Source organism: Dermacentor andersoni, chromosome 9 (genome assembly GCF_023375885.2).
Source record: "Dermacentor andersoni chromosome 9, qqDerAnde1_hic_scaffold, whole genome shotgun sequence".
Taxonomy (NCBI): domain Eukaryota; kingdom Metazoa; phylum Arthropoda; class Arachnida; order Ixodida; family Ixodidae; genus Dermacentor; species Dermacentor andersoni.
The window spans coordinates 35,807,686-36,096,043 of NC_092822.1; the positions used below are offsets into that span (position 1 = coordinate 35,807,686).

A 288,358-nucleotide genomic window follows, 5' to 3' on the forward strand; every position below is an offset into this window, starting at 1 on the left:
TCTCTTGGTTACGCAGGGCATATGCGGTGGAACCCAAAGCGACGCAAAGTGACTTCGAATGTCAGATTTTTGCACTTGATTACCCTTTGGAGCCTTGATTTTGGGAGGATGATCGAGCGCTGCGTATGCAAGCGCATCAGCTTTTTCGTTTCCTGAGATACCAATGTGGGAGGGAATCCACTGAGACTTTACTGTGAAGCCTTTGTTGTTGAGTTCTTTCACGATGGCTAGTGATTTGCGTGGGAACTTGAGGGATGAAAAACCACGGTATACTTGTTGTAATGCGGCCTTTGAGTCCGTAAGGACAACCACATTCTGCGAAGGCAAAGTCTTTAGTTTGCGCAGAGCAGTAGCTATTGCTACGCCTTCCACAACTGTCGACGAGGCTATACAGTCCAGACGGCCAGACCACGTATATCTTAGAGAGGGAATGTAGAATGCAGCTGCACAGCGGTCTTCGTCTGCGTTGACAGAACCATCTGTGTATACTTGTAGGTGATTCGGGTAAGTCGTGCTCAGGTGTTCCAGGACTAATGACTTGGCTTCTGCAGATGGAATGCAGCTCTTTGATTGCAATCGTGGTACACTTAAGTTGCATGTGATGTCCTCGAATGTCCAGGGTGGTTCTATCCTTTCTCTCTGTCTCGAGCAGCGCAATCCTAATACGCGAAGCGTGTTCAATGCTGCATAAAAATGTGAGCGCGGCCTGTTACCTATAAGTCGTAAGAGGGCTCTACCGGGCGTAGACTCACTCGCCCGTAGAAGAGCGGAATGGAGGCTGATGAGGACGAAGGGCGACCCACCAATGAAGACTATATATAACAGGATTAACGCAGTTATTCTATGTTATACAAGGAAACTAAGAAGAGTTCAATGGGCATCATTTTGTGCAAGCCTATCGGTCTTCACGCCAGTTCCAAGGATATGGCGGGTCGTTAATAACCTTGCTGGAAACTTTCGACCAAACAAGCCATTTGAAGCCCTAGCATTGAAGTTAGGCAAGACGCTCGCTTGTCTTGCGAATGCCTTCGCTGAAATATACTCTTCCGGCAGGTCAGCCGGCACAACCAACCCGCCTCCGCCGCTATCGTCGTCTCTAATGGATGCTCCTTTCACGCTCAGAGAGCTGGAACTAGCTATGAGCAGCCTCCGACGTCGCTGTGCGGTGGGACCTGACTTTATCAGTAATCAGATGCTGACTAACCTACCGGTTGAGAGACGGCGTGATTTGCTGGCATTTTTTAACCAAGTCTGGGCCAGTGGGGCTATACCACATTTATGGAAGGTAGCATGGGTGGTACCGGTTCTGAAGCCTGGAAAGAATCCTGCAGCTCTGGACTCATACAGACCGGTATCACTGACCTCGTGTGCAGCGAAGCTAATGGAGAAGATGGCGTGCACAAGACTCACTTGGTATGTCGAGCAGGGTCGAAAACTACCATCGTGCATGACTGGGTTTCGGCAGCGTCTAAGCGCTCAAGACAATGTGCTGGACCTGCTAAGCCACATAGAACATTACAGTGCGGATGGCCTTGTTAAGAATGGCCGTACGGGGTGGCAACGTGCCAGCTTTCAGCCCGCTGCACGTGTTCCAAGCCCACCAGACGGGGCGCCCTTTGGAGAACTGCGAAGGGCCGGCAGCCACGTGGCGCGCGATCAGCTCAGGAAATTGGTACTTGGCGGAGCCATCCGGGACAAAGCAGTTCTACGAAGCCCTCTGACATCGGCACTGAAAGCTGGGCGGTACCGAGAACTGCGGATGACCGGCAGCCACGTGGCGCGCGGTCAGCTCAGGAATGTGGTACTCCGCCGCGCCACCCGAGACGGAGCACAGTTCTACGAAGCCCTCGGTCGTCGACTCCGGAGCCTTTGTGTGTATGGGCTCGAACGTGTGTGCCTTTGTGTGTGTGAGCCATACTGCGGCGCGGCGGCAAGTTTACAATGATTGGACGAACCTTCCCGACCACTCCTGCTCCGTCCCCGCCGAACGATGACGTCGAACTATGACGTCAAGCGGAGAGCTTATAAGCAGCATTTGCCGGCTGCTAGAGTGTGCTCGTGTCGTGCTCGTTGTCGGGAGCTGAGTGCTCTTTGTCAGGCTAGAAATGTACTAGTGAGCTGTGTGCTCGTAAGCTGTTCGCTGTATGTTAGTCTTGCGGGCTCCATATGGGAGTCGCGCTAGACTGCCAATGTATCTTGCTTAAACAGTTAATATGTAAATAAATCCTGTTCACCGAGTTCCTGTCTACGACCTTCATCTCCTTCAAATGGTGGCAGCGGCGAGATAGTCCGACGACTCCTACATCTGGTTGACAGAGGTAGGACCGTCCGCCAAATCTAATAGCCTGTCGACACTTGCTGTTTTCATGGATGTTTCTAAGGCTTACGACTACGTGTCTCAAGGAGCCATAATCAGCCAGTTACAAGTTATAGGCGTCACGGGTCACCTCTTGCACTTCATACATACGTTCGTCAATGATCGTCGCATCAGAGTTCGTCTTGCGACACTTTGAGCGATGAAATACGTATAGTTCGCGGTGTGCCACAAGGGAGTGTTTTATCTCCCTTATTATTTAACATTGCCATGAGTAGCCTCCCAAGAGTACTAAACCATCGAACACCAGTGAAGATATCTATATATGCCGATGATATCTGCATATTGGTCTCCGGCTACCAGCATCGCCGCCTCGCACGAATAGCCCAAGGAGCAGTAAAAGCCATTCAGGGCCACTTGGCAACGATTGGATTATCACTATCAGCAGAGAAATCATCATTCGTATTATTTCCTGGAGTGAAAAGAAAATCTACACGCTTGACGCTGAATTTGGACGGATACCAGATTCGACAAGTCACTAACGTCCGATTTCTGGGCGTTACCTTAGACCACAGGCTACTCTGGCACCGCGGTGTTGACCACGTTGTGGCGTCATCGTCACCCAGGCTACATGTGCTCAAGCGAGTCGCTGGCATACGCTGGGGCAACCACCCGACGTCGATGCTACGGCTACATACAGCGTTGGTTACGAGTCGAATCCTGTATCAGCTACCTCTGATGTCACCCTCAGACAGCCAATACGAGCGCTTAGAAGCCATCCACAGAAAAGGTATCCGGCTTTGTCTTGGAGTCCCTCAGCCAGCGTCAAACAAGAAAGTGCTCTACGAAGCTGAGTCACGCCCTCTACGACTTCAGGCTTCCCAGGCTCTGATGATCCAGCGAAATGGGCAACATGCTCAGGAGCACTTTTTTCTACGTATTCCAGGTTGCGGTTCTCCTGGCAAATTTCGACTTTTGTTGGGCTGCCGCTCTGCAACTGCCTCGTGGAATCACGATATAGGACGGCTTCACATCTCGTTATCGGATCCTGGTGACATGTGCCACGTCAACAAGATATCGAGCCCTAGCATCACAGCGTACACACGGGATCAGCCATGGATGCCGTCGACTCACGTGACCCTGCAGGAGGACTTAAAAGTGAAGCCCGCACCTTGCTACTCCAGTGGGCAACGCAGCAGCGAAATGGGCAACATGCTCAGGAGCACTTTTTTCTGCGTATTCCAGGTTGCGGCAAATTTCGAGCTTTTGTTGGGCTGCCGCTCTGCAGCTGCCTCGTTGAATCACGATATAGGACGGCTTTATATCCCGTTATCGGATCCTGTTGACATGTGCCACGTCAACAAGATATCGAGCCATGGCATCACAGCGTACACACAGGATCAGCCATGCATGCCGTCTACTCACGTGTCCCTGCAGGAGGACTTAAAGGTGAAGCCCGCACCTTGCTACTCCAGTGGGCAACGCAGCAGCGAAATGGGCAGCACGCTCAGGAGCACTTTTTTCTACGTATTCCTGGTCAGTAGATATTTGCCGACGGCCGGCTATCGTAGCGATAATAGGTTTTTATTGCTGCTGCCTTGCCCACTGTGTCTTGAATGCCTTCTTGCTCGACTTAAAAATATTCCGGTAAATCTTTTGCATTGTGGCGACGTTGAGGCCAACCCTGGCCCTACCGAGAAGGAAATATTGATGAAACTTCTTGCCGGTCAAAATTAATTGAAGACAGCTATACAAGATGTACAGGCGTCTCAGAAAGAGATTGGCAAACAAGTAAGTTCATTAACTGATCGTGTTGATCTTTTAGAGCGCCAACTGAGGAACCTAAGTGTAGTTACTAAGCGGGTCCAGGATCTGGAGACTGCAATGTCTATGGTTAGAACAGATCTAGCCTCCATTGCTGAAAAACTAGATGACCTAGAAAATCGTAATCGAAGAAACAACTTAGTCATTTACGGTGTTGACGAACCAAGCAAAGAATCTTCTCAGGATCTTGAAGAGAGAGTAAAAGATTTATTTCACAGCAAACTTGGTATCTCTGTGGCGAATATAGAAAAATGCCATAGGATTGGAAACAGAAATGCTGGCCATACACGACCGGTCATGCTTGGGTTTCTCGATTATCGGGGAAAAATGTCAATTTTGAAGGCTGCATACAAATTGAAGGGTACAGCTGTTTCAATATCGCAAGATTTCTCGCGTAGAGTTCGAGAAATTAGAAAGAAGCTTTGGAACAGTTCTACTCTAGAAAGAAATTATGGCTCGAAAGTCAAACTTGTGCACAATAAACTGAGCATAGACGGCGTAATCTTTGGCTGGGACGAAAAGAAAGGTACACGTGTTCAACAAAAGAAAAATCAAAATTGACGTTTTGTACAAAAGCCTCAGGAGCTTAATATACTTAACGTGAACTTCCGCAGTGTGGTTAACAAAGTCACAGAACTTGAGGGAATACTGGTGACCGATAACCCTGAAATAATTGTTCTCACAGAAACATGGTTACCCGCCGTGGTTGCTTAGTGGCTATGGTGTTGGGCTGCTAAGCACGAGGTCGCGGGATTGAATCCCGGCCACGGCGGCCGCATTTCGATGGGGGCAAAATGCAAAAACACCCGTGTACTTAGATTTAGGTGCACGTTAAAGAGCCCCAGGTGGTCCAAATTTCCGGAGTCCCCCACTACGGCGTGCCTCATAATCAGAAAGTGGTTTTGGCACGTAAAACCCCATAATTTAATTTTTAATTTAGAAACATGGTTAAATGATTCTATCAAAGATAACGAATTTGTTCCTCGTGGGTACAATGTGCACAGGAAAGATCGAGGAAGCAAAGGTGGGGGTGTGGCTTTGCTGTTCAAGGAGCGTTTTAATATTTGGAGAATGCCAGATATACCGAACATTGAGGGCATATTCTGTAAAGCTTATCATGGCGCAATTAGATATGTATTGGGAGCACTTTACCGACCACCGAATTCCTCTCCTGATTTCTTTGCTCATTTGCAAAGTTATCTGGTTGCTCATGTGAAGCCTGGTGATCGATTAATTCTGGGCGGAGACTTCAATATGCCAAACGTGGATTGGTCAACCTTCACACTAAACGTTTCTACTGACAGGCTACAAGAAGGGTTGTTTGATATGATTCTTTCTTTTGATCTACGGCAAGTAGTTTACAGTTTCACTAGAATACAAGGTAACTGCTGCTCCATCCTTGATCTATATTTCTTAAGTGGATCTATTACGGGGCAAGCAAAATGCGAAGTGCTGCCTGGAATTTCCGATCACTCTGCTGTGTTATTGACTCTTTCGGGCGTCTCTGTGAAGAAATCTGTTGATGTCACTTCCGTGCTCAACGTCTCGCGCGCAGATGATGTCGCCATATTGGATATGCTTTCGTTTAGTTTTGACTCATTCCAAGGCAGCAGCGCAGACATTCATACACTGTGGAATCAATTTAAAGATCTTTTAAATTATTGCATGAAACGCTTTGTCCCTTGCACGCTAAAGAAAAGGAAAGAAAAATCTCCTTGGATTTCACGAGACACATTGCAATTAAGAAGAAGATTAAGGCGCCTGAAGACAAAAAGAGGTACCGCAAGAGACTTGGACGCTTTGCTTACTAAAATTTCCGAACTCTCCTCCGAGCTAAAAATGAAAGTTTCTTCAGATAAGCAAAGCTACTTTGGGGAGAAAGTTCCTAAATTTATTTCAACATCTCCTGAAAAGTTCTGGAGGCTAATTTCTCCCAGTAAGCAAATTAATGATGCTTTCGTCGTAAATGGTGTTTTGAGTAATGATAGTGAAGTAATAGCAGATGCATTTAACTTACATTTTAGATCTGTGTTTACGCAAGACAATGGTTCATTGCCACACGTTCATGCTTCATACCCCCCTATGTCTGACGTTACTATTATCAGAGTCCTTCCATTTTTTTTCTGGTCACGAAACTGCCGCCTCAGTTTCATATAGAGCCAGCGCCCGCCGCTAGAGGCGCAACCGTGCATGAGAGGGCATGCGAACGCCGCTACCGCTGTGGTTGTGTGTGGGGCAGCCTCGGTATTCTAGCTTTCTCAACTTCCTCAACCGTTGCTTTAGTTTCACGTAACTATCTTTTAATATTGACTATGTTTAAATTACTGCCTGAGCGCGTCTTCTGCCATTATATGAGCGCCCGGGACGAAAAAAAAAAAAAAAAGCCGCTCATAACATGGAGCTTGTGGCGGTCTCAGACCAATAAAAATTTTAAAAATCTGGGATTTTAAGAGCCAGAACCGCGATACGATTATGAGGCACGCCGTAGTGGGGGACTCAGGATTAATTTTGACCACCTGGGATCCTTTAAAATGCACCTAAATTTAAATAAACGTAAATAAATGTCTGAATGAGGTTCAGGTAGAATTAATGCAAGACAAACTTCGCTACTAAATGTCTTTAAATGCACCTAAAGGTCTGCAAAGCGATGCCATTTCTGAATGAGATTTAGGTAGGATTAATGCAAGACAAACTTCGCTACTAAATGTCTTTAAATGCACCTAAAGGTCTGCAAAGCGATGCCATTTCTGAATGAGATTTAGGTAGGATTAATGCAAGACAAACTTCGCTACTAAATGTCTTTAAAATGTACCTAAATTTAAACAAAAGGGTCTTTTGCATTTCGCCCCCGTCGAAATGCGTCCGCTGTACACGGCCGGGCGGTCTCGGTCCAGATTTCTTCATCATCGCTGTTCGCCTCAACACTTCGGTGGGCTCCGCTTTTTAATATTTGCCTGAAATTAAACGCCGCGCATTCGCAACAAAGCACCAGTGGTCCCACTTATCACCAGATGCAAACATATGGGCTGTTGCACCCCCGCTTACCCTTAAGTAAGCGCCAACTCTCCGCTGCGCATAGCGCCAGATTGTTCGCCGAGCATGCGCACAGCTGTTCACTAAATTTCTGTTAAACTGTGGCAGAGAAGGACTCTGACTGTGGGCAGTATCTTATAAGGAGATCAAAAGAATGAAATTGTTATTGCAAAGGGCTGCTACCGTAGAATACTTAATGACAAAGAAAAGAAAATTGAGCTGCTCCGTGCGCTCAAGATTTCTCTGCAAAGCTATGCCATTTCTGAATGAGATTTAGGTAGGATTAATGCAAGACAAACTTCGCTACTAAATGTCTTCGGTGCAGCTTTTAGCAACGGATTAAGGCGAACGTGAAGTGTTAGGAGCTGCACAGTTGAAACTAGCTGTATTTTAATTAGGCAATTGCCTTAACAAGCAGTCGTTTAGAAGCGTCAGTACGTAAGCCAAGCACTTATTCACGCAGCTCGTGGTTTCGACGCAGAAACGATGAGACTAGGTATTTTGGTTCTTAATGCGCAACTATTTACAATATGTTAAAAACTTTATAATTCGATCAAGAAAAGAAATAGAACGTGTTGGTGCAAAAAAAAACAAACAAGCACGATCATTTATTTATCATGTAAAATAAGCGGAGCGAAATACAGACAGCACAGAGGCGTCCGGTCGCGAATGGTCCACCATTCACAATGCAAGAAATTTGTTAAAAGCATGACACTGATATAATAAGCATAAAGAAATAACATCAAACGTGAGAGATATGCATCGGGGGGGGGGGGGGGGCAGGAAACAAACACCAGCAAACGAATGGCATTAAATACAGAATGCATAATCGATTGTTTCTATAAACAAGAAAGTGTAAAGCATAAGCATTTCATAACACATGGCAAAACACAAGTAGCCAAATCACAAATACAGCAATATTTTTTTAAATGGCTTGTTAGAGATACTTCTTCAGCTGTTACTTGCAACACGTGTTCGGCATCGTTGTCCTACCCCGCCACTTCAACTAAACCGCCGAGTACTCGAAAAATAGCGCAGCACATGCACAGAACACACCCGATCACTCAGCTCGCCTCGCACTGCGCACGCGTTTCGGTACGCGAACGATGGCCTCTGTGGCACAGTGGCGCCGCGTCGCGGCACTTTTGGGCAGCATATGAACCTCTCCCATAGCGTGACGGCGGAGTTTCGTGACCAGAAAAACATGGAAGGACTCTGCTATTATCTTCAAAAATGGTAATAAGCGGCACGTCTTGAACTATCGTCCTATTTCTTTGATTTCAACATCATGCAAACTTCTGGAGCATATAATACATAAACATCTTACTGAGTTACTTTCAAAGAATAAAATATTATCATGCCATCAGCATGGCTTCAGAAAGGGTTTCTCTACATGCACACAGTAACTACTGTACACGATTTTGCTAAGGCAATAAATTCAGGTAAGCAGGTAGATTCAATCTTCATGGACTTTGCGAAAGCCTTTGACAAGGTTTCCCACAAAAAGCTCCTCCACAAACTTGATGTTACTCTGGGTAATGCCAAAATTGCTACTTGGCTTTCTGCATATCTTTGAAACCGATATCAATATGTTTCATTCAAGAACCATGCCTCTCGGAGGCTTCCCGTTGAGTCTGGTGTTCCACAGGGTTCGGTGCTCGGACCACTGTTGTTTCTAGTTTTTATTAATGATATCGTTAGTGACATTCCCGTGAAAATTAGATTATATGCGGATGATTGTGTAATGTATTCAGAAATAGATAGCGTCAGTGACCAACTACGACTAAATGAAGCCTTTGAAAAAGTTGTAAAATGGTGTAGTGACTGGCAAATGGCTATCAATTTTGACAAAACTGTACTTATGAAAATTTCGCGCAAACTTAGAAATCTGCACTTCCAGTACTCGGCGTGTAATGTCTTGCTATCTGAGGTTGAGCTCATTAAATATCTTGGTATTTGGATTTCTAAAGATCTTATATGGAACAAACACATCAACACTGTATGCAATTCCGCCAATCAAAAGCTTTTCTTTCTCAGGAGGGCCTTGAGACTGAAAACACCTCAAATTCGCCTTCTTGCATTTAACGCAGTTGTGCTGCCGCTTTTAGATTACGGATTTATGATATGGTATCCTTTCACTAAAAAGATATTAATAAAGTAGAAGGTATTCAAAAGCTTGCGGTTCGTTATATATATAACAGCTTTGGGCGCACGTCGATGACAGCCTTGCTAAGTAGAGCCAATCTGCCAACTCTAACCCAAAGGAATCGTGTTCTCAGATTAAAATTTCTGTTTCAGCTCATTGAGGGATACTACAGCGTAGATATTTCTGAGATTATTTCCTTTTCAACAGGTTATGCTACAAGGCAACGGCATGCACTAACAATCACCCCCTTCACTAGCCGCAAAAATTGCTTTAAATACTCATTTTTTCCTAGGGTCGTAACTGAATGGAATCAGCTGTCCAACGATGTGGTGTTGCAGCCATCCCTGAGTTTGTTTATGTCCCATATTCTGTAATTTTCTTATTTTTCGCTCTGTTACATTTGCACTTGCAGTAGATGCATTGATTCAGTTGTACTCGAAGCGTATCTTTTATTTCATGATATCTGTATTGTCCTTTTACTACTACATGTAATTTTTCTTTTGTTTGCCCTGCTAATCATGTCATAATGATGTATTCCCATCCTGCAAAAATCCCGTAACGGGATTGCAGTATTTGTAAATAAATAAATAAATAAATAAATAATATGAGCAAACAGTGACACTTCAGTCATCCACCTTGAACGATGTAGTTTTATGGTGGAGTTAGCAAGGGGATTCCCCCACTCTCAACAGGCACTTTGTTTTCTAGTTTCATGCAGATCTGAGCAAACAGTGACACTGCAGGTGTCCACCTTGAGCGATGTAGTTTTACGTTGAAGTTAGCAAGGGGATTCCCGCACTCTCACCAACCACTTAGTTTTCTGCTTCCATGTACATCTGAGCAAACATTGACACTATAGGTGTCCATCTTGAGCGATGCAGTTATACGGTGAACACGACAAGAGGATTTCCCCCACTTTCACCAGACACTTCATCCTCTACTTCCCTGTATAGTTCAGCGAACACTGGTGTTGCATGACTGGCCCGTATGAGTAACGCCCACACATAGCCTCGGCGAACCGGATTACGTAAAAGTGCGACGGCCCGGAACACGAACCGGGTCAAAGTCAAGGCAAATGCTGCTGGTGTACATAACCAGATAACCTCTGAAGGGTCCCTGATGCCTGCGGTTGCGAACACGCCGGTGGCATGTTCGTGTAAATATACGCCTTGCGGATTCCTTGATGTTCGTTTTAGTAAACGATTTTCTTGGGTGAGTCGGTTCATAACTGAGAAGTGCGAAAAGAAAAAAAAAATCACCGATCTTCCAGTCCGGGAAGATGGTCGAACAGCGAAGCCGTGTTGGTTACACCGAGCGTTACACCGTGCAAGTCAAACTTCTCAAGCAGTTTATATTGTAAATGTTTCTTTTTCTCCTTCTTTCTCCTCAATTTCGCTTTTGTGTGCTTCGCGTAGTGAGCATGCTTTAGGAGTGTTTTGTTTTTGCGGTTCTCCCAGTGTCTTTTCTTTTGCGCGTGAGGTTTTTGTCAGTGTTTTGCTGTGCTTTATTTTTCGCGTGCAAGTTGCTCCGCCCCTCTATTGCGCGCCAGTTATGAGAGCAAGGTTTCGCGTGAAAGAAAAACAATCTGATCGCTTTTTTATGCGTTGCATATTGCAATCACTCAGTTCAGCCCTTGGGCGCGGCCGGGCAGCCACCATTGGGGGTATGAGCCACCATAGTGGCTCATACCCCTACACTAGAGTTTTATGCGTTGCATATTGCAATCACTCAGTTCAGCCCTTGGGCGCGGCCGGGCAGCCACCATTGACCTTTAGCGCAACCACGTGACGTGACGTCACGTCAGCCGGAGGAAAAGCTGGGCCCCAACACAATATGCAATGCATTCTTGGCTTAACCAAGCTAAGCCTGGCCATTTTTTCTATTCATTTCGTGTGCAATGTTGCATTTACTTGTTCTTGCGTTGTCTCCTCTACCGCTTGATCTTGAGTTGTCTCTTCTGTATGCACTGCTCGGTGTGCCTCCTCCGCTTGCAGTGCTTTGTCTGGAGACGTTGGATCTTGCATTGCTTGCTCTTGAGTTGACAGCGGATGACGGCGTTTACATTTAGCAATCACAGCCTTGGGCTTCAAAATTAAATCTGTCCGTCACGTAAGACAATGAATGACTCACATCCCCTTAGGCAATGGCTCACTCCCCCCCCCCGTATACGCGGCCTCCCCATTCGACGACAGAGGAGAAGTGAAATTCCACACTGGAATGACGACCGGCAACGGAGGCAGCTGGGGAAGAAGACGACGAAAGGAGTAGTGGCACGAGTGCGTTCGCACGGTAGTGCCAGGGGGCGCCTACGACTCAGCTGTGGAAGAAGACGACGACGCTCGAGCCATTGCTGATGATGATAGCTTTAGCGAACTCCGACAACGGCGGCACAGGGTCCCCAAAAACAGTTTCGCGGCCTGACTGTCCCAACGTGGGAGCGGCCCGCAGCGCGCTGAGTCGCGTACCTCAGGACCCTCATTAAAGTTTTGCATCCATCCATGTCAAAAAGGACGGAACGAGTCGGCGGGGCTGGCGCTTCCACAGGAACCGAGTGGCCTGGGCTGCTAGCTTTTTGCAGGGTCCGCCTTTGGTTTAATCGACTTAATCGATTAGGCCAGTTAGATTAATCGTTTTCGACAGTTTGACAGAAGTGGCGCGAAATTTTTTTAGAATATGGCAGCACGCGAGCAGTGTCCTTGCGGCGGTCGACTGTTTTTCCCAGTGACGCCGAGCCGCCCGCGCAATTTAAGGCGCACGATAGCAACACAGTCATAGATTGTCGTGCCACTCCTAGTGCACTAAAGGCGTGGTGCAGCATGTGCGCCGCCTTGGAGCATGTATTTGACATTGCGCTGGAGTTGATGTCAATTCTAACAAATCCATAGCGTCCGAGCCTTTATTCTCGCGTGCTGGTTGTGTGGTCATTCAAAGAAGGTGTCGGTGTCACCCAAATACTCAGTGACCTTCCACTCTGTGAAGAAGCATGACCAGCGAAGCTGTGTATGTGGGCCCCTTAATGGCCAGCTGCACCTCCGCGAGGGTCTGCCCAGCATTGCATTGTCTTCGGGATCGGCCCACGTATGGGGAGTGCTTAACGCCTGATTCCCTTCCGCCGCGGGTCAGCCCGGCATTGCACTATCTTCGGGATCGGCCCACGTATGGGAAGTTTTGTGTCTACACACGGACATGTTCCTGGGAGAACTAGCCATTTCACAGCTTCGCTGTAAAAAAGAAACCCTACCCAATTGACATTCCTTCGCTAAAATCCCATATCACTAGTTTGCTTTTCTCCAGTGCATGTATATTGCACAGTGTATATTTAAAATGCATATTTGATTCCATTCACTGCTCAGCTATGCAGTGAAATGGGAAAAATGACGCCACGAGATCTGAAAAACCGGAACACGCGGCTACACGCAATGTGGTAAACGTAAATTGGCAAGTAAAATACTGGATGGAAATCGCCAATATAAGGAATACTGAGCTCCTTGCGCCATATACAAGGTGTTTGTGAAATTTTACGTGACGCTTAGATTTGCCGTGACTTCTGCTGAGCGCACGCCAGCGACAACAATATTAAGCGCGATTCAGAGTTGTTCAATTGTCACGGAGCTAAAATAGTTAACTTAATGTCTGCAGAGTTCATAAAATTAAGCTGCAGACAATCGCACCGCTATGATCCAGGAGATGAGACTGGCGGAAAACCGTGCGCGTTTGTCAGCTCCTGTAGATAGGGTTGGATATATCTATAGCTTGAAGTTCCGCAGAGACAAGTGTATGCACCACGTTTTGGTATGCACATAGCTCCTCAGCAGGAACGCCATCATATATATATATATACATATATGATGTTGTGCGTGCCCACAATGCTTATGCACAGCCGCGTTAGAAAACAACACTGTTTTAGTGTTCCAGCTCGGTCACGGCTCATGACAGCAGCAGAAGCCTGAACGGTATACCTTGGCTCCGGCAGAGTTGACTGGCAGGCGTTGGCGGAGCCTGATGGTGCGTCTACTTAGTTTAGTCCTTGTGACAGCCAAACGCACCGAGCGTCTCTTGAGCACTTCTAAGCCTCCACACGCTGCTCGTGCATGCGGTGTTGATACTATAAGCATGCTATAAGTGCGAACGAAGCCACGCTATGCAAGAAGTCTCTCTGGCCTTCACAGCGTTGACTGCTCTGTATGGAAGGGAGTATAGTATCCCATATGGGCTGCAGAACTGAGCGTATTTTCCCTCTCCCAAATCACGAAGAAGAAGGAGAGTATAGTATCGTACTTGATGACGGTGGTGACTGAGCGAGTAAAAACTTTATTGAAAACAAATAAAATAAGGCACGATGGTTGGAGCCCCTATTCCAGGGCCCCACTGGCCCGAGCGGCTCGCTGGGCTTGGTCCAGAAGAGGCTCTCCCGACCTTCGTCCGCAAGCCATGCCTCCCACTGCCTATTCCTCATTAGCGGATGTTGTTGTAGTATGGGGCTGTCTATGTGCGGAGGCCTCATGGGGCACTCCCATGTTATGTGTTTTAGTGTGAGTGTGTCTGTGCACCACGGGCACTCGTCAGTGAACCTCGTGGGGTGTATTCTGCATAGGCTGTGCAGGTTGGGGTATGCATTCGTCTGAGTAGGACGGCAGTCCCTCTCCTTTCGGCTGTTTAAATTGGACTGAGGATGTCCAAAACGTCTCCGCTCCTGCGTTTGGTGTAAGAGGATGTCACAAGAATTCGGTAAAAGGTCATCGCTTGGCCATGTCATTTCTTGGACGTTTAATCCTCGTGCAATACGGTCTGCCCTCGCGTTTGCTGTAAGTCCGGTCGTGTGCCAGACACTATTTGATAGTGTGGGGCCATTCTAGTTGATTGCCTAAATTTTGACTATTGATTTAGGTGCCGTTCCATTTAGAAACAGGCAGCAAGCCGCTTGTGAGTCGGATATGACAGCCGAATTAGTTTGGCGCTCGGCGTCCTTTATATGGCCAAGGCGATGGCTGCATCCTCTGCCACGCATGCTGAGGTGGTTTTGAAGAATGCCGTTATTATGTTGTTCTGACACGTAGAGACTGTGGTGAAGGTGTCTAAGCTGGTTCTACTAGCATCCGTATAATACACTCCCAGTCTCATGCCAAAACGTTTGTGAAGAGTTTTTGCCCTTGCTCTGTGTCGTCTGAGATGGCACTTGGGGTGCATGTTTTTTAGGAATTGGGGCCACCGCGATGTGCGATCGAACGTTGCCGTCTGTCTGTGCCGTCTCCTCTCCGCAATACTGGGGTCTCAAAGGGAAAGCCTAACCTCGCGAGGAAACGCCAAATCGACGCCGAGCAGACGGTGCGGCGCCTTTGAACATTTATCAGGGCGTTCGCTCTTATAAAACTGGCTAAGAGGCTGCATTGAACTGCTGAGAAAGCGTATCGGATAAGCGATGACACGCTGTGGAATTCATGGAAACATAGCATATAGCTACAACAAAAAAATATTGGGTGCATCACTGCATCAACAATGGAGGATGTATTGAAAGGGTGGAAAGCAGGAAAGCAGACGCATGAGCAGACGACACGGCCCTGTAGGAAAGCATCTTTAGGGGCATTCAGCCTTCCTATTGCCCAAGGAGCCCGGCAGCTTCCCTAGCTGTAAGGAACTACTTAGATGAAGTATAGCTAAAATGTGTCCGTGTCATCTGTAAGGGAGGAAACGAACAATTATTCGTTGAATCTGTAAATGAATACATTATTAGTTTATTCGCGTAATTTCAGGTGACGCGACACCTGGTAAAAGGCCAAACCGCGATCATCATCAGCGTCGGAGAAAAAAAGTTTGGGTTCTTTTTTGGGGGGATATTCACGTGAGCAACGCGTCCCCGAAAGCGTTCGAATGAACCTCACGCGCTTGGCTGCAGAAGAAGACGTTACGTACTCATTGGTAGGACGCCTCTGATACGAGCTCCGCATATTTTTTATTTTTTTTTGTAGGATATCGCAATTGGAATTCTAGCGACTGTGCGTTTGCCGAAGCGTTTTCTTGCTTCGTCATGCCGTACGTATTCACCAGTGAGTGCGTTCGCTCACTGCTACGCACAAAGCGCCTAGCGTTTATGGGGTGCTCAAGTAAGTGCTGGCGTTGTACTTCATTTTCTTGCGCACCTGCTAAGGACGTACCGTCTTCTAACTTCCAGACGTTCGAGCCGTCTACAAGGATCTCGTCTGTCTGTACCAGGAGAATTCGCTCATCTCAAATGATTTGCTCAAGCAAAAGGTATGCGGTTTTAGTTGCACGTTAATTTGCACCGCACGCCTATATATTGCACTTTCCAATGCTACAGCGGATGTAAATGTTAATTTTATTTATTTATTTATTTATTTATTTATTTATTTATTTATTTATTTATTTATTTATTTATTTGAGTACCCTAAGGGCCCGTTAGGGCATTACATAGGGGGGGGGGGACGAAAAAGTTCAAGCATGAGTGAAATCTGTACAATGTAAATATATGAAGGCATTAGGAACCACAAAAGAACATCTAGCAGAAGCAAACAAACAAAAAAAAAGAAAGAAAGAAAGAAAAGGGTAACGAAATTTATACAATGTTTAGTAGTGTGAAACACGCATAAGAACCTAAAATGTGATGCAAACAATCAGTACCCATCGGAACACGAGTTTAAGGATACAATCAAATAAACATTTAGGTAAACAGCCTACACAGATACATATCAGATGAAACGGAATGAATTTTACACAATGCCAAGCACTTGAAAACACTGTTTAAGTAAATATTCAAGAAAATGTGGGTTCTGACAGGTTGACACACTCTAAAAAGGTTAGTAGTGCTGCATGAAATGATGATTCCGTAAGCGAGACAATATTTGCAGGTAGCGAGTTCCATTCGGCAATAGATAAAACTAGAGGCGAATTTTGATAAGCGTTAGTCCTGGCAAATATAGGTTTTACTTTATGAACATGGTCTGTGCGGGTAGAGATGTGGGGAGCGGGAAGAATATGGGCTCGAGCGAATGCAATGTTGCTGTGGTAAAGGCTATGGAAGAAGGTCAACCGTGATAATTTCCTGCGCATGTCAAGTGAAGGGAGATTAAGTAATTTCTTTAAGGCAGACACACTTTGATATCGAGAGTATGAAGTTAAGATGAACCGCGAAGCTTTATTTTGAACTGATTCGAGTAGGTTCGTGAGATTAGAGCGATGGGGGTGCCAAATTATTGACGCATATTCTAAGAAGGCCTGATAAGAGAACTGTATGCGCGAAGTCTGGTATATGTGTTAGCAAGGTGTAAGTGACGTTTCAGGTAACCAAGTTTTTTGCATGCTTTTGTGGTGATGTGTTCAATGTGAGCATTCCAGCTTAAATTGGAGGTAAACAGGACACCCAAGTACTTGATTGAAGATACTGAGTCAACAGTAATACCGCGTATTGTATATTGGTCAGAGGTAGGTCGAGTTATCGAAGCAAATTTTACGTTTTTAGTTTTGGCTATGTTGATTTCCATCTGCCATGTGTCACACCAGTCAGTTAGTTTTGTTAAATCAGACTGCAACACAGAGATCTCGGCAGGGCAGCTTATTTCATTATACAAGACGCAGTCATCTGCGAAGAGACGTATTTGTGAGGTAATATTAGTTGCGATGTCATTTATGTATATTAAAAATAGCAGTGGCCCAAGGACGGATCCTTGAGGAACTCCCGAAGTGACGTGAGTGCGGTTAGAAAAGCAGTTGTTGAGACTGATTACTTGAAATCGGTTCGTTAGGAACTCCTCAATCCATCGCGTCGTGTTGTAGTTAAGCTGTAGGTTTCTAACTTTCAGTTTTAGTCGATTATGAGGTACTCGGTCGAAAGCATTAGAAAAGTCAATAAAAATGGCGTCTGTACTAATCAATCTGTGCAAAGAAATGTGAATATCTGTTACAAGTTCATAAAGTTGCGTCTGACATGAGCGATTCTGGCGAAAGCCATGTTGGTTATTGAGGAGCAGGTTATTATCGTTAAGATAGGCTATAATGTGAAAGTATAGGATGTGTTCCAGTAATTTGCAGCAGATAGATGTCAGTGATATAGGTCTGTAATTATTAGGGTCTGCTGTATCACCAGGTTTAAATACCGGTATCACTAATGCTGATTTCCACTCTTCCGGCAGGCACCCTGTACCGAGTGATTGCTGAAATATTAGAGATAACAAAACTGAAGAGTAGTGCGAGGTTAATTTTAGAAGTTTAGCACTTATACCGCCAGGACCTGGGCTGGTTTTATGAGGAAGCCTGTCAATGGCACGAGAAACACCATGTTCCATTATTATGATGGATGAAAAAGGGAATCGAATAGATGGTTGTTCAAGTATGTGAGTGTTATCAAGTGGCAGTTCGTTAGTAAAAACTAGCAAAATGATTTGGTGCAAGACAAATATGTTTTCAGAGCGCGTCAGCGTCTCCTTTTCGCTTTATGTAGTAAGCTAATATGATTTCTTTTTTGCATCGTCCATGATTTTTCGCGACTTGGCCTTAGCGAGGCGCATGGCACTGTAGTACCGTTCAAATGACGTCCTGTAACCGGAACTCCTCGCATGGCTTATAGCAGCACATCCTTTGCCGAACGTTCAAGGACCGTATTTGCGTAAGGGTCTTTGTCAGTGACCTCCACCCTACTATTAAGCCGTTAGGCGGTCACTGTCGCCGTTGAGTTCACGCGTGTTGTGATCGATTTAATGAGAACGCTGAGCCAACGCGGTAAGGGAAGCGGCCCGTTCGTAACTTCGATTGGCTCCGCAGATACAATCTATACGACGTAAGATGCAGCGTTCACCTGCGTTCATTAACATGGTTGAATGCCCATTCGATTCGTGGGCACTCGTACTTCAATTTCCAGTATTGATCAAGAGACGCTGCATTTCTCCAGTCGTCTTCCAGCGTTTCATGCACTTGCGGAAGGGCTACGTGGCAGATTCTATGTATAAATTACCAGGATAGCTTTTCACAGGTCGGTTCGTTATAGTTCACGGTCGGTTGACGGAGCGTATACGATAATTAAAACTGACCTAAGATGACTTGCAGTGACATCATCTCTGCCGCCATGTTGGAGGACCGGCACGATCGGAAGCTGCGTCTGTTGGCGTCTCGCGCGGTGGTTCTGCCGGTCCCTGCGTGGTTCTGGCGCAGACGCCGGCAGAGTTCCGACCGCGTCTCTATGACATTGAAGCAGGTTACCCGCTTCTGTGAACATGCTGCACTGACGTCATCCTAACCGCCATGTTGGAGAACCAGTGAGAAACTATGTCCGTGATGTCATGCGAATGCTGTCTTGGTCTCCCAGCGAAAAGTTCCGGCGAGTGGTTTGTCGACGCAAGCGAATTTGCGCTCTACAGAAATGTGAACGCGTGAAATTTTGCGCGAGTTACAGCACATGTAAGGAACTCGATAACGCAAGTGTAGATGCCCTGGGAATCTTGCCTGTAGCGGCGCTAATTATATATCCTATCGGCGTGCGGTGAAAGTGGCGTCACTGAAAACATTAGTTCACCGCAGCATGGCACTAAGGGGGGGGGGGGGGGGGGGTATTCTGTATATGTCCACCTATTGGACATGGTCCATTTTGTCTGCTGCTGATGTGCTCATTGGCTGCAGGCGCCTGTCTCCGTCTGACGCATACCTCAGCCCGGCCAATCAGCACTTCAGCAGTTGACTAAATGGGCATCTGCACTATCGGTGGATACACACAGAATACCCCTTCAAGAGCTAAATTTTAGATTGATCGCCTTCGCGGACACGTAAAAAAAAAAAAAGAAAATTGGCAGTGGCTTAGCTCGGCTATGCCAGGATATACGCAGCGAAAGCTAAGGCAGAGCATGGTTAGCCTTGGTTAATCTTGATTGCAAGTCCAGTCTGATTGTCTGATTGTATCTGATTGTCTAGCTAGGTTGCTGCGCTTAGCCAGTCGTTCGGCGCGCTGTTCGTCTGTTTCCTGGGCGATTCGTTTCCTCTTCATCTCGTTCCCATGTCGATTCCAGGCCTCCTCCTGCTTATCAGAATTGTAGCCGTCCATACTGCCGCCTCAGGCATGCGACGCAGCTGGCGAAGCGAGCGGAGGCGAGCGCAACGACGAGGAATGCGGTGTGACGAGGAACGCGGTGTGACGTCATGTGCCCCCTCGGACCACGGCCACGGCGAAATCGCAAGTTCGTGGCCAGTAAAGCTTTCGCTTTAATAACCCTGATTGAAGGCGTGCCGTACATCGAGTCTATAGCTGCTGGCTTCTTAGCCTGTCACTGTACGCTAAATACTTCGTCCCCGAAAGGGGTCGATCGATTATCGAGTGTTACAGCATCCCGCACCCGCCAGGACTGATGTCAGAGAGGCAGTGACCTATACGGTTTACACAATGGCTGTGCTTCGATCTTTAACCATACGTTAAGACGACCCACATGCACAGAACGTCGACGTATTGTCATGTTGCCAGCGTTCAGCTCGTAGTCTCAGCGACAGTAAGGACGAGCGATGGGCTCAATTTATTGTTAGTAAAAAAAAAACTAGAAACCATATAAAACAAACAGGCAATGAAACCCGAAGATATGGGTTAGTCTCCCACCTGCGACAAGTTGTCTGTCTGTCCAGTTTCATTCCGCTTTTCCACATTATGTGTACATTTCAGTTAATACGACACTTAATTCAGCCCATGCTTTTCCTGGCTTAATTTTCAGCTGAATTCTTTTTTTAATTATTAAGCTTCACGCGCCAAAGCCATGATCTGATAATGAGTCACGCTGTAGTGAGTGACTCCGGATTAACGTTGACCACCTGGAGTTACTTAACGTGCACCCAATGCACAGTATACGGGCTTTTTTGCCTTTCGCCCGCATCGAAGTGCGGCCGCCGTAGCCGTGGCCCGGGCTTAGCAGAGCAATGCCACAGCCACTAAGCCACCATGACGGGTCGTTGTCTGTTTGCTCTGTTGGAATTGTAACCAGCCTTGTACGTTGAGTGGCTGAATTGTTTTTTTTTTTTTTTAGCGGAAGGAAAGCGCGTTGATTTATCGGCATATGCATGGAAAATGTAGAGACATGAAAACTAATTTTCAGATGGAGGAGAGCTGCCTTGGAGATTACTTGGTAGACCATGGAAAACAGAGTGGCCAAGGCTATCTGGAAGAGAGAATATTTTGCAACGACCACACGACGATTTATTTCTACTTTTTGACGAAGATCTACAGTGACTACGTGCAGACAGTCTTGGTACGCATGGCTGATATTTCCCCGGACGTCGTCATCGTCAGCTCGTGCCTCTGGGATATTACGAGGTAAGTCGCACGTATGCTCTGTGCCAATATGAAAGGTAACGCTAGTTTTCCGTTTATAGCCAGCAATGTTTATCGTTCTTGAGCTGTAGTGCAAAAAAAAAAATGTAATCAGAAAGATTTTTCGAGCAGAAATAAATAGTACGATGCGCTGTGGTTGCTGGTCGCTGAAACGTGTTACTCCGCTCGTGTGGTGGTAAGCAGGTTTAGATCTCCGACGTCTTTCAAGTGACAAATACGTCATGTTTTGTGACGTGTAAGGACGAGGGTTAATTTTAATTCTAATTACATGGTGCGTACCTCATATCTTTATGTCATATGCGACGGGCCACTTGTTGGCTGCGGATGCTAACTGTCAGAGAAGTCTTTCTTGTCTGCTGTGCATGAAATTCGTAATATTCTTCTGAGAACCGAAGTCCGCTCAAGTATACATAATTGCTTTTCCTGTGTGTTGTTATGAGCGTCTCAAAAGTCGCGAATATGAAAAACACACTGTTTATTTAAATACATCGCCTCGATGCTGAAAACAACACACCCATTTACGTGAACAAAATAACAATCTTTTGATGTTTGATATGTAAAAACAGTTTTCGCCGGCATCTTGGATTCCGGACTCAACCCGTGTTATTCGGAACGCACCTTACGGAAGCGTTTCGTGGCCTCTGAATGCACACTGGTCTGTATCGAATTAACGCCAAATTTCTCTAGAAGCGTCGCTAGAAATGTGATTAAACCACTTACATTTAGTTCCTGCAAACACCCAACTTTGTATCGAGGATGAATAGTTCAAGTAATCATGCACGAATTAATTTTGAGGAGGATTGGAATTAGTGTGCGATTATAATGTTTGTGGAGTGTCGGGAGGATACGCGGTTGAAAGGCTAATCGCGAAGTGCACTTGTCCGCAGGTGGGGACCCTGTGGCGTCGGCGAGTACAAGAAAAACCTGCACCTGTTTTTCGGGGGACTCAGGAGCGTCCTTCCCCAAAGTTCCATTGCGATATGGCTGACTGCAGCGCCTCCATCCCAGAACGTGCACAGTGGATTTCTATTCGTCCCAGAGCTTGACTTTCTCAAGTACTCGCTTAGATTACACGTCATCGAGGCCAACTACTTCTGCCGAGAGGTGTGTTTGCGTGTGTAGTCTCGTCCACATTTTGCTGGCGCAGCCCAAGAGGAATGACGGGCTGCACTGATTCAGCACTTTGTTAGTTTGCGCATCTGGCCTTTCCTTGCAACTGCGGCTTGCGTAATTGAGTCTCAAAGCTGCGAATTCGAATTGCGGAGAACGTAATAGGTGACTTTGTTTGTGCTCGTTTCATTCTCCTGCGCCACGTAGTATTCCAACAGTGTGTTCAAAGGGGCTGGTTGGTTCACCTTCAGAATAAAAAGGGGAACAGTACAACGCAGGACGAGCGAGTAAAGAGCACAGGACAGAGCACAGGACAGCGCTGTTCCTGTGTTGCGCTGTTCCCGTTTCTATTCCGAAGTATTTCAGCATTTTACTTGTGTGTGTTATCAAAGCCCCTTCCATCTGTAAAGCATTCTAGGGCTTTGACGTTACAATAAAGGAATAACTGACTTAATTGAGCGCCAACCCTGCCTGTCGTGCCAACCGTCTGCGATAGTTTAACCTTTTCACAAATCTCGCTCACCTCGCGCCTCTCCGCAGCTATTTTAAGCGTTCGCTTCTCTGCGCCGATCCAGTCCTTCAAACAACGGGCCTGGTCTGAAGAAACGCGAGTAAAATGTGTGCAGCGCTGTGAAGACGAAAGGAAAAAATATCGACGTGATATGTTTGGCTCTTCATCCTTTCGTGTTAAATGAAGCACTAAGTCCCAGAAGAAATACTAACCGTTAAATATTACGTAGGGTGTTCCAGCTAACGTTAGCCAAGCACAGAAAGCACTGGCGGCTTATTCAGTAGGCTGCCAACACACGCTTGGTCTCACCCACAAAGAAGGCTTTGCTATTTCTAGAGATGCTGCACTTTAGCTGGGATGTCCTTTATATGCTACAATGACTCTGAAACCAGAGCAGGAACACAGCACAAGCAGGCTTTATAGATCACAGTTGTTTCTTCACATCAAAACTGTTGACATAACTTGACAAGTTTCTTTTGTGGGTAACTTGCAGACGGCTTCGAAGTTTGGCGTTGATGTCGTTGACATTCACTACTACCTGCGTATGATGCTTGAGTACCGAGATGAAGACGGAATTCACTGGCATCCTATGGCGATGCGCCTTTGCACAAATCTGATCCTAACGCACCTTGCCTTGTCATGGGGCGAGGAACTGCCTAACAGGCAAGTGGTCCTAACAGAACCTTTGCGCATACGTAATCGCCGAGTTGACCAACAACCGTTTTCATCCCATGGCTATCTTCATCACGAAACCATATTGTCACAGTTTCTTTATTTTTCAATATAAAAGAGAAAGTTGCCCTGGTTAGGAAAGTGGTTTGCCCAATGATGTCTACTTTTCTCTTGTAGTTGCGCTGATTACAGGATGAACATTTTAGGTAGCATGACACCTGTCACGGTTCGTTTGGAGTCATATATACGCCGAGAGCAACGCTGGCTTTAAATGTGTGTTCTCTTTTTCCTAGTTGCTTCCTTAAAAATGTTAATCACACAAATAACTTTGTAGAGCTGTAATATTGCTCTAGAGTATTTTTGTCATATGCAATACAGCGCACTGAAGAGAAAAGGAGCTCTGTACAGTCTCCTCCATCATAGCTGTCTAGAGCGCTGTAACCTTGTGCTGTATAGATATTGTAATCTGTCGGCAATCTTTACACTTAAGGTATTATGACGCTGTGGTGACGCTTAACGACTAAGCACTGTGGATACTCTGAGCTGAGAATATTAACTCTTTATTACGCGAACTTGTGCCCAGAAAAACAAGCAACACAAAAGTCACATGCAATAGCGCCGAGCACAATCGTCGGGTCATCGAATCTGAACTGTCAGGTCAAGCATGTCGATCCGTTACATGCACACTAATTGTACCTTCTTAAGCATAATCGCTGTTGCTCATGTACATTCGCGAATGCAGAAGTCTATTCGCAACGCATCTACAATCTCATGAGACACGCCTCATTTGCAATAGGACAATGCACAAACAAGGAGAAAGAAATTGATTCACAGTGGTTTCTGAGGTTTTGAGGACACGATAGAAACGTGGCGATTTGGCGCTCGAAAAATGTGTGGTTTTGAGATTTGTATGGCTCTCCGTGCACCTTAGTGCTGTCAGTCAAACCTTAAATCTGCCTTCGTATATATTATTGTACCTTCAGCAGCAAAACGTTCCATCGCCCTAGAGTCAGAAACGACGGGAGCTGTACGTTACGTCATGCAGTATAATATACACAGTGCGGCGGGGCCCATCCAAGCTTTTACCAGTTCCTCCGACTCTAAATCTTCTTTCTCTAAGGGTTCGATAGCGCAGCACTGGACTGTACAAAATCCGTTTCACTCTTTACACCATTGGATTCCTCAACTTCATTTCCTGATCCATTTTCCTCTCCTTCAGTGACAGCTCCCTCACCGCAAGCGAAAAACAGTGTTCTTCAGCAAACGCCATTGATGTGTCTGAGGAGTCAGGCACAGATGACAGCTACGTTTCTGAAGAACTGTCGCAGAGCAACATCTTTGGAAGTGAACCAACTCCGCAAGAGGTAAGCTCTGTGCGCATCGATCGTGCGGAAGCCGCAGTCTAAGGCAGCATGAGTGATCTTCTAATCTTTTGCATTCTAGTGCCGGTACAATGATGTCTTTGATGACGAAGGGTTCGCTATGAAACATGTGAGGCTGCATACACGCCAGTCTTGTGTATGTTTGGCGAGAAATATATTAGGGAGTTATAACTAAGCAACTTTACGGGCTAGCGGGCCCAGCGGGTGAGTGGGGACGGCAGCAGTTCGCCGCACGAAATGACGTTTTAGCTCAGCGATCCCTTGCTCGGTCGAACGTAGTAGTGTTCCTGCGTATATGCATATACAGGGACACTAGAGTGGAGCGCTTTGTTGCGCCACCTGTCGAACTAGGCTGGAGGCTCGCTTCGCGTTCTCGATCGCGGTCATTGCTCATGAAATCGTCGCCAGACGACCTCGGTGCTGAAACCTCCCGCAGGATGCGGAAGTCCTCTTCAGTGGTGAAGCACCTCCGAGCCTCTTTCGCCTGCAGGCGAGCCAGGGCCGCGTTTGAAGACGACGCCGACGACATGCCGCTGTCTCGTGCGGGTGGTCGCCATGTTTGTTTCGCAATAGACCTCAGACTCTGCCCAGGCTGCGCTGCGAAAAAACCTGTCACCAGCACCCCCATCGGAGCCTTGGCGCGAACTGAGTAGTGCAACGAGAGCTATCCGCAAGCAAAGGTGCATAGGCCACAATGTACCCTTCTCTTTCGTTTGTGTTGAGGCACGGTTTCTTAAAATCAAGGGCCTGGAAAGCTTCTTCCGCCCATCCACGCTTCGGAAAGGAAGCTCAGCAGGGCGAAGTACGTGTACAATATAAAATAAAGTCTCAAGTGTTATTTCGGCGTGCTGCAAATCGCAAGTACAGAGAGCATCAAGTTTGGCATATCAGCATAAAAATCTAAGCATTTCAAATTGGTTCATATTGAATATGTCCTGAATACAAGACTTATTAAGGATCTCCTATATTTTTACGTATTTTATCGTATTATTTTGTCTCGCAATTATTTACAGAGAGTAAATCGATTCATAGCCTTTTCCAGGGCAGCAAACAGAAAACGTTTTCCAAGGCAGCAAATTGCGTGCGATCATAACGAAAGTAAGCTTCCTACAGTGCCTACGCGCTGCATCTTTCTTTCTCGCAGGAGCTACAGCATCGCTCAGTACCTTAATTTGAACTTTTTGCAGACGCTTCGAGCAGCAAGCGCGCTCACATAAATGTAAATAAACGCTACATTTTTTTTCTTTACACACGTACGTTATTTCGCAGTTACTCATCCAGTGCTCCTACAGCAACTTTATTGCTCACATTTGAAAAACGCAGTCGAGCAGGCTCGGCACATTGCGAAGCGTGCTTGTATCGGCGCAGGACATACAAAATACCGAAAGCAGAAATGAGCTCGCGATACAACGATGCTCCAGAACAGGATTTTGAATTCATAAACGAACCAAAATGTTTGGTTAAGCTGACCTGCCAAATCTCTCCGTTCCACTTGTTGAGTCAATAAACCACCCGAATGCAACATTGATGCCTTCGGGTGGCACGCGTGGGTTTATTGACCAGTTGCCTTCAGCCAAAAAGATCGCGCACTCATGACGCCTGCGGCAGAAAGGACGTTCCATATCCAGCGCCAAGGTTTCCGAGTGGTGGCGCTGGCTAGCACTCTCAGGGTTAGTTCTAGTAACACAAATACCCCAGAATGTGGACGGGAAAACGGCGCCCCCCCCCGAAGGCATCAATGTTGCCGGAATCAAGACCCTCGTTATGTAACGAACGAGATGAAAGGGGGTTTAGCCGAGGGGCCCGATTTTTATTAATCATATCATAAGAAACCAACAAACAGACATTAAGTACAACAGAGGGGAAATCATTTGCACTAATTGAAAATGAGGAAGTTATAAATTAATAGAATCGGAAGTGGATGAGAAAGGTTGCCGCAGGTGGGGAAAAAAGTTTCCGCTGGTGGGGAACTGTACCACGTCTTTGGATTACGCGCGCAATGCCCTACCAATCGAGATAGCGCGGCAATACACATACCGCAGCTATCATTGGCTTTTCCACCGACTGCATCGACGACTGTGTACAGGGCTAATCCTGAAGACAGTTTAAGCAAAGCTTGGCCTACCCTAGTGACAGTGTAATCAAAGGTGGCGATTCGATAGGCCGATTGTTGTACCAGTGCACGACGTGTCCTCTAAAGGATTTTACTTTGGTTTGTAACGCGGGTAGATCCTTAATGCACTGCAGTAACCAATAGTCCTTCCCAACTTATGGCACTGTCAGCAGCTTCCATCAGCAGATTATCTATAGGGGAAGCTATCGCCTAACTTCAGTTTTTTTTTTCTTTCCACGTTTGCCCTGTGGCACAAAATGTTAGATGTACGCGATATATATATATCGTATATATTTTCCAGCTCCGTTCTCAGATATATATATATATATATATCTGAGAACGGAGCTGGGAAAGGGCAGCACAGGTCGCGCCAAAGGCTGGCTGGAGTGCCAGAACCCATAGACAGGTTGCAGCTGGCGTCAGTGCAGCAGCTACGCATATATCCTTCTTAACGCAACTTTATTGCGGCGTTAAGAAACCGCTCGGGAGGTGTTATCGACGTGGAGTTGTCAGTGCTAGTGTGCAGTACTGAAGGACTTCCTTTTTCCGGTAGCCATCTGAGCGCGGCTTGTTGCGCGAAGAGCGGCAGTGGATATATTACTGGAGGTTGCTTACTCGCTGCTTCTACCGGAATGCGAGAGACAGAGCTCACTCTGCCCTACAGAAACCTTCTTGTTGTTATCTTTAAACCCAGGCTTAATTTACTGTATTACAGAGCTAGAGGAGTCTGCCCTCAGGGCAGCAGCTACAGCGGCATCAGGAGGGCCGGCCACCAGGGGCAGTTTCCTAGTTGGCAGACGCAACCCTTCGCTACCGCTCAAATGCACCGGGTTGATGAGATGGGTATCTCTATAGGTGATGTGTGGGGAAAAAGGCAGAGCCGTGTGCGACACGTGGGAGTCGAACGCGTTGGCTTAGACGTTCTTCTGCACAGGACGCGGTGAGCGACGAAGGGCAAACGGCGGGCACCGACACGCGAGGACGTCCTAACATCGAGACCCAAGGTTCAGCTTCACAACGTGGATCGTGCCAGCTGTAGGACAAGTCCCAGAGTACGGCCACTGCCAACAAGACGTCAACTATCGGAGTGGTGACTTCCCCGCAGACGTGTCAAGCCCACCGCTGCCATCCACGTCGCAAGACGATTTCCACGTGTGGACCTGTTTCGTTTCACTTGGGAATGTTGCTTATGCTCATTTGTGAGTGTCAGCATCTGCAAAGCCACAACCATGCTGTGGCCAAAAATTCTGCCTTATGGCTCGGCGCTCTTGGTGGACGTGCAAGCGCAAATAAAAGCAGACTTTGTTACGCTACTGTATACGTTAAGCCATCTGGCGACTGAATTTGCCTGCTGCATTAGTGCCTGGGGTGAGAGGTAAGACGGTAAGACCCAGGGACGCGCAGAAAAACTATTTACACGTTTTGAAGTCGCCGAGTCTGTGACAAGTGAAAGTGCCGGAGAGGAGCGCCGGCAAAAGTGTGATGCGCCCGCTCTTCGTCCCTTAATTTGCGCTTTAAAAAAAAACCGGTAAACTCACGGTATAACGAAATCGCTGTGTCCGAAATATTGCTTTATTCAATTTTTTTCGTATTCCCGCGTTACTGCGACTCTGGCTACTCTGCTTTTCGCCGAAATACAGTTTGTATTGAAGCCGATTTTCTTTCCTGATGACTTCATTACAAGGGTAGTTTACTGTAGTTATACACTGCAAGTGACATTAACACAACGAGCAGGTGCCTCGGCACTGTAAAATTTACACCCTAAAAGTGAAAAGGGTGTAAATGTGTCTATAACTCGCAGCCTTAGGGTGTCCGTTATGTAGATAACACCCTACGGGTGTGAGTTATAAACACATTTACACCCTTTTTCACTTTGTAGGGTGTAAATTATTTTACAGTGAGGAAGACTCTGCTGGCTTCCAGCCCGGGCAGGCCCAGAGCAGGTGGTATTTTATTATTTTTGCACACACTGCAGTCTTTCTGGGGTTACTGCACGAGTCGGGAGGACGTATAACGCAAAGTCCAGAAAAGAAATTTGTCAGTGGCAATGAACGAACACCTCCAGGAAGGAACAAAACTTTTTGTACGTGTCATATTTATATATATAGGTTTAGGCTGCGGGAGCTACGAGTACGTAGGTGTTGACCGCTGGGTGCCAGTTTCGCGTTGCAATCACGGCATTCGACGGTGGTCGCAGCACTTGCCGGCTGTCGTTGAGGCGGCGGCACCGCACCTGGCTTGTCATCGGCACTACACTCTCGTCATTTGCCAGGAGAGTCTTCCTCACTGTAAAATAATTTACACCCTACAAAGTGAAAAGGGGTGTAAATGTGTTTATAACTCACACACTTAGGGTGTTATCTACATAACGGACACCCTAAGGGTGGGAGTTATAGACACATTTACACCCTTTTCACTTTTTAAGGTGTAAATTATTTTAGAGTGCTGAGGCACCTGCTCGTCGTGTTAATGTCACTTGCAGTGTAACTACAGTGAACTACCCTTGTAATGAAGTCATCGGGAAAGAAAATCGGCTTCAATACAAACTGTATTGCGGCGAAAAGCAGAGTAGCTAGAGTCACTGGCGCGAAAAGCTTTTCGTGCACTATAGCTGACTTCTTGAAGGTGTGCCGATTTTCGACCGTTTATGGTACGTAGTAGGGTTGGTAACATCGATGAACGATCAATCGATCAAAGGTATCCCGCAAAACGACTGATCGTCATCGATGCCCACCTTTCATTTAATCGACTTGAACGATTAGACATGTTCGATTATTCGTTTTCGGGAGTTTTGGCGGGACTGGCGTGACAGTTTCGAAATCGCACTGGAATGGCGGAGCACTGGCAGTCACTGTGCGGCTGTGGTAGAGTGATTGCCGACTGTTCTTGCGAGTCCCGAGTGATGCCGAGCCGAGCGGTTCCCTCTCTCTCTCTCTCTCTCTCTCTATCTATCTATCTATCTATCTATCTATCTATCTATCTATCTATCTATCTATCTATCTATCTATCTATCTATCTATCTATCTATCTATCTATCTATCTATCTATCTGTCTGTCTGTCTGTCTGTCTGTCTGTCTGTCTGTCTGTCTGTCTGTCTGTCTGTCTGTCTGTCTGTCTGTCTGTCTGTCTGTCTAATCTAATCTAATCTAATCTAATCTGCCCCACACGCCGCCCGAAACCGGAGGCTTGAAATTTCCTCGCAATTCGTGGCATACGATAGAAACGCAGTCGCATCCATGATAGTCGTGTCACTCCCAATTCACTAAAGACGTGGCGCAGCATTCGGGCCGATGTGGAGCATGTATTTGACGCAGCGATGGAGTTCCTGCTTCGGTTCCAGCGAATCTATAGCTTCCGAGCGTCTGTTCTCGCATGCTGGTTGTGTGGACATTCAAAGGTGTCGGTTTCACCCAGAGAGCCCAGCCAGTTGACATGCCTTAGCTCTGTAGAAAAGAGCATGGGGTTTAAAATCCTAAGCCAGCAATTTTCTCTTTCCCCCCTGTGCATTATGAAATTTCTTGCATACTTAGGCTGGACTTCACCTTTCACTTTTGCAATTTTTATTATTTCTTGTTTGACTGCACTGTACAGGAATTCACTAGTGTATCATATTTGTATCATATTTAATTGTGCACTACGTGTAGTTTCATAAAACATTTTTTTCTTTTCAAAAGCCACTAGTGCTAACTTTACAAGTTGAAGATTATACTTCATCAAACGTTTTACACACTTTTCTTTCAAACTTCGTTCACCTCTCAAACCTTAAAGCAGGGTCTTATAAAAGCACATAACTATGTTGCAACCTCTTTAATACAGTGCCCGGCAAAAGTGTCGATTTGTCAATTAATCGGCGAAAGACCCTGCAATCGAATGCAATTAAGCGATTAAAGGCTAAAACGATGAATGATTCATCGTTAATTGAATAAAAAAAATTGATCGACAAACCCTGCTACACTTCTGTGCATTCTTACGCGCGCATGCTGCGTTCACCCTCTCCCTCTTTCCCTCTTTCTATTCGCCCACTTACTCCTTATGCAGGATAGCAAACCTGGGGGGGGGGGGGGTATTCTGTAAGAGTCCACATAGTGGACTGTCAATTTCGGCCGCTGCTTATTGGATGCAGCTGTACGAGAGAGGAGGAGAGGAGCGGCCCTATCCAATCAGCGGCGGCCGAAATGGGCAGTCCAGTAGGTGAATTCTTAGACAATACCCGGCCCCCCTCCCAGATACGGTCGTCTGGTTGACCTCCACGCCTTTCCACCTATTTCCTTCCTTCCTTTTCTTCTGTCTCTTTCTCACTCGCCTCGCGTATGTGCGCTAATTCTGCAGCAAGTCCTCCTTGAAAGTGAAACCGCTGCTTGCCTTCTGTTCACGGAATTGCGCGTCCCTTGGCAGGCCTTTCGCTGACGTGTTGCTATCGCTGATAATGTTTGACGACCCCTCCCGCTCATTGGCCTCCAATCTTCGCCAATCCCCCTTAGCGATTATGCGCCATGGCTCGAGCTGATCATCATCGCCATAATTACGAGCGCATCGCGAGACTCTCCGAGCAGAACAGGTGGACCACGCGGTCGGTGCCATAATCTCGTCCCCCCCCCCTCCCCGCCGTAAGATAAACGACCGGACTACCATGTCACTTGCTACGCACGGCTCTGATAGCAGCCTGAGGCTTAGCGAGAAGAACCTGGACGGCAGCGTCGGGGGTCCGCCGCCGAAGCCCATGCTGTGGGTGTTCGTCACCGCCGTCCTGCTGCTCGTCGGAATCATCGCCGTCTCGCTGGTCAACGGCGAGGGCGCGTACGGACACGAGTCCGACATGACGGTGCTGCCGCGACAGCCGGAACTGATGCTGGACAACGCGGCCGGGTCCACGAAGCCGACGACGATGTCGCCTCGACTCGGTCGGTATACGCATAAGCGCACTGTGTATATATCTGCTACTGGTCACGCAAGTACAGGCCACGTCGTTCTTTTGTCTTGTTGAAATAAGAATCGTGTATTAAGGGGCTGCTATAGGGCTTATTGAGACATTGTGCAAGAGTTCAACGAAAGCCACGTGATCCTGCCAACGGGATGGCGGTGTCGTGCATGTTGGTCAGTTTGGTTTTGCGTGACGTCATCAGCTGACCCTGTATGCATATATTCCCTTACATTGCGTAATACAACGTTCTTTTCCCGCAACGTGCTTGCGTCTTCGTCCGTTCCTCACGTCGGCCTTCGTTCGTGCGCCCGCGTCGGCAAAACGAGAAAGACATTTCAGCATGCCGTATATCTTGAATCTTGAGATTGCTGTGAGATTACGCTTTCTTTACAACGCAACGATACAGCGCTATAGAAAGCCGCTATATTGTGGCATAATGAATAGAATGAAAGGGTGAAAAGGCGTACGACCAGGACAGGCACGGACAAGAGCTATCTCAACTAACCCGATCCCAAGCCGTGACGAGGCAGGCGGAGTCTGCAAAACGATCGCAGAAACGCGAAGGCTTTGCTTGTCGGAGGCTTGATTGTCGCGCATGACGGATTTTTGTCGAACTTAACACAACCGAGCTGTTTCAGGTCGTTGGGAAGTGACTGCCGGACTCCCGTTTAAGAGAGCGAGCGCGCGAGGCAGTTCGAGTCTGCCGTCGTATAAATGACGAAACACTACGTCTGACTCGCGAACTGCCTGCCCCCTTCCCGCTATTCCTTGGGACAAATCATTCAACCGATGAAAAAAATTACGAAGGTCCTCAAATTTGATATAACGCCGTATTCTAGTGTTAACTAAGTTTCCTAGCCATCTGGCGGCAGGTCTAATTCTGTGGTGCGTCACAATGTCACAACTTAACTGTCTGTGAACTCGTCTACCGTAGCGTACGCCGACGAAGACACCAACTACGCCTCATGGCTGCTGACGCGCACAGTCAACCCCGCGGTGAACGCCTGCCTCGACTTGCACGCGTACGTGTGCGGCGGCTACGACGGAGCCGTCGGCCGCCCCCTCGAGGAGTACGTCGCCGCCAACACCACGGCGGCCATCAAGACGCACTTCCTGAGCATCGCCGGCCGTTCCTCGACGCGTCGCCAGGCTAAGACTAGCCACGACTCCGAGGCCAGGGCGGTGGCCTTTTACCGCAGCTGTCTGAAGACGGGCCGCGCGCACGAAGACCCAACGGTCACCGCCAACGCCAGGGCGCTGGTCAAGTTCCTGGAACAGAACCACCTCAACTTCCGGCACGTCGACGGCGTCGACCTCGTGGGAAAGGCGCTGGAACTGCTGACGCGCTACGACCTGCAGGTCTTTTTCGCCCTCGAAGTCCAGTTATTCCCGTGGCTGAGCCGGAGCAGGAGGTTCGTGCGTGTGGTGGCCAGCCCCGCCTTCGAAGAGTGGAAGGCGCGGAAGGTCTCCTTGCACCGCGCGGATTTCGGGAGGTTCGTCGAGGAAGTTCTCTCCCTGAGTGGCGTGGGTCGGCGCCGGATAGCCGACCTAACGGACGCGGTGCGAACCATCGAAGGCCGCGTTCAGGAAACGAGTCGCGCGGACGAAAAACCCGACGAGGCGACGGAGGCCACCTGGAGGCGTTACCTGGACGACCACTCGCGGCACGTCTTCATGGCGGATTCCTACGACTTGGACATCAATAGCTCGAGCGCGGCCCGCTTCTTCCTGGCCGTGACTCGCGTCTTGGACGGCGGTCAGCGATCGGTCTACCTCAGCTGGCATGTCGCCCGACACGTCGCCGAGGTCGCCCGTCTGGTGCCGCGGCACTCGAGCAAAGACGAGGTCGACGACGCCAAGACGTACTGCTACGACCACGCCTACGGCGAATACAAGCACGCCATCATGGCCGCGCACCTCTTCAAGTTCGTCAATGAGAGTAGGCTGCAAGAGGTGAGGAAGATGGTTCATTCCCTCACGATCGAAGTTCAAAACAGCATCAGTCGTTCCTCCTGGCTGCCGGCGAAGACTAGGGACAAGCTCGAAAGGAAGGTCGGGAGTATCAGGTGGAGGATCGGCTACCCGGCCGGTCTCAGCGAGTGGAAAGGTGTCGACGAGTTCTACAGCCGCCACCCCCGTTCCACGGGCGTGTTTGTCCGGGACTACCTGGAAGCGCGCGAGGCGCGAATGCGCGCCTTCTTCGCCACGTTGCGCAGCCGCGTCGCTAAACCCGAGGAGTTCGACTTCGCCAACGACGCGCCGGGGGTCACGTACGGCACGCCGAACGAGGTCAGCGTGCCGGCCGTCGCCCTGGTGTGGCCTCTGTTCAACTACCGCGGGGCGCCCGAACTAAACTACGGCCTCCTGGGCTCGCTGCTGGTCGAGGCCATCATGCGGGCCTTTGGCGGTGCCAACATGATGCACGACGGCGGCGGTTCGCCGATTCCGTGGTCCACCAATCACCGGCGGCTGTTCAAGAAGAAGTACCACCGCTGCGACAATCTGAGGGAAGGCCCGCTTCTATTGTGAGTGATTCCTTTGGTTGATATGCACTTTTCTTTTTTTTTCTGAAAACAAGGTCTTAGCTGCCTTTACACAGATATTGCGTATCTGGAATCTGGCTATCTTGTAACCACTTCCAGAAAAGTACGGGTGGCGTGAGGAGACTTGTAGATGTCGTACGAACATGAAATTCGTATCGAACGATACATATATAATCCTACCGAAAACACGTAGCAATAGTCGCGACTAAGGATATAATCAAAAAATATTATAATTAGTTGAAACGGGGTGGGATGTGAGTGCCTGTGTCGCTCTCTGTCGTGCCGCCGCCAAGTGCCACTTAACTGCATGCCACCCCCTCCGCCAGATGACGCGAAGTGCCCGTGTTCGACAGGCAGGGCGTGTGTACCGAATTCTATCGAATAACACTAGAACAACACCTTAACAACACCTTAACAACACCTTGCGATGTGGTGAACGGGTTTAAACCATGGACTCGGGACCTAAAAGGGCGCGACGTAATGCTAAGACATTTCCCTCGCATTTATTACCGCTAAATTGGCATGAATATTTCTGGCTTCCAAAACCTTCCACGGTAAGAGCAGGTTGACTTTTTGGACATGTTGGTAGGACATGAATGCAGCTTTTTGCGCACTTACAAGACACACGAGCGCAGACGCGCTGCGTTCGTGTGTCTCAGCCTCTTCTTCGTCCTCGTCTTGTGCGCAAAAAGCTGGTAAGAGTAGTTTTTTTATATATATTGCAGAAAGGGTATACTTGTGCTGGGACGACCCTCTACCTTTCTTCCTCCTACCCTCTCTCTCTTTTACTCCCATCTCCCCCACCCTGCTGGCGCTGATCCGTGCTCCCGCATGGGTTGCAGAAGATAGTGCTACCTTGCCCTCCTTCCCCACAAGAACCACTTCTCTGTAATTGACTATAGCCAAGTTGGAATTATTTCTTCTTTAAGGCTTCTAGGTGTGGTTACTTTAGTCGCGACGTTGTCGCAACATGGCCGCAGGAGCCAGGCCTCCCGGCGCAGCAAGGCCCGCGTGCCGACGTCGTCCCGGGGTCGGGACCTCGGCTCTCGGCCCGGAGTGTCCGTCGGGGCGCACGCCCTGTACAGGGCGTACAAGAGTGCGGCGGCGTCTTTCGGCAGCCGAAGCGTCCGGGGCTTCGAGGCCCTCCGCGGAGACCAGCTCTTCCACGTGGGGCGCTGCTTTCTGTCTTGCGGCGACGCCCACGACGGTGTAGCGGACCCCCTGTTCGCCGGACACCGCTGCAACAGGATGGCCCGTCAGTCGTCCGAATTCGCCGCCGCGTTCCGCTGCGACGAGGCGTCGTGGGCGCCCGCGGCCAGTCGCTGCGATTTTTGGTGAAAGTAAAACGGAGACGAAAAACCTGTATATGTAGCGAGTGCTCGGATTAAGTTGCGCAGTTTTAAAGCAACCCCCTTGCCACACCATCTCATTCGTCCTCCTTACCATCAGGTCCCGCTGTAAATTTTGGCTATAGACTTGGAGCTGTAAAGACCGTCTTAGGAGCGTCCTAATAATTCAATAACCGTATGCATGGGCGGTTGTGTAATCCATATACTTGAAACTTCGGCGCGAGAACTACACCGGAAGCAAATGAGACACGAGGGACGAGGCGCAAGATCAACGGAGAACTGAACTGAAAGCGTCACATGAATAAATACCCGTTCTGATACACATTCCGAATGGTGCATTCAGAAGGCAAGTGAAAGATGTGTCGCGAAGCCAGCTGTCGTATACTGCACAGGATAATAGATTGGCTTGGTGCAAATCTTTAGAAAGTGCGGTGATATTCCGGTCCCTGTCACGTGTGTATAGCTTTAAGGGTATTTATACTATAATGAGCGTTCAGTAAATTTCTCTCTTGATACTTGGGCACCTCGTCCGTGTCTTCTTTTTCGTCCGGTGTATAGCTTTCGCGCTGAAGTTTCAACTATCATTAAGGAATTTTGTAAAAGGGTCTCCGTAGTAGTAGCCTAGGTAATGAGCAGTATCGTAAAGTTCTCCGGCTGGGAGGAGAGCTGCCCTCGCCGCATGTGGCCTAGACAAGCACCTCGCGAACGACATTCCTTCGCTACGTTCTCCCGTATCGGAGCTCAGGGTCCGGTTGCTCTCTTTTCAGCGCCAACGCACTCGCGACCCCCACCTTCCATGTATGACAATATGAAAGATTACTCAGCTTTGTTAGCCGGAAAACAAAGGAACTTGAGAAGAAGCATAGGGTCAGCGCAACGAAAGATGCACGGAACGAACAAAAAAAGAAGTCTCTGTTCCACACGAAAGATGAAGCATCGATTGCGATAGAAATTATGAGACAGCCATACGAAGTAAGGATGGTATAGCTTTATTGGCCGTATATACACTTGTAAAAAGTCGCATACCAACTAAATTAACAAGCATGGTGCTACGGCGCGCAAGCAAAAGAAAATTTACACATTTCACTCTATATTAGAGTGTTTCCAGAACTATGGCGTGAGAAAGAGCGGCAGCAGCAGCGAGCGAATTGCCCTTCATGCTGCCATTGCACAAAGCGCACACGGCTTCTTGCGTGGGCCGCGATGCGATAGTGTTCCTGTATATGCTCCCGCAGGGAGCAGAGTTGCGCATAGCTTTTTCGGCGCCGCTCGCACCACTATTTGCCGAGCGCCATCACGTGGTGCAAAATGACGTCAAATGTTCAAGTGCGCCGCTGCGAAGCCAACTTTACCGGCGCGGCGCCGACTCATTTTCGTCAGTGCCATCGAAATTGCAATCGGCAGACCGTCGAGCGTGCGTTGCACCAGTCGGCTCCGTGTTGCAGGTACGGTATTCGACGATATTAAGTTAACGACTTTGGGGAAGTGGTACTAAACACATCATTCTGAGACTTGTATTCCAGTACGACGGGGTGCAGCGCACCTTACTGCACAAACCGCGCGGAAGGTGGCAAAGTTTTTTACGCGGTACCGCGCGGACGGACGAGACCGGCCGGCTCCGAAAGGGACCAGGATATGCGAAGTGCGTTCGCCTTGTTTACAGAGGTGCGTTCGGCTTGATTACAGAGGTGAGTTCGGCTTGTTTACAGTAAAGCAGCATTTATCTCGAGCAACACTCCTGCTGTACATGCTGAATTGCATACGCCTGGCATGAGAGGTCGTTCGCATGAGCAATTTTTGGCGTATATGTGCAGCGCGACACAGACGCGGGACAAAGAATGAACGACACGTCTGTGTCGCGCTGCACATATACACCAAGAATGTTAACTTACCGACTTGCCCGATTCGCCGTGTTGCTTGTGCGATTGTTCTGACTATGCGGGTCTAGAACGGTGTGTTCAAAACGGTAAATACTAGCAGATACAATTTGCCCCCTGCACCCTTGTTTTTCTCTACACTGTCGTTTTTTCCTTTTTTCAATTTTTTTTGTTGGCGTTCTGATGTTTCGTGTAAGGTCGATGGATGTGCTAGTGTTCATCATTTTGTAGTAAGCGAAAACACCGTGCGCTCCCACTTATGAGACAGCTGTGATAGCTTCAGTATTTGCCGCCCGCAATATATGTTGCTTGTTCGATGAGTCTTAGTCGACGTGAGGAATGTAAAATTATCTTTGTACGTTTAATAAGCGCTGTGTTATAGTAAACTAACCTGAGTAGTATCAAGAGATAAAGAAAAATGTGCTGTCGTATTACAGTCTGCAATGTGTGAATAATTACATTGAAAGCTTGCCATCTTATGTGATCAATGCAATAAATATAACCTATTGTTACTCATAACAACTTGTTGCCTTTCCAGTGGCTTCGAATTCTGACTCCCAAGGCTCCAAGAACCAGCACCGGTCCCCTGCTGCCACCAGCCATTGCTCGTCCATTCCCTTGTACGAAATAAATTTGATCTAGAAGCTCGTTCATCTTGAATCTTTTTCCACTTGCAGATTTGCTGCTACGAAGCAGCTGTTAAATTGCGGTATGAATCGTAAAAATAAGCTTTGCATAAAATGTGCGCATGTGGACATTTGAAATGTGTTTAAATTTACGTGTCTGCACCGCGTATATCGAAAACGTGCAGCTGCTGTGAACGACGATTAATGATGTATGACGGTCACGGTTAACGATCACTGACTTAACTGCAGCCATGATAGTTCTCTTGGCGACGGTCACTATTCGTCGGGTTTCGGCAGCCAAAATGTGCTCACATAATTGTCTACCACACGTGTGTGAAGTTTTCTTTAAACACCCTTTCAAACATTTCTTGCCTTCAGGCATCCGCGAGAATACTTCAAATGCATGCTGAAAAACATTGCACCGCTTTTTGTTGCAAGGTAATGCGCGTTTGCACGCGAACTTTTGAGCTGTTCGAGCCACGGGCATAGTGAGAGTTATTTCGAGGGATCGAGGGGGTCCTACTTCTTATATGTACGTCCGTGCGTGTGTTTGTATATGTGCATGTGTATATGTATACGTACAAACTAAATATTTCGCCAATCGTTCGAGCGTAGCCTGCATTAAAAAGTGTAATCTTGCTCAGCGCTTGCGAACAACTGCCACATGTAGCTCGCGACCAGCAGACAAAAAAAGTAAATGTAACATTGCGCGCCATTTGCCTCCTGCGCACGCGAGGAGTGGCTTCACCGCAGAGCTGGAACATAAAGCGGACGTATGCACAACTCTGCTCCCAGTGCGGGAGCAGGAGCACTACGATGGATAGATGGATGGATGTTATGAGAGTCCCCTTTCAAACGGGGCCGTGGGTTTATATATTTATTTATTTGAAGTACCTTACAGGCCCGTAGGGCGTTGTGCATGGGGGGGGGGCGAAAAATCCCAACAATCCCAGCAGTGCATACACAACCAGAAGGCCACCAAGTTCTTGCTGGTATACTGTCTTATGTCCTACGTAGGTTAAAAAAGAAAAAAAAAGACACTATGAACTCCCACAACAAAATTTTCTGACCCCCTGTTGCGAACTTTGCTACGATGCGATAGGGTGCCTCGATGTCCTCCTCGGCCGCCGCGCGGGCGACGAGGACATCGAGGCACCCTACGATGCGACGGAGTCGAGCGCCAGCTGGAGGTACTCCGAGGAACCCGGCACGCCTCTCCGTGGCCCCCGAGACCTGCGCGCGCCGCGAGCAAATGGCGGACGCTGCGGCATGTTTGTGAATAGTATAAACGCTGGAAAACGGATTTCTTTGAGTTTTCGTGTTAACAGAATTATTCTTTCTCATATAGTCAAATTATAATCCGAGAGCTATCATATCTGTAGATTGTGTGTAAGCCACAGTTTATGATTTTTCCATGTAGTTTAGCTTGAGAAAATCAATTGGGTCAGTAAATTCCTTGCGTCACATGGAGGGCTTCGAAAATCTTTTCGTCGGACGCCCACGCGGGACGCCGGTTTTTCTGCAACGCGGGCTTCTTGATTTACCCCACTGTGTGCCTCGCTCAGGTTCCCCGTCCACCATTTATGCGGTTGCTGCCAATTCTCTGATAAGCCTCCGCAAGGTTCACCCCGGCGTCGACGTAATTTCAACTCCATTCCAAGAACTAGTCGATATCCTCACCCCAGGTCTTCCCCCGCATTGCCAAAGGTACGATGTGCCCATCCACAGGCGAAGCTGGAAGCTCATTACGGCCAGTTTCCTCGACGCTTGGCGAGCTACGTTCATGTACCGCCTGGCGCGAGGGTACCTGCCGTTGATTTACAGGCCCTTCACAGCCCTCCTAGCTCATGGAGTGAGCCCTTCTTGTAGCGATCGTGAGGATTCAGTTCATATCTTTACGCATTGTTTGCTTCCTGCAGCTCTTCTCCAAAGGATTGCTAGTCTCTTTAAGCTCCCAGGTGTTCCATATCAAACTGATCGATTTTGCACCCTTTGCCTAAACAGGCGATCAACCAGTTCGAGCTTCTTCTTGTCGAGTGCTCATACCAAGTTTGGTTGGCAAGCTGTGGTGCGGTTTTCGGTGGACAGGCGCTGGGCCTTCACGAAGTGCTTGCGAAAGCACGGAAGGAGGTCTGGATCCATCTCACCCGGGAGCGGCATCGCTCGGGCCACAAGAAGTTTCTCGAAGTGTGGGTTCGTCCTGCTGTGATTTTTGATGAGTCAGGGGAAAAGCTCTCCGTTAAGTTATGATGCATACTCCTAAGGTTGCTCGACTCGGCCGTGTGCGCCAGTCGATCTACGGGGTTTTGTTTGTCTCAGTGGAACCCAGAGCCGGAACCGGTCGTGGCGCACCCTCGTGTGGTCGCGTTGCTTCGCGGATGGCTTTGGTGGTCTCCATGGTTGTATGCCTTGACCTCTTTTGCGTCAAGGCATTCCCGAGGGTCAGTCAGGCTTGCGTCCTGAAAGACCGACATGGCTGTTTGTGTGTTGTGGGATGCGCGACTCTCACGCGTCCCCTGATATGTTGTTTTCCCGCATAGCTCCCGTCTCCTGCAATCCGGCTTCGCCGCGTGGCCTGCGTGATGCCCGCGGCAGTCGGTCTGGTTGAAGCGCAGTACGAGAGATGGCGCGAGTGTTGCGCTGCTAACGCCACCTAACGGCGAGGTTAATTGGGCGCGAAGAGGAGAAGGCTCTTCCTCTTTGGTTTGCGATCGGCGAGTGGCGCGGGCGTTCCGCGCGTGCGCCGATCTATGCTTCTACGAGACCATCTCGTGAGGCCTCGTTCGAACAAGCCACCGTTCGCGTGACCGTACACGCGAACGACCAGGCGTTGGTGCCCAGCATGGGGAGAACATATTCGCTCGCTATCCGGTCGCGGTGAGTCGGACTTTCGCGATTTGTCGCGCGCCCATCGGCATGTTTTGTGGATAGCAACTCGGCTAGCAGGCATTGATCTATGAAAGGTGCAATAAATGCCCTTGTGATTGTTTGCACTACTGTGTTGTCGTTCCTTTGTCCCAAGAGCACGGGAGAGAATCCCAGTGTTGAGTGTAGTAACTCAGTTGTGCTGCACCACAGCTGCCCCCTTGTCCGGGAAAGACCGTTGGCCCGAACCAAAGCCCCCCGCCCAGTCAGCCCAGGTAGAGAGGGAGCGCCGGGGTCAATGTAGCGAATGATGCTGGGTTGATGAGTACATGAAAGCTCTGGGACGCGGCACCTCCGGGTGCCAAGTCCTCTTCCCATCTAACAACGGCGCCCTAATACTGGGCCGACCCGCGGCGGAGGTTCACAGCTTTGCTGGTCATTCTTCTTCACAGAGTGGAAGGGCAGTGATTTTCTTTCGGACCGTGTCTCTCACGCAGCACATTCTGTTCGCGAGACAAGCTCACATTAAAGCGTGATGTGTAAGCTTTACAGTTGTATTTTGAGTCCATGTGTGTGAACGTCAACCAGCAACAGAACAAGAAGAAATGGGGTTAACCGAGGGGACTGATTTTTATTAATCATATCATAACAAGCCAACAAACAGACACCCCTGTGTTGTCCTTGATGTCTTTGTTTGTTGGCTTGTGATGATATAACCAGCAACAGAGACACTCAAGCAGTCACGGCGCGTGTCTTTGTCGTCTTCTTCAACGTGCCACGGAGAAACACAGGAGCGCGGCTGCTATGTTACAACTGTCATATGTGTTCTGTCAAACACAGAAGTTTCGTAGGCTTTAATAAAGAGAAAAAATCAGGCATCCACCCGTTCGTAGCAATTGCTACAAATGACAAAGGACGCGGGTCGGCAGCACACACTTCCGACGGCTCGCAGCAATGCAAGTTCAAAGCTCGCGCCAGTCTGCTCCGGTGAGCTGATTGGAGCCGCAAAGCCCGGAACTTTCCAGTAACGAACGGCACGCGCGTTATCAGCACACGGAGGAAGGAAACTAATAGCGTCCTCGATCACCTTGCCCCGGGGTTGCCCCGAAACCAGAATGGTGCGCTTTGCCCCGCCGTGGTGCCGCACTGCGGAGGGTCAACATCGAGGACAAAACTGCACCCTGCGCAGAGTGCTTGCATGCAGCGCTACTTTGCCCCTGGCGCGCAAAACGTGCGCGAACACGCGCACGCGCATATTTTATTGTTTGCAGATGCTGAGCATCTGCGGCAAGCGCTCGAACCTTGTCAAACTGCGTGCTCCGACATACCTGGTTGCAAGCAAACACCAATGAATTTTATAATTAATCCTGACGACCCGTTCAATGAACCTGTCCACTTTCGGCCGCTCTTCACCACACTGTTTTTGGACGAGGTCGAGCAGAATGTCGTCTTCGCTGTCAGACGAACTTGAAGAATGCTCATCGATTGCGGCAACTAGCAGCGCTTCCTTTCTCATCGCCGACAAATCCACTAGCTAACTCCGTCAACTCCGTTGCAACGTACCGCAGCTATCGGGCCAGAGCGTCCGCGGTTCTGCAGTCGGCAGTACGCGCGCACGTCGCGCGTCCCGCAGTGCTTGCTGGGATTGCACTCCGCGCACCGCCGATTTTCTCGGTGCGAGACGGGGCAACGGAAAACCGCTCCAACAGGGTGCGCTTCCGGTGATCGAGGATGCTCAGTGCGCACCGGTGCGATTGATCGAGGATGAAAGTGCGCACCAAGGCGCCCCGGTGCGCACCGGTGCGGGTGATCGAGGACGCTATAAGGAGAGGCCCTGACGTCACTCTTTGTGAAGCAAAAGTGAAGCCGGAATTTGGCGTTGCTCATGGCGATGCTCCGCCTTTTGGGCCACCCTCCTCTCTTGTTTACATCTTTCGCGAAACCACGCCGCGCTGCGCGTGGTGTCGCGCGCGGAGCGCGCGCGCTCGCGCAACATCTGGCAGAGCACGGTGCAGGTAACACAGCGCAACAAGACACGGTGACTAACGCAAACCCGCCCACTCAGCGCCTATGCCACGGCCCGAAACCTACCAGAGAAACACGTGTGAGCGCTCAAAACCATAACAACGCCGCCATTGTGACCCAAAAAGCGTGGCCATACAACAAAAAAAATAAAAAAGCAGCAAAAAAAATGAGAACCTACTACGTCATTTCCGCCACACTTTTCTCCTAGCGCGCGGAGGGGGTAGGGCCTCTCCTTATAGCGTCCTCGATCACCTTGCCCCGGGGTTGCCCCGAAACCAGAATGGTGCGCCTTGCACCGCGGTGGTGGCGCACTGCGGAGGGTCAACATCGAGGACAAAACTGCACCCCGTGCAGGGTGCTCGCATGCAGTGCCCCTGGCGCGCAAAACGTGCGAACACGCGCGCGCAAACATTTTATTGTTTGCAGGTGCTGAGCATCCGCGGCAAGCGCTTGAACCTTGTCAAACTGCGTGCTCCGACATACCTGGTTGTAAGCAAACACCAATGGATTTTATCATTAATCCTGACGACCCGTTCAACGAACCTGTTCACTTTCGGCCGCTCTTCACCACATTGTTTTTGGACGAAGTCGATCAGCATGTCGTCTTCGCTGTCAGACGAACTTGAAAAAAAGCTCATCGATTGCGGCAACTAGTAGCGCTTCCTTTCTCATTGCCGACATCTCCACTAGCTAACTCCGTCAACTCCGTTGCAACCGCAGCTATCGGGCCAGAGCGTCCGCGGTTCTGCAGTCGGCAGTGCACGCGCGCGTCCCGCAATGCTTGCTGGGATTGCACCCTGGCGCACCGCCGATTTTCTCGGTGCGAGACGGGGCAGCAGAAAACCGCTCCAACAGGGTGCGCTTCCGGTGATCGAGGATGGTCGGTGCGCACCGGTGCGGTTGATCGAGGATGAAAGTGCGCACCAAGGCGCCCCGGTGCGCACCGGTGCGGGTGATCGAGGACGCTATTAGTTTCCTTCCTCCGTGCCTTCCTCCGTGTATCAGCATGAAGTTCCGGGCTCGCAGCGTTAAAGAAAGGAAACACATCAAGGCAGATGACGATTGTTGTTGTGTGGCAGAAGGGGCACTCCAAAGGGTGTAAACTGTTCTTAGAGTGCAGAGAGTGCGGCAAGCAGGAAGTGGTGTCCAAAATTAATCTCCTAATTTATGATGCAAATATTAAAGGCTATGCTTTTTCTGGTGCATGTGGCGGATGTGAGTGTTGGAGCCTGAATACGTCATTAGATTGGGTTTTGAACATCCGGTTGGCGGCGCAGCGCACGAGGTGACGTCATATGGTGACGTGCCGTAGGCGGCCGTGCTTTTTATTCTATGGAGCGAACGGCGCCAATGGCGGAGTAGGCTTGCTTGCGGTGGACTTTCGTAGGCTTCGGTAAAAGCTCTACCCAAGGAACCGGCGTGTCCACTTTAAGCTGCTTTCCGCCGCTTGTGTACGTTTCGCGTTTACTGGCTTCAGCGTGCAGCATTCCATTGCGTAAGTACTCTCCATTCTTGCGTTGCGTTGACGCCGCTTCCAGGCCCCTTGGGCTCGCTGCACCGTTTACGTGCGGTCGCCTTGACTACGTTTCGCGATCGATTGCAAGCTGCGTAGCCGTAAATACAATCGCCTGATCATAAAACGGCGCTCTGAGCCGCTTATGCTCGGTGCTATTCAATTTAGCGATCCATTTCATATTTAATTCTTTTCACCCTTCGTCATAATAGCTCGAACGGGGCCGTTGCTGGGATCGGCCACTTGGCGCGATGTACGATAAAGAAAATAACGGGGAAAATTAATTGCCGGCTTTGCAATATGTGGGTTGTGCTCTCTCACATCTGTGCAGCTGTTGTGTCATTATTTATGGCTCACGCGCTCTGAAGCGCTCGATTAACACGTTCGAAAACGCTGCCGCCATTTGCGCCCCATCTGTGTTTGCTTGGTGCTCGCGTGTACCGATAACCATTGTTTTTAATAAGGGCAGCAGAAGGCGCCTCATTACCGACATATTACACTTTTGCGTCTTCAAATTCGTCAAAATTTGTGTGTGGGCGCGCCGAAATTTGTGTAGCCTGCTCCCGATTCTCACGTGCCAGACGAATGATACCGACGAAGCGTCGCGTGCTCACCGCACGTTTGGCGAAGCCGACCACAAGGTTAGTGTTGCCCGATAATGCGCGAGGCCGAGCCGACGTAGGCCCCCACATATTCCCCGGTTTTTGGTGATTTGTCACCTTAAGGCCCTTTTCCTTCGTGCCTAGGTCATATTTCAGCCCCGTGCCCTCCCTTTCCAGCGCTGCCGACTGTTGGAGGCCGACCTCTTCCTTGGCAATCGATCACTTTTTCTCTCTTGCGATCTTAGGAGAGTTTTGTGTGCGTAGCCGAGTGTACTGTTCAGAGTACGTAATGAATTTTGTCCCCTCACCTCTTCTCTCAGCGTCCCTCTCGAAAAAAAAAAAAAAAATTGACGGTTTGGCAGCGCCAACCGCGGAGTATCGTGCGAAAGCACATTTTCCTCTACCAAATTAGCCATTTTCTTGCACCAAGTTAAGCATTTCTAGGCCGTTGTCTGACTGGTTGCGAAATAAGTACTTTGCAGTCACAATTTTCTCGTTAAACTGTTGTTTTATTGTACACGTGATATGGATAGTCATTCATACTAGATTGCATAATGCACACAGGCCTGGTTATTCAGTGGACACAGGAAGTGTAGGAGGATTGCAGGCTTGCACGATGACTGTTTTGTGGTTTCACTCTGTACTGGCTGGTGTTCTAGAGCTGCCTTCACACTTGCATGAAGGGTATGTGAGGGGAAATCGTGTGCTCCGCTATTCGCAACTTTCACGGCCATAGGGGGCGCGCGCCACCTTAAATCCAGCATGGCTATCCGAGAGATTAAGAACTAGAGCAGTCGATGCAGTGCTGCGGTCTTGCTCAGTGACATGTTGTTTCGCGTCATGTTCAAATGTCTCGTCAGTTTACACGCCCGCTGTTGTTAGCCTGCATAATGGCTCACATTGGGCTAGCAGTCCGCAAGATTCGAAGCCTGCTGGAAGGCGAGGAAGTCCTAAACGCTGGTCATCTTGTGGGCTGCAACATGAAAGTGTGCATGTTGACGTCCGTGACTGTTGAGGGCCTTTGCATACAAACCTCGCGGTTTCGAAGCAAACCACACGAGCTCTTGTTTGTTTTATCGAGACAATGTTATAAAGAGAAGTGACCGTGCTTTCTCTTTGCTATTCTATTAATTCGGCTGCTTTGAACGGGCACCATGAACTTTTATACGGTGTGGTGCTCTCTGCAAGTTGTTACTTTGACCGCTTGAATAAGCCGCCGTGTGGAGAAAAAAAAAATCTTCCCGGTGTTGCGCGACCCAAGTTCTTTACATCAATGGTGTGAAAAGCAGCCTTAAAGCAGCATTTTGTGAGCGAAAATTTGTCTAGTTATCCCTGCCTGTGTTCACAAAGCTGGATGTTGAACGCGAGAAGTAAGCAAAAGCCCATATCTGACCGCTTTTGCGAGCTGATACGATAAGCGTTCACCCTTGTAATTTAGTTATTGTGCTTTATGCGTGCTGTGCAAGCTACAGTCTTGAGTTAGTTTTACAGCCTGCGTCAGTCCTACCGCATCTCGCTTCATTCTTCCAGTTATCTTTATAAAATCATATACACGCAAATCAGTTGAGGGTTCGCTATGCAAGCACTGCACAGTAGTGTAACATTTGTTGGACTAGGATTTGTCACCTTACGGGTGTAGTAATGCGCGCCTGTGCACACGTTGCAGCCGTGCATCGAAGTGGCAGATGACGACAAGCACGAGTTCCAGGTCCCTCTACGTCCGGGTCACTTTACTTCGATGCACAAATGGGAAACTGTTTGAAAATTGTGAACTGTCAAGCCGGCGTTACAGAGCACGAACGCATGAACGAGAACAAGAAATTTTGAAGCAGGCACAAGGCTTCACGGAGAATGTTTGCACTCCAACGTAGCCGTGAAGGCATGAGTGGCAAAAACGCAAGCATCAATCATCCTACAACACATTTGAGTTAAGATTGTGCATTATTTCTTTCCCTGCACATAATATAGTGCTATGCCTGCGTCTTTATGGAGGTGCACCTATTCGCGATTTCAAGTGCCCGGTATCGTCACTCATCTGTCGTATTCCAAAAAAAATCCTGCAGCATGAAGTGCGCACTGTAAACCTTCATCGCTTCTGTAACAGCTTTGCCAATCCGCAGCTTAATAAATTTCTTCCTCATGGACGCAGCCGGTGGAAATGAGTGAGGCCTCACATCACCTACTGCATAACTTTTGCATTGCGGCACACAGCAAATACGGTTACTTCTATGTTCGCTTCTATGCACGTTAAGTGTCCTTTGGGATCCCACGGGAGCTTTAAACGCGTTATACCATCAACCAAAAGTGAAGGAAAAGCGTAGACAACACCAGTACGGTAGGTGAACGGGCGGCAGCCAGTGGCGAGTATAATCTTTCGATTGTTTCCGGCCGCCGCAGCACGACTGCGCCACCGTCTGTGAAAGTTGCAAATACAGTTGAGCGGAGGGAGCTGGACAGGCATGAGTGGATATCTATATCTGCTGCTCAGTGTACACAAAGGCACTTTAATTTGGGCAAGTTCAGACTTGTTTGTTCTACACACCTTAAATAAAAAGAATTGTTCGTCGGTAAAGGCCACAGCCAAGGTGTCGCATACATGGGGGCCATGACGCAGTGCAAGTCCTTGCACCACAGTCTGTCACACACAGAGCATGCAAAGTCAAACAGGTTGTTGATGAAGTCCCGCTTGAAGGTGGTCGTTGCCAAAGACAGACATTCCTTGGCCTGGCGATACTGGTATGCAATGTTCGCAACTATTCGGGCTTGACGCTGTACATCTGTTTCAGCAGTGTGCTTGGCATGCTTGTGCAGTCTATCGTTCTCCAATTGCTTCTACCATTCTTCTGCAGTTTTGTTGGCGCACTTCAGTGCCATGAATCGCCATGATTGCTGCAGTCATGATCATTTGACCACGCCTTTGTTGGTTGACTCCTGCTGCCTCTGTCGTTGAGCTTGTTATTGTTCGCTGCGCTTGATGTGACAAATTTCTTCGTTAGGCATTTCCGACAATGATCCCAGTTCACTTTCCATATTTATTTCACACACGTGCATGTGAAACGCGTATATGAAGAGGCTTCACACAGATGGAAGTGAAATCTAGGTTGGTAGGCTAGTAGTGCCTTTGCACTAAAACCGAAGTTCACTTGCAACTTTTAATGGCAATTATGCATATCGTAAATGGCTCTTCTCGTAATACTATCCATTGCTTGGTCTGTTGTACAACGTGTCACCTAGCAGGAAAAATAAAGCATTCTAAAGCACTCTAAAGCAACCACTTTAGAAGCTCAGTCAGCCATATTGTTTTGTTAGCTGAATTGTCTGCAGCAGATGTTCCTGCCTTATCTCGTCAAAAAACTATCGAAACGAACATGTTGCATGGTGGATGCCTCACTTCCAAATTTGTTGCAACTAATGAAGGGGTGCCTCAAGGTTCAATATTTAACTAACTATTATTCTTGGTTTATATAAATTCTAATTGCCTTTCTGAAACTGAAGCTTTCTTATGCACAGATGCCAGAACACTTGCTGCTGACTGGTTAATCATTTCTTGGACTACCAAATGAAACACTGATCTGTAGAACATTTTACCTGGTGCAGAAACTACTGTCTCAAAATTAACCGTTCTAAAATGTTGTTCATGTTACATTCCAGTCATAAAAGCTTACACAAGTCAATTTACCAATATGTCAATTCATTTTTGCCACTTTATCATTTATGCTACTACTGAGTGCTCATTGCTGGACGTATCTCAGCCGTGGTCAGTGGGTAAGGCACTTAGCTCGGCTTCGAAGAGTGCGTAGTTTGATCCCACTGCTGGACACCCACTGGTTTAAAGATGTGGCCAAGCAACCGCCCGGCCAGTTGTCCAGCACTCTAAGGCACTTTGCTTTTGAGAGGTTTGCACAGACCATTATACTTGCTGTACAAGAACTGAAACGAACAAATAAGGCCTTGTTAGCGCCATGTTAGCCCTGGTTTAATATATTACTCGGGGCCCAGTCCTATTTCAGTACATAAGCTTTTCTTGTGTTGTACTATGCACTTATTCAAAGCCATGTTAATTACTGCATAACGGCATGGGGTAATACTTGCCCCACGCATTCAACTCCTTCACATTTACCTGTATGGAACCAAGCCATAAGATAACATTTAGCTCATTTTGTAGTAATGCCTCTGAACACTTCGTTAATCACAGATTGCTAGGGGTGTGCGAATAGTGATTTTTGAGACCAAATGGAATAGGGCTAGAAGTGAATCTAATCGAATATTGAATACTTTCTGAATAGTTTTTAAATAATGAATAGCCATTATCACAATTAATGTAAACCTATGTTTACATCCCTCTATGTTCTTAAAGTTTGTGTCTGTCATTACATGGACATTATGAAGCATGTTTATTAAAAGCACAAGTGAAGCGTTAGGAACAAACAAGTTTCTTTGCATGCACAGGGCTCGTGGGAGTGCAAATGATCACTGTACAGCCTGTAAAGTACGGCTACCTAAGTGATGTAGCCTGCTCCGCTTTGAAAATTCTTCTGTTTTCTACGCTATGCCCGTGGGGGTGAAAGTTTACTCCAATTTATGTTAATTTGGGTGCATTTGGTGTTTTGAAATTAAAAAAAAAAGTATTGGAAGAATACTTGCATTTATGAATAGTGACTATTCGATTTGAAGACCGAATCGCATAGGAAATTAATCAGTTCGTTATTTGCAAGTTTCAAATATTCAAACACCCCTACAAATTATTACCAATTAAGGAATTCAAGTGTATTCTTTCAACCTCCTTGTTCAAGGCACCTAAGAGTCTTTCCTGTAAACTTTTTATTTGGGTTTTCTTATTACAACCAACAAGATTTGCTGCTAGCAATTTTTTCTTACCAATGGTGTGAATTAAATACAGGAACAGAACTGCGTGCTTCTCAGCAGTAACATTTTAGGATAACCTCCCATTATATCTTAATCTCTATTTGTATGTGCTTTTAAACAAGTATGACTTCTTTTTCTGCTAGGTAGCTAACTTCTAATGTATGTTGCATTACATTCTATTTTTACTGAAATACTTATGCTTTTTAGTGTTGCCAATATTTAATTTATTTGTGGTAGTGCCCATGAACAGCTCTAGAAAGGGCCTTAGTAATGGTGCATTTGTGATTAGATATAGAACGGAAAAAAAAGCCAATGAAGCAAAAAAGAAAACTGATCAAATAGAGGTAGAAAAAGGCATTAAAAATTTAATGAAAAGCAAATGCAGAAATCAGTCGGAGCAGACAAGAGAGCTCAAAATGTCGTGATCATAATGCAAGTTATTCTGTTTGGTTAAAATGCATGTTGTGGTGCCTCTGACTTCATTGTCTGGTATTTTAATATTGTAATGACAGTGAAGTGAGAGGGAAGTTAATTATGTTTAATTTAAATGTAGGCGCGGGTGTATTGGCATGCTGCCTACTCTTGCGCTTGCACACTACATGACAACTTCAGTTAAAGGGACTCTCTGTGTCCACTGCCTTGGTCGTGAGCAAGGCTGGCTAACACTCGCAAGGCTATTGCACCAAAGAAACGCCAAGGAAAATAGCAGGTGGGATGGCACCACAGTAGCTCAATATGTATAACACTGCAAAAGTGTCGCAGTAATGTTTATCTCCACCATCATCATCAGCCTGGTTACGCCCACTGCAGGGCAAAGGCCTTTCCCATACTTCTCCAACTACCCCGGTCATGTACTAATTGTGGCCATGTTGTCCCTGCAAACTTCTTAATCTCATCCGCCCACCTAACTTTCTGCCGCCCCCTGCTACGCTTCTCTTCCCTTGGAATCCAGTCCGTAACCCTTAAGGACCATCGGTTATCTTCCCTCCTCATTACATGTCCTGCCCATGCCCATTTCTTTTTCTTGATTTCAACTAAGATGTCATTAACTCGCGTTTGTTCCCTCACCCAATCTGCACTTTTCTTATCCCTTAACGTTACACCCATCATTCTTCTTTCCATAGCTCGTTGCGTCATTCTCAATTTAAGTAGAACCCTTTTCATAAGCCTCCAGGTTTCTGCCCCGTACGTGAGTACTGGTAAGACACAGCTGTTATCTCTATACAGACACTTAAAGAAACTGCAGTGGTTGTCTAAGGTAGCCATTTATCACATGGTTTATAGAGTGTCAATAGCTTAAAAGAACTCATAATGGCAACTGCTGCGAAATATGAGGAAGCCCTGAGGAAATGAAGAGACTAGGCACATGTGGTATGCGTAAGCTGTGATGGCAGGTGGAGATTGATAGGCTCTTGGCCACGTGTAGCATGTGATGTGACACTACCGGGTGTGTAGGCATTGTTGCTTAAAGAAAAAAAGTGTTGTGTGTTCAGATAGGAACAATTCAAGGAGAAAATATTTATAATTGCAGGCAAGAAATAATTTTGGGTGAAAAGCAAGTGCTCTTGACAATTGAAGTGTGTACTGTATTTGTGAAATGAAATGCGACTTGGAAACGTCTACGTGGGACGCGTCATGCGTGTAGGAATGAGCGAATATTTGGAATTTCGAATGTGAATTCTTTTAGAAATCGATATTTGAAGTTGTCGAGCATTCATTTCTGTTCGGATACATAGAATAATGCCTAGTAAAAGTCCACTACAAGGTCAGATGCAAGCCGTGACATTCTTGAACAGTTCAACTTGCAAGATAGCTGTGGTTGTTGCACAGAGGCACCAGCTTCTGGCCAGGAGCGTGGGGTAGATAACTTCTGCTTGATAATTTTCAGACATTCAATAAAGATGCATCACCTTGAGGCCACCCTACGAATGTCATCTCTATATAAACTAATCAGTTTATCACCTGAGCAATCTCACCATGGTTGCATTCCACCAAAAGGATCTGGTGACATGTTTCTTTTTGTATTTTGTTACTGGCATCATCATGGTACGCTGCATACATTTAATTTGTTTTGAATTTACAAGCCCTTCAGTTAACTCAAGGTCCAGTTGTGAATGGAGTTACATATATACAGTAACGTAAATAAGCCTTCTTTTTCTTTACCAAACGCACTTCTATGCACCCTTTATTTACACTTTTAGATATGAAATACTTGGAGTTTGAGTCACTTGGAAATTCCACCGTGTAAACACCCCTACATATACTGGGAGTCCAATGTCGCACTACTGTGTACAGGGGGTCCACTGTTGAAGGGAATACTTTTGCAGTGCTCTTACATGCTTCCACTGCCACTTGCAGCTAGGATGCCAGAAAAGGGAGAGCCACACATTTGAGTCTTCCCTTTGACAGTGGACCACACTGTTAAACCTTGTCATTTAATGACCACCAGGTCATTAAATCTGTTGTGGCCTCTTATATAACCACACGATCCCAAATTATGCGATTTGTCATACAAACTGGAAAGGGTGGATATGATAGTGTGCATGTTACTTTCCTTATCTAAATTGATGCATTTCATTCTGTGAGCGTAGTACACAGACTTCAAAATGTGCACATGGCAACAAGGGTGTCAATTACTAGCAGCTCGCAAGCATATAACTGCTAAGAACATGTATCTAGGCTAGTTATTGCATGACAGTAAATCAGAACAACCTCGCGCGAACGAGATGTTTACTACAATAATACACAGACACGATGGGTGCTGTACTGTCCGTGTGTATTGCTATTGGGATTGTCTGGTTTGCGCAAGATTCTTCCCATTCTATTAGTGTGTTTGCTGCAGACATTGCGATAAAACACAGCTGCCTATGTCAGGGAACAGTGCTTCTGCTTGATGTCATTCAACTGAGCAAAGCAGTATGTGGTGGTAAAAACTGCTAACAAGAATGAACAGACATGCTAATAATACTGAGCACTCCATTCAGTGCAAAGTCATCCTGTACAGGTTTACCAGGTTGACATTGGTTCACAGCAGACTGTCGCCCTATGTCATTTCTTGTACCTTCCTGTGCCGATTTAAAAGTAAAATTTTGTGTGCGGTTGGATAAAACAGTGCTTACCTCTTGTGATTTGAGGTAGCAACTTTTCATCTGCAATAAAATCACGTGCACCTAATAGTTGTCAGTCCTATACCCATATTTCATTGTTGCACCCACTGCAGTATCGCCACCGCCTGTCTTTATGCGTCCCAAGGACTGTGGCATCCATGCTCTGCCAACTTATTTCCTACTTATTTCTGCAGGATGCCTAACCAAAGCTTTGCGCCCCGTGGTCGAGGTGGGTATCCACCCCGTGGAGGACTGCGCACCCGTGGCTCGGCCGGATTCCGGTCCCCAGGAATGAGACCTGCTGCTTCCAGAGTTGGTTCTGCAACTGGTTTTCGGTCCGCGGGATTTCGCAACTCCTTTAGGCCTAGAGCACCATCAGTTGCTCCTAGAACTGGCTTGCAGGCCCCGAGGATGACATCTCCACACTCAGGCAGGTCTTCAGAAGCAGCCTACGGGCCTCCCATCAATGCAGGTGCTCCTGGCATGGGTGGAGCTGGTGACGCGGATGAGCGAGGAGCATCGCGAAAACCAGTTGCACACTCCGTCAGCACATGGACGGTGCAGATTGGAGAAGTGCCCATCTCGTACATCTCGCGCGAGAAGTGGAGGGAGCAGTGCCGCCCCGAAAAGGGCATGCGGCCCGACATGATCGACGAGCCGTTCCGGGGCTGCACCCTGCAGGACCGGCACCCCAATGAGCCCAAAGCCTCGTACACAGAGCAGGAGATGCGTAACCTCTGTCCCACCTGCGGCACGCTGGTGATCCACTGGGAAACCCACAAGCAGGGAAAGCTGCACCGTGAGCGATCCAAGGCCAGAGAGTCAAACAGCCACACGCCGGGACCAACACAGCAGGACGTCGTAGCTGCATTGCGCGTGCTCCAGGCCACGCGACCTGACATCATCGCGGCCTCCCTTGCCGCCAGTTCACCCAACTTGCTCGCGTCTCTCAACAACAATGGCGGGAACAGAGTGTCGCCTCCGCGCGAAAGGATGAGGCGAGGCCCCCGGTCTAGGTCTCCGTCACCGGACAGGAAGCGACATTCCACCCGATGGGAGCCTGCGGACCATTATGACCGCTATGACGAGGCTGCTCGAGCTCCAGCTCGTACGGGCGTCCCCAAGGGTACACCTTCCAGGGCTGGTCCTGGGCCAATGTGAGGATCACACATTATTTTTATTTTTGTCTTTTTGTTTGCAGGATCTTGAAGTTTGCAGCAGCGATCCTGCCAATGTCTGCAGGTTTTGAAAACGCAGCACCCAAGTTGTGCACTCAAAATCGGCATGCAACTTCAAAATGCCATGGAGGCCTGTCCACCTACGTGGTCACTGGTTTTCTTCGCCATAATTTTGAATACTCTCCCAAGGGCAGCCTTGTACTGAATCATTTTTGATCTCGGGGATCAGTCATTTGATACCTTGGGATTACTTGTTTAGCCATCCATCGCATCAAAAGGTCAAGGCCAGGTCACTATGTCGTGCAGGCATTCTGCCCACTAACTACAGATCTTGTCTGGCACATTCCAGGCTATCCCAGCAGGGGTGACAGCTAATTACTATGGATGTTTCACGAAAGCTTTACACGTTGAATGAAACAACTGATGGCAACTGTGAGTTGCCGGTTGGGGCTTTTCAAGTACGTCTCTTCACTAGTCGTTCGTGCTGCCGTTCAGATGGCATGCATTAGTGACACCTGCTGCTTGTCATGATGACTCGGTGTTTGTGGGGATGACTCCTTTGTGGGTTTGACTCCCAGCTGCAGTGACTGCATTCTGACAATGTGTAATGCAAACATGCTCATGTACTTGCATTTAAGCTCAGGTTACCGAAACTCCAGGTTGTTACAAGTCATTTCAAGCCCGTGACTGTGCTCTGACTGACAGCCAAGGTGTTGCTTTGGACTGTTGAGCAGCATGAGCATTGTGATTCACCTAGCAGTACGAAAGGCTGGTTGGCAGTTATCGAAGACCACTGGCTGTTCCAGTGACGTCACTGCTCATCTTTCAGGATGGTTTGTTGATTTGCAAGTTGACTATGTTTGAGCTGTGTTGCCACAGTGGCCCATAGTTATTACATAATGATGAGGTGACTTAACAGTTTTGTTGTCACACAAGAAACACTGGTGTTTCTCCTGCTTGCTTTGCTCCTGTTTGAAGCTCCACAGTTCAGCGAGACCTTGGGCATACATTATATTTGGATAGAAGTTGTTAGGCTCAACAAAAGGAGAATCCCATTATGGCCATTTGTTGGATGCACATGGCCCTGTCGTTGCCTCATGCACTACCAATTCTTCGGGGGAACAAAGATGGCCTGGAGTGCACTGAACAAGAAAGAAGAAAGGCCATGCTGTTGTGCTGCTTCCATTAATTCACTGGGCAAAAGGGCATTATCACTGACAACTTCAAACTGACAACAAATCACAGACCTGAATCTATTAGTGTACGCAGGAGCTCCACAATCCATACTCATGTGGCCAGTTGTCAAGGGTGCATGGCCAATCATCGCTACATGCACTCTATTTGGGGAAAAAAGGCCAGGGAAGGGAAGAAGAAAGCCACAGCTAAATGCTGCCAGGAATTCAGAAGCCCATTGTTGCCATCAATTTGGAGTGGTCGATTTTCTGTGGAGACAAATAATTTCACTGACAATTACGATGCTTTCTAATGCGAAATTTAAGCGCAGCTCTAAACGCGTTTTTGTTTCGCAATGTATTGGCTGGCACGGACAATCTTATCTCGTGCGGCACGTTGCAGATGGAGTGAAGTCTGGTGCGACTGCCTCGGTAATCAGGAGATGACAAGAGGCAGTGCGTGGGTGACACGTGGATGTGATTCACAGCAGCCGTTGCAGACAGACCTCCACTCATGCAGCTCTTTGTTTCCATATATGGAATCGATGGCATCGTCGATGAACATACGACGCATGCTACTCTGGCGTCATCTCGTAGCCATTACCACTGTGGAGCTTTTCTTGAGCGGCACTATGTTTTCCTCACACTTTTGCTATACCCTCCTCCTCCACTTTCCTCCTGGAACTCTCTTCGCTATCGCAGTCTTTCAATCCCCGCGGGTCTCCGCATTCGCTTATTGATCCTTCTCTGTGCTCGGTTATGCCAAGGGATGCCGACGCTTGCCACAGGGATGGTGCCCTAAAGCTGCACTCTAAAATCTTTTAGTCGGGAGAAAATATTGTACATAATGCATTGCGAGAGTAATTGCTTGCCAGAAGACAAGACTTTCCATGACCTCCAATTGCAAAGATGCCAATCGCACAATAGACAAGTAGACCAGGTACCATTTTCGACAGTTGTGCTGAAGGGTGTTGCAGATTAAGCATCACCTTTTTTTTTAATCTCGAGACAAGGCGCCCCCCCCCCCCCCCCGCCCGCCATCTCCCAACAAGATGAAGGACCCTCGCGCAATAGCCTAGGTGACTCCTCTGCACACCACAGAAGACTGCCCTTCTGCGCACTAACAAGATGTAGGCTTGACATGGTCCATCTCTCTCGGCGATGCTGTGGTTATGGCACACTGCAGAGAACTTCCCTTTGCCACACTGATAAGACTTAAGACTTGGTCCATCTCTCTCAGTCATGCTCTCAGTCAGTCAGAAAAAAGTGGCAAGAAATTAGTTTTTTTATAAATCACATTTTCAGTTTCTATAACTCGTTTTCTATGTGGTTTTGAAGCATTTTAACTAAAAACTATGTAGAAGTGCTCTAAAAAAAAATTTGTATTACCCAAGGCGGCAAAAAATTTGTAAATCACACAGACTGTTTTCAAGCCACAATATCTTCGGAATGGCACAACCAAGTGCTGCCATCTTAGTCTCATCAGAAAGCGCATTTGTCAGTCATCAAATTTGCTGCGTCGGCCATCTCCTCTAGACAGAAACAAGTGCCCAAAAGCTAATGATTGAAGCTCATTCTGAAGTCCCCAATTGGCCGTGCATGTCACATTACTTCATCGCAGTCCACCATTGGTCTGGTACTCGCTCCGTAGGGGTGCCGTCTGCTCTTTGTACGTCAGGAGTTCCCAACGTCTCGACCACCATAATCTCAACGAGTGTCAAAATGGGCGCTACGTGGATGTCGCAGAAACGCGGCCGATTACTCCGTTTGTAAATGTCTCAGACCCATGGGTAGGCATTCCGAGCATCGATGACTTGGACTTCGCGACCCAGCTTCGTGCCAGCAATCCTTGGACACACTGCTAAGCCTTTCGAGCACCGGTGCTTTGGAATTCGCGACCAAGCATCTTGCACATTGGTGCCTCCAACTCGGCAATCAAGCAAATTGCGTACAGACTCCTCGGACTTGCCACCATGCACATAGAGCATATGCTCTTTGGACCTGCAACTAGGCATTTCGCACATTGGCACTTTGAACTCTGCGATGAAGCACACCACACGGGCTCCTTAAAGCCACAACTAGGCATTTTGTGCATCAGCTCCTTGGACTGTGCGACTGTAGCACATTGAGCATTGACTCCTCGAACCCACAACTAGGCATTTTGCGCATCGCCACCTCGAACTTCACAACTGAGCTCTTTGAGGGTTGGCTCATCGGACCAGTGCTAGGCGTTTCGCTCATCGGCATTTTGGGTTGTGTAACTAAGTGCATCGACTCGTCAGGCCCACGAGTAGCCATTTTGCGCATTGTCACCTCGGACCTACAACCAAACACATAGCGCGCTGGCTCTTATCATATTGTCACAATATCTTGTAACGATATCCATCATACAATCCCTTCTTAAAGAGAACCTCATCATGAGATCTGTTCACTAGGCTCCTTGAGCCAGCGCAGACACCTCGCTGCAGAAACGAGCAAGCGTGCAAAAGTACAAGCCAGAAAGGCACCTAGCACCTGCATTGCTGCCTATCTATCAGTGATTCACTGATCCCAAGCTTCACAGCCATAGTCAAAGAAAACTCTGAAGGCTGTTGAGAATGTTCATTCCGTGATATGGTCGATTCTACCAAAAGACAAAAGGTGCTTCGCTGATTATACTGGCAACTGCTATCAATGAGGCAGTCTGCAGACATGACACTGGAACTGTATTCTTGCCTCTACGAAGTTCTGCTTCACTTGGTTTAAAACCCAGGTAACATGCTGAGCAGCAGTAAAAATGCAATACGAAAAGGGGAAATGAAGGCACAGAAGACCAGAGGTAACATGTCCAAGAAGCCCTGCATCACAAAACAAACCAAATAATAAAATTTGGCATCTTTTAGAAAAAGTGAAGCTTTGAAAAGGAAAAGAATGGCACGGCCTTAAACATATTTAGCTATGCAATCAATATTTAACAAGCCTTTCATTGCATTATTTAAGCTATCCAGGAAGTGCAAAGGGGCAAGATTGTGCTGAGTAAACTATTATCAAGATATTGCTGAAACTTTTATGGAAGCATTGGGGAGGCATTCTGCATATCTGTGCCAATTTTCGTCAACATCCGTTGAGGAATAAGAAAGTTGTTCCTCAATGTCACAACGCCCTGAAAGCACATTGCAGAGGATTGCCCTTTGGCACACCAAGACGGGTTTTGAAATGGAGACTCCTTCACACCGTCTGTTTCTGCCATGCTGTTTCAAGGCACACGGCAGAAGACCGCGCATGTCCATCTCCCTCAGCCTTGTGATGAAATCGCACCGCAGAGTACAGCCCTTCGGTGCACCGACAAGGTTTACGGCTTGACATGGTCTTTCTCACTAGAACTTATGTTCAAGGCTCACTGTAGAGGACTGCCGTTAGGTGCATCAAGACGGCATTGACAGAGTGACTCGTCTAAATCACCTATCTTCGCCATGTTGCTTTAAAGGCACGTCGCAGTAGGCTGCCCTTCTCTGTACTAAGACAGAGCTTGACATAGGGCTTGACGTAGAACTAAGACAAAGGGTTTGACGGGGTCCACCTCTCGGCTATGCTTTGGGTAAAGCATACTGCAGACGACTTCAGTTCTATGCACCAGAATGTAGGTTTGATATGCCGACTCCTCTACACTAGTTGTCTGCCATGCTGCTTTCAAAGCACACCACAGGAGAGTGCTCTTCAGCATAGCGACGAGACGTAGGGCTTGACATGTTCCATCTTTCTCAGCCATGCTGTGGCTATGGCACACCGCTAAGGACATCCCTTTGATGCACTGACAACGCTTAGGGCTTGACGTAGCCCATCTCTCAGCCACGCGGTGGTCAGGGCACGCAGCAGAGGACTGCTCTTCGGCACGCCAAAACGTAATGTTTGGCATGGTGATTCCTCATGCCACCTGTCTTTGCCATAATGCCTTTGAAGAATGCTGCAGAAGACTGCCTTTCTGCACACCAACGAGACGTAGGGCTTGACATGTTCCATCTCTCAGCCATACTGTGGTTGTGGCACATTGCAAAGACTGCCCTTCTGTGCACTAAGACGTAGGCCTTGACATAGTCCATCTTTCGGCCGTGCCGTGATCAAGGCATACAGCAGAGGACTGCTCTTTGGCGCAGCAAGTCATGGGATTTGACATGGCGATTCCCGACGCCACCTGTCATCGCTGCACTGCTTTCAAAGCAGACCGCAAAAGACTGCCCTTCTGTGCACTGACAAGACGTAGGACTTGACATGGTCCATCTGTCAGCCATGCTGTGGTTAAGGCACACCACAGAGGACTACCCTTGGGCACTGAGACATAGTATTTGACATGGTGACTTTTTTACACTATTTGTTTTTGCCATGCTGCTTTCAAGGCACACTGCAGAAGACTGTCCTTCTGTGCACCACAAGATGTAGGACTTGACATGCTCCATATCTTTTGGCCATGCTGTGGTCAAGGCACACCCCAGAAGAGTGCCCTTTGGCACACTGACAAGAAAACAGGCTTGACTTGGTCCATCTGTCTCGGCCATGCAGTAGTCAAGGCACACTGCAAAGGACTGCTCTTCGGCATGCCAAGACATAAGGTTTGCCATTCTGACTCCTCTACACCATCTGTCATCGCCACACTGCTCTCAAAGCAGACCGCAAAAGGCTGCTCTTCTGTGCACCAAGAAGACGTAGGGCTTGACATGGGCCACATGTCTTGGCGATGCTGCCGTCCAGGCACACTACAGAAGGCTACGCTTCGGCGCACCAAGATATAGGGTTTGACATGGTGACTCCTTTACATAGTCCATCTTTGCCATGCTGCTTTGAAGGCACACCACAGAAGACTGCCCTTCTAGGCGTTCTTATGATATAGGGCTTGACTGTGTGATAGTTTAGGCTTCTTGGTACGGCATATTTAGGAAAACGTTTGTTTAGCGAAGGTCACGGGAATAAAGAAAGGATATACACACGACAGTGCAAGACATGAGACTGACTCGGTCTGTCTCTTTTGGCCATGCAGCAGTCAACACACACTGCAGAGGGCTGCCCTTAGGCACACCAAGACATCGGATTTGACTTGGTGGCTCCTCTGCACATTAGAGTTTCATACAATTACTAGAGGGAACTGTGACACTATTGTCTACAGCAGCTGCAAGCAGGGCAGTTCAGACAGCACGGGTATAATGGTTAGTACATGGATTTGCCTAAGTTTCGACCTTCTGGCTTCAAGTCGCCTCGTGACTTCGTAAACTGATAATTTCCAAAAAGAATTGCATTAGAAATTAGATAAACATTATTAAAGTTGTCTGACAGCAGGGTTCGAACACAGGGCCTGTACCACAGAAACCCGACATTAAAACCATTACACCATAGAGAATTACCACTGCAATTAGCAGTGATTATGTGTATTCGCAGTCTTATCGTCTTCTGCATTTTAAAAAAATGTATAGATTGCTTTGAAATGTAGGCCAGTGCAGGCGTAATAAAGGAACCCATGAGAACATGTGCAGCCACAAGTATGAAGATCTGTCAAATTCGAGAACTAACCATCATTCCTGGCTGAACGAATGCAGCAACCAGAGTTCCTTCTAGTAACAATCGTAGGAAACATCGTAGAAAGCTGTGAGCAGCATAGCCGGTGCGGACAATCTCTCTTGTTGCACATTGCAAACGGAGCAAAGTGTGGCGCTTACTAATCCGGAGATCGCAAGAGGCAGCACATGGGTGCGATTCACAGCAGTTGTCATGCAGCGCTTTGTTTCCATACAGACGACGTGTGCTACTCTGACGCCGTATTGTAGCCATTGTCCCCACACAGCCAGTCTTGCGCTGCTCTATGCTTTTCTTGTCATGCTTTCGTTCCACCGATGACAAGAGCAGCCCTTCGTCATGGGGAAATCGTGCCAGCGGGGACAGCATCCAAGGAAACGTCACGTCTAGCCTTACTCGGAGCTGCTTGCCATTGCCCCTTGCAGGAGCAGTGATCTCCTTCACACAAGCAGGCACGGCAGACTGACGTCGGCAGCTGACGCCGTGGACGAGCATAACCCTCCCTGCCTCGCACCACCCTGGCCCTCCCCCTAGTCTGCCCTAGGAAGAGGAGATGGGATCGCCCACACAGCTGTGGTTGCCGTTGCCGCCGGCAACTCGGGCCACGTGCGGGTCGTTTCCCCTTCGTTCCTCCTCCACTTCCCTCATTGCGCTCTCTTCTTTCATCTCCCACTGCACTCCACATTCGCGTTCATGTTTCGCTGTGGTCATTCACTCGGTTGCTAGGTATGACGCTCGGACGGAGGAATGGCCGCCTAAGAGCTGTGCTCTAGAAGATGTTCGACGATTACGATACTCCCTAATGATAAATTTGGGCACAGCTCTATATGTGCTTTCATTTCACAATATATTGAGGCAAAGAATTTGAGACTGAAATCACGGCACTGACTGGCAGAGGGCCAGTGCCATCAAGACCTTCACAGAGGGACAGTATAAGTGCGCTGGCATGATGAGCAGCATTGGAGCCAGCTGTGGAAGAAGACTATGAAGAATGTGCTTACACTGGCACGAGTGCAAGGGGCGCTACGGCAGTGATGGCATGATGAGCAGCGTCGGAACCAGCTGTGGAAGACGACAAATACGTGAGCAATGGCACGAGCGCGTTCGGTTACACCGAGAAATGCCGATGAGCCGGCTGTTGTCAGATGCAAAAGCACTCGTGTACTTTAGATTTCAGTGCACGTTAAAGAACCCCGGGTGGTCTAAATTTCCAAAGTCCCCCACTACGGTGTGCCTCATAATCAGTTCGTGGTTCTGGCACATAAAACCCCATAATTAATTTTTTAATGATTGATTGTGCTAATCCTTTGGATCATCTACATAAAGATACTAAAAATCCAATAATTCTTTAAATCATGGCTTTAAATGGCTGACTATATTTAATCTTCTTTAATGCAATATGAGTGTTTGCAAACTTAAAAGCGGGAACACAAATTTCCTCTGGTTAATGCTGCTCTCTAGTGACTGGATGCTGTATTGTCCTGGTGGCACTAATTTTTTATATTGCTTGGGAAATACTGAAGCCTGCACATAATTGTGTGCTTTCACAATCGAAAGCCAGCAGATTGAGCTTTGTAAAACCTGTATTTTTCTTCACCGTAACAAATTATATGATGCACCAGTCTTTTGACACCACTAAATGGCGCTGCGTCACTGCTTTTTTTCACCGTTGGATCACACTTGAGCAACTTTGTACGAGTGCCTGCCTTTATCAGACCGGTCTTGGACTGTTCTGGACGGCTGCTTTTATTGCCTTATAAACCGGCCTATGACAGCACTGGACCATGGCTTGCTTTCAACGCGTGATGAACCTTGACTCTGGATCACAGCTTGAATTCTTCACTAGATAAGCGTTTGATAAAAAGGTCGATGACTGCTCACCTTTGCTAACGAATCAAGCTTGGACAAGCTGGCTCACTGCTGCCCTTTAGCAGTGGACATGTCTTGGCTCTGACACCGTGGCTTTCAGCACTGGGTCACCGTTTGGCTGGCTACCTTAGTCAACAGATATTTTGGACAGTGCTTAGTCATTGCTCGCCCTTGTCAGGGCGAGCACCGGATTGTCTCTTGGACCGGATGTCTCTTGGACAACACCGGATTGCTGGTTACTTTATCAATGGATGCCTTGCACTTGGTCGGTGCATTTATTGTTGATGATGCTGGATCACTATAGGGCTTTATCAGTGGATCGTCTTGGACAGCGCTGGACGTCTGCTTGCCTTTGTTGTTGAAAATCGCCTGGACGCTATTGGACGACCGCATGTGTGCACCAGTGGATCGGTCTTGGCTCTGAATTGCAGCTTACCTTTATTGATAGATCAGCTTTAGGCACTACTGCACTGCACCTTGCCTTTGATAGACCAGTCTTGGTCAATGATAAGTGACTGCCTTTTCAGTGGCTCACTTCTGGCCAATCCTGAATCACTGCTCGCCAGTGACAGCCCTGGACAAATCGCTGCTGGGCCAGCAAACTACTCTTGGATACTTGTATTATTGCTGCCTTCGTTAATAGATAAGTTTCAGGCAACAATGGATCACCACTTGCCTTCAACCTACCAGTCTTGGAAAATGCTGGATAACTGCTCTTTGACTAGACTGGCTTTGGCCAACACTAATTTTAGCTTGCATGCAAGAGTCTGCGTATTGGGCAGAGCTGGGTGCCCTGCCCGCTGTCGTCAGTGGATCACACTTGAGCAACACTGGATGTCGTCTGCCTTCACCGATCGATCCGTTTTAGCACTGAATCGTCACTTAAATAGTAGCATTTCTTGCTTTCATCAGTGGACCATCTTTGACAGTGAAAGATAACTACGTGCCTTCCCAAGGAAGTCTTGGTTATCTGCGCCAGCATTCTTTTGCAGGACAGAAGTTGACCACACCACGGAATGTCTGTGTGCATTGAAGACCAGTTAATTTCTTCTCTTAATGGGGGAATGATGTTCGAATTGTCTTTTTTGTGAAGAGTTTGGTTACCTGACGTCTGTTCCTTAAATGGCGTTTCACCATGCCTTGCTTCTTAACATAGTTTGTTCAAATTCCTGAAAGTTCTCTTCCAGGGAGGTTACCAATGCAGTACCTTTTTGTAATGGGAGCATCTCATTTATTCGGACAAGAAAAAACGACAACACCTAAGCTTGTCATTCTTCATTGCCCACCTCACCTAAGCGCTATGTTGCAAATAACTACCAAACCAACTAGCCCAAAAGTTGGTAGTGCTGGAGCATATTATGTCTTTGGGGGGCATTAAGAAAGCATGAAATCGGTTGAGAGTGGTAAAGTTGAGAGTGGTAACAGATTAGAAGAGAAAAGGTCACAGTTTAACCTTTTGAGGGTCAGTTTATTTCCCGAAGTGCAACCTACCCAGGGTGGAAATCTTTTGTTGCAGATTTAAGATCTTCAGGCTGACCTATTTTGAAAAAAGAAACTTACCACAATTTTTTTAGCGACCATAAAGTGGCAACAAAATATTTTCAGTAAGTAAACATGCATTGCTTATTCGTGAACACAGGTGTGCTTCTTTTAAATACTCGTAAGAAGAATAAAAAGGCAGATCCACTGAAATTGATACATTTTTATTTGGCACTTGGGTAGTAGTCCTCACTGGAGGTATCGCCGCTCTACTTGTAGCAAAGCAACTGGCACGCACGCCCATAGCATAATCGAACATGTATGTGAGCATGCACAAAAATCCCGTAATTGTGAACCCGTCAGAAAGAGTAAACAAGTCGGAAACCTGCAGTAATCCTTAATTTCCTCGCCAACGAGGGGCAATCGGAGACAAGAAACAAAGGCATAGCAGCATCGTTTGTATACAGCGACATTGTTTGTATATACCAGTGCCCATCTATGAACAGGTGTAAACGCGCCTTTGGGAGCAACATACAGGCTAGCATCTAGCTGTGACACTTTGAGGGATTAGAAACCAGATGGACATCACTTTTTACAAACACAACGAACGGAAACAGTCCGCGAGATGAAACCAAAACTAACCGCTGCGCGCCCTCGCACACGTGGATATGCGAGTGGTCGGTAAAATGCCAGTGTGAAAGAGTTGTGTAGTAAAAACCAGGAGACTATGGGAAAAAAAATTCCTTGTATCCATGCAGGGTGGTAGCACTTTCTGGGCAACGAAGAGTTGAATAATTGGCACATTTTTCAAACATACAGATGGCACTGTAAATATACGGCATCGGCCATTTGGGACTTGTTTGCGGTGCCGTATATTTACAGCGTTGACCCTCAAGGGGTTCAGCTTTTTTTTATGCATCTCAGATATGGCACTGATATGGCAACGTGATGTTAGGAATTTCAAAGTACTTTTCCGCATTTCGCTCATTGTAATGCAGTGAAGGTTCGCAAAACTTGCAAAGTTCATCCTTCGGCTTTGGAATACAATATATTCTTATTTACCATTAAAAAGTTTGCTAAGTCCAAGCAAAGGAGGCGGTAAATCCACAATGCAGGTGGATTCTGCTTTCAACTCGAGGTTTCCTCAAGTCTCTGAACGTCGGAGCTGCCAGCAATGTGCTGACAGAACAGGTCGTTTGCTGCTACAAGGATTGACCATTTTATTATCAGCAGTGGGTCATTTGAGCCCCATCCTCTCAAAGCGGAAACCAAGTATAGCCTTTAAATCAAACCTGCAAGGAGCCCTTGCATCTTATGACGCTATAGGAACCTGTAGCGGTGCTATCTTCAATCGCAGCACCACCAACAAGGAAGACAAGTCACGAACGCAGATCGCGGAACGGAAGGCAACCCAGCAGGGGGCCATGGCCATCAACAAAGGCAACCTCCATAAGCCAGCGTTCGTTCTGAAACGACCTCGTGGAGGCCAGCCACTCAGAGCTGGCCAGCGTGGGAACTGAGCTTTGGACCTCCTTTCGAGCATTGGAGGCAAGATGCATATTCCTTTCACTCGCCATAACAATCACGTTTACCCAGGTTGGATGGCCGTGACAGCTGGGGGCAAGACACTGTCAGTGCTACATTAGGTCAAGAAAGTTCCTGAAAACCAGTGATGCCACGATTTGGCACACCGGTTGGGTTCTGTTCATTCAGTTAGGTGAGCATGTGCTCCTTGATGTGGCATTTCCATAGCCTGAAGATGCGATCGCAAGTGGCCGTAGGGTCAATGAATGAGCCAAAGAATTGCGTATTGCAACTGCGGTGATGGAAGTGCTCCACCGATCGCGCCAAACTGGGCCGTGAAGGGAATGCTGCTACGCCAGATTCTTTTATCGCAGGCATTGCACGACTCCTGTTTCGACATGCACTTGCTCCGAATATCCTAATAATTGGGAAGACAAAAAAAAACTTTTGCAAGAAAGTGAAGAATCGGTTTTGTTGCTTTTTTACGTTGCTAGCGGTACGAAAAATAAGCCCAATTTCGCTCTGGGTTGCGCTTCATTGAAATAGTCTCTACTTAAAATAACATGCCGAGAGGTCGTAGGGGCACCTCGCGTTCACCTGTCGCTAGTCTGTCGTGCAGCCTGATGTATGTCGCGTGGGATATCATTAATTTGGAGCTTTCTGTCCGCACTGTTCTGTCCAGTCAGCCAATCAAGCATATCGTAGATAGGTTCGCGGTGGATTGCCTATGGGCCCAATCTTCGCTACTGTGATTGCCAGTTTGGCCCCTGTGCGTGATTGCATGTCAGTTTACTGAAGTGCCTGATACAAACGTACCGACTGCAAGCATTCCACAGCCGCACAGCACTATACTGATCGACCGGCGCAGACGCAGTTTCGCCCAAGACACTGGCAATGGTAACAAATTATTAGACAACTACACGGAGCAGCGTTTGTTGTTTCATAGGCCATATTAATTGCAGTAAGCAATCGCTTACTAATATTAACAAGCGCGCATGGGCAAACGTCGGACCTTACTCGATGATAGCGAACACTCGCTATCAAACGACAAGAAACAACGCTGGCGGGATGGAAGAGTGGCAGCAACGGCAACTGAATTCCCCTTTATGTTGCCTCTTGCTTCAACGCAAACTAGGCGCATGAAGACGCAGCGATCGGAAAGCTATCGGCCATGTCGGCTCACCAAAGCTTTGCACTCGCCTCAGAGTGTCTGCAGGGTAGGGTGCAAGTGACCACGCCTTGTGTCCCTGCGGTCGGACGACGACACGTGCGCTAACCTGCTCCCTCCTCACCTCTCCTACTGGGCACTCACCTCCCTGCTCACCCGCCTCGCTGCGCGTGTGAAAATACTCCGCGCATCAAGCCACCATCCTACTCGACTCGCCCTCACACACATTTCCTCGTAACTGCAGCATACAGCCCACGGCAACTATCTTATCGCACTTAGAGTTTGTACAGAACTTCACACCAACTTCGACGACGATGGAAATTCACCTGGACTATTCGTATAATTTCCGCGAAAGGGATTATTATGTTATATAATTATGGTGACAGAGGTTGCACAGCTTTTCGATGTGCCTTTTTCGCAGTCGCTGAAGGGTATATCAGCGAATGCATAAAGGGAATTATATTGCTCCTGGGCAGCATGGATGAGGAAAAGAAATGGCTAAAACAGGACAAGGAAGTGGACGCGGAGCATGCAAGTCGCACAATACACATGCTGTTCCATCTATGGCTGGTAGGACAATAATGCCAGGAACAAAATGGAGGGAATGAACTCTTCATTGAAATGCAGAATTAACTGTGAATTAGGTTTATATCTATTTATCTTTATCTTGTATAATAATATATGGAAGGGCAAGTCAAAGAAAAAGGCCTTGTCTTAAAATACGTAGTGAATGCAATGTTTCAGAAACTAGTAACTTATGCAGACTTCGTCTTTGCACCATAGCAGCAAGTTACTGCTCCAAAAGCATTGTATTTTTGCCCCAAACAGCAGATCTTCCTGTTCCAAAAGCTGCTCCAAGGGACCATGTGCCGCTTCCATCACTGCAACTGGGAAGCTGCCTGCTCATGCTAATGGGGTAGCGGAGTTCAATGCGGTTCAAGCAGCAAGCTTTAACCACATGCCAGAAATTTCTTCAGGAAGATTACATGACTCCTGAGGGATGAAAACTGCTTGGAGGCACATGAAACTGCTCTGATGAAGGAGTGTGTATTTACGACATCAAACTTCACCAGAGAAAGGGAACGGCATCTTATTGACCATAAATTTGAATGAGACATTGTGCAAATCCCAGTGCAAAAGATGGAACGGTGCCCATTAAAACACTGGGATGGTTACCAAGCTTGTCATCCCTACTTCGAATAACTTGGTACTGTAGCAAGTTCCTGGTACTGAAGTTGTGGAAAATGGGATCTTGCAAGAAGGTTATTGTGTGAACTGGCTTGGAGAGCGGCAACAAATTGCACCAAAATGTGTCGCCACTGTGCGCCAACACAACTTTCTTTGGGCAATCGCACATATACTGTGGTGTGCGAGTCACTCATCGGTGAAACAAGGGTAGCGACCCTTGAGTGTGTTACTTCTTTGCTCAGTGGTTTGCTGTGTACACTTGCAATATTTTCATTGCCATCTGTTTCGAGAGCGGAAAGGGAAGCGAGAACTGCTGGCACTTGTGCACAATGGCCTTGAGAAGCTGGACCACTGCTGTGGCGAAGTAACGGCACCATTTCGCGCAAGCTTCGACATCCCACTGCAATTTCGTAATCACGTGTGCCCTGGCCACAATCTTTGGTCATGAAGTTTGAAGTTGAGGAAAATGAACTGTCATAGGAAAGGGAATCGCAGGAGGACGGGTAGGGCACCGGAGGAAGGCAAGTGGACTGGTTGGGCTGAGGCCCAGAACAGGATTGTTTCTTTCACATGTGGGAACCTCCGCCTGGAAAACAGTGGAATCTTCACTGCGTTGCAACTAGGATCTGCTTTTCATGGGGTCTGCCACTGGTCTCTAGTGGCTCTGCTGCACCACCTCAGCAGACACTCGGCACCGTCAAGCTTTCTCAGCTTGCAGTTCGGCAGTCCATTATAACTCCCCGTTTTCCTCCACAGCACCGTCCACTCCAGCCTGCCACGGGCTTGGAATGCTGGGCTCCATGTTGCCTGCTGAAGCGCACAGGCAGTGCAGCGAAACATTGAACAGGGCGTAATTTTCCGTTGGTCACCAACACTGCGTGTTGGCAGTTGCAGTGCGTCTGCATGGTTAACGGCAGCCTGACCTTTTCATTGGGCTTCCTGGCAGTAGACGGATCACCAGTGTCTCTTGCCTACACCCCCCCCCTCACCACGTTTCATACAGCACTGCATTTTGCTCTCTGCTTCCAGGCAGCAAATGTACAACCAGCCACCACATGGACCAGGTCGCAGCTACTCGTCAGGTGTGTGCTGCTTCATTTTTTTTTTCCCATTTATTTAGAAGCAGTAGCAGCTTGAATTGGAACACAAACAGGAAATGCAAATGCTTCTTGTACATTGTCACTTGGGGCTGCATTGTGGCATCGTTGCTGGCCAAAACATGGAACATTTCTGTAGCTGCTGTGCATTCAGCACTAAGTTGCACAAATGGCACAAGCATCGGCAAGTCTAAAATTAAAATTTTCACCAACATTTCTTAATTAATTTAGACTCATTTAAATTCAGATTTATGGCAATAGAACAATGTGTTTCATTAAAGAGAAGCAGCCATAGGTGAATTTTCTTCTGCCTCAGGTACGAAAGTCGCCTTACTTGATAGAGCACACAGATAAGAGACACTGACAAAGCAGAGAATACAGGTGCTCGCTAACATACATTTTGGAGAGGAGCAAGAAAACTGTTCATAATCTACACATATGCTGGGAAGAAACATCGTTAGGAGTTTAAAAACAACTGGGTTGGTTCTTTACTGTTTCTAAGCAATGCCACATAAGTCTTCCAAGCAACTTATTCTGGTCTTGACCTTTCATGTACTACAAAAGCAGTTTGCATACTATTTGCTGAAATTAAGCTATTCAGAAGACTTCGAGATACTGTTGCACTTGAGCTTTTGGTGGCTTTGTTCATCCAGCAGAGGTGCAGGGATTGCACTAGTATCACGCCCATTAACTTGGAAACAGGCAAGAATAGCTTGCTCAAAAGGCTTGATTACAAAGACTGCGCCGGAATAGCTTGCCCAAAGGGCTTGCAGGACAAATTCTTTACGCCCGATTAAGAATAGCTTGCCCAAAAGGCTTGCGTGACAAATTCTTTACGCCCGATTAAGAGCCTGCCGAGTTTTGATTTAAAGCCCTTGCGGCATTTTTTCGGCACACGTGTAGACTGTAAATTGCTTTTGTGCCTCCTGAAATATATCTGTTGTTAGCGAGTGCCTACACTGTTGTCTGACTTGTCCTTGTATTTTTTTTTCGTGATCTTTTAATTAATTGGTCAAACCTTGTTGCAATGAAGTCACATTTTACATCAATATACCCTTGTTATGTCCAATACTCATAAGCATATTTTCGTTACACTCTGATATTGGCAAAAAAAATGCCATCTCGGCCTTGAAAAAGTGTGTCCAGCAAAGCTGTTGAAAACCACCACTACAACTGCGGAGGGGGGGGGGGTATGCAATGCTTCATGGCTTTAGAGTAATGGTAATCTTGACAGCATGCCGCCACCCGTAGCAGTGCTGCAACAACATTGAGATCAGTTGCTAGGTTGGTTATTTTATAATACAAAAGGCTAGGGACGTTGCAACCCACGTTGCAAGGTGGCATAGCCACGGCAGCTTGTGCAACAGTAATCTTTACCGGGAAACATATGTGGGGAGCACTACATGCCTCGTACTGCTTTAACAAGCACCTTATCATCAGTTATGTGGTTTGGACGCTTGTTTTGAGCTTGGTTTTTATTGAAACATACGCTGTTATGTATGTTGTATGGGCAATTCCAAAGAATGTTTGCACTGTTCATTTCACCTAGCTAAGTGCTTGTAGCCTCTGTCTTATGGGGGTATGAGCCCATTGCTTACGGGGCTGTGAGCCTTTGATGGGGATAGTTTTCGACGTGCTGTTCTGTTTGTTGCATGCGTGATTCCAAAGAATGTAAGCACTGTTCACTTTGCTGTGTGCTTCTAGTCTCTGCCTTACGAGGCTATGAGCCATTGCATTTCTTGCTTGCTTAGTGGAGGGCATCAGCCATTGGTGATGATAGTTTTCTGTCAACAGACACGAAAGAATCCCATGGTCTTAGCCATATACAGCATCGCTGTAAAATATTTTAGATTTACTTTCGTGCATCCACATTTTGTCTATTGAAGTAGTGGGTGCCAAAGAAACATGCATTTGAGAACAGAGAACTGCCTACACTTCAAAAATTTTACACCCCTAGAGGCATATATTGTCCACAAACAATAATTTCATCTGTCTTTCTTGCATTTCCTTTCTTGAAAACTCTATACTTGCTACCTTCCTAAAGAACGCTCTCTCACGCTGATAATGCACATGTTGTTATGACCTGCAAGTGTCAGGTGCGCAGTTAAATAAAGGAAAACTAAGCGAGATAGGCGAATATATTTAGAGCGAGATAAGCCCTAAAGTGTGCACACTTTTCTTAGAGTGTAAGTGGTGAGATCAAATGAGGAAATTGGCAGGAATAATGTGGTGTCAGGTGGCAAGATTGGATGTTGCCGGGAGAGGCATTCGTCCTGCAACGGACATAAACTGCTGCTGATGAAGATTATGTGTGTTTTGTTATATCGAGGTTTGACTGTATAGTGACCAACTCGTCAAACATTCAAGGAGAGGACTCGCGATAGGTGGTGTCGTTTCCTCCATATGCACCTGCTCGGTGCATCAGTACCCTTTCCTCTGGTGCCCTGTAGCCATTTTTTTTATGTCCAAAAAGTTCATTCTAGTCATATTCGTCTCACTGATGTGTTGCTAAAATCTTGTTGCTTCTGTTGCAGGCTCATACTCGTGGCGTTAAACGGGCATCTTGACATGCGACAGCACATCAATGTTTTCATCCTGGAATTTTCACTCTGTATTGCACCCTTGGTCCATGTGCTGAATCATGAAATAAAGTTTTCTTCTCTACATAAAAATGTCACCCTGTTACCTTCGTCTTAAAACAAAAGGCACTCTGACTGGCCATTGTCGCTCAGTAGCTATGGCGCTGTGCTGCCAATCAAGAGTTTGCTTGTTCAGTCTCGGTCACAGCATTCACGTTCCAATGGGGGCAGAATACACAACCTTTATAGTTTATAACCCACTGCAGTTTTCAGTTGCTGAACTTTTAAAAATACACTCGTGAAGATACAAGTTATAAGCTGAACAACTTGACGAGTCGGCAGTGGTCCATGAGCGTGAGCACACTTGTCGCTCCCTGCAGTAGCTGCATCAGACGTGCCTGCAAGCTTTAAATTTAATTCTTTTCTTGCACAGTTTGGCACTGTATAAAACAAGTTCATTGCACTTATTTTAAAAAACTGTGTCATCTGCTCTTTACTCCAGGGAGGCCTTCTGTTGCTAGTTTCCAAGTGCCAAGTCTTGGTGCTGCTACTGTCATGTATGTGTGACATTTCGAAAACGAGAGAGATGGTTGCTGTAACAGTGCGGTTGTCATTGCCTTTTGGCTGCCAAATATTCAGTCTCAGGTTCCAGTTCTAAGGCATTGCACCAGGCCCAATCCGCCATGGTTACTTAGTGACTATGGCGTTGGGCTACTAGCACGATGTCGCAGTATCGAATCCCAGTCACGGCGGCTGCATTTCGGTGGGAGCAGAATGCGAAAATGCCTCTCGTATTAGATTCAGGTGCCTGTTAAAGAACCCTATGTGGCCCAAATTTGCGGAGTCCCCACTACGGCATGCCTCGTAATCATTGTTGTTTTGGCATGTAAAGCCCCATAATTGCTCCAGGCCCATGCTACACAAGTCGCTGTGCACAGATGCTGAGGTTTTGGTACAGATAAAAGGAGCACCGAGACATATTGTCTTAAGTTGTAGAAACTCTACCACATGATTCTTACCAATGCAAGAATCGTACTTGGCAAGTATGAAGGTTGGGAAATTAGGTATTGAAAACATCTTTTCTGACTTCGCATGGATTTAGCTATCCGGGCATCTTGCAACTACTTGCAGAAAAAAAATGGCTTGCACCTCCAGAGCGGGGTAGCGAGTCAAGGAAGGTATCAAAATGTAGGCTTCAGTGTGACAAAAAGCAAGAATTAGTTGCAGAGTAGGTAAAAATGGTATGGGCTTAATTAGTGCTAATATATATTCAAAAGTTAACCGTATTGCACCATATGCTGCACCATCTATTGATACACATTTGGCCTCCTGGTAGAAAAGAAAATGTGTCAACCTAAGTCGACGCAAAAGAATACCAATGTATATTTGTATAAAATACGATACGAATAGTATACAAAATTGAGTGAAAAATGGGCAAAAAAGAATGATACTAAACGTTCAACAGGAAAACTTTTATATGAAGTTTCTAGGTTTGAACACGTGCATCAGGAGCTGTTTTAAAAAAATTCGCTATTTATCAATCTTGTCTTTAGCCTCGGCACTTGGTTGACCGGCCTTTCTTTTCTAAAAAGTTTGGTACTGAAGTCTTCAAATGCTGGACCTGGTGCCGTAGACATTGTTGTAATGCCATGACAGAACAAGCTTTGCTGATGTGCAGCAAAATAAGGCAAGGTATGGTGGTGTTGCTACAAACCTAGAGGGGATCGAGGGGCTGTGCAATTTCCTTCTGGTTATACGTGCAGCAGCCTTGGTGATTTGATTACATGCAAAGTACGGTTGTAGTTATTACATTTAGACATTTGGCTAAGGAAAATAGAAAGATGACATTGAAAATGCCATCTCTGTACTCTCTTTAAGACTAGCAAAATGGTTCTGGAGCCCTCTTGTTCAAAGTTAAATTGCCCTATGCGAATGTGATCGAGAGACTTGTTAAGAAATGAGCTTGCCATAGTTGCATTTTCCCCCCGTTAGTTTTGTTGTTCGGTCTATAGTCTGCATTTTCATTGTCCGTCTCACTCTTGTATGTTTTTCACACGCCTGCATTCACATACCGCGAATTCCCACCAACTTGCTGATTTTTCTGTCAATATTGGTTAAAGTGTGGACACGCATGCCACACTGGCTTACCATTGCTGCCTTGCTGAGACAACAGAGTGCCAAACCTTGTGCCTCTCCTGGTGTGGGAAACAACTTGCAAATTTGTGCAAGGTTAGATTATCTCTTCGTATATCGCACAACACCTATGTAGTGTTTTTTTATACCGATATCTTTGGGATAGGCAAGGAGTGCACTGAAAGTACAATACGAGTAAACTCTGGAAAAGCAGGGCTTGTTTCCCAAGTTACCTTGAGAGTGGCACTGTAAGGATAAGTATCTCGTGCTCTTAATTTCAGAGGACATTTTATCTGTGGGCAAATTTACCAAGCGATAAAGAGCTTTACTCAAGTGGCTGTAAGCAGCAAACCATTCAAGTAACGACGGGGCAACACTTGTGCAAGAATTTTGACCTCCATTCATTTAAAACTCTACCTTTGTCGCTCTAAAAGGCAGTAGTTTGCCATTTTTGCATAAAGCTATGCAACTGCAGGTAAGTTCACCCGTAGGTGAAGTGTTCCATATGCACAGCTTCTGAATTGAAACATTACTGACATAGTTTGACACGCTAGCATTTGTGCAATAGCGTGTGGCGCAAACCACAAATCACCATGGCTGCTCGCCATTGTGCATGCAGCACTCGAGATTCTCACTTTCGTAGTACACTATTCGGTTGTGTGACTGCACTTACCTTGTCAACGATGGCGTGACAATGTTTGTGCAACATTTGGACTGTCGCCATCGTTGACCATTTCGTGTAACTGCGAGTGTACTATCTTCATCTTTTTGAGAGAACACAAGAACCCATAGCACTTGGCACTGTTAGCGCAGTCTAATAATGGTGGCGCCAAAAAATTGTACGCATGCTCAGTGGGTGCAGCATAGAGGAATTATTACTTCTCACACACAGTCACGTCATCGCGCTCGTCGTCTGCTATACCAAGTTTTATGGCCGAGAATGAGCCTCTGGAGAATATGTACGGGTTGCATGAAAGGAGCTGGTGGTGGAACACTATTTTGTTCTACCACTGCAGACTAGTGATGAGCATTTTTTTGCAAACAGTTCGGAAATCTGAGAGCAGACAAACTTTGTGCCTGATGTCTGCAGTTTACTTCTGTGTAGAATAGAATGGCAGAAATGGGATTTGACCAAAGAATGTCTTGCCAAGTACGCCGATGCAAAAAGTGGTTAATCCCAGCCAGCAGCTATTAAGCTTACAATTGTGCCCAAAACAATTACAAACATGAAGTGAAGAAAATGGTCTGTAGCTTTGTTCGCGCACCCCATTAGTACTCTATAACATGCAGTATGAATAAATTTGCTGGCAAAAGTGACCGCAAAAATTATACTCCATGGTATTTAAGCCCGACCACCAGGTTGCAGAAACACGCCGTTTGGTCTTGCAACTGCGTAGTGTGGCCTATGAGTGAGGTACGATCCCCACTGAAAGAAAAACAAGAGTGCCTAGCAGACGACATGCGAGTGGTCCGATGACGTGATGCATGTGAAGGGAAGCAACTCATCGCACATGTACACTGCAATCATAGTAATCACAGTATTTGTACTTGCAGAATGCAGTATTCGCTGCGATCGCAGTCTTCGGTTGTAGTACTGGAAGCCATGCTCTCCCGTGTTCACGCTCAAAAAGATCAAGATAGTGCCCGTCAATGCTCGCAACCCAGCTGCGATTGTAGTGTGGTATGATGCAAGCATGGCACAATAAAACACTTGCTGAGAGCAACAAGGTGTGGAAAGCTTTATTGGTTTGCATGATAATGTAAGTAGAGATATACTCGTATGTTCCCACAGACGAATGAATACAATGCGGGGTGGGGGGGCAAGAGATCCTCAAGAGCAAGGACGTCACATGGTGGAGTACACCAGGCATAAAAAAACACGACACTTGCAGCATGCCAAGACTTTGGAAAGTTTTTCTTGGAAGGCCCAGGCTTTTGTCATTTTGTCATTGCCATCAACAAAGCCAACAGCGCATGACAACACATCTTGCACCACATGACAAAGGTTACATGCAGTGAACAATCAAGGTACACAACGCAATCCTTTGACACTCGGGTAACAGCTCGCACTTCACATGTCTTGTCACGAAGGGCCTACGAGTCTGTAATCAAGCGCATGTACTACAAGAGAAACAAAAATGTCTGGGCAGAAATATGGCACTTTATAGACGAGGGTCCTTTTTTTTTTTTTCACTTTCCCCCCATTTTTTTTGCTCCTTTTGCCTTCCTTTAGGATTGAACGATACAAATTGCCATGCATCGCCCGTCGTCACATTCAACCATAGTGTGCATTCGCGGGTTACAGACGACGGGTCGGGCCGATGAACATTTATCTTTTGCCAGCTGGATCTCGGGGAAAAGTAAGAAATCTCCTGGCAAGGCATGCCACCACACAAACACCACAAGTTAAAAAAAAAACACATTACAGACACAAAGATCCACATAAAAATGCAACAGGCTCTACACATTGATACTTATATAAAAAATATGTGTAATGAAGACAAGGCAAGTTTAATGTAGTGACCTTGGCTTTGAGTAATACTCATCTTTGTCTCCTTGCATGGGAAACAGTTGTGATTTGGGTGCCCCATTGCTCACCATAAAATTGACACTTGTATCACAGGTAAAAAATGAAGGAGCCTGCAGATCTGCTATACTAGATGTTGCCAACACTGTTCAATAACTGTCGTCTTGTCTTTGAGTCCTTGGACAAGATCGCAGGAGGGAAAAGATGCTGGCTCCCAAAACATCATAGCTCCTCCAAGGCCTGATTAAACCTCTTGTTAATAATCCTTGCCAAAAATGCGTGGAACCCCACACAGCTGCCTCGTTTCTCTTACTGCTGTGCTGATTGGAGCCATGTAAGTAACTAGGCCTGTTTTGCAGAGAGATATGTAATATTGCACATTTGTGTTTCCTCTGTTTACCTTGAGGCACTGGTTGAGGCGGTACGCATGTTTCAACCCGATCTGAGCATTCTTGTTATGAAGCGCATTTCAAACTGGCTGCAGAGCTGCTACTAGCAAAGGCCTGTCAACTTGAGCTTTTATGCAATACCCCCCAGTATTCACAACCAGGGGCTACACATTATCACGGTTCCTTTTCTTCTTATCATTGTAGAATGATCATGCGAGCACATGAAATGCAGAATGGCTTAAAGAAAAAAAGTTCTTTAACAAACTCTCAGTTGCAGGTGACCAAGAAAATGCCTGCAGCACTGTACATAATGTTCAACATTCCTGTGATGCACAGAACATTTATGATGCCCAGTCAATTTGTGCTGCAGAAAAGATAGTCTGTGCTGTTCGTAGTCAAACAGAACCGGGCTTTTGAGGAGAGCTTGACTTTTTTGGGTAAAGGTTGTGAGCATTCTTTTTTCCTTTTCTTTTTTTTTTTGACACACATTGCATTTCTCAAACAGTTCCAAAGCATTTAAAGAACTCTCGCATTGATTTTGGCTATCGGGAGTGTTTTCGCATTCCCGAGCTTAAACTGGAACGTTTGCTTGTGCGTCTTTGGCCAGAGCCGAATATTGCGTGCAGTGCAATTGGAATTTGGTAGGAGCAACAGCATAGCACAGCACGTGACGCATATGCAATATTCAAGCGTCAGCTCAGGTGAGAGTTTGCATTTAAGTGGTGTACCCATTGAAATTTTTGGTATTGATCTAGGACTGGGCATTTCTGGTTAAAAGTGAAAGGTATGGCAAATAATTTTAGTGAGTTAAGCTTTAACCAAAGATTGTCAACATTCTAGAGAAATATGGCAGTTGAGAAAAGGCACATGCTCGCCTTTACAGCTTGGGATCTATGTGAAATGTAGTGTTTTCACATGAAAACTGAAAAAGAGCACAGAATTGATGTGCATTAAAAATATATATACACATTAACAGCACTCCAGTCCATGCATTCATTTCGGATCAGTAAAGGAAGTGGTAAGAAAGGTTTCTTGCTATCAAGGCACTGCGAGAGCTTGTGCGTGTTCACATTTGTTTTAATGGGTCTTATATACGACAAGAATTCAGGCAATCTTGTGCTGTAGTTGATTAGTAGCTACTTGGCCATGATAGTTGCCACATTTTTGTTTGCATTCACAAAGTTCCACAGTCAGAGCCTTTATGACAATTCTGTCTATATGTTCATCTGCTCGTATAGGGCAAAACCACAGAAAGTCTCAAGACGTCTTTCCTGTCTGTCTCTGTGGTTTTGTGCAATGAACCTATCGGAAGGTCAATATAAGTCCGAACTTCTACCCTTGTCAAATCTGCGCATTGCTCACAGGGACACCAACTTTCTGCGAATGTAAAAAATCTGCAGACAGAATTCATAACACAAAATGCCTACTGATCACAAAGGCTATATGCCACTGAGCAAAAATAATAAATAAGAAGCTATGAGCTTTCGCACAAATATAGTCTGTAAAAGGAACCAATCAGTTTTTGTGAGAAGGAAACAGCCTTCAAATAAAAGCCCAAAATTGTGCATTGAAATAGAAATATGCCAAATTTGCTCTAAAGTAAAAACTTAAAAAGCTGGACCCTGTCAACTTTGACGAGCAACTTTCTCTGCCTTTTGGCAGGCACCATGCAGTAGCAGTTCTCTAAGCCACTTAAGCAGATTATGGAAGCGATTCGCGCAAACCAGTGCCGAGCTGAGCAGTGCAGCAGCGTAGCGAGGTGCAGCACCTGCTGGAGGCATTCGTGCAGGTTTGCAATGCGGTGGCAGAAGCTTTTGAACAGCGCGTTCATATTGTGTGTGCATGCGTGGGTGTGTGTGTGTGTGTGTGTGTAGGATATATATAATATAGATAGCATCCTATAAAAACAAGGCGCTCGAAATGCGCAAGACCTTTCAAGACTCGTAAACATGAACTAGACTTCAACGATCCTATAGCGATTTGGCTCAGTGGGGGTGGGGGAATACATACTATAACATAAAGGATATGAGAGGGCATAAAGCAAGCATATATAATATGTAACAGAAAACACATCGGTTGCACTCGAAAATAAGCTGTTGCTAAGCAGATAAAAGCAAAAGGCACGCCGGTGCAGGAAAGCATGAAATAAAAAACAATGTCAAAAAGCAAGCGCAGCTTGGGAATGCATATTTTTCGTGAAACAAGCAGAAACGATAAAGCAGGTGAATGGCATGCTCTCGCGCTGGTCCGTAAAACTGCTGTGTTTGGGTACGTGTATGAACTGCAGCAAATGCTGATGCTTCTTTTGTTTTGATGCTTCCTAATCATTTAAGTTAAGTCCTTTGTCAAGAGGAAAGGGAGTGAACACAGTCTGACGATGTGCCGATGGTCAGGATAAATAAATGATCGAATCATTTGCTTTACGACAGCAGAATTCCGAAAGGAGCGTGCGTGCTGGTTGACTCCCTGAAGGACTGCAAGCAAATTTTGTCGGCTTTGCAGCCTTCGCAGTGAGCTGTGTAAATGGTCTTTCATGGTAAATTTCCACCCATCGGTTCGGAAGAAGAACCTCGATCGTCGGATTCCGAAAGTCCAAACCTGCCATAGGAAAAGGCAATGATCTGTGCTGGATCAGAGTGCAGGTTTCTGTATACAGCCAACTAAGGGCATGAAACGCCATAGACGTTCTTGCTAAACCTGTGCCTTGGGCATGAGGCAAGTGCAATCCAGTGGAAAGGCTCTTTCCATATCAACCAGTAGAAATCATAGGAAGTGCTCCAAATTCAGCAGCGGAATTCATCCTACCCTCCCATGTTGGCAAGTTTAGTGCGGGCTCTTAAGTGTATCAAAGCCGAGGTGCCTTTGTACCTGCATCTTTGATCCTCGCAGTTTTTAGGCACCATTTACACATCCCGACATTCCCATAGGCATCCCCAATTGTGAAATCTTGGCACATTCGCACGAATGAAAAAAAAAAACACACAGTGGCAGTTCATCTCTGCAACCTTGACAACCCTCGCCGCCACTGAGTGAGTGATGTAGCTCAGAGGGCAAATGTGTTTTGTCAAGCACAGGCAACAAGTTTGTGGCTGTCAGTCAGCGCTTCGTCATAAGCAGCAAGATATGGGCAGAGTTGAAGAGAGCTCGAAGCAGAAGGCAACGCTGCAGGCCCCTCAAAGGAAATATAAAAGATGCAATCAAGAAGCAATAACTTAAGGAGTATTCTGGCTTGCAGGTCATGGAATTCACTCTCGGAGCTCACTAATGGGGCAAGTGCACAAGACAAAAAAAAAAGGCTTCATGCAAACATAATTGCATTTGGCTGGAATGATTGTGTCTGGACCCCCAGGGCTGCATGCAGGAGACTATGTGACATTGCTGACTGAATTTCTTGAGTGCCATTGTTGAAGGGACATTAAACAGATGCTAAACTAGTATTCTACGCTTTCAAAATTTGTGCGGTGTTTCTTTTGCACAGGAAGGACTTCCTATTAGGGAAAACAAAACCAAAGACGTTTCTCGTCTTGAATTTCTTGCACGAACCACAGAGTCTATGACACCATGGGGGCGTCACAGATTTCGCAGCGTTTTGTCGTATTTGTTGTCTCTATATGCATGGAGGTGCCTTCATCTTTGTTCATTTCTTAATGTGTCATTATTCTAATTCACTAGCCTTGGGCAGATGGGTAGAATCAGGCCCATCCGTTTGGGCACGATGCCCGAATTTGCAGAAATGTAAGAACAGCGGCCCTGCCACCAATCTTTGTTCATGTCCTTTTATGTCATGCCAAGCTCCTGCTCATGGTAACATTTGCCTGTTCATTAATCTCCCAAGAATTATCAACGAGCCCTCTCTTTAGTGTCCCTTAAAAATTTCATATTGAAACTGTTGGCACTGTGCTTCATCATCCTGCGTACTTCAATAGTACTTGCCTGCACCTTCCGGGCATCTTCCCACATTTGAAACGAGTTTAGTCATTTGCGCGCCGAGTAAAGTCAGTGCCGTTTTCGGCAAGCCGTGGCGAGAACCAAGAAGGACACGGAGCGCCTGTCACACAGCAGTGCACAAGCATTCATTCTAAAATATTTACAACTCCTGGACAGACATGCATGGTTTATGACAGATTTCTTTTTTTTTTTCCTTACAGATCGTCTGACAGGATAAAAAATAGTTCTGTTGCTTTAAGAATTGGTATATAAATTAATGTTAAACGCTTGCAACATGCACGTTTCACTGAATTCCATTGTAAAATGCCATGCTTGCCAACAGGTGGGTCACAGAACATAAAAGATAAGTTTGGTGTATACAACTCAACCCTGATGATGATAAAAACCAAGAAAAGAGGTTTCCAAAATGAAAAAGAAACATGAATGTTTGCCTCACGTCCACACCTGGAATCAGGCTTGAGCCATCGTTCAGTTGTTTTTTCCTCGCGACAGAAGAAAGGTTCATTCCTCACAACCGTGGAAAAGCATGCAGGGTAGAGAGAATAGGCAGCCCTCTACCAAAATATGGGAGACAATTGTCGTGGAGCGAGAGCGGGCCGACTTGAGTTGCACAATTCAGCTCCGGAAGTTCAGTCGAGAGCTCAGAGCAACGCAGAATCGCCTTAGAAAGCAGTGCGTGCGCCACAGAATGCGGCTCGGCAGACGGGTGTCGGGTCGCTGCGAACGTCCCCTAGGGGCCCGTTCGGAAAGCGAGTACACCGACCCAGCGCACAACCGGGGTCGTATGCACGTCGCCTCGCTCTTGGCATGTGGTCGACAGCTCGGCCCAAACGAAATATGGTACAACACAGTGGAGTGGCTCGGCTATGTACAGCGGCAGTTGCGGCAGGGCAGGCACTGCTGTGCTCACAGTTCCACCAGCGTCACGTCGATGGAGTCCTCCCCGACAGGCTCCAGCTCGATGATGAAGGTGTCCTCGTTGCAGTAGTGCTTGACCACGTCGTCATCCATTCTTACAGTCACCCTACGGGAGGCAGAGTAACTAGTTAATAAAGAACTTGAATACTACACAACGCCTGTTCACGTTCACTCTGTAGGCATCTAAAGTTTTTATGGGCTTGTGGCATTCCCAAACGTGTATGTTTGTCATGAGCAGTGGTGAAAATGCAGATCTTTGCTAATTTGACACCATATTGACACATGTTTGATATGACTCTTAAAAAGTCATGAAAATATTTAATGTATACCTTATTTGATTTAACTTGAGCTTTCAGATAACATAAAATACATGTTCTTTTTTTTTTCTATAGGATGACTCGCTGAGTTTAACATTTTGCCCTTACTGGCATGTGGAAGCTGCGGTTAAGAATTGAACCCATGATCTCGTGCTCGGCAGCAAAAGACCGTAGCGACACAAACACAGTCATGCCCTGTCACACTGGATGTTTTAATGTCATTCGAACTGAATGGCATTAGCATCAAATGACATTATTCACTTGCTACCCGGCGATATTAATGCCACTAGAATCGAAGGACTTCCGCAATCGAAGGAGTTCGAGGAACTCATTTGGCTTCGCAGTCGAAGCGAACGTATACTCTCCGACCCGAAAACAATGTAAAATATGACACTGAGCGTTCATCATTTGAGAAGCGTTGATGTAAAAAGGTAATTATTTTGCATGTTTTAAGGCATCTGTCATTTTAACGAGAGAAAAGTTGTACGGCAGCCTGTCACAAAATGTTTTTGCTCTCCACCTCAGTGGCGTCTGGCTGCCGTCGCTTGACTAGTCGGCCATACTGTAAACAAACGGGCACCTGTGTGCACGTGCAAAGCAAGGAACACAGCAACTAACCGCTTCACCTGCTGCAACTGAGCGTCATCGTTGAGCGCTATCATGTCAGTTATATTTCAAACAGGCAACGCGCAAAGTTAAGGAAACTTTATAGTTCTTACGTGTCAGGGCAATACTTGATTATGCCTGAGTAATATGGGATCTCTATCAAGATTAACTCATTAATAGAGTGGGAAAACTACAGAATCAAGAAGTAAAGTTTGTTTGCAATAATTACACGCCATACTCTAGCATTTCAGACACGAAGGCCACTCTAGGATGGCATCTGCTACATGTACGTAGGCAGAAGCCAAGACTAGAACTATTACAGCGAATATACAACAATCAGACAGGCATCAATCGCTACAACTATCTTCTGGAACCAGATCACATATCCACTCGCTGTGATAACAACAAAAAAATGTAGGTATTCTGTAAATAAAGAAATATTGCTTGTGTTCAATTTATCAATTATGACCAACTCTATGGCTATGACTAGTAAGCTGGCTAAGCCTTGTCTTGGCTTATTGTGGCCAGCCATTCTTAAATAGAAGTTTTATATGCCTGTTATTTCAGTGAAGTTGATGCCCCATGCTTATCTTAATATAAATAGATTGACTTTTCAGACATTCACAGATCCCTTGTCCTACTTTTCTTGCCACTTTTTTTTATATTCGTTATGGTATCATGACCGAATGACATTAATTTTTTCCGTGTGACAGGGGTATGACAGGGGTGTAACAGGGCCCAGTGTGAAAACATTCCTTTCTTTTTTGTAGGGTGAGGGGCTGCTTTCACTATGTGCACGTAAATGGGGTAAGTAAAATTTGCATGCTCTATTCGTGTGCACAAGACATCGCCAACAATAAGTGGCAACTTCCTCACCAATATGTTAGTTACATTCATTTCAAAAGAAAGTGTCATTCTCAGGACCCTTTGGAAATGCTACAATTATGTGCTTTACCACTTCAGGCCTGCTAAGGTAGCTTAGTGGCTATGGCATGGCACGGCTAAGCTTGAGCTCATGGGTTCATTCCTAACCACAACGACATTTCGATGGGAATGAAATGCAAAAACACTCATGTACTTAGATATAGTGTGTGTTAATGGTCAGAATTAATCCACAGTCCCCTACTACAGCATAATGCATAATCAGGTCATATTTTTGGCATGTAAAACCTCAGATTTTAATTAATGTCTTTATTTTTTACCGCTTTAGTGCCTGCTAATCACAAGCATAAAACAAATTCGTTTATTCACTACTTCAGGACTTCACTTTCACTCTACTCAGGAACTTTTAGCACTGCTCAAGTCTTCTGCTGAAGTTCTGCGCTCATATGTGCCATTGCATTGCATGCCTTCACGGCCATGACTTGGCCACTTTCGTCGAGCTGAATTGACATAAGGTTTCAAACAGTGTCTAGGCATTTTAGAGGGTATCGTATACCACTTTAAAGGAGAGAACTTACCCTTTCTTGCATCTCTTAAATATGTTCTTTATACTTGACGCATCTACTTTGTACTTGCTCTCAATCTGAAATGCAAAAAAAAGAGAAAGAAAAAAAAGTGCTGCGTAAGCAATAGAGCAACAGGTTCTGAAGACATTGTGAAAGTGTGGCCGGCATCAGTACAACAGTATGAACTCAGGCTAGTTCATTCTAGCCATTGTGACAAGCAGCACAGATGACAAGATGGAACGCGGGCACCGGTAAATGAATGGTGCACAAGGATGTGAAAGGGATGAAGATGAGCAAGAACAGCACTCGTCTGTTTATTCAGTGCTCATTCACATCCTTGCCCACCTTTGCACTATTCGCTTACTAGGATGAATCACCAGCTAGTGTCCTATCACATGGGCTGGTCAACTAATGAGAGAGCACTGCAGGTGACAAAACAAGTAGGAAAGACCAACACAACATGTGCGTTAACTATAGGACTGAAGGAACATGCATGCGACAAGACAAAAGAGAGGTTGAATGCATTAGCTGACAATCGGTGCATATTGTTCACCACGTTGGCTGCGTTGACGCCCAGTGTAATACAGAGAAAGACTCACCGCTTTCGCTAGACCAGCCAGCGAAGGTGGCACCAGGTGAAGAGGGTGGAAGTACTCCTCCTTCTCCCGGCGGGCATACAGAAGCACTGTGAACGGGCAAAAAAAAAAAAAAGAGAGCTCGATAAATTTCGTTTACAAATGGCCTTTCCAATCCTCAACAGTGCATTTCAGTCACTCGTCTGCCATGCTGCATTTGATGCACTTATTGTATTTCACTCTCATATCAGCAGAGGCTTTATTGGCATTCCAAAAAGGGGTACACATTAAGCACTTGCAATGGAGGATCAAAATGCAGTTGCAATGCAGCATTCTTTAAAAGTATGCTGGCCACAACATGCATCACCAGAACCACCGATTGCAAGCCTTGCGTATACTGACACTCTAAATCCTCGAAGAGTGGGGGGAGCAACCTACATGCTTAAGTCTGCGATTGAATTTGAGCAACCTACATGCTTTAGCCTGTGACTGAATTTGTTGACTGGTTGGTCGACAATAATAAGCTGTGTCAAGGACAATGAGGGATGCTATTTTAAAGGGGTCTTAATCCCGGCCACCTGGGCTTCATTAAAGGGTCCCTGAAACGGTTCGGACAAATTTCGTAGACGCACAGGGTAAAGCTGCAGTAAAATATATGCACCACAATTCGTGTGAAACGTCTCATATTAGGAGAGCTACAGACGATTACAAGTTACCCTCCTCAATAGCCACACTTTTTCTCCTCAACTCATTCGCTGAGTGATCGGGACTAAGCTTTGCCTTCACTGGCTCTGCATCATGATGGGACGTCGTGCCATCTACTTCCGGTAGTCTTGGAGCCAACGCATGAAGCCTCTCCAACCTCTCCGCTAGTTGCCTGGCCATTGATCCCCCGCGAGAACCATTCAAGCAGCGTGCGTTGCGAGCCTTCTGTCGCGGCACCGAGCTGGTCCGGTATTCCGGCAACCTGGCGCTCTTTGGCCACACCTGGCCCTTGCACCATTAAACAACATATATCCATCCATTCCGGTAACCGCAAGCGAGCTGGACGTTTTGACGGATGAGCGGAGGCGTAAAGTCCATTCACACTACTACCGCTGTGACGAAGGGGATTTAGCATAGACGTACGTGAGCGGCCTGATCAGTCTAAATCAGTCTGCACCAAGAAGGTTTACAACAAAAATTTGTTTTTATAAACCTCTTTGGTCTTCGGGGTCCAGCCACCTGGTGGTGCAGAGCTTAACCAGCCACACAAAGAGCTAATATTGCTGTAACCAAGTGTAAAACATCTTAAACATTTAGAAAACAGTGTGTTCCTGATTATGCTCCTGCCAAAAATTTACACCAGCAGCAAAGTAGAATACACTTGGTTACTGCTAAATTAATTCTGCATTTGATTGAGCTCTGTGCCACCAGGTTGCTGAACCATGCAGGCCATTCACGGTTGCACCTCCACTCATCCCATAAAATGCCCAGGCACAGTCTGCTCGTGCTTGTGTTTACCCAAATACCGAACATGTGAAACACATGTCTCTGATCGCTACGTTTGCAGCCCACAACGCAAGGGCAAACCATGGTGCTTGCGAAAAGACAGGTTGAGACCAACACAGACCGCACAGCTCACCTCAACACGCAGGACGTTGTAACACAAACAGACGGCACTTGCTGTGTGCTGGGAGTGCTTGAGTGTAGTGATAAATCGTCCCTGTGCATTCTCTTTCTGTCGCTTTGTTTTTTTATAGAAACAAATTAACTAACATTCCAACTATTACGAACAACATTTGTTCGTCGTAAAGTTGGAAAAACTATTGATGACGTGTCCTAGGCAGCTTATCGGATAGCTCGCCCTACTGGTGCCATCTGGTCGCTTTGCGTCACTTGACCAGGGGTGACAGGAAGCTCAGGGTAGTGGTGTGCTGCAGTCGGTGGTGATGTACAATTTTAAGACCTTATAATGAATTGCACTCTTTATGCAGAGAACTTAGATGCGTCAATAAATGATCAGAAGGACCTACCAACAACTCAGTATGTTTCATCAAAATCGTTTCAGGGTCATTTTAACATGCACATAAGTGCACAGGCATTCTTGCTTTACGCCTCCATCAGAAAGCAGCTGCCGTGACCGGGAACCAAATCCACATCCTTCTGCTTAGCAGCAGGACAACATAGCCACCACAATGATGATTAATTCGGTAGTTAGCAAAAATTACTCTGAGGGTTGAAAGATGTCATAATGTAGGGCTTCAGGTTCATACTGGGCACCATCGTCCTTCAACGAGTACTAAATTCCAAGTGTAATAGAACCATCTTTGCATTCCACTTCCATTGGTGCAAGCCATGACAGCTGAAAATCACACTTCGATGTCTAGGTGCACTGGGTCACAGAAAGGGCCTCGTAACGTGGCTTGATTTTGGCTATGGTCACGCATTTACTTACTGCAGTTTGTTATTGCTCATATGGACGAAACACGTAAGCAGAAAAATCAGAAAGTTATCATATCTCACGTCAAATGCCTCTTATGCCATTTGGGTGAGATAAGTCTACCACTTGATATGTCCCTTGCCACATGGGCCATTATGAAAGAGTCTATCCAAGCAAGTGCTTTATTGGTTTGAAAAGTACCCGCCACCATCATAAATCATTGTCACACCTACCTCGATCACTTGGAAACACCTTCAGCTTCTTAAGTGGCGGAGTGATGATGGCCGAGTCAGTGTTGGCACATGTTTCGAGTTTATCCCTCCTTTCGAGCCTGCAGATAAAGTAAGTTTACTTGAAGATGTGTAGAAAGGAATACAATTTTCGTCCATCTTTTTGAAGCGACAGTAGATACAGAGCAAAGAGTATACGATCGTGCATAAGATCGAGCCTGGATATCTGCACAGAAGTCCATTTTTGTCAAGATATCATTTTTCTTTAGTGAGTGAAATTTTTTACAGTTGTACTAATGACTATCAGTATTTGCAGAAAAATCACTAACAAAGCACATCATTATTAATGATGGCAATCAAGGCTATCTAAAAATGCCACTTACAGGGACTTTGCCACCAGATATAGCTGTTTATTGGATGTCTGTTAATAACATGTGTACAAAATGCCGCTCATATTACGACAACACTAGTTTAGTGGCCATGCAAGGACAACTGTCTGGTTGAATTTGTGCTAGTTAAAGTGCACCTACCACTGTATCTAACCACGCTTACAGTTCCATTGTACAGGTCATGCACATTGATGGGATTTTAAAATCATTTCTAGAATCACTATGGCTTGCATGCATTGAATGAGGTTCATTGGTGTCATTACCCCAGACAAATCTTTTTGGACTACACCAGACAAAAAAGGCACAAATTAGTTGATGAACTCTGCACACTTCACCATCTTTTCCAATTTTTTTTTCTCAGTCACCAGTGCCTTTGCTTCTGTTGTCGAAAATGACGGTGGCAGTGACACAAAAATAACAACAAACAGAACAATTGTTTCATGGCTTAAAGAGGTCACATGTACTGTTGTAACACTATTCTGCCATTCTTTGAAATCATGCATGTAACTATACTTTTGAACAAGCATGGTTGAATTTGGCATGAAATGGCAACTTTTTGTCACGCCAGTGGACTGCATTCAGTGATCAAAGCCACAAATATGTGCAACACAATTGTGTTAGTTGTAAACTTTAGGGACGGCCTCAGCTTTCTTTTAGAAAGCAATTGTATGCATTTATGGAGACGTTATTGTGATGTAATATCAGCCATGAAAGGAAAATTAGGAAATGGGGAAAAAAAAGACCTATTCTGTAGCTGAAGTAGTGGCTTGAATATAATAAGTAAGCACTGTTACAGTAGTTTTACATTTGGCTGTGGGTTGCTGCTTCTGTACGGCTTAATCTATCAAATTTTTCTGCTTTGAATGCTGTAACATATGTAGTTTATGAAACTGTCATATTTGTTTTTCGATGTAGAGCTTGGCAAATCATTGGCAATTTTTGTAGAGAGAATTTGGGACCCTTAATCAAAATTTTGTTAGCAACAGCCAACAGAACTTCCCTTCCAAACACAACAGATTTCGTTGAAATTGTTTCAGAAAGTGACAATGGAAAGCATGTCCACATTTCATACACGTCCGAACACAGAAATTGGAGATGAACTTCCAGCTAAAACCTCCTCCTAAAGAATAGTGCATGGCTATGTATACGACAGGCACAAACAGGTTCATGTACAGAAATAAGGACAGACTGTATGTCATCTATTTTTGTACATGTATATCTATTTGTGCCTGTTGTCCATATGTAGCGAGCAACGTTTCACGAACTACAAAGAATGCCGCCTGCTACCACTGTATGTGGTTTAACTTGCGCACCCTTCTCTCTCTCTTTTGCCAGTTAACCTAACGATAAGTGCTTCACAGCGCATGACAGGCTGTGAGAAATTTATTTTATTTTTATGGCTCACAAGCCTTTGCATTTGACGGTAAGCAATGAAAGTTAGGGAGATGGAAGAGGCGTAGGACTTTTCCCAGCTGGTGCAAATGATGCTGCTGCTGCTGTTATCGGTCGTGCGAAAAAAAAAATAAAGACGCTATCGTGCATGTACCATCTGAAAACGAGAAAACGCTTCAACACTGCGACGGAATCGTACCTGGCCTGCCCAAAAATTCCAGGCCAGTCAGCAGCGGCCACAGCAGCAGCTGGGAGCTCGTCAGGGGGTAGCTTTATCTTTCTGCGCACAGAAACGGTTTTGATGACATTCTATGCACTAAAAGCAAATGGCAACGCGCACGTCTTCTGAAGCCACACAGTGTTACCAACATGATATACTTGAGCACTCATCTTCTTGCTTTAAACGAAGATCCTGGACCTCTAAATGTTAGAAAAAGGGGAACACTGGCAAGCCCCGGGCAGTCAACTCTTCTACAGCCAATTTTTTTTCCCCAGGAAGACACTATGTCGTGACATCACGACGCAATGTATGTGGTCACGTGGGAGCAGGACATTGCAGCAGCATTTTGACACTCCCTCCAGCTCACTCGGTCACCTTGTATGCAGCTAATCATTGTGAGGGATGATGTAGCAGGCAGTGACGACGGAGTGAGACGGAGCAAGTGTCAGAACGTTGCCATGTCCTGCCCTCACATGAGTGCATACTGCGTCATTATGTCACGACACAGTAGAAAGGAACCTGAAAGTGGCTGTAGAAGAGCTATTATATTAAATTTTTTATGGCGCTGTGAGACTTGACAGTATCTTTTCTGGGTTTAGAAGTAGTGGTCTTTCAGTTAAAGCAAAAAAAAGAAAGAAAGAAGACTCGAAAATATTGTGTCAGTACCCATAATGCCTCACAGTAAACGTGCATCACGCTCTGAAATATTGTTAAACAAGCACTGTGGAATTCTGGTTAGCATTCACCGCATAAAAAGTGGAGTCATTGTGAAAATGCATTTGAGACATACGAATCATCTGCAATACAAAGATTAGTGTGCTGGTTTTATCAACGCTTTTGTTTTCAAAGAAAGCTGAATGCTTCAACTCAGGAGTTCTCAGATATATTGAAAGTAAGCAGAGCTTGAAAAAGGCCTAGTTCGTGTAGCTTCATCATTCCACTGTGCTGCGGCAGGCATAGTATGAACTAACTTTGTGTGTCATTGTGCCTGCCACAGTAAAACAGAACGATTATTCCCATATATGTTTCCAAGAATCGTATAAGGCCTGTGAAAACCCATCTAGTGCATATTAACCTGACTGATCTCAGTAAGGCCCCTCATTTTATGTGGCCAGAGATGGCAAGGCCAAATGGTACTCTATGCAGGGATATATTCGGAATGAGCACTTTCTAATCTGAAACGAGTTCTGTAGTATGATTGCAGCATGGATTAGATTAGGTACTATTCGACGTCAACGAAGCAAGTACAATGCACAGTTGTAATTAGAGCACCTATCTTTATTTTGTCACTGTGATATCTCCAGGATTCTGTCCCATGCTCTTTTAACTCCTATTTCTTTTGATGGTGTGTGAAGTTCTACACCACATTGATCGTTCAGAATCCATTTTAAATCATTGATGAGAATGTACGCAAAAGGCTGTGCCTATATTCTGTACATTCAGTGTCAAAATTCGAATTGAAGGGCAGGGTCAGACCTATGAAGCAGGGCACCTTTATTAATATTTTTTAATAATTTTTGGTCTTAAGATAGCGTGTTCTGAAATCTTTGAGCTCATTAGTCTCAGTTTGCACTTTTTGGCCAAACAAAACCTTTAGGAAAACTATCACTTCCAAACTGCTTCGCCAAAAGCTGCTTGCAAGGTGGTTTCTAGACTAATATCTTCTCAGCAACAAGATGAGGTACTTTTTAGATCCCTAAATATTTTCCAACACAAAACATTATCAGATATGTCTGACATACATTGACAATAACAACAAAAAAGGAGAAATCTTCGTTTTTAAAGAGAGGACATTCTTACAGAAATGACATAAAAAATACGCAGCTGGCCTGTCTCGCACTATAAACCATGCAGAGGTATCTAATCCAACAATTAGTATATCTTCGATATTTTTGAAATGATACTATTCCTAATCTGACACACCTGATTGCTCAATACGACAGCTATATGTTCTTTTCGGTTTGTGCTAGAGTGCTGAAATTTAGAACACATTCTAATGACAAGAAGATAAACCATGCCTAAAATTCTTTATCCAAATTGGTGCGGCATTTAAAAAGTTGACTCTTCAGCTACAAATCCCCCCCTTAACAAAGCAGGAAACAGAAATTAAACGATCTGTACATTCTACGTTCTGAACCACTTAACTATTTATTACCACACCCTTGTCCTGCCAAAGCTACAGCAACATTTTGAAAACTACAAGTGGGTGATTTCCGTGTTACATTCAGTAAAGTTTGTTTTGTATATTGCATGCAAACTGTTCTTGCTGGCAGCTGGAACGTAGTAATGTTTACGCATCATGCTTACTCAGCAGAGGTTTGATCGTCCGGCACGATCACTTGGCTTGTGTAGAAACTGAGTTCCATTCCGGATACCTGCGGTAGAGTAGAGACAACTTTAGTTTCCATCAATGCATTGTGGCAGCTTTAAGACGTACTGCTAGGCTGTCACCATAGGTATGCACTAGAGCGCCCACCAAGGTGATGCGCATAATCTTCGTGCAGCTCACCTTGTCTGTGTCCTCGCTTGGTGTGAACAACACTGGAGGTTTGATGAGATCACTCATGGAGTAGAATTCGGACCTATCACAGGACTGGTGGTACATCTCCTCAATCTTCTTGCGCCCATCTGCGGATGAAATGTCCACAACCTCTTTTAGTACGGCGTACTACTCTTGAAAGATTGAGTTAATTTTTTCACACATTACACGGTTCAGGGTTCAGAACTAGTAGCTATCACACACAACTTCCACAGATGCTTTGGGTGTCTGCATGAAGGTTACTTCTTTGTGAAAGCAGCCACGGTCAAGACAGCATCAGTATAGCAGTTAAGAATTCTAGCACATCTCCTCAGACCTAATGTTGCCTGAGTTCTAGACATAAAATTGTAAAATTGTAAGCCTGATCCTTGTAAATGAGACCTTAGAGGAGTGCCAACAGCAGACTTCAGGCTACTAGAACCCAAAAGCAATTTTAGTGGAAGCAAGAGTGAAATAGCTGTACTACTGTAAACTATAAAAGCATTGAAACTATTGATTAGTCCATTTGGAAAAAGAAGTTATGAAGGGTCACTGAAAGAAAAATATTGGTTCCACTGTTAACAGTAGGAGCTATTAGCCACCTTATAGCTTCAAGCTTCACACATGGTTACCATAGCAACTGGGTATGGACAGTGACCAATCATGTTTACAAATCGGTGACAAAACCAGGCTGCGATAGCCAAGTGGGAGAACAGCCAACCCTGTTAACAGTGGAATTAATATTCTGCTTCAGTCATTTTTTGTTAGTATTTCTTCCTATTCGTTGCTTTGGTGTTTCAGCATGCATCGCAGAATATCAGTGATTTGTTGGTTAGTTGCAGGTGGATCGCAGGACAAAATGATGCGGCAGGTCATGCTGGTATACATACATTAAATCGACCATGCTATTTGGGCCCACAATCGAAAGCATGAACGTTTAACACGTGCAGGTGTGTACTTGGTACGTGCTATTATAAAAATAAACTTCCAATTTCGGCAGAGCTGACCTCACGATGACCGTCGATATTAAACCTGGTTCCCTTGGCACATTCGCCCGATGCTCTACCTGTTAGACCATAAAAAGTGCACCTAGAAATCTCACAAACACCCTTACCAGCTTCAGTTGTGCAGGCCAGGTCTCTTAACACATATCCATAAATTGTAAATTTGGAATATTATATTTACTGGCAGTTTTTGGATAATCCACACAATAATTAACACTGGAATAAGGATGACTGATTAACAGATATGAAACAAATAGGTGTGATTTTCCTGCTCGCTCATGAACCAGTAAAACAAAATCGTGAACCCAGCTAGTGTACTAAATATAGAAGTACCCAAGAATAACAATATTCAGTTAAGCATCACCAATGATGCTTAACTTGCCTTCTTATTTGCATTCAATCTGGTGCCATAAATAATTTCATTCATACTTTGCTTACCTTTAAGGATCACGATTTGAACACTCTTATTACCCTTTGCAGCCTAACCACCTTTACAACAGTTATGATTCTTATGAGCCTGCTAGGGTAGACAAGCAAATGCATGCAAGTTTCAAGACAAGCAAGTTTACCGCAGTGTTACCGCCAAGAATTGTTAGCAAGCACGTGCTAGGGTGATAATCTTGGAGAATGCATTTGTTAGAGTTAAAAGCTCCAAGTAGAGTGTTAAAGAGCTCCAAGTGGTGAAGGAAGCTGCCGCTTCTTCTCCTGCACATGTCACAGCAAAGCAGCGCATTCACGTGCATCACTCATGGGAAGAAGCCAAAGCTAACTGCCTGTAGCGGTGAGTTTTCGCTTGGCCGCTCTCCGTTCCTCGTCACGGGTCTTTCGTTCAGCGCCCTGCAAGTAAGTGTGAAGACATCATGCTTAGCATATTGTCCATAATAAGCGAAAAAAAAAGTTCTATTTATGCCAACAACACAGTCAAACCTATTAAAGCAACACTGGTTAGAAAATCTTACTGAACATAACAAAGCGACAAGTGATGCATCACGTTGCATTTCTAGTGCATCACATGTATGTATATGGCCATAATATACTAGGAAAGCAAATCACATTGATACAACAGAAGAGGGCAGCTCGAGATGTAGCGTTATGCGGCTTATGTAAACGCTGGCGTATCACTCTGAGGGAGAGGTGCACTCTTCTCGCCTCACTGGCAAGTGCCGAATCACTGGAAATGGGGCCGGGATAACGTAAAGCTATTCCAATCTGTTTTATGTTATCCTGGCCCAGGTTCCGGCTTGTTTCGGAGGAAGAGGAATGGGCTGCATGTAAGCCCTGTCGCATGTGTTGCAATTACCACGATGCAACCAAACCATGTGGCATGCCACTGTCACATTCATGTAAACATGTAAACAACCTTCATGTAAACAACATGTCACATTCATGTAAACAAGGCCAATGTGACAAACGGACCATTTGTGACAGCGCTCTGAACTGTAGCATTGGTGGTTATGACAACTGAAGTTGAGCGCTGTGGTCCATTTGTGTGCGAGAAAATGCGGGTGGAAATAATCACCTTGTCGCAGAAGACTTTGATTTGGCAGTAGCCTCGGTGGACTGGGGTGCAGCTTTCCCTGTATTCATCGTAGGTGTCGATTTGCAGGTGCAGAGGCAGACCCTGCATGAGACGGTGAAAATTGTAATCTTTAAGCATTCATTTTGTTGTCTCAAATGCTTCATGCGAGCGTTGGTCATTGTCAGGGTAAAGTGCGTACTCTTGCTTTTCTTGTCGTGATGTGTGGGTGTGAATCACAGATGAGAAGATAAGAGAGAAAACAAATTGTATGCCTTAATGTTTGGTGCTGGAGTAGAGTTCTGAGAGTTCAGTGGACTGGCTCAATGAAATGGCTATTTAGACTTAAACAATAATAAACAAGAATGTTCCAAAACAAAAGCCGGGAAACTAAAGCATTCCTACTCTGGTAATGTTGTGTACAATGCTGATTCAATAGATGATAAATTATTGCTCATTAAAATTAAATGCGGGAGAATGAGGCCACTGATGCACGAGATGAATGGATTGAATTTTTTCACGCCATGAGGCAAACATGTTAGTGAACCTAAAGAAGTAGTGCTTGAGTGGTCTCACTGGAGCTTAATTATCAACGTGATATGGGGTCAACTATGACTCGAGTGTAGCTAATAACAGCAACTGTAGAATGTTCATCTCCAAAGCACACAACCTGTAGAGCCAAGGATGTGAGTAATGATAAATGGTAGTTAAATCCAAGTAGGATCAACTTATGCATGTATTCATATGATGATTTCAGTCTTACGAAAGGAACAAATAGGAACAAATGAAAAGTTTTGATGTACTGCATGTTCTATGAAAGTGAAGAGAATCTAGAGTATTCGTGCATGTATTCTTTTGTGCCAGAAATTTAAATAGAAAGGGAAACAAAGCACATGTGAAATTTGCTATGAAGTTGCAGTGTTTCAACAGAGAGTGCCAGGGAGAAAGAGAATAACTAAATACAAAATAAAATTCACTTTGGAACCTTACTTTGAGCCAATAACTGTGCATGATTATTTACATATGGATTTGAGCATTGTTGTCTACTGTTATGTCCACAGTTTATAAGTGGATATTTTTCACGCTGTTATTTCGGGGTATTGAACAAAGCATGCAGGGGTGAGCAATATAAACAAAAGTGTAATAGTTTTTAATGCAAAGTCATTTACATGCTGACAAGGTAATAGTGCACTGCTGTCATGTACCACAGTGTAGAACAGCGAGTGATGTGATTGCGGAAACTGTTAAGTACAATAATGTTTGTACCGTTTGAAAAAAATTTATGGTTCTCACCTTGACACCCTTTTGGTTACTGAAGTCTGTGCTGAGACACTGCACGGCCACGTTCACCTGCACAGTAAACATTGTTCGCTGATTGCAATAAACGTGCCATAAAAATATCTGTTAGCTGCTTAGAGAACACTTATGAGAAACTACAAAACGCCTTCTTCACAAACTACATGTTTCTGGAAAACACAGGGAAGGTGGGAGATGGAAATTCAAGACGACGAGCAAAACGAGAACAAGGTGAAAGCAGGAGCCAACGTTTCGACAAGTAGACTTGCCTTCCACTTGTCGAAACGTTCGCTCCTGCTTTCACCTTGTTCTCGTTTTGCTCATGTTTCTGAAAAAGGCTCATATATGGGAGTCAAAACATCTTTTGTTCCTTTTAAACCTTTATTTCTGTGGTCGGTGTCCTTCATACTGTGCTGCGACCAGCCAATTTTTCATCAGACCTTTGGTTTCACTAAGAGAAAACGATTTCAATAAAGCAGGAAACGGAAAGCATGACACACCTTGGCGGGAGTTTCGAGGGGGTTCCAGTAGAATGCGATGGCGTTGTGAGTGACCTCTTCAATCTGGCCAATAATGCCCATGCTGTTCTTTGTGTCTGCAGAAATGGGAGTGAAACAACATCAGCATGGTACACAACAATACCTAGCGCCACACGCTGAAGTGGTATCGAGAACTCTAATGTCTCTCCACAAGCGGGACAGGCCATCAAAACTCTTGGATTTCAAATCACTGAATTGCACAATCTTTAACATGACTGCAAATTCTTCTTCAGCCTCACTTACCATTGCAAAAGCTCGGATGATGATCCTGTTGTACAAAGAACACATTATACGGAGTCTGCCGTGATATCGAATTTCACTATACATGCAGTCATTACATTAAGTGCTTTGCTTGTACAATTGAACTTGTTTGTTCATTGACTTGTTTATTTACAGTACCCTCAGCGTAAAAATATCTTATTAAGGGGGCCAAGAGGGGCTGCATAGAGAAAGCTAAAAAATATCCACAAAAGCACATTAGAAACATTTTGTCTCTCCATCAGTCCACCGATTTGGTAACAAGTGCCTGCTCTCTTAAGCTGTGCTGTCTACAAATTCGCTGCGGTTAAATATGTACCTTACTAACCATTTCAAGACAAATAGACAGGCATTTTATTATGTCACGTGTAGTTTTAAACTGATTTTTTAACCAACACCATATTAAGTTACCATGCATTGGTGTGCTGCGCCTTCACAATAAGTAATTGCTTCCACAGTGCTCAATTTTGTGCAAGACACATGGTTTTGTCCGATTATGAATCTACATTTGAATGCATTACCTAGGTCTGTAGTTTTGCACCATAAAGAACAGCCTGTGTAGAAGTGACACTGTTTTTTGAAATACCTTCAAATAGTCACAAGAGTCGGCTTATGACTATGACTATAGTGTATTTGACAAAGTAGTTTCACCATGCGAGCAGTACGACATGTTGCTGAGGAAAGCAATGAGGAAGTACTAGTAAGGACAGAGTACTATCACGAAAACAAGACACAGACAGAGAAAGCAAGACACAAACGAGACACACAAGAATGAAAGGCCTAGTAAGACTCTTACTAGGTCTTCTTTGAGATTCTTTTTATGTGCGACAAGTAAGCTTTGTGCTATGTATATCAACAAGACAAACAAGACAAGTACAAGCTTAAGCATAGGCATTACAATGTAAATCTACAATAAATGTGAGTGCTTTCTTTTTTTTTTTGCATTACCACTAATGCAGTGAATGACATCAGCACATAGTTCACACGTCGAAAATAAGGTTGCTACTCACGTGGCATCTGCAATGCAGAGAAACAGACAGATGAGAAGAGGAAGTGTTAGTTGTAGAAGACCATGAATTCGTTTTGTTCACATTCGTTCTCCCCAGTGAACGAGACTTTTAACTACGAGCATCACCTACCGGCGTCGAGGATTCGCTGTTTGACACTGTGTTGCCGGCTGTGCCAGAACTGCCACGCTTTGATTTCATCTTCAGGAGATTTCTCTTCACGGAACACAAGCATGATGAGGCTCTGAAAGCGTGAGAAATCAATGAGTGAATGAGTCCTGCAGCATGTTTTATTTCCTCCCTGTTTTCTGATAGATTCAGTTTCAGTTTAATAAGGTAACACAGTGGTGTACATTTGTATTGCAATGCCATATATACTCATGTGAGGACCACACTTTTCTTTTACAATCTTGACAAGGTGCGACCCTTATGTGGGCCTGAACCTTTTTGTCAAAAATGGTGCCGCCCAGCCAGCGAACTGTGCAAACCCCGGCTTTTGCCATCTAGTAGGGGCATGCAGAAGTACATAGTGCGTGAAAATTTGCTGATGCGAGTGCGTGGCATTGGGGCACTGAACGCAATTGCTTCTCCGTTGGCAAACTTTCTTTACAAATTTTGGGCTGCCAAGTTGGGAGTGCGGTCCTTACACGAGTTTATACGGTATGCAGCAGGAGATCCTGTAACGTAGAGCTGTATGGGGACTTCCTGTCCATCAAAGAATGATATAATACATTTGAAAGCCGCAAAGAAAAAAAAAAATTGAAACTTGGAGTAGATATTTTTGTCATATAATGATCTCCTGTGTAATTTTCGTGCCTTACAAATGAACTTCATTTGCACTTCGACAGAGCCATTAGGAACATCTTCACAACCTGAGAACTAAAAAAAAAGTGACCAAAATTTTGAACCAGAAGCTATTTGCTGGTGAACAAGCTTTACAGTTCGGCAAAGAACAGGTTATCAAACCAAAGCATCCATTTAGTGTTTTTTTTTTCTCTCTAAGCAGAAACTCAACTGCAAATTACTCACTTTGACTGGGGTATTTCGAAGAGGCTTCTCCGGGTCATGGACATACTCGAGGGTAATACCGTAGAACTGACCTGCTGAAGCAAAGGGTACACATCAAGAACCAACCTGACTCAATTTCCTAAGCAAATATAGCAACCACGACATGAAAATGATTACTGTAGAGAGAAAAGCAAATGGCACTATGGATTATATTTATTTACTAGACAATACATCAGTATTGTGATGCCGGGGCAAAAGGCAACAGTAAGTCGACTAACTAGGCCCCTAGCAGCATTTGACAGGAGCAGCCCAGAAACAGCAATAAGTGATTGCACACCACATTTGCCTATAACAAACAAATTGTTTCATGCATTTCAAACAAATTCATTTTAGCTGCAGATGCAGAATTCTTCCCACACGGTGGGAGACAGGGAAAATGCTGCCTGCTGCTCTGGTTTTCCACCCACACTTTTGAGGGGCTACTTGGTAATTAAAATGGTCAATTTGGTCAAAATGTCTGCATATTTCTTTTTTGCCATCCCTGCAGGTGTTCCTTTATCATGTGAGGAAATATTAGAAAGAAAACTGATCTAGAATTTCAGACAACCACACTGTTGCAATGAGCTGTCGACAAAAAGCGGATAGAAAATTTGGTGTCGAGAAGTGCCACCGGCTCAAGGAGCGCGCAGTTTTCTGTTGATGTAATGCCACCATTTTGGAGCCATCTTAACAAGTAGAGATTGGATATTCAAATAGCCATCGTACAAAAAAGTAAACACAATATAGGAGTGAACAAAAACTTGAAAAAAAAAAAAAGACTAGTGTCGCGATTTGACGCTGCTGCCACATTGACTCTGGAAGCACTCCTATTGGCTGCGGCAGATGTGGATCACTGTCGCTTGTTTTGCACACTTTGACAGCCTAGAGATGTCGAGTTTTTCGCCCCAGTGAAATTTGGTGATCGTAGGATGTATTGCTGGCTCGTGTTTGTTTCGTTAATGCATCCAAAATGTAACATTGCTGAATGTACAATTCAAAAACGAAAATGAGGCTTACTATCTGCGTGTGACACCTCCCACCCCCGCCCTCCTTGGGTCGCAAGATGTCCACCCCCCTCAAAATTTTCTGGGCAGAGAGAGCAAACGCAGGTGGACGATATTTTAGTTCACATTAAACCAAGTAATGATGTTGGGCAGGATATGCGGTAAATCTATTGTAGATTCTACATTACATGGTCGCAATGGGTTCCAAGGGAAGGGAAATGCACTCACGGACAGTAGAGGATTCGATAAAGTGTTGTGGTAATGGATTTGCCACACATGGGAGAGGGGTAATTGAAGGTCTCCGGAAGATATGTCCATCCAGTATGGGACTTAAATATGATGATGATGATGATGAAGACAACAGGGCCAGAAGATAGCTCACCCTTATTTATGTACGTGATCCTGTCATCTTCTCTCCTCTGACTTGTCGAGATGGGAGACTCCAGGTAATACTTGAACCCTACTTCTGATTGGCTGCAGAGACATGAAAGACAGGGAGTCAAAGATAAATCATCACTATCTATGCGTTTATGTATAAGCAGTGTGCAACTGTGAAACAAATTTGGAGTATATTATGATGCAATCTACACCTGCAAGTTGTCAGGAAGATCAATCGAGGCTACAGCTAAATATGACATTTCACTAAGGATTGTTCAACTATCTGACTCACTGTGTACATTTGTGTAGTACGTTCATAGCAGCGGTAACCCGACTAAGGGGACCTTAAATTATTTTGTAGGGTACCCAGATTGCTGTGGGTAATCTATTAATGGTAACAGTAGACGATTGGGCTTGATGGCACTGCTGTGTTACAACTAACCTGTAAATACACATGTGACATAACGGAACATCACATTGAACTACCACCAAAATGTACTGCTGTATACTACTTTTTCACTTTGTGTTCTTGCACTTTATTTATAACGATAGAGGGTGTTTAGAATGCCGATATCCGTTTCTAATTACAGATACAATGAAACCTCCACACAATCAAATCTCGCATAACGAAATCGTATCCGACGTAAAAATAGCATCGTTATATCCGATATTCCTTATAAGCATACATTTTTTGCAACCTGATAAGTAAAACATATTTTTGATTTAGTTCGTAATATTCGATTATTTGTTACATCTTTGTTCGTTATAATGAGGTTCGATTGTATAACGAAGTCGCACTTGCAGTGGGAAACTTGATTCAATCGCGAATTTCGTTAAGTAGATGCTTCCAAGTTTCAGCAGGGAAGTTACTCCACAAGTTTTCGAAACAGTACTAGCGAATAGCATCTTCTAAAAAAGCATTTATGAATAAGAACCCGCAAGGAACGATAGCAATCATCTCTTTATCAAGAGCACGGTTTCGGCGCGGACTGCGCCTGGTGCTAGCAGCCGCCGCCAGGTAGCGCTACGCGCACACTATGATCACGTCATGATCACGGCGCTGCAGTACTAAGCCACCATCTTGTTTGCTTACAGCGCCGTAACGCTCGCGCTAACGTAGAAGACCAACGTGCGATTACAAAGAGCTGGACAACGCACATTCCTTTTCTTGTTCCAACTGGGCGCATAAAAAAAGCTAACTGTGAGGAAACTTCACTTTGGCTCAATGATTATAAATGAGATAGGATATACAATGGAAGCAATCGTGGCAAATCTGCAGGGCCGGTGATTGTCCAACTTCTTTTTTGTTAGCATAGCACCATATAGACGGTGTGCCTGGTGGTTAGCAGACATGACGTAAATCCCAGCACGGTGGATCCAAAAAATTTAGCCTGCGCGGAGATCGCCTAATCTCTGACAGCATATAAGCCATACTAGGAGGTGACGCGCTAAGAGCCACGATGGTTCTCAGTGTTGTGGATCGTGCGTCACTTCCTCAGGGCGGTAATGGCGGTGCTTATTTTAGTTTCGGTATCAAGACCGTTTATTGTTTAGCGAGCGCTACGTGACTTTTTCCGCTTGTATATCACGCGTAAAATTTTCTGCGCAAGGAGCGTTTCAGCACTAAACAATTTCAGACTAGTAGGCTATTCACGGGGCTCAAAATTGCTATAATTGGCCTTTAAGGGACACTCATAAGAAAATTAAGTGAAGCTGTATTAGTAAATTGCTCTTCAGCAATGCCAATAAATCCACGGTTACTAATAAGGGGGTTGATAGACCGGCAAAGACGCAAAAACCAGACAGGTGGCGCCGCCACTTTGAATTTCCTGCACCAGCTTTCCGTGACGTCACGGATTTTGACGGCGTCTAGCTGTACGAGCCCAGTTGCTTTTGGACCACAAGATGGACTACATTGTGATTCTGAAGGTTCCCAAAGTTGAGCTGAGCAAGTTTCGAGTATTCATACTGCGCCATAACTGCACAAATACGGGGAAAAAATGGCAGTCACTTTAGCATATACCAAAGAGGGTGAAGGCAAGAAAGCCTGCGCACTCAAAACATTCATTAAATTACTTGACACTCTCATCCAAATGCGTTACTTCTTATTACTTTTTTTCTCACACCAAAAGTCATGGCTTTGAGTGTCTTAATTGACGTTACCTTGATTAAATGCATCTTAATTTGTCCTAATTAACACATAAGGTCGTGTTCGGACGTCCTAATTAATGTTATTTTAATTAACTGTTCCTTAATTAACTTCTCCTTAAGCGCAAAATTGAAAAAGAAAGAATAAAAGTTTCGCACTCGATCATTAGCTCCTTTATTAATCAGCTTCCTACTGAAAAAAATGGAGTTATTAGTCTAAATTGTTTATTAGCCTAAATTGAGCTTTAGAGGAACATCTTATTCACAGGAAACTGATTCAGTGTTTCTTTTTGGTGTCCCTCTTATGGGTACACCAATCTCCACCATTTCTGAAAATAGATGGGTAAATATGGACATATGCATCAGATTACCGAAATAAAAGTAGCATGAACAAGCTCGAGATACCGATATAAATTATTGGCTAATCGTGCACGTGACAAATTTCACAAGTCCAAGAATGCTGGAGAAAGGTCTCCAAGCTTGCTCTTAAATTTACTGCTAGCTAGCGAAGTCGTTTGATACCTTCGAAACTAGTATCGAAGGGCTCTGCTGTTAGGTTGAGTGCAGATAAATACATCTAGGTCAGTAGCAGGCTACGCTGTATGTCCAAAAAGTCGAAGGGTAACACGTGAGGTGTAGCGTTTTCCACGGAAATGTCGCTTACATTTTTGGTATTTGAATCTTGTCAGCGTCGGATGCCCGGCTGAAATCATGCCATGATCGCCGCATGGACTGTGAGCTGCCTGGCCGACTCCCACTGCTTGTCGTGCCGTTGGTTTGCTCGGGGGAGGCAAGGATTTGCGGTTGCGTTATATCATAGTCGAACATCTGTTGGAAAAGTTTGGGAAAGCAGCATGAGAGGCATTGTATGGTCCTGCTACACAAGTGGAATTTTTGCCTGTCCGTACTTATATTGCAGTTTACAAAATACCAGTACACCAGCGGCATGGACGACCGCATCAACAATAGTAGCGACAACTTGTCGGGGTTTGTTGAACTGCAAAGTCGGAAACGTTATGGTGCTTGCTGCTGTTCTAGTAGAAGGATCGTTATATACTTGGGATTATGTTGCTGCCGACACCTTTACGCCATCAGCTACATGATAAATTACATGTCACTTGTCATTGCAATAAGAGGCTTAAGCGCTTTGGTTGATATAGAATGTCGCAAGATGGCGCCGCCAGCGTTACTGTTACAGTCTACATATCCCGCATTTTGGGAGGGGGGGGGGGGGATATGGTAGTATGCGTACACGTAGAAGCTAACTCTGTTGATGGCAGCAGAGGTGCGTTAGAAATGTTCTTGTGTACATCATTGTTCTCGAAGAATCGAATAAATCCCTTGTGCACTAATGATTGTCGGTTGTCGCCGACGTGTTCACCCAGGCAGATAGGACATAGTCGATTCAAGTGTAATAACATTCATTCAACACTTTCTTTAACTTAAGAAGAGGAGAGGAAATCTGGCAAGATATATTTTTGCGTGCTCTAGTTTACGTCAACACCACAAGGTGGCAAAACCAGCACGGCTACGCATGTCTGTGTCCGGTACATAGGTTTCTAGACAGGCTAAAGCTCTCGAATGTATTAGAGCAGCGCATAACTCAGTACCACGCCACCCAACTCATGCAATCTCACGCAAGCTAGGTTGCGCGAAAGCTTCACGATAGGAAACGATGTCACCATGACTGCATTAGAGGCACTTAATTCCGTCAATTCGAATTATTTAAAAATATTCCTGCACAAAAAAATAAGTAGAATGTTTGAACACAATACTCTGAATATACCTGCTGTAGGCCTGCCGACTCCCTGGGCGTCATTGTCGCCTCGCCGATCCCAGAGTCCGGAGAAGGCAGGTCGACGGTGAGCATACCGCTCTTGTAACCGTTGACAACCGCCGAGCCATTCTGGCGGATGTAGCGGTCCACGAACCCCGGCTCGGGTTCAGCGTACGTGCCCGCGGCGCCCCCTGCACCACCAGCTGCCACGGCGGCGGCCACTAGATGTTGCTGCCGCACTGCCTGCTGGTATTGGTCGGTGCCCGTGGTCGTCGCCGTCGCGTAATAGTCCACCGTGCTGGGCCTGCGAAAGCAACGAATCGCGTGTTTAGCTTGTATGTATACGTGGCGTCGTGTCCCACCAGCGACCATAGGTAAAGTTCCTTAAACTTCGTAAAGTAGCGACACTCTCCTCCTCCGCCTACACTCCTCCTCGTTTCTCCTCTCTTTCACGCTCCCTCCTCGACCGTGGCGTCGCCTACACCGCTCGAGCGTAGCAACGGCGCCAACATGCACTCCTCGCCACTTCGTGGACGCTTCTCGAGCGAAAATGGCGCCGAAGCACGGCGCAAGTGCCCACGTGATGCTATTAGGCCAATAGCGAAGCGGCGTAGGCCTCGGTCAGCGCGCGCGAGGAGGAGGCGGCATTCTTCAAAGCTTGGCGCTACTTGACGAAGAGTAAGGGGGTTTTACCCATAGGAGCAGAAAGTACTAGCTGCGACAGTATGTACTACGTGACCGTCACCTGTAGTACTCCGTGGCGGCCGAGTAGACGGGCCTGGGCGGGCTGCTGCCTCCCGCAAACGTGCTCGTGGTGAGCACGCTGAACAGGTCACCGCCGTACGGCTGCGCCGGCTGCACGGTGGCGAACACGGGCGAGTACGGGCTCTTGGGCTCGAGCATGTCGTCTGACTTGGTGCCCTCGATGGCCTCCTGCTTGATGGTGATCACCGTGGCGGAGACCTCCTCGGCCTTGGGCTCCCCGCTCAGGGCCGCGTCGACGAGGGGGTCCCCTGCGGAGCCCGGACCCCCGCCGCCGGCGTCCGGTACTTCGGCCTTGGGCAGGAAGAGGTCCTCCTGGCGGGCCGCGATGGCGGCCGCCGCCGCCTGCACCGTGGCCGGCGACACGTGGCCGCTCTTAACCACCGTCGTGGGTGGCGAAGAGGAGGACGTGGCCGGGACGGTCACGGCGTGCCTGCGCGATCGACGGGGGTCGCCCCGTCGTAAGGTTAGCAAAGGCCGACTGCACCGAAATTTCACTTCATCGCTGAGATGGTTATACAGTTCTGAGTGTATCGTTACGAGGTGGCTGACTGAGGACTAGCTGGTAATCCATACTAAACGCGAACAAAGCAAAAGTAGCACGGGGACGAAAACGAGACTGGACTCTTTCCCGCGCTAACACTACACGCGTCATAACTACGGCCGAGCAGTAGGAGACTTTACCGCTGAGCTTGGACCCAGAGGAACAGCTCTCGGCCGTCCTGATGGCCGAAGAAGCCGCCAGAAAGCAAGGACCGGCCGCCGTCTGAGGAAGAGGGGGGAGGGGTTAGTCTCCCAACCTCCGCCACCCCTGGACCCCATCAGGGACACCATAAAGATTTATCTCTCTTCCCGCGCTCGTCCCGTCTCGTTTTTGTCCTGCTCACGTTTAGTATTGTTACAGCCTACAAGTGAGTGTATTGCCTTGAGCAGTCTGTACAAGCCTGCACCGTCTATAGAGCAAGTCGCTTTTCGTAATAGTCAGCTACAGCTCCAGAGGCGCACACAGCTCGTCAGCGCAGTGCATGTACGTATGTGGCGTGTACGAGTGCATGCATGCAAGGGCTGACGGGTCACTCACGTCCATATCTCCGGCAGCGTGACGGCCGCCTGCAGCTGCTGGTGCTGCTGCTTGAGCGCCCCGGCGTACTCGTACATGAGCGCCTGCTCCTCGGAGATGTTGAGCATGGCCGTGGTGGCCGCCGTGAGCGGGTGGTCGTAGTAGGCCCGCCACGCGGCCGCCGCCGTCACGCCTCCCGCCTGGCCGTTGGCCGCAGCCGCTGCCACAGCTTCACCGTCCTGCAACCACGACGCGCGCGCATTTGATTAGAGTCTGTGCATCTAAATCGCAAACATTCTCAGAAATTTGGAACGCTAAGTGCACTGTAAAGGAAATGGGGAGAGAAGGAGGGAGGGAGGGGAAGGAGGCTACCGCTTCACCGTCCGGCGACCACGACCCGCGTGCATTTTATTAGGTCCATGCATCTAGATCGCAACCATCCTCAGAAATTGGGACCTCTAAGTGCACTGTAAAGGAAATTGGGAGGGAGGGAGGGGGGAAGAGGAAATCTGGAGCGCTGTTGTAGTCTCCGCCATCTTGCCTGCTTTCTGATTGGCCGCCAAGCACTCCTTGCTCCCTTGTGGGCTTTCATAGTGCAGAGAATTCACGATAAAGAGAATACGAGAGCAGAGGGGCGCGGCCTTGTTGGTGAGACCAAAGTGCGTTTCCTGCACGTTGAAGAACATTGAAGCGCAATAGCGAGCACGGACGAAGTGCCTGTGTGTGCGTCGACCGTGCAGCGCGCATGCGCGGCACGATGCATCCGTGCTCATGTGCAGCTTGTGTATTCACTTGTTTCGCCCGTGCACTCTACCGATAGTACTTTCTTCCCTCCCTCTCCTTTCTTTTCTTCCCTTAAACCCCTCCCATGTGTACGATAGTAAACCGGACGTGCGTCTGGTTGACCTCCCTACCTTTCTTTCCTTCCTTTTCATCCTCCTCCCCCTGTGCACTCTATACCGCGTGAACGTTCTTCGGAGCATAACAGACGTGCCCCCGGTATACCCTGCCCCAAACTAGAACAAACGACGAAGACGTTCCAATAGCAAGCTCCAGCAGAGAGCTGCCGTTCTGGTATAGTTGGGTTAAAGGGAGACATGGACAAAAGAGAAAGGGGGGGGGGGGTGCACTTCATGCGATAGTGTCGCGGGTATGAGTTCACATGTACATACCTGCAGGACCATGGTGGGTCCCGAGCCCGACATGCGCTGCGCGGCGTCAGGTAGCACGAGCGCAGCCAGCTGCTGCTGCTGGTCGGGTCCCTCGACCAGCACCAGGGCCACGTTCTTGACGCACGCTTCGTCGTCGTCGACGTCGCCGGTGACGCCAACCACAGTGCCCGCCGCGCCGGTGACGATGCCTGCCGCCGCCGCGACAGCCTCGATTCCGTTTCCGCCCACCACCGACGAGGACGCCTCTTGCGTCTGCAGCACGCCGCGACAAGAACAGTGTCTCAGCGGATAGCTTCCGCGTGACGTCGGGGACGCAGTTTAACCCTACTATGGCGGCCGCAATGACGGCAGCGCGCGTACATTGTTTTGAGCGTTTCTTTCACCGTATTATCAGTATAACTTGAGGCAAAGCGCAAAAAGAAAAAACACGAGGACATCAGAAGAGAACGGAGTGTCTTCGAAGGGTGATGATGATGATGATGATGATGTCCTTGATGAGATTGGCGCTTGCCCACTCGCGGGGATTGGTGAACAGAAGAGAACGAAATGTCTTCGTTCTCTTCTGTTGTCCTCGTCTTTTTCTGCGCTTTGCCTCAAGTTATGCGGTACCAGCTAGCCCACCAGTCTGTTCTCTTGATTATCTGTCGTCCATTTGTCGCCCGGCGCATGATGCGCCCTTCGTGCCATCACGTGTCTTTGCGCCGCTTCTCGAAGGGCTAGTACAACCAAGATGGCGGCCACCCCAAGGTGGCGGCCACTATAATTTTAGCGCAAACCATCGACAGCGAAGTCGTTTAGGTATCAAGCCAGGCCGTTCCGCGTGTGCTCAAATTCCAGCACATTGTCAAATTCGCCATCTTGTCGGCTCTGATTGGCTGAGCGGGCGGCTGTAGATGGCCCTCCGATTGGATGAAAACGAAAGCTTGGCGGGGCGACAATATGGCTAACTGTCACTGTTCGGGGGCGCTATCCTCAGGACACCGTCCGATACCGCCATATTGGCCAATTCTGTGGTGGCGGCATTTTGAGCCAATCACAGAGGCCGTAGCAGACCTTTGGGAATGCGAGCCGTCAAGATGGAGAATTTGAAAACAATATGGCGGACTTTGACAATGTCCCGAACAGCAGCCCAAAACAACAATGTTAAAATACGTGGTGCGTAAAACGTCCTTGGTTTCAGAGTAGCACCCCATGTGCATTATCTCTGTCAAGTGTACAAAGTTCTCAAACAGCAGTAAACATGCATTCCACCCGCGGCGATGGTTTAGCAGTATGGCTTGCGATGCTAAGCGCTACTAGCTCGTGGGTACGATCCCTCGGCCGCATTTCGATTGCAGCGAAATAATAATAATAAAAAAAGAAACTCTCGCGTATTTAGGTTTAGGTGCACGTTAAAAGAATTCCGGGTGGTCAAAGGTATTCCGGTATCTGCCACTACGGCAGGCTTCACAATCATATCGTGCGTCTAGCCCGTGAAACCGCAGAATGTAATTAGATGCCTTCCGCATCTGCATTTCATACGTACAAAAAAAATGGTGCCTCAAGCATCGCACATAGCCGTTCAGGGATAAACGCAGAGGAGTTACGCTCTGTGCCACACACAGAGAGACCCTTTCTGTGGCTCCACAGCACAAGACCAGTGTCTTCGAGCATGACCCGAAAACTACAGCCGGGTGTACTATACTGCCGTTGAGTGAAGCAGCTGCATATTTATCTTGAAAATAGCTATTAAAAAAATTGAAGGACGCTTAAGCTTCGCCTTTAAGAGTGGAACGCGATAGCGTTCAACGACCCCCTTGCTGCTTTTTACGCTTCCCGGCAACTGCAGCTTACGTAACCGTAACGTTTACCGGAAAACGCTGGCTGCGAGCGCTATGCACGAAGGCGAGCTTTCTGGTAGAAACGCAGCCTCTTGCGTGTGTCGACCTCCTGTTATGGTTTCGCACTTTTAATATTTCATTCTGAGAAGAGCTATCATAAAAGACATGCGCTGTCGGTGTTTTTTTTTTTTTTCATTTTTCTTTACATGTGTTTCTGGGCTGCCGTTCTCAAAATTCCGAGGAATAACTTTGTAAAGAATGAAAGACAAGGTATGAGCAACTTTGGTGGCAGAAAAGTGGTTGGGTATGCGTGGGTCGTAATTTGGTTCGAAACTTTCTTTTCGCCATAGCGACGTCCGACACCGGACGCCGGACCTTCTGCGACACGGTCTTCTTAGACGATGTCGCATTAACATGGCGGAATGCAAGCAACCTCTTTTTCTGGCGGGCGCGTCTTCACCGTCGTGCGTCGGAGTCAAGTTGGGCGGACGACGGCGGCGATGGTGGGGAGACAGCGAGGCTCGCGGGTCTGCGTGTTGTGCTGCGCGAATAGCTGTTTCAATCGCGCGGTGTGTACTTTAAGAAAACGCCGCCATGATTGTTTGTTGCCCACGCTGCCGAGCCAAGATACACGGACAGCATTTTCGACGTCGTGAAACAAGATGGCGCGCTGTCCCTGAGAGGAACGAGCGCGCGCAACGAAGCTATAGCCTTCTTTGGAAACACAACGTGACGCTTCGCGCACGATAACTACGTCAACAACTGCACCTACCTTAACGGCAAAACGCACGCAGCCGCTGTCGTCTGTTACTTCGAACACCGCTGCTCGTGAAAACAATTCACGGCATCACTGGCACCGCTTGTGGAGCTTGCTATATATCTTGGCTGCGGCGCATACACACGATAGTCGAACAGTTTTATAATTGCGCGAACAAACCGCCACAGAGAAGGCGTACAAGGACACAAGGACAAGTACTTATGTGCAGGAAGGTACGTGAATGTACGTTTGCGTGAGCATGAATTGTCAGTTAGGAATAAAGCGAGTGGGCAACTTCCTGCCGACTACCTGGTGTGCCCGTGTATAGGTCTATCCTGAAAGAAGTGGAGATACTGTCGAGATAGCCGAGCGAGACAGTTACGCGAGGCGTATCGTATAAGAAAGAAGGGACATGACTGTGTCAGCGACACCTCTGTTTATCTGTTCAACAATGAGAGGATGCTTATCGACGGACGTAGTTAGGTTGCGTGTTGCTTGAACAGAAAGTTTCTTTTTTTTTGTGTGTGTGTGTGTGATTGTGCTTTTTTTCCGCGCACGCGCAGTGGTGTATTTCTGAAATGTATACTTGTGTGGTCTTTGTGGAATGAAGATTAGTTGCAAGTCTGCGAGTTGTTCTTGCGCTCTCTCTCTCTCTCTGTGGTCGTTTGTTCGCACATTTGTAAAACTGCTTGCTAACACGCACCAACTCGCCCAACAACGAGTTATTCTAAGCACTCGATGGTTGCCTTCTTTTCCTGGCTATATAACACTGCGGACGCATCACTCACTAATAACGCCATTCGATAAGCCTTATAGGTGGTCACTTAGATGAGCCACAGACCGCAGTACGCTATTGACGATATCTGTAGACGGTTTTCTTCTTGTTTCTTTTTTGTTTTCGCTTTTGGGCTTCTTTTCGTGCAGCGGTGCTTATCTTCCCCGGTCACCACAAATCTTGCCTATACGGCGCGTGACTTGCGAAGCACAGCGCTGCCGGTCACTGCAGTTATAGCATACGCGCATAATAGGCAGCACCCTTCCTCCCCCTCCCCCCCCCCCCTTCTCCCCCGTAGAAGCATGGAATGAAGAAAACAACCCGTTCACAAACAACACGTGTTCAGTGATTGCACTGCCGTCTGCCGGACGGTGTCGGCAAGACGTAAAGGAATCGGGCTGCTTTACGAAAGCCTGCCGGCTATACTTTTTTCAAAGCCGAGGACGCAGCGAACGAGTTAAGGAGTCAGCAGACGTTGGGTACGTACCACGTATACGTTTTAGCACCTTTCAGAAAGTACCAGAGTGTAGCAGGTGGTGCAGGCGACGAGCTTACACGGACCAGATTTTGCAGTCCTTGTGTATGTATAGTACCCGTATTTTGACCCGGGGACTGCGGAAGATGGCGGCGAGAATGGCCGAGGTGGCGCTTAGGCTTAAAATTAAGATATTAAATTCTGGAGGCTTTACGTGCCAGAACAACGACATGATTATGAAGAACGCCGTCTAGTGCGGGTATACCTCTGGTTTAATTTCTTTACCATCTAGGGTTCTGTAAAGCGAGCCCTTTGTACGGTGTCCACGAGCGCTTTTGCCTTCCGCCCCTCCCGTCCTTTCGGAATGCGGCCCCCGCTGCAGGGCTCAAACCACGTGGTTCGAACCCGCGACCACGGGCTCAGCAGCCCAACGCCACAGCCTCTGCACTATACCGTGCATGGCGCGTGTGCTCGGTCTTTTGAACTCGCATGCTTAAAGGCGACAGCGTTCGCTCGTATACAGAAGCTATAACCACCCGCCGCGGTTGCTCAGTGGCTATGGTGTTGGGCTGCTGAGCACGAGGTCGCGGGATCGAATCCCGGCCACGGCGGCCGCATTTCGATGGGGGCGAAATGCGAAAACACCCGTGTGCTTAGATTTAGGTGCACGTTAAAGAACCCCAGGTGGTCGAAATTTCCGGAGTCCTCCACTACGGCGTGCCTCATAATCAGAAAGTGGTTTTGGCACGTTAAACCCCATAATTTTAACAGAAGTTATAACCTGCGACGCATTCGAGCAACAGAATGTGCCTCAAGGAAATGGTAACTATACAACGCAGCTGAGGATTGCTTGGTGGAAGGGGATAAGTTTGCAGGTTTTAAAAACACACTGAGTCAGCTATTGGCCTCGAGCTCCACCACTGGAAAAGCTGGCGCCACTGTCGGCGTGACGTGCTAGGAGGGATCACGTGGACAAAGCGGCCGCGTCGGCTGCTTCGGGCGCGCCGAAGCGAGCTGAAAACGAGTTTAAATTCCCTCGTACGCTGCGGTCCTCATTTAGTGGCGAAATTTTCCCGCTTCGAGTGTCTCCTTTACAACGCTTGAAAGCACTACAATAGGTAGTGGCTGCCTTTGAAGGCGCGCAACATGGTAGGCTACTGCTCGGTGCCGCAGGGCCGGACGCACGTAACGGAGGCCGGTGTCAGCCTTATTCACACGTAGCCGCAGGACAAGAAGCTGCGTGAAGCTTGGCTCGCGAAACATAAACGCAAACAGTCATCGGCTACAACTCGGGTATGCAGCAAGCACAGACGCGTGGAAGATTTCTGCTACGGCGCCCGGTCTGCGATGTTCGGAAAACGCGCACTGAGACGCTCGCCCGAGTCCGCTGCCCGACTAATGTCATGACGGTTTGGTCTATGAACTTGTCGATGCTATAGATACTGGCAAGTTCAGTGGAGTGGAAAGGCAACGGTAAGAAGCACATTTAAAGAAAGCATGGCCTACGGTCATGTTTGTGTTATGAATTAATGCGCTAAATTACAAAAAAGGAGCAGCGGGAAATTGCACGCTGAGAACACCGATAAACATACAGTGCGACGCAACTCGAGAAATACTATTGAAAGGTCAAAGAATTTAGAAGAAAAAAAAAAGATTGAATCGTCGCGACGGCACATCACAGTCCCCGTAGGCGTCGAAGTCTCTACAATGAAATTATTTTTGAACAGCTGTGATAGCGCCCACGCAACAATGGTTGCTTGTATACTGTCAAATGCTCATATTCTGCTGCCTAAATCTCATGGCACGGTGCGAAAACGCGCGCGCGGTGAAAACGAAACAGTGCGCGGACAAGCATGCAGACGCGCAGTCGGTCGCTGCGAATCTGCGCGATCGCTGCATTGAGGCTTCGTTCTATTACACTCCATTTAGATATACAAACACTATAAGAACATATTTCACATAGTTTGCTCTCAGCGTTTACCTACTTTTCACGCAAGAAGCCGGTTCGGGAGACTCCATCGCGGCGACCGCGCGCAGTGGCGTTCACTGTACGTATTCGGTAAAGAGATAGCGTCTGTAAACGATTGTGTGCTTTCAGTTTGTCCAAGATTATTATTTAGACAGTAATAAACTTCTCTCGTTTCGAAAGTACTTACAGAAATGTCCGGAAGAGCTCGCGCATGGTGTTTTCAGTGAGCGCTGACAGCAAAACCTATGAGGAGCGCGCCACGTGATCCCTCATAATACGCCAGCGAGGCGCTTCCGATAGATGGCGACTCCGTAACTCCTCGCCGCCAATAGCGCAAGATGTACGGTTGCTCGGATATAGTAAATCGGTTTATATTTGGGTGTGACGACGGTCATGTCGGTTAATTGTAAACGCGCGAGTCTGCGCCAAGAAAAAGGACGAACAGGCCGAAATAGGACGAGCACGAGCATATATATATATATATATATATATATATATATATATATATATATATATATATATATAACCCTTTGTTATACGTTGGCACTGACAATAAATACACGTAACAACGATTACATTCACACGTGTGTACTATTTCCGTGCGTTCGTTCATTTTGAGCGCTGACTGACCTTCCCGAGACTTATACCAGACAAACTGGCCCTGCAGTTAGTCCAACCCAACGATGGTGTGATAACATATATACATGCGCGCGCACACTCACGCACACGCACTAACACACACATTACTGCGTACAGACGCATGCGCGCGCACATATCGCCCGCATACCTCGTGGGCCGCTAGTTCGCCGGTGGGCTCGGGTGGCTGTAGCGCCGCTAGCGTGGGCACCGAGGCACCGGGCAGCACGACCAAGGCGTGCGAGGCTCCGCCACCTCCTCCTCCTCCTCCTGCGCCACCCTCCGCTGGGGCGCCACTGCAACGGGGAGAGAGAGAGAGAGATACAGTCAGTGGCGATTTAGAGGTAAGCGCTTGGGGAAAATGCGCTAGCATTAAAGCAGGCCTCCTCGAGGTCCCAGGATGCATGATCCACTCTGCGCCAACCGCTGACGGCGGCCCGGAGCAGACCACCGTCAGTTTATATATATATATATATATATATATATATATATATATATATATATATATATACATATATATATGAGAAGTGAGGGGGTTAACAGAGGGGCCCGATATTTATTAGTCACATTATAGGAGGCCAACAAACGCTGACACGAAGGACCACATAGGGAAACTTACTTGTGCTTAATAAATGAAATAAAGAAACCATAAATTAATGGAAATGAAAGTGGATGAAGAAACAACTTGCCGCAGGTGGGTAACGATTTACCTGCGGCACGTTGTTTTTTCATCTGCTTTCATTTCCATTACTGTAACGTTTCTTTATTTCAATATATATATATATATATATATATGTATATATATATATATATATATATATATATATATATATATATATATATATATATATACACACACACACACACACACACTCATTCAGTCTTCCCTGTCAAAAGTCCTCCGAGGCTACAGTCGTTAATACTTATAACAGGCTGCATCTGTGCCCACGCTGCTATAGGTTAACGCTCTCATGCAGTGTATAGAAGACCACTGGGAAACCGCCCCTTGCTTCTTTTGCAGGTTCGTTGTAACAGTGCCCTAAGCTTCCGTGTTTACAACGCTGTGTTCCTTGAGGGCTTGGACGTAATCATCTGTGGGATCGCCGTTGCGCTCTATGCTGGCCTTTGTATGGTTATGGTTGCAAGGAGACGTCTCAAAAAAAATAGTGACAAAAAAAAAGAAAGCGAGGGAAAGATGAGTCCCCGGTCAAGGTTGAAACATGTCTTCCCGGTGATTATGGGCCGCGCGTTAATCTCGCCTCCGGCCTGAGAGATAACGCTAATTAACGCGGTTGGTTGTACCGTGTAACGAGTCGTTCCCTGATTAATGGTCCCGTTAGCCGAGGTCGTCGGTTTCCGACCCGTTCGCGAAAGTGCGCCCGAGTCGGTCCGTTCCTTCTTCCTCTATGCCGAATCACTACAGGTCACGTCGTGCGTGTAAGTTTTGAAGATTAGCCCGGTTCACATCCAGTTCACAGCTTGCTGCCTCGAGGCGTTCGTGCACCTGTAAAGTCCTGTACAGACACAAGTGTGAATACGCATGATTCTTCGATATTTCTCCTTTCGAATAACCGACTTGACGATTTTTTTTTGCGTGCGTTTCCATTCATGTACGCAAGGAAGTTAAAAGACCGGAACGGGTAGCTCCTGCGCATACACTACCAGAATAAAGGGATCGTCAATGGAGGAGCAATATCCTTTTGCTGTTCTAAGAACATTTATATTCAGATTGATTGTGGTCACGCAGAAAGTATAAAGTAAGCGAATTGTCCGCAGTTCCTTCGCCCTGAAAGCGCACTCGAGAAAAAAAGGGAGTGCTGCTGACTCCCTTCGTGCGGCAGTAGCTGCTTCTTTTTCCATTATGACTCCATTTTAGTTATCGCAGTCTCAGCAGAGTGCATTTCACTGTGATTCGACACGAGCTCAATCAGGGCAAGCACACTGTCGGAGGATCAAGAAATAAAAAAACTCCTCAAAAGGGAGTCATTAGGAAGAAGCAGCAGTTACTTTCCCGTAAATGGAGTCACGAGCACTCTTCTTTGCAGTCTAGAGTGTATATGCACAGCCGCGTAGATGAATAAGTCCCTGCCTGTTTGGGCCGGGCTTCGTTGGTCGCGAGGTGGGCGGGCCACGCGCGAACTTTTTTGGCGGACAGTTTCAACCTCCCCCCGCCCCGTATAGAGCGGACTCTCGCGAAGTCCATTTGTTTACTCGCATATTTCAAGACCTCGGGGGCTCGACTCTGCTTTTTATATTTCTTTATTAATTTCTTTTCGCACGACCGTGCGCAAGTTGTTTTCACGCTGCGACTCCTATACGGTTGGAGTTCCCGTCACGCACCCCTTTCCGCCCTCTTCAGTACCCCCTCCCCCCCCCTCCACCTCTCCGCATGGAAACTATACGTGTCCTTTCTTTTTTCTTTATTCCTTCGTCTGGCTGGCTCTTACCCGTTGTCTGTCTTAATGCCACGAAGAAAGATGGCTATCTGTCGTCTCCGTTTTGCACATTTTTTTTTTATAATCCTCCACGCCGAGCGAGCTATCGCTGCGGTCTGTTGGCGGTGCCGGGGCGCTTTTATTCCTCGAACAGCGTACGTTCGTCATCACTGCTTCGCACGTCTTTGCTATCTCTCTCTCCTTTTCTTTCTCTTTTTTTTTTTTCTTTCTTTCTCTGCACTCTCAATCACACCCTCGCCTTGGCCCTGCCGCTCTCCCATCCCCTTCCCCCAAATCTCAGCTCTGGCTATTTCTTTCTTTTTCAATTTTTGCTCTCGAGACTTCACTGCCGGTACATTTTCTCAGCGTCCCGCAGTCGAGCGTGGTCCCCACTGCCTAATCAATCTTTCCGTGAGGCCAGAGAGACGCATTGGCAATCAGATGCATACGCACGGCTTCTCTCTACGCAAGCTGGCTCCCCCATGGCTATACAATATTCCCGCCCGGGCTCTTACCGATCGTGCGTATGCGAGCGATAAGAACGCGTATAAATTTCTTTTCCTACGCAGAAGGAGAAGAGCAGCGACGTTCCTTTTTTTTTTCAATTTATATCTCTCCTTCTTTGAAAACAAAAATCCTCGCCCCTCATATATTGGCTTCGGCCTCGATGCGCCATCGGCGTAGGCCTCCGGGATCGCCGCTGGCATGACATCTCGGAAGTCCGCGTTTCTTTTCTTGCGAGTTGCATCTCGGAACTGTATTAGCGCACAAAGACGAATACGAGGAGGGGATGCAGGACAACGGATTTCCGAAGAGAGACAGGACAAGACTTAAACGCCGTGTCCTGTCTTTTAGCTTGGTACTCGTCTTTGTGTGCTAATACAATCCCGAGATGCAAGTAAACCAACTAGCCCAGTTGTCCATACTGTTGCAGGCACGATGGAAGCAGGCTTGTGAAAAGGAAAACGTTCCCTGTCACGAGTCTCTCTCCAGCTTGCGACGTTTCCGCAGAACTGATTTGCCGAATTTAACGTGGCCGAATTAAGCGGGGTAATGTTTTATGCGACAGGTGTGCTTCGTCATCTGCGCTCGTGCGACGAGTTCAGTGCGGTTGCGATATGCGGAATCGTTTTAACCGCGCGCTAGCAAACCGACTCTTGGCCGGAAGTTTCGGATTGCACGAGGTCTTCTGCCGCACGAAAGGCTTACACACATCGCACGCTCGTAACTCGTTCTGGGAGTCGTCGAACTAAGCGTTTATTATTGGCTCGCATGCTGTGGGCTCCGAAAAGATGAATTGTCAGAACAGTGCGCGGCGGATAAAATATGTGATAAACGACGACACGCGCGAGAGAATAAAAAAAAACACACACACAAAACAAGAGAACGCCCCGAGCTGCGGACGAAGCTTCTCTATCTCTCCCTCTCTATTCAGATGGCGCAGGCATTCGGGTGGCGAGTTTTCTGTTTCTGTTCTTCGACGCGCAAAACTGCGGCATGCAGACGCACGGAGGCAGGTAGGACCTCACGTATGCTGATAAGCGACGGAGTGCAGGGACGTGGATAGATGAACCCTCTCCCCCTCGCCCCCCCCTCCGCCCTGTCGCGCATGCGCCGTGACCTCAGCCAGCCAGTCCGCTCTCGCCACGACCCGGCCTTTCCGCTGCGCCTTCCCGCCGCGCGATGCGCTCTAACACTGCGCTCGGCGTGAAAACTGCAGTGTTTACTAAAGCCTACACTAGGGGAGAAATACGGCGCTGCAGTCGGCCACAACCTATAGTGTGCCTGATGTCCCGCTCGCACGTCGAGGCCGCGTATTACGGCAGCCTATAAGAGTGCACCGTGGTGAATACACCACTGACCAGCTCGGAAAGAGTTTGTGTAAGTGCTCCAGCCAACTGGAGGGGAGAGGGGGGCAGTTGGCTCGTACGACAGAAGTACGACAGAGCCGAACTTCTTCGATATCGACTCCTCTCGGGAATTGTTTCGGAGCGCGAAGCACAGAAGGCACATGAAGTGTGTGTGTGTGTGTGTGTGTGTGTGTGTGTGTGTGTGTGTGTGTGTGTGTGTGTGTGTGTGTGTGTGTGTGTGTGTGTGTGTGTGTGTGTGTGTGTGTGTGTGTGTGTGTGTGTGTGTTATTATTCTTGTCTCCATCATCCTTGATGTTCGTGCCACATACCCACACCGAGAATCGACCACTCGTGTGGAAATCAGAAGTGTGCGCATCGCGTCTTCTTCAGGTGATGCCTGACCAGTAGTGTAGATTCTCTCCGCAACGGAACGGTGGCGCCCTCTGTCGTCATTACCGCAAGGCCCGGAGCGCGCGTCGAGCCTCGCCGTCTGGCATTCTAGCCAATTTTCGATCTATAGTAAGTTTGTATTAAAACGCTGCGTTGGGGCTGCGGCAGTCCACTTCGCTTTGTAGGAGTATGGCCTTCGAGATTGCCTCGCGTGGCGCCGGGTCGGCACGGAGCTCGGAGGCTATTGCAGTCGTCGGTATCCGTCGCAGTCGTCGATATGCGAAGACGAAGCACGTACGACGGCGCAGCACGGCGGTGATCAGTTGCCGGGAGGGTTATCCCGCTTGGCTTTGATCTTGGCTTTGGCTTGGCTTTGAGTCGTGCGTGGGGCGGAGGGAGATATCCCACGCCAAGCCGTCTGACGGCGAACGCCGATACGCACGCCCTGCCGTTTGCGTGTGCGTCCGATTACGATGAGCCTTATCGAAGAAGTCGCTATTCACGTATACCACCACCACTCGGAGACGAGAAAAAAAAATGAGGAAAAACAGCATGTTTCCTCGCAAAAATAAAACAGGCCCTAGCCGGATTGGCTGCTTCGTTCCCAAGCAAAACGCCGCAAAATCTTTTTTTACCTTCGAGAACTGGCCGGCTATCTTCGCGCGTTCGGCTGGGAACGGAAGCGTGGTTCCGCCGTAAAGTGCGTAGGCGTAGCGCAACCATTACAGGGCTAAACAGTGACACTGAGCGATACGCGCACCCCTAGTCCTATGACGAGTATGATGAGTATGACGTACTAACGAGCCCAAAGCGCAACCATACGGGGGGGGGGGGTGTAGGGACTAGGGCGAGGGGGGATGTATTGTTTCGGTTTCATGTCATCGTTGTTATTGTCATAATCATTATCCGCCTATGTAAGTTCACTACGGGAAGGAGTCTCCCCCCGAATCCCTCCCATTATACCTCTGACCTGCGCTTCAGCCTAAGCAATTTTAGGCCTGCAAATTTCCGCACCCTCGAACGAGGCCTAATTGGTTGGAATGCGAGCGTTCGACTCAATGTTTCTTTTTTTTTTTTTGCATTTCATCCTTCCCGAATGCTTCCGTCGCCGAGACCATCCTCCCCCCCTCGAATTTCCCTCCCCTCCCACCTGCGGGCGCGGGAATGTGTGTGCATGCGCGCGCGCGCGTGTGTGGATAGAGAGAGAGAGAAAGAGAGAGAGCGTGTAGGTACCATACGACTTGGTTTCTAAAAAGCTTTTCAGTATGCCGAGCGTTGTTTCATGACCGGGACACATTTTCGCTTCGCGCCGATGCGTTTGCATTCACACGCCGCTATTTCGCTCCGGCTCTTCCTTATTCGCCCGGGACGAGGACTTTTATAGTTACAGAAACGCTTGCTCGTCTGGTTAAGTTTAGCTGTCCGGCCGCGCACAGATTTCATCTCTCTCCCCTTGCGTGCCCGCTGGATGTCAAGGTCGGCTTAACCTAACGGCAGGAAAGCTTTGAGGAATAGCGCATCTGGCTCGCCGACGTTGAGGTTTTTTTACCTCCGCAGCAAATGCGGGGTTCTATTTCCGTGATAACCTTAAAAAGAAGGCTTCTGTTCTTTGCGCCTTTTCTTATTCTTTCTATTTAGAAGGAATAGCTGGGAAAGATAGGGCGTAATGTTGGGTGGCGTACGTATGGCGCCACGTGCCTAAATTAAATAAAAAAAAAGAAACATTTCTTAGCGACGAAATTTCTTCTATCCGAAGCTCGCACGCAACCTCGAACTGTTCCTTGTATGCAAAGGACGCGTAATGTTGCTCATAAAAGGGTGTTGTGGAAAGAGATATGGGTGGTTGGTGGCGTCTCAGTGAGGTGACGTACTTATGATAAAACGCAGCATTTCGTAACAAAGGGAATTCTTCCATCCGGAACTTCGGCGCAACTTCGAATCGTTCTCTATATTCCGAACGACGCGTAATATCGTATTGAAAGAGCGTTGAGGAAGGGGTGAGTCAGATAGCTGACGCCAGAGCACAGTAACGCACACTTAAGATGACGAAAAAGACAGGAACATTTCGTAACAAACAGAATTATCCTCCCGTAACTTTAGCACGCAACTTAGAATTGTTCCCTATGCGCAAACGGGGTGAAATATACTGTAGATGCATGGAGAAGGGTGACACGTACATGTATCTTGTGCTGTGCGTGTTGCAGGACCTAACTATACGTAGCCCAAATCATCACATTCGGAGTACTGCTGTCAAATGCAAGATGCGGAGAGGTCCCTCAGCGGGCGCTGAACTACGGAGTCCACGACCTCGGTTTTCGACGTCAGCGGTACGCGCGGCCTAAGATTTTACGTTCTTGCGAACCTCGTGTTCAATACCTCGGGTGGCCCGGCCTCCCGGCTCGAAGTTTACCGTTGAATCGTTCGTACAGCTGCGTTCAAATTCAGCTCGGCTGGCAGCTCCCCGACGAAAACCACCTCGCGCCAAGCTAATTTACCATGCATCAGGAAACGGCTCCTGTCCCCCCCCCCCCCCCCTCCATATTTTAGATGTCGCCTCGTTTAAGTTTCTGACCTCATAATTTCGCAGCATTCGCCGCTTGAATACTGATCTCGCGTTCTTCAGCTCGCTCCCTTGGGACCGCGCTGCGTAGGTATATGTATATATATATGTCTAACGCAATTGCCTAAGCCCCCCCTCCCGTTCGGGTCGCCTAAATACGGGCGACAGCCAGCCGGGGCGTGATGGCCATCGGAAGCAGCGGCGCGTCGATCGTGAGCACTCCAGTAGGATTGCCAGCTTGCGACGCGGAATAGAAAACAACAACAACAACAAATAAGACAAAACAAGGCAGCAAATAGACAAAAAGACAGTCGAAAAGTCTTTGAAAGAGAGAAAGGGGGAATCAGGAGAGAGGGGGAGGGGAGGGGTTGGCGACGGGACGGCCACGAAGCACTCGGGCCTGCGGAATTAATGCCGTGCCTTCTCACCCCCCCCCCCCTCTTCCATGCATCTCCTCCACCTTAGTTCGTATACTCCGTACTCCCCCTCTCGTAGTCGTAGTCGTCGAACGTGCGCCGAGGGATCGGCCGAAGGAAGAAGAAGAAAAAGAAGAAGATAGAGCGAGATGCTGGGCGAACGACGTCTCGGCCGTGTCCGGTCAACCTGCAGCAACGTCGAGTCAGTGCGCCCCCGAGATGGTGGCGGCGGCGGGAGAGGAGGGGGGGGGGGGGGAGCACCTTTTATCGGGCGCTCGTAAAAACGCCCAGCGGGCAGGCAGGCAGGCTCTTGGCGACCGCGCACCATCGCTCGTCTTCTTCTTGCGCTTTGTCTCATTTTTCTTTTCTTTCTCGCTCTCTGTCTATAGCACGATGGCCAGCTCTGATGGGGCTCGAGTTGAGAAGCATTGGATAAAAGAAAGAAAAAAGAGGGAGGTGAGCGGAGGGGGGCATAGATGCGTTAAGAGGCTCTCTTCCTTCCCTTCACGGCTTTAGTCGTAGACGTCGCTTCCTCCCCCCCTCCCAATATCCTATCCCCCCCTATGCACACCATTGCTGTCTTTTAGGTTCTCCTCTCCGAGGGCCAGTGACCGCAAGCGCGAGCAAGGTGCTCGTACACGTACGCAAACGCACGCACGCACGCACGGTCGCGTGAGGCCCCCCGGCCGTGCCGTGTTGTAGCAAGTAAGAAGGCAAGCCAAGCCGAAGCAGCGGGAGTCTTCTTCTCGGCGGCCATCACGTCGTACGCCCGTCTCTCGCCTTAGCTCCTTCCTCGCTGCCGTGTTCTCGAAGCCTCCTCCTCATTTTCTGTCTCGTCGTGTCCGTTGGCGGGGGGCTCCGAAGTGTAGTCAGGTGATAGAGGTGCCACTAGGCGCGCCCCTCCCTCACCGAATCTCCTTCCTTGACTCAAACTCTTGCGTTTTTCTTTGTGTGTGTTTTCGTTTTCTTTTCTTCTCCTTCATAAGCGTATATCTTGTCTTTTCTGCTTCCAGAAGAAATGCCGCGCTCAGCCACTCCTCTTTGCTGCTGCCTCTCCTGCACGTTAGGTGGCGTTGGTAGTCCGCCTCGCTTCCGAAGCGCCCGCTCCTCCCCTTCCCTCTCTCCTTCCACTTTAGGCGTGGATTCTCCTTGTTTGTCTCTGCCTCCATCGACTCCTCCTGCCCGTATCCTTGGTCTCCTGTACTACTCGGCTTTGCAGGGTAGCCCCCTGCCGGCAGACGAGGCATCTTCGAGCCGTGCCGGTGGCGAAGTGCTCGCGTAGGTGTCGCCTGCGTTCCGCTTGGCTTTACGTATTTCCTTCTTCGCCCTACAGACAGTTTTTCTTTTTTCAATTTCATCTCTGTTTTGTTGCCTTTTTTTACTTCTCTGTCCAGCCTCTTTTCGGTGACCGCCGCCGGTCTGTTTGCGTGTCTTGGCGAGAAGACAGGAAAAAAAAAAAAAAAGAATGCAAGAACAGCCGATTTAGGCATCGCGAGAGGCTGCGCGTGTTTTTGGTTGCGCATAGGACGCGTACAGCCGGAAGTTCTTTTGTTTCTTTTCTTCTTTCTTTTCCGAGAGAGAGAAGCTACTGCGCGCCATCAACGGCACTCGCGTAGATTTTGCGGGTGGTTACCTCGTTGGTTTATTAGCTAATTGAGTTGCGGTTTCTTTAACCGCGACAATCGGCTGCGCACTTGGGACTTCCTGCTTTTAATTATAATTGTTGTCCCTGGACTATCTTGGTATGTTTGGCGGCAAACGCGTGAGGTCTTTGTTGCTTTCTTTTTCTTGATGTTCAAAGCATTGTTTATACCACTCTCTTCTTTTCTTTTTGCCAATGCACAAAAGAACGTTAACGCCAGCAGTTGCCGCAGCCTTAGAGTGCCTTTATTACTTTGGGATCATCTATCCATGTTACGCACTTGCGTTCTATACGACGACATTGTTCTATAGAAGTATTTGCAGCGGGTCATCTTTTATCCGTCATTTATACATGACGCAATCATCCTTGCAGTACCGACAATGCGACGAGGAATGAGACCAGCGTAATTATTTTCGATGCGTCAGAATATCCTTGGACTTATACTAGTTAAACAGAAGGTATCTGTTAAAGATACAATTGGAAGAGAGAATAGAGAATTTTTTATTAGAGGACGCAAGCGGCTTGCATACGCAACAGCTAGGGGCCACGATACTCCGCATGCGTAGACCCCTACGTCACGGTCTGCGCATGTGCAGTACCGTCAGCCCTAGTTGCGTACGCAAGACCGCTTGCGTCCCTTAATCTAAAACTCTCTAATGTTATGTGCGTCACAAAACCGGATGGGATAAGAAGAGTCGTCTGCCGACTATCGAACGTAGTATTATGCCAGATAATTCGTCATCAAAAGGAGCTACATCACCTAATACTTGTTCTTTAGCTTAGCAGTCGGAAAAAAACTTGTTGTGATGCGCCTATTTCGATTAGCAAACAAAAAAAAAAAAGAATGCTTGCGAAACCAACGCATAGCCAAACGCAACGTGAGGAAGTGAACGCGGAGGGTAACAGGAAATCGTTACGGTATGTGAAGTCCCGAGAAATGGGCAGGTCGGAAGGAGACCATTAGTTATTTCGCTGTTTTACTTGCCCCGCATAATTACGTCGTTAATTATTTCGCGCTCACTCCGTGCAACGAAGCGCGCGCGCGCAGTCAGAGCGTTCGGAGGGCGCAGAATTGGGCACACACGGACAGACACACACAAATGTGCGCATACGAACACACGCAGCGTACACACACACACATACGTGGATGCACATGAACACGCACTCATTAAACAAAAGAAATGCAGAGAACAGCGTATAACGACTGTTAGCATTGCTGTCTTGTGGCCATTCGTTTCCGTCAAGGACAATTGACCGGCCGGACACTTTCGGTCCGAGCCCTGGATATCAGTCGCAGTCTTGACCGATATCAACAGCAACGGGTGTGCGAACTGCCCGTTCTTTCGACGCAACGAACCACGCATCGTTGGGCCCGTTGGCAACATTCCGTTCGCTGTTTTCGCTCCGACTCCGGATATGCCTTCTGGAGCACCTGCTGTGCACTTCCGGTGCCACGCATGTCCTCCCGAGCACACGGAAACGCAAAAACGACAGGACCAAGAAAAAGCGCGGCGATATTACACACAGATCGCAACTCGACCCACTGGTGCGCTAACTGCAGCGACGGTTAAAGTTTAGCTCCGGTCCTGCAGGAACGCGGCAGTAAGTACGTGCCACTCACTGTTCGAACGCCCCCCCCCACCACCACTACCATCCTCGAGAACAAATAAGAAAAAAAAAAAACACGTTCGGGATCCGACCGCCCGACTGACCGACCAACTGAGCCCCGCACCGCACATTCCGGAGACATTGGGCACGCCACGCCGTTCTTCGGACACAATGAACCGCATACGACGCCCATCGACTGCGGTGACGTCAGGTGTCACCGAATACACCGCCACTTACTCGGTGGTCCCTCCTCCCCAATGCACACTTGTCACCGAAACGCCAGCCAAGGTCCAGATTCGGCCCCCACTTCGCGTTCACTCATTCGAAACTTGGTCAAGAGCTACGCGGGGCGGCTTCGAGAAGGGGTCGTTGGGGGGAAGTGGTATAGGTGTAAGGGGATGGTGGGCGGCTGGCCTGGGTGGGGGGGGGGGCGCTTGGGGGGGGCTGGGGGTGGGCGAGGCGGGGGGGGGGGGGGGGTAAGGGGTGGCCAAATTGTCGCCCCGTACACACAGGTCGCGCCACTCGCGGTCTCGGCTCGTTGCACCCCGAGAATGTGCATGCGGCCTGATCCAAGTCCGCGCGGACGAAAGCGCACGGCCGTATCGTTGTAAAGAACGCGAGTGTGTGTGTGTGTATGCGTGTTCGTGGGTCTGGCGTTTCGCTATTACACACCGCTGCGCCCTCCCAACCCCGCTCACAGTCTCGCTCACCTTTCTTTGCCCGGGCCGTTTATTTTTATATTTTGTTTCTTGTTTCTTCAACCACCGCCCTGCTTTTTGGCCTTCCCGGAAGAACGAAAAAGAAAACAGTCCTGCGCCCTAAAGGGCCGCCTGTTTTGTTGCCGTCGACGGTGGTGTCGGAAGCCCACAATTGATCTTCGAGGGCGCGCTGGTGTATGCTCGGCTTGTGTCCGACTGGCCCGCCTTTCGGGGCGGCTCAGACCTCGAAAAGCGCAGGGTCGAACCCCCTTGCGTCCGACTTCAGGAAAAGGGGGGGGGGGGGTGCTTCGTCGGAGGCAAAGGAATGGGAAGGGTTGAATTAAAGAAAAAAAAAGGGGGGGGGGGGGAAGTAGAAGGCGATGGAAGGTAGGGGCGGTGTTTCTTGCGGTCCCGCAACATTTCGATGAAGGAGGCAATGAGGCAAATAATGGTTCCGACTATACACCGGGCTTTGGCAGAGTCGGGTGTTGCGTATTTGCGAGGCGGTCTGCGAGCTCTGGTATGCAAGAGTGGGAAATTCGAGCCATCCCCCCCCCCCCCCCCCCTACCCACCCCGCGTAGGAAGGCGACCCGCTACCGAAGACGGTGTTTATCGCTTGTCCGAGAATGCGGCCCGAAAGAAATTTGGTCGCAGGAGGTGTTATTGTTGATCAGCTTGGAATCGGGGGTGTCCGAATAGTGAAAATCGAATCTCTATGTCCATCGCGCGAACTTCTTTGTGTGTTGCTTGACGTCTGGTACTTTATTCACCTCGAGCATGTCTGAATATATGCAGAATTGTCTTGTTTCATATGCCTTCATATCATATGCGTTCTGAATTAAAACGAACTGCAGCTGCTGGCTATTAAGGAGGCACTATTAAAATGTAGGTGGCATCTTTTGGCCTTTGCGTTTGAAATAATGCCTGACTCGACTTGACCACGAGTATATTGAAAATACTGGCTGCAACATGGGATGAAATGCTAAATAGTTTTCTGCTTCTGAAATTTAGGAGGGACAAACATAAAAAAAGGGAAAGCTGAAGCACGCACGCACGACAAACAAACACGCAGACAGAGAGAAGTGATAGAGAGAAGGCATCTCCTTTAATAGCAGAAATTCTATTTCGGAAACCGTTTGACTGAAGACTTCAACGGTGTTAGGCTGCTGAGCACGACGTCGCGGGATCGAATCCCGGCCACGGCGGCCGCATTTCGATGGGGGCGAAATGCGAAAACACCCGTGTACTTAGATTTAGGCGCACGCCAAAGAACCCCAGGTGGTCGAAATTACCGGAGTCCTCCACTACGGCGTGCCGCATAATCAGAAAGTGGTTTTGGCACGTAAAACCCCATAATTTAATTTAATTTTTTTAAGACTTCAACGCCAAGAATGTGAAATGAGTCTGTGACCGATAAGGCGAAGTGAAAATAACTCGTAAATAAAGAAAAGACAGCGACTCGTATCAGAATAACAAACTGTCCGCTGAGAGAACGAGAATGCAGTCGACCATGGGAGGGAATATATATATATATATATATATATATATATATATATATATATATATATATATATATATATATATATATATATATATATATATATATTGAGTTTGGGAAATTTGGGGGCCTAGAATGATGCTAGCGTGAAGAAAGACAGCGGTAATCGGAAATCTCAGGAAGGAACGCTTCTTACCGTGTGCGGCGAACTTAAAAGTTGATGCAGACGATGATGGCGGTAATGACGCTGTCCGTGTCGCCATAGAAAGAAGACGCAGCTGACGCGAGAGGAAGGTGTACGAGGAACAAGGCGACTATCACGTATGTTGCTGGCAGAGGTCGGTGACCTCGTGAGTCATCAGTCTATTCACTCGTTCCTTCCTGCGAGTCCCGATTAATATCGCGCCCGAGCCTAACTAATTATGACGCATCAGAGTCCGAGTGAGTAGAGAGAGGTCTGAGTGAGTTTTTCGATATACGTGTGATATTTCTATGTTTTCGGGAGAATCCGAGTGAATTTCGTTTGTTTTGCCCAGTGAGTCACGCAGCCACCCTCGAATAATCTTCCAACGTACGCGACGTCGAGTACGAATCACCCCGCTCCTCAGAAAGAAGCCGCAGCGGCTTAAGTTATAGGTCAACTGCTACGTTCGCGCATGCGCAGTGGCACGAGGACGTCGGCAGCGCGTATCACTCTGCTGCTAACCGCGCACACACTTACTCGCACTACCGGTGTGTCAGGCACTGCGTCATGCCAGAAGGCTCCGGCGTTGCGGGCGCTAAGCCTTCTCGAGGAAAACAACACAGAATAAAGCAAATGGGACAAAGGCCACAACGCCGCACAAGACTCAGACGGGCTGCAGGATGGGTGTGTGTGTGTGTGGATACGCAGCGCGCAGTATTCAGGGCTGCAGTTTCGCGCTGAACAAACGTGTCGTCTGAGCGTGCGCGGAGGCACATAGAGACGCCGGCACACACGTACAGACACACGCACACGCGAGCGAAACAGTACCGCCGACCTGACTGTCCCTGCGCCGTCTGTCTGTCGTCTGCGATTGCCGGCTACGGGCGCCTCGGTATATTCTCGCGTGTGTGTGTGTGTGTTTGTGCGAGCGCCCTCGGCGCTGACGTGTCTTCTCAGCTCGTGACGTAGGCGTATAACCTACTATGCGGCGTTGCGCGAAAGCATTCGGCTTGTCTCGGCGCGATATAGAGGGCGTTGCGCAAGCTGGGACAGCTCCTGGCGCGCCCCCGGACAACCCAGCGTGTGGCCTTTGGAAATATAGTGCATAACGGCGGTGTTCAGCTGTACGATATTTTTTTTCCCTCCATTGTGCCTTTTGATTCTTCTCTTCCGCAACACTCGCACTATTCACGATGCCTTCAACCTTTTCCTTCCACGAAACCGGCCTTTTGAACTGTGCTACCGGTGCGAAATGACGAAAATGATTCTACCGCATTCGCGGCGCTATTAGGCCGATTGTGAGCGCTTGTCACAGTAGGGTCCGGGCGACAGTGTAGGGGTCGCTCGCGGCAGCGCTGCCTAAGCTCTCTCTCTCTCTAGAGAGAGAGAGAGAGAAAACGCAACGCAACCTTTTCTTTTACTATCGCGACCATCGCGTTTTATACAGCTTTTCATTAGGAGAGGTTGAGTGGCGCTTACAACTCTATCGCTACCCGAAGACAAGCCAGAAAGCGTGACGTCAGGGTGATGCGGTGGTGCTGCCGTCGCATTCCCTTCCGGGAAAATAAATAAATCGAGACTCTGGTGGCATTAATTTTTCCCGAAGACAATATTAGTAGACGCAGCAGACGTAGCCTAGGTGCAAAAAAAGAAAGAGAGAGAGAGACTTTGCCAAAGATTGATCTTCAAAGCTTCGAACAGCGAAGGAATAGAGATAAGTGTCAGTTTACTCGCCTACTCTCTCTGCCTGTGTGAGTCCCGGTTGTTTGCAAGCATGCGGGTTGACCACATACGGGGACGCGCCCGTTCTCGCGCGCAGAGCTGCTTCGTAAACGGTTTTCACAAAGATTGTGCACGCGTTTAACACTGACCAACCGTCAAGATTGATGCTGTTCGTCTCGGCCCGCATCATCCCGCTTAACGTCTCGTCTGCACACTTTTCATGCATTCGCGGGCGTCTTGCGCCGTCTCAGCGCGACGACGAAGACAGCAGAGAGCAATGGCGAGAAGAACGGGAAAGGAAAGAGGGGGAGGAGGGTAGTGAAGTGGAGGAGAGCAATAAAACTTGAGGCGAAGGGAAAGGAGGAAACAGGGAGGGAGGGAGCCTTCAAGTGCGCGGGCTTCGGCAACACCTCCTAGGCTTCGGTCCGCAGCGGCCCTTTTTGATTGGAAAAGTGGCCCGGGTCTGTCTGTCTGTCTGTGTGTGCCGTTTCACCACCACCGCCGCCGCCGCCTACTCCCCGTGTATAACAATGGAGGCGTGGAGGCTCTGGCGATCGGCTTCGACCTCGAGCGGCCGTCGTTGGCGACGCCGCTACGTCGTCCGCTCGCTTTTACTCAGACCGCGGCCAATGACGTGAGCGCAGCGTCGATCCCGCGTGTCACATTTAGTTCCGTGCAGCAGCGGTGCGAAAGCGCAGGCTCTGGCGCCTATAAATAGATCGCGCGGTCCTACATATGCGGCGAGGAACTAGCGTCGTTGATTCGACCTCGACGGGGTAAACGTGCTAACGGTTCGAATTATATTAAACGCACAATTAACGGAAGTGCAGCTCTCCTTCTGAGCTGACTGGAAAACTGAGCGCGCAAGAACTTGGACACGGACACAGGGAAGAGACGAAGACGCTCGGTTTCACCGGCCGAACGTCTGTTCCCTGCAGGTCCACGTTATTGCGCTAACTTTTGCACTCAAAATGGTGGACCAACTAGCCAAAAGGTCAATCCTTCGCTTTTAGTGCAGTTGTCCGAAGTCGCGCTGTAATGTCTTACTCATACCAGAGACTGACAGCATTTCTTTGAGCTTGTCGGGGCTTTTGAAAGGCCTGGGCACTTTTCCGTGTTTTTCAACACTGTCGAATTGCCGTATCAAAACGCGGGTATGGAATCCGACTCTACTATTTCTGGCGCTATAATCGGCACTTTATCCGGCCATGTGCTTTATTTGTTCAATGAAAACCCGAAGCGTCAATGATCACGAGGCAGAGGAAGTCACGTCACCTCTTTGAATCCTTCTTCCTTCCTGGTCAAACGGCCAGCTGATTTCTGCAGATTCGGTGGGAGGAAACTCGGAATTCTTTCGAGTTATCGGAAAGTTCGAATTAAGCGAAACCATCCTTCTTTCTGGGCCCGAGAGCCTGCAGCGGGTACTGTACTATCGGGGCATTGCAAAGCAGCCCATTCTTTCCGCAGTCTTCTTTGCAGCGCTCTCCCCATCGTCGTCTGACTCACTGGAGGAGGAGGAGGAGGCGGCGCACGGCCACGTTGTTTCGTCATGCTCAGGCACTGCACGCAATTACGAGGGAGGCGACGGGGCGCAACGTAGGCGGCGCAGCACGGAGCCGAGTGCGCCAGGGCAATCTGCGCCCTGACCAGGCCATTGTTCGCGCGGCGGCGCTTTTTCGTCCGGCCTGCCGTTGCGCGCCGGGCTGCCTGGCGTGCTTAAGTGGTGATGGCGGAACGCCGCCCCCCCCTCTGCACCCCCACTGCACCCCATCCTCCATCGTCTACACACTGTTGCTTGGATGATTGGCCCAGTATAGTTAAGAAGACGAAGCCCGCCCCGCTTTCGAGATTGCCTCGTATTGCTCCCGATACTCTTGCTAATACAGAGCAGCGGTGTGGCCATGGAGGCTAGAGCCACGTAGCGGTTCTAAAACAGAAGAATCTAGAGCCGTGTCTACGCGTCTACGCATTAACACGTATGGAAGTGGAGGCAGTGAGAAAGCGTCTCCATCTTTGCTTGTGGATTTCCGATTAACTCAGTGCCCCGTTTCACCGGTCTGCTGGGTCTGGTGCGAACCACCGGAGAAGCCATATTACCCACCACGATCGACTATAACATCTCCGACCATATCTAACAGGCCGGCCGTTGCAATTCCTACCAGAAGCAACAGACTTGAGTGCATTGACTGTTATGGTGCGGACGAATCATAGAGTTCCCGTTTCGTTTGCGTGTTCTTGGGTTCCTTTTCTTTTTTCTGTGTGGCACCTAACGCGAGAAAATAAGAAAAAGTGAGGAGATTTATAATCAAAAGAAAATAAGAAAAACAGAAGATTGGGGGTAACGAATCGAAAGGACAGACACCTATTCCGTGCGGACTCACCAAGAAAAGGCCGCTGTTTAAAACGAAACAGTGCGGGCGCAGGGAATAATACGAGGCGTACAGAACTCGACGGGCGTAGAAGACTCAGCGGGACTCACACGACTCTTACGACGCGCTTGCTCCATCGACTGATAAACTCTCTTCTCCCCCCCCCCCCCCCCCCCCCCCTTGCCTCCAGTGCTTTCCTCCAGGGCATGACAGGACCAAACTAGAGGCAAGCGATGGGAACGAGGATTCATTGGGAGGAACCGAGGGAGGGGGGGGGGGGGGATGCTCGGGGCGAATCCATATAATTCGATGCTTCCCCGACCCCGTAGTTGTCGGCGGGCACAATGAGTCTGCCCGGCCAGCTCGCAGTGTGACCCGATGAAGCTGCAGCAGCCCTGTAGACGAGACGGTGTCTTTTTTTTTTTACTTTTTCTCCCGCGCAAGGCGTTGTTCTGTCTGGCTGTCGTCCGAGTAGGTCTCGAGCGAGCCTACCATTGTCTCTATAACAGCCGGCTCTCCGAGGAATCTCGCGAGAAAAAATAAAAGTAGTAGTGAAACATTCCCTTCGACGGGACCGCGCGGCGCTTGCACTAGTTTCTGTCCCGTCTACGAGTGGGTCGGAGCGTATTGCGATCATGCTTTGCTGTAAGCAGACCCACTGCACTATATAGTCGCTCAGCGGAGTCCCCATTGATGAGTGGATGTATTGCTACCGTCGCTATGGCAAGTGCTCCCACGCTCGTTATATAGAGTTAATACTGTGGAAAACAAACGGGTCGATCGGTTGTGAGCGCGAGCGAAGGAAACAAAAGGAAATAAATTGACTTAACGAAGGGCACACAAAGGGTTACGAGCTGTAGGATGTGCCCGAGGTTTCTCGTTGTCTATCGTACCACCAGTGTAATTGCCTAGTACCGCCAATTTCTCGTGACCTAGGCCGCCATCTATGTGTCCACAAAGGGCGCCAACCCCACAGAGGTAATTCACACTGAGTATGTGCCGATTTAATTGGGTACATCCAGGCATAGTAAATGTTAGAATGTATTCAGACTGGAACAGGAGAGCTAGAAAAGAAAGTAAGGTAAAAACTTCGCTTTCAGGCTCCATTACCGTGAAGGAAATGGTGGAATATTGCGTTCTAAAATGTTGGCCAGTAACGTGGCGCCGAAGTCCGTGACTTTTTACCGCGTGAATCGTTGTCACGCTTCGAATTGCCTTCGGTGCCCCGAGTCACAGAGCACTAAGAGAACCTGACGATGCCGTTGCAATGAGGAAGACGGCAGAGGTAAAGCCGCAAGACTCAATGTTCAACACAAGTAACAAAACTCCTTTCTTCTCGAAGAACCGCAGTGGCAGACAATGACCTCTCTCAGCTTCGATGCATTCATTCCAGTCGACGCGCCAATGTCGTCATCCTCGTGAAATCGGGAGCGACCTGGCGTAGGTTGGGTCGAATCAAGAACGGTCCGATTCCTTCTGCCAGCGGACAGCCGGCGAATAGCACAAAGCGGTAGAAGAACAAGAATATGAAGACTAGACAGATGAAGAATAGGAAGAAAATGAACAGCAGAAGCAGAGTGGAGCATCAGAACTTTGTCAGATGTAGTGCAGCACAAGAACAGCAGACGTACAGCAGACGTACAGCAGTAGGCATAGCAGAAAACCGGCAGAGGTGCAGCAGAAGTATTGCAGAAGTGCAGCCCAAGAACAGTCCAGGTATAGCAGAATCATATGAGAAGTACAACAGAAGCAGCGGGAATGGTTAAGAAATTTTTTCGCATTCAGCAGGCCGGCTCAGAGCCGAACCATCGCAAAGGGTCGCAGACTTCCTCCGGCGTCCTTCCCGGAGGCAGTCTTTCCCACAGACGTCACGAGCATTGCGGCAGAGCGTCGCAGATGCCACAGTTGGCGAGCCGAGCCGTCACGTCGTCTCGTCTCGAGCGGCCGAGCTAGCGATCTCGAGTTCACGCGCGCGTGTGAACGACGTTCCGACAACGACGTCGGCAGACATTGCGGACGCCGGGGATAATTGTCGCAGCCGCCGCTGTCGTTCCGCGACCGGAGAGCGCGACGTCGTCATTGGAGTGTAGTATTACCGCGAGGCGCTTCGCGAAACAATGCAAGGTCCTTGCTTCTCGGCAGCCCTCTCTCTCTCTCTCTCGCCCGCGTTATACGGCACCGAACGGGCTGCCGACGCGCGTCTTTTGTGACTCTTCGTCGGCGTCACGGATCGCCATCATCGGGACGGCGACGTTGTAAAGCAACCTCCCCGCCACCAGCTTGCTTTCTGATAGCCCGGAGGGGCGTCTTGAGCAGCGTTAACGTCTGCGTCTTTTCGCTTTCGTTTCGCGTTCTACATGTCTACTGAAGAGGGGGGGTACGCGAAACGCGCGTGTGTGTGTCTGCTCCTGCGTATATACCAGACGTTGCGCCAAGTTTGAGCGTGAAATATTTCGCGCTTGATTAATGAACCGCGAACAACGCCGCGAGCGGCAGCTGGCGCCGTGTGCATAAGACCCGCAAGGAACACCGTTAATGACGCGTTCGTCTGTATATACCAGACCGTGCGCCTATAGCCGCCAGCGCGGTATGTATACACTGTTGCTCGTTTTATTGTCTCCTCGCGTTCCCATTGTGAGTAATGATGAAGACATTAATCAAAGGCGTACACGGCGAGAACCTCTCCCGCACTTAATTCAACATTCATCTCTTTCCCTCTGCCCACAAGACACGCGAAGGAGCATTTCCTCCCCTTTTTTTTTTTGTTTGTTTGTCTGTTCTGTTTGCCGTGCTTTACCGTTTTAGGCGGCATAATCAGTGGGACTTACGCATCCAAAAGCAAGGACGTTCGTTGGTAATCAATGCGTATATTTCATGCAGAAGCACCTCTTTCTGGCCGGTGTAGGTTCGCCCCGCGGTGAAGCGGTGTCAAGGTTAACGGGCAAGAGCCTAGACCGAACCGTCGCGCGATAAGTAACGTAACTAACGTAACGTAACATAACGAAACGTCCCACAGACGCCGGGCAGAGGAACGCCGGGCAAGCACGCCACACTCTAGGCGGCTTATCCGGGGCACATGGTAATCGCAGTTTACTCCTTGACGATGCGCGTGCGCATTACCCATCTGCTCTCCAGGGAACGAGGCCTTAACGTCATGAGGAGGTCACGAAGATGTCACACTAGGAAGAGTGTATAGGAGGCGTAACGTTTCTCTATAGCCATATATACTGTACGTGACGGTCGCGCTTCTGATCGCGATCAAGCCCGATCGGGATCGAATCTCTCGGTCGCGATTGGTTCCTTTGCTCAGGCTGCACGAGGGTGCCGATCGCGGTCGAGAATTTCGATCCGGATCGCGCACAATCGCGATCGAAAGTGGCCGCGTGACACCGGTATTAAGCCAGAAAGAATACACTTTTTGCATCGTAATCATATATCAAGTCTGCTGCTGAGCAAATCCCTCTCGTAGCCTCCGGTCAGCCAAACCAACCACGTCCTGCAAATTCGTATCTAATCGGGCCATCTAATCTGCAGACCTCGGCTGCGTTCCTGCCTCTGAACACCCATTCTTTATCGGTTCTATACGCCTTACCTGACCAGCGCGCAACTCCATTCTTTATCGCATATGGAATATCATCCCCCCCCCCCCCCCCAAATGAGAGCTCAGAGCTCCCTATAAATAGGCTTCCCCGTCTGACACAGGACTTTCGCATACGCGCACGTCGCTCCTGCGGCGCGAATCGCAAAGATAACGCGATTCGCAATCGCGTTGTTACACGATTCCCACGTACATACACGCGAGCTCTCCTTCGCCGAGACACACGCAGTCTACACAGGCATACACGGTCGAAGCCACGTTGCCGCCCTTCATGCGCTTTATGCGTGCCACACCGCGAACGCGGGGGGGAAATGTACGGCGACCGCGCATGCGCTGATTCGTATATGAAAGTGCGTGTTTACCCCCCCCCCCCCCCCCGCCTCCTTGCGCTTTTTTCCCACTGTACGTGAAGTCTCGCGCCTTCTCGAAGCAGGCGCGCATTCGCGACACGTCCCATGACGCATCCGCAATGAGCTCCTCACGCCCGGTTGCAAGAGTCGGTTGGGCGATTACATGACATGCGCGGAAGTGCTTATATGGAGGAGGAGAGGTGGGGGAGGGGTTAACTACAAGCACTTTTGCCTCGTTGCCGGGAATGTGCTAAGCGCCAACCGTTTTCGCTCGCCCGCCCAAGGTACCTGCTGGGAATGTCTGCTATACTGTATATACGTCCGCAGAAGGCGTTCGCAGAAAGAGCCTGACTGCTAATCGTCTAGCGTTGGCGACTGCTTGAAGAGCTTGTCGATCGTGGCAACGGAACATGTAGGCTAGAAACGTCTAATGGAGGTATCTACACTAGCGAAATGTCTACACGAGAGCGCAGTATAGATGTATGTATTCTGGAACAGGTAGAGATTCACGTATGACCGTTTTCGTCTGGTTGCGCGGACCGTGCAAGCAGACGCCTTTTCCTGCCCCCAAGATATTTGCTGCCGGGGCTTCTGCGCAGTGGCCATCTGCTCAAAACGTCCGCTGAAGTCTTCTGCGAAAAGCGCTTATGTGCAAGCGAATAGTGGCGGCATATCAATCACTTCAATAAATCAATTTTAGTATTATTTCACTATCTATATGTTTGAAGTGCCTTAGTGCAGTGTCTTAGAGAAGCCACCGCAATTAAACACCCCAATTAAAAATGAAACGCAGAGCCCTTCTGTAGACTAAGCTAGTTAATCCCATATTCACCTTCACGTGTACCTTAGGTCCACATCCAATTCTCTGTGACGTTACGCAATGCATTTTACATCCGGTAATATCACTTTCGAAACTGAGTCTCAAAGCGAGCATTACGAAACGATTTTCTCAAACCAAACGCCAATAGTCGGTTTCCAACTGGCAATCTTTCTTTTTTTTCTTTTATGCATACAAAATCACGTCGAATGGGCCCAACAGCAGCAGAACACAGGATGAGAACTTCCGGAAATGAACGGATATGCGCTTGTGTCCGCGGCATTGTCCAGTCCACTTCCGGTTTCCGGTTTAAACAGAAAGGGGAATCCCCCCTTGGTGGTCACGCGCACAGTTTCCGTATACCGGCTCGCCGAATCCCATTGATGCATGGTTGCGCCATCTCCGACCTCCGCGTGCGTGCGTTGATGGGTGACGCAAGAACCTTTCGAACGCTCGAACCTTCACTGAAACCGTGTGAACGCGTGATCTACGTGGAGCAGCACACATCACTTCTGATATCCGGTCAGGGCGTTAACTTGGCGAGGAAATCAAACAATACAAATGTGAAGGCGAAAGACTGTTGTTCGGTCGAGGCCTCTCTTTGTGCATGTCCGTGTAGACGTAGCGTGCACAGCACTAACTTCGCCCCCCTTCCTCCAACCCCTACCCCCCTCCATTTCTTTTTTTTTTTTCTGCATTAAAAGTAAGAATCGGAAAGGTGCCATACTATAGGAATGATGGACGAGGGGGCAAGAAGGTAAAAAAAAAAAAATAGAAGGAAACACGGGAGGAAGGTCATCTACTATCTCTCTAACGTGTCACATAGACCACGCTCCACTTGCATTTCGTTACCTGAAGGAATAGAGACGAGGTTAAATCAGCGAATTGAAGGAAAATGGGCGTCTCGGCTGGAGAAGCAGATATGGTCATGGAAAGAGAAATGGGTACGTCTGTCGTGTCGTCTGCACGAGCGACAGCGTTCCTTGGAGCTGTCTACGCTCGAGTTCTTAGCACCACCACAACGCGCAAGAGTGACGGGACGCAGGTCATATAGCTGTTTAGCGCATACCAGCGGAAATTAAAAGTCATGGACAGACTGAAGGCGGTTCTTGCACTTATAGAGAAAAACTTCAACCAGACGAAAACGCTCGTATACTGTGCTTTGAGTGCACGTTAAGTAATCCCAGCTTGACAAAAATTATGCAAAGTTCTTCCCTATGGCGCCACTAATAAACCACTGTCCAGTTTGGGGACATCAAACCCCGCATTTTAAGTATTAAACTAAGTGGCAGCAACTTTCGTCTGTTCGGCTACCACATGAATACATGCTGGTCGTCTGCGCGCTGCCCAAACTTTGGATCTCTTTCTGTGAGCACGTTTCCTCGTGTTTAAGTGGAATGCTCGCGTATTCGATTATGCTTCGCTAGAGACGAACTAAAACGAAACGACAGCAGCTGACATCTTTTCGGTTAAGACGTCTGCTGTTCGTCTGCGCCGGCGGTCGCCAACTTCCTTCTGCTATACTTCATTTTCTTGCGTTTGTGTACAATGCTCGTATATTTGGTTACTTCGGTGCGTCCATCTCATTTTTTTTTTTTACTGGGGCACACTCCCACCCGAAACCGCCGCCATTCTTCGCTCCTTTTCCTGGAAGCCACGAAAAACTATACAATTCGTCCCTACGCGCACGCCAGCACGAATTCTCTCACGCCAAGCAGGCGGGCGGCCGCGCCTCACCCAACGCGCGTGATTGCGGCGGACGGCAGCGGCTCTCAAAAAAGAAACGCTCGCTCCACTGACAAAAGGAAAAGGGGTTAAGGATGGAGGAAAGTGTGTGTGTGTGTAATGTGTGTAGGACGTGGGGGGGGGGGATAATAACGAGGGAAACGAGGCAGCGAAGAAAAGGGACGGGGGAGGGAGGCGGTGACGCGGACCAACGGTGCAGACGACGCGGTGGCGAACGAAGGAAAAACCCGTTCCCGAAAAACGCGGCTGCCCGGCGCCGCCGTGGGAAAAGATGGAAGACGGCTCAACGTGTCTACACAGTAGCTAGCTATCTTGCACCCCGGACCGCGAACTCGGACAGAGAAGGAAGGTACCTGGGGCATCGCTCGGTTGGCTTGCGGGGACCCCCTCTTTCTTTGTGCGTACGTCGTCTTGTCTGTGCGAGCGTGTTGGTGCGTCTGTTCGTCGTCTGTTTCGAGAAAAGAGCGGCTCGGAGCGCCCTCTGTCCGAAAGCCTCGCTCACAGATGTTCTCCACGTCTCCCCCAGTCTAAGCGTCCAACGCTAGCGTGTGTGCATGCCTTCCTTGTTATGAATTTATTCCCCTTACTTCCCGTTTTATTACTCCTTGTCTGCCGACGATATCCCGCTGGCCGCTAGATGCCGGGCGTGGCATTTTAACGCCAGCGAACTGCGGATTCATCCCACCAGACGGCTCGCGCGTTGGAGGAACTGCTTTGCGATATATTTGTGCAGACGCGACGATGCCAGGGGGGCGCATTCGTCTCCTCGCCATCTTTCTAGCTACTATGCTGAAAGGAACCGCTGCCATGCAGAACAATGGCTCTCCCTCGGCTGCTGTCTACAAGACTTGGGGTAGGGGGGGGGACATACACAGTACGCCACGCCTTGTTACGCGAAAATCTCGCGAAAAGGGCTTCAAAACACCGTCCTGTCATCCCCCCCTCTCTTTCTCCCCTCGCTTCATCCTTCCATTTCGGGGAGTAGAAAGGGGTAATTGTAGGCACCATTTTTGGGGAGAAAAACGTCGGGTGCGCCACCTCCAGGCCGTCGTTCCTTCGTTGTAACGGTAATAGGGGGGGAAGCCTGGGTTCGCTATTTTTTCTTTGTCTGGGCGTCTCTGCTGTGTCTGACCGTCGGTTAGGTTAAGGGCCTCGCGGAAAGAAAGGGCTGCGGCGGCGGACGGGGTTGTTGTAGGGAGGGGGGAAGGTAAGGGGGGGTTACGTGTCCCTTGTGGTGTTTGTCCGTTGCATCCGCTTAAATATTCCGCGCGACCCGGAGGAAGAAAAAGGAAGTTTTAGGGAGTGTCCGCCGTTTAGTTCGTTCTGTGTTTACGTGCGTAGCGACCGCACCATAACGCACGCCGAACTGCGGACGGCCGTGGTGCGGGCAGGCATTGTCTGTGGCCGGCGTCCGTTGTATGCTGATGAGTTCCAAGCGCTCCGCTCGGTCTTTTCGTTCAACCGTATACTAGTGCGCTCCGCTGGTAGATGTTGCGCTGCCGCTGCATGCGTTGGTTGAATGCCGCGCACGTTGTCTTGGAAGACCAGTGCGCGGTCAGCAAACCACCGAAACGATCCTTCTTACCCGTCAACCCCTCACCCCCCCGCCCAAGCCTCTGCAATCCCGAACGTCGCGACCTGGTTTACAGCAGAGTGACCTGCATTATACCTGGCCTGCTCGAGCGTTAACAAAAGAAAGTCTCGGTCGTTACGTACGAAACTGAGGTTGTAACACCCGCAGAGGGGGTCGAGAGCGTTCCTCGACCGGAACTTTGCAGTGGCCTCGGTACGGACCCGATCCGCGGATGATGATTGCAGCGTTCAGGGAAGGCACTTCGAGAAAGTGCCGACGTGCAGCTCGTCTTGTAAGCACGGAGAGAAACTGTACAAGAACATAAAGCGTCGACCCTTGCACGTATCTTGCATTATTTATCATTTATGTTTCATATAGATACGAATCTACAGCTCTCTATATGTACTTCTCTTTTTCGAGACACTAATTTACTTTTGCAAAGTTCGCTTCTGGTGTACCTTACACGTTCGAATGCGTCCATGTTTCTTTTTTTTTTTTATCGTGACCTCGATCTCTATAAGCCGCATGGGACAAGCAGCTAACCCTCGCCATTCCACGCTATCTTCTGGTCGCCGTATTTTTTAATCTATCTGGCCCAGAGATCGCAGAAATATTTATTCATTTCCATTAGTGCGTGCTTCTAATCTCAGTCGACGGACCGTGTAGGACACATGCGCAGCTTCTTGCGCAGGTCGTCAGAAGAGCTTTACCGCCTCGAAGGAGTAAATAAAAGTTTCTCGCTAAAATCGCAGAGCGCTGATAAAGCTCGAGCCGCTGTGATGTCATGCGCATATTATGAACTCCATAATTGCGAGCTTGAGACCCGATTTGACACAAGCGACGTGAGCCACTCATCGATTTTGTTGAATGAAGTAACTCGTAGTGGCTTATTCCGCCGCAGATCTAAATTTTTTTTGTTCGCTATATTGAGAACTTCGCTTAAGCAGGTTGCCGTTCCACTAACGTTGTGCGCACTTCTTTTGTCAGCATCTACTTGTACCAGATGCCACCAGCATTTTAGCATTTTTGTTCGCTATATCGAGAACTTCGCTTAAACGGGTTGCCGTTTCACTCACGTTGTGCGTGCACTTTTTTTCATGAGCATCTATTTGTACCAGATGCCACCAGCATTCAGATCGAATAGAATTTTGGCTCCGCAATGACGCTCGTATAAATTGATGCCTTATTCAGGAACAGCGCGTAACGTTAGGCTAGGCTAACGTTAACGAATCAGGTTGAGCAGACAAATGGCGGAGACCGATAGTTCTATATTGCACTTTCATACAGAATCCCTTAGAGCAAAATATTAAGGTGTATAGTGTAAGTGTTCGGTCGAAGCCGTCACCACTTTCTTTGAGCCATACGATCTACGCATATGGCGTCCGTCTTGCAATGAGTCGACTTCGAATGCTCTTGCAGCCTTTCCCTCGTCAATGTCCCTGGAACTATTTCTCCATCGCAATTTCATTGGGTGACACATCTTTAACCTTTGACTACTGCCACATGCGACAGCTTTTCGATGTGATCACGCAATAAATGAGGAACAGCTTCAGCCCTGTTCAGCGGACGGTTCAAATGTTAGGTTGACAGTGCGCGTGGCCAACAGATACAGCGATGGCACATCGTCTGTAGCAGTCTTTTGTGCGGAACTCAAGGTATTAATAATGTGCCTCCAAGATTCATATAGTAATATTAACACCATGACGTTATGAAGGACGACAAGGTGATGAAGTCTGGTCAAATATGTTCGGACGTCATTTATGCGGAATCGCTAAGTGTGTACAGAGATCTTAATGTTTTGGCGGCAATGGATTTCGCCACCTCTGGCATGAAACACGATTTTCCTTAAAAAAAAAAAAAAACATCCTATCCGTAGCGCAACTATATGGTTGGTCGCACGAACAGTCGCATCCAATCAGTTTTCAGCGCGTTCCAAACCCCGAACCATCGTATTTCCGACGCGTAAGCTTCACGCGGATTGGATGATCTTGACGCGGACGTGACTATATGTCTCGAACCCGCAACCTCATGTTGAACATCCGAACGCCATTTAGCCATATTTAGGCGCACTTGCTTAGAGGCAGCCACTGGCTGTTCTTAATCGCTCACTCCCCCCCCCCTTTTTTTTACTTGGCTCCGCTGCTAACTCCGGGAAATTACCGTTCATGCAAATCACGAGGGTCCATTTTCGACGCAAAACCAAAACCAGGTACACGCAAATATTAGCCGTACATAAACCAACGGCGCCCTTATTTGCGCACCGTTCTCTCGGCCCTCGCTTCTTCTTTTCTTTTTTTCGCACGGTTCATTCGTTTATATATTTTTTTTTACCCTTCCGCGCGCGAAGAAGAGTCCGCTAATCCCCGAGCATTTTGCATTCGAAGCGAGTCCACAGGTAACGCTTCCATCTCCCTCTCTCTCTCTCTCTCTCAATCCGTGGTCTGCTAGCACAGTCTACATACAGCGCAGGCCAACCGCCCCCCCCCCCCCCATCACCGCACGAGGACGCGCGCGCACACACACAAACACACGTGACCGTTTTCTTTTGCAGCCACGCTGCGTCCGCGGCCGATTTCACGCTTCCACGAAGACGCTCTTTTAATCGCGCCTCTAGTCGAAGCGCGTGCGCCAAGGAGCGGGAGCCGAGTGGGAGGTTGGGGGGGAGGGTAGTTCTGGCGGAGCGCTCCGAGCCTGTAAATATGTTCCACCCCCTCCTCCCCCTGCTCCTCAGTTCGCCCCCCCTCCCCAACTGTTTTCTGCATCCTCATCGGCCGGTCGCTCTGGCGCGTGAGCGCCTTCCAAGCGCGCACTGAGCATAAAACGCGGTCTGGCCGAGTCCCAACGCTCCGTCAACGTCTCCGCGCGGCGCGACCGTAGAATTTTGCGTCCAGGAGCGGGCGAGCGAGCAAGAGAGCATCGCCTACAGCGAAAGAGTAAGAACGAAGAAGACGTGGCAGGACCGCATGCGGCGTGCTGGCCTCAGCGACGGCGTCGTTACCCTATGCGCATTGAAGCCCTCCTCGCATATACATACCCTCGCGCCCCCCCCCCCCCCTCCCAGCCTCTGCCTGGCCACCCAGCTATGTTTATCTATTCCGTCCGCATGGGCGGCGTTATTTAGATTCGCGCGTGTCTTCCATTTTTTTTTTCTCGGGGTAGACGAGGTTGGTGCTCATAGACGGTGGTCTAAAAAATCGCTCCAATAAGACGTCTTGTAGACTTCCTGTACCTTTCGAGGTTGGTGCTCATAGACGGTGGTCTAAAAAATCGCTCCAATAAGACGTCTTGTAGACTTCCTGTACCTTTCTCGTATAGATTGTAGTTCATTCGCCTCTAAGACGCCGCAGACTGTCTGTAGACATTAGCAAAGTAAGCTACCGCGCGTGAGTTTGTACGTGCTTATAAATTAGAAAGAAGCGTGCGGGAACGAAAAATGAATGCAGGAAAGATGAAAGAGTGGGCGTTCGGGCTCGTCGTCGTTCTTGTATTCGTCTTTATTTTTTTCGTGCTCGTTCTTTTTCTTTTACCTCTACACGATGTATACCAGTCTCAACTAGTCAATACGGGATCCATAAAAGTTCGACTAAGTTTTATAGATTGTATAGTGACAACCTGTGGGTTAACGACCGAATATAGTTTCTGTAGATTAGTGTTGCGTAATTTCAGCAAACAAAGGCGTTCTGGAGTCGCTGCGCCGACCCGACTACAAAGAGAATAGCCACAAGCACCATCACCATTACAATAGGCCAAAATGCACCAACTAACACTCGTCTGTATAGGTGATACGTAGACATACATTGCCAGAAGGACAAGTCTGCATAAGGAGACGAACTGATCTACAAGACGTCTGGAGAATATCTACTATCTACGTTCCTTTGCATGGTTCCGTCCACGCTGGGCACCGACGTGGATGACGTGGGCTTGCGAGCTCTGACATGGTGAACGGAAATGATACCGAGACCACTCAAAGCAGCCGAGGTCTAGTACCTTCGTTGGCAACACTGTGGTGTAGTGGCATGTTGAGCCAGTCAGAGAGGCCGTAGCAGCGTAGAGGCCAATGAGAGCTGACAAGATGGCGACTTCGACAATGCGGCGGAATTTGAGAACGTCCAAAATGCTGCGTACCTATGGCTAACCCGGTGCTCCCTAAGCACGGGCATCACAGCTCGGACCTACATGGCGAGTCCTGGGCTCTATATAGTTCCTCAAGTCTCCGCCGAGAGGCGCCTCGCAGGAAATTGGAGGAACCGAAGTGAAGTCGGAGGAGAAGCGTCTACTCTCCAGAAGCGCGTGGGTTTCAAAGCGGCTGAAAGGTTTAACAGGTCAGAGGCAAAATCAGCAAGAAATGATCGAAGCCTGTCTGGCAAAAAGTACATACGGAGATGGGAACAAATAGAACGTTATAGCGTGTCCGGTACTCCGGCATACGCAACGCGGTTTGTGTGATGCTGCTTTACCAGACGCGAGTGGCGACGTCTTGTGACGCTTCGCCTAACGGCAATGCGTTATAGACACATTTTCCTTTTCCATAAGTATTCTTGTCGTGAAATACATGTTAAAAAATGCCAACGTGTACACGATTACGCCATCGTAGATAGTTTACCCAAGCAGCGAAGTAGAATGCACTTGGTTACTTCGATTATACTCGTGTCTTCGTCCGGCTGAGCTCTGCGTCACTAGATGGCGCCACCAATCGACCCGCTCACATTTACGCCTTCGCCCATCATAATAACAATTAAAAAAACACTTATTTAAAGCGCAATGTTGTACTGATGGTGGTGATTTATTGGCATAACTTTAAAACGGAGCGGTGAAAACATCTACTGAGCCTGTTTGAGCTTACTAGATATGCTATGCGACGACTGCAGTTGCGCGCTAGCTATATAGCGGGGAAGCGCATAGTGTCGACGAGGCGAAAACAAAACAAAAAAAAAACAAAAACAAATAAAACGTGAAAAAGTGAAACCTAGTCATTTCGGACGAGCACTAATTATAAAGAGCTTATCGGAAGCCGACGTTCCCTGGCCATTTCTGTGGATTTTCTTGACCCACGCTGAAACATCGCGGGCTATTCATTAATTCGCTCATACGCTGCCGTTATTTCTTGCCCGTTTCCTTTTTTTTCTACCTCTGGTCATTGCACTAGCGGAAGCCAACATTCATTAACCGTTTCTTTCCTGCATTTCTTTTTTCTCGGCGGCACTAAAACCGTCGGGCCTATTAATACGCTCATTAGGCTCGCGTTGTCGCATCTTTATTTTTTTTTTTCGTTTCTCCTCTTTTCCTTGATTACTGGTCGCTGCAGCGGCTCCGTACGTGATCGGAGCCGCCATCTTTATTTCTCTCCATTTTTTTTCTCTCTCTCGCTGTCTTTCCTTATACAGCGGCACGTTCGGTCCCTCGCGCGAAACCCTTTCGAAGAGACAAACGCGCGCGCAGGGCAAACGACCCGTCTCGATGTTGTTGCCCGCGCGGTCCACCAGGGGGGGAGAGTTGGTCGATCGAAGCAAAAAAAAAAAAAAAAAAAAGTGGGGGGGGGGGGGGGCGAGCACGAGGTGCCACATTGCACGTGCTTTGCGTGCGCGCGCACCCGTTGTTGTTGTCTATTCATACACCTCGGCGATCGACCCGCTCGAGAACGACCAATGCTCCGAGAACCAATAGAGAGACAACGTCGTGCGGAGAAACACGACCAGGATTTATCAGGGAAGGAAGGGGGCAGCAGCGTGGTTGCCGAAGTCCGAAATAAAGAAGGAAAGAGGGGGGAGGCAAAGGGAGGGGGGGGGGTTGACGCCAGTCACTTTTCACCCCTCCCCCCAACGCACAGTCCAAGCCTCTTCTTTTTGTTGCTCGTAAAGCACGCAGCAAAGAGCAAGAGGTGTGGGTGGCACATTCGTGAAGAAGCGCGAGCAACACTGGGGGGGGAGAACGGAGTCTGCATGGTTGAACGCGGGCAGCCCTGCGTGCTTGCGCGCGTGCGAGGCCGCTCTGAATAATGCATTTGGCGCCCCGGCGGCTGCAACGGCTGTGGTGGTGTGGTGCCGATGCCGTCGTGGCTTCTTCTTCTCCTTCTTCTTCCTCCCGACTCTTTCTCGCGCTCAGCGTGTGGCTATAACAGCGGCACGGCGGCAACCGAAGGCACGAAACCACGACGTAGGACGCCGTACGCCAGCCCTTTGCTCGCCCGTGCTTACAAGAAAGCACGCACGCACGCCCGCACTCGGTCGACGCGTTTCGTGCGCCGGTCGTCTCGTGCTGCGCGAGCGAGCGCCGACGGAGAAGAGGCCAGAGCGCACCAAACCACGAACGCCGTACGGCTACTAGCCCAACGAGTAACAAAACAAAAACAAGAAGCCCGCCTAACACCACCAACCTCGCAAACCTACCGGCAAAGAAAAACCGCCGCTAACACCTTCCAAACCAACAAGAAGACATCTATAAAGCTACCAACGAATGCGATGCGAACAACCAAGCCACCTACGCTACGAGCGCCGTCAACGAGAAACCAATAAGAAACCAACGCGAAACGGCGCCGACCGACCGACCAACCAAGAAGCAAACCATCACGAAACGGCCGCAAACCAACAAGGCACTATAAAAGCGGCGGGCGTGCGCGCGAGCTTATGCGCGCCCGAGCGATGGCTTCTCCTCTCGTCCTCGGAGGCCGGCGGAGAAGCTAAACCCGCGCCAGGAGGGGGAAGAAGGAGGGGGCTTAGGTTCGTTGCTTGCCCGCTTTGGCTGTTGCGGACCCTCGCGGCTTCGCAGCACGCGGCGGAAGGCTCCTCGCTATTTATAATAAGGACGCCTTTGCGCGCGCTCTGTGGCTAGCTGGCTAGCTAGCCAGCTAGCTAGCTAGCGCGTCGCCGGGGCTCGCGCGTGATCGGGGATAAATGATGGTGCTCGACCTAGTTGGGAAGAGCGACCTTTCGTGCGCCAACCTCCGGCGGTGACCTCCGATTTGCATCGTGTACGCCGCCGCCGCGCTCTTGGTGGTGGGGGGACGGACGATACGGCAACGACTTGGGAGGGGGGGGGGGGGGGGGTATGTGTGGTGCCGGCGGTGGCGATCATCGCTTCTTCGTCGGACCCCCTGCCTTCTTAGCTCTTAAACTCATGCGCGCGCCAGAGCTCTCTCTCTCTCCCCAGCTAAAGCTCCCGCACAGCGGCGGCGACTTTGGCCGGGCGCAAGCAAGGGTACATCTCTCTAGACACGCGAGAACTTTTTCGTGGTGGACTGGACTTTTCGTTCGCCGGCTCCGGATCCAACGCACCCCCCCCTCTCCCCACTTTCCCCTGTCTTGCATGGTACGCCGAACAGGGAGGACGCCGGGGGGGGGGGGGGGTGCTCTCTCTCTTTCTGTGAACGTAACTGGAGCGGCTGGCAGTCGGCTCGGAAGAAAGTGCTGCGAAAGCACAGGTTTCGGTTTCAGTGATTGCACCCACGGACGAGCTCCTCTGTGAGCGAAAGTGAAGAGACAAATCGTACTCCCTTTTTTCCCTCATTTACTGATCAAAGCGTTCTTTCGAACAGAAAAATGGTTATCAGCGTGTATGTACCCTCACAAAGGTCGTCATAGAAATTGCCTTGTGTTCCTGTTATCGTTGTCTTAATAAAATTTCTGTCGAGAACCAACTGATTATCATATATCATTTCTCGCACTTGTACCGGCACACATTCTGTATTTCAGAAGTGCGTGGCACTCAGAAAAGTTTGTCATTCACTAAATCACTGAAGCTCATTGTGACCGGCTTAAACGTAAGGTATACTGTCAGCGGTCAAGTCAAACCGGAACAATTCCGAAACTACTCCAACGCGTTGTTCCGTTTCCAGGTTGACTTGCGTTTGTTAACAGGGGGGCTAGATTCATACTCCAAAACGTACGCTTAGGACTAGAGCTCCGTGTTTAAAAACCGGCCGCACAGAGCGTTGACACCTCGCTCTTACATGTAATTACGCGTGACAGGCGTTTCTCGTAAGTGATTTCCCTGCTCGTGTTTCAATTTACGTTAACGGCGTACATACCCTGCACGGTTGGAAGCGATAATGGCTACAGAAAGGACGCAATATCAGCCTATACGAATGAATGCAACTAATGACGTGTTCGGCAAGATGGCGGATCGTTTCCTGTGCATATGTGTATAGACAACGCACAGCACAAGGCGACGGAAGCTTCTCCGAAGTCACACTTCCGCTTCCTCCTTTCCTACACGCATCCGCCTGAGACCACAGCAAGGGTTCACTTCCGAGTCTGTATAGTTGACCTCGAGACACGAACGAAATGCTCGTTCCCGAACTATCGCATTGGTGGGGCGGGCGCGGGCCGTCACGACTGGCACACACTTCCCAACTGTGCACAAGTGCGCATGCGTGAAAAGACACACGCGCGCGCGCACACACACAAACGCATACAGACAGCTGCTGACGAATGTGTTCCTACGCCAAACGTGTACATTGTCTGTCAGTCGCCTGCAAAAAACATGCATATTGCTATCTGAGGTGAAAAGAAAGTCTACCGAATACAATGAAGAGTCAACGGAAACTCAACAGAATATACGGTATGTAAAACGACTGCGGTAATGCACTAATATGTAGAAGACTTGCTTTCGGGTCCCTGTAGTTCAGATTACGAGGCAAACGGCAATACTTTTTTTCTGTCTCTTTTTGCGCCGTTTTCGTTATTATTGAAACCTCGCACCATTCTTATACAGACAATTTAGGCACGTGAAGAAGCCAAGAGCTTATTTGTCGCAAACACACGAAAGCCATAACTAAATCAACCACTGCACTTTCTTAAAAGACTATTGACAGATAATTTAGAAGTTGTCGAAACTCCGCCACGCCCTTCTTGCACGCAGCGGGATCACATTTATCAAGTATCAGGGTTGCGAAAAAAATGTCTAAGCTGTTTTAATTTGATACTAAAGTAGTCTCGCACTGCTGGACCAGGCGTCATCGACATTATCGGGACGTCATGACACGGAGCGAGATTTGCTGACATCGCAGGTAGCTATAAGGACAGGTATGATGGTGTTGTTCCTAAAAAAAAAAATTGAACAAACGTGTCGCGTGCGCTGGTTCCTTCAGGCTGCGCCCACTTGTCGCAAGTGCAGCGTTCACAGAAACTAAGCAAGTCATAGTGACGTCACGACACACCTACTTCTTGGGTATCGAAAGCGAAACTACCTCAGGAACAAGTTTCACGGTAAATTCTTTATGCCGCTCTGAGGCCCAGTAATTTTCTAATGTCAAGCGGGTGTTCAATTCGGACCGATCATTTTAACGTGAAGACGTGACAAGTCTGAAATGACGCGTCATTCTCCTCTAGAGGAACGCCAAAGAACAGCAAACGAATGCACGCTTTGAGGGTGTCCCTGAAAGTGGCGCTCAAGTGGAAGTCTATAACATGTCTATACTCGGGTAGAGGGCCTGCAGATCGCCAGTGTAGCGCTCGCTGTGTAGGCAGTCCGTGAATTGGGGGAACAAAAATGGCGAAGTGCCTCCGCTCCAGTGCGTTATCCGTGCCACGGCCGTCGCGCCACGATGCCCTCCACCCTTTCCCCTTGCCCTCTCCCAGCACCGCCGCGACGCCGTCCTTGCCGATGTTGTGCCCAGCGCCCCCCCCCCTTCCCCTCTCCCTCGCGTGCGATTCGGGGAGAGGCGGGAGAGGCAGCCAGCGCCACAGGCGACCACCGTCCGACGTGGCCGAAACGTCGCCAGCTCGCTTCCAGATACCGTATGCGAGCGACTGCAACACAAGCTCGAGTGGACACTCCCGTCTGAATAATTCGCGGGTGTCACCGAGGTTTTGATCGGGGCTGAGCCCGCGGCTGTAATAAATGAGTGAACTCGCGACCGAAGCTTTAGAAATATCCGGATGGTGACATTATTATCCTTTAAGTGCAGTGAACGCTCCAGGAGTATGCTGTAGGCACTCATGGTTGGCAGACTTGGCTATACGTGCAGCGATAAATTAGCGTAGCGACAAAAAAAATTGAAACCCTATTGAATGCGCGAGACGTTGGGCGCTTGTACTAATCGTGCACTGTATATTCAATAACATTTCAATTGAAAGTCAACGAAATGTCAACTGACAGTAAAATTTGTGTTACTACATTTGTGAGCAAGGATGCGTTAGCAGAACCGGTGAAATGACAGCGGACATCATCTGTGTTGATATCCCTACAAAAGCAGTGACAATTCTGTTGTTTTTCTATTGAATTTCTTGTGACATTTTACATACTCTGTGTTGAAACGCAGTTGAGTGTCGTGCGTGAATTTTTTACGGCAGCACGCGTACAGAGACCCCTCCCTTCCTTCCTTAGAAAGCTAGACTTTGAATGCAGGGCTATAGGAGTTGTACCCGTGCAATTTCGTTACTGCACCTGGTCGCCCGGTGTGTACATTACCTGCAGCCACCGGAGAAGCGCGTCGCGCTCCTAATTTTATATCGGAGGCGATAATCTAGGCGAGTGTATTTAGGCGCTCTCGGTGTAAGGTCGTCGCCAGGGGAGGGCGGCGGGCAGAGAAGTCTTTCGAAAGTTGGCTGCTTCTTCCTTTTTCCAACTTGCCTTTATACATATGTTCGATTTACGACCGCGCTTCTCTTAATTCCGCATCGCGCGATACATTCGGCCCTCGACCACTAGGACGGGGCACGGATACCCGCGACCGCTGAGACAAGGTCGACGTACTCGGCATTTGCCACACAAGCAACACATATACACACACACAAACACACGCACACATATACACAAACACACACACGTAAAAAAAAAAAGAAAGAAAAGACGCGCAACAAGAATAATCTCCGATTCCTGGCTGTCGCATCCTGGTCGCAGCAAAACTACCTTTCGCGCACATTTTAAGTTCATGCTAATCGGGCGGGCGTCGTCAAGCTGGTTTTAGTTAAGCCATCGCAAAGTACAGTACGTATGCATACAGTCTTGCGCACTCTCGCCCCCCTCCCCCAAAACAATATAAACGATCTGTTGTTGGTCATTAAAGCGAGGGAAAGAGTGTGCGCTGCTAGGAGTCTCTGCAGTCAAAAGTTCGGCTTCTTGACTGCGAGACCGGATATAAAGAGAGAGAGAGAGAGAAAGCTCTTTAACGAAACACGGCGATTTCTGCCAGAATGTCTATGCAGCCGCATAAACGCTATACTCCGCGTGTAGATGGGTGTATTAATGATCAATTTTCGAGCACGGGAGGTTCACTAGCGGGCGCCTATATCCAATTCACGAATGTTCTTTCTTCTTCCTTTTTTTGCATTCCGGCCCCATCTGAATACGGCTGTCGGTAATCGAACCCGCAACCTCGTGCACAGCGTTGGTATCTACGGTCGACGTAGGGCGGTACACAAGACGTTCGTTCGGCAGCGTTCAATGATGATGACGGTTATAAATATGTCTATGATGCGATGAATGATTGCGAAGAACGACGATGATGGCGATGTCCTGGAACACTCGCAAAGCAAGCACGGACATATATCTCTACAACTCACCCCACAGTGCACTATACCTCCTTTTTCTTTTTGGTCACAAGTGGCCTTTCCGCCGCCCACGGTTGTAACGCCATCATTCCCTTCAAGAAACCACCGCAGCACTATATCACTCCCAACCGCCATCATCCTGACAAGCGTTCCCTCCGCCGCGTGATAACAGGCTGGCTTCGCGTTTCTTCAACGTACGCCATATATCTGACCATCAGGTGCACCACAGGTCCCCGGCCAGCTGGCCATCTGCGAGCTGTTGCTTATTTACACAGGTATACACCGGTAGTGACGATACGTTGCGGGGAGGGGGGGGGGGGGGGAGTGTTCTTCAACGAAGGCCTTGCGAAAAGCCACGCGCTAACCCTGCCCCGTGCCTTACCCCCTTCGCCTCCCCTCAACCATTTGCCGCGAGAGCGCGTGTGTTTTAAACGAGCACGTTGCCCTTCGTGAGCGATCGCGCGCAGCAACCATGCCGCTCGTCACCGCCATCATCATCTCGGGGGCGGCCCGCACGAGCTTCGTATTCAAATGAGGCCCGCCGCGGCCAGCACGACGACAACGTCGGCGCAAGGCGGGCTGCTGCAGCTGCTGCACGCGGCGTTGAGCGATCGCGACCGCCGTGAGGCTTTGCAGGCGTGCCTTGTTCAAAACCCCCTCCGTGGTGGTGTTCTCGGGCTTCACACAATCTCTCCCTGCACACTTGCTCCATCCTCCGCGCTCGCACACGCGCTCAGACGTGCATGCATATTCGCTGTGTGCAACGAACAGCGTACGCGGCGTACCCTATACCCACCCCCCTCCCTTCTTACTGCCGCTGCGTTGAAAAGGGTCTCCTTGGCGGTGGCGCCGAGCGTTATACCCCGTTCTCTCAGTGAGCGGAGAACAAAAGCGCCTCGCGCGGGTAGCCTTAATTAAAAGTCAGCAGTGAACAGAAGAGATGCGTGTTGCTCGCTGCCCCGAGGACTCTTTCCCGAGTGTGTGTATACACGCTCCGCGTCGGCGCTTGCTTGCTTGCTTGCTAGAGAGCGTCGTCGTTCGTGGTACACTTGACCGTGGCATTTCGAGACGCGCGGGGTGAGGGCGGGACTTCGCGGGGAGGAAAGAAGATGGTGTTTGTTTGATCCGGCGTGGCGCGCCGGAAAGGAGGAGTTTACATTGAACCGCGGCGCGGCAATGGCCCGAGAGTTGAGGCGAACCGCGTTCGATGCGTGCTGTTCCCTGCATGTCGGAGGCCGAGAGAGACGGAGCGATTCGATCTTCTAGGCCCCAAAATGGATCCTCGAAAGGGCGACGCCGTTATAAAGCATGCATGCAACAAGTGTGACGTCCGCGTTGTTGCCAGATTTGAGTAACTTTCGAACGAGAAAGGTGGCTTCTTGGGAGGTTTCTTCTGGACAAACGTTTCGCCTTCTCTATACTTTTCAGTTGACTCGTTCCTGGTCATTTGTCGCAGGGTACCGTAATATTCTGCTAATAGAGAATTCTTGTGCGTCCGGTATTCCGGCAAGCGCGGGCGGTTTGCCAGAATACGCCCCCGACCATCCGGCAATCCGCCCAAACCTTCCCCCGCTTGCCGGAATAGCGGACATGCTAAAAGTCTGTAATGAATCAGTAGATCAGCGAACGACACCGAATTGACCGAATAAGGTGTAAAGAAGTAGGGGGGAAAATAATGTTTTGTCCACACTGCGAAGCAGTGGCAACCACAGCCAGCACATTATTACGCGCAACATTAGTGGCCTCAGAGAGCGTGCAAACCGGCGTAGCGGTTCCAATCACGGATGCCATGTACTACACCGGTTTAATGGTACCACTTCAGCAGTACACTCGCGGCGGCATGCGAACAACGTTCCCCGACGAACTATACGACACTTGCTTATATACACCCTTTGCCCTCTCACCAAATTCTAGTCACCGGACTCGCCTAGCTTTTCCTGTATACTATGAGAGAACCGCATTTTAGAGCGTCAGTCCGCTAAATACTCCACCTCGACTCAGTGATGATTATGATGATGCTGATAATTATTAATGACATCCAATTCAAAACGGGGAGGCGACAAATAGTCACCTAGCCTGCTGGAGCTAAATTAATTTGTAGATAGTTATCAGTTTAGCATTTTGTGTGTCTCCCTGATCTCTTTATCGTACGCAAAACACCCTGTATCGTACGCATCACCTTGTACCGCTACCGATGCTTGTAATGGATCCGGTCGTATCAATCCCTTCCCTGCTGTTCTTTTTCTCCACCAATACCCTAAACGTTTCTTGCGTATCTCGACTGCTGACCGGTTAATGCTCCTATCCGCTTTAAATCCCAACGCGTCCGGCAGGCGAACTTTTCCGACAGGTCTCGCCGGCTTCGCATTCCATTAGGACGTGCCAAGTTATCTCCGAATGTTTTCCTGCAGCACACGTGCATGCCTGATCCCATTGCGAGCATTTGCTCCGGTATGTTTATTTTTTCTTTTTTTGTTGTCCTGACAGGCAACTAGCTCTGGCCTCAATCTGGCCTTAAAGGCACGTGTCCTTTGAGATATTGCACAGATTTTCCTTTCTAATTTATTTCTCGTCATTCTTGTAAATCTCCGTCGTCAAGAAAGTAAACGGCAGCGCCTACTTTATACAGTAGCGGTCACTGCTGTTCAATGACACTTCGGGGTGTAATTCTTGGCAATCGCATTGTCTATTCCAGTCAAGAGGCGCGGCGAGGTGTTCAAACCCGACAGGCCTGGCTAACGTGCCCGATTAAACTGAAGCATGCTATATAGGTGACTGTTTGTCACCGCCCCGTTTTAAAGGGGATGCCAATAAATCGTCATCGTCGTCATAGAGTGTAGGAGCAGGTATTCGACTCGGTGATCGCTTCCGAACACGGTGTATGCATTAGTCACAGCGCATTTACCGCATGGCATATGTGCCCGTATACGGTGAAACATTTTCTCTCCTGCAGAACGCTGCAGGCGCAAGGCAACAGATGGGCTGTATGGCCGCTGCATACCGAAACGCCGGGCTGCTAAAACTCTGTGGTCTCGTAGCGCGCACCCGAGACAGCCGATAGTGAAGAAGTACTTCTCTTTGTGCCCCGAAAACGTAGATTTAAAAAAAGTAACATAATAATAATAATAATAATAATAATAATAATAATAATAATAATAATAATAATAAACAGATGAAAGCAAATGAGCCCCGGTGGCGCACCTGGCTGGAGTATCAAATTTTTAGAAGTATAGAAGTCTATATAGTCGGAAACCACCCGCGCCATCGTGGCTTTGGCGCATGCGCTGCGAAGCCCGAGGGCGTGGGTTCGAAGCCCGGCCTCATTTCGACGGGGGCCAAATGCGAAAACACCTGTGTACCGTGCATTCGGTAGACGTTCAAGACCACCCCCCCCCCCCCCGGGGGGGTCAATAAACTAATCCGGTGTACCCTACTGCGGCGTGCCTCATGATCATATCTTGGTTCTGGCACGTAAAACCCCAGGATATTTTTTATAGTCATAAATCGCTCTTCTCAACAGCTTTCCAACATTTTTCATCGCTGTAGCTCCTTTTGATATCGGTTACGTACGCGCGAAACCGTACGTGGAGAAGAATGGGAATGAACATCTGGCACCGGCTATCACTGTAAAATCCCGCTGCTATCACTGCAAAAATGTACACCGGCTATCGCTGTAAAAGCCCGCTGCTATCACAGTAAAAATGTACACCGGCTATCGCTGTAAGAGACAGCTGCTATCACTGTAAACATGTATACCAATCGGCTGTTAAAGATGAGCGCCGCATGCTGGCACGTAAATATCAATATTTTGCTGCGTGTTCCGTTACATCATGAGCACCGCATGTTAGCGCATAAATATGAACATTCTTCTGGCGCACTGATCGCTGTGCATTTACCTCGGCACGTTCGGACCATTTCTAAACGCATCTGTTATATGGCTCATCAGGCTTTGGTTCCGCATTAACGTACGACTAAAATGACCATAATATACCGCCTTTCTCGAGCTTATTTCATACACTTCGATGCTGTTTATCTCGGCGCGTCTTCGCAGGCGCCATCGACGGGGTGAAGGACGTCCCTGCGCTGGCCGCTTACGCAACCGCCTTTAATCAGACGGGGCCCGGTGATTCTACGCGGGCGTATTCTAACACGTACAGAAGAATACGCGTACATTCGAGCCGGCTTGGATCGCCGCTCGCGCACATGTAGGTTACGTAACGACGGTTCGACGACGTGCGGCTCGCGGAGCCAGCTAGTGAGCCAAGCCGAGGCTTTCACGTACTACAACCGCCGGCCGGCGCGCGATAGAATCAGTGACGCGAGCATTACGCGAAGCATGCAGGGAGGGCATGCACCTGATGTTGGAAGGCAGGTGGGGGGGGGGGGGAGGGGTTGGCAGCGCTTTGCGTTAGCGGCGCTATAGTGTGTAGTGCGGTCGGAAATTCGCGCCGTTTCCATTGTGTATATCGCTCGCGCTCTTGCCGCCGCTCTGGGTGGGGGGGTCAGCACCTGGACGAACTTCCGCCACCAACTCTGCGCAGCGCGGGGTTTTGAGCGCGAAATTGCTGGAGTTCGAAACGGGAAGCAACAGCAGCAGAAGAAGCGGTTTTGTTCGTAGTGGGAGGCTGGGCGAGTCTACGTGGTAAAGGGTGAATAGTTCGAAGGGATAAGGCACGATTCGGAGTGTATATATATAAACGACTCCCCCTCCTCTCTCTCTCTCTTTTACAGAAAGAAAATGGACGCTCATTTGTCAGAAAGCTTTGCTCGACAGGTATTCCGGAAGCGTCTGGACGTGCGTGCTTGGCGGTTGTCTCGCGGGAGAGGTCCTAATCGTTTTGCCAGCGCGGAGAAGACCACACACGAGCTCGCGCGCATGCGCGCTTCACACTGAATCGAACTTCGAAGTTACACACCTTCGACACGAACAATGTTCTTCGAATTTCTTTTTTTCTTATTATTTGTTTCTTTTTTCTCCACATCATTATTTACGGTATCGATCACCAGTTGTGGAGAGGTCGGCGATAAACAGTAGAACCCTATCGATCAGTCGATAGATAGATAGATAGATAGATAGATAGATAGATAGATAGATAGATAGATAGATAGATAGATAGATAGATAGATAGATAGATAGATAGATAGATAGATAGATAGATAGATAGATAGATAGATAGATAGATAGATAGATAGATAGATAGATAGATAGATAGATAGATAGATAGATAGATAGATAGATAGATAGATAGATAGATAGATAGATAGATAGATAGATAGATAGATAGATAGATAGATAGATAGATAGATAGATAGATAGATAGATAGATAGATAGATAGATAGATAGATAGATAGATAGATAGATAGATAGATAGATAGATAGATAGATAGATAGATAGATAGATAGATAGATAGATAGATAGATAGATAGATAGATAGATAGATAGATCTGGAAGTGGCTAGCACCGCCGTGCGCCTAAAGCTATATCGCAAACCCGTGGCGGGCAGTTTCTTCTTCCAGCATAGCGAGACTCGCTCTCTCAGTCACGCCGATTTCTAACACTTGCGACCACATGCACCGCTCACGTCATCGTGCACCACTCACTGCACACCGAAGCGATTGATACCCCAATCCTCGGTGCCATTTCTGCGAATAGTGCATGCTGATGAGTTGCTTAACACCGTTAAATAAAATATACGAAGTCTCATCTAATACGAAACACGATGCCTCACAATGTCTCGTGCACCCCCTCCCCCCCCCATTTTTATCCTCCGATTCCCGACACGTTGCACATGCGGCAAGAGCACATTGGCTGCTTAACGGGGATGTAATATGTATTTCGATACGTAGTATTACTACACACGAAGAAGGAAAAAAAGCAAGAAATAAAAAAAGTGGGGGGAGGGGGAGGAAGCGGATGCAACACACGTGAGCGGCAACGAAATGCTGGTGTTCAAGGAACGTAGCTTTCCTTCTATAGACGCGATTCCGATCTTTTTTTTTTTTTTTTTTTCTGTATCACTGGCATAGCTTATCTCATTCCAAGCTGCTTGCCCATTCAGCTATACACCGGACAGCAAGGTGTGGCGTCCGTTAAGCGCAGCCGCTGCCTTACAAGGGATTCTCAGTGTGGTTCTATACGGGTTCCCCCGCACAGATGAACGCTGCGTGCGGTTGTAAAAGCTGAAATGAATGAGGCGGGTTAACGGATGGAAAAAAACAAGAATTTGCGAGCGTGGACAGAATGTAATTTAGCGAACACATGTCGTGATGAAGGAGAGGCTACGGCGTTTTGCAGTATGATGTGCACGGGTTGGTTCAGGTTTCGATTCCCAGCCTATTGAATCATATTCATATGGGGATGCAATTTAAAGAAAAAAAAAATCGGTAGAGACATTTAGGACTGCTTACGTGTGGGAATGCGATAGATAGAAGCATTATAGCGTTTCTAGACGTCGGAGCTCCACCAACGCGCTCATTTTGAACACTCATGACGTGGCGACACCTGCTCCCCGATTGGCATCGCCGTCACGTGCCCAATGACGCAAGCACTAGGGCACGCCTTTAGTCAGCCAGAACCGTGGAGCCACCGTGACGTCGGGGCAGCTTGCTAGTTCTCGCACCACGGAGGCGCGGGTTCGAGTCCCACTGAGAACAAAATTGACCAAATTTTCATTTCAGAGCCATTAATTTGCATTGTTTACAGGAATCTCCCTGAGAAATTTAACGTAATTCCGAGCATTTTGACGCATTTTTGCTCTTTGCGCTGTCGGTCATTTTTGGTAACATTGTTCGGTCTCGCCACGGACTACGACGGATTTTCGCTCAATGGCGGCATATAATGTTTTCGCATTAAAAAAAATGCCAGAGGCGGAATTCACAAGGCTTCTTGTTCGTAAGTGATTTTTGACACTCGTCGGCAGCCCTCGCTAACTATATGTACTCCGTTGCGATTGATTAGCAGTTGTTAATCTAGCGTAACTGTAGCGTAAGAGGTCTTTCTCGTGAATACGGGCCCAGGTGCGTGCGGATTTCCATAATGAGGGTGTTTCACTGCTGAAGTGTTGGTTTGGGATGTTAATCTCGATCGATTAGATTAGTCAATCAATCCAGTCAGCCAGTCAATATTTTAGGCAGCATAGTGTTCGGGAATATGCATAATGAAGCCACATAATGTTGGACTCACGACGAAAGCTCCTGTGCTCTTGTTTCTTTTGTGGATTGTCATGTTCTACCCTCTAACATTGTTCACATTTCTTGCTATTACGTAATTTCTACCTTAAGTGCACACTTCTACACCGTCCCCCCCCCCCCCCCCTTCTCACACACATTTATAATACACAAGGGCCCTTAAGGCGAAATAAATGCATCCAAAAGACGAAACGAAAGCTGCAGTGCGAGAAAGGGACAGAATTCGGTCAAAAGCGCGTGTATACTTCGTAAGCAGAATGTTTCGATCTGAGAAACCTCTAAAAAAAGAGAGTCCCTCCGCCAGCGACGCGCAGAAGTGAGAGCGATGCCGATAGCCCGCCTCGTCAATTGTGAAAGCCGCCCATCGTTCTGCTTTCGCGGGAGTGAGTGGAACCGCGGCTAATAACATATATTTTGAACTTTCCAACCAATTTTGAAAATAACGAGCTGGTATATATAGTGAGTTTTCGTTGTTGGACAGACTTCTCTCATATTTGTACAGCGTTTTTTCCCCGCGTACACGCCTATGCGTTGTGGCTGGTCGGCCACCGGCGTCGTTATTCTGTCGATAGCCGAGAGCCAACTCGCCGAAAAGCCAAGGTAGCGCCGCTTGTCTACTCACTACAAACGAAGGCTTGTCTGCACATTGTAAGTTAGAAAACGTTGCAATAGAAAAAAGTGTACTGCATTTCAATACTAATAAAAAGACCAGGAACCGAGTACACTAGCAGAAGGGTCCCGTGATAGGTCACTTATCCATCTTCATGCGTTTGCCGAGTGGGGCGCGAAAGGTCATTTTTCGCGACATTTAGTGAAGCATCTATATATATATATATATATATATATATATATATATATATATATATATATATATATATATATATATATATATATCCACGATTAATGAGGAAAGCAGGGCTCGTTGTAGCCGCAAGGATCGGCAATCTTTCCATCAATCTCGATTCGTGCTCTAAGCGGTTGTCTGTCGATCCCTTCAATGGAGTATCTAACATTCGTACATATGTCTTTTAGAAGGCTCTCCGTCGACAGTTCGCCACTCAGACTAAAATCCGTACAGAACAAGCTTCACACCCAGGCGGCCCGGCCTCTTGTCGCGCTCTTCAAAGTCGACCGGCGGCGCCGTCTCTGCATTCTTCGTGTAACGGTTGTCGGCGCACGATTTATGCACGGCCATAATCAGCGGTAATGCGATCCTTCGCGCGTGTGCCCCACACCACGTACGGCAGGAGACCGCTCGCCGCGGATGCTATGTAGTACGTGTCACTGTATGGCGAAGGCATTGCGTAAACGTCCGCGCTTCGGTAAACCCCTTCCCCCCCCACCCCCTTAGGCATTTATACGCAGTGGATCACGCGAGACATTAGCGATGCCGGCGGGTCGCATGCAGTCTGGAAGCGGTCGAAGCCGACGCGGACGTGCTTCTCATTCCTCCAGGAAACATCCTTGGACGCGGTCCCGGCTACGCGAGACTGGACACCGAAGGCGGCCTGCGTGGCTGAGGCGTGATTCCCCGTCTGGTTTTCTGTGCAGGCCTTTCGTGTGAAGGCAGCTTCCGAGAGGTGCACAGTCGAGCCCGCATATAGCGATCTCGGATATAACGACCCCGTATAAAGCGAACTATTCTATATAACGAATACGCGAAGTTTACTGACCAACACAGACAAGAAACAGCGCGTGATTCCCAGTCTGGTTTTTTTTTTTTTTGTGCAGGCCTTTCGTGTGAAGGCAGCTTCCGAGATGTGTACATTCGAGCCCGGATGTAGCGATCTCGGATATACCGATCCCGTATCAAAGCGAACTATTCTCTATAACGAAGAAGCGAAGTTTACTGACCAATAGAGACAAGAAACAGCGCGTGATTCCCAGTCTGTATTTTTTTGTGCAGTCCTTTCCTGTGAAGGCAGCTTCCAAGACGTGTACAGTCGAGCCCCGATATAGCAATCTCGGATATAACAATCCCGTATAAAGCGAACTATTCTCTATAACGAAGACGCGAAGTTACTGACCAATACAGACAAGAAACATCGCGTGATTCCCCGTTTGGTTTTTTTCGTGCAGGCCTTTCGTGTGAAGGCAGCTTCCGAGCGGTGTATCTCGGATGTAACGACCCCGTATAAAGCGAACCATTCTATATAACGAACACGCGAAGTGTTTACTGACCGATACGAACAAGAAACAACAACAAAAAAAGTGCGCGACTCGTTTCGCACAAGGAAGAACTGGGGCGGGGTGCGCCAAAATCCGCCCGACGAAGACGTGAAGCTCGACTCGTCGACAGTTTTCATCTGAGCTAGTTTCGTCCGTGACTAACGTAGCGTACAGCCTAGCCTAAATTACCGAAACGGGACATAAATGAGGCAACGCGACATTAAAAAGGTCGCCGTGTTGACCGCGTCTCCTTGGACACCGGAAGATAGAAAGACAATCATGATAACAGCGACGAACAAGGAAGATGATAGTATTCTCACTCAATACAATTATCAAATAATCTGCGGTCGCGTACGGTTACATTTACGAAACAACATTTTTCGCATAGTGTCAGGTGCATCAAACCACACCACGAAGTTCAGGAACAGAGTGCTAAACTGGACCATTGTGCGTATACCTGTGTCACACAGCGTCACCGTCAGATGAAGCGTGAATGTGACATAAACCACATTCGCATAAACCACAAACAATCGGCCGAGTACACTCCAAGCAGATATATGGGCATGAGGCGAGAATCGCGTCATCCGGGAATTTCTCATACAGGTATTGTATACGCGGCGTATAACGGTTTCGCGAACTGCGAACGAAACGGCATGTATACAAACTTACGAGAATGACCGCACGCTCTGCTGCAGCCTTTTCCCCGCAACATTTCGTTTAGAACTGAATCTATAGCATCTACACCCATCCTCCGGTGAACTCTATATGCAAGACACGAGAGTGTGGGTGTTGTTAGCACACGTTCTGTTACTCAAGCACTCGTGCAAAATGTTTGCTTGCACAACCGTGTTTAACTGAGCTGGCTGGTACGGTTACGGAACTCGAAGGTACTGCAGCGCTAAAACGGTACACTTCGGAACCTGGAGCATATGACATCGCAAAGGACAAGACCAAGACGATAATAGAGAAACGTGGCGCTGACTAAAACACACAAAAAAAAGAATGTTATTCCGTGTCGTCGTCTATACAGAGAGTACAACCAGTATCGGGGGGCAAGAAAAGAAAACAAGGACGCACGAAATCACCGCTATAACACAGCGCTGTCAAGTGCTGGATAAGCACACGACTTATTGGACACTTATCCGCGGCAATCACAGAAGGGTTTGTCGTAGCACGCCCCCCCCCCCCCTCTCTCTCCCCGGGCAGCAGCAGCAGCAGTCGACGCGAGTAAGACCAAGAACCATGTTGAGAAACGCGTAAGCAAGCTGTGCAAGCTGCGAAGAAAGGCGTGGGCGAAAAAGCGTGGGAAGTCGGACAGCCGCGAACAACACAAAATCCTAATTCGCGGTGAGTATACCGCTCATCTCGTACTCGTGTCGAAAGGCTTTGACGGCGAGTGACATTGGCACGTATATGCCGCCTTCACGTTTTATGCTGGCTGGTATGTACACTGGCAACCAAGGCTGCGCGGACACGGCAAAGTTTTTTTTTTTTTTTTTTGACGGGTTACCTTGAGCAGAGCGTCCGCAACCATATAGCTTCCGAGATCGTGCGCGCGATCTCTGAGGCCGTGGCGCAACCGTTTCACACCGAGAACGATAGAGGGAAATCTGGCGCTAGTCCTTCCGTGTGCCGCTTATAACCGGCCTGGTTTTATCCAGAGTGGGGAGTGATATGGGTAGCGCGGGAATTTGCCTTAACTGCGACCTCCTGTGTTTGTAATAATGGCTTCGTGGATTCTTATAAGCAAGAACAAAAAAAAATGTAATCCTGTCGAGCAAATCGTTTTACTTCGCGACTTATCGTGCGAAAAACATCCTATAGCACAAAAGGAAAAGGAAGAAAAAGCAGCAACAGAGTTCCTTCTCGAAGCTCACTTTTCATCGCGAATTCATTGGGCGCCAGGGTTGTGTCATTTAGCTTAAAAGTATCGTTCTGCTATGCTGCGGTCCAGATTATATGGTTAGAAAAATACTTTTTCTCGCGAATGCGCAGCAGCATTTTATTTTTTATTTTTTTGCAAATCGTCGATCGAGTCGGTAAGAACAATATAGGAGCTGCATCGTGTTTCCTCAACGAACCCATGTCGGATCGAACAGAAAAATCTGCGTTCCCACATTTCATGAACAGCCATAGTGCCAAATTTCCTATGCGCACGCCATCGTTGGTCTTCCATTGTTAACGCTGTGGACAGGTTTACTGGAAGACGTGTTAACCCCGCACGGCCAGCTGCTTTGTCGCGTAAATTGCTATGCACCGATTCTTGCATGCATGCGCCTTCTTGAACGTATACTTTCTGGGCCGCAGAATGCGAATGCACGAGAAACGTCTACAAGAGGTGTTCGTTATGTTCGCAGTAGACGGCTTCTTTTTTTTTTTCCCGAGTGGTCCTTTCAATGCACATTTTTAGATTTCCTTTTCTCGAACACCGAAGCGAGGTTGATCCAAAGCGTCTACGCTCGTTGTCTATTCGTGATGTTCGCAGTATATATAGTCGGCTTTTTTTCTGAATGTCCTCGCAAGAGCAGTTTTAGATCTCTCGAACACCGAAGCGCGAGGTTGCTCCAAAACGTCTACGAGACGTATATTCGCGATGTTCCCAGCAGTCGAGCTTTTTCTCGACGGCCTTGCAAAGCAGAGCGCGCGCGCTTTTGTGTACCACTCGGGGGCGCACTCTGTAATAAAGGCCGCGGCTGCTTCGCACTGACCAATCATGCATGGCTGCGTCTGCACGTAAAACGAGCTGCACCGTGTAGCGTTGGGTTCGCACGAGCGGTGCCAGTGAAGCGAAGCAGAAGAGAAACAAAAAAAAAGTTCGAAAAAGGCGAGTTTGCGTGCTCATGCGTTACAACAGTTCCGAAACGAAACCAGCGCGTGACAAGTCCCCTCTTTTTTTTTTTTTTTTTTTAAGAAAAAAAATTGAAGTACGAGTTCGCTCTGTGTAACCCGGTTGTGGCGCCTGTCTCGTGAAACAATTTTCGATCGCTGCGTGTGTTCAGAATGTTCCACGTTTGTCACATCTCGCGCACCGAAGTTATAAGGAGGCGGGAAAACCCCTGCGCCGTGGATTCTCGGTCAGATAAAAGGCTCGAACGGTTTAGGCACTATAGGCCCAACAGATTCAGCACTATTCAACTGATTGAGCAACGTGTCTCCATCTACAGATTACGCGGAAATCATGCCAAGGAAGAATGCGAGTCGCTATAGCACTTCCGATATAACATAATGTTTCGCCGACGCAAAAACGGCAATGTTATCGTCCACTGATTTCGTGACACCTCACCCGCAAATTTCGCATTTGTCTTCCAGTCTGGACAAATGAGGTGACTCCGGGCCGGCTCATTTTGGACAAGAGCCAAGTCATCTCGCTCCGGTTGGCTAAATTCTCGGTGTACCGATTGAAGAACTCAGTATACGCCTCATGACCCCCTATAGTTCCTCGCAATCTCTCATGAACGTACAGTCGGCAAGAAAAGTTTACGGGACAGTGCGTTCCCGCAGCAAGCGTTTCCCGATCTGTTGCAGCCTGGCACTTTCAACTTAATGGATCGCTGCTCGCAGATCGCAGTGGCTGCTAGTACAAAACTTTGGATTCAACTCGAGGTTGGGTGCCCCAGATTCGCGGGAATTCAGCTTTCTCCGTAAACCTTTATGACCGACTGCACAAGCGTGTTTCTCACGTACGCATAAAGACACGCATGTTTCCATAAACCATACGCAATTGGTTGGATATGCGAGAACAGTGAGGCACATAGGTTCTCTTCAAAGGAGCGAATCGCCCATACACTCTGGCATCGCAAATCTCGGCGTTTCCCGACGAGAGAGAGAGCAAAATTTTGGCTCCGTCGCTCATTTCAGTGTCCAGTAAACGGAAGCACTCTCTTGCACACGGCCCGCAGCTGGGACTGCGACCACCAGTGGCGGAAACAACTGGAACCAGTTAGCAACGCCCCTTGCACCGACAGCCGTCGCCAGGCCTCGTAAACAGAAGCACGTGGTGCGGGTCGCCACGGTATATATACCCGCTGCAAGAAGTCTCCCCTCCGAAGACCGCATCTGTTTCGAGCGTTTTAACACTCCAGGTCTTGGCGGTGGAGAACCCGCGCCTCGTCGAACTCCGTTCGTTCGTCCCACGCGGAACACGAAGCATAATCGCGACATCTCAACAACAATCGGCGTCGAAAGAAAAAAATAAATGGCAGTGCGAGATCTCCGTTTCATTTTCTGGCAAGATCGCTTTGAACAGTTTGTTTTTTCGGATAACGTGGTAGAAACAGTGCGACTGACGAGAAAACTTCGTTCGCTGAATAACTTCTCGAATAGGTGAAACGTGTAGGGTTTGACGAGAGTGCTTTGAACGGACTCCGGTTTGACGAAAGATCGTCCGATCGGGAATGATCTGATCGTGGTAGAGTCACCCCCGCCCCCCCGCCCCCCCCCCCCCAAAAAAAAGGATGCAAGTTCTTTCTTTCTTTCACGTTCCAGTATTTTGGCGTGGTCGGTGGCCCGTGCATTTCCACAAATGTGCTATTTATGAATTCGTTGTCAACATGGTCGCGTTGTTGTAAACCGTGACAGAGCCGACGATATCGAAGGGAGCAAAAAAAAACCAGTGGTGAAAAACAGCAGAAGCAGCAGTATGCAGCAGTGCTGACACAGAAAAAAAAAACAAGCAGTGAGAGCAGTAACGGCAGCGTGGAGGACATTGAACCTCGGCATTTTTTCACAATCTTAAGCAGTAGCAGTGGCAGCAGAAGCAGCACACTGTAAAAATGCTCTACAACCTTAAGGGTGTTTTCTTGTCGCACCGGTAACAGTCTTACCGTTAGGGCCTTACAAAAATCTATTGATGGCGACAACGGAGCTTAAAGTAGACGTGCGATGACAAAAGACGTAGCTGAAAACTACGTAATCATTCTGACATCCTTGGTCGCACAGAAATATCCGACAGGAGAGCTTCATATCTCTACCTCTGAAAATCTCCAGTCGGATACTTCTGCGCGCCCGACCAGCCGTGGTTGCTCAGTGGCTATGGTGTTGGGCTGCTGAGCACGAGGTTGCGGTATCGAATCCCGGCCACGGTGGCCGCATTTCGATGGGGGCGAAATGCGAAAACACCCGTGTACTTAGATTTGGGTGCACGTTAAAGAGCCCCAGGTCGTCGAAATTTCCGGGGTCCTCCACTACGGCGTGCCTCATGATCAGACAGTGGTTTTGGCAATTAAGTTCCCATAATTATTCTGCGTGCCCGAGGCTGTCACAATGATTACATAGTTTTTCAACTACGTCTTTTGTCATCGCACGACTAGTTAGAGCTCCGCTGTCGCCCTCTATAGATATCTTGTAAGGCCCCAATAGTAAGAGCGTTACCAGTGCGACAAAGAAAACACACCTCATAAGGGTGTAAAACATTTTTACGGTGCATCAGCGGGCGAAACCCACCTGAGAAGAAGCGTGGTGCGGCAGCGGCAGCAGCAGCAGCAAGCAAGCTCTGCGGTGCTGGCAAAGAGCCCGGCGACTCGGTGGTCAGGGCAGCGAAGGCGCGCTCTGGACGGCGGCGACCACCCTTACGATCCGCCACAGCTCGGGCCCAGCACACGGGCGGCCCGGCGACCCTCTGACGGCAAGCAGCGCGCCAAAGCATTGGCAGGGTCACCGGCGGCAAAGAGATCGCGGCCACAAAGCGCCCCCGCGCGACCGGAGAGATGGAACCCCGTGTGCGGTGCCGGCGGCCGTGGTGCGAGCTCCGGGGTGGCCCGTGCAGCGTCCGGAGGACCACCACCACCCCCCACCCCCCCGCACCCCCTTACCTCACGGGCCCGCCGGAGGCTTCCGAGATCGACACACGCGCACCGTATTCGCTTGCTTCCTTTTTCGTACGTCTGTTCCTTTTCCGCAGTCCTTCTGCGTCCTTGCGAGTGCAGACGATCTCAACCCCCACGCACTGAACGCGCACTTGGAAGCAGAAGAGAGTCACGGATCCTTGTTGGACAGACGACGCCGCTGCCGCCGCCGAGACTTCGGTGCAACGCTGGTTGCGACAAGCGGCGTGCTGTGAGCAAGGCGAACACCGCCGTACGCCGGTCGCTGGTCTGGAGACGGCGGCCAGTCGTACCCCTCCCCCCTTTGCACCTCTCCTCCTTTACTTTTTTGGCCGAGCACGTGGACGAAGCAAGGGCGGCGCTACGCTCACCTCCCCCGGCTCTTTCTTGCTCGCAACCCCACCACGTCTCTCTCTCTCTCTCTAGGCTCTCGCGCTGGTGCCGGCTTGGAGAGAGGGCGATCGGTGAGGAGTAGGAGGAGGAGAGTACTGGCTCGGCCCGTACGAGCTCTCCTCCCGGCCGGAGATCAACGCCTGCGTCTTCCTCGAACCCTTTCCTCAACCCTTTCTCGATTTGACTTCGGGCGAACGCACTACTTGGGGAGCTGGAGGATGGAGCTGCAGTGTAGTAGGATGGTGATCCAACTTCTTCCTCCTCGCCCTTGTCTTTCTCTCGCTTCTTCTTCTTTTTTATATCCAGCCCTTCCACAAGCGTCTCCGCCAGTTCCTCGCTTGTCTCTTCTCCGCTTCGGGGCATCAGCCATCCGTGGGCCATCCTCATCACACCGCGATCTACCCGGGAATTCTTTCTGCGGCGTGCCTGCGCGTCGCGCGATACACCCCCCCTCCCCCCCCCCCACTCCCTCGGTTACGAGCCCAAGCTCGGCGCATCTTTTTTCTGTTTCCTTCCACACCATCAATTGCCGGCATGTTTTTTTTTGTTTTCTTTTGTTTCATGCGTTGCCCTTGCGTTCAGTTCCTCTTCCCTTCCCCCTTCTATTTCATTACCAGCCGGCAGCTGTCTGAATGAGTGCTCGAATGTGACGTGCCCCGTCGACGGGGTTGATGTCGGGTGACGTTCGCCGCTGTCGTCGCTCGGTCGGTCGGCTTAATTGGGGGAACGTTTTTTTTTTCATGGTCGCCTGCGATGAGGACGCTGCTGGCGTTGTGCGGAAGGCGTTCACCTTGACAAGGTCGCTCGCTAGCTCTGTCGCCACTGTGCCGCGATTTCTCGTCGCGACTCGAGCCGAGCGACGACGTTTACGAGCGCTCGGAATTCTAAACCCGAGTTTGATGCGTCGTCGGCGACGACCATTTTTGGCATGCGGTTGATTTGCTAGCAGTGTGTCCTGGCATCAAAGTGCAGCTTAAAGATAACAACAATAAGAATGATGATGGAAAATCATTCCCTAATTTTATCGCAGGCTGACTCAACTACAGAGAAACTTGGAACTCTCGCTCCACAAGACCTAAAGAGCTGTCGGGCGATACGTTTACTGCATACTAAAGTATATAGCGATGGATGGGATTCAGGACATCCGCAACAACCGTTGTTCCTATAGTGCACGCTGACGCACCGTTTACATATGCGTTCACGAAGCTTGGCAGAAGTGTCATCCGTGCACCGTGACAACTAAGAAAGGGTCAAACGTTCTTGTTTTACTTTTTTTAGATGTGACAGTCATTTTTTTTTTCGAGGTGATGGACAAGGGTTCGATCATTGGTGACCATAGTCGGCAGCAAAATCAGCAGCGATATATGACGAATGTGCATGTTACAGAAATTCATTGGCGACATTGCTGAGATCAAGCGTGTGTAAGCAGGGTCGTGCGTAGAGTTGAGCTGACCGTGTTTCCCTAATGAAGCTGTAGCTTTCGTAGGTATCTAGGGAGCTTATTTGTCCCTAGATACTTTCGAAGCCTGCTTCCACGGACCATCTGACAACGTCGTGTCGCCTTCCGTCAATCACCACGCCAGCCGTATTGCATGCTCGATTGAATTTAACATTCCAAAGCAGTACAGAGGGTGACGAGTATCGGAGGAACAAGATAGCAAAGTGCAATCAGACGGGCTGGCCGACGTTTCTGTAGACGGACCAATCTCTGTCAACGGAAATTTCGAAACGCGGACCAATCTTCGTCAAAAGGCCTTTGATATATAGGTCGGTCCACCTATCGGAAACATCGGCCATCCTGTATGAAGCTCTTTACAACAGTTCATCCATTCTTTTTCTTATTTTTTTTATCGCAGTGTGTTCATCGGTCAGCCATCATCTCGACTTTGGAAAGCAACGTGCAGGCGTCTGGGTTTCTTCAAACATGTATGCTTCCAAAACGCGGTACGCATGATCGCTGTTCTTTTCTTAATTTTTTTCATTGCATCCCGCCTCCCCCATTGGCATGTGGCCGGCGGCGCCGGGAGTCGAACCCTCGACCTCGTTCTCGGCAGCAGAAATGCCGCGCAACCATCCGCGGCGGGTATTTATTATACGGCACGAAGAGAGAAGAAGCGAAGCGCGAGTTCTCGTACACTGAACTTTGTGACAGATGTAAATGCCCCTCCGTAAAATGTGGCCGCCTCGCCAGCGCAAGTCCTCTAAATATGTACTTTCTAGAAACATGCCATGCATGCAGAAAAAAAAAAAAAAAAGCTCTCGGCAGCCGAGCAACGCACAGCGCCGAAGATTCCTGAAACTTGCTGCGGCCGAGTGAATGCTCGAACGGCATGGGTAATTGCGCTTGAGAAGTTCTTCGAACGGCAACGTGTGGATAGTTTGTGAAGCTAACCATTAAATGATAAAACAAGTACTTGTCCTTCATGAAAGATATGCAAACGATGTACACTTGAGGGGAGGGGGGGGAGTTGCGAGCATACATCGAGCCGAGCCGAGCCGAAGCAATCCATCAGGGCACGGAAAGTTTGGCGTGTGCAGGGTGTGGCGTGTTCCCCGTGGAAGCGCGTTGTGATCTCCATGCTTCATTGTGATCGGCGGATTCACTCTCAAGAGGAGGATAACGTCAGCACGCATTGTGAAATTTTCAAACGAAATTGTTTTGGAATGTGACGAGTGGCGTCCTATTACACACCTGCTGCTGCCTTTTTTTTTTTCGAAAGCATGTCTTGGCATGCCTCGTCTAATATGACAGAAAAAAGGCATGTTTTTTTAACGGCGCACAGGTATACCTCCCCTGGGCAACGTTTTCCATTGAAGGCGCTGGTGGCGTTCCCCCCCCCCCCCCCCCCCCCCGTTTGTGTCCAACATACACTGCGTCCTGGAAGGGGCCCCAATAAGCCCACTACCCTGTTCTATAGCTCAATAGAATTCGTTGCTGGGCTACTTGGTTCATACTGATAAATTATTACTGGTAAGCGTAGTTTTTTTTTTTACAGGACCAAGACACCGACACGCGAGACAAGTGCTCAGAGTGCTTGTACCGTCTGTCGGTGTCTTCTTTGCCCTGTAAAAAAAAAAAAAAAAAACTACGTGTACCAGTATTCGTTTATTCCTACAGCTCTCTTTACCTCGTCTCAGTTCGCACACAAAAATTTTCGTTCGTGGCGAGCGTAACGAGACCTTTTTGGGGCAGCCGTCTTTCTTCCGAGCTGGCCGCTCCCAAGCACACGTATAGGGGGTCCACGGAAGTTTGGAACTGCCGCTCGCAAACCTTGTAAAGGTTTCGTGCGAAATGTTTGCTAATGATAATGTGTCACGGAATGTGATGCAGAACGTCCGGAAGAACTTTAGTGTTTAGTTTGCGACGGCGCACCGGACGCGTCTAAAATCACGAAGCGTTCGTTCAAGTTGGCGTGGTCAAGAACAAGGGCGTTTTCTCCCTTCGATTGTTAGGCAAGGCACTTGCGTTCTCTAATCTGAAACTAAATGTATCGTATATTGAAGACGTACCGCAATACTTTTTTGCTTGGTTATTCCCCAGTACTTTTACGTATAAGAAATAAGGCACCGTCTGCTATAGCTGCCGAACATACATACCTGGACCACGCTTCGTGATTACTGGAACTGATTGGAACACTTGCGCTGACAAGTGAACAATGGAATCGAAATATGATTGCCGCTGTTCAGCAAGCGTTCATACGACACCGGTTACAACACATAGGGACACTAGAAACACGACTGACTGTCACATGGTGGCCAGAGTAGTTAATACACGAGTGGACCGACGTGTCCACCGAACAGGTGGCCAGAACTTGGGGTGTGGTGATGTGCATTGCATGCGTTATGCTTCGATCGCTCCAAGCAAGTTAAACGGACATGTGAGAACTTCGGCTTTCGATTGGCTGGCTAGATGTTCCCCTTCACGTTTTTCCGGACTGTAGATTAATCAATCTCTCTTTTACTACCGGCTTGCAAAGCGAAACGGTGCTAGCCAAGAACGTAGCAGCAGGAAATTAACAGACGATATTCTTGTGTTGGATGTTGTTTAATAACTGACTCTTGTGCGGGGGCGGGACGTCTGCTGCACCCTTCCTCGTCCGTTCTGCTTGTCGTCTGTTTCAAAGTTTGCGACGCTCTTGCGTCGTATGCTACGCTGTCGTGTTCCGCCTCCCGCAGTTTTCTCTCTACCCCTTCTACCATCCACCGAGAAGCCCTCCTCAGAACTTCTGGTTCCCTACCATTACGCCTTTCGGCACCCTGCGAATAACAACTACCACGACCTTACGGTAATGGTGGCAAAAATAGGCAGTGTTGGCACTGCGGGCAGGTACAACGATCTCGACGAGACAACGGTGTAGTTCTATTCTCCCAGCCGTGCCTCCGCGGTGTATAAGGAAAAAAAGAAGGGTGGCGGTACGGTGTCGTGTCTAGCCACGGAGTTATTCGTCGCCATCTTCGTTGTCGTCGTCTGCAGGCGCATACACAGCAGCGACGGGCATACGATGGCACGGCAGGGTTTTAGTGACGACCGAGCAAGAGAGCCCCCAGGTCGCACCCCCTTCTTACTCTTCGCCCCGGGGGGTGTTCTTCGGCGGTCAACGCTCTCTCGGCTGCACCCCCCCCCCCCCTCCTTCCATCTCCCCTTCCCGTGCACTGCAGTCGTTTGAAGCCCAAAGAGAGATCTCTCCCTCCCCTCTTCACCACTCCCGCTCGCCTATGCGTATAGCTTTCTCTCCCCTCTTCCCTTCTCTCTCCCGATGCGACGTCTCTTCCCTCCTCCTCGAACCTTCTTCTGGCGTTGCTGCCACCACCTCCGCGCACATCCATCCACGAGTCCACACCACTGCGCGCAACGGAGGCTGCTGCTGGTTTGGTCCGACGCGTGCTGTGGGAGAGACGCGGGGGGGGGGGGGGGTTGAGTCTTCGCTGCCTTTCTTTGATTTTGTCGAAGGAGAAGCAAATTGGGGAAGGGGTGCCTAGAAGGAGGGGAAGTTCGCCGGCTTCTATGGCTGTTCTTTCTTGCTCGTCCCACGTTGCTTTCTCTTATTTTCTTTCATCGTCTTTGCGTTTAGCGAAGAGCAATCAAATTGGCAAAGGGAGGGGGTAGGCGTGGCGCGGGAGCTTGGGGGGGAGGGAGGAGGTTGGCTCGCAAATTTATCCTCTTCTCTAAACGCGCGCCCCGGTCGGAGACGGCGGAAGACTTCTTCACGCCGATCAGCCTCAGCGTCTGGCCGCCGTTTCTTCTTTCTTTCTTTCCTTCTTTCTTTCTCTTTCTTTCTTTCTTTCTTTCTTTCTTTCTTACAGGGCTGGCTTGTTCTTTTCTGTCACACGGTTGGATCTACGGTTTCGAGATATAGGAAGGACTTGGGACGGGCCGATAAGGGGCGACGGTTTGCCCGGAGGTTTCTTTGTCTTATTCTGTATATTAAAGAAAAAAACGTTCGATTGAGCCCCGTGGATAACACTTTTTTATGTATATATAGAAAGTCGTCGTCTGACCAATATCTCCTTATATACCTGCCTTCCGAAATCTGCCTCGGCTTAAAATTGGCCATCTTGATGTCTGAGCAGCTGTGTCCCTCGACGCAAGGAAGGAACGCCAGGGAGTCCAGTGCGTGGTGGCATTGTATAAGACTGCGCCGTAGTTAGAGTTGTAAATCAACGTACGCAAATGGCTTGCCGTGTATGCAAGAACCTAAATACTACTTGGTTCCTTCTTGAGACACTTTAGCACTGCTGGGAGAGAAAGACTGAGTAGTTTAGGAGGGACCAACTAGAAGCTATATAGTGTAAAGTTGTCTTTTTTTCTTTTTTAGATCAACGTCCCGGCTTGCGCATAACCCAAGAATCCAAACACGGTGCTTCGGTCTTGCTGGGACCCTTGAGCCTTGGTGCAAGGATAGGTACTGCGGCGTTTAGGTCGGGCGCACAAGGAGCAGCCGTTAGAGAGTTTTAGAATAATGTCAGACTGGGATGGCTAATAATTAATTGTGTTGCGGATGGAGCTGCAACGCAATGAAAGAGAGCTTGTAAGAATCCACCTAGTGGACATGTCCATTTCGTCTGCTGCTGAAGTGCTGATTGGCTGGAGTGCCTGCCTCCTTCTGACGCGTACCCCAGCTCAGCCAGTCAGCACTTCAGCAGACGAAATGAACATGTTCACTAGGTAGACTCTTACAGAATACACCCCCCCCCCCCCTGATTTCGTTAGTAATCTCCTCGATCAAGTTTTGTCGTTTCGTTACCGCTAAATCGACCGACATTGAAAGCCAATCTACCAACCGCGCGTTCCCGAGGCGGACATCTTTGATGCGGGAACACAAGCTCCACGAGCTTTAGGACGCCACCTGGTGCCGCACGGGCGGTGGCGTGCGTCATCAGGGGGAGTGGTCAACTTCTGCTCACCGCCCCGGGCATCTCTCGCGCGCGCAGCTGGTTGGTTCGTTTCGCTCACGTGACAACCAGCGCGCGTGCAATGGCGGGACGATGTCGAAAACGCGTCGAACGAACCCATTGTTCCAAAAAACGTTAATTCATTTTTGTACATTTCATTGTGTCGCGAACAACACAGCAGCAGACGACACGGCAGAAGGCGGGTAAACAAGAACGAAATATTCACAACAGAAATGCTGAAACCGTATACAACGCCACCTAGGGACCGCGACCCCGTCTCCCTAAATCCCGCGCTACTCCCAAATTCCCGATACAATGCCTTACTGATGCGATTCTGTATTTATATATATATATATATATATATATATATATATATATATATATATATATATATATATATATATATATATATATATATATATATATGCGCGCGTTCTTCTGTAGGCACAATTTGACGCGGAATAGTGGAATTAAGTGTTGTGCCTGATAACTATAGTGGTTCAGAGGGAGGAGGGACGGTGGCGGGCTGTTTTGTACAACCCTTGTGAGATGGGAGGGGTGCACGATAGAGGATTGGTGAGGTGGAAGTGCCGGAGAAAGAGAAGGCCACGACTCGGGGTCCAAAACGTTCCCCGCACAAAGAAGCTCGTGGCGCTTTGCGCCAGCGCACCCCGTCAGCCCTGCGAGCGTCACGACCACGCGTCACTCGCGCGTCGCGCGTTGTTTGTCACCTCGCCTCGACACTTAGCGCGACAAAAGCGCGCAGACCCTCGCCCCCTCACAAACATGAATATCGACAGACATAGAGAGAGAGAGAGGGGGAGGGAGGGAGGGAGGGAGGGAGGGAGGGAGGGAGAGAGGCAGCAGACGTAGGGGCAGAGGCACAACAGACAAGTCGGAGCAGACGCAGACTTCTACTGAAGTATGTCTACTGAAAGCCGTCTGCTGTCTGCGTCTGTGTGCTGTCTTCTGAAGTCTATCTGCGTCTGCTATATAGGGTAGAAACTTCGGCCGGTTGGCATATAGTTCAAGTTCTTGAAGACCGTGCGCGCAGACGAAATACGTAGAAATACCGTTGTGTGTGTGTGTCGTTCTTTCCCACGTGTTTCATCTGAGCTCGTGGTCTTCCATGATTTCAACGCAGACAGACGGACAGAGAGTTAGTGTCGTATGACCGAGAAGAAAGTCGAGCACCCGCCATGGTTTCTTAGTGGCTATGGTGCTGGGCTGCTAAGTACGAGGTCGCGGGATCGAATCCCGGCCACGGCGGCCGCATTTCAGTGGGGGCGAATTGCGAAAACACCCATGTACCTAGATTTAGGTGCACGTTAAGGAACCCCAGGTGGCCCAAATTTCCGGAGTCCCTCCCTATACGGCGTACCTCATAATAAGACAGTGGTTTCGGCACGTAAAACCCCATAATTTAGCTTTTTTTTTTTTAAAGAAAGTCAAAGAGAGGGACAGCCTAGCGGCAGCGTACAGACAGATACACCGAAACCAACAAGACGCGGGAGCGGGGGGGGGGGGGGGGCGAAGTTCGGACCATGCGGTTTAAGAGGGTCGCGGTGCGCGGGAACACGCAGCCTATATTATAGTCGTGGAGACCTTTGGATCAGCGGCGTCAGCTGCGAACTGGGTTGCGCTCTCACGGCGAAAGGAAGCATTTGCGAGGAGGAGGGGAGGGGGCGAAAAAAGAGAAATAAAAGGAAAGAGGAACGTTACGGTCGAACGCGCATGCCGCACCACGGTATTAAATAACGGTAAGCGAAATGCTGCCGATAAAAAAAGAAAGAAAGAAAGAAAGAAAGGGGAGTGGCGGTGAGGTCGTGGAGCCCAGCGGAGAACCCTGCGGCGCCCCGGGGGTCTCCTTGGGATACGAACCCGGGTGCACTTCTGGCAGCCGCTGTGCTCTTCGTGAGAGCCGGTGCCGTTTACTGCGTCCCGTCTTCGTTGTATATATATATATGTATATATATATATATATTTCTTGCGTGTGAAAACAGCGGGACCGTTCTCCCCTGCTCCAGGAGTCCAGGGGTGCTCTTAGAAATGGCGTGCTGCTGTGTTGACCATACTGCCAAGTACAGCTTGAATTCTTGTGTGTAGGGGGGGGGGGGGGGGGCAGGGGAAAGGGGGGGACGAATGCATTCCGAGACGTCTGTGGAAGTTTACGGCAGCCCGCGGGCAGGACTTCGTGTTTACTTTCGAGTTGTATACCGACCATTTCCAGACAGGTGTGTTATACATCCAAGAAGTGTTGGTTGGGGAGATTTGATCCCGTCTACCTCCTTTCTTTGAAGCGCCGCCACTCTGAGCACATCCCTCACCTCCCTTTATTTTTTTTACGTTTTTATTCTCGGAGGGAAAAAAAATATTGTTACATTTCCCTTTGCCTCGCCATCCTCAGCCGTCCCTCATCGCTTTATTCGCGGTTATACGGTGTACCGATGTTGTAAAAACGACGACCCGGCGCGCCCGTAAGTTCATTGGCAAATGGCTTTCCCCGCGGCTCCGCGCGAGGTCGCGGGTTCGATTCGCCACCGCGCCGGCCAACATTTTGATGGGGATACGGAATGTAGAGACACTCGTGCACATGTAACTAGGCGCACGGTAAAGAACACACGGTGTGGTCGAAAACTCACCCGGAGCTTCTCCATTATTTGTGTGTGCGTACACTTCGGCTTAGCACATTTCACGTCATTTAGCACGTCATTTAACTTGGCACAACACAACATCCGTGCCCTCAACTTATGTCTTCGAGCCATGTCTTAACAAAAAACATTTTTAACGCCATCGTCATATCCCGTCTCATCTCGAAGCACCGAACGTCACTCAAATATATTCAAAGTAGCTTCACTAAAATACATTGACAGTCAACAGCATACGCTACCGGTCCAGTCAGTCGATGACGGCGACCGACGCTCCACCGGCCTCGTCAATCGCGGCTTGGAAGGATGCCCCGTTAATGCGGCTATCTACATAAAGTTCGCCAATTCTTTGTTGCGTTTTTATTTTTTATCCTTTATTCGCCGGCCCGACGTAGGAGGTTGATACAGCTGAAAAACACGCCGGAGCTACCGCGCAGTCATTTTTATTTCTCCCTCCTTCCACTCCTTATTAATTTTTTTCGCCCCCCTCTCTCACTGCGGCGATATTCCGGAAGCGCCTGCCTCCGAGCATACAGCGACGACGTCCCACGGAGGTCGCACCTCTCTATAACGCGTCACAGCCTGTTCGCGGCTTGCATCACTCATCTGGCTTGTTAGAGACCGGCCGATAGGAAAGAGGGAAAGAGAGAGAGAGGACTAAACTTGAAAGCTGAAGCGAGTGGTAGTCGGCGGGTGGAGAGGGCGGTCATCATCAACGTCCGCGTGGACTACGCCATTGCAAGGCGAGCCACCGCACCGCAAGCTGCTGGCCTGCGCTACTCTTTACACCAGCCTCTCCCCCTCCCCTCCTTTCTCCTTCTCTCCACTGTGTGTAGCGAACAAGGCGCGTTGTTTCTCGTGGCCGTGGTCTCCTTGACAAGGGCACTTGTCTCCTCTCGGCGGCCACTATATATATATACGTGCATGCATGCGAGCATGGTGTGTTACATACAAACGCACACGTAGGCGCGCGCTGAGAGGAATGCACCCTATAAGTCATCCGCTGGCCGGCCTTTCAATGCGCTCCGAGGCCTTGCTATAGACGCGCGAACGACTATAGCGCGCGCATCCATCAACGGCGTCGTCCGCGTCGTCATCGTCGGGGCTTCGTAACAAAATAACGGAAGCGTCGTACGTCGTCGTCGTTGCTTTATTTCTTTATCTTTCTTTCGCCGTCGTCATCCCGGGAGACTCATTTTCAACTCTTCACTGTCCCGATATTTTCTTCCCGGTGCAGGTTTGGCCTGCGACGACCTTGTTCCGTTTCCGTAAGCATGGGAGGAGGACACGAATGGGGGGGGGGCGCAGGTTGGGGGGGGGGGTTCCTCTCGAACAGCGGATTGACGGGGAGGCAGAGAAGGAGGGAGGTAGGGTCTGTATGTAGGGAGATCGCGTTGCGCCGGGGAATTGGAAGCGCCTGCTGCTCTCGTCGCCGTGTATATACTATATGACGTTGACGCGGCGTTGCGCGCGGGATAACTACGTGCCGATCGAAAACGAGCATGCATACTTACAACCAATCCCGCCGCGGTCGCGCATGCATACAGACGCGGCGGCGTATTTCGTCGGGAGAGTTTTGCGCGAATCACGCTTTGTCGATCATGATCGTTTGCCGCACGCGCCTGGCGGGCCGGGCTTTCTTTCCTTCGCGTTCCTGCGGTTGAGAGGCGTTCCGACTCACTGCACCGACTGACTACGTGTACACCCCGGGCATGCGTCCGTCCTCAGGAACAGTTGTAATTGCGGAAGTGGATCGACATCACTCCATCACCGGCGAGGAGCTGTGCCACCGGGCGAAGGTTCATTGTCTCCCAAGGACGCGACGGGGTCGAAAGCTTTCTTTCTTTCTTTTTTTTTATTCTTATTTTTCTTGCGATCACGGGTCGCATCGATTCCGAAGCGTCGGCTTGTGTCGTCAGGACGGACGTGACCCCGAACGTAACGTGTAACGTGTCAAAGACGTGCCCAGCGTTCTCGACGCGTAATTAGTCAGAAGGGCGCTAAACGTAACCACTAAAACGTTTTGGACGGAAGAAGTATCCTTCGAAAACTCCATTTTCGTGAATTTCGCGGTAAGAGATCGACTATGTAGTCCAAGAAAAAACATAAGAACGAAGGCCGAACTTGATTTCCTGTTGTTGAGTTTCGCGCCAGAATCTCAGCGTTGGTATGTCAGTGGGATGTCATGAATTTTAAATTATTTTATCGTATTTGGGCCATTGGCGAGCATAGTCTATCTTTGCCAATATGTACCGATAGTCAACGTAGACTATATTTACAATAATAAAAAAATTAACTATAGGCCCAGAGCAGACACCGTCGAAATCTGTGGCGTCACGGTAGGTAGTTGAGGAAACTTCAAAGGCGGAGTCGCCACCCATTTTTCGATCTTGCGTCTTTTCTACGTTATAAAGCCTCTTCTCGCGCTAAATGTGTAAACGCCTTTTACAGCTATTAAAGCTATGCTTAGCACTTAATACTCTTTTTATCTATACTAATCTCTCCTCGTAGCCTCTAGGCACTCCTCCCTGCAAACAATGCTCATTTAAATGCCAGTGTACACATTTGCATACGATGTACGTATACGTATATAGATGTACGTATATACGTATACATATATAGTATCTAGTAATGCAGGGGGAAAAAAGGGCTTTTATGGGAGTCGATGGAGTAGGGAAACCGCGGAGGCGAGCAGACGATGAGCAGACGACGTGTCGCGCATGAACACATTCTCGACGGCGAGCGCCGTTACCATTGGCCGGCAACATTCACAGCCTCTCCACTATGCAACGGGGAACAATACCGCGTTAAAATATAGGCTCTCAACTGCATATACAATCCAGACCACCGCAGTACTCGGGAGTCCACGTGAGGTCGCGGGCTTTCTATTGTTACACACGGCTGGACATGCTTAAAATGTGTTGCGGAGCGGCCTGCGGCATCCGCAATATTGGAAATAACGCCATGCGCATAAAAATCGAGTAAAAGCCAAAGCCGTCGAGCTCAGTCCGTGCCACGGTGTACTCTTTTATACATCTTACAGCGTCGTCCGTGCGTCGCCTCTTTTATCTCTGGCTCCGGGATGACGTCACACAGATCTCGCGTAAGAGAAAACTCGGGTGATTCTCCTATGGGTCAGCGTTACGCGAGGTGAATACGACAAGAAGCAAAATTCATTCTCTCCTTCTCGGAAAGAAATAAGAAAACGGTATTTTTTTTAGATCGCTGTGCCGTGCCTATATACCCTTCGTTGCTAAGATTGTTTCTCTTTCTCTCTCTTTTTATTACATGATACGAAGGCCTATATAGGTTCTTTCCCGAGTTGTAGCGCACGCATACGAACATAGACGAATGTGAAGGAAAAAAAAATATCTGGACGCCTTCCAGGGATTGTACAAGAGACATGTATCGGCTCGCAAGTTTCCGCACGCGAGCGGTCCGAGCAGCTAGCAGTTCCGTTCCGTAAAAGACTCACATACCCCTTTCTTTTTCTTTCTTTCTTCTGTTCACTTCTTCCTTTACTTTTCATTTTTGTCCTTCTGCTCCGCCTAGCTGACGCCAGACGGACAGACACCACACTCGGATCTTTCGTCTGCAAGCCTCCCCGCCTTTTTCTGCTCCACTCTGCCAAAGGGTGACCTGAATAGCGACACACAAACGCCACACTCCGCTCACAGACATTACTTCGCCTCGCGCTGCTCGGCCATTTTCTTTTATTTCTTACCCCTTCCCCCTCTCTCCGTTTCGTTGACGTCGTCTGCTCGCGAGCGTCGGAGTTGACACGTTAACCACCGCCCTCTGGCGCGCGCGTCTGGCGTTGTCGACTTGCGTATAGTGTACCAAAGCACGCCGCGGTTGGCTCGTTTCGCTTGCGCTCCGCAATTGAAACCCGTGCGCACGACGCCAACGCCGCCTTTCATTTTTTTTCTCTTTCTTCACTGTTCTCGGCGCAACAGAAAGGACAGAAGGAGAAAGAATAGGCCTAGCCCCTTTGTTGTTGTTGCTGCTGGTGGTGGTGCTGCTGCAGCTTGCCGGAGTTGCGAGCGGAGAGGTTCTCTCTGTTCAGGGCGTGCGTGTTATAAGTGGTGCAGGAGGATCGGCGCACTGTTTTCTTTGGCACGAGCCGACGGCTGGGGCTTGGACGGGGGAGAGGAGGAGGCGGTGAACGGGGAGGAGAGAAGCTGTTATTTCGCCGCAACGCTACTCACGCCGAGTTGGTGAGACTTCAGCTGGCGGCTTGTTGTCGGTCGCTGGTCTCACGATTGCGATTGTGATGACCGAGCGACCGATGGACAGCAGAAAAAGAAAATCTATAGGACCGGAGGAGGTTGGCGGGAAGGGGGGGAGGGGCAGGATCACGTTGGAGAATTGAAGTGTACGGCGACTGTGAGACGGATGGCAAGGACGCGAAGCTGCATTTTTTTAACAAGCACGTCCTTCTACAAAACCTAATGTCGACGACACAGGGGTGACAATGAACACGAGTATACTCCTCAACCGAAATGCGCGCACCGCGAAAGATGTTGAGCCGGTCTGGGAGGAGAACGTCATTCATTGATGACGAAATCGACACGTTCTTTTAAAACATCAGAAGAATGTATGTGTGTGTGTGTGGTTGTGCGCCTATCTATACGTGTTTTCACTGTGTGTGTTTGTGTGTCTCCAACTCTCAATGTGTTTGTCTCTCCCTCCATCTAGTTTTGCGTGAGTATGTCTGTGTGCGTACGTGTGCTTTGGGTTTGTGTTTGCACGTGCGGTGTTTATGTATACGTGGTACACGTCGTCGGTCCGTCCGCACGGCCTCGCTTTTCATTCCCGCCTTCCTGCGCCTCCGCAAGCCCGACACCCTTTTCTTTCTCTTTCCTCTCTTTCTCCTCTCAAGACGCGCAGATGAAGACGGTGTCCATGCAGTGTCCGCGTATATAGACCGTTTTTTCGTAGGCGCCGCCATATTGTAACCGCAGTGGCGCCGCTTATGAGCAGCGCTATACTGGCTTGGGTGAAAGCGGTCTTTTGCATGGCAGGTATACGCTCTCCGGTAGGTTCTGGCGTTTGTTTTCGCGGTCGTGCGGTCTGTTTAGTATGGCGTGCGTCTTCTACCTGGTAAACGGTTGTTTGAGACGTGCTGAAATGGTTTAAGGCGTCATGGCCGGAATTTCTGCTGGTGTTGAGGTGGACGGAACACGCAGCGCGATGTGTGCGCGCATATTTGAGCCAACAATCAGACTTGGAGATCAATTGTGTATTTCCGAATGTTCCAATCACTAATGTGACCTTATTGCAGTATTATCCTCTATTTCTAAGCTGCGGTTTAGGAGCCATGAAACATACGCGACGATCGTAACAGCGTGGGTACCGTTCTGCTACGATAGGAGCTGTGCTACTTTGACAAGCGTTCAAACTGTTCGCTGCAGGTTACATTGCGTGACTACTTGGTTGGATGGATGAGGTTTCCACCCATGAATAAAATAGTTTTGGCTAGTAATAGCAGCATACCTTACAGTCTGAATTAAGCTTGTCCAGCAAAGCGACCGTTTACGAACTGCGCGAGCGTCCTAAGCAGTATTAGGTGCTGGATTAGATATCTTTGTTCTATATAGCGCATGGTCGAAGTACGGCATCAGCGGTTATATATTTATAAATGTTGTGCGGCGTTAGCCCGTTTTCTCTTGCTATTTAGAGAAAGAGTATGATAACCGATTTTTTTTTTTTTTGGTTGTGTTCTTTCAGTTCTCTACGACGCACTCACACGTATTACGGAAAATTTGCGCTCAAAAATAGCCATCGCATTCTTTTTATGCGAACCCTCTCATATATTATGGTTGTATACAGGTCAAAAAGGCAATGCCGAAACACAGCTTATATATGTATCGTGCTGGCTCACCAACCGCAGTGATCGCTGTGTTGAGAAGCGCCATGGGCCTCATGCAGCAAGGCTAGCGTAGACATCTGGTAATTTCAAGCATACTAGACTTGAAATGCGTGAGAACGATGCCAGTGTATTACAAATATTTGATAGCGCCTGCCGCTCAGAAGTTTCGTGATTGCCTTAGGTTGGCCGTGCGCGAGCATGCGCTCTTATGTTTTATGTTTTACTCCCTACGCCAATCGATCAGAGAGTGAGCTGATTTACCATTTAATGCTGGTAATACAGAGACGCCGGTTTTCGTTGTTGAATTAAAATCGATATAAGCAAAATAGTAAACAACACATACACGCACCGCGACTGATAATGCGCGTACACCGCGACTGATTATGCGCGTCACATTTTTGCGCCCCCAAGACATATTTCTGCCTACAGTAGTTACCGATGCACCGAAAGGCTTCCCTAACGAACTTATATGAACGAACATGGCGTAAATTTCACAAAGTAAGATCTGAAACATCTCAAAATCGTTCCGCAGCACGCGACAGCAATACTTTCAAGCAGCGCCGCGCCGGATCGCCCAAGCCAGAGAGGAGGAAAGGCTCTTCACGCGCCCTATCCTCCTCGCCCGATGAAACGGTCTATAGTACGTAACGATAGCCGCATATCTGTTTACGTACCACGGTTTTCATTTTTTTCCCCCTTCCTTTGCGGAAGATTGACTCCTTTGACGAGCAAGGAGAGCCGATTCGCGTCCCGCGGTAATGGGACGGCGAGCCTATTCTCCAAACTGAGGGACAAGCAATCCGGCGTCTCCGCCGTGTGCCACCGTCGCCGATGAAGACGGCGGACGACGCTAGACGGCTGCCAACTATGTGTCCGCTTCATGCACGCACGCACAGCTGCGTAGATGCGCCAAGAACCGACGGGCGGCAACGGCGTATACGCGCTCCTCGGCGATTTAGCCGCCCTCTTCAGAACCTGAATTTTCGACGCCGGGTGTATACGCCTCGTTGGGTTACATTTGCGTATACATAGTAACGGCGTCTCCGCTACTATAACTATCGCGGGCGGCGCTTCTTCTGGTTGGGCGTCCCGCTTCCATGTCTGTGCTCGAATTCACCGCGAGGGCAGGCAATAATACCACTTCTGTCGGAGGGAAAGGGAATTGCCAGGCGCGCAGTTACGGCTCTACCGAGTCGCGCCCGTGGAACTTTGATGCGCTATGGAGAGTTCTGGAAGGTTAGCACGAGAGTTCGCTTCCCTCTCCGTAGCTATCCCTAAGTGTATGTGATGTACGAAACGCTGCAAAGCGTCCTATCGCAGCAGTGTCACTATTTGCGTAAATTAGCAGCTAACAATTTGCATTATAAGCGGTGCAGTTACGAAATGCGCCCGTAATACAAGCCCAAGAACGCCGATGCATGCATTCGCGTTTTATTTCGGACAATTTTCGCACCCTCGTTCGTGTTCTTTCTAACCTCTGAGCAGTTGACCTTCGTACAATTATATCGATCTCTGCAGTCGTCTTGTGCAGCGACCGATAGATTCAGCGCCTTCAGCTCAGAGAAACCCGAGAGAAAGGCCGCAGGACCGCAGCGATTATACGCCCGTCGCTCTTTGTCCGTTGTCACTGCCTCCTTTCTCGCGTTCACTCTTTTTACCGGTTGTTGTTTTGACCTCCCAACACGCGTTCTCGTTACATTAATTGGGTCCAAATGTGCGACGATGCGTTGCTTGGCACGTGTAAGTAAGTTGCCTATAGTCATTATCATGCGCAGGCCGTAATCGGTACCGTTTAGTGTCTCGCGACAACGCCCATGCATGTGGCCGAGGCGGCGGCTTGGGACCCATGCCAGGGCGTAACGCGGGGCAAACCCAAACCGCGTTGCACCGCAAGGCTTAACGTGACGGGCCGAGCGAGAAGAACGGTAACGAGTAACCCAACACTTGGCTTCGTCAGCAACGTCTCTGGGCTGCTGCAACGCGCTCGTTCGCGCACAACTACCAACGCCTGGGATCCTGTATCCACTCTCGCAATGGCGAATTCGCGCTGGCAAGCAATGCGTACATGCGGGTTATTCGATATACGCAACGTGATCCTCAAGTCGATAGAGTGCTGCGGTTTGTCTAACGCATGACATCAACACTCACTTAAGGGGACCGTCAAGGAGTAATACATTTAGTGAAAGTGAATTAGTAACTTAAGTCTCAGTTACTAGCGAAGCCGTGCCGTGTTCCTAGCATATTCCTATGCCGTGACCGCGGAGGCCCGGTAAGTCAGAAGCAGCACAGTATAACTAAAGTCACGTGGCGACGTCGACGTCACAGTGAAGGTCTCGAACCAAGTCTGCGTGGCATCGTTGGCAAGCATTATTTATGCGGCGTTATACGATAGGGGATAAGTGGAGAGTGCAGTCGATTGTCTAATGAATGACGTCAGCACTTGCTTAAAAGGGACGCTAAAGAGTAAGATTGATTTACGCTGTATTATGGTATAAGTTACTGTTCCGCGATAGTAAAACGGTTAGTATTTCTGCCTATAGAGGACTCTTGTAAAGGCCAGAAGCAACGGAAAAAGGACAGGTGGTGACGCCAGCGTGAAGTTCCTGCATCAGCGCTCCGTGACGTCATAGATTTTGACAGGGTCGACTCGTTTCTATAGTTATTTGTCTACCGGTAAAGAACAACAACAATGGATGCTAAAGGAACCAAAGACCCAGCCCAGCGAATTTCGAGAACTATACTTAAGATATTAAAGACTCCTTTGAGATGTCGGGTATAGTTGTACGACATGTTGGCTGGTATAACGTAACTATGCTATACCGCAAGAAATAGCGTTAGCTTCGGCTCTTCGGTATACGTATTACAATTAATTCGAGTACCAGAGCATAGGACAGGGCATAGGGAACAGGGCAAACGGAACGAATGGTTGACAGTCGGCGCTTCGCGCTTTCATTCTGTTTGTCCTGTTTTGTGCATTGTCATTCCATCGATACTTTATTTTCTACTAGGGAATGCTTGTATCCTGATGTACGGGCTGGCACAAGGTAACTATTATGTGCCAATTCATCTCCTCTGGCAGTGCTTGCGTATGACACACGGGCCGGTATGTCGTAACTATGTATAAACAATGCACCCCCCCCCCTTTTCTTTTTGCCTGGCAGTGCTTGTATGATGTATGGGCCAGTAAAACGTATAACTACTCTTCCTAGATATTTTTCTTGTTCGGCTAGCTTGTGCTGACAGGCCGGCCGGTTGCAAACGGTGGACGATAAACCGAACCGAGCAAAACGATTTTCTTTCTTTTTTTTAACGTTATACCGGCATAGCCTGGTTTGTCAGTGAGCATCCCGCGGACTTACGCTGTTTGTCAAGGCGGTCGCAAGCTAGGTTGCTTGCGACCTAGCTTATATATATATATATATATATATATATATAAACCGCGGTGGCGTGCTTACATGGTGTATAACACGTGACCACAAAAAATTTGCTTTCAAAAACGCTGTAGCATAGTAGCTATACACGCACACATTCCCAGCGCGAATGGGATTCAATGCCGTTAAAAACGTTAGGGGGGGAGAGCTATACACCCGCTGCATGTCAAAACGCAACGCGTTCGAATTCACGAGCAGTCGTTTCCTGAAAAAAGAAAATCCGGGTATTCCTGCTCGTATTTGCCTGAAGAAATTACGGATGTTGACCCTATCGAACAATTTGAAACCAAAATACGCACAATTTCCTATGAGTAGGTCTGCTTGCAAACGTTGATAGTACTTTGCTACAACGTTGCTACTACGTTGATATAGTACTTTGCTACAACGGATCGTGGTGATTGTTTCATCACCACGATCCGCACTTTTCGCAGCTCTTCCCCCTTGCCTGCATTATCTGCCTCGCACTGTTTTCTCCGATCTGTTCGCTCTGTTTGCATCTTATTCGTTTACATCGTAATAAGTGCCGCATTTCATAGCTTTCTCCCAGTTTGGCCCAGGAAGTTTCGTTTTCTTTTGCTTGTGGCCCACTCCTACATGAACCTGTAAAGGCTTACGGAGTCGCTTAGTAAATAAATATTGCTCACGACTGTATACTATGACGCAATAGTTCTGCGAAAACCCGCATGGCGGAGAGAAGTAATTAATAAAGGGAAAATTAGACATCCACCCAAACGTAGCTACGTGCTATGTTTGGGTGGATGCTACAGCGTTTTCTGTAGTACGTAGCAACGTTTGGGTGGATCTCTCATTTTCCCTTTATTAATTACTTCTTTCCACCTTGCGGGTTTCCGCAGAACTATTGCGTCAAACTCTTGCCTTTGCTTCTAAGTTGTCGATAAATTCGACTTTGCCCTGCCGTCTGCTAGCCGCCTGCTTAGCTCAGATGGCAGAGCGACTGCCCCGGAAAGGCCCCCGGTTCGAGTCCCGGACCAGGACGAATTTTTCTTCAACTGCGAAGCTTTTCTTTCGAGGAACCCGCACGGGTTTCCTTTGTAGCACGTAGCTACGTGTGGGTGGATGTCTCATTTTCCCTTTACTAATTGACTGCATACTATACATGCTATACTATAAACAGACGCGCACATTTCAAACTCCGTAGTTACAGGCAGCATCACGCCTGCGCGCATCGCTCACGCAGGGCAGTATAGACTATAACAACGAACCACACAGTCAGCGCTGGTCTCAGTGGCGCGGCCGCCTCCGTGTGTGTGTGTGCGCGCGCGTATGTGCGTACGCCAGTGAGAAAGAGGCGGCAGGCAAAGCGACCCGGCGTGCTTCGAGCCGCAGGGGCGGCGACCGGGCCGGGCGCGCGCCCCTCGAAAGTCAAGCCGCGTAGCTCGCGCTGCTGCCTCGGCTGGCGGCAACGACCTCCCGCGGTTCCTCGGCGTCTCCTCCCCACGCCCCGTCGCGAATGCCGACGACGCCTCAGGCGGTTCCTGCCTCGCCTGCCTACACGCGCGCGCCCGCACGCGTTCGGTGCATACGCGCCGCCAGCGCGCGAAGAAGTGCGGAAGGCGCGTCGTCGGAAGAAGACCCGCGACCCCTTCTCCTCCTTTGGCTGGGCCGGTGAGCGTCCCTTCGCGCTACGCGGTGAGGACGCCCGCGTTTTTAGAGGGGAAGGGGTAGGGGGGCGATTCCGCGTCCGGATGACATATTTGCTGCAGCGCCGGGGCCACGGCGCGAAACGCGAGAGGACGGCCACGCGGGACGGACCCGGCGACCGTTCCCGTCTATATATAATCGCGTTCTTGGAGCTGCCAATATGCTTTAACGCAACCAGAGAGAGAGAGAAAGGCAAAGGAAAGACAGGGATGGTTAAACAGAGATTATGTCCTGTTGGCTACCCTGTACTGGGGGAGAGGAAAAGGGATGCGATAGGTGGGAGTGAGAAAGGGATAAAGAAATGACAAAAATAAACACACACGCGCGCGCGCGTACACGCAACCAACTTAGCCCAGCTCACCATAGGCCCAGATATTCAACACGGGGGAAGAAAAAATTTCCGGTCGTCCGTCCAGCCGAGTGGCCGATCTCGGCGATAGCGGTGTTGCGGCTTCGCGCGAGCGATTGAGAAAACGCGGGAAGACTCGAAAATTTTAAAGAAAAAAAATCGCGACAAAATCTCGTGGAGACATTCAAGTGCCGTTTTTCGAGTCTCCATTGGAACCTTCAGGATACGGTTTGTATAGAAGTCGTGTTGCATGCTGAGGTACATTGTCTATATAGGAGTCACGCGGTCGATTCACGTCTTGCTTAACACTGAGCTTCGTTGGTCGTTCGTAGCTGTCCCACGTATAGAGGCATGGTCGGATACTTGATCTTATCGGTCATGCAGACGCGCATGCGTGGTTGGACATTTTGTCCCGTTGAATATTCATAACAGCTAGAACATTCGGACTGAAGTACAAGTATTCCACCTCGCAGTATGTGCTTTTTCTATAGTCTTTGGCGTATAAGTCTATCGGACGATCCACGTCGTTGAACGTACAGTCTACAACATTTTTTTACGGCGTCCTGTTACGTTGCGAGCCAGAGTCGGCGAGACTATTCGGTCCTTCTATCTGTACTGACAAATTGCCAATTCCTGTCAGTCACAATTCCTGTCAGCCACCTAGGAACGGCCTACGGGGTTGCTTCGTAAAACACCGGCGGCATACCTGCAATTACCACGGCGTAGATTTTTTGCCCCTGCTATTCAAAACATTGACGTGCTTTTTAAATCTCTTGCAATCAGTTCACGTTCACTCCCCCATTAATCGGACACTCCGAGTTTCACTTATGTGTGTTCGGAGCAGTCGGATAGAATTCGCGATGTGCAGCATATTTTGCCGAGTGGCAATGCAGGTGGCCCTGGATCGCTGAATATTCCGTGTGTGCGAGCTAAGAACGAAAAAAAAAAAAAGCACAAGTGAACAAGAAAGACAGCGCTCACAACTCAGCCTCGTCCTGTTGCATGCAGTACGTTCAATTCTTAATTCCCTCTCTATTTTTTAATTTTGCGCTAAGGCTTTCTGTTTTGTTTTTATCCGACGCTTTACTAGATGCCCACGTAATTCACAATTTCAGATGTTACCTGCCGCGGTGAGCCAGTGGTTTATTGCGTTCTACTGTTGATGACGAGGTCGCGTGTTCGACTCCTACAGGCTTCGGCGGCCACAATCCGTGTGTGTTACACTCGTGTGCACTTACATTTACCCGCACGGTAAATAATTCCCCAGACGACCAAAGTTGACCCGGGAGACGTAATGATAAGTATCAAGTATATCGCAAGTATGGGCTGATATATGAAAATATATCGACTTATACATCAAGTTTAATTTGTTCAAGTATGTGTATAATATGCCCACGAAATGTTTCAAAAGTATACATAAGGCTGCATGCCTCCCGACAAAAAGTCCGAGGTACACTGTAAGTTGGAACGTCAATCAGTGGTTAAACAACACAGGAATATAGTATAACGCTCTGGTGTAGAAATGTATTTAGTTACGCAATCAATCAATCAATCATGTTTATTATGGTTCCCAGGAGGAGCTACGCAGCCTTTGTACTGGTGCACTTAAAAAGTAATGCACAAGGCACAATGTAACAAGAAGGCAAATGTGGTAGACAAAACAATATGTGAAGTAGAGAAACAAGTATAAAGGAAAACGATGAGGCAAGCGTAATATGGGAATTAGTCACACAACAAGACTGATTATCTGCAATATAAAAAACACACACAAACAAACACACACACACGGAATGAGCTCTGAAATATGTCATACAGACAGAGTAGTGGCAATAACGTTAAACCTGCATTTTCGCATATCAAAACTTTATCCCGCCAGAACTTCGATTGCGTCCTCCTCCGAAGAGCGCTGTAGCGCCGAAAACGAACGTCACGTTCGCCCTCTAGCGTCTGCTCAAGTGACGCGGCCACCACGTATGCCGGTCGAGCACAATGGCGTCTCCTCGCACCCTTTCCACCTCAGCCTCTCCCCTTTCCCGCACTGTGTCGGCTGTCCGCCGGCGGCGGACCCACAAAAAAAGGCTTAGAGGCGCGGGAAAAGAGCGCGCATTTTTCTGCTTTCGGGAAAATGCCGCTCCCTTATTTTTTTGTGTCGTCTGCGCGCGTGAGCGCGCGCTTCGTACAACTCCTTTCTCCGCCTCTTTCCTCCTCGCCCACTCGCTCTGTTAACGAAAAAAGGTGCGGCGCGCTGCGTCCTTTTTTTCTATCCCCCTTTTCCATTAGAAAAAGACGGAATAGCACCGGTTTTTCAGCCCCTACTTTCTCCCGTTTTGAACCCCTTCCTGAGACACGGGGTTAGCGTCCTGGGAGGCTTTTTATTGCGGCAGCCCTGGCTTAATTTTTGGATTCCTTCCAACGACGTGATCGCGGAAGGAGGTGTGTGTGTGCGTGTGGCGTGGGGGAGGGGTAAAAAAAAGAGGGAAAGACAGGATTCTGGGCGAAAGCCTTCGCGCCGATGTCGTGCACACGTACAGGCGGCTCTTTTATTTCGCCCGAGGCAAAGACCACGTGGTCTCCTGTGTTTGTGTCGAAAAAATAAAAGCAAGGAGAGAGAGGGGGGAGGGGGCAGGGCGCTGTTCTTGTTCCGAAAAAATAATGGTGGGAGTGGTGGCGCAGCAACGGATTTCTTTAGTTGTGGCATCACAAAAAAAGGTGGAGAGAAAGGTAGAGGCAGGTGGGAGGGAGTGGACAGTCTGAGAATGGAAGAACAGCAGCAGCTAAGAGTCACGTGTTTCAGAATGTCCTCTGCAGTTGAGCACTGCCCTAAGCCTCCTTCTGTTGTTTTGGTCTGAAAAAGGATTTTGAGGCGTACTACAACGCATTCTTACGGCCTCGTTAATGTTCGTCTTTTTTTTTATTTGTTCGTTACAGTTTTTCGTTGCCTTCACCCTTTCTCTCTATCTCTCTCTCTCTACCTGGGCTTATTTCGCATTCATGAGCGTTTCGGCTGTTCGTTGTATGCGTTCTTCATGCCAGCCAGTTGTACACGATGACTTTCTCTACATAACCGGGGGTCTCATAGCGCTTCCCCCCTCCTCCCGCTGAGCCAACACCCCCCCCCCCCCCCCGCTTTCTTTTTTTCGTCGCTGGGCATACACGCACACCTGTGTCTCTTCTGTGCGGAGGACACAATTTCTTACCGGTCTTCTAAAATTTCTCTTCCAGCCTTGACGGTTCATCGCGAAATTGAATGGCACACATCTTTGGTGAAACACTCACAGAAAGGAAAGATCACAAGACAAAGCTCTCTCTTAGTTATAGGCGTACAAAGACGTACGGTTTGACTTAGGCATCCCTGAACTTCAAAAACAGAGAGAGAGAGAAAGAGAAAGAAAGGCTTACGTTCGGCTTTTAGGCCTCAAATTTCTTTAATGTTTCTTTTTTCTCACATGTATTTGCACGAGGGAACCAGTGTGCTTGTACAGGTGATCTATTCTATGCACAGCAGATGTTTGACTGCGCCGCTTGCATTGTCTTGTCTTAGGACTCATCTTCTGCCGTCTGTAACACGCCCGCTGCTTTATTGTTTTTTTTTTTTCTCCTCGTCTGCACCGCTTCTGTATCAGCTTCAGCGGCTGCACAACACTCTTGCCATAAGCTGACTGCATGCGTACATTGGGATGTTCTCTCTCTCATATATATATATATATATATATAAATATATATATATATATATATATATATATATATATATATATATATATATATATATATATATAACAAACGATTCGACAACAACGGCAGCACGAGCCGTTTGCCTTCACAGCACAGACGGCGTCTGTGCACGGGATGGTCTTTTCTGTGGTTACATTTAAAATAAACGGTTCAACAGCGACAACATCAACAACAACGCATGCCGTCTGTTTTCGCAGGCGAGCGTCTGTTTTTCGCGTTTTAGTTTTCGTCTGTCCTCTCTCAAGCTCGTTCGGGCCGCGTCAGCGGCTACACTGTCGTCTGCTGCAGTCGGCATCTGCAACGCACCCCCTTCTCCATTTTAGCTTGTGTACTCCCGCTCGTTTTGTTTGTTTGTTTGTGTGCGAGGTATGAATACGAACGAAAATTTCGCGCGCGCTCCTCCCTCCCTCCCTCCTTCCCTTACATTCTCCCACTAACCAGCGCGTCATTATTACGGCCCTCCCGCACCCTCAGATACGCTTCTCAAAAATGTTTCATTTCATTTTTTCATCCTCCTCCACTTCTGGCCTCCTCATCGTCTGCTCGGCAAAGATGGAACGCCATGTGGGCTCTCATCACACGCTGGCCGCGTGAACAGCAGACGTGCGCGGCCGACCGTCCATCCAACCAACGGACCAATCACGAGACGGTTCTCACGTGCTCGGATTACCCTTTCCCCTTCCATCTAGCGTACGCATACAACAGACACGGCAGGCCTGCTCTATTCACGTTTTTTTCCCCAAATGCGTCGAAAGAAGAAAGGCTTGACGCGGCGCTGGCCGCAAAAAAATGAAAGAACGAATGAAAAAAGAACCGCGAGTAGACAGACGCTCCCGTGTGAGTGTCAGCTTCCGTGGATTATTACGAGGGTGTGGCCATCGCTACCAGTGGCCTCTTCTGCCCGAAACAGCAGCTGTCGGAGCGCGGGCAGATCGCATTCTCTCGTCTTTTAGAATTTCCTTTCTTCTTTTTTTTTTAATCTTTCTCCCGAATCTCGCTGTTCAGATCAGCGCAGGTGATGAGATTCACGTGCTGCTACTATTTATATATACTTTGCATACGCCTCGGAGAAGAGACAAAAGGGGTCACCGTCGGCACGCCTCAGGGAAAGGCGTTTCTTGGGAGTGCAGCCTTTTCGTCGAGTTTCGGCTCTTTGTTGGTTGCTTCTTTATTTTTGTCTTTTTTTTTTTTGCATGGCAGCTGCGCCCGCTATGTATACGTCTGCGAGAACTGTGCTGATAAGGGAGCATACGCCGAAATTAAGACAGTGTGCCCCAGGGAGGAAGACTGTGAGTTCGGTGTTATAGAAATACGTGTCGAAGCACACAAAGCATGCGAGACATGCGTCATGCACGTTTTCTTCAGTTTTCTCATACGCGTTCGCGTATCATCTTGTGTGTGTCATCTTGTGTAGTTGTGTGCAGTAGCATTGCCCTTCTCGTCTACAAACCTGTGAACTTCTATTCGCGTTTCACTTTCTGTACAGGACTCTTCATAAACGTTCTTCGGTTTGTTTTACGCGGAGCTCTGCATAGATCACTATATGTCATAAATGTTGTTGCGCGTTGTTAAGCTTGTCACAATACGTTGTCACGCACATTTCTGGCCACGTTGGACAGGTGATTGCCATGGCGTTATTAGGTCATCTCGTCTGGCAAATCTGTGACTCGATCTCCTGTGTGTGTTCTCGGACTCCATCTGAGTGCTTTCAATTGCTCACGAAACTGCGCATAAATGCCTGTAAACAGAACGCGTCTCGCCTAGACCCCCGCGCGCAAATTTTTTTTTATACATGCAGTTATGTGTACAGTTGCGTCGACTGACACGTCTGCCACATCTGCCAACTGCTACGCGTACGCTCCGACTCTTTCTTCTTTTTCGCTGCTTTTGCCTATTACGGAAGTGCGCATATAGATAGATAAACACTGCATGCCCCCTTTTCCCACCGCAACGTTAACATACATCCACGGATCATACATATGCAGCCGAGCCACTCCGTCTACGTATTTCCCTTAATTAACGTTTAACGATTCTCGTATGGTCCTACAACGCCGCGCACAGGGAGCCTCTTTAACGCTAAACAGCAGCGAACTTTCTTCCTTTATTTGTTTCCATTGCTAAAATACAATGACGGGGGCTAAGTACCGGTGCATAACGTACATCGCGACGCAACCAGAAATCACACAAGCTGCGCTCAGCAAACGAACAAAAAAGAAGAAAAACCAAATCGATCTTCGCTTTAGTTCGCACAGCCGCTCAGCAAAGCGCTTCTAACCTCTCCCAATCGGTACACACGTCTCATTGGCCACACGTCGAAATGATTCAGCTATAGCACGATACACTTCCAATACGCGAGCACGGGACCAATACCGCACGCACAGCATGGGCCACAGCCTATGTAGGAAGCGCATTTAGTATTCACGCCGTATAATGCCGTCGCCTTCGTCGTCCCCGCGCGAGGCGTTTTACATTTTCGCCGAGAAGCGCTCATCGCTCGCGTTTATCCATATCCGAGGCGAGCACGGCGCCCGTATATACAACAGCGCGTGCGTTCTCCTCGCTCGTCGCGGACCGTGGGATGACCACGGGGGTCCTTGGACCTTTCCGCGCCTCGGCCCCGACCCGAAGGTGGGGAAAGAAAAGTCCTAACAAGAACGAAACATTAAAAAAAAAAAAAGGAATACCGCCGCCGTGAAAAGTTCCGAGCGAGAAAAAAACCCTCACCCTGGCAGTTCAGCTCCACCGTACAGCGGCGTGCATATAGGGGAAGGCTCGTTAATTATCCCGCTAAGCGTATCGGCGGCGCTGGCGCGACAGCCTTGAAGGCTTCCGGCCAGGCAACGAGTGCGCACGTGTGTGTGTGTGTAACGCACCGTCGTGTCCCGATGGCCAACACGCACTCGCCGCGAGCCGAAGCGTCCGTCGTGCAAGTTGCCCCGGCGCGTTCTTCAGGTACACGTCGGTGTTGTGTGCGCGTCGAAGAAGAAGAAGCAGAAGTCGTGCTCTCTTTTTTGAACTGTTTTCCGCTCCGGCAGCCAACGATCGGCTTCGAGGAAGCAGAAGAAGCGCCGGCGATAAAGGAGAAGGGTTAGAGTTAGAGAAAGAAAAAGAAAATGGAAGGGGGGTACCGCATATCATCTTGTAAGAGCCGCGATGCTTTTACCTTATCTTAAGCTCAAAACATGCTTTTTTTTTTTTTTGCTGCGTCCGTTCTTTTCCCGTTGCCGTAGCGCCAGTAGCTCGTCCACAGTTCCGCCCTGACCCTGTGCCGTAAAGGCATATCTAGCGTATCTGTTTACGTTCCTCGAAAAAAAAAAAAAAAAGGAAGTGTCACTTCATATCGAAGATGGGGAGGGGGGGGCGGTGACGTAAAGTCGTATTCGTTCCTCATTGTGCAGCTTGGGGCCGCGGACGGGCTAACCATCAAGCTATCGTGCAATTCTCACTACGTGGAAAAATAACAGCAGCTCTCTACAAGCTATAAGGTTCGGCAGGTACAGGCAGACACAGTTAGGCAGCCGAACGCATGCATCCCACAAGAACAAGCTTTCAGGATGCGGCTTTTGAGCCGAATACATCACTACGTATAGGCAATCACGGTTTCCAGAAAAAAGAAAAACGATTTCATTGATCGCGGGGTTTCGGAATGTTTTTATGGCCCATCCTACATTTCCAGAGAATATGTTTCTTTAAGCTGCAAGTACAGAGCAACCCTTCCAGTCATGACACTGTTTCAGGCGGGAAGGTGTTAAGTTTCATGGCCAACATATTGTCTCTTATGTACCACATGAAGACACTATACATAGAAGACTGCTTCACATAGTGCAGAGACGTTACCTTATGCTGGGATGTCCTTCAAGGAACCCTGAAGGAGGATGCTGATGGTAACAGCCTTCTAAATTCGGTTTTTGTCTTTCAAAAATCCCGAAGGTCCCCTATACGACATGTCCGTATACTAATTGGTCGACATAGTTATAATATAATATAATATAATATATAATATAATATAATATAGTATGATATAAGTTATAGTATCGCGAAACATTCGCACAACAGGAACGTTTTGTGGTGCCCCCATGCTCAACGCAGACGTTGTGCCTACGTTTGTGCGCGCATCTCGGAGACCACGGGAGCTGATACTTTAGCAGAGGAAGACGAGGTGCACATTAATTGCGTGTATCTTGAAGGAGTTTGTTTGCGTGTAGTTTGAAGGAGTTTACGAGAACCTGCCGCCGCTGTTGCAGCGAGTTCGAAGCAGGCAGAATCACTCCTGTTTGTTTATGTCTATATCTTTCTCTCGCTCTCTCTCTCTTCGCAACAAGATGCCTATTTACACCTTGTACGATGTTGGAGGGAATTTCTATACAGTACGTAAACTGACTGTGAATATATTTCAGGCGACATGTGTGTATTGTGCCGAAAGTTGAAGTTTAGGTGGGGCTATACCCGAGTCTATACGGTACAAAAGTGCATCCTTTGCATATCCGCTTCTTCTTCCTTTTTCTCCAACTGCACGCGCTGCGATTATGCGCGTGTAAATGCGAGCATCACCCATCCTTGCAGTGTTGCTTCTTCTTTCAGTGCCCCCTTTTATCATTTTATTTTACTTGCTTTTCCTAATCGCTCTTGGCTGGTATCGCTTACTGCTCTCCATGGCTAGTCTGAATGCCCGCCGCCTTCCATCCCCCCCCCACCCCCTCGCGAAGAGCATTATACAGACCGTACACACTGCCCCGTTGGCGCGTATGCGTGCGTCCGCGCGCGCGGATATTTCGCCGGCTTCGAAATCGATGGTGACCCTGATGGCGGACACATCTCGCAAACACCGTCGGCGCCGCTTTATTCTTTCTGTTTTACTCACGGTGCCTGGCAAGCACATCGCACTCATCCCACGTCTCGGCTTGGTTGGCTTGCTTTGCTGTATACCCCCCCCCCCCCCCCCGAACGGACACGCTGTGTCTATGGCTCGCTATCTGGTGCAACGCTGCATATATATATATATATATATATATATATATATATATATATATACGCAATGCGTGTATGTGTGCGTGAGAGAGTGAAAAGAACGAGAAGAAAGGGAACCGAGGGGCCCGATTTTTGTCAATCCCAACCACTTGGAGCAGCGGCGCTCGCTCTATACCATTTGTAGCTTCGTTCTAATGCATACTCTCTGGCGCACGACAAATTTCTTCCCTCTCGTATATCAGGAGTCTGTATACATGCATTCAATGCTGAAGCTCCCTGCGACACCACAAACCCACAGACACACATACAGGGACTTATAATGCACCATTATACGCCGATCTGCAGTGCCGCTAAAACACGGCTACGCGCAGACGTATATAGTACGTTCGAACTCGCTTTTCCTTGTCGCTGTACATATAGGATGTACAGAGTGTATACACCGTCGTTTCCTTGCTGCTCTCGCGATGGTCTATCTCGCCTCCCCGCCGAGAATGATCTGTGGGGGTCTAGGCTGTATATTGACCGCCAAGCTCGCGGTGTACGCGCAGGCATGGCTCTCAGGGCCACTTGGAAGGCTTATAATCGAAGGCGCCGTGCCCGTATGGGTGCCATTCGGGGTTTGGACAGACGAGGTCGCTGCGCCTGGTGTGAGTATGCGCGTACGTGTGCATACGATATGCGCGCTCTTCGGATGCCCCCCCCCCCCTCCCCCTAACGGTACCTTAATAAGTGGCGGGCATCTTTGTGCGGAAAGGTTTCGGCGCCTTCGCTTCGGAGGCGAGGCTGCGTCTCATGACCGCGCGTATATAATGCGCCATCCTTGTGCATGGAATGACTGTGCGCAAAGCCGCGCGTGCGGCCCGTGCAAGGCGTGCATCCAAGGACGGTGGTTATACATCGCCGAGCGGCGCCGCGAGCTTGCGGGAAGCCACGTGGTATGCGTCAGTTTAGTGTTGTATAGTGTGTTGGGGGATGGAGGTGGGCTTTGGGAGCTCGTTCCGATACAAGAGGCACGTGAACCCGCGGTGTTTAGCGAAGTGTTTCTGTTGGTACAATACGTTTGGTCTGTACATAGACACTTGTCTTTCAGGGACGGATGTATAGTTTGTACACGCGGTTGTATCTGTTTGGAAGCGGTGCAGAGACCTTGCGTGTCGTCGGATGCACTTGCATGTACACAGCGGCGTTCCCAAGGGCATATCTGCATATAATCAGAGACCCCCCCCCCAAGGATGGGTCGCGAATATTTTTGCGCGTCCGTACGTTGCACGGTGCATGCCGGAAGTTTGTTTGCGTGTCGGCACTGTAATGTGGGTACGGTATGTGTGTGTGTTGGTGGGGGGGCGATGTTGCGCTCATTTATGCTGAATTTATAAACAGCGTCTCATTCTGTGTGCGAATACGCCCGCGATAATTGTCACTGATTGCTCTCGGAAAGCATATTCACTTACACGCGATGGCTGTGTATGCACTGGTGCTAATAAATCTCAGTCGCAGGTCTATACACGGATACGTCCCGCCTATAATTGAAATCGCGAGAGCGCGAACGGACAGCGCAAGTAGTTAAGTATATAGTCCGCGTTAACGCGAAGTGTGGGTGTAGTTATAGCCTGTGTGTAACAGTCAACGCGTATATACGAGAAACGTGGTCAGTGCGACGTAGACGGATGGGAGCCTCACAGTTTGTCTCGGTTGCGTTATAAGTATACAAGTTCGGAGACCCGACACCTTACAGCTGATCTGTGCTTTCTGTTTGTAGGAGTTCGCAACACGCTCTGAAAACACAAAACCTTATTTATGAGAATGTGTATGGTCCCAATACAAGGAAAAAAAAAAGAAAACCTGGCAACCTGGTCGGAAACAACAAATTCGGCGCCATCTTGTCTACTCTGACCACAACCGACTTCCAATGTATAGTATGGTGTACAAGACAGATTCGGCACCTGCGGATCCCTGAAGGTAATAGCGCTACTTAAACTACAACTTTTATTTATTTATTTATTTATTTACAGCTACTGCTATAGGCACAGTTAAATGATCTTGCACGATTGGTAACTCAATCAATACAGGTTTTATGCAGTAGTGAAAACTAGCACAATAGTTATTCAGTAACCGAAGAAAAAGAAGCAAGAGAGAGAGAGAGAGAGAGAGAGATGCACAAAACGAGGTACAATGCATATCGCTAGCGTAAAAGAAAATAGTCGTTGCAAGAAAAAGCAGTATCTGAGCTCAGTTTAGTTCTGGTAACTAGACTCGAGCGGCTACTTCTTTCTTTTTTAAACGTTCTAAAGCCGTACAGTTTGCAAGCTCTTATTGCGACAACGCATTCCCCTCATTTCTTTAGCGTCCAAACATTTAACCCATAATCTATAACTCAATACCAGCTACCACAGTGTGCACTCAAGGAACAACGTCACCGTCAACTTCCTAGCCCATAATCTATAACTCAATACCAACTACCACAGTGTGCACTGAAAGAGCAACGTCACTGTAAACTTCGTAACCCATAATATATAACTCAATACCAGCTACCACAGTGTGCACTCAAGGAACAACGTCACCGTCAACTTCCTAACCCATAATCTATAACTCAATACCAACTACCACAGTGTGCACTGAAAGAGCAACGTCACTGTAAACTTCGTAACCCATAATATATAACTCAATACCAGCTACCACAGTGTGCACTCAAGGAACAACGTCACCGTCAACTTCCTAACCGATAATCTATAACTCAATACCAGCTACCACAGTGTGCACTGAACGGACAACGTCACTGTCAACTTCGTGAAGCCGAGGACGCCGGCCTCGATTCAGCCATACGATGCGGAGTCTCCCCGAGAACGAATGACGACGACTCGGGCGAAAAACTGTGCTTGTGCGTTGTATGTGTGTGTGTGTCACTCCGTCGGTGCCGTTGACACGGGTTGGCGCGACGACGCAAGAGTTCACGGTGGCATTGTTTCTCGTGTCGAGGGGGGTAAAAGAGGAGTGTGGCGAAGGGTAGAGAGAGAGAGAGAGGTGGGTGAAGGTTTGCTGGGAGAACACGTGACGGTCGACCGCGGCAGCAGAGCAAACGGCGGCGGCAACCGAACGACACAACGCGCGGGGTCATTGTCACCACCACCGCAACAACCGTCGGGCGAAAACGCGGCGCTTTGCGCGAATGGCGCGAAGGGGAGAGCTCTCGTCCTTGGCCGCTGGCAGCAAGCAGGCAGGAGGACCCCGCCCTCCAGAGTTAGCCCCTCTCCCCCTCCTCCTTACCTCGTCCCCGGCCGCGCCCCTGCGCCGCGCCTTCCGCCTCGAGAACGCTTTGGCACTACTATCGCGCTTTTTGTTTATCTAGCTTCCTTCCTGCCTTTCTTTTTCTTTCTCTCATTGGCACCCCTTTCCCGCGCGCTTCGAGGGTCCCTCCGGCTAACGCAGGGGCTTTGTTTTTGCATTTCCCTCCCCCTTTCCTATTTGTGATTCCGTTTTTTTTTTTTTTTTAACAGCGCGCCTCTGGCTTCTTTGCAGTGAGAGCAGTGCGGCGAAAACTGCGCTCCGGGCAAAATGGAGACTGCACCTCCATAAAGCGGGCCGCGCGCAATGCAGTTGTGTTGAGCGGTGAAGCAGCCCGGTGGCGGATCACACGCGCGCGTTTTTGTTGTTGGTGCGCGAGTCCTACCTGTGTGTCCTTACTTCTCTCTCTCTCTCTCTTGCGTACATGTTGACTCACCCTTAGCTCGCGCGTAAGAGTTATGTTTTATCTACCTTACGTAAACGAGCACTGTTTCTATGCAAATTTAGCTCCGATTAGTAAGTCCGTTTTCTGGGACCACGCGCAACAGTCCATTTTTTTCTTTTTTTTTTCGCTGAAGTGGAGGCCGCATTGCTTCTAGTATGCTACAAGCCTGTGACATACCATGCGATTTCTCTTGAATTCGCACGTGTGAAGTCGCATGTGCAATAGATGACCTCGCCGGCCCCTTCTTGTTCGCAATACTGCAGCTACCTCTAAAAATCATTCCTATGGCCCAGATGATGAATATATGACAAAGTTTGTCGTTAGACACGTCGTAGCGGCCCGCCAAACTAAGGTTTGTGTTTTGACAATAAGGTGAAACACGGAGAAGCTTCGCGAAGACAGCTTCAATTATGTTTCACTTTGGAAGTTTCATCGAAGTGTACTGAAAATACAAACGTGGACAACGTTTCAGTCTCCATACCTGGCTCTTGCACCAATAACCAAAATACATTCATTCAACGTTTCAGTCTCATTCCATTAAATGCCCGCAAAATTAAAATAAAAGAAAAAGAAAGGTGTTAGTCACCGTGATTGTTGCATGTTAAGCAGCAATGCGAAATCCGCATGTGCGGATATCGCAACGGAATATCGTTTCTCGTGAAAGAGGCCACAGACGCGCAGGCTGAATAATTTCGTTTCTTTTTTACCAATAACAGTTTTAGAGGCCTCTGGCTAAATTAACCCTTACTCACGACGAAACAGCGGTCAAATTATATTAACACACTGCCCGATGCTTAGATTTTTGAACCCCTAAGTCTGCTACTCCGCAGCTTATGCTCACAATACTCACAGTACTGCACATTAACACCAATGTTAGCAGTACGTCTTCCTTTAGCTTCCACAAACTGCTGTCTTCTTTCGCAGCGACATCTCACCAGGACGCTGCATGCACATGGCATCGACGAAGCATTGAATAAAAAAAAATGAAAGTAAGGTTAAGTCAGCCCGCAAGAAACAGCAGTCGTACATACGTGTCCCAGGGCCTCGACGTTCTTGCTTTTTTTTAACCTCCGCGCAGCCGCCGGTTAATTTGCATACTGCCGATTACAGGTGCAGATACGATTCACGCGCACTCACTCTACTTGCATGCGTGCGCGCACGGTTTGGTCTGCAAGCTATACCATTGTACCGGCAGTGTAACGGGGTTCGAATAGATAGGTCTACAACGTGTCGTTTCTATTGACGCGCTTATATGTATATATATACACTACAAGTCTCCAGACACGCGCTGCGCCGACGCTCTCTCGGCACACGCACACCCACACAATGGGATCGTTCATCTTCACCCCCCAACACACGCACGGACAAGCGAAAGGCGCGGTATACGGATGTGTTTGTCGTACATCTATCCATACCTCGGACGCCAACTATATAAACGACGCCGCACAGTGTCTGGAGGAGGATTTGCGACATAGTGTTCGAACGCGCCCGCAAGCGTTGGCCACACCGCAACAACCCGTCCGCCCCGACAAAAGGCCGTGTATGGGAGTGAAGTATACAGGAGAAGTCGGAGGTGGGGACGTCCCCTAGCGGTCGACGCTGGAAGTATACGGGCGGTAAAATATTGCGCCGCCTATTGTGCAGGCGCTGTAGATGTACAGCGCCCGTCGGTTATTCGAAACGTCGCTTATCGCGAACGCGGGAGCGGCGAGTCACCGGTTAGTATACTGTATAGACAGAGCCCGGTATAGTGACGTCGTGAGGTGGTTGCCCGGACGTAACGTCGATGCCTCCAGCCTTTCGCGTGCTTTCGTTTAACTTCGCACCCAAATTAGGCGACCTATTAAACACACTTATTGAATAATGTATTTAGTTACTTCTGGCGCAATGCTGTTCAGTGCGTAACGTGCAGTTAAAGTTCGTTATCGATAAATATTAGATAATTCGATAAACTGTACAGTGTATGTGTTCATGTTCACCGTGTTCTATTGGCGGGAAGCTTTGCCGATTGTGTGTTTAAAGAGACAGCTAACTGCCGCTCAGTTTGCGTATATATATCCGCTCAGTGTGGATATATATATATATATATATATATATATATATATATATATATATATATATATATGTGTGTGTGTGTGTGTGTGTGTGTGTGTGTGTGTGTGTGTGTGTGTGTGTGTGTGTGTACTTCTGAGTGAGTAAAACATTGCGTTGGTATAGCCCTTTCTACTGCGACTTCGCATTTCTGCCTAAGTGAGGAGGCTTCGAACAGATTCTGCTCCCCCCTCTAACCTTTAGACTCCCCTTACAACCTCTATAACCCCCTCCCCCATTCTTCCATTCCCCCATATTCACATATCGAAAACGCACATATGGGGTTTTATGACTGAACTCAGTATCACAAGATGGCGCTACTATAGCACTGGTTTGTAAGCACGAACTGAGGGTCCTAAGGGTTGACAAAGGTGACGAGCTTGGTGGCATCCGCCTCCACCCTGTTTCAACGGGGACGATCATAATATCCATCCATCCATCCATCCATCCAGCTTTATGGTGCTAATATACGTCTATATACGTATCGGTGTTTCAGCGTTCCATAAACAGGCATATGCATACCTCGTGTATACGCATTTGTGACTTCACGCGTAGCAAGGATTTGGTTGCTAGTTAAAAAACGGTGTTCCTGTGACTCGAGCCAGCTGTGTATAATATCCGAAGTGGCTCGGCGGGGTGTCTCGGGGAACATTAATAACAACTCAGGGCTCCTGCCGGCGTAAACTGCGTCCCCACGTACAAAAAAAAAAAAAAAAGTCTTTTGTGTGTAATACCTCTGGCGTGAAGGCTTGCTGTGGTTGATACCCCTTTCTTCCTCCCCCCCCCCCCCCTCCCTTTAATACGTTGTGTCGGCTTTCCTCTTTCTTCGGCGTGCCTTACAGAGGAGCCGCCCGAATCTGGAGCCGCGGTGGGAAGAGGGTTAGAAGAGTGAAGACGGGTGCTAGAGGAGACACTAGAGGGATGACTGGCGTACACAATGGCGTCCATTCAGCGACAAACAGAAGCGCCCCCCCCCCTCCCCCCACCCCCAGAGGGGCGCGTTATACATAGTCTCCGCGTGTATCGAAAGCCGTAGGCGGCCTAAGAATGGCGCGTTTCTCCTTCGATGCCCAAGCATTTCTTAGCAACCGGGGCAGTCTTCCCTTTCACGGGTCTTCTTTCTTTATTTCGTTCATTCGCTTTCCCGTTCACCCCGTGCTCTGCACGTAATCGATATTTGCAAAGTCGATGCTCAATTTGAGTGCACGCGCTTGCACGAAAAAGGGATTGAAAAAGAAAACAAGAAAGTGGAGGAGTTTTTATGGATGCCGGATTCTGTTTGTTCGGTACAGTCGGTGGCGACGGTGGTGATGGGGTGGGTCGCCTATTGTCGTGCCATTTGGCCGCTCCATCGCCGATGCGCGGTCAATAAAAAGAAAGGGGGGGGGAGGGAAGTGTGTATTCATGCCGAGACCTTTCGGCGACAGTGATCAACAAAAGGGGGGGGGGGGCGTGGTGATCGCGTCGTCTTGTACTGCTCTGATGAGGTGTGCGAGTAATTCCTATTAGGTGTACGCGAAGAATCATGGGGTGCGGTTTGATTAGGGAAGGGGGGGGGGGGGGCACTGTTAGAGTGAGACTGAAAGCAGGCAAGTATTTGAAGAGTCGAGGATATCGAGATGATTGTGCTTTCTTTTTTTTCCTTTCTGCGTCATCACGCGTCCGATCCAAAAGAAGCGTATATTGAATGGAGTGGTATTTGCGGTTTTCACCCGCGAGGTTTATTTACGCTTGATCGGGGACGGAGGCGCTCTTGTACATTGGCGTCTCCCTGTCCACTTGCCTTCCTTTTTTTTGGGCGTGGGGGGGGGGGGGGGGGAGGCTGCTTGTGATCGGGGTGTCTATTACCCTTTCTATCGCGTTATTTGTTCAGCCGCTGAAAAGAGCCGATTATACGCCTCGCGTTGGCTCATTGGTCTCGCGTGGTCATTGACTGCGTGCGTTCGACGACGCTGTTGACTGCTTTGTGTGGTCGCTGTTGCGTATGGCGGTGCGTTCGTCGTCAACAGTGGCAACCTTTGTTGCCGAAGCGCTCAAAAAGTACTCTGTGATCGGGGTTCGATCACTGCCTTTCACCTCTACTTAGCGTTCTTTCGGCCGAGGCGTGTCGTTCCATTGTCAAGGCGCGGGCAAAACACGTGACACCGAAATGTTTCCCGTGCGACGACTCGCATGCGCGAAAACTGTACGCTCGTCAAGCCACGTTCGCGGAGAACGTGTCGTAGTATATTAAAAGCCCGATGTCGGTATTGCGTTTTCTGGGATGCTTCGGATCACTTATGCCAATTGTGCTTCCAAAATAACTATAAGGTACAGTTCCCACTATTATTTTAATTTGTTTTTTCTTTTGCGGAGCGTTTGATCGACAAAGGTATGCTTGCTTTTCTTCCGTGCGCTGCTGTACTTCTCTGGTCTCCAAATTCTACTCAAATGCTAAACAAAGGTGATAATGTGCAGACAAAATAACGAAAAGATAAAAAAAAATAAAGTGTTACGTTTAGCAGCTACGGCAAAATGGGAAGTATGGTTACTAATTTGCCTATTCCCAAACTCCTAGCAAGAAAAAAAACAAAAACGCCAAGTCACTAAACAGTACTTAAATATATAAAGAAAGAAATAACGAAAATGTTCCGCAGTGCCTAAATAAAGCTACTAATTAGAGAACTGTATGTACTGGGAACGTAATTGGAAATGTTTATATACAACATCATGTTGAAATGATGCAGGAAGATACAAACTTCCTCCATCGCCGAAATAGTCGAGCTCGTAGCAGACTTGTCGCCACACTAACTGCTCCTCATAGAGCGAGAAATTTTGCGGGCAACTGGTGCCCTCTAGTGGGACCCCTTACAGTCTTTCGACGTGACTGCTCAGTCCATGCGATCGTGTTTGTAAAATAAGAGCTATAAAGCTCCAGCGACGGCTCCCTCTAAGTATAACAGAGGCTGATCTCGAAGGCCATCCTTATTTGCGTACTGCAGGTGCCGGAAGCGATAGCAACCACCAGAAGTACGTCATAACTGCCACGTTATTTTTTCTTCTGCACCGCCTATTGGACAAAGACAAAATGCCCAGTTTTGGGGCACGGGTTCACGTCACTTTGACCAAAGACACTGTGACTGGTGAGTTGAGTTAAGGAAACAAAGTATCGAATGCAATACCGAATGTTTCGTTTAAAACAATACAAGGAATGAACTCACCACTTCTGTACCAGCACACCGAAGTTCCCTGACGAATACATCGCTAAATACATATCGTGAAGTCTGCAGACTGCCTAAGAAAGAAAGTTCATTGATCAAGTAACCATATATCTGCGAGGTATCGCGAAAACAAACAACCAGCCAACCAAACACAAACAATCAAACAAGAAAACACTGCAATCCAGAAGCGCAAGCGCCCTGTGACGTCATTTATTTCTACTTTTTTCAAACTTCACAGGCAAAAAAATAAAAAAAATAAAGAAAAATAAAGTCAAAGAAACAACTTCATAGAGTGTTAAATAGAACGACCAGAAACTTTTCAACTGCAATTTATTCCATTAAACGACGCATAATAAATAACCTCCCCGAATTAGGTGCTCGCGGTAACTCAAGATTACTGCGAACTGCACGCCATTGTGGTCGTTCAAAAGACGCACCACTTCCTTCAAAAGTTGAGGAGATCCGAAGAACCTGGCTTTACCACGTCGGCCCTATCAACAACACAACTAGCTCGATATGATAGCCACGAAGTTCGGTGCAGGAGACATCTCCCGCGCAAGCGCTCAAATTCACCCAAAATCGTTGCCAACTCCAACTTCCACACACGCTGCACGTTATTAGCCAGACGGCGGCCTCACTGAAACGCGAGCGGCCACACAACGCAGACGATGCCTGGCGGCGTGTTTGTGTGAAGTGACTATAAAGAGAATGGAGGAGAAGTGCAGTGCCGTAACTGTCTCTCACAAGACACCTCAACAGCAATGAACGGGGAAAGGGGTGCGGAGAGAAAAATATGAATAGAGAGAAAAGAAGAAGCCGGCAAAAAAAAAAAAAAAAACATAAGAAGCGAATGCGGGGCTCAGAGCCGCGCTCTTAGTTGCGTCGCACTGCAAAAGTCAACTTCCACACACACTGCACGTTATTAGCCAGACCGCGGCCTCACCGGAACGCGAGCGGCCACACAAAGCAGACGACTCCTGGCGGCGGCGGCGGCGTCTGCTATATCGTCTGCACGCCGTCTGCATGCAGGACACCCGACACCGTGGTTATCAGACGCGGCGCCATTCGTCAAACGCCGGCTGTGACGCCTGCGGATGCGCGAACAGTTGGCTCGTCGTCGTACCACGCGAAACGCGAGCTCCAGCTTCCGAGAGCACCGCCCTCCCCGTCGGGGTTTCGCTCAGTAATACAAATGGCTTTTCGTCGGATGGAGCTCGTCCAATGAAAGCTCAGCGGGGCGCAAACCCCGGGCGCGCGCTCCCCATTGGTCGCTCGCGTTGCAGCTGCTCTGATTAACGCGCCGAATCAGACCAGACCGCGCTACGACGTGTCATTATCGGGTTGGTCGGTTCGCTGATTGGTTGCGCAAGCTGTCTGCTGTGAATGGCTCGGCGGCTCTGCGAATGGTTGCGCGTAATGGCGTTGAAAGGTTCGCTGGAACGGATTTCCTTCGCTCCCCTGCGCTTTAGTATGGTTTAAAAAGAGAGTTTCTTGAACTTGGACGCTTTCCTCTCTGAAGGGGGAACCCGTATGTGGTGTTTCTTCTGTGGCTTCCTGATGGGTCGGTTGCACGTCAACTTTCATGAATATTTCTTCATTTCACGGCTAGCCGCACACCTCCGATGATGTTTGTAAGCCGTAGACGGTACAACTTCGTGTCTTGCGTTAAGGCGTATATGTTTTGAATATTGGTTCATGGATGACTGTAGTGCTTTACAGGGGATCGGTGACGTCGTGATATTGAAGCTATCGGGAACTTTCCTTGGTTCCGCCCCGTTTTTGCTTACGTCAGTTTTGAAGCATCTTGCTTCCGCTGCTGTCTGACTATTACTAAGATTTTAAAGCTTGATTTGATAAAACGCCTATTAAGCGGCGTTTTAGTGAACTGCTTCTACGAAAGCTCTTCAAAACTTTAGCCGTAAGAGCGCTCGAACTTCTTTTTTTCGTAAAGCAGTTAGCTAGCGGGCACGTAATCTTTGAAATCGGGCGTAAGGAGCTGCAGGGGCAATTAGCGTTTCAACGTGTGTTGCATGGAGATTATATCTCAGCCGCTGCTTATACAATGCCGCGCATGCATGCAATTGGTAGCGAAAATATTATTAGAACAACATTTTATGATGATGAGAGGAGCAGGAAAAATTAGTTGAAAGCGCAGTCACGTGACAAGTATCCATACGTGGGCAGAAGACTACTTCCTTCCCCGGAAATTCTATGAAAGACCGACGAGATCACAAAAAAAAGAAGAAAAAAAAAAGAACATCAATGCACCAATTTCGAAACAGTGCTGTCCGCCCGCGCGGTTTTTCACGATTTTTCCGAGTGTTTCGCAACAAAGTACATATTCGACTGGCTCACCCAGAACAAACCCAGCCCTTCGGGTAACGTGCTGCACGAACGGTCATGCAGCCTTTCTTACCTTTAGACGGCGAGCACTTTGTCAGTGCGGCCATTTCCAAATTGCGTTCTTGGTTGTTTCATGCGATACAGCTATAATGGTTTCCACCCGGCCTATAGAAGCTTATCGTGAACCGAACGCTTCGCATATATATATTTTTACTGCCGCATAAAGGGAGCACACGCAAGCGTGTAGAGCGGAGAATTCCACCTTTTTCCTTCGGGGCAAAGTTGTTTCCGGAAGAGAAACGATGCCTTCGGGAAATAAATAAATAAATAAACGACAAAAAAATACACCGAAGAACTAAAGGCGGACCTTTCTTTCCTTGCTCACGTGGTACGGAAAGAGGAAAAAAGAAAAGAACGGGGAAATGCGTGCACTGGAGTATTCGCACTACATGGTGGAGGAGGGGGGGGGGGGGGGGTGAAGCGCCTTACTTCAGTTCGGTTTTGAAAACGAGTTGATTTATAAGTTGGAGAGTAAAGGATATGATCAAGACCTCGCTTAAGCCAATGATTAGCAGCATAACTAGCCGTTTGAGGCAACATATATATATATATTTTTTTTTTTTTTTTGTATTAGCGAAGACAGAGTTACAAGAATCTCCCGTGACAGTCTGGCGCGATTCTGTCCCCTTTTCACCGATTCTATCACACGTGAGGAGGCAGACACTGCTTGTACCAGCAGCGAATCCGTGGTAGCGCAAAAACAAAAAAGTGGAGGAGGAGGCGGGGGAAGGAAGGAAGACGAGGAGGGTGAGCTCACTGCACACTCAATTTCGTCAACGCATAAATACGGCATATCTTGGCGCGTAGGCCCGGACTTGTGCTTGAAGTAGCGGCGGATAAAGTTTGCTACTTAACGAGCCTTAACTAATGACCTCATTAATGATTCACCTTACTGAATCATTCTTTGATTGTTCACTTCAGTGCAGAAGAACCGATTGCCGTTACGGAATTGGAGCCGAACAGTGATGAAGTGATATCCGCTTAGCGGATACATATCCTGTTCAGCTTCATTCTCGATAACTATAGATATATATACCCCCTTCAAAGCCTGTAACTCTTATCAATAGCGTAGCCTACAAGCGGAACTTCCTGCCTGCCGCCGCAGCGACACGTAGCGGTCGCAAATGATAAAAGTGGCGTGTGCAACTATATAGGTTGTTCATGTTGCGGAACTTGCGCCAAAAAAATCAGGTTCGCGGTGTATCTATAATCTTGTCAGTGTACAACTCTTATCTGTGCTCCCACTTTCAAAGCAACGTGCGCAGGGTGACATTAAAGTTGAATTTGCAGGGCCTTGGACGTTTTCAACGTTTGTGTTGTGACGAGTATGACGGTCACTTCGACACAAATTAAGTGTTTCGTGCAACTTGTAATATGTAGACACGCAAAAATGCAAACGTCTGCAGCATTAACGTACATTCTGTACTCTGATAAGACTGCATATGACATCCGGTTCCGCAACTGGCTTATGTAGCGTCTCCCCGTTTGAAAAAAAAATAGATAACAAATAAAAAGTCGTATGACGCAATAATGGCTCACATCCAATAACCTCCAGGTACCCATTAGGTTTATGTTACTTCTCATGTGATTTTTTTTTTAATACGTCTTTATTTCTGCGTTTAATAGGCCAAGCCTTGCGGCAGAAAAGGGGTGCTCTATGGGGGAGGGGGACCGGTGCTCTCATGTGATAATTGATTGGATGTGTGTCGTATCAGATTTTCGTTTTTTACGGGTATGGGCTCAGATGCCGTTGGGTGTCGTGGTTTAAGCAAAAGCAACCGATCTGGGCCCGAATCCACGCAAATCTGCCCACTGTAAATGTGTCTTGATGGCTAACCAATCGTAATATTGTACATATTATTAACCGCAGGCGATCGGTCAATGGCAATGGCACTTACGAACAAAAAGTCAGCTTGCGAATGCGACCCCTTGGCCACTAACATAATGGTCATTCTTTGTTCAGTGACTACAACCTAAAGTCAGCAGCTAGCGACCTCTGTTAAAGAGTCGACACGATCGCGATTTCGTTCGCGGTGCGTCAAACGGCTACAGTTCTGTCGTGTCGCCTTGGTCATCGTGTCTCATATATATGTGGCTGCCACGACCGGTCACCGCATTGGGTTTTTCGGCCATTGGACCCAACGGACACTCAAAGTGATTTTCGCAGATTTGCGCAGCTCCGGGAATTCGACCGCTGGTCTTTCAAGTTTTATGCAGTTCCTCGGTTACCGCGTTCTTTCAGCGGCAGTCGTTGTTGACCACCCATATTATAGTATACAGTGTCGACTCTAATCGGTGAAAATCCTCAATTGCGTCCCAGCAGTAGCTTTGGTAATTAGTCCATCGCGTGAATACCGAGGCGTTGCATGTTCCAGAACACTGCATGGTATCTATATATATATATATATATATATATATATATATATATATATATATATATATATATATCTGTATGTGTGTGAGATTCGTCGCAGCGCATACATCGTATGCACACGTCTCATTCGCCTATATAGTCCCCGAGACGCCACAGGCCTTATTGAGGCCGAGAGCTAAACGCTGCCCAGCCCCTCCTCCCCCTCCCTCTCGGACTGGGCTAAATATATTCGCCGGCCGGGCGTGCTGCACGCGCGTCGTGACGAGCACGTGCGCGCGTTATTATGCACACGCTGCATGCTATTTATGTCCGCCGCCGGACTGTGCATAGCAGGCGTGCAGCGTCAGCAACAGCAGCGGCTTTGCATTGCAGCTCTCCTCCTGACCGGGTGACGTCTCTCGAAGTTCATATAACCACCTTGTCGGTGTGCGCGCGTATATATATATATATATATATATATATATATATATATATATATATATATATATATATGTGTGTGTGTGTGTGTGTGTGTAAGAAGCGGGACATCGAATTAAACGTTTTCGTTATACGTACCGTATGCTTCTTACGTGTAATGATTAGCGGCTCAAAAACGCACGAACGTTGTATGTATGTTTGTGTGCGTGTGCACTAATGCGAAGATAACAGCAGTGATTGGTCGGGGCAGGCGAGACACACAGGATAAACCGTGTGTAAATACCGTGTGCAGTGTTGTCAGGCGCACAAGGCATGCACGCACATGTTTGAGGCGGCGCGACATGGCGTGTTCCAGGTACGCTGCTTTATTTCTCGTGTTTCGTGCGCTGTATTTCTACCTTTTTTTTCTTTTTTTCAAACAGTGTTCTATCTGCGCCTCGTCAGTCATCGGCTTCCGGCGGTATTCAAATGGCGCGGCCGAGGAACTTAAGACCATATGGATATTTAGCGATATGCTTTAATCTAGTATTTTAAGGTTGTTTACTTCAAAAAAATATGCAGCTCACAGATGGATGTGAAACGTCCGCTGTTCCTCATGATCGTTAATTGACGCTCGTTAGAGAAAAAAAAATGAAATTGCAAGAGTTGGAAAATCAGGACAAGTAAGCAAGAGAGGGAACAAGAGCTGCAGAGGAAAAAAAATACCACCAAACAAGAAAGCATTAGAAGAAACACTTTATTGCTACAATTCCGTGCAAGAAACCGGATATTAACTGCGTTCGCGTTGAGCGTATAATCGTGGTTCTGAGACCACAAAACAATAAATCATGTCTTATTATCCTTTTTTCTTTCCCCCGGTAATTCCGAGGCAATCCATAAGTGTTCCCGTGAACGGGGTATCAAGTGTGCAAACAGCATGAATAATAGTAACGAACATGCCCACAGAACGACGGAGGCTTGAGACGTTGAAAAAAAGAAAAAGAAAGAAAGGAAAAGAAAAGAGAGCAGAACAATTTAACATTTCTTCCTTTCTCAGTAAACACATCTCGACGAGCCACAAAGCAACGCGAGAGACGCACTTTTCTTTCTCTCTCTCTCTTACTTCTTTTTTTTTTTTGCATGGGCACTCCATCATCAACAAAACTTGAGCGCGCGCGGATAATTTTTCCGCTCGGCCAAAAAAGCCGGTGACCTGTTGCCGGCGCGACTCGGCGGGAGACCATTGCCTACGTCACCAAGTCCACGTGGCCTGTCGCTCTCTCCCCGTAGAGGGAGGAGGGCAGCGTCGAGCAGACGCTGACCTTTCGTGCGCCTTCTCTCTCCCCTCCCTTCCTTTCTGCGGTGTTTGCAGCCAATTATCCTTCCGCGACGATGACGACGTCCACGTAGCTTTCCGTACGTGCAGGCCTTTGCCAGTGTTCCGTAGTTGTGTGTTTTGCTGCATGGTCGTCCTGATGAAGGAAGTAATTTTCTTCCGGAGAGGGGGAGAGAAAAGAAATGTTTGCGGCGAACGAGGCGGCGAATTACTGTTTGTATACTCGATGGAGCGAAATAGACGCATGTCCTCTCGTCATTATTTCTTTCCCCTTCTTGTTCGCTGTAGCTCCGATGCAGTCCGCATTTCTTTTTTTTTTCTTGCGACACACCTGCCATTTGCGTGCATATGTCCAGACGAAAAGCTTGAAGTCGTCTGCTACTGTCCCACCCTCTATCTTGGCTAAATCGCCTCATTGTGGCCCAAGCTGCCGATCGAAGAAGACGATTCCGCGAGCTGGTGCGTTTTTCAAGGATTAGAGTATAATTAAGCGTAAGAAATAAATTTCCAGCTTCTGCCAATGAGTGGGAGCGCATGTATAGTGCTACCGAGCCTTCTGCTGATCAGAACAGGAAACAGACGATATCCATTAGACAGACGATCTTTAGTGTCGGCTTTATATATATATATATATATATATATATATATATATATATATATATATATATTCTTGTAGGTCAAGCAAGAAGATTGTATATAAGCTCAGTGTGCTATAGTGTAAAACGAACCATCGGAAAGAAAATGATAGAGTCGTGGCATGCAAAAGGCGATGGTTACATTTCTTGTACAAGGAGGCAGCAAATGAGTGAGGTGAATATATATATATAAATATATATATATATATATATATATATATATATATATATATATATAAAAGAGTTTAGTATATTGCGCACGAGTCTGGATCACTGTGAGGCAACGAGCAGGCCTGCGCGCCGAGCAACTGGCCAACTTGGGCAATAAGGTGAATTAGCACGTTCGAGCGCGTTGTGTTCGTCTGTGCCGAATACGCGCCGTTCCCAGGGTCGTCTGCTAATCGTTGCAGACAATCTGCACGTGCTAGCCATTCAGTTACCTAATAAAATTCCAACGCCTAGAGCAATAACATTAGCGAGCGTATTGCAGACTATATACTACGTCTCTGGGAATTTCGCTATACGTTGACACAAATGTGAGGTAATGCTTGAATAAAAAAATTGAAGAGAACTATTGGAGAACAGAAAAAGAAAGCATGGATTCGCGTATAGAAGAAAGAAAGAAAGCACAGCAACGAACGTAAATTGCATGTATGTGCGGACGAAGTTGTGAAGTAAAGAAGAGAAAATATGCCGAGCACTGGTCAGACTGCGTCTGAATCGCCGAAGGGCGTACAAAGCCAAAAAACGTTATAAACGGTTTCGAAACTCGGATGCTGTTATACAGAATTCTGTGCATATTTCAATCGATCACTCGCTCCACTGCCTGCACTTTTCGCAACGACGCAGTGTTTTAATGAGTGTGCATGCGTACAGAATTACCCAACGTGCCCCTTTAGCTGTAGTTCTGTCTCTCTTCTCTGCATATCTTACAAATTCAGAGCAAACCGCGCCGTGACGCTGGCCAGCGCGCCGACTCGTTTGCGAAACGCTCATAACTGGACCAGCGGCAATCGGTCGGGTTTCTCGGAATCGGGGTGGTTCTTAGCTCCCCCTCGTGGCGTTCTTTCGAGGGCGACGGAAGTTTGCAGCGTGTGTGGCTCGTTCAGTGGTGCAGTATATCGCGAAACTGCTTCCTGCGTGTAGTAGTATAGTGGTATTCTAACAACCGCCACATTCGTTGTTGTTATCGGTCATGGCGTTGGCTTTAATGCACGCGGCACGTGGCCAAAATGGGCGATTGGCCGATATTTCGTGCTTACCGCAAACAATGGAGAAGCAGACGCGGTTGGTTAACGATTTGGGCGCTGTCACATCAGGGGGTCAAATATTTTATAAGTGTGGAAGAAATAAAAATTCGAGCAAAATAAGACGATACCCTTTAGCAATTCGCCAATCTCATTGTTTCAGTAATTGGGTGCCTGCGGTGCTATTGCAGACTGGATTGCTGTGAAGAGGTGGCGCACAACCTTCGGACTTTCTAGCAGTGCCACGGCGTGTTGACGCTTCTGGCGATCAATGTTTCGTCTGTCAAAACGACTCAACTTCTACTAAAGCGAGGTCTAGGGCGCAGTTTTTTTTTTACATTATGATTATATGAGAATTTGTGTTCAAGCATAATCATCCGAGCTAAAATGCAATCAGGTAAGCACGGCATGCAGGCAATATGAAAGAAATGACGAGAAGGTAATGTAGCTGTATCCTTGTGCGTCGGTGTCAGTCGCACGTGGTGCCATTTTATTGGTTTCCTTGTTTTATTATGTATGTGAGCCCAAATACAAGGTGTCGTATATAAGGGAGAACAAAGACTTGTTGCTAAGATTTCCTTCTAGGAAAGCTTTATTCGGGCATCCGTGCTACATGTTTTGGAATCTATGCCACGTTCAAGAGAAGCCGATGATTATAATGACGATGGTGGTAATCAAATATGACATGTAAACGCTATGGGAAAAGATTCAAGTGCTTGTAGGAAATATACGGAGAATAATAAATACAGGAATAAAATGAGAAACTGGAAAAGATGAAATCGTGTATAAAAGAATAGCGTGTAACTGAGTTCTCAAACAAGATAGACAAGTGCAATTAAAACATGTATAAAGACGATTACTTGAACGATTCAAACCAACTAATAATTATATGCATCGTATTTAACGAAATCGGCATAGAGGGTGGCGCCAAATTTCTCGCCAAGGCTTTATTGTGAGGAACTGAAGACGATCTCAACTGTTAACTTCACGCGAACATCAGGAGTCGAGCCCATACAACGTTCCAGTGGGCGCCGCTCGCAGCGCGCGTTTTCTAATGTACACGCGGCGTGGTATCGCAGCTCGGCTCACCGACGCGGAATCTCGGCAGTAATGCCGCCCCCGGCAGCGGGCGCTGTTGCCAGCGCCTCCTCGCTTCCAGCGCCAAACGGCGTCATTCGTTCTTTCTCTCTGTTTTTTCTTTGTTCGTTTTTTGTTTCTAATTTTCTTTTTGTTACGTCGTGGCGCCTCGAACGCGCGCCGCCTCCCGCCGGCGGCCAGGTAATTCCAGGTGCCGGGAAGGAGGTTGACGCCATTTTGAACAGCGCCCTCTCCACGGTCGCCATCTTGGCCGGACGCCGCCGCCTGCATGCATGCATGGCTCTCCTGGGCGCCACGGCAGCAGCCAACGAACAGACGACGCCGCACCAGCGGCAGGTGTTCTTTAATTTTTTTTTTCTTCACGAACACCGTCGTCTGCTTCGCGATCTAACGTCGTCTGCACGGTCATCTGCTTTCTTGGCTTGGCTCAGAGCGAAGTGGAAACTAAAATTTATAACGACATATACAAAATTATACTTTGTTTGGCAACACCGAGTGTATATATTCTTGTCGTTGCTTCGGTGAGAAGTTTCGCCGTTTCCGCTGTAGCAATTATCTCTGTTGTTTTGGGAAATCCGTTCCCGCATAGTTTGCTGCCCGAACATAGTATTTCCCCGGCGTTCTTCGTAATTGCAAGCAGAACTATTAATGCTCACAGTTACCATGTGTCATTCTCCTGGCTCTAGGTTGCACGGTGTTTTTGTTTTTACTCGATGAAAGCCTTGTGGTGTCAAACGTTTGAGTAGCTTTGGTTTTTACATTGTACAGAAATAACATGTTTATCTCGAGACATCCGGTTGTCGTGTGTTCATTTTTAGCAGACGTATGAATGTTTACGCCGACGAACGGCTCGGGACAGTGCCGATTGTAAGGCGATTTGGCACGCTGTCCAATTATCCCGTGAGCCGCGGAGACTTCCTTTCCGCCAGTGTCTTTGTCTGATGAGCTCACAGAACGTGACCGGTCAAGTGTGCCGACATGCGCGTATATAAGGAAGACACATGACAAGCAGTGCAGACGACGTCTAAACGTCGTCCAGAAGCAAGCTCGATTTTATGCCATTTGCAAAATACAGACGCCGCGAAAAACGCGGAATCAGGAAAAACGATTATATATATATATATAATATATATATATATAATGTGTGTGTTTGTGTATTCGAAAGTCGCCCGAAGTCACGGAAGTAAGATAGCACAGGGACGCAATTCAGAGCTGGCCATAGTTCGCATTTTCGTATGTTAGGGCTCTACGTTTCGGTAATGCTCTTGACATCTTTGCAATTAATTTTGTTGAACAACCCCATAACTTGAGAAGATGTATTGCGATAGCAGGTATAGTTAGAGCTGAAACAAAGCGTACGAATGTTTTGCCTTCGGGCACGCTTTAGCGTTATACAGCGTCTTGGAGCGTCACCTTTCGCGAATCGTTCGGCAAATCGATAGCGGTATAACTACGAGGCTAAAAAATTCCGTGACGAGACATAAGGTTTTCCCGGTTACATTTCTCCACCGGCTCGCTAGCCTCCGATGAGAAAAAAAGAAAGAAGGAATGTCAGTGGCGCGAGTAGCAGACGACGAGAACGACTTCGGTCAGAGGCACTTCTGTTTGTGTTTTCAGACAGTGACCACCGACCGGCGTCTGCCTGCCTGTCACGTTCTCTTTGTTTATTATTAACCTTTCCCCCTTTCTTGGCACACCTGTAGAGGACGCGGGTTTACCGGATGACCGAATCACTCGCGAATATATACGTTCTTCGCTTCGCGAAGCGAGGCGCAGTCACCGCAAGGAGAGCTAGAGAGAGAGCAAAGAAACGAGAAGGAAAATGGGGGGAGACGTGAGGCCAATTTCGGCGCGTGCAGTAAGCGTCGTCTGCTCTCGGCGCTGACGTCATCCCGCCCGCGCGCCGCCATCTTTCTCGAACCCTCGCGCCTCGAGAACGTCACCGCTCGGTCGGGAGAGACGTCGAATCAAGAAGGCAGAGTGCCGAATGCAGAGAAGTGCGTATGCATAAATAAAAGGGCAGCGGAGGAAAGAGAGAGAGAAAAAAAGAAAACGTAGCCAAGACGGCGCGAGAAAAGGTTACTTCTGCTAGCGCATAAACAACATTGCGTGACGCTTCCATATAATATCGCCGCAACGCGTGCTTGGAACAATCGATGCGGAACACTGAAAACACCACGGGCTTTTTTTCTTTTATGTTTGTTATTTACGTCCTCTCAATCGCGCGCGTTAAATGCGTACGCGACGACAGGCTAGCGCAAGGTGCGTGAGCAGCTCGCAGAAATAAACGCAGAAACGACGCCGCGCAAGGTTCGACGCTGCAGCAGACGACTCTCCGGGGACCCACCTGGTCCGAAAAGCCTGCCGGTTTCGTCGTTCTTTTGTGTGTGTTTCCTTCACTGGCTTCTTTATGCACTTCCTGGCGATTATTAGCCGGTCGCACGTATTTCGAGGACAGCGGTCGCGTCGCCGGAGGAAAAAACGCTTCACCTGCGGCCCAAAGTCGACGCCTGACTGCAATGATGATCGCGGGTACCTAGTCATAGGGGAAGGAAGGACACCCTGCGCGTTCCGGCGTCTTTGATGAATGCAACATCCGGCTGTCGCCTCGACCAACGAGGGAACTCGAAGGAAAAGACGTTCGCATATAACGAACAACGCGCAAACAAAACAAAGCTTTAGAAGCGAGAATCGATTAAAGGTGGCTGCCGTGAAGCCGTCTATCGTTCCGACAGGTAGATTGAGAGAGAGAGAGAGGAGTCTCTATGTGTACGGAGTGGGACGGGCTTTTGTCGAGTCTTCTGAGTAAACAGTTTGCTCTTTTTTTTTTTCTTTTTTAACGGCCCCATCACGCCTGTCTATTGTCGGCGTGGTGTGCGTAGGGGAAAAGACGAGGGCGCGCGTTGCCGCAGAAGTAGGCAGCGACTCGTCGTCACCTCCGCAAGAAGTGCGCGTGTACGGGCACTTCTTGTGCACAAAAGGTAAGAGCTGGTCAAGCGCGAACGCGTTCCTCGTACGTACACAATAGGTTCGACGAACCGAGCTACCCGGGTACACAAAGCCCCCCACCTCTTTCGCCTCCCCCATCACGCCGGACTCCCTCCCCCGCGAGTAAACTTCGTCTGCTCCTGTCTGTCTGTCTCTGACGAGAACATTCCACGCGCTAGCAGTGTCGGCTTTCAGACAGACTCACCCGTCTCGTACGCGGAATCCTTTTTTCGTTGCCGTGTCTGTCGCACGCGGTTGGCACCAAAATCGTGCAGAGAAAACTCGTGTGACTGCCGTACGTCTGGTTAGTGCACAAAGACTGCGACGTTTCGGCTACGAGCTTTCGCCCTCGGCGATGGCATAAGTGCATACCAGTGTGGCAGTCACCGCGGCTTTCTCTATGAGAAACGATTACCCGTAATTACAAATACTACTTATTACTACTCCACACTTGTTCGTCCAAGAGGGCTACGTGACGTTTCGGCAGTGTGCTTCCGCTCTCCGCGGTGACAGAAAGAAGTGTACTACGGAGAAAGTTACCGCACCATTTCCCTGTTTCTCAAGAACCGCCGTCACAACTACTAACGCCACGCTACTTCTGCGACTACTCGTTCGCGCAAAATGGCTGCGATGCGACGTTTCGGCTATGTCCTCTCGCTCTCCGCCGTCGTCTGCTTTGTCCCTTTCGGAACGCCGATACTTGAGAACGCTGCCACACGTCACCCGAGAAGCGGGATCAGAGTTAGACAGCTCCCGAGACACGAGATTTGAGGGTTCTGTACCGTTAGGGTTAGAAGACAAAGCAGAATCTAAAGTTTCCTGCAACGAATCTGGCGCATCGTTCGATTTTGAAGTTGCGCGTAACCTATCTCTACTGTGACAGTTCACGATGTTTTAGATATACACGCGCAGAAATCGTGGTTGGAGGTAGTAAGGTTGAAACGGTCTGCGACTGAACGCGGCCACGGTTTTGCAAAGGTGAAGAGCAACAGAAGGGGCACTGTGGACATATACGGAAACAGAACACTGGATGTTAAAGCAACCAGAAGACGCGTTGCATCAAACTGTAAACATATGTAAAACAAACAAACAAAAATATATTGTGATGAAGCGAGCACATCTCATTCTACAACGATCATTTCGCACAACACACCACAAATTTTAACGCCAATCGACATCGAAACCACGGAAACTACACAACAGCTGTTACGAGCGCGATGCGGGCGCCTGTTGCTCGCTCCCGATATTCAACCGCTGTATCGACGAGGCTCCTCCAGCCAATCGCAATCCGCACGCGCTAAGCAGGTCGTTAGGCCGAACCAGATCGTATCGTCTGCTACGGAGCACTCCGGCGTCTGCATGCACATTACGGCGCGCGGCCTAGCTCCGGTATCGCGATTTGCACACAAGGGCTGGCGTAGAACGCTCTGCACGGCGAAGGCGGTTGCGTTTCTCCCAAGGTTCGAAGAAAAAAAAGAACAGATGCGATCTCTGTGCCTACGCCTCGACTTCCACGAAGCGAACGACACGAACCACCTTGCTCGGCGCGCCGTAGCGAGGCCTTTCCTTTTTTCTTTTCTCTCCCTTGCAGACGACGCGCCGACTTCTGGAACGAAATGGCGCCCCGGAGCCCGCTTCGCAGACGACGACGCGCTCGCAAAGCGTGCTGCACAATCGCGTACACGTCTCGACGCCTCCGCGTCCACGGCCCGGGTCACGAACGAGAGCGCGCGCGCGCGTCCACGTCATCAGAAGTGGCAGAACAAAGCGAAAAAAAACGTCGCCATCGCCACGGGGCGAAGGCGCGAGGACGACGTGTCATAATCCCAGAGACAGGAACGCGGCTTCGGCGGGCGACGTCGTCTTGGTCCGAGGGCCCTCCGTCGATCGATGCCGGACGTGTGTACCACGACGTCGTCGTCCCAGAAGCAGAAGGGCCGCCGAAGATGATGCGGGACACGGCGCACGCGGAACCGAAGCACAGCCCCGTGCCTTTTTTTCTGCTAGCGGCGGCGCGCGTCAGATCGTGGCAAGGATGGCGTACGTGGAGGCGACACCACCATAACCGCACGAAGGCACAAGGAACACGCACTTGGGTAACAAAAAAGGCCCCGGTGGCCATACATTCAGAGAGCACGGGCAGCAACCCACCTGTGGGCCCCGCGAGCGGCGGCTGACGGTGTCGGTGGTGCTGGCGGGCCGACCCGGTCCTCGCTCGTCGGTTCAGGGCTACCGGCTAAACCCGAAAAACCAGTCTCCTGCTCGTCCGCCATGGCTGCCAACCTGTTTGGCGGGCTCTCGGCGCTTCGCGCGCGCCGTCAGCAAGCCATGCGGCCGTTACGCCTGGCCTGCCGCCGATGCCGGCTGGTGCACCGCCGGTGTGTCGGCGGCTGCGGCGCAGGTGGAAGGGGCGCGCCTCCTCGCCCCAACCGAGGAGGGCCACGCGTTCTTCTTCCCCGCACGCAGAACGCCGCGCCGAGCGACACCTGACGGCGCCATCTTGGCCGCGGGGAGACAGGTGCACGCCGCCACTACCACCACACCAGCAGAGGGCCGCCGCCGCCGCTGGCGAGCCATGGCAGGTAGGGGGCGAGCGAGGAGTCTTCTCCCGCTGGCCTCCTCCTCGAAAGTCGCCTGCTCCGCTCCGTGATGGTGTTTGGGAGGGGGGAGGGAGGGGGACCTGGCGGGGGAGGGGGGACCCTGAAGAGAGACGCCGAGGGGAGCCTTTGTTGCCCCTCGGTTCGGTCGGTCTGTGGTTCGAAAGCTTGCAGCCAGTGGAGACATGGCCTCGGCTCGCCGGCTCTTGCGAGGGACGTCGCCTAGCATGGTGCGCGGGAGGGGAAGTTCCACGAGGCGGCACACGCACTCCCGCGCAGGGCTGACACTGACGATGGCCGTGAACGTGCACTGATTGTTTGTGGATGACAGGGTGGGGGAAGGAGGTGGTGGGGGAGGTGTTTGCTTCCTTCGAGACGTTTGCGTAGGCAGTTCCGGAATTCTTGAGTTCTCCCGGAAGGTGCAGCCAGCGTTGCCTCGACAGAGGCGCGTGTATACTCGCTGTAAAGTGCTATAGACAGAAGCTTCCGCTTTCGTCGCGACCAAAGAGAACTCTAACGTAACGTAGGATAAAGTACACCAGTAAGAAATGTGCGGTAGCGAGCGCAAGTATGTGCAAGTGGCAACGTTGCGCCACAATGCCGCCGTTCTGGGTAGAAAAGACAACCGCGTCCGTTTTGTTTTCCGACCTCCGACTGTAGCAAGAAATGCTACCCAGCCAACGAAAACTTCGAAGCGTGGGAGTACCGCGCTGTCGTAATCAGAAGACGGACGATTCGAAGAGATAACACGCTTCCGACTACTAGTGGTACAATACGAAGCATAACCCATCAGACCCATATATACTAATCTCAAACCTTACAGAGGCCCGCTCTGCTTGAGATATTAGTATAAAAATATGCGATCTCGAAACGCTGCGGACAGAAGTGACAGTAAGGTGTACTTTGGCAGGTCCCCGAATCGCTTATAAAACGTCCACTTCTTCCTTCCTGGTGTACACGTCAGAATCGGAGGGACGTGAGAATCATCGCCGGTCCAGTGACGACATCCCGGGATGGGAGTATCGCGCAGAGCTATCAGGATGTTGATATGTCCCCTTCTTTTTTTCCGTGTGCTTCTGGAGGCTCGAGGAAGTGCGCTTGCTATGTAAGAACCTGGAAGCGGACGGCGCTAAACGGCGTTGATCTGGTTCACGGCCGTCGATGCAAGCGACCACGGTGTCTGTGGAGAATCATGCTTGAGGATGACTTTCTTCTTTTTTCCGAAACGACGCACATATACGCTTCGGCTTCCGCAAACTGTGTATACGATAGTACTGGACAAGTTGGACAATCGCCCACTATCAGAACTGAAAGCTTTAGCTCAGTGCTCTGAAAGAACATCCTCGTTGAAGTCCTTACTCGCGTTATTAAGGTTCCCGCGGTCTACGGGGCTTAACGATAGACATTGAGAACGCCGCCCCCACACCGCTCTATAGTGTACGCGCTTTGTTAGTGCTCGTCTCGCTTTCTCTCTATCTCCCGCTTCCACTCTCTTTCTCTTTTTATCCCCCTTAACCGTTCCCCTCGTGCAGGGTAGCCAACCGGAACTACCTCTGGTTAACCACCCTGGCTTTCTTTGTATCTCTCTCTCTACGATATAGTTTAACATTATTTGGCACCGCAGGTTTTAATCCTCCGGCCCATCGTTTCTTCTTCTTGCCCCCTTTGCTGCGCTCTATCTACACGTGTTTGTGAGCTCATAAAGTTAAACGGGGTGCTGTTATAAATACTGTGGAAACTGCCAATATTCGCCTTATTGACGAATCTGACATCTCGTCAACTCCAACTGGTTCGCAAGACAGTTATACGGTGCTGGATGTCTCAAAAACGCCAACATGGGGGAAATCGACCGTGTCTTTAATGAGAAACATGTATTGTTCCGCATGATTGTCTATATACAGACTTGCAATGTGGACCGCTTTGTCGTCTTATAAATTTCTGTCCTTGGCTAAAAGACGTCTGCGTGCTATATACAGAGAAAGAAAAAAAGAACGTTCGTTGACATGTGCATTAATTTCAGCCCATTTCCGAACGGGCTGTTTGCATAAGAACTCTGTAGACGTGAGTCGCCAGAAAGCTGGGAATGGGAAAGCGTATAGACTTCACAAAAGAAAGTCTACTATATATAGACTTCTTATGAGGAGCGCCTAAACAAACAACAGGCCTTCCTAACATATATCTTGACTGTATCCGGCGCCAGGGTATACTGTATAACCGGGTTCTCTCCTTTTAGAATTAACCGTAGCGTTCGCATTCATCCCCGCCTATCGGACACCGACATCGCTGGAGTCCTTCGAGCGCCGGTCTTAGAATGTATAGACAATTCGACGGTTCGATTCGATTGCTCCGCGAATGGGGGTAAGTTTTTTTTCTTTTTCGAAGCATTAGCTTACGCTGTTATCTGTCGCGGTTCACGGTCGTTTTACCAAGTTTGACCAGTCAGTGCACTAACTGACGACACGGTTATATGGTGACGGTACAGTTCCCGGCGGTATTCGTCGAGAACCACGCGGGACTCTGCGAGAGTATTTTACTGAAGCTCGGTTCGCAATCAACACCAGCCATCCGAATTTCGCGCTTGACAAATAAAAGAAGTTAACAGCGTCCTCCCCCCCCTGCTGCTATACCGTAAGTAGATAGATCCTCGCCACTGCCTCATCACGAAGCGAACGCTGTCCAGTATAGATATCATCAGTGCTCTGTATACCACGACAGCGTCAGCTAAGTTATACTTGTCTTTAATTTTTTAAAGAGTTGTTTGGGCTTTCGACTGGCCTGACCGGTTCTGATTGGTTTCTCTTCGTTGTTCATATTGACCGCCCTTGCTTTTAAGGCGTGTTTATCGGGCTCCCACGTGGACGATCGCGGGACGTTTTATAAGCCGCATAATACACCGAGCTCCTTTTTTTTTTTTTTTTTTCGAAGCCAAGCGTACAGTATACGCATAGACTTCTCTTCGGCACCCATACAGTGTGTGTATGCTTCGAAGGGAAGTCGTGAGTCCGTTGACACCACTTCACTGCAGCGTCAGCGAGCGAGATCGACGCCGTTTGCATTGCCGGGGGGAGGGGTTCAAATAGAAAGAAAGAAGGCAAGAAAGAAGGAAAGAAAGAAAGAAAGAAAATTCAGCCACAGGGACGAAGGAAAAAGTACCACGGCAGCGGCAAGAGCAATGTCGCGGCGACGACCTTGGGCGGCTGCATTTGGGCAGAAATCGCGTATGCAAGCTCTCGGGTGCACGCCCTGTTTAAAAGGGGGGCTCGCGTCACTGCCAACTGCAGCAACCGGCATCGCTCGCACTGCAAGGGCGTGCTGTTGAAACACTGTGTGACAATGAATCTATATATATATATATATATATATATATCGGTGAAAGATAGTATTGCAGGATCCGGCACATGAATAGTTCAAGGAATAGAAGCACGTAGGAAAAATAACATGATTTTACTGACGTGTCGGCCGGGGTCCGGCCTTCATCAAGAATTACTCTTGATATATATACATATATATATATATATATATATATATATATCCTACATGCTTCTATTTCTTGAACTATTCATGTGCCGGATCCTGCAATTCTATCCTTCACTGATATATATATATATATATATATATATATATATATATATATACCGTTGTCAGATGGGAAGAGGACTTGGCACCTTTGAAGGCACCGCGTCCATGAGCGTACATATCTCATATATATATATATATATATATATATATATATGTATATATATATATATATATATATATATATATATATATATATATAATCATTCCGAGCCACGCATACCCAACCTTGCAGGCCCGCCGTGTAGCGCAAAGAAGTTACTGAACTAATTGAATTTCTCAAATAAAATGCGTCAGCAAAATCGTAAAGTACGACTTACACACTACCTACACCCATGATAGCGTCGGATTGTAATTTGAATATAATAGAAAACATGATTCTGTTACGCGGAAACTCAAACACAAACCCCTTTTCCAGCGTTTCTACCATACATAGACCGGCCACGGCGTCCGAGATTTGCGCGCTCGAATTTCGGACAGCGAAATTTTTTTTGTTTTATGTGATGCTGTAAAGAGCTATATTAAATCAGTCTATAGAAATTAAGGGAGAGAAACGCTTTATTGGAAGGGGCTTCAGTAATTATGGAGGAGACCGGAAGAAAGAAAAAAAATGATAAATGTGCTAGTACACTTGACATTGGAATTTACAGGCGAAGCAATGGCGATGAAATCCGGGCCTTGCGATATCACGCAGCGAACTTTTGCTAAAGCTTTTCGAGAAGGTCATTTTTCTGAAAGGTACAATCAAACAGTCGAAGACCCGCCGCTCGTTTCGAAGGTCAGGACTCGGGGCACATGATGTATAGTTGATGCGACATAACGTCCGGGAAGGGTGACAAGTTATGTATATTTCGCACTGAAGACAAAAACTCTCATCGCAAATACTATAGTCGGATGCAACTCCAGTCTGCTGTGAAACCCCGCCCACGCCCTCGCAACCACCAGCCACTGTTCCTCCGTGAGGCTGCAAATATAGTTCGGATTTCAAACTTTTCCTGTTACGTAAATAAGGCGGTAACCACGAAAAATTTATCATAAGCGCGTAATTTTGTACGTTTCCAGTCGTCCATTATAGTGGAATGGAGAAACCCTAATTCTTTATTGAACTCACATAAAACGCTTGCTTCGATCATCAGAAAGACCACCACGGCGACTTACGACTGACACGAAAGGGTAGAGAAAACGTACACCAAATGAGCGCAAATCTTCTTGTAACGCAGGAGGTCTTTAATGACGTGGTTCACTGAGCCAATGGAAATGGCGAGCGTTGTTGCGATCTCATGTTCCTTTACCCTGCGTTTGCCCCGAATCAACTCGTCCACCTGATGTCAGTGATCATATAATCAGAGGCCGTTGTGGGTCGTCCGCTTCGGAGCAGATCCTGGAGATTTGATGCGGCTGGATTTTGGCCTTTCGAAGTCCTCACCAACATCGCCACAGTGCCATCAACACTGGCATCCCCGTAAACTGCAGTCAGACGGCCATGAATGTTGACGGGCACACAACCTTCCACAGTCAGAAATTAAATTACAGCCCGCTGTTTCAACCGGACGTCACCACCAGATGCCATGGCCTGCTCGATTAATCTGGAAGAAGGGACAGACAGGCGAGGCAAGCGAAATTCTATAGCTTAAACATCAGTGCATTAGTGATAAAGAGTTCGAATGTTTGTAGCACTGTTGGAGAAGTAGTGGGCTTGGAGGCATTACTTTCTGAATCACCCTCGTAGCTCCGGCCAAAACGTCAGTCCTGTTATTTTTCCTACGTGCTTCTATTCCTTGAACTATATATAAAAACGAGGAGAAAGAACCGAGGGACCCGATTTTTATTTATCATATCGTAAGAAGCCAACAACCAAAGAAATCAAGGACAACATAGGGGAAATCACTTGTACTTACTAATTGAAATAAGGAATGATAAATTAATGAAAATTAAAGGGGATGGAAAAACGGCGTGTAAGAGCCTTTGTTGCGCATCGTCATGCTCCAAGTACTTTCTAACTGTGCGGTAAGCCGCTGAAAAACGGTCGCGCCGAAGCGAAAGAGAGAGAGAGAGAGAGATAAACGCGTTGAAAGGCAGGAAGGTTAACCGGAAGAGATTCTGGTTTGCTACCCTCTACTGGGGGAAGGGAAAGGGAAAATGAAAGAAGGGAAGAATAGCGGAGAGAAATATTATGCGAATACCACGCACTGTTGAAATCGATGTAACAGAAGCTTTCTGGGCTTTTTTTGTGTGTGTGATTGACGATAATTAGCGGTGATGTTGACTGCGAATGTTAAATTTCTTAAACGTTTAGTCCGACACGAGAGGGGTGAGTTGATGCCAAGCGTTACCTTGCGTGCACCAATACTGTTTGTCCGCTTACATAGTACACAGAACACACAGGAGGAGGTGTTTGATTGAGGCGTTGTTGAGCCCCATCTCTGAGAGGGAGCTCCGGAGGGGATTGTGCACATTCGATGCGGTGCAAAGGTCCAAACGAGTTTCTCCCGTCGCCTTTCCTCTCTGCCGCGCTCCTGTCATGTATACACACGCTCTGAACCACCCCCCGACGTGGTGTGCCAGACAGCAGTAGCTGTGGGAAAGTCGAAGGAAGAGGCAAATAAATTTTCGCTTTAAAACAACTGGCCGTAGGTGGGATACGAACCCACGTCTTCGCATTACGCGTGAGAGCGTGCGATGCTCTTACCAACTGAGCTACCATGCACGGTATATCATATATATATATATATAGTGATCATTGATTGTGCACTTCATCATATGTATATTATCACCATCATGTGTGTGCCCGTCATCTTCATCGTGCGGGTAGTCGCATGATCATAGTGGACTGTGCCGAGGGTCCTTCGCCGCACCTCTCAGGCTCAATAAAAGTCGGCCCTTACTGTGACGTCGCAAGCGGTGGAGGTGCGGGGTATATATATATATATATATATATATATATATATATATATATATATATATATATATATATATATATATATATATATATATATATATATATATATACACACACTATGCGTGAAACACGCTTTAGTCATGCATGCAGCACAAGGCGCGATGCAGCCGGGGCGTTGTTATAAGGTCGTCTCCTCGGACATTTAGCGTGGTCGACTTCCGTCTGGGCGCGTGGACCGCGCCCTTCGGTGTTCTTGAATCGATCGGCCAAGAGCAACAACAACAGCGACTGCGGCAGCAACAACAACAACAAAAAAAACCCCTGAAAAAATAAAGTGATCGAGACACACGTATACACCCAGGAGAACGTTCGTGCCGACGACCTTCGCTGGCTCTCTGCACCGAGTTCGCTCGCGTGCACACACCTCTTCTCTCTCTCTCTCTCTCTCTCTCTCTCTCAAACTTCGCTCTCCCCAGTACCGTGCAGCACACGGTATTTATCGAATGGCGAGTTGGGAATGGGCAGGTCATGCTGTGGAGCCTCTCTGTACGCTCCTATACAATACAAGTCGATCCTGTGCTACAGAGTGGTTTAACCTGCAGCCCGTAAACCTGATGAGGCGCAACTTTCCTGCAGCGAACATATCTCCCGGATTCTCCTGACCGTGGCTAGCTGCTCTTTCGCTCAGCAGGCGCGTGCCTGTAGCGTCGTGTACAACGCGCATGCGCGCGAGACCGCGCTCGCTCTTGTGACGAGAGCACGTGGGCGCGCTATTTTCCATTATGCTATGGACGAACAAATGAAGCCGGGAAACAATAACAATCAATCAAAATTACCCCCGTATTCGGCGTCGTATATGCGGTGTGTCCGCAAAGTCGTGGTGCACTTCTGACCGGTCACATGAAATCAACGAAACAAGAGAGAAGTCCGAAATCTTCACCAAATATGTGGTGGCGCTTCGTTGTACACGCGACGGTACTCACGTTGCACTTTGACTCGCGGGTTTGAATTGAGCGAGCCACAGAACACACGGAACTTTTCCTCTGTGTACCGTCCACATCTCGACTGGCGTGGCCGTGAGCTGATCCGCTGCTGCGCGGTTCTTGGTGCTGCGTCATCACCTGTGTACCGCACACCCTTGCACATCATGCTATATACGGAGACTTGGAGAGTTTTTCAACCAGGATTTTACGGACACACACTGTACTTCTTTCAGTCTGCATCTATCCGTTCGCCGTTTTTCTCGTGATAAACGTAATCGTCGTCTTCGTGACGTCATCGCGTCGACTTCTCGCACATGTGCGGTGAACTGCTGCTTAACGCATAAACATAAACATTGACATCACATTAAGGTTATGACCGCCATTGCATGCGAGCAAAGGTAAATATTGCATGCTTATGTTAGATGTCATGCATAACTGAGTTTGTATACGGTAGCGACAACGCTGGTAATGACTGTTTAGTGTTGGCTGCTTGGTAATGACTGGCTGGTAATGGCTGTTTAGTGGCTATGTATTACGGCAACAATTATAGTTGTACTAGCCATATTTTGCTCAACCGTCGCAGCGCTGGGATGGATTGAATCCTAAGCGGGAACAGCTAGAGGTTCCTTGAAAGTTGTTATGCCGAATAAACACGGTAGTTCATCAAGAAAAGCGTCATTATGGTGATGGTGATGATGGTAATAAGCATGACGCCCATATATACTCTCGTAAGAGGGTCCGATATTTGGCCGAAACACCGTTAAACACTAAAGATGAATATTAGGTTTAGCTCTATTGTAGTAAACTACGTTTTCGCGAAGGTCAGTCTCATATACAGCGAGAGGCGGCTTTGTAATACTGGAAAAAGGGAATTCTACGATAAACGGGTGGAGACGACTCCTAGAAGTTCTCGCATTACTTCTACGTGACGTTACGACTTTGGACGGCGGCTATGCAGGTCTAGGTAATTATCAGGTATAAAGAAAGACAACTATGCATCGCATGGTAAATGCGCCAGGAAATAAGCCTATTGTAAATTTAGATACCTTTTTTTGTCCTGAAACGGAGAAAACGCGCGAAGATGCTTGAATATTATACCGTCATACTAACGAATGCCCACCCTGAGGTTCCGGGCAGCTATCAGATTGAAAAAAAAATTGGAGCTCTGTTTTCTGCACTGACAACCGATTCTTATCAGCCAAGTGATACAAAATAGCCTGAAAGGATATTTCGACAAAGTGAACTGGTTGTATGTTGGTATTTGGGGTCATTTTACCAGATAGCTGTCTCGTGAAATCGTTGTCTGTGTATAATTACTGTATAGTTGTAAACCCGTATAGCGTCGGCACACTTTTGTGACAGCCAGACTAATTCAATGTTGGACTTCAGCGTTTGTTTAACACCTATCGTTAGTAAAACAGCTATCGCTGCAAAATACTGTCGTTGCAAACCTCAAGTGTCAGCACGATTTTGACCGAGTTTGGTTTATCGCACTCTAAGTACATTGTGAACCGAGTTAACGTTAGTACTTTGCATATCTCTATAACATCTAGCTATCGCTTCTAAAATAGCTGTCGCTGTAGAACTGCCGTCGCTGTAGAACTGCAGTCGCTGTAAACCTGGGCCGTCTTCGCAATTTCGCCCATTTAAGTCACTGAGAACACCTGAGCTGATTTGATGTTTTGAGGTAAAGCGCAAGAGAGCACGCATAGGATAACATAAAAGGACGAAGAAACAGCGCACTTCGCCCTCTTGTGCTATCCTGCGTGCTCTCTCGTGATTTGACTCAAGTCACGCCGTACCAACTATAGCCCACCAGTCTGTTCTTTTGATTTAAATGTTGGTCATTACATAACACCCGTTAAATAGCTACCACCTGTAAAAAAACAGCTATCGCTGTACAAATTACCGTCGCTGTAAACGCGGAACGTCATCATAATTTCGTCCAGCGCGGCTTATCCTATTGAGAACACCTTCGTATCACTTCGATCTCTCTTACTGCGCCCAACTGCGCTCGCGCAGCCCCCCCCCCCCCCCTCCAAAGAAAAAAAAGAAAAGGAGGCAGCGTGCAAGTACTAGGCGTTATACCACACGCCACACGGATGGCGACACGGTGTTTGTGCTGCTGCTCCCGCCGCACAGCGTGCATATACGGCGTCGGCAGAGCGAAGAGATTAACTCACCCCCCCACCCCCCCCCCCCCCGGGCCAACGCCCAGAATCGCAGCGCCATGGTTGCCCGCATGCGTTGGGGAGGACGCCGAATCGGCCCGGCCCCGCAGCCGGCGTTTGCCCCAAGGCGGCGGCCCAACAACGGCCACGACGACGGCGGCGGCGAGGCTGCAATCACTGCCGCCTCGCCGACAGCCCGTTGGGCAATGCCCAAGGAAACGCGCGCGCGAGTCTGTAGCACGAGCCTTGTAAACGCCGGCCGCTCTGATTGGCGGTGTGTACAACGCAAGCGCGCCGAACGATCGCCTTGTGTGTCGCTTGCATGCTTGCTACTCGACAGCGTGGCGGAACATGTATATAGCTGGGCTTTGTGTATAGACTGACGCGATACCTGCAATATATATATGTATAGCGTGTGCGTGTGTGTGTATGTGTGCGTGTGTGTGTTTCGTTATAGCCGCGATGCGTGAGTCATCACACGTGTTGTCAAATACAAGCTGTAATGACGAGACCAATCGATGCAAAGGCAATACACGCGAGTTCGATCGGGGAGATTGGTCGCTCGATATATCGAATGCCGGAACTGCATCGTTACGCACCTCTGAAAGAGACAGACTCCTTAATGAGGTAGAGATTTCTTCTTTTTCTTTTCTCCCTTAGCGCATGTGGTCGGTATATACGTGCTGCTTCTGAACGTCAACGATATACACGCGTTATTGCACTACACCCGATATTGAATAAAGGTGCTTGTTGGAGTCAGGCCGTGCGTCCTGTCCTTCCTAATCAGTTCGTACGTGCTTTCTCCTCGCTGAAGAGCCTTCCTGCTGTTGTATCTCGCAACATGGTTGTAGCTTAACCGTTGTCTAATGTATTTTGTCTGGTTATGCTGCTTAACGATTAGTTTTAGCGTTACACTGTGGGTAACGCTACCCATACGCCCTTCCCCACTGCAGTGCAGGGTAGCAAACTGGACGTGCGTCTGGTTAACCTCACTGCCTTTCCTGTCTTCTATTTCTCTCTCTCTCTCTCTCTGTAGGTAACGGACGAAAGAGTGTAACAGTTAGGAAATAAAGAGAGAGAGAAAGAAGACAAGAAGAGGAAAGACAGGGAGGTCAACCACACGAGCGTCCGGTTTGCTACCCTACACTGGGGAACAGAAAGAGAAGAAGAGCGTGCAGGCGCTCTGTGCACGTGGGAGGGGGCACAGGAGCACTATGTATATAAGCGGTCTCAGGCCGGTGCTCTTCAAGTACTGCACTATATTGCGCGAATCACTTTTTGCGCCAGTGAAAGACGTGGCCACGGTCCGAGACTCGCGGAACGCTTCCGAGTCCAGTCGTTTAAGGTTTAAGGCGGTGGGAGAGGCGCTGGACGTCCCAGCAAGCACAGATACACAATGGTTTTCTCGCACCTACAGGAAAACGACACAGAAAACTAGAGATATAGGTTTGAAATTTTCTGGTTCGATACAGTGTAGGAACATGCTATCGACTATAGAATTCAATTATTAAAGGTTCCCTGCCCGAGGGGGTCATGCGACGTTGTCGATAGCGTTAAGACCGCGTTCTAGTTAATCGTTTGTTATCTCTGTGCTGGTTGTCGTGTACGGACAGCGCTGCGGCTATCGAAGGCCATGCGCTTGCATGTTGTTAGTAACACCTGCGGAGTCCGCGGGCGTATGCCTCGTTATCGTTTGGGATCGACAGCTACACTCAGCTTGCGTTGCGTAATAGCGAAAAGATAAAAAAAAAAAGTTTATCGGCGTTGCAGCCGTGTCAACGCAGGCCACGCCCTTCGAGTAGTAGTTTGCGTTCCACGAACGCGCTAACTGCTGTTAACCTGTACCTCATTTACTACGGTCTGTGTGCCCAACTAGCCGCAGTCACACGAAAAAAAAAAAAGGCTAGCCGCATATACAGTGTGTCGCGGCTAATATGGACGTAGTATATTAATAAAAAGAGCACCATTTTAGGGAAACAAAACCGATCGGTATCGTGCAATGTGCAGTTGAGAAGTCACCAGCGATTTCTTGTTAATGAACTTCAATTACTTCATAACAATTAATTATCCAATTCGTTGATCACTGCTGTAGCTCACAGGACATCAATAAAATGGTTGGAAATAGCTGCGAGAAACATCGAACCGGAATATGTTCAGCGGGATACAACGAGCGTATATAATTTTTTCACCTGACGAAGACAACAACAGCACGCCCGCGTAATAACATGAGAAATGCCACGTGATTGCGCACCCAACCGCACGAAAGAAACAACGCCCTCAAACAGATTGACTGGGAAAGCTTATGAAAAGAAAATAACGATAGGTAAAAGCCAATTACCGCTTACTATGTTGCGCCCCTCCAAACAAAGCGCGTCAACTTGGTGTTAGTATTCAAAATACGTATCGAGCGCCGAAAGCTCTTGGTGCGTCACATATGTAGAAGATTGTGCGCGCAGTCATCGTCTGAGCCGCAGCACACCTACGTCGATGTCTTTTGTACCGAGTGATCCTGTTTGATGGGCGCTGATAATACGTATATATACTTACACGCATAGTTATGCCTATATATGCGCGTATACTTATAACTACACTGACGCTTATACCTGTACCTATGCGTACGTGTTCAACATAGCCTGTCGCGGTAGCGCTCTATTCTCTCTTCTGTCCCCTCTGCTGTCTTTGAGCTGTTATTCAAACTGTAAAGCTCATAGTAGATATGGCGTTGCGTTCTGCCGAGAATTGAGGTCACGGGCACGGTCCCTCGTTCGCGGGCTCGGTCCCTCGTTCGCGGGCACGGTCCCTCGTTCGCGGGCACGGTCCCTCGTTCGCGGGCACGGTCCCTCGTTCGCGGGCACGGTCCCTCGTTCGCGGGCTCGGTCCCTCGTTCGCGGGCACGGTCCCTCGTTCGCGGGCACGGTCCCTCGTTCGCGGGCACGGTCCCTCGTTCGCGGGCACGGTCCCTCGTTCGCGGGCACGGTCCCTCGTTCGCGGGCACGGTCCCTCGTTCGCGGGCACGGTCCCTCGTTCGCGGGCTCGGTCCCTCGTTCGCGGGCACGGTCCCTCGTTCGCGGGCTCGGTCCCTCGTTCGCGGGCTCGGTCCCTCGTTCGCGGGCACGGTCCCTCGTTCGCGGGCACGGTCCCTCGTTCGCGGGCACGGTCCCTCGTTCGCGGGCACGGTCCCTCGTTCGCGGGCACGGTCCCTCGTTCGCGGGCTCGGTCCCTCGTTCGCGGGCTCGGTCCCTCGTTCGCGGGCTCGGTCCCTCGTTCGCGGGCTCGGTTTCTCGGTCGCGGGCACGGTTTCTCGATCGCGGGCACGGTTTCTCTGTCGCGGGCACGATCTCTTGATTGCGGGTACGATCCCATTTGTGGGACTCCAGCCGATGCGAAACACGCTACTGTAATTCAGGTTTGGGTGCATGCTATGGAGAGCCACAGCTGGCCAAAAGTAATCCGGAGCCCCCCACCCATACCCCTATGGCGGTGTCCTCATGGCCATATGTCGAGGTTTCGAACGTGTATAAAACCCCAAGATGTAATGGTTAAAAATAATTAAGTTCAGTGTGGAGATTTTAACTGCCATGTTGCGCAGATTGGTGTCGTTCTCGAAACCTGCGAGCCGAGTCGTTTGTTGTTGCACGCAACTTAAAGGGACACTAAAGGTTACTATGAAGTCAAGTTAAAGGGATAAAGCAATGCTCTAGAACGTCTAAGGCGTGAGTATAATCGCGAACAGAGCTTTAGTAACCGAGAAATTGAGGTAAATGCATGACACGATTTGAGACCCCGCAGCGAAATTCTGGTACTATAGCCCGGTGACGAAGGCACTCTTCATCATAATTTATGTCACTAGTACTCAACTACTCGTATTAAAAAGATCATTTCATTAGGATATAAGACGTAAGAAAATGCTACTTGTCTACTTCTATTAGATTCTAAGAAAAAATATTCGAAGTGGTTAAGTGCCGTACCTCTGCCCCAGCGCGTTGGCAAAGAGCCGAAAAATCGCATAGTGTGCTCGCTGCACTTTCGTCCAGAGGATTACGAGTTCAACCATATAACGTTGGCCTGCCAGAAAAGAAATGCGGCACCAATAATACCAAACCCGAGTGCGGAGCAATGGGAAGGAATGCTCTCCAGCGACCGTCAGGACGTCCAACTAGACCTGATACGACGGGCCCAGCTGGCAGCGGCATCCAGCGGAGCCCTGGACTAGCGGCAGACGGCCATTGCTAAGAAGATGGAAGACACCATCTGACTCCGCGAAATTCATTAAATTTTCTAGAGCTCAATAAACGTTTTTCCTCCTCCTCCTCAACGCCGACTTACTGAAGTCGTCTGGAGTGCCTTTCAAAGCAATGCTTTCCCGTAGCGCTGTTCCGTCGGTCTTGCCTGCATTCTCCGAAGCGCAAGAACTGCAGGTCGAAGCGCGGCATTTGCTTTTCACTAAGTAACAGCTACAAATGTGTGAATATGTACTGCCATAACATACAGTTGTTGTCGTAGTAGTACGCAACGACGCCGGCAGCGCGAGCCCCCAGCAGCAGGTCCCGTTCATCAGTGCTTAAGTCGCTGACGTCGAGCCCAGCATCGCTAGCCAATGTGTCGTTGTCAGGGTCGTCCATTGCAACGAGCATCAAAGTTGGCGTCATAAAATAAAGAACCAGCTTATCGTCGCGCGCTTTCCCTTCCGCTAGCCACCATAGTTCCGCTTTCGCGCTGCTGTCTTGGCTCTTTTTCTGGCCGCGCGTTTGCGTTTTGCGCAGAAAAGCTGTAGCGTCCTCTGCGGGCGCCGTTTTACTCACCGACGGCGTAACGTCACTATGAGACCATGACGTCACCACTCCTCGATCGGAGGGCGGGCGATGTGAACTGCTCTAGAGGTACGCGGACGCTTCAGAACGTATTTTCTCTTAAAATAAATCTCTTCTTCGCATGGAACAAGCGTTTAGAGGTTTCTGGGATGGTATTTCAACAGTCCACTTTGACTTAGTATTAACATTTAGGGTTCTTTTAAGAATACATGTCTTCGCATATGGCGCGAGCGAAACCTCGGTAGTCTGCGTTGGCTGTACACATGTCTTTAACGTGAGGCTGCGCCTGCAAGGCATTCGAGCTTGACGTTGCTTTGAAGAAGGGGTATACAGGACCTAGTATTTTCCTTCTAGATCTATAGTCGTTCCTGCGAATCAGAGCCCGTTCTATTGGATAACAGGTTGTCTCTGCAAACCGGACATTCCAGCAAAATGTGCTCCTCGAAGACATTGGTCAGTAGTGTAATTGACAAGCTCTCCGTCCTGTTTACATCAACACCATTACCGTTGTCTCATCTGTACATACCATGGACATATATTTTCCTGCTTCTCCTTTTTTTTTTTTCATTTCCACGTACCCTCCTCCCCCTAAGGCCTTTCTGTTTCCGATCCCCTTCTCTAGGGATTCAGGCACAGCTTGTGTTTTCCTTGACTTCATTGTATGTTGGCTTTATATAGCTCTCTACGCAGAGTAGCACGGAAGCGCCCGTATTCATTCATTCATTCATTCATTCATTCATTATTTGCAACATATTTTAACGCCGGCAAACCTCTGTGCACTTCAGTGAAGAGCTTTCGCTCTCTATCCCTCTCACCGATTCCAGGCATTGTTAGCGCGCTGGCGACCGTACGTATACATTACACGTACCGCGTCGCATGCAGCGATAATTGTCAGTTGCGCGTGATGTACAGCACTCCATTGTTGCGCGTACTTGCAACACGCAATCTATAGGGTCGTCTCACTCGCCTGGCCATGCAGTTGACGGCCGTCGACAGTGTAAGCCTGCGGCGCAGCAGATACGTGCCGAGCACGCACGTATATATATATATATATATATATATATATATATATATATATATATATATATATATATATATATATATATATATATAATCATAAGAAGTTAACAAAGGCACCAAGGACAACACAGGGGAAATTACTTGTACTTACTAGTTGAAATAAAGAGATAAGAAATAATGGAATTGAAAGTGTATGAAAGAACTAGCGTTCGGTGTGTCTTTTTCATGTTCCTGTCCGTGTCCTTTTTCACGCGCTAGTGCAATGTCCCCTAATACGAATAACCACCAACTAGCTCAGCTTTCTGCCTTAAATGAGAAAAAAAAAAATGCAGCTTGCCGCAGGTGGGGTACGATCCCACATCCTTCTCATTACGCGTGCGAAGGATGTGGATTATGATATGATTAATAAAAATTGGGCCCCTCGGTTAACATCCTTTCTTCTCGTTTATTATATATATAACCGAGGGGCCCGATTTTTATTGGCCATATCATAAGAAGCCGACAAACGCTGACACCAAGGAAAGCACAGGGGAAATTACTTGTGCTTAATAAATGAAATAAAGAAATGATGAATTAATGGAAATGAAAGTGGATGAAAAAAAACAACTTGACGCAGGTGGGGAACGATCCGTAATGCGAAAGTTGTGGGATCCTTCCCCACCTGCGGCAAGTTCTTTTTTCATCCACTTTCATTTCCATTAATTTATCATTTCTTTATTTCATTTATTAAGCACAAGTAATTTCCCCTGTGCTTTCCTTGGTGTCAGTGTTTGTCGGCTTCTTATGATATATATATACTCGAAGCTTACCGATTTTCGCCAACTCCTTGTGTATATATACAGTATGAGGCCCCCAAACCAAAATGGTCTCATTTCTATTCCGCTGGCACAACTCGCCGTTTTCCCTAACACGAACCAAAATTTATTCGCATTTATTCCGGGATTGTTTAATTGGAGCATTTCTGCGTTTGACAGGCACTTGAATAAAGATAAAAGCCTCTGTCCTTTATCATACATTTCTCCATTCAATACAATCTGCGTCCAGATGCTAGAAACAAGAGGGTGGGTGCCGTAACCAACATTACATGATTTTAGATAAATATATTTTTCTTTTGCTATCTCTTAAGAGGCAGCTTTAGCTCGGGGCTGACGCCGAAGCCGCCTACTCGAATACATGTAAAACGGAAAAAAAAAACTACTTTGATGGGGCAATCTCTGAACCTACGTGAATGAGATATGTTGCATTCCAGAGAAAAAGTTATGTTCTATATATCAACACTAGGAAGCAGAACATTGACTTAGAGCCTCGAATTGAAAAAAAAGGAAACTGTTGAAAATTTTTAACCTAAAAAAAAAGGAAAAGAAACACAGGAGCATGAAGTTTACAAATCCGTAACTCTAAACCGCAAAACAGATAGTGCGATTCTGTAACATATGCTTCTTTTAGAGCACCTCAAGCGGACAAACGTGATAGATAAATTTTCAATTGACATGAAATTGTTGCAAATAATGTTTACGAGGGTTTTGCAGAAGTCCTATACATACTCCCAATTTAGTGGTATATTTCAGAGCGCTGTATCACACATCGATTCTGTCCGCTTTACACATATTATTACGTGCACTATACAGAAATGTGTTGCCGTTTTTTTACTGCTTGGTTACAGAATTGTAAACTTAATTGATCCTTGACCTTCTTTTTTATTGTTGTGATATACAAGCATTGTTGTCCAAAAGCTCGTGGCATAAATTGAAGATTCGCCTGGTATAGCTGCAAGGCTAACCTCTCTTTTTTTCTACTGCAAGAAACCGGAAAAATATTGGTGTAGTTGTTACCGATAAAAAAGGTTTCTAATTTCCCCTGTATTTCGATAGCAGCTGTCGAGCTCAAGCTTTCCTTCTTACGCCGTGTGCCGTTAGAAACGAATCCCACATGAAGCTGTGGCACGCTAGGGCTTCTGTCTCCTCTCGCTCGACTGTTTCTGAAGATTCTCAGACCCACCAGCGCGAGCAACTTTGTATATGCATGCGTGTATGAGCATTGGATTGAATTGAATGAACGATCGATTGAATGCGAGGCACAGATCTGGGCGAATATATGGCTTACTCTAAAGGAGAAAGGCGGAAGTTTCTTGTTGTTGCTATTGTTGTTGTTGATCAGTTTAAAATTTATATACACAAATGAAATGCTAAATATGTTTTTATCGTATTTACACGAATGTATACGTTTAACGTGATGTAAATATACGCACCTTGTGGAAGCCCCATTTAGAAAACCTTGAAGCTTAGGATGTTCTCCGATGCGTAGTTCATTTTCCCCATTAATATAACCGACAATTCATTGAAATACAATTCGCCTGGAGCAGTAGTATATGTACAACAATGAAGTGTTGTAACTGCAATTGCTCACGGAAAAAGCAACGCATGTGAGAAGCACAAGTGAATGACGCTCAGGGTTAAACCAAATTCAATCCTGCAACTCATTGAAGAGAACGGTTTGTGTTTAAAAAGGCACCCCAGAGTCTCGCGAAAAACACAAAGAAAAAATACTGTTATATTCACGGCATATTGCAGACATAGACTCCTCCTATATTCTGTCAGAGAAAGTGTTGGCCACGTGATGAGGGGGAGGTTATGTTGCTCCCATCTCCACCCATTTACATCCGCGCCCCTGGTACATGCACGCGTCACACGCAAGCCGACGAATGCGACAGGCACGCGAAACGAGTGCGTACCACAGCATGCAGGCGATAGGCATCTGCAGACATCGAAAGCGCGGTGTTTCCGTATAACCCCAGTTGCACGCCCGTGGAGTCTCCCCCCCCCCCCCCTTCCAGAAAGGAACAAGCCATCTTGATCGGCCCGTTTCTATTGACAACAGCTTCTTTCCGTAACCAGACACGACTCTCGAACAATGCCGTAACACGCTACATCAATCGGCCCGCCATCTCGGAGTGCGCGTCAAGCCGAGGTCGGCAGGGAAACACAATAACCTCACCCCGGCCGGAGCAAAGGTTTGTAATGCGGGTCTTCGAAACCTGGAGTCGGCGGGACGGCGCATGCAAAAAGAAAAAAAGAATGATCGAGAAAACAAACAAGAAAAGAACGTTCATCGGCACGTGCCAAACCCCCGCCCGGCGTTCCACCTGTTGTCGCCTCTCGATCAATCCTCGAGCCCGCGCATGCAAGCAGTGAGAGAAGAAGATGGGGTGGGGGGCTTGGCTGGCTGGCTGCATCGGGCTGTTCTTGAGACGGGCGTCGCACAAAAGCGACCCACTTGTTGAGCTCGCAAAGTAAGAAGGTTCGATCCCGTTGCTCAGTTGCGCGCGCCGGCCCTGGGGACCACAAAAAAATGCAATCCCCGCCATTCCCTCGCCCTCTTTGTCCCCGCGCCTCGACAGAATACAAAGCTTCTCTTAGATGGCGTACGTCGCCCGCCAGTTCCGCATAATCCCGGCTAAAGGTTGCGCTCGTGTGAAGAACCGAGCATCTCAAAAACTCACTGCTTAGACACGCTATGGATATCCGGTGACCGTTTTCTATGAAGTCGTATATAAGTTGTCTAGATGTCTACCGCCTGTAGACTTACGGTCATACTACCTTTTTTTTTTTTTTTTTTTGCCGACTGATGTTCATAAGGATTCGCTGAACAACCCTATCGCAAGTCTGTGGAGCATACTATGCCAAATTATATTGACTTCGATCTGTATAAGTCGTCGTCATCATCGTCGTCGTCGTCGTCGTCATCGTCGTCGTCGTCGTCGTCCTATGTATGCCCGTTGCAGGACGGAAGCATCTCCCAGCGATCTCCAATTGAGCCCTGCCTTGCGCAAGCTGACTCCGCATTATGCCTGCAAATTTCCTCATTTCATCGCACCACTTAATTCTCTGCCGCCCTTGGCTCCGCTTCCTTTTCCTTGGCAGCAATTCCGGGTGTGTTCCAATTGTGGTCGGCATTGACGACAGCTTATGTTGACTGCTAAGAAGACACCTTCGTTCTTCCCCCATGCAATGGTGCATATTTTGAAAACATGTTTTCGATGTGACGCCTCCTGGCATCTGCAAGTAAAAACTATAGGGGAAGCGCATATTAGCGTATTTTAACATTTCGCGCGTGCCAGCCTACGAAAAACACGCCACCATATAGCTTCAGCGTTGTCGTGTTTCAAAGCACACGAAAGCGTAAGTATACGTTGTCTTGTGCGCAGGCGACCTTCCCGTCAAGTTTCCAGACATACTGCCGAACCGTCATTCCGTTTGAACAGCAACATAGCCTGCTTCGTTTCTTAGAGTGCTGCAGCTCTTCGGCGTTCCTGCAGCCGGCGTCGGCGTCCTACCTCGTAACCGAGCGAACGTGGAGCGCAGTGGGGGATGAAAAAAGCGGTGAGAGCGAAGAGAGCGCGAGGTGGAAAGCGGATGAGGAGGGCATGGCGAATGCGTGAGAAAGAAAGCGCAGTACCGCGCAAGACGGGCTGTGCGGCGACGATGGCCACGAGTGGGCGCCGGAGTAGCGCGCGTCGTCTGTATCGAAACAAAGCGCCGCATGAGCGGAGGTCTGTCTGCGGCGGCTGCTGTGAATCGCGCCACCGCGTCACCCACGCGCTTCCTCTCGCGATCTCCCGATTAGCGAGGCAGTCGCGCCGCACTTGGCTCCGTTTGCAACGTGCCTCACAAGACAGATTGTCCACGCCAACCAATATATCGCGAAATGAAAGCACGTATACAGCTGCGCTCAAATTTGGCGTTAGGGAGTATCGTAATCGTTGGTGAATTTTTTTTTTTACTGTGGTAACTTTTTTTTTTGTCGGAATCGTCATGGTCGAAGCTAGACTTAAGATGGAGGCTGTCCGCTTAGCTGTCTATTTAGCCGTCAATACTGCGAGAATCGAAGATCAGCCTCTGTAGCTCTAATAGACCACCGGCTATCTGCCCTACGCATTACATGGACTGTCCGAATTCATTTCTTCCTCTTAGTCTCAACTAGATTGGTATACATGCCATGTAGGCACCCACCGTGGTTGCTAAGTGTCTATGGTGTTCGGCTGCTAAGTACGAGGTGGCGGAACCGAATCCCGGCCACGGCGACCGTATTTCAATGGGGGCGAAATGCGAAAACAGCCGTGTATTTAGATTTAGGTGCACGTTAAAAAACCTCGGGTGGTCTAAATTATTCCGGAGTCCGGTACTACGGCGTGCCTCACAATCAAATCGTGGTTCTGGCATTTAAAACCCCGTAATTCTAATTAGTTGTATGTAGGCTTTTATGAAGCAAAAATCATAAGTCTACAGTAAAGTTAAGTGCTCTACGAAAAGTCTGTAGACGAGTCACTGATTGCCTAATTTCATCTATATGTGGCCGGTTCCCGTTCAAAAGGGAGGTATAGTAGGAGAATAATTGAAGGGTTGAGAGGGGAGCGCCAGAGTATGTCAGGCATCTCTAAAATGGATAGGCTGTACTTATACTGGCTAACTTCCCTCTCTTTCCTCCCCCTTTGTCTGTCTCTCTCTCTCTCAACAATGGTCCTTCCTTGCTTATTTTCAACCGCGTCATGTTTGCTCTCCCTACAAGTTATCTACGACACCGCCAGTTGCGCATGTGAAAAAAATAAAAAATAAAAGGCGATCAGATTTAGCCGATAAAACATGACAAAGTGCTAGCCAGAGCAACGAGTGGAGCTGACTAACATTCTAGTTGGTTAGATCTTGTACACACACATCTACATAAATGCCCGAAAATGTGGACTTGGCAGAAGTCACCGCCGTATATAGCTCAATTAGTAGAGCAACTCATCCGTAATACGGTGGTCTCTGGGCTAGGCTCCCACCGGCTGCAAGTTGTTTTCTCGTCCAATTTAATTACCTTCCCTTCTTTACATTCTCCTTTCAACATTTCACTTATAACAACAAGCACTGTCCCCTATACCTTCCTAGGATTCTTCATCTGTGCATCTGTTCATCATTTAAGAAACACGCGACTGTACTCACTTGATCCAACACTAAGTCTTCGATCGCCATCACAGCTTCGCCGTAGAGACGCCACGCTTCTATATCGACTTTGGTTGGGCGTTGCCTTTACTAAAGCCTATGCATTCCGCATAGGGATGACCGACAGCCCAACCTGTGACCACTGCGGCCATGAAGAATCAATTGGCCATATTTTGTGTGCCTGCCCGCAGTACAGTACACAGAGGGCATGCCTTCACCATGAACTTCACCAACTGGATGACCAAGCGCTATCCGAAAAAAGAATTCTACTACATCGAAAGGACCTACCGTCACAGAAGAAGGCCGTGCAAGCGCTATTGCGCTTTTTGCAATCTACCGGCCTGTGTGAACGACTTTAACTGGAACGCCTTTTGTGTGTGTGCCTCCATGTGTGCGTGTCTTTTTCCCCTTTTTTTTAGCGTTTTCCTCTCTGTCATCTTTCTAACCCCTATCCCCCCATCCCCAGTGTAGGGTAGCAAACCGGAGATTCATATCTGGTTAACCTCCCTGCCTTTCCTCTTCATTCTCTCTCTCTCTCTCTCTCTCTCTCTCTCTCTCTCTCATCTGTTGGCTTCATACACTGTTGTGACTAAGAACAATCGTCCCCGCCCACACTCCTCCTTCCTCTCTATACCCCTCAAGCCAGAGCGGCACAGTTATAAGCTGTGATTCAAAACTAGCGCCTTCGTTAAAAAGGTTGCCTCGTCTATACAGCGATTACCGCGACAGCTCTCACTGGGAAAGAAAACATTGTGCGGCCTTTAGACGAGGGTATGCGGTATCCTGGCCTCTGCATAGGAACGTGGCAGTCGCCCGCTCGCAACACGGGCACTCAGTCGCGACCGAGAGACACAAAGGGACCCCCCCTCCTCCACTCCCAATATCGCCGGCGTCGCCTTCTTTACCTGCGAGGTCGCCGACGCCCTCCGTTCCAAAGCGCCTCCGATGTTTGGCCTCGGCCGTGCGTTTTCTGTATCGATGGCGGCGTCTATAGTTATATTGCTCGGCGCACTGCAGGGGAACGTTTGGTGTAGGCGGGGTCCCGTGCAGACCTTGCTTTGCAGAAAAAAAAAAAAACGCCTGTGCGCAGCGCCAGAGGCCTCCTCTTGTATGCCTCTCTCTCTCTCTCTCTCTCTCTCTCTCTCAATCGCTTCTCTTTGTGATAGAAACTTGCGTCGTTCTCTACGGAAAGGCCCCAAGTGGAGTCATCGCATCGCTCGCCCGATGTGGAGACCTCCCTGCCTTGTTGGCAGCCGGGGTGCCTAGTGTGGAACTGGCTTTGCGGGCCGAGTTCGCGTGACACCGCGTACTTTGTGCGCCTCTGCGTTCCGGCTTGTCTGAGTGCTTGCATGTGACACGTATATAGAGTCAGCCGCGAAAGTCAGTCTGACAGTCAGCCGCGATCTTGGGAGAAGCCGAATGTATTCGCGGCCGCTAAACGCAGCCTGGCGTTCCTGCAACGTAGCGTTGTACGGTTTTACGGGCTAAGGCAACAAAACTGCTCGGAAATTCACTGTTTTCTCCGATCCTGTGGTTTGAAACTTTTGCGGTTGGCTGTGTGTGTGTGCGTGTGTGTGTGTGCGTGTGTGTGTGTGTGTGTTTGAATGTGTGTGTGTGTGTTTGAATGTGTGTGTGTGTGTTTGAATGTGTGTTTACGTGTGTGTGTTTGAATTTGTGTTTACGTGTGTGTGTGTTTGAATGTGTTTTTACGTGTGTGTGTGTTTGAATGTGTGTTTACGTGTGTGTGTGTTTGAATGTGTGTTTACGTGTGTGTGTTTGAATGTGTGTTTACGTGTGTGTGTTTGAATGTGTGTTTACGTGTGTCTGAGTGTGTGTTTACGTGTGTCTGAGTGTGTGTTTACGTGTGTTTGCAGGTGGGGATGAGGGGATGTTCTTTTCACTATTTTCCTCTAATTTCGTATGATGCCCGCTTATGCCGGTCGAATATATTTTTTTTTTTTTTTTTTGTAACCTGTCGCCTAAATAGAATCTGTCGATGCGACTCCCCGTATACAAAACCACATCCAGTGCATGATTCGCGAAACTTCTCTTTCACGTAAGAGCGTTTCCTCATCAAGCCTCCGCCTCTCATGCAGGCCCACTGCGAATTATCCGCTGGAAATAAATTGAATTGAACCATTACTCGCGATACACAATGCGTGCGTGCGGCCAGTGAGACATGGGCCATTCTGCGTGCACTAGAAGGATCTGCTTTAAAAGTCCTAGCGACATTCTTTAATGAAAATGATACTGCATGACTATGTTTTAACACTTAGCATGTTGTTCTGCGTTTGCATATTTCTTTTGTGTAATTCGATTGACCTGATTTATTGACTAGTGTCTAATCGGGGGAACTGCAGAATGTGCTGTTTTGTTGGAGATTCTTGTTGTATATTGATTGTTTAAGCGCGTTTGCAACGAATCCTCTGTTTCCAGAACGATCAACCGCGGTTGAACGAGAGTCGTCTTCGGAGCCAACCTTTCCACAAGGAGACATGGCAACAATCTTTCCACGAGGCAACAATGTCGTTGCCCCGACAAAGGCAATGCTACATGGCGAAATTGTGGCCTCAGAGATCGCATGGGCACGCCCCGTGGCAATCTCGGAGGCTACACCTAAACGTTAGCTCCGGAGACGTTTTGTGTTCGACCACTAACATCTGTTTTGCTTATATTATTACCGGAACCTTCTTTTTTTTTCCTTTTCACGTCACATCGTGCTGTCAGCCACCGATCACTGAAAGATACAGTGTTTGTGGAGAGGCTGGCGATGCAGTATAGTCGCCATTTTTTTTCCGCTTTCATCCAGATAAATCAGTCAGACACATAATTGGGATGCGCAAATTGAGTCACGCTTTCAAGCTCATTCGCTCCTCGACGCATCACGCGACGGACTTCTGCGTACTTCAAAGTCGTGAGCTCGCTGACCGTGAGAACTACTTTCATATTTTATCTTCTTTTTCTTCTCCTTATCGGGCTGACTCATCGCTCGCCATGCGTGTATACCGGCCGGGGTTTGCACGACGTTCGGACAGACAATGAGCGACGACTCTCTTATAACTGCGTCGAGTCCTTTCAGGTACGAAACTGACGAAGGCCGTGACTTCGGGTGCTCAGCCATTGTGCTCGTTTACAATGGGTCCGAAGACCCGCGGACTAATTAATGACCGCTCCGCCGTTCAGTACTGCGTCTGTACGCCCCCCCCCCCCCCCCCCCCCCCCCATCATCTGCACGTGACCTCGATACGAGGATATTGAGGGAGCGAAGCTCGCGCAGCGAGCGGTGTTCATGATTTATGGGGCCGAGACTGGGAGATCGAACTCGCCGGTTCGTCGCGCCGTGAAAAAGTCTCGAGGACGACGAAAGCGTGGGAGGCAGGAAATATAGTATATATATACTCTTGCTCGATGGGTGCTGCATAAACAATTATTCATTAACTCTTGCATGTCCGGCGTTTGTGTGTGTGTGTGTTATAAGAGATCGTGTGCTTTAGCGAGAAGAGAGAGAGAAAAAGAATGAATGGACGAGGGAGGCGAAAATCCCACACTCACTTCTTTACAAGCCAATCACGGATTCGCCCATTCAAACGATCGGCCTATCGTTTTGAGGGGGGATATATTAGCGCACGCACCTTTAATGAGTAAGTGAACAAGCAATCTAGCGTTCATTCATTCATTCAATACATTCAGCGGTGGCTCTCAGTCTATGCGCTACTACGCACGAGGTCGTGGCTATGAACCGTGGCCGCAGGGAGCCGCATTCCAGTAGGCTACGTACGCAAAATAATACTAAATATATATAAAGAATGAAGATAATCGAAAGGCAGAAAGAGGGAGAGACTGTTTGGGTACCCTGTGTTATCACTGTGGCCATAATTAAGCTGGCGCTTTCCATTACCGCCTGTCTCGTAATCCACGCGTGTTGGTATTGAATATGAAACATCCTTCATTAATCGATTGATTCGGATAGTCTATCGGTAAGTCACATTACCGTGCTAACCATTTAGCATCTAATTATTGAACTAATTAATTAATTCTAATCTCTATCGTGATTGCACTGGTGTACATGGTAATAGCACCTGCTGCGCGTTCAGTATATAAGAGAAGATACGCGAATCATTGGGTGATATTTCCTTTCGGAACAAGAGCGAACGCGAACGAAGACTGGTTGGTTAATTAGGTTTTAATGGCGCAATGACGACTAAGGCCAAGCTGCGCCAGTCACAAGACAACAGAAAACTCAATGTTGAAGCAGCTAAACCTGCGTTGCATTATTGTTGGCGTAAATAACCAGTTTTATCTAAAAAAGTCGAACAAGTCAGTAAATGGCACTAGAGGGTCATCTGCAAACATTAGGGCAGTGTGTAAACGGATGTGTAAGTTACACAGAATATGTAAAAGCTTCCGTCTCTGTGTTTCGATGTGTGGACGTGTCATAAGAAATATCAAGATCAAGCAAATGCCACAGATGAGTTAGGTTCTGCTGGGTACCAAGCCATGTTGGGGTACCGGGTAATGAAGTAGCTGATAGCTGCGCATCAGTGGCGACGTACAAAGACATAACAAACACAACAGTTCTACGTAAAGATAATACCCGTGCGATTCGGAACGGCCAGCAGGTCAAAATGGCAACACGAACGGGGCCATTGTGCAGACGACGAGCTATACTTCTTACTAAACACGTAATTGGCGAGTAGAAGTCGTGCGGTCACCATAAACGATTCTGTGAGGTGATCTTATGTCGACTACGGATTGGACACACACATCTTACCGAGAACTTTCTCCTTCGGAAAGAGCACGAACAAAGATTGTTATCACTATTAAGTACCGTTGTATTCCTGCGGTTTGTGGAGGAAAGAACATTTCCTTCCTCTTGCCATGCTATATAGCGGTAGTTCTGGCTAGTTCGTTATTCACGGTCACCCAATTAACGGCGAGCAATACGATAGACGAACACATACATACACGCACATTCGCTCTGCGTATCTCTTCTATGTTCGTCCCTCGTTTTACGCACTGCTATTAGATGATAACCTTGCGACAACATCGCGCCATCGAGTGGTTGATTTAACGGTCTGGAGATTGGAAGTAACGTAGCGTAGCAACACGTGAGCTGCGACAAACGCTGCAGCTGATGGCTGCGGATTAGTCTCGTCCAGGTATTAAAGCCAAGCTGACTTCCCCTCCTTCCACTAGGTTTGGCGATCGTGTCTTCCTCGCCGGATATATTTGTGGACATATATATATATATATATACAAAGGTTATGTGTGCTCTGAACGCAAGTACCACTGAACGAGTTTATACGATTCCTGTGTACTGGCCCTCCAGAGTAGCGATTCAGAGCCTGAATGTCCAAGGAGACGGAAGAATGTTCAATATTCTACATTTCAGTCTCGTTTCGCTGGACATTCCGTCTTGGCTTAGGGATTCCGTTTTTTTTTTTGTTTTTTTTTTTTGACCACCATGGTTTATTTAACGTGCGCTCAAATCAAAGTGCGCGAGCGTTTTTGCATTTCACCTCCATCTAAATGCGGACGCCGTGGCCGGGATTCCATCCCGCGAGCTCGAGGTCAACAGCGCAACGCCATAACCACTATAAAGCTAAATGTTGCGGCGGGTCAAGAACGTTCAAAGAAACCTGGCGTAGAAAAAAAGGAAAAACGAAAGAATGAGATAAAGATAACGAGAATAACAAAGCCAGGAAGTAAGAATGAAAGAAAGTAAAAAAAACATAGAAGAGAAACGAAGAGGGTGAGAACTTGGCATAGAAACGTGGAAAGAAACGCCGTAGGAAGTAAAGAGAGAGAATGAGAAAGAAACTGAAGAATTAAGAAAGGAAGCCAAACAACAAGGAAGAAAAAAATATGGAGAAAGCACACAGCGAGGGGGAACAATTACGACGCACGCGATGGCATTCTGTCGGCCCGCGCGCCGCCTCCCCCCTACACCGTCAACATAAAGCCTCCCCCCCGCCCCCCCTAACAACGCAGCAGCATCTGCAGCAGCAGGCCCTTGGAGCCCAGCGCGCCACAAACAACAGACACTGTGACCGCCGCCCTCTGGCCAGTGCACGTGATCGCCGACCCGAATCGCCGGGCCCTCGCTGCTTGTAGGTATGCGCGCAACGGCACGGAAGGACGCACACCGCGTCTATTTCACTGTCGGGTTCAGCGGAGCAGGTCTGTCGTCCACTTGCCTGCGCCCCCCCTCCCACGCCCTCCCCTTCGCCCACCCTTCTCCGCCCCCCCAAAACAGCCTCCCCCTCATCCACCGCGCTTCGCTAATTCTGCGGAACCACGCAAAGATGAGCCGAGCGGTGCGGAAAGCGAGAGTCTGGTTGCCCTGTTGTTGGGGGGTTCCGCGCAGTTTGCTGGTTCCGGCGTCGTCCCAAGAATGTTTATTTCGTTTGTTTGTTCTTCTTTTCTTTTTTTACTTTTTTTGCTCTGTCTTTCATTTCTTTTCTTTCGCGATCACCTTCACCCACAGAATTTGTGCGATAGATTATGGTTCGAGAAAGTAGCGCAACAACGACTCCTACTATAGTGCTGAATGAACGACCTCTATTACACGTTACTACTACTACTACATCTACTGCTTCTATTACTATCACTGCTAGCTAAAACAACAACGACAACAACAACTATTACTGCTGCTATAATATTACCAAATATGAAGACCACGAGCAACTACTACACCTACACCTATACTATTAATACTGCGAACAAGATTAACAACTAACTGCTTCTACCACTAATACTACTACTACTATTACAAAATAAGAACTACAATAAAAGCTTCTCTTTGTGTATAGGGTTGTTCGGTTGGCTTAGGTTGTTACAGAAACTCCGCCTGCATTCACGGCGTCGGCACATATATCGCAGTCGTAGGCCGTTGCTGAAATAACTCGGCGCTAGTGTTTGTTAAATAGACTTTCTGTTAATTGCTAAAACAGCGACACTGACACCTTTGGCCATAGTGTTTCCTACAATAATGCTGGAGGGAATACTGGCACTAGCGTCTACCGGAACTGGAAGCATGAGCATGCGGCCAGTGCGATAAGGATAGTTAGTATACATGGACCTGCCTAAAGTTCATCCTTCTGGCTTAAAACGGCTTCATGACTTAGCAAAGTGATCATTTTCAGCGAAGTACTGCGTTATTTATTTATTTATTTATTTATTTATTTATTTAGTTGTTTGTTTGTTTGTTTGTTTGTTTGTTTGTTTGTTTGTTTGTTTGTTTGTTTGTTTGTTTGTTTGTTTGTTTGTTTAAAGCACGTGTCCCTATAGGCAATCAACATGACGGTGTTACATAAGGGAGTCGTACAGCACTTTCACAGAACAATCCAACTACCACGGAAAAAAGACGAGTGAAATTATAACTTCTAAATAATAGTCAAGAAGAAAAAGCTAGAGGAGCATTAAATTGTAACGCCACAAGAACAACAGAAGGGAAAAGAAAAGGTAAAAAACAACTGGAGAATCCACAGTGAAGGAAGACAATAACACAGTGCAAACATTACAAAAGAAAGACATCAACACAGAAGTCATGCCAAAAAGAAAGATCAGGTGTTATGAATGTATATAAGTTCTTGAAATTTAGTTAGATCAGTTTCGATGGCGGTGTTTGATGGAAGGTCGTTCCAATTTTCCGTTGTTCATGGTGAAAATTATTTCGTGTAAAAAAAAATCGATATTTGGGAAGTCTTGTCTGAATGTTTTAAAAGAGAGCAGCCGGTTGAGCGAAGAATTCGTCACGAAGCGACGCGCTATGATAAAGCTTGTGGAGGAGTGATAAGCGCGAAATTTTGCACCTTAGTGATAAATCTTCGATGTCGGCATGTTTCTTTAACTCTGTAACGCTTGTGTGGCATGAATACTTAAAAAAAATATATTAGAACGAGAAGTACGGTTCTTCGAGGATTCTATATCGTTAGTGTGTATACTTCTTCAATGGGTCCCGGATGGCCAATTCGTACTGATGTTTTGGTCGAGTAAGCGTTGTATAGGCGAGTGTTCGAATGCTTACTAGAGCTTGTCTGAGGTTCCGTCCGAGAAGATCAATTGAGCGGATAGCTGCGGCAAGAGGGGGGTTAACGCGGTATAGTTCCATGTTAAATCTCACTGCAAATGGTCACCAATGTATTTATAGTTATGAGTGAGTTCTATGCGGCATTGTTTAGCGTGTAGGACATGGAGAATCCTATGTGTGTGATGTGTAAAAAACACGGCTTTTGGTTTTAGGGTTATTTAGCGTCATTATGCAAGAGAAGCACCACGTGGTTACTGCGTTCAGGTCAGATTGGCGGGCCAGCCGGTCCCTGTCAGAAAGAAATGACGTGATAGATTGTGCAGTCGTCTGCAAAAAAGCCGTATTCGGGAAGAAACACAGTTGGGCAAGTCGTTATTGTCAACTGAGAAGAGTAATCTTACATGAATATAAATAAAATTGTCCGTCGGCTGGATTCGAACAGAAGCCCGATATTGAAGCCAATGCATCACAAACGTATGCGTTGACAAACGGTATGGAACGCAGCGGGGAAGACAGCGACGTGAGACTCTTGTCGCGTTTCGAACAGGATTCGGAACGACTTTTGAGGTTGACACCAGTTTCGAGATATGCATTCCCAAAGTGTGCGAAGGAATGCACTGGTGGAGTAACTTTTGAGCTTCAATGAATAGATATACGTTTTGTTCAAAAGGTTAGTGAAACAACAGTGCATTCTTACAGCAAGTTTTACTGCGTTTAAACCAAAACTGGTGCTAGTTTCAAAATTCGTTCCAACTGGATGCGCCTTGTCAAATTGCTGCCTTCAATTCGTGTATTGCAACACGTGCGCTAACATAACTCGTGTAAAAGTTAATTAGTGAGACTTTGGTAATTATCCAATTGTGCGTATTGATTTTTAGTGCGTGCAATGCATACCTCTTCCAGTATTCCAGCTCAATAAGTGGATTAGTGGTAAATGTCACGGGCGATTTAAACAAATTCTGTTAGCGTTAAAATGAGACACCTGTTAGATTATAGTGCAACCGACGATGGTGCGATCCGGGCCAACGTCAGTTGCACTTCGATTCTCGAAGAGGCAGGACGTGTGTCGAGTGAGTCCCCGAAGAACAATTTGCACTGTGGTAAACGCGGTATAAATCATAGATCCGGGACCTCAAAGAAGTGCGACGTAATGCCCAACGCGAATTTCTCTCGCGTTCACCGCTAAATCGCCAATGAGTTTTTTTAAAGCGTGATGCGAGAAATTGGCCACAAAAGGAAGCGCGAGGGCCGACAGAGCTCGGAAAAACCGACGTCACAGACGTCAACGCGTATAAGCTGTCTCGAACCGGAAGTGTCTGCAGGAGACCCCTTGCTCCTCAATCCTCTCCGAGAATCTCGTTTTTGAAATATCCAGCTATCAAAATTCTATTTCCATTCTTTGCAAAGCGTACAATAGGCTATTCACTATTCTTTGGAACGCCTGCGTTAAGATACCAGAAAAGAGAGGATCCAAAGCTATTGCATAATGATTATAAGACATGAGGTACATGAACACCTAACTGTTGGTCTCTGCACTTTGTCCTACCACAACATCTATATAATCAAGTTTATCTCCTGATTTCGTGTCTGATATCGTTGCGAAACTATCGAACATTAAAAGACGGTGTGTCTGTCTGATGACATTGTCCTAAGAACGTCGTCAATTCTGAGGCGCGAGCAACCGCTGCCCCAACTTTCGTGCTTGCGCGCGGAAAAATTTCTCGTCTCGCGGTCCCCGAAAACGCCCTCAATATCGGATGAAGCGTGACTCGAAATGTGCAGCTATACGAACGAGAAGTGCCATTACACGCTCACGCTTCGTTGGCACTGCAAACACGTGTTTATTGCTCTCTGGCCCTGATGGTCTCTCTCTCTCTCTCTCTCTCTTTGTGTCGTGGTTGTAATGATCTGCCTGAGCACCTTCGCGAAAAAGAAATAACCGGCGAGGCCTTCCGCAAATACCGACAAGGAATTGTCCGTCGAATGCGCTGGCCTGAATTTCGCTGTGGGGCAAGTTTATCGGAGCGAGTCTGAGACATCGGCGCCGGGGCGGTTGCCTTACGCCAACCGTGGCCTCCGAGATCCGCTAGCTCGCGCTGTCTGCATCAGCCATCGCTGGCACCTATACAGAGTCGCCACTATGGGCGTGTCCCGATTCTGGCCAGCATTGCAGACAGTCGATACTTGAACAACTAAGAAGACAGCCTCGCGTCTGAAAGTCGACTCCGCGAGTTGGCGCCACCTAGCGTCGTCAACAGAAAGCTAAGAAAACCACACACTATCAACGTGTATTTTAGCTTTCCTTTGTTTTGGGGGGGGGGGGGGGGAGGGGACGTGTCTTTGAACAACACAAGGTGTATCTTAGACTAAGCGTATAAGAAAGCATGACTATTCCTTTTTCCCGGGGGTGGGGGAGGGGACGCGAGCCTTTGAACAACACAACGTATATCTAAACTAAGCGTAGGAGAAAGCATGACTATACACTTTTTTTTTTCTGCGCAAACAACCTACCCGTCGAGTATCCGAGCATTATGCTCGGCGAGCATCTTGTTTGGACAAAAAATAAAAATAGTAAAAAAGAAAGTTGCCTTTATCGTTTCTGACTTCGATGCTGCCTTCGCGAGGTGTCTTTTTTGCCGGATTCGCCAGGATTGGTATTCGGGACTTATGAGGTGTCCGCCTAGCTGTCGGTTTAGGCGTCTACACGACGAGCATTAGAACACAAGCTACCTGAAGACCAGTGTGCAGTGTCCAGAAGTCCTGTGTGCGAAGTGCTCCGCTTCTGCAGTGGACGACCCTTTGTACGTGCCCTGCAGGACGAAGACGTCAGTCCGCGAAAGTGTGGTTACGGGATTGAGGTTGAGGTGTGACCAACCTGAATATACTGCGCGTACGATGGCTCACGGATAAAACATTTCGTAAGTCGCTGTATCAATATCTGCATGAGACGGATCCACCCGTGGTTATGTATTTAACTTAATTCATGTCGAGGTTATGCACCATGTGGCAACCTATAGGCGATCATAAAGAAAGTGTGCCATACAACGCTGGGGTCACACAGAGCTGTGAAATGAGGTATACACGTACGCAGTTTGCGACAATATGAAATGAAACACTTTATCGGCCGATTTCATCTCCTTCAGAGCGCAATGCACGGCAGCCCCATCGGTGCCACGGTGACTGTAATCCTTGGCGCCTGCCCGTTGTGCTTGATTTCAAGGAAACATTTGCATTGAGGGGAATGCCGACGACAGTGCCATTGGGGATTTTTCCAGTGAACTTTTAAGGGGAACACCGGGGGTTCGTCTGCTCAACCGCACTCCTATTCTACAATCTTCTTCTACTATCTATTGTACAATCTATTCTACAATCTCGAGGAGCAAACGCTAGACGCTTCTGACAATATATGTGCCCTTCAGCCAGCTATATGGTCTACTTTTACCCGCGTGCTCTGCGGCAGCGTAATAAACTAGTCGTGAAAATTCTCTTGCGAGGAACCATTCTGGCAAACGTGATGCGAGTCGAGAACTCGCACATTGCCTATATATCTCGTGTTGAGCCCTGCTCGTAGAACATCTTTCTTCTTTTTATATTTTTTTAGCACGCATACGCGAAAAATTACCGGCTTTTAAACGCGAAAATGCGGTGTTTTCTTTCAAATTGGTCGACTGCATACGTATGCAGTCGCGTCTGTATACATGTACGTTACGCGACTGTACATGTCATTGTAACGGCACTTGGGCGATTTGGTACTGGTGGCAAATTTCAGCGCTGACAGATGTCGTCAAGCTGTAAGAAACGAGATGGCACGGAAATGCTGGCACATTAATGGGGTACTGAGAAGCAACAATAATTGATATTAGACTGACATAGCTATCTTACTTCGGAAATGTAGGTTCGTTAATTAGGAGTGAAAAGGTTAATTGTATAACCGGGGTAAATAAACATCGTGGCCGTGCAAAAAGCGGTAAGGTCAGGCGCGCTTCTTTTTTTTTTTTTTTTTGGAGGCCTTGCCCTCCACACACACTAAGCGCCGAAACCGAAACCACGACGACGACGCCCCCATGCGGTGGAAGTGAAATCGAAGGTGCTCCAGTTAGCCCTAACTCTGCCGCATTTCGTTTGTCACGATATGCAGTTAATGGCTCCCAGTATACTGTACCTATACTACAATAACTGCACTCACATTTTTCTCTTACACGTCTCCTTCATAATAGATCTAGAGCAAAAAAAATGCTGGCCTTTAACAATGAAAACGCCGCGGGGCTCTCTGAAGGCCTTCATGGTGCTCGGCTAGCGGCAGACCATTCTAACGAGAGTGCGTGCTGTCCCCTAATGCGGAAACTCACTTGCGCACTCGGCGCCACCTGTCACCTCTGGGATATATATATATATATATATATACCTGCACGGCAACTTGCACGTCTGTGCATATAATACCGGGTGCACCATCGCAGCTATAGAGGCAATATAGCATGCCGACGGCAAGCAATCTGTGTGTGTGTGACGCGGTGACTGCTGACGCCCATGTGGCCTTGGGGGATGCCGGAAAAAAAAAGAAAGAAAGAGCGGGGGGAGGGGATGCTTCCTGCTTGGTGCCGGTATGACGGGAGCGAGCATGCCGCCGTTGCTACCACCGCTAGCTGCCCGCGCGCGTGTGTGTGTGTGTGGTATACATGCCTACCGGTATATACGCTACTATATACCTGCCTGTCTACCAGCTGCCGGTTTCTCTCCCGGGAAGTCTACATATCCTCCTCCCCTCCCTCCGCGGCCACTTTCAGCCGTATCTGCTTCTTGTTCCCCCTTTCTTCCTCCTCACTCTCTTCTTGCACCTTCTCTCACTCGCGCTCGCTGCCCCCAAGTTCGTTTCTCCGCGTCCCATATTTCGCCCCGTCGCGCTTTCGGCGCAAAAGCGGTCACACGCGACGCTGCGCCGTCGCTGTCGCTGCTGTCGCTTATATGCGGACCCCGGCTGCTCGCGACTAATTATAAAGGCACCGCCGCCGCGAGCGTTCGATCGCTTTTGTTCGAGCTTCGCGGAGCGTGCTATATGGCGCGTCATTGTCGAAAGCAAGAGCGATCACTGAGGCCGTTCGTTTTGGAACGGGGTTAGTATATTATAAAGACACAAGCTAGGAAAGCAAATGCGAAGCGAAAAGCCAAACGAAGTCGGAGAAAGCGCCGGAGAAATTAAGCGTAACCACGCGTTTAATTAGAAGCGTAGGAGTAATAAGGAAGACCAAAGTGAAAGCGGAAGAAAAGAAACAGTGCGGCCAGTGGGAGTCGACAAAAAGGCTTTGTAGCAAGAGAAAGAGAGAGACAAAGTTTAATGATATGCTGGAGTAACAAGTCACGTTAAGGGTAGCCAAGGGAGCGGAAGCGCCGTCCGCAACGGCATAAAAATAGCTTGTGCGATGAAATTAGAGAGATTTGCTGCAGGCTTGGGTCAGCTGTCATATGACAGGGTTAACTGGATATCGGCGGGAGAGGCCTTCGCTCTGTGCTGGACGTAAAATAGGCTGACGAAAATTACAAATAATGCTATAGGATCACTAAATATTAAGTGAATTAAAGATCAGACTTTAAAAAATTCAAGGCCATTCAGCCCTGCGAAGCTGGATGACCAACGAAGCTGTAAACATCGGGGTAAGAAAACTTGTGGGAAATACTTTATTACATCAGTCATTGTCACTTAGTAAGGACGGTCACGATAGCTTTGTGGTCGCTATGATATACGCTTATCGGCATACTCGGAACTGCAGACACATCCTTTGAGAGCGTCAAATCGATGCACTTACGCCGCTGGGTAGTCAGTTGGGCCCGACCGGTGTGGCATCGCCAGCGATATGTCTGCTACACGAAGAGCGTACACCACTTCCTTTTCGGTCCCGAAACATCCGCATTAAAATCACCGATAACGACCACAGGGGTAGTGTCATCGCAACTAATCCACGTAAAGTTGGTTAGTAGCTATGAGCCTCACGGGGCTATGAGCCATTGCATTTTTTTGCTTGCTTACGGGGGTATGAGGACTTACGGGGGTATGAGCCATTGATGATGGCAGTTTCTGTTTGCGGACACGAAAATTATATGACACCCTAGCCACCGCATCTTACCGCATCCCCGTCCTACGGCATCCCCGTCATACCGCATCCCCGTCGAAATGCGGTCGCCGTGGTCGGTAAACTAACCCGCACGACGTTTTCGGCAGCAAGAACGCCACAGCACCTCTGCCACCAAGACGGGTGGTCACAATGAACATATAAAAATTACTGTTTCATACTATACGCGTGGCAGTTTAAATACTGCCACTTTCTTAGTATTCACGTACACGTGCCTTCTTCAACGTTTTCGGATAATCCCTTGCACGTCTCGGAAACTTACGAGAGAAAAGGGAAGAAGGAAAGGCAGGGAGGTTAACCAGACTGAGTCCAGTTTGCTAGCTTACACGTGGGGAGGGGAATGGGGAGTGAAAGAGAGAGAGAGAGAGAAAACTTAGGTGTAGAATGTCTATAGCCGGGCACTCAAGTCTGTTGCCTTCAGGTAGTGAAAAAGCGCTCGAACTGCTTTCGAACTTACGAGAATTACGAGAAACTTACGAAAATTAGTGTTCACCTCACACGCTGGCATAAAGCGTGTTATATTGTCCTGCCATATAGGATGGTGTCGAAAAACACGGCTGTCTATGACGTGTTTCCGGCTCCGCAAATCGCTTTCTGGCGCGTGTAGTTAGAAAGTAAGTACGGCCTTCGAGGTGGGCTTCTGTTGCCCAAAGTGAGCAGTCGCGGGGGCAATGGATTTTGAGACCACTGTTTGCAGAAGCGAGTAATTGATATTATTGTGATTTTAACCCCAACAAATGCGACGAGAAAGTCGATGTACATCATTTATGTTGCCACCTCCCCCCCTCCCCCCTCTTCCACTCCTGTGTAGGCGCCTTCCAGCGAATAAGCCGTTTCGGTTTCCGTGTTTTTGCACATTTCTTTGTCTACAAAATATTCGTTTGGTTAAAGGACTGCGGCGGCAAGGACGCTTCACTATTGTCTTTGTTAGAGCTGTGAGAACATTAAACTGTGCAATAAATAATTATGTAAATACTTCAGGCATTGCCAGATCGACTACGCAGGCTCCTAGGGTTACTTTTTGTCGCAGACGCTCAGTAACCTTTGGCGTAAATGTTATTATCGTGTTTTCATTTGGTCACTCTCTTCATATACAAAGGAATGGTACGATGTTCACGACTACGACAAAACTCGGTAAACTGAGCCATGTTGTTTGAAACGTAGAACCATGTCTATCTCTATGACTCAACTGTCAGCGCATATTACCAGTATGTGAACATGTACGCATTGCGCAGGAGATATAGGTAAATTTCGAGCTTATAGTTTCGTATACTTCAGAGAGAAAAATGAAATGGAAGTCCAAGAACAACTTGCCGCGGATCCTCCGGCGTAAGTATGTGCCATTGTAAAAGGAAATCCAATTTCCCACTGGACTGGATCGAGCCCAGAGACACGGTTATACACAGAATCGGTCGTTGGTGTAATGGCGATACCGTTAGAAGCACGGTGTTGCGGAATTTGGCTGGTCAATTCCATTTAAATTCCTATCCCACGGAACGACTTAGTGGCATAACTTAATTGGTTTCACTTCCCTCGAGTTGCAATAGCTGAGGCAATCCGCCAATCTGGGAATGACCCCAACTTGCCGTCACATTCCTTTGATCCCTGTCCTTCCGGTTCTGACAGCGTGAACCGGAAAGTCTGAAACCGGAACCGGAAATGCCTGAACGACACTGCGTGCACGTCCTGCTTCTAGGGGGGACGTACGGGAACCTCGACCCAAATGCAGCCACTGAATTCATTGCAATTATCCACTCCGACTGAAACTGGCTCAGTTCCATGCCTACAATTTTTTTTTTCTTTTGTATAAGCTAGCGCCATAATTTAAATTGTTTGAACTGCGGGGAGTCGAAACTGCGAGGCATTTCCCGGGAAGGCCACACATTGCCATGCCATTCCTTTAATCCGTGGGAAGGTGGAAAATGGTAACAGAGTTTTCCTCATTTGAGTGCAGTAAACTCACTTATTTTCCTACTGGATTGGTCGCCGTTCCATTCCCATTCGAGTTCGGGTTGCGTAAATGCAAATGTTTTAGAAAAATAACAATCAGATTCCGGAATCACGAGTATACAACAACCTTGGTTATGGAATGGGAGAAAACAGCGCTGTAGCTCCGTGGAATGAACGAACGAAAAAAAAAAAAACGAACGAACGAACGAAATTAATTAATTTTTAATATAGTCGGCGTTTCAGAGCAACGTTTACGTCGGCGTGCACAGCTATTCACTTATTCCCATCACGCCTTTCACTTCAATGGCCAAAGTGACAGCTACAAAAAAAGCAGCATAAAAAAAAAGGCCAGCCAGCCAGCCTGACTGACGGACACCGCGTATAGTGTGCCCCAGTGCATCGCACATACTCTGCGATGGCCGAATGCGAATGGCCGAACGAGCGCGCATGCGCACGTGACCGCGTAACGTCACGGACCGCTTGGAGACGTACTCGTTGCGCGAGGTCTCTTGCCCAACCCCTACTCGGTCCTGCAGCCTTCGACGACGCGACCCAGCCCAACATTAGACGTCATCAAGCGTTTCGATATTTCTTTCTTTCTTCCTTTCGTTTGCCGCCGGGCTCGCTGCCACTGGGACCTTCGCACGCGCCCGGAGTGCGTGATGCGGGTTGCCTCAGTCCCGAGCACGAACTTCGCCCGACGGTTGCGGGCGCAATTAAGGATCATCCCGCGCTGTCCGGCAAGTTACTTTACCCGCAATTGCGGGCAACGGCAGAACACTTGGGAGTGTTGCAATCATTCGCCGGAGGAAAGTGAAGGAGGTTTCTTCAGATGCGAAACGCCCTGTCATACTTGCAGCATTATATACGGCCGTCCCATATGCTAGGAAAGAACAAGGAAGGCATGCATATTGCCGAACGCGAGCTTCGAACGTTCCGATCGACACACGTGAAATGAAAGAAAATTCTCCGCCGAGCGAGGTTTCGAGTGCCGTTTCAATTCGTTGACGCAAACAAAAGCTTGCACTGAGCATTCGTGCAACGAATTGGTTTACTAAAGATTGATTGGTTCGTGAAGTTTAACACATCCCAAAGCTACACTGCTGCTAGGAAAGATGCTTTAGGGGGGGAGAGGGGCAAGTAATTTTGGCTATACCTGGTCTTTTTAACGGGTACTTAATTTTAAGCACGCGAGAGTATTTTTTTAATTTCTGTTAGGTTATCTTAGGTCAGGTTGGGTTACCTTACGTTAGGTTAGATTAAGTTCGGTTATAGGTTAGGTTCGGTTACACCATTTAGGTTCTCTTTCCGTTCCCGCAAATGATGTCGCGTTCACCCCCAGTCGTGTGAATCAAGCCGCCTCGCCGGCAGCATATATCCTTCAACGGGCTCTTGGCAGAGAGACGGGCCCGTAATTTCGGAGTGCATTCTGAAACTGGGCGAAGGCGTCGGGCCTTCAAAACTTTCGGAAGGCGAAGCAACGCCCGCATGCACTGTCTTCTCGAGACACACGTCCTCAGCACGGTGTACACCGTATATAAACGTGGAAATGGGAGGGAAAAAAAGGCAACTGATAACCATGAAAGTAGGACAGAGCTTCGCTCGCTGCCGAGGCATAAAATTGGTTCAAGAAAGAAAGATGGGAGAAACAACCGGAGAGGAAAGCTAGCGAGCAACAATATACTTGATGAGGTGGCCCGCATTATTCTTACCATTTTTTTTTATTTCGCGCACTATTGCAAAAGCTGTCCTCCTCATTCGCTTCGCTGGGTGTGGTGCCCGCCGTTCCTCTCACCCCCATTCTGCAGCGCGTTTAAAGAATCGTGCGCATAGAGAGATTGATCGGGATGTCGAGTGACTCGAAGGAGGAACGCCATTTGTCTCAGCTGTATTAATATAGTGAACACAGCAGCTCAGGGAAGAACAGCGTAGCCTTATCCTAGCGTGACCTGAAGACTGCTTAGTGATTATAATCACTTTTCAAGTCGCTTCTTGTGACTGACTCGTATGTTACAAACGCTGAAAAGCCCATATTAAAGCGAAGCTTTCTTTGCCCAATTTTGGCGCTTTGACTATCTATCTATCTATCTATCTATCTATCTATCTATCTATCTATCTATCTATCTATCTATCTATCTATCTATCTATCTATCTATCTCTCTGTCTGTCTGTCTGTCTGTCTGTCTGTCTGTCTGTCTATCTATCTATCTATCTATCTATCTATCTATCTATCTATCTATCTATCTATCTATCTATCTGTCTGTCTGTCTGTCTGTCTGTCTGTCTGTCTGTCTGTCTGTCTGTCTGTCTGTCTGTCTGTCTGTCTGTCTGTCTGTCTGTCTGTCTGTCTGTCTGTCTGTCTGTCTGTCTGTCTGTCTGTCTGTCTGTCTGTCTGTCTGTCTGTCTGTCTGTCTGTCTGTCTGTCTGTCTGTCTGTCTGTCTGTCTGTCTGTCTGTCTGTCTGTCTGTCTGTCTGTCTGTCTGTCTGTCTGTCTGTCTGTCTGTCTGTCTGTCTGTCTGTCTGTCTGTCTGTCTGTCTGTCTGTCTGTCTGTCTGTCTGTCTGTCTGTCTGTCTGTCTGTCTGTCTGTCTGTCTGTCTGTCTGTCTGTCTGTCTGTCTGTCTGTCTGTCTGTCTGTCTGTCTGTCTGTCTGTCTGTCTGTCTGTCTGTCTGTCTGTCTGTCTGTCTGTCTGTCTGTCTGTCTGTCTGTCTGTCTGTCTGTCTGTCTGTCTGTCTGTCTGTCTGTCTGTCTGTCTGTCTGTCTGTCTGTCTGTCTGTCTGTCTGTCTGTCTGTCTGTCTGTCTGTCTGTCTGTCTGTCTGTCTGTCTGTCTGTCTGTCTGTCTGTCTGTCTGTCTGTCTGTCTGTCTGTCTGTCTGTCTGTCTGTCTGTCTGTCTGTCTGTCTGTCTGTCTGTCTGTCTGTCTGTCTGTCTGTCTGTCTGTCTGTCTGTCTGTCTGTCTGTCTGTCTGTCTGTCTGTCTGTCTGTCTGTCTGTCTGTCTGTCTGTCTGTCTGTCTGTCTGTCTGTCTGTCTGTCTGTCTGTCTGTCTGTCTGTCTGTCTGTCTGTCTGTCTGTCTGTCTGTCTGTCTGTCTGTCTGTCTGTCTGTCTGTCTGTCTGTCTGTCTGTCTGTCTGTCTGTCTGTCTGTCTGTCTGTCTGTCTGTCTGTCTGTCTGTCTGTCTGTCTGTCTGTCTGTCTGTCTGTCTGTCTGTCTGTCTGTCTGTCTGTCTGTCTGTCTGTCTGTTTACGCTGTCGTGACGCCATCGTGGTTGTTTCTGTCACTGGACATATATCGGCATGACATGCGTGCCATGACATGTATTCATGACATGCGTGCCATGACATGTATTCATGACATGCGTGCCATGACATGTATTCATGACATGCGTGCCATGACATGTATTCATGACATGCGTGCCATGACATGTATTCATGACATGCGTGCCATGACATGTATTCATGACATGCGTGCCATGACATGTATTCATGACATGCGTGCCATGACATGTATTCATGACATGAATGGCACGAAGGACTTGACGTGCGTTTTTTTTTTAAATAACACCGCTAGGTGCAAAAAAGTAGCACCTCTGGATAAACGGGGACAGTGAACCAAACTGATTTGGCTGTTCCGCTCATCACTATAGTGATTCTGTGTGATGTGTACATAGTGACGCTTTCCGAAAATTACTTAATTTCTGGTATTTCGGCGCTCTGTTCAGTTTTTTTCTTGCGCTGTCGAATAATAATGTAACCAATTGCTGATATTTTTATATGCTACAATTATATTTCCGTCCAGAAATGTAGAGACAAAGATGCAAAATAATGTGGTTATTCCAGTTACTTCATTAAAGGGACACTAAAGTGAAAAATAATTTCTTCTGCATCCGTAAATTACCCTTCTACAACACCAAAAACACCACTCTTACAACGATAAGACGTTTGGTAAGCCAGAAAAAGCGCAAGAACTAAATACGGGTGGCGACGCCTACTTAAGTTCCCGCACCTGGGGGCTGTGACGTCTTGGATTTTGATGGCATTTTCTAGGGCCTACTAATTATATATAGCGGTACAGATTGACTACACTGTGTTCTAAAGGAACCAAGTATTAAACATGGCAAGTTTCGGGAACCTTTATTCAGCCAACGCGGCCCAAATGCGAAAACATACTTTGGAATCCCTGACGTCACGCTGACGTACCGGCGCTGGGGTTTCGGCGCGAAATTCAAATACTGATACTTGGACCTTCATTTTCTCGTCTAATATTCAAACTATGTTTTTGAAATGACTGCCTGCAGGGTTCTCAAACAATGCTTTATTAGTCTAAACTGATTTATTGTTTCCCTTTAGTGTCCCTTTAAACAAAAATTCGTTTTATGCATTCAAGCACAATAGTAACTGGAACGCCAATGCATTTCTCCGCAAAGTTCGGAAATGATCTCGAAACTGGTGTCATCGTCAGAATTCGTTCCAAGTGGATCCGACTCACGAACTCCACGGCTACAAATTGTGAATTGCAATATGGGTCATACGGTAATTAGTTAAAAAGCTAATCAGTCAATTTTTTAATTATCGATTATGCATTTAAATTCATTTCCTTTTTTTTTGCAAGTAGTGCCCACCGCTTCGAGTAGACCACCTCATGAACTACAACTGTGCTAACTGCCACGGGCAACCTTCAAAGAATTTTTAAGGTGTTCGCTGAAGCGCCCTCTCTCTCTCTCTCTGTCCATATATATATATATATATATATATATATATATATATATATATCTTTCGGCACGATTTCCGCGTGTTGTGGGAGCACGGCTTTTTGCAGTCACTGAGCATGCACCTGTGCAGTCGATAGCGGTTAGATATCATATGCCTCAAACGTGCAGCAAGAGTTTAAAGCTAATTCACTTTAAAGCACTCGATGCGAAACACCCAGGGCTCTTGCAGCGGTTAAAAAAAATAAATAAATAGGTAATGCGTGGGGGCGATCAAACGCGAAGATACTCGTGCTTGCCGACGCGTGCTGTCGTGCGAGAACTTTTTGAAGGTTATAGGTGCTGTGGTACATACGTGGTTTCACGCTCTCTCTCTCTCTCTCTCTCTCTCTCTCTCTCTCTCTCTCCGGCTGCGGGGGTGGCTGCACAGGTGTGCCTCCGGCGCCACTACATATGCACTGATGAACGGCTTTGCTCGCTGTGGAATTGCGCATTGAGACTACGAATTGCCCCAACAAATGTGCGCCTTCAGACGCATAATCCCTCTAAACGAAGCGCATATTTTATAGTGGGGCTGTTAGAACATGGCTAGGTTTCTCTTGACGTCCGCACCTTCACCCAGCTGGGGGAGAGGGAGCTAAGAGAGAATGAAAGCCGAGTATAAAAATAGCATTGCGCAGTATAGCGACGCGGCGAGGGTGGGTGGAGCCTAGCGGCGGAGAAGGAGTGGCTCGGTGGAGACAGAGGTGGCGTGACGTCATTGATATCCGATAAAAATTCGCGCGCTTGCTTCGGCGGTCCTCTTTCTCGCAGTGTAAAAAAATTATTAGTGTCTCTGCTATCGCAAACAGCAGAGACTAGTGGAGCTGGGGGAGGCCCAGCAAAAGTTAGACTAAGTGTGCGGTTTGGCTCTGCTTTACTGGCCTTCCCCCAGCTCCGCTGGTGTCTGGCTTTGCGATGGCAAAGCCACTCATATTTCTATAGAAGCGTTTCGATATTCGCCTACACATTGACAGTCGACACAAAGTGAAGTTCAATTGGAAATTACGAAACGTAAATACACAAAACCACAATAAGTAGCTGTGGTTCAGGGGCAAACTGTACAGAGATTTTCAGAAAGTTACAAAAGCAAGCGGGTCCCTGCAGATTGTCAACATACCGGACCCTCTTCCTGTAACCAACTTCGCTCCGTAGCTAATCACTGCTTCGCGTATGATTCTTCTTTTTTTTTTTTTTTTGAAAAGTACGAACTATAGCGCTACTACATTAGCTCAACGCACGAGGCGTGTATTTTATATTCCCACACATCAAAAATGGATATGCATAGTGAAGTATAGATGATTATACTTTTTTTCTGTGTAAATATCATTGTCAAGCGGGTGCGACCGCAGGGTTCCCATGGTCGCAGACCACGGCAAAAATCATGGCTGCCAGACCACGGCAAAAATCATGAGCCATTCCACTCTGTGAAGGTGGAGACCGGCGAAGCTGTGTAAGCACACGACGAAGAGGTGACTCAGAATTTTGAACAAAAGTACGGACACATTTATTGTCTTGATCGGCGGTCATCGTGACGAAAGGTACGCACACACAGTTATTTTTGTACTTTCTGGTTCATTCGTGTTATGCACTCGTTATATACATTCGTGCCTTCATTTCGCCATATACTGAGGCAAGGAATTTGAGACCGAAATCACCGCACCGACTGGCAGTGGGCCAGTGCCGTCAGCGCCTTCGCAGAGGGAGGGGCAGTATCGGAACGATAGCATGATGAGCTGCAACGGAGCCAGCTGTGGAAGACAACGAACGCGCGAGCAGTGGCATGAGCCATTGTTGATGATGATAGTTTTTTGCTCGCAAACATGGAAATTCCATGGAACCCTTGCTTCACTGCAAAAAAAGAGTTGGCTGCCTGCCGTCCCTCAATTTACCATCCTACATAACTCGCGCCATCTACAATCAATCAGTGGATCAATAAGTTAGTCGATCACTGCCATACATAGCGTACACCGCGTCCGCATATATAACGACTCTGTGCACTGCAGCAAACTCTACGGACCGTGTCGGCCAATCAGAAAAGAGAACTGACCGCGTTTTTAGTGGGAACAGAGGGGAGTTGTACCACTATGGGTAGCCAATCCTTCCGTGGTCCTCCTGTTAAGCCGGCGTTGGACGCAAGGGGATCAGCGGAAGACAGTGGGCGAGCCTTTCTTCCGGTTCTCGTTCGGGGTTGGCTGGCGCGACTGCACGGATTTGTTGAGACGAGTAGCCTATTCCTGTAGGCCCCATCTTTTCTCCGCTCCACCGATCTCTCCGAGAGAAAAGAGATGGGTGCAGTGGCACCGTCACGTGCGCTGAAGATCAAGAAATAAAAAAAGAACGACCCTGGGGCCTACGCCACTTCAGCGCGCGTGCATCCATCTCGGAAGAATATGATGAAGAGGGCGAATCTGGAGGGGGAGAGAAAGGAAGGGTAGCTGCGTACGTTCTGGCGAGAGGGAGGGAATGCGATGGCAAGCGTGGCAGAGTCGACGATCTTCTCTCCCCCACTCCACCTTATGCGCGTGCGTGTATACGTACGACGCGCGAACACGCAAACACGATAGTCGGGCAGCTCTTGGGAGCTCGCTTGCTTCTCCTGCCGCCTGCGTTGCTGACGCTGCTCTGTGCGCAAGGAGGCTCGGTCGTTGCACTCCGACGGCGTGCACGGCTTGTGGAGAGGAGAAAGCACGGATGATGGCCTCTGTGTTTGGTGTGAGACAGAGAAGGAGAGAGAGAGAGAGAGAGCCTTGTCTGTGAAGCGACGAGACGCCGACGGCAAAGTGCTCTCTCGCGCGCGCAGCGCTCACGCTGGGCTCCCTCCGCGGCGTTGTTGGAGGAACGACGTTGTATGCTTCTCTCGCGAGGCGATTCCAATGTAGGATATAGATGGCTGAGGGGAGTTGGGTGGAAGGGAGGGGTTGCAGAAGGGGCGGCGCCGAACAACACGCGCACACTCCCCTCAGCGTTTGTTGCCTCGTATAGCAAAACCGCGCTGCCCTGATGGAAAAGCTTGGAACTGTTGTCGTCTGCAAATGGAAAAAGAGTGCGGGCGTGTACGCCGCGCAACAGGGCGATGTGCTACGCTGTTTCTATACTCCGCGTCGTCGTCTGCTCGCTCCAGAACAGAAGCAGACGGCGCAGCAGAAAAAAAAAAGAAACAGAAAAAAGCGCGACATCGTGAACGAAGATAGCCGTATAAGACGAGACGATGCAAGATCCCCCCGCAAGGTCATTCGTCGTTGCCTGGTTCTGGGTCTCGACGCTACTTTATCCTCGCGCTTTTGTTAATGTTAATTGTCACATGACCACGCAACGCCAAACTTGCTAGTTCACCGGCTGGGCTATTTTGTTGACACAATAGCCTGCACACTGCGCGTTAAGTGCTGTAATGAGTGTCTGGAGTGAATGATTGAGAAATTTGGCCTTACTCTTTACACGGCGCACGATAGCAACCGCGCTCTTACTCGCCTCGTATGTGGTTTCCAACAACAATGCGCAGTTTTACGGGCGCTAGTTCACTGGCAAGGCTGTAGATGTAGCCGTTATAGCTGAGCACGCAATTACGTCTGCGCCGTACTTGTCCCATAGCTGTGCTGCATTGTGCACGGTTCCTAGGCACTTGGAACCGTATCTATCCAGTCAGATGAAAACTAGCGTTCTAGATGCACCGCCTTCTGCACCGAGCTGCAGATCCGTAAAGAAAGAAGGGGTGGGAGGCGTTGAGCGATTTGGTATGTATTAGAAATAAGCAGATGCATACATTCGTGGCGGGCAGCGGATGAAAAAAAAGAGAAAAAAAGAAACGCTCCTTTTCCGAGCGGCCATGAGCTCCGATTCCCCCCATCCCTTGAACGATAACGTATTCGATCAAAGACTGCTCAAAATGTTCATGAACGTATTCAGGTCTTGCCTCTACAGAGAAATTGATGCCCATGAAGCCTGTCTGATTTGGCCCACAAGCTCTTTCGCTCAAGAGACTCGGTGCGGGTATACGGCCATCCATCCTTCTGTGCACAAGACAATGACGTCACTATTTTCAGCTTATCTCTCGGCGTTGGTTCTGGAGAATACCGAGCGTGCAGTGAGCAGACGCCATCTCAAAACACATGTGTGAGGACGCGAACGGTGTTTTTTTTTTTTTTTTACAAAAACGAATACGTTGAGTATTGAGCGTTCTATATTTAATTTTCTTGGGCCATGGGCATTACCATATTACCATTATTACCATTACCATAAACAAGTGCTAGCTGCCGAAGCACCATGGCGCGACAGTGCAGCTGGTATATTGCCTACATAAATAAATTAAGTTCATTATCGGCTCGTACAGGAATCTCTTAATTGATGTTGTGTGTAGGTTCAGCCTCCTATATCTTTTTCAATGCCGGCCGAGTGACGCCGTAACAGGGTGTCACTGAGAGGGCGCCACTTTTCCAGTAGTTATTCAGGGACATAATTAGAGTCACGTCAACTGTCCTTCCTCGCCCGTGATCTCGCTTCATGAAAAAGGAAAAGATCGGGCGCGGAGTAGCAGCACCGATCAGCTAACGTTGTCCATGCTCTTGCAACAACAGGGGTCATGGGCTCTCTTCAAGGCGATTCCGTGGGCGTCGCCATGTTTGGTCACGTGGTGACGCGTCCATTCCTTGCCTCAGCTGCGTCCGTTGCCTCCGTGTTCACAACAGATGTGCATGACACCGGTGCGTTTCAAAAAGCTCTGTTCCTGGGGATATCGTAGGCGGTACGTGACAGGGGAGACGACACAAAGCTTTGGCCTAGCTTCAGGGGACATGTAAGGGCTTTCGAAGGTCATTACGCCTTGTCCAAACAGCGCGAGTAGCATATACGGTGCTTGTACTAAAAACGGGGCTAGAAATGTGTTCCACGCTATCCATACCTTCCGTTTATTCAATCAGAATCAGTGTGCTTCGCCCTTCGTTCTTTATGTGGCAAAAATAAAAGTGGCTGGTCATGCTTGTGACTCAGTAACTTTCCTCGGTGCCGTCAGTACCTGATTGTTCATTTTCTGCCTAATCCATCGCGGATCTTCTCAGTTGCGATTGATTTGTTCTTGCTGCTCACAAGGTTTGTAAGGTAGATGTGCTTGCAGCAAAGACGTATCATCGCTAGTCTCTCGCTCACTCGGCATGTACAGACCGTCACGAAACGTTTAGCTTCGAACATTCAAGTGTTGTCGCTGCATGCAGTCGCCGTCACTCATGCTTTGGTGCATTGATTGATTCTATATTGAAAGTGTGCGCCAGTTCACTTATTCTTGATGCGTTGGCGATAGAGTGGGCAGATGTTTGCGTGACTTGGGGTGGATATGTGTTGATAACATGCGACAAATTTGCTATTCCAGGAAGCGGCGTTACTCTATTTGCCACTTTGTAACGAGCGGTACTCACTCTTACCGACGTTCCGCGGTTGAGGTCCTTTCTTTCGAGGTTAGTGTTACAACGCTTGCGGATGAGTGAACTTTTTTTTAAATCCTCGATGGAAACCATGCATCTCGAAGAGCCGGCAACCCGAGCATTCCTAAGTAGCAGCGGTCCGTGAACTTTGCCACACAGATTCATTCAATTCCTTACAATGCCTATCACTATTTTTGCCGCTGTTACGTTTCGCCTTCAACGCGCGGTAATGCCGGCGCGGATGCAACGGACGCCGGGGCTTTGTTCAAAACGGCGGACATTTTTGCCCGTTCGACGACGCCGCAACGCCTACCCGCCAAGCGTGTCCAGGCGTGTTTCAGTGCCACGTGTCTTCGTGTGTGCGTGTGTGTGTGTGTGCCCTCGCTTGTCAAAGCGCGGCAGCCGGGGAGCGGAGTTCCCCGAATGAGGAGCCTGGACGTCTCTCGGCTCAACTGTTCGCGCCGTCGTGCGGGTGAGGGTTGGCGATGCGTCACTACACTCGGTTCAGCAGGTCTCTCGGCCCGACAGTTCGCGCCGTCGTGGGCTCCTGCTGCGCCGTCCCGTGACCTTCATCCCGTGACCTTCCCTCCTTCCCTTTTGGACCGCGACGCCGGGAGTATAAGAGCAGCTGCCCCCGGACGCCAAGAGAGAGGCTCCGATTTGTACTGTTGAGTTACGTGCTCTCCCGTCTCTCCACTTCGGTCGACCTGACCGGCCGCTCTTTTGCTATGTTAGAATAAACAAGTTGTTCTGTTACCAGTCTTCTCATGTTTTGCCGGGACCTTCGGATGCTTCCAGTGCCCCAGGCCGCCAGGCCAACGCTACCCTTGGGGCTTGCGACCCATTGGCAATAACGGGCGTCAGCACCGAGACCCCAACAACTCGGGCCAGCGGTGCGATTCCAACATCTGGTTGCCAGCGGTGAGATCGCGACAACGGAGGCCAGCAGCGAAGAGATGCGGTTGACTGTATGCTGAGCAGCTCAACGACCATCCGGGAGCAGTGCAACGAGCCCTGTGTGATGACTGGTTGCCTGCAGCGGAACGACTGCGCTGAAGTCTTGGCTGCGAGGTTTGGTGAGTGCGGGACTTTCTTCTTCTGAGTTTTGCCAGGCTTTTGTTAGTGTTAGAAACAGAGCTGGTAATTGTGGTTGTCGTTGCTGCCGGGTTAGTTTGCGGCAAGACAATAGTAGGCAGTAGAGAAAGCAGCATTCAGAGCAGCCATGGATTTGAAGTCGTTGCGCAAACCGAAATTGCTGGAGCTTGCGAGAGAGTTGGGTCTGGATGTCTCAGACAAACTCAGAAAACCAGAACTGCTAAGGGCTATTCTTGAGTTAGAAGCTGAGGATGACGAGCTGTCGGAATGCCTTGAGACCATTGAGGAGAGGGAGACGGCAAAAAGACAGGAGCGTGAACTTAAAGAACAGAAAGAGAAAGATGAGCGTGAACGAAAAGAACAGAAAGAGAAAGATGAGCGTGAACGAAAAGAACAGAAAGAGAAAGATGAGCGTGAACGAATAGAACAGAAAGAAAAAGAAGAGCGTGAACACGCTTTGGAAATGAAGCGTCTCGAGTTAGAGATGGAACGCGCTCGTAATGGAAGTCAGGCACACGGTGCAGGAGAACGAGTATTGTTCAAAATGACTGACCTGATGCGGCCGTTTAAGCTTGGAGAGGACATTGGTTTGTTCCTGGTTAACTTTGAGCGAACGTGCGAGAAGCAGGGGTTCTCTCGGGAAACGTGGCCACAGCGCTTGCTCACTTTGCTACCCGGCGAGGCGGCCGACGTAGTCGCTCGCTTGGAGAGAGAGGAGGCAGAGGATTTCGACAAAGTGAAATCGAGTCTGCTAAAAAAGTACCGGCTGTCAGCGGAGGCGTTCCGTCGGAAGTTTCGGGAAAATGAGAAAGGCAGAAGTGAGTCATATACAGAGTTTGCCTACAGGCTTATGTCAAACATGCAGGAGTGGCTCAAAGAAGAGAAAGCGTTTGGTGACCACGAGAAAGTTCTGCAGTGTTTCGGGCTAGAACAGTTTTATAGTCGGTTACCTGAGAACGTGCGGTACTGGGTCTTGGATAGGCCAGACGTTAGTACGGTGGCTAGAGCCGCTGAGTTAGCCGAGGAGTTTGTGACGCGTCGGGCTCGTGGAGCTAAGGACGGTCAAAAGGGTGAATTTGGCTCCAAGTTTGAGAGGCCGAAGTTCACACCCATGAGAGCAAAGGGGGATACACGTAGTGCGGATGCGAGTGAAAGCAGTCCGACCGAACGTAAGGAGACGGCGGCAGCCGAAGCCGAACGCAGAAGGCGGTTCGAGGCGAGGCAAGCGCGCCTGTGTTATACGTGCCAGAAGCCGGGTCACTTTTCGGCGCAGTGCCCAGAAACAAAACCAAAAGTCGTGTTTTTTTCATTAGGCAGCACTGACGAGAACATCAAGCTTCTCGAGCCTTACATGCGAGACCTCCTCGTGAACGGGAAAGAGTGCCGAGTGCTTCGCGATTCCGCAGCTACAATGGATGTAGTTCACCCCTCTTACGTAGAACCCGATATGTTCACGGGCGAGTGCGCATGGATCAAGCAAGCAGTGGAAGCTCATAGCGTGTGTCTGCCGGTAGCAAAAGTGCTTATTGAAGGACCTTTCGGAGCACTTGAGACGGAGGCCGCAGTGTCATCTATGCTGCCCCCCCAGTACCCGTACCTATTTTCGAACAGGTCCGATCACCTCCTGCGCGAGAAGGGGCTTTTGTTTGGTGAGGCTAGCGTTCAGGCCTTAACCAGATCGAAGGTTCGGGAGCTCGCTGCAAAGGCGGTAGTTGCGGGGCCGACGTTGTTGAACGATGAAAAAGGGTCAGAGGCGCAGCAAGCTGGTATTCAGAGCACGCCCGAACTGAATAAAATTGAGCCTGTAGCGTTAAAGGCAGCAGATACTGGAGAGGAAATTCCCGACACGGGAAAGTTAGAAGAGCTGTCTCCAGATTTGCTCATCGCGCCTACGTCAGACGGACTTAACAGGTTGCTAAAAGTCAGCCGGTCGGCTTTGATAGCCGAGCAAAAGAAGGATGGCAGCCTAGAAAACATACGCTGCATTATCAAGGAAGGTATCGCCAAGAAAAATGCTCGCTTTGTGGAAAGAGGTGGGGTCCTGTACCGGAAGTATCTAGACCGCAGGGGAGTGGAGTTCGATCAGCTGATCGTGCCTCAATGCTATCGTCAGGATCTGTTGCGCTTGTCGCATGGGGGTTCGTGGTCCGGACACCTAGGAGTTAAGAAAACTAAGGACCGTCTCTTGCAGGAGTACTATTGGCCAGGGTGTTTTCGGGACGCAGACCACTTTGTGAAGACATGCGACACCTGTCAGCGGGTGGGCAAGCCAGGGGACAAATCGAGGGCGCCGTTGAAGTTGGTACCTATCATTACGGAGCCTTTCAGACGGCTCGTTATTGATACAGTGGGACCTCTGCCGGTAACAGCCACGGGGTACCGACACATTTTGACTGTGATCTGCCCAGCGACAAAGTTCCCTGAAGCAGTGCCGCTTAAAGAACTCAGCTCAGTTGAGATAGTCAATGCACTACTGTCCATATTTGCGCGAGTTGGTTTTCCTGCAGAAATCCAGTCAGATCAGGGTACAGTGTTTACTAGCGCTTTGACGACAGCCTTTCTCGAAAGGTGCGGGGTAAAGCTGTTACACAGCTCAGTGCACCACCCCCAGTCGAATTCCGTTGAGAAGCTCCACTCCGTCATGAAGCGCGTGTTGAGAGCATTGTGTTTTGAACATCAAACTGACTGGGAGCTGTGTCTGCCTGGAGTGATGTTTGCATTAAGGACCGCGCCGCATGCGGCTACGGGGTTTTCGCCAGCTGAGCTGGTGTACGGTCGCTCGCTGCGATCTCCGCTTCGCATGCTTCGAGAATCATGGGAAGGCAGGGGCGACGACCCAGTCGTGGTAGAGTACGTGCTTAAGCTCCTCGAACGCTTAAGAAGGGCACAGGAGTTGTCAGGTGAAGCAATGGCAGAGGCCCAGCAGAGGGCCAAGGTTTATTATGATCGGACAGCCAGGGCCCGTCGTTTTGAGGTGGGCGATGAGGTCATGATATTGCGCACATCGCTAAAGAACAAACTCGACGTGCAGTGGGAGGGCCCAGCACGGATTGTTCAAAAACTGTCGGACGTTAACTACGTGGTGAGTCTGCCAGGAAAGCGGAAAGCACAGCAAGTTTACCACTGTAATCTGCTCAAACCCTATAAGCAACGGGAAGCAGTGGTGTGCATGATGGTAAACGTGCCCGAAGAGCTTCCGGTCGAGCTTCCGGGACTAGGCTCAGTGACGAACAGGAAAGACACCGATCAAGTCATTAGTGACTTAATAAGTAAAGCATCGCTGTCGCCTGAGCAGAAAACCGAACTACACCAGCTCTTACAAGAGTTTCAAGGTCTGTTCTCTGAGAGGCCTGGTAGGACTTCTGTCCTTACTCATGACATAGAACTTACCTCCCCAGAGCCAGTACGATCCAAGGCGTACCGGGTGTCACCCCGCCAGAGCGATATTATGGAGGCTGAGGTAAAGAAAATGCTACAGCTCGGTGTTATTGAAGCGGGTGAGAGTGATTATACCTCCCCTTTGATTTTAGTTGAGGTACCGGGCAAGGAACCTCGTCCTTGCGTCGACTACCGCAGGCTTAATTCCATCACTAAGGATCAAATTTATCCGATCCCTAACATCGAGGAGCGCCTTGAGAGAGTGAGTAGCGCTCAGTTTATTTCCACCCTAGATCTTGTCAGGGGTTATTGGCAGGTTCCACTTACAGAAGAGGCTAGTAGGTATGCGGCATTCATTTCACCAATGGGGACATTCCGTCCTAAAGTTTTGAGTTTTGGTTTGAAGAACGCGCCATACTGCTTTTCAAGCCTCATGGATAAAGTGTTGCGGGGACAGCAAGAATTCGCTTTACCGTATCTAGACGACGTAGCGATATTCTCCGCATCCTGGCCTGAGCATATGGCGCACTTGCGGGCAGTGCTAACCCGCCTGCGCGATGCGGGCTTGACAGTCAAGGCTCCCAAGTGCCAGTTAGCACAGGCCGAGGTTGTCTACCTCGGACACGTGATTGGTCGGGGTCGACGCCGCCCCTCTGAAATAAAGGTGGCCGCTGTGCGAGACTTCCCGCAACCGCGTACGAAGACCGATATTCGGTCGTTCTTAGGTGTCGCCGGCTACTATCAGAGGTACATCCCCAGGTACTCTGATATCGCGGCTCCCTTGACGGATGCTCTAAGAAAGACAGAGCCGCAAACAGTCGTCTGGGACGAGACAAAGGAAAGAGCTTTTAGCGCCCTAAAGAGCGCCCTAACAAGCCAGCCTGTGCTACGATCGCCCGACTACACAAAAGGGTTCGTTGTTCAGTGTGATGCTAGTGAGCGAGGCATGGGCGTTGTACTGTGCCAACGGGAAAATGGAGGAGTAGAACACCCCGTCCTGTATGCTAGTCGTAAGCTGACCAGTCGTGAGCAGGCATATAGCGCCACCGAGAAAGAGTGTGCGTGTATCGTGTGGGCCGTTCAGAAATTGTCATGTTACCTAGCCGGCTCGAGGTTTATCATTGAAACGGATCACTGCCCTCTCCAATGGCTGCAGACCATCTCTCCCAAAAATGGCCGCCTCCTGCGCTGGAGCCTCGCTTTGCAACAATATTCCTTCGAGGTGCGTTACAAAAAGGGGAGTCTCAACGGTAACGCCGATGGCTTAAGTCGAAGCCCCTAACGTGGGAATCAGCCTCAAAATTGCTTGTTACTGATGTTTTTCTTCCTGAGGCAGGATTTTTTTTAACTTATTGCTTTTGTGTAGTGTTTCAAAGTGATGATGTGCTTTTTAGTGCAATTTTTCCGATTTGTGGACGCGTTCTGAGTGCTGCTAAACTACTGTAAGGAACTAGGCAGCAGTATAAAAGGGGAAAGAGCCTGGCAGGGCTTAGTGAGGGTTGTGCCGTGCTTGCTGACTGAGCGGTTGACTTTCGGCGTAGTTCTAACGCTTGCCGGAAACGAGAACAAAATGTCAACTCTCCCGAAGTCACTTTGCAGTGTCCTGTGTGCACCTGAACGTGAGAACGAGGCCTTCTCTGTGCACTGCGCTCAAGAAACGCCAAAGGACGCCCGACTTCGGTTATGGGCATCATCGAGCGACATCCCTCCGGACAGCGGATGCAGTCCCCTGACCATCGGGATCTCCTTCCCCCGGCGGGGCGGTCTGTTACGTTTCGCCTTCAACGCGCGGTAATGCCGGCGCGGATGCAACGGACGCCGGGGCTTTGTTCAAAACGGCGGACATTTTTGCCCGTTCGACGACGCCGCAACGCCTACCCGCCAAGCGTGTCCAGGCGTGTTTCAGTGCCACGTGTCTTCGTGTGTGCGTGTGTGTGTGTGTGCCCTCGCTTGTCAAAGCGCGGCAGCCGGGGAGCGGAGTTCCCCGAATGAGGAGCCTGGACGTCTCTCGGCTCAACTGTTCGCGCCGTCGTGCGGGTGAGGGTTGGCGATGCGTCACTACACTCGGTTCAGCAGGTCTCTCGGCCTGACAGTTCGCGCCGTCGTGGGCTCCTGCTGCGCCGTCCCGTGACCTTCATCCCGTGACCTTCCCTCCTTCCCTTTTGGACCGCGACGCCGGGAGTATAAGAGCAGCTGCCCCCGGACGCCAAGAGAGAGGCTCCGATTTGTACTGTTGAGTTACGTGCTCTCCCGTCTCTCCACTTCGGTCGACCTGACCGGCCGCTCTTTTGCTATGTTAGAATAAACAAGTTGTTCTGTTACCAGTCTTCTCATGTTTTGCCGGGACCTTCGGATGCTTCCAGTGCCCCAGGCCGCCAGGCCAACGCTACCCTTGGGGCTTGCGACCCATTGGCAATAACGGGCGTCAGCACCGAGACCCCAACAACTCGGGCCAGCGGTGCGATTCCAACACCGCCAACTATACTGCAAATACGTTCCCTCTAACACTCAACATTTCGCAGCATGAATGGAGCACGCTATGTTAGCGAACACCCAGTTGCATTTCCGACGGCTAATCGCACAGTAGCAGGGCAGAAGCGGTAAGGGCCGATTTACGCTCGAGCCGCCCATCACCGCAAGCCGCACCGCACACGTGCGGTCGTGCGAAAGAATGCACGGATCAAACACATGTGCACAAATTTCGGTTTACAATGTGTAAGGTATACATTGTGTACACAGTGTAAGCGGTAATTTGTGCACAAGTGCTGGATACGTGCAATTTTTCGCGCAACCGCAAGCGTGCGGTGCGGCTTGCGGCGATGGGCGGCTCGAGCGTAAACAGGCCCTAATGGTTTCATATTCGTGCGCTTTTCGGTGAGGCAACGTGCGGCGCGCTGCCGAAAGCGCCATCTCGTTTTTCTAAAGCAAACTCCTCCGCGAAAAGTGTCTATAAGCCTGGAAATGTGGTGCCACCGCAGTGAACCAATGCCACCCCTGCATGTGATGGCGAACATTCTGACAGCTAAGCTTCGATCGCCTTAAAGAGCGGAACGCGACAGCGTTCAAATATCCCTGACTACTTCTCACGCTTCCCGGCAACTGAAGTTTATGTGCAGTGGTGGAACAGCTACGCCAGTTGCGCCAATCTGCGCCGAGAGCGACCGTGTGCGCCATCCTGCGCCAAAACGACATTTCAGCGGAAAATTGCGCCGAGCCTACGCCAAAGCATACATAAAAGTGAAACCCCACCTCCAGTGATGCTTTGCAGCTAGCAAAACTGAAATCAAAACCAAATGCACGGTATCACGATCACCGTAGAAGGAAGCAGAAACTCGTCCATAGAGTTTCTCACTAAGTAGTGAAAAACTATATATATGGGCCCGTCGTAGTCGTCCAGTCCGTCATTGGTGCATTTTTCTCTGACGGACCTACGATGTGGTGCCGCTGTGCCGTCCTGCTGGCCCTTTATTTCGATGTTCATCGAACGCGCGGGGTTATATACCCAGAGGACTCAAGATAACTTCATTCGAAACATTCATGAACAGGATACAGAAACTCCTCCTATAACTAGCGATGAGGTCAGAAGGGCCATGCAAGACATGAAACGGGGAAGAGCGCCACGAGAAGATAGAAGAACAGTCGATTTAATCAAAGATCCAGGAAACATAATCATTGGAAAACTGACGGCTCTCTATACGAAGTGTCTATCGACTGCAAGGGTCCCGGAAAACTGGAAGAATGCAAGCATTATACTATTACACAAAAAGGGAGACGTTAAAGAATTGAAAAATTATAGGCCCATTAGCTTACTCCCAGTATTATATAAAATATTTACCAAAATAATCTCCAATAGAATAAGAGCAACATTGGACTTTAGTCAACCAAGGGAGCAGGCTGGCTTCAGGAAAGGATACTCTACAGTGGATCACATCCATGTTATTAATAAAGTTATCGAGAAATCCGCAGAGTACAATAAGCCTCTCCATATGGCTTTCATATATTATGAAAAAGCATTTGATTCAGTAGATACTAGCAGTCAGTGAGACATTGCGTAATCAAGTAGTACAGACCGCTTACGTAAATACCGTGGAAAATATCTACAGAGATTCCACAGCCACCTTAATTCTACACAATAAAAGTAGGAAGATGCCTCTAAAGAAAGGGGTCAGACAAGGAGGCACATTCTATCCAATGCTATTCAATTCATGCTTGGAAGAAGTATTCAAGCTATTAAACTGGGAAGGTTTGGGAGTAAGTATTGACAGCAAATACCTCAGCAACCTTCTGTTTTCTGATGACATTGTTCTATTCAGCAACACTGCGGACGAGTTACAACAAATGATTGAGGACCTCAACAGGGAGAGTGTAAGAGTGGGGCTGAAGATTAATATGCGGAAGACAACGATAAGAATAAATAACCGGGCAAAGGAAGAAGAGTTCAAGATCGCAAGTCAGCCCCTAGAGTGTGTGAAGGAGTACGTTTACCTTTTAGGTCAACTGATTTTGGTTCAACTTTTAGGTTTAGGTCAACTGATCACAGGGAACCCTGACCATAAGAAGGAAATTCACAGAAGAATAGAAATGGGTTGGATCGCATAAGGCAGACATCGTGAGCTCCTGACTGGGAGCTTACCGTTATCATTTAAAATGAAAGTACGTGTACAATCAGTGCATTTTACCGGTGCTGACATATGGCGCAGAGACTTGGAGACTGGCAAAGAAGCTTGAGAAAAAGTTATAAGGGCCGCTCAAAGAGCGACGGGAGGAAACATGCTAGGCATAACCTTGAGAGACAGAAAGAGAGCGGTTTGGATCAGAGAGCAAACGGGTATAGCCGATATTCTAGTTGACATTAAGAGAAAAAAAATGGCGCTGGGCAGGTCATGTAATGTGCAGGTTAGATAACCGTTGGGCCATTAGGGTTACCGAATGGGTACCAAGAGAAGGGAAGCGCAGTAGAGGACGGCAGAAAACTATAGATGGTGCGATGAAATTAGGAAATTCGCGGGTGCTAGTTGGAATCGGTTGGATGCAGGACAGGGGTAATTGGAGATCGCAGGGAGAGGCCTTCGTCCTGCAGTGGACATAAAATAGGCTGATGATGATTATGTTGTCGAAAACGGTGCTTACGATTTCTTTTGAAGCACACATAATTTCACTACTGCTGGGATTCAGTTTCGCTATTGCAAAACGGACACACAAGTGTATTGTGATTGTCAGCAAGAGAGTCACTGTTGAACGGAAAGTATTTCGACCCGCAAAAATCAGCATGCCGGTTTATTATTTGGGATGGGCTCATTCCTTACGGAAATACCCGCCGAAGGCGATTCCCGAATGTTTACTCGTAATAAGCGTGTGGTACTTTCAACACCGAACCCGTGGTCCGAACAATGGAATACTTATTGCACTGCACGCAATATTTGCAAACTTCCTGGCAGCCGTGGCACATGCGGCTGCCGCTGCTTTAAAGGGACAATAAATAGAAAAATTCCTTCAGCTGCCCCCCCCTCCATATCTAAATTACTCTTTTACAACACCAAAAGAAAGCCACTTTTACTGTCAGCGGAGGCTTCGTAAGCTAGAAGAGAAACAAACACGCAAGACGGGCGCTGTCGCCACCTTTAAGTTCCCGACCAAGCTATCGATGACGTCACAGATTGTGACAGCGCATCTTCGAGCTTATAGTTCATTTGTAGAGCGCAGCTCTTGGGCACCCGTTCCTGCGGCGAGTGTCGGCGTCGGCCGTCGGCGTACCTCGTAACTAAGCGAACGAGCGCAGCAAAGGATGAAAGATCGAACGCGGAGCGCGAAGAGGAAAGCGGCGGAGGAGGGTATGGCGAAAGCGTGAGAAGAAAAGCGTAGTACTGCGTAAGACGGGCTCTGGGGTGACGATGGCTGCGGGATGGCGCCCGGGTAACGCGCATCAGACATATGGAAACAAAGCACTGCATGAGCGAAGGTCTGTCTGCGGCGGCTGCTGTGAATCGCGCCCACGCGTCATCCACGCACTGCCTCTCGCGACCTCCCGATTAGCGAGGCAGTCGCGCCAGACTTCACTCCGTTTGCAACGTGCATCACGAAACAGGTTGTCCGTGCCATGGCTCACTATATTGCCAAATGAAAACACATGTAAAGATGCGCTCAACTTTTGCATTAGGGAACTGTAAACTCCTTTCTTTCTTTCCCATTCTCCTTTACCCATTGCAGGGTAGTTTACTGGACTCAGCCTGGTTAACCTCCTTGCCTTTCTCTTATGACTTTTCTATCTCTCTCTAGCATTAGGGAGTAGCGTAATCGTCGGTGAATTTTTTATAGGATCGACTGCATTGCAAACTAAAAAAAAAAAGAAAACACTGAATTTAGCAAGTTAGCCACAACCACTCCAATGCTCAAAAGTACTTTGAAATCGGTGACGTCACACGGGCGTACTGGCACTAGGGTTCCCGGAGCAGAAAAAAAAATGAAACTTTAACCTTCGATTTTGCTTCTAAACAACCTATTACGGCGAAATTAAGAAAATATAGTTTAGAGAGAATGCCTTATCAGTCTAAGCGGATTCGATGTTTCTGTTTAGGTGTGCCTATTTAAGAGACCATGTAATGTTGGGTTACACTTTGTGCATGCAGAGCCCACACCAATGCAACAGGAAAATGTATACTCACGCAAAAAGCACAGGCTGGTTTAATTTCTGCAGCAGTCCCTACAACAACGATGTATATTTTCGTTTACCGCGCGTTCTGGTTCCTCTGAACGAAATCCCATTCTCTCCCTTTCCCACAGGGATAGGTTTTGTGGTTTCGAACGCACTTGAAGCTAAGTTTTTATTCATTTAGTGGACAATTTTTATCAGGGCGCGCCTGGCTCCGCCATGCGGGCGTTCCAGGCATTACTGTGGTCACGGCCTTCCACGACGCCGCTGATGCATCCAACCGGAAACCCCCATCAATGTAAAGAAGAAAAACAAAACTCCTTTGGTGTCCGGCTAAACACTGCGTTGAAACGTGACCATAAGTAAAAGAAAAAAAACGAGATATAAATTATAAAAGTAAGCAAACGGACGAAGTCCCCCCTAATATTTAAACGCTGTCTACACCGTAGCAGTTAGTGCTAACGAAAAGTTCGAAAACTCTTTGGGCGTCCACAATTATACGGCTTTTAAGAAAGAAAAAAAAAAACGAAAGGGAAAGAACTTCAAGAAAACTTCGAGAGATAAAAAGAAAACACTTCCAGAAGGCCCGATAATTAATCTCAAACTGCCCATTGATCAACGACGCGTATCAAGAGTACCGGCGAGGACCCATCACCATCGCGTCTTCTCACGCTTCCTTCAACCGCTCAAGTAAGAAAAAAATAGCAGCAAATAAAACGAAGGTAAAGAGGGTCTCGTATCATTAAAGATTGCCCCGTGAGACACCCCGCGCGTACGCGCACGCATATTATGGTATATATAGACCTGCGCGGCAAACTTCCGCTCTGCACTCCCCAAGCTGCTGATGGCGCTGAAATGGCGGGGGCCGGAGACGGAGGTAGTAGCCCCGGAGAAGGTAGTGGGATGCCAGGGAAGGGCGCTCGTGTACAGGGAGGGCGCTAATAAGCGGCGACCCCGCGTCGTGTCGCCGCGCCAGGCAGCGCTACGGCGAACGTCTCCCTCCCCGCCATCTGCATCCTAAACTGCATGCCACTCACTCTCTCCCCCGCCGCTAGAGGCGCTGCCTGCCGCTTGCGCGCGCACCCGCACGCTGCCGGCTTAAAGTGGTGGCACGGCGCTCGCGCGTTTTTCTATGCGACCGGCGGCCGCGGCGACAGATAATCGCTCACGCCGAGGCGCAGCCTGGCTGCGAACGGCAGCAGTTAAAGCAGGGGGTCCGGCGAGAGGCCGTTTGGTGCGTCGCTAAATGGGTGCACTGTGGCGTAAGCTGCGAAGCATGCACGCGTGCAGTAGCGTCGCTCTCGGGTAGAAAATGAGGAGAGAACGAAGAAGGCCGGGTGTCTCGGCGAGCGCTTGAAGGAGCACTGACGCGACGTTTCGGACTTTCTTTGCCTCTTCCGTGGGGCTTGGCGTTCGGCGTTGTTTCCTCGCCGGATATATTTGTAGATATGTGTGGGAAAACTTTGGCCACTGGGCATGTACTGGCTGCTACGTTGCCGAGTGGACAAATTGGGTAACTTGCTATACGTGCCCGAATGGACAACTCGCTGCTGGGTGTCCTGTAGTACCCAACTTTGGTCACTAGACCTCGGCATTCTTGCAGCGAACATGTTTTGAAGTGTCACTATAGCTTAATTATGCAATTGCTGCACTTGCGCTGAAGTAGGTGATCAAAAAGTGCCTTGCTGAATGAAAACGGCTTAACACGTTGACCAGTATATTAAGAGACAGTTTCCGATGTCCATCGGCGAGGCTGTGTCACAGTTTTGTTTGTTATGCACAGTGGTTGTGCCACTAGCTAGAGGTGCGGAGCCTTAAGTGTATTTAGATATGTGTCGTGATTCTCTACGCATGCGCCTTTCACCAAGATTTCTTCTGTCGACAAAATGTCACACATCACCTTCGTCCACGGGACGCAGTCAGCGAACAGCTACAGGCGACAAGGCTGTGCTTGTGTCACGTGCTACTGCTCCTTCCTCGTCAACTCAAACAAGCCTCGCGTCATTTAGATTCCAACATTGTGCTGCGAACTGTGATTTTTACCGCGATAGCGCTAAGGGCTCCGTGTCTCAGAAAATCCGGTGTCGGCACCGGCCGTGACGTACGTATCAGAAAAATGATCCGGAACCACGCATCCCGATCCACGACGGCCCTCCGCGTGGCGCACAGGCGTTACTGAACAAACTGACTTTCTCACATTAAAATGCATCGGGGAATTCCTAAAGTACGACTTAGACACAACCTACGGACATGATAGCGTTGGATTGTAATTTGAATACACGAGAAAACATAATTCTGTTACGCGGAAACTTAAACACAAACTTTTCCGGCTGCGGTGCACCCCGCTCGGTTCCTTGTATTGCCATCCAGATATGGCGTTCACCTCCGTGGCAGCGGTGGCGCCCGCCGTGGGGGTGAAGCAAAAAAAAAAAAAGAACCAGATAGTTTGCCTTCGCGCATATATTATTCGCCGCCAGCGTTTCCAAAAACCATTGCGGTTACACACTGGTGAAACAGTCATTTCACATTTCGGCACACATCCTGGCGCAGGCAATAAGCCGATTTGGCGCAGCAGCAACCACTTTTGGCACAGTTTCCAAAGCACGTATGCTTACCATGTACTGGCAAATTTTAATTGATAGTGTCTATATGTTGTGGAGACCGGCTTGCGCGTATCTTACAAGCGCGGTCTGGAAAGGACGCGACGCTCCTCCACACCGCGACGCACAGAGGACGCAGGCGGGTTCGTCAATATGAAACCCCTTAAACTTCGTAAAGTAGCGACACTCTCCTCCTCCGCCTTCACTCCTCCTCGTTTCTCCTCTCTTTCACGCTCCCTCCTCGACCGTGGCGCCGCCTACACTGCTCGACCGTAGCAACGGCGCCGACATGCGCTCCTCGCCAGTCCGTAAACGCTCCTCGAGCAAAAATGGCGCTGATGCACGGCGCGAGGGCCCACGTGATGCTATTAGGCCAATAGCGACGCGGCGTCGGCCTCGGCCAGAGCGCACGAGGAGGCGGCGGCATTCTTCAAAGCGTGGCAGTACTTTACGAAGTTTAAGGGGCTTTACGTCAATACGGCGCAGAGAAGGCACCACCATCAGGTCGTCAACAGACGGGTGTTTATTAGCCAAGGATGCAACACAGTGCGACAGCCACGGCTTGTGGGCAAATGCCCACCGCGAGACCCATAGAGCACGCGCCCCCGCACTGAACATCACATCCTGCAATATACTCATGTCATGAAATGCATGTTAGGGAGTATAGTAGTCAAATAGGGGCCGCAAGGGTTACGCCCTCCAAAAAAAGAGTAGCGTCAGCGCCAGTGCGCGTGCGCGAGACGCAAATGGGGTTTTGCATTTGCACCGGGGACGTTATTCCAGCGAAATAGCGCAGTGACCCGAATTCAACGCAAATGTTTTGCGTCACCGAACACGGCGGAACCTATCGAAGAGGCCGCGCTCGCAGTGTATACCACATTCGACCTCATTCGCTAATACCATTTTCTAACTACGCACCATGTGCGATTCTGATCGCAGCGACTCTTTCCCAAATCCCCGCTGTCACCCATAAACATAGAAGAAGCTTACCTTCAACCCTAGAATGTGACATCGTCCTTCGGCGAACTCTGCAGTATAGGCTGCATACTTGTTTGCAAGCATCAGCCTGAATTTATCTGCTTTTACCCTTACTGCATCTAGGCTGACCTGTTTCTTCTTGACCAATTTTACTCTTTAATTCTCTCTTCAAATTGAGGTGATTCCTAGCCCTCACTAACCTATGATCACTGCACTTTACCCTACCTATCGCATCTACATCCTGCACTGTTCTGGGATCGGCAGAAAGTATGAAATCAATTTCATTTCTTGTTTCGCCATTATGGCTTCTCCAGGTCCACTTTCTGTTGCTACGCTTCTTGAAAAATGTGTTCATTATTCTCAGCTTATTCCTTTCTGCGACTGCAGACTGTGCAATGATTTATGATCACGCAGCTCCTTGGCAATGGAAACAACTTGATACCACACCCATTCAGAATCGCCCACCGTTTCTTTTTCTTCTCACTGTACACTGTAAAATAATTTACACTCTGAGAAGTGAAAAAGAGTGTAAATGTGCCTATAACTCGCGCCCTTAGGGTGTCAGTTATATAAATCACACCCTAAGGATGTGAGTTATAAACAAATTTACACCGATTTTTACTTCTCAGGGTGTAAATTATTTTCCAATGTAGGCACACCGCATGAGCCCATTTGCTGTTGAAGGTGCTTTCTGTCTATAATTCACAACCTTGCAACCTTTGTGGCTGTATGGTTTCGAGTTATAGGCCAATTTGCGTCCTTAAGGATCATTTAGGATGTAAAATGGTTTACAGTGCAGCGTAAAATAATTTGCGCCCTTAAAAACGAGTAATGATGTAAATTATTTTGCGATGTAGGTCTGAGTTTTCTGGAATCCATACACAGGAAGCTACTTGAGGAGGAAGAAATGGTCACCGTCGGAATCATTGTTGTCTTGCGTTAATTCGTTCACTAAGAGACAGAACCTGCATAGCCGGCAAATATCTTTTTTCCTTGATTGCAGACAGTCGTATATACATACGTTTTTTTTTTTATTTTGGTGAGGAATCTCTCGGGCTATTAAAAAGATGATTTCGAGACAAAGTAATCAGCTTGATTTAGGAAGCTTCTTGAGTCTTAACTGCGGCGGACATCAGAATTCGCGTGATTATCGCCAGTTCAATTTGTAGTTAAGAACATTGCGCGAATTTAAAGCTTGTAAATTAATGCCTTTAGTGGTCACGCTCTAATTTCAGAATTGAAGTCAGCCAGTACTAGAATCGCATGTAATTTCGCTATAGAAGCACTGTGCGTATGCCACCGGTTCCTAAAAGTACGCCGGGACTCAAAAAGCATCATGAGATGCATAGCTCTTCTGGTTTTCCCTGTTACATTTTTTTTTTCCTCTGTGAGAAAAAATATCGGGTGGAATAGTAGACTTCGAGTACTTCTTTATCGAATCTTGGGCTATACAGAATTTCTGGGAAGACGTTATTGTCCATATCACTGACTTAAATTCCGAAATGATAACATAACTCTTAACTCTTTTGTTACCGCTAGAAACGGGCTCACTTTCCGTGCTTTTATGCTTTAACATTTTATTTCAAGACGTAGTATACGTAATGTATAATGCGATAGATAAAGCTATAGCCCGATCACAAGTGTTTTGAATGGATGAATAGCAGTAATAATTGTTCAGGCATTTTTTTAGAATTCTTATATGAAACATTAAAGAATCACCTTAAGGAACATGAATGAAAGTAATGATTTGCTATTTTTAGTATAAGGAAAAAAACCTCAAACATTTCGAATATATATATATATATATATATATATATATATATATATATATATATATATATATATATATATATATATATATATATATATATATATAATTATGAAGTTTTGTTGGCGTTGATACTAGCCATAGTGACGCCCTTGCTATGCGGGAAAGCAGTAGCTCATGCAATGCGGGAAAGCAGTATTTTCGCAAAAGTGTGAACGGTTAAGTTTTTAATGTACAAGGGAGCATTTGCTTTAACTCGCTGCAGCAGGCGCCTGTATCGTACGTATTTTGCTGTATTCTTTAGGCTCACGAAGCAATGGTTGTCAGGTCAGGGAGCATGCAGCAGCCTCCTCGTGCTTGATTATTGCGTTCGATCAACTTTTCTGTGCAAGCAAGCTGGTCTAGTGTTCGTTAAACTGGTGCTAGAGCCTCCACATGCTTTGTACAGTTATTGTACAGTACTGAGGAGTGTTACACGCTATTGTGCAGCGGTGAATAAGGACCCTTGCACAGGTGGTGTTCAAAGTGTAAGAGGTTAGACAGCTAGTTAGTCCAGCTCCGGTCGAAGATCGTTCTGAAATGGACCGCATGTTCGTGTGTGACTGAAAGGCCCCCACGACGGGTAGGAATGCTCGTTATAATTTGTACATACGCTGTCGAAGCGTATGTCGAAGTGTATGTAGAAAATAAAGTTGCACTTGATATCAGTCGAACACAATTATCAAAGTAACACGCACTCATGAGTAACGTTGTTTGAGACGTCCGATAGACGCTTCTGTGTAATACACTGCTGCTGTCATTTAAATATTATGTTGTCGATTTGATCCAAGCGCAAACTTTACCTTTCTTTTTCAAGCGCAAGGAGCAATGAAGGTTGGTTTCGATGATATACCTTTAGTCTAAATGATATTTTTTTTTACAACTCCCCAATCTTCAGAACGTTATCAAATCTGACAAATAGTTAAAGTTGAGTCGCAATTTGAGACGCTGCATGACGTTGCTAGCAAAATAATTCCAAAGCAAATGTTTAACAACGCGTAGAAAATCTGTAGATCAAAATGACTGATATTTATAGGCGCGGTAACGAAAGAGCTAGTCATTAATTCGGAAGTTAATCTCATATCTCTCTTTCTTTCATTTAGAATCATATTGACAGTTAAGCAAAAATGCGCTTTAACATGGCAGTGTATTTCAGGTCTTACTATGCAACACTTAAGTAAAGTTTGCGAAGGGTGAGCCAGACTTTTCGGATATGGCTCTAATCGAAATCTCAAGTCCTATGGCCGATAGTTGTGGTTCAACTTTTATTATTTTCTCCCGCGGCACCCATAATCGCCATGATAAAACCGCACGGACTTTCTACGGAAGGAAAGCTTCGTGACGTATTTATCACTGGTCGACCTTTTTGCGAGCTATTCTCACTTCCCTGACAGCTTTCAACACGCAGTGAAGTTGGTCAACGTTGGCCGTTGAAACCTGTAAATCAAGCCATTATACGTTCTCTCAAATTTATCAGTTGCAGTTAAAACCAGTTACTACTCCCTTTCCGATAATTTCTGTTAAAGAGTCAGTAAATAATAAAAAAAGAACACTGAATACGTCTAGACTGAAATATAATTACAAACTCTGTTTTCGTAAATTTCGCGCTAGTATTTTGATTATTAGAAAGGAAAGGGAAATAATTTTTTGATAGGGTGAGAAAAGGGTGTTGGCTTTTTTTTCTCTGCGGGGCAGCTTTTCAAACATATTTCTTTTTCTCCTTTAATAACAACGCGCAGACACATGTGTGGCAAATTTGTACTAACCACCATCCACGGGTGTGTGTGTGTTTTTGTTTTTTTTAATTATGAATCTGTCAACTGTATTTCTTTTTCTCTTTAGTTCTCCTTTAATATCAACGCGCAGCAACATGTGTGGCAGATTTTTACTGACCACCGTCCACGTGGCCTTTTTTTTTATTATGCGTCTATCAAACCCTTCCGCTCATGGACTGGGGCGCCCTCTCGGGGCGTTTGCGAGCGCCACTGGAATGCACTCCGTCATCCAGCGCGCGCGTAATCTCCACCGCGCGCGGCTGGCTTTACGTGGCCGGAATGCCAGCGCGGCCCCGGTCTAAGCTGCATCTGGGATGCACGAAGATCCCAGCTCCAGATACGTACGTGTTCTTTTCTTTTCTTCACTGGCGGCGGTATAGCGTCACTGCCTCCTCGCTCTGTACTTACTCCCCGTCGACACACAACGTCACCGAGTGCGAGCGACCCGAGAAAGAGAAGCAGAAAATTTGGAAGATAAGGAGGAGCCACCAAAATACGCGAAGAAAACAAAACACCCCCTCTTACGAAGGGAGAAGTTATTCACCGACGGCCGCAGATATGGACCGAGACGGCAGTCTGCATTGGCTATGTGCCTGCGCTCTTGGGGACATTGCAAGGAGCCGGGAAATATGACGATGAAAATAACAAAAAAAGAAGGAGAGAAAGAAAAAAAATGGAAAACAGAAGAATTTTCGGGGGAAAAGGTCACGAGGAGAGAGGAGACACCTGTGGCTGTGCGATTATAGTTCGTCGCCTTCTCTCCAGTAGAGGTCGCTAGCTCCGTTTGGCTTCCTTTACGAATGTGTGCGGCGGGAAAAAAATTGTGCTGTTCGATCATATATAGATAAATATGCCTCCAGAATTGCACGTGTTGGATGCACGTGTGCGCCCGACGCGGACACACATGATGGCGGCGGGAGGAAGAAAGGCCTTATAGGGATGACGGCCGTGCGAAGTTTGCGAGAGTACGGCCGTATGAGCGTCCATTTTGACGCACTGCATAGTAAGCTGCAAGAGGACCACTTTGAGCCCAATTCGTGCTTTTATATTCAAGTCTGTCTGTCTGTCTGTCTGTCTGTCTGTCTGTCTGTCTGTCTGTCTGTCTGTCTGTCTGTCTGTCTGTCTGTCTGTCTGTCTGTCTGTCTGTCTGTCTGTCTGTCTGTCTGTCTGTCTGTCTGTCTGTCTGTCTGTCTGTCTGTCTGTCTGTCTTGTCTTGTCTTGTCTTGTCTGTGGAGAATATGCCACGCGGCACACTACAAAAGCAAATGCACATGCAACCTGCCACTGTCTGTCGTTTCTCCGTCCACAGCCGTTTAGGCATTTGGCGCGGTCAGCATACAAATGCATGTGCAGTGCTTGCGGCGAGGGTAGCTATAGGGGCTTGTTCGTACGCCATATCTTATTTTGTTGTATCGCAAGCTGAACAAGGACAACAGCAAGGCACATCTGACACACACAGCGCTGTGTGTCAGATGTGCCTTGCTGTTGTCCTTGTTCAGCTTGCGCTACAGCAAAATAAGGCTTGCGGCGATTTAGTGAAACGAGGAACACGTGAGAGCACGTGACTGCTCGTTGGCGCCAGCATAACTAACCAATGAGAAGACGAGCACGTCACATGAAGGAAAACATGCCGAAAGCTGTGTGGCGTTTTGATGGTAGGACTACTTAGGTGGCATTTGGAAACGCAGAACGCGAGCTTTGTATTGATGTGGCTTCCCGTTGGGATAACAGCCGCCACTGGCCTGCGACGGGGCAGTCGTATGTTCAGTGACGTTATGAGATGTCAGCATTTGTAGCTTGACAGCTGCAGTGCGGTCGGTAGTAATTTCTCCCATTTCCATTTTTTTTCACTCCACCCAATTACTACTAGCACTACTGCACGTTGGCCACTGGCAGCGTGTTCGTAACGTTGTCTGGCCATACAAGGGAGCGGAGTTGCTTTTTTGTTTTTTTTACCTGCGATAGCAAGTTATGCGTGGTGTTCGAACTGGTCTGTGAAACTGATTGTCTGAAGCTTTTCGTGTGTCATGTGTGCCTCCGAGATCACTGACAAAGTGAGTTCTGGTAGCAAGTGACTGGGCACAGGTTCGAGTCATATTGTTTAAAGTATCAACCAGAAACAACCTGCAATGTTCTGTGAAGTTGTGTTTCGGAGTGAAAAGGGCTCGTCTACGAGAATATATAGTTTGACACAATTAGTAATCATTGTGACATGGGGTAATCAACATATCTTCTGCCAGTTGAATGAAATGTTGGACCTCTGGGGGAATTATTTTCTAACGTAAGCTGATTTAGTATTGCTTTTAGCGTCGCGTTAACGACACCCACATGTCTGATCACTGTAGCTCAGTAGCTGCGGAAAAGTCGAAATTCCCGCCTCTCTATATTTTTGGAAACGCGATACACAGCCCATCCACGACAACATTCAGTGAGCCGACGCGCTCTTGATCTCGGTCGAATCTCGATCACGCGATCGAACACTCTTCTGGGTGTATAAGAGAAACACAGAGGAGGAAAAATAGCGCACACAAAAACAAAGCTCAACCTCGGTGTGCAGCGCTCTGAGTAGCTCGCGCGTCAACGCACCAAACAGACATTAAACCCTTTTCTCTCTCTCTCTCTCTCTTTGGAGGAATTAAGCACAGTGGTCACATAATTTACGAGGATTTTCACTCTTTCCCTCTTTTCTGTCTAAGACGCTTGCGTTTCTGCTGCAATGAATCGGGCAGACGTCCACAAATGCTGAACTGCACTATTTTTCTTTTTTTTTTTTTTACATCGGAGCATTTGTATCGTTCGACTGCGTTCCGCCGCAGCGGCATTCGAGCGCTAAACTTTACAACGAAAAAAAAAAAATAGCAAGGACGTTTTTTTTTTCTTGTCTTTTTTCAAATCTTTCTTTCTCGAAGAACGCCGTCTATTAAAAAGGCGGAGAGTGGGCGACGGAGCTAAGCATTTATCCGAGATTTTGCCGAACGCTTCCCCGACCCCTACCACAGCCACACGCACTTCTGCGGGAGGGAGGTTGAGAAAGAGAGAGAGAGAAGATGGCAGTCTCGTTTCATATTAAAGAGAGGCTTTAGCGCTCTTCATTAAGGTTGATCACCTGCATACGAACGAGGGGATATGAGAGACCACGAGAAAGCACAAGAAAGAGAGAGAGAGGGAGAAAGAGAAAGGGGGCAGCAGAGCGGCGCGGGAAAGAGGAGTGGGAGAGAGAGCACGTACCCATAGGCGGACGGTTCAATAAGCCCGCAGGGGGCGGCTTCGTCGGTGAAATGATGCGTGTCGCGTTATATACTTTATATATTGTACGCGTATATATTAAGCGAGGAAGCCGCCGGCCAGAATACGTCCGTCCGTTTGACCGTGTAGCCTAAGATGCTCCCGCTGTTGCTGCTGCCTCCGGTAGCGTCGGCGGACGGCAAAGAGCGTCGGTTTCAGATTGGCTCTTGCCTTCATCCGAGAGGCGCTCTCCCGATCGCTCCGTGCTATCTTCAACCGTGGCTCTCGAACGACCGAGCCTTGCCGTGCGATCGGAGTGCGCGTCGAGGGTGAGCGGGGGGAGGAGGGCCAATGAGAAGACGGCGAAGAAGGACCCCATGAATGCACCGCCGGATATATAGATACGGCGACGAGGAGGAAACGGTGGATAGGAGGGGGAGAGTCGCTACAGCGCAGTTGCGTTTCATAGTGGGGGGAGGACGTGCGACGGACGCCAAGCGGCGATCGTTCTAGCCGATTTGCAGGGTGGAGGGGGGAGGC

At 48.4% G+C, this 288,358-nt stretch overlaps 4 protein-coding genes across 7 annotated transcripts; 3 read left to right on the forward strand and 1 right to left on the reverse strand.

Annotated features, from left to right (window-relative positions):
* Positions 1-14,935: 14,935 nt before the first annotated feature.
* LOC126527616 (PC-esterase domain-containing protein 1B-like) lies at positions 14,936-24,814 on the forward strand. Its single transcript, XM_072284510.1, has 7 exons — positions 14,936-15,418; positions 15,487-15,566; positions 20,393-20,610; positions 21,516-21,732; positions 22,743-22,969; positions 24,141-24,285; positions 24,740-24,814. The coding sequence occupies exons 1-7, from the start codon at positions 15,343-15,345 to the stop codon at positions 24,812-24,814; spliced, it is 1,038 nt and encodes a 345-aa protein (XP_072140611.1). The 5' UTR covers positions 14,936-15,342.
* On the forward strand, positions 24,144-37,790 carry LOC126527679 (neprilysin-1-like). The gene is made up of 3 exons (XM_072284489.1): positions 24,144-24,285; positions 32,273-33,863; positions 34,862-37,790. The coding sequence occupies exons 2-3, from the start codon at positions 33,013-33,015 to the stop codon at positions 35,217-35,219; spliced, it is 1,209 nt and encodes a 402-aa protein (XP_072140590.1). The 5' UTR covers positions 24,144-24,285; positions 32,273-33,012; the 3' UTR covers positions 35,220-37,790.
* Positions 37,791-43,938: 6,148 nt separating this feature from the next.
* Positions 43,939-71,599, forward strand: LOC126527610 (uncharacterized). 2 transcript variants are annotated; one of them, XM_050175419.3, is made up of 4 exons: positions 43,939-44,118; positions 52,906-53,868; positions 68,860-68,912; positions 71,462-71,599. In XM_050175419.3, the coding sequence occupies exons 2-4, from the start codon at positions 52,907-52,909 to the stop codon at positions 71,479-71,481; spliced, it is 1,035 nt and encodes a 344-aa protein (XP_050031376.2). In that variant the 5' UTR covers positions 43,939-44,118; position 52,906; the 3' UTR covers positions 71,482-71,599. The 2 variants fall into 2 exon arrangements, with proteins under 2 accessions (XP_050031376.2, XP_054924779.2); XM_055068804.2 differs by lacking the exon at positions 43,939-44,118 and adding an exon at positions 44,567-44,777.
* A 3,755-nt stretch (positions 71,600-75,354) lies between these two features.
* Positions 75,355-218,380, reverse strand: grh (grainy head). 3 transcript variants are annotated; one of them, XM_050175536.2, is made up of 21 exons: positions 218,160-218,380; positions 113,090-113,234; positions 106,507-106,758; positions 105,356-105,573; positions 104,258-104,707; positions 103,522-103,816; positions 102,400-102,563; positions 99,592-99,683; positions 98,188-98,258; positions 97,291-97,402; positions 95,855-95,949; positions 95,352-95,408; positions 94,062-94,163; positions 93,313-93,379; positions 91,530-91,648; positions 91,328-91,395; positions 89,000-89,080; positions 87,023-87,120; positions 84,392-84,477; positions 83,805-83,869; positions 75,355-81,527 (listed from the first exon to the last, which is right to left on the reverse strand). In XM_050175536.2, exons 1-21 carry the CDS (start codon positions 218,279-218,281, stop codon positions 81,410-81,412), a joined length of 2,877 nt encoding a protein of 958 aa, XP_050031493.1. In that variant the 5' UTR covers positions 218,282-218,380; the 3' UTR covers positions 75,355-81,409. The 3 variants fall into 3 exon arrangements, with proteins under 3 accessions (XP_050031493.1, XP_050031494.1, XP_050031492.1); XM_050175537.2 differs by having other exon boundaries at positions 93,316-93,379; positions 98,188-98,261; XM_050175535.2 differs by having other exon boundaries at positions 98,188-98,261.
* Positions 218,381-288,358: the final 69,978 nt, after the last annotated feature.

Coding starts and splice junctions, on each gene's coding strand:
- LOC126527679 (XM_072284489.1), top strand. CDS start 33,013: ATGGCGGATTCCTACGACTTGGACATCAATAGCTCGAGCGCGGCCCGC. Junction 33,864..34,861: donor AGGGAAGGCCCGCTTCTATT/GTGAGTGATTCC, acceptor ACATGGCCGCAG/GAGCCAGGCCTCCCGGCGCA.
- LOC126527616 (XM_072284510.1), top strand. CDS start 15,343: ATGCCGTACGTATTCACCAGTGAGTGCGTTCGCTCACTGCTACGCACA. Junction 15,567..20,392: donor ATGATTTGCTCAAGCAAAAG/GTATGCGGTTTT, acceptor ACTAATTTTCAG/ATGGAGGAGAGCTGCCTTGG. Junction 21,733..22,742: donor CCAACTACTTCTGCCGAGAG/GTGTGTTTGCGT, acceptor GGTAACTTGCAG/ACGGCTTCGAAGTTTGGCGT.
- LOC126527610 (XM_055068804.2), top strand. CDS start 44,722: ATGATACCGACGAAGCGTCGCGTGCTCACCGCACGTTTGGCGAAGCCG. Junction 44,778..52,905: donor TTGGCGAAGCCGACCACAAG/GTTAGTGTTGCC, acceptor TTATTTCTGCAG/GATGCCTAACCAAAGCTTTG. Junction 53,869..68,859: donor AGGGCTGGTCCTGGGCCAAT/GTGAGGATCACA, acceptor CTCTGCTTCCAG/GCAGCAAATGTACAACCAGC.
- grh (XM_050175535.2), bottom strand. CDS start 218,281: ATGGCGGACGAGCAGGAGACTGGTTTTTCGGGTTTAGCCGGTAGCCCT. Junction 94,164..95,351: donor GTAACCAAAAGGGTGTCAAG/GTGAGAACCATA, acceptor CGTCTCATGCAG/GGTCTGCCTCTGCACCTGCA. Junction 91,649..93,312: donor AAAACTCACCGCTACAGGCA/GTTAGCTTTGGC, acceptor TTTCATCCGCAG/ATGGGCGCAAGAAGATTGAG.